At 38.9% G+C, this 288,358-nt stretch overlaps 7 protein-coding genes and 1 long non-coding RNA gene across 13 annotated transcripts; 6 read left to right on the forward strand and 2 right to left on the reverse strand.

Annotated features, from left to right (window-relative positions):
* The first annotated feature begins 29,231 nt into the window (after positions 1–29,231).
* Positions 29,232–30,145, forward strand: LOC309493577. The gene is made up of 4 exons (XR_014204004.1): positions 29,232–29,585; positions 29,783–29,851; positions 29,952–30,011; positions 30,095–30,145. It is a non-coding gene; the product is annotated as an uncharacterized lncRNA (long non-coding RNA).
* An 18,013-nt stretch (positions 30,146–48,158) lies between these two features.
* Positions 48,159–113,136, forward strand: glra3 (glycine receptor, alpha 3). 2 transcript variants are annotated; one of them, XM_082163254.1, is made up of 10 exons: positions 48,159–48,487; positions 83,111–83,238; positions 84,182–84,249; positions 90,680–90,903; positions 92,184–92,266; positions 95,938–96,075; positions 105,683–105,897; positions 106,295–106,444; positions 108,912–109,028; positions 110,762–113,136. In XM_082163254.1, the coding sequence occupies exons 1-10, from the start codon at positions 48,417–48,419 to the stop codon at positions 111,032–111,034; spliced, it is 1,467 nt and encodes a 488-aa protein (XP_082019380.1). In that variant the 5' UTR covers positions 48,159–48,416; the 3' UTR covers positions 111,035–113,136. The 2 variants fall into 2 exon arrangements, with proteins under 2 accessions (XP_082019380.1, XP_082019381.1); XM_082163255.1 differs by lacking the exon at positions 108,912–109,028 and having other exon boundaries at positions 48,164–48,487.
* Positions 113,137–113,257: 121 nt separating this feature from the next.
* On the forward strand, positions 113,258–121,477 carry hpgd (15-hydroxyprostaglandin dehydrogenase). The gene is made up of 7 exons (XM_082163273.1): positions 113,258–113,411; positions 113,632–113,755; positions 114,303–114,409; positions 115,543–115,639; positions 119,657–119,733; positions 120,006–120,169; positions 120,901–121,477. Exons 1-7 carry the CDS (start codon positions 113,319–113,321, stop codon positions 121,022–121,024), a joined length of 786 nt encoding a protein of 261 aa, XP_082019399.1. The 5' UTR covers positions 113,258–113,318; the 3' UTR covers positions 121,025–121,477.
* Positions 121,478–131,771: 10,294 nt separating this feature from the next.
* On the reverse strand, positions 131,772–141,425 carry cep44 (centrosomal protein 44). Of its 3 annotated transcripts, none has more exons than XM_082164338.1 (11): positions 141,305–141,425; positions 141,088–141,178; positions 138,379–138,526; positions 136,759–136,905; positions 135,557–135,655; positions 135,294–135,458; positions 134,002–134,214; positions 132,666–132,699; positions 132,442–132,536; positions 132,316–132,350; positions 131,772–132,201 (listed from the first exon to the last, which is right to left on the reverse strand). In XM_082164338.1, the coding sequence occupies exons 2-11, from the start codon at positions 141,174–141,176 to the stop codon at positions 132,153–132,155; spliced, it is 1,074 nt and encodes a 357-aa protein (XP_082020464.1). In that variant the 5' UTR covers positions 141,177–141,178; positions 141,305–141,425; the 3' UTR covers positions 131,772–132,152. The 3 variants fall into 3 exon arrangements, with proteins under 3 accessions (XP_082020464.1, XP_082020463.1, XP_082020465.1); XM_082164337.1 differs by having other exon boundaries at positions 132,639–132,699; XM_082164339.1 differs by lacking the exon at positions 136,759–136,905 and having other exon boundaries at positions 132,639–132,699.
* A 308-nt stretch (positions 141,426–141,733) lies between these two features.
* fbxo8 (F-box protein 8) lies at positions 141,734–149,540 on the forward strand. The gene is made up of 6 exons (XM_082163323.1): positions 141,734–141,965; positions 144,639–144,987; positions 145,254–145,380; positions 145,935–146,053; positions 146,181–146,377; positions 147,850–149,540. The coding sequence occupies exons 2-6, from the start codon at positions 144,647–144,649 to the stop codon at positions 148,035–148,037; spliced, it is 972 nt and encodes a 323-aa protein (XP_082019449.1). The 5' UTR covers positions 141,734–141,965; positions 144,639–144,646; the 3' UTR covers positions 148,038–149,540.
* Positions 149,541–224,132: 74,592 nt separating this feature from the next.
* Positions 224,133–226,134, forward strand: hand2 (heart and neural crest derivatives expressed 2). Its single transcript, XM_082164800.1, has 2 exons — positions 224,133–225,183; positions 225,506–226,134. The coding sequence occupies exons 1-2, from the start codon at positions 224,662–224,664 to the stop codon at positions 225,602–225,604; spliced, it is 621 nt and encodes a 206-aa protein (XP_082020926.1). The 5' UTR covers positions 224,133–224,661; the 3' UTR covers positions 225,605–226,134.
* A 17,157-nt stretch (positions 226,135–243,291) lies between these two features.
* hmgb2a (high mobility group box 2a) lies at positions 243,292–245,538 on the forward strand. The gene is made up of 5 exons (XM_082163437.1): positions 243,292–243,440; positions 244,131–244,289; positions 244,478–244,629; positions 244,712–244,886; positions 244,956–245,538. The coding sequence occupies exons 2-5, from the start codon at positions 244,143–244,145 to the stop codon at positions 245,124–245,126; spliced, it is 645 nt and encodes a 214-aa protein (XP_082019563.1). The 5' UTR covers positions 243,292–243,440; positions 244,131–244,142; the 3' UTR covers positions 245,127–245,538.
* Positions 245,539–247,670: 2,132 nt separating this feature from the next.
* On the reverse strand, positions 247,671–275,847 carry galnt7 (UDP-N-acetyl-alpha-D-galactosamine: polypeptide N-acetylgalactosaminyltransferase 7). Of its 3 annotated transcripts, XM_082163436.1 has the most exons (13): positions 275,389–275,847; positions 273,280–273,728; positions 269,064–269,230; positions 262,293–262,423; positions 262,135–262,214; positions 260,568–260,750; positions 260,227–260,409; positions 259,179–259,296; positions 250,076–250,198; positions 249,726–249,944; positions 249,524–249,622; positions 249,307–249,435; positions 247,671–248,631 (listed from the first exon to the last, which is right to left on the reverse strand). In XM_082163436.1, the coding sequence occupies exons 1-13, from the start codon at positions 275,512–275,514 to the stop codon at positions 248,494–248,496; spliced, it is 2,145 nt and encodes a 714-aa protein (XP_082019562.1). In that variant the 5' UTR covers positions 275,515–275,847; the 3' UTR covers positions 247,671–248,493. The 3 variants fall into 3 exon arrangements, with proteins under 3 accessions (XP_082019562.1, XP_082019561.1, XP_082019560.1); XM_082163435.1 differs by lacking the exon at positions 260,227–260,409; XM_082163434.1 differs by lacking the exon at positions 260,568–260,750 and having other exon boundaries at positions 275,389–275,846.
* Between the last annotated feature and the right edge of the window lie 12,511 nt (positions 275,848–288,358).

Raw genomic sequence — 288,358 nt, forward strand, 5'->3', positions numbered from 1 at the left:
AGGCCAATGAGGACGCTTCGCGCCCTCCCAGCCATTTCCCGCCGAGACGGGTGTGGCTAGCCTCTATATAAGGAGCTCGAGAAGGCTGATTCACTTGATTTTCATCGCCGAAGCGAACCAGAGTGAACCGTACGCACGGCAGAGAACGCAGTACTCGTTCCCTCTTCTAGAGAGAACCGAGGTTACGTTAGTAACCGAGTACGTTCTCTTACGAGAGTCCTCTCGTACTGCGTTTTGTAAAAACGCTACGGGAACCCCTTGTAAAACGCCGTGCGTGCTGGGATAAAGACACCGATCACTGGAAGCAAACCAGGTGTACAGTGCATAATCACCAGATAGACTCACACAGAGCCTGGGATTATATAATTCCCTATATTGTAACGTCCGCGGACGTAAAACATGACCTCACAGAGAGAGTCTAGAGACAAGAGGGGATTCCTCTGTCCTTATAAGGTTGCGTCAGCAGACACGAATATGACATAGCATAGACAGGGTGGGGAAACCTGAGCTAAATGCGGGAAATGTGGGTCTTACACAGTTCTGCCCATAAGACAGTCGGCAGCGCATTGCGCATGCGATTTCAGTGTTCTAGTTAGACAGCTGAATCGGCTACACCGATAGTAGCTTAGCCTGCAAGGCGGGAACCTCTAGGTTGTAAAACCTAATAAATGTAGACGGCGAGGCCCAGCCCGCCGCTGTACATATATCCTGTAAGGAAATCCCGCTGGACCAAGCCCACGAGGAGGCAACACCCCTCGTGGAGTGCGCTCTAACTCCCAACGGGCACTGGAGGCCCTTGGCAGTATAAGCCAGCGCTATGGCGTCAACTATCCATCTGGATAAGCACTGTTTCGAAACAGCCATTCCCTTGGAACGTCCACTGAACGAGACAAAGAGCTGCTCAGTCTGTCTGAAGACAGCAGAGCGGGACACGTAAGCTCTTAAAGCCCTAATGGGGCAAAGAAAACTTGAGTCCCCTTCCTCACTTGATCCCGGCAGGGCAGACAGGGAGATGACCTGAGCCCGAAATGGTGTGTTGAGGGATTTTGGCACATAGCCATGCTTAGGTTTGAGTATGACTTTAGAGTCGTTAGGTCCAAACTCTAAGCACGCTGGGCTCACAGAGAGCGCGTGCAGGTCGCCTATGCGCTTCACTGAAGCGAGAGCCATCAAAAACACTGTTTTGAAAGACAAATGTTTGAGGCTAATAGATTGGATAGGCTCGAAAGGGGCACCTTTCATGGCTGCCAAAACCGTAGAAAGGTCCCACATAGGGACTGAAGGAGGTCTGGGAGGATTTAGCCTCCTAGCTCCCCTGAGGAAGCGGATGACTAAATCGTTCCTTCCTAGAGACTGCCCCAGCGTTGTTCCAGAAAACGCTGTAATAGCCGCCACATAAACTTTGAGCGTGGAAGGGGATCTGCCCTTATCCAACAGCTCCTGTAGGAAGGAGAGAACCTCCGTCACCTCACAATCGAGAGGTGATATGCTCCGAGCTGTACACCAGCCGGAGAAAACCGACCACTTCGAGGCATAAAGCCGCCGAGTCGACAGCGCTCTGGCCTGAGTGATGGTATTTATCACTCCCTCTGCGAGGTTAACGGATAACCGTTGAGCGCCCACACGTGAAGCGACCACAGCTCCGGGTGCGGGTGGCAAATCGAGCCCCTGGCCTGCGAGAGGAGATCTCTCCTCAATGGCACTGGCCATGGAGCGATGTCTGCTAGCTGCATCAGGACTGGGAACCATGCTTGGTTCTTCCAGAACGGTGCTACAAGCAGCATTGAGCATTTCGTTTCCTTGACCCGCTCTAACACCTGAGGCAGGAGGGAGACGGGGGGAAAAGCATAAAGCGGGCAGCGCGGCCACATGTGGGACAGCGCGCTGTCGTTCTTGGAAAAGAACACGGGGCAATGAGCGTTTTCGCGGGACGCGAATAGGTCCACCTCCGCTCTGCCGAATCTCTCCCACAACAGCCGGACTGTTTGTGGGTGTAGAGACCATTCGCCCAGGGGAATGTTGTTCCTGGACAGTCTGTCTGGGCCCACATTCTGGAGCCCAGGCACATGCACTGCTCTCAGCGAGCGCAAATTGTGCTGAGCCCATATTAGGAGGCGTTTCGCCAGCCTGTACAGGGATGTGGATCTCAGACCGCCCTGGTGATTTATATAGGACACCACGGCCGTGTTGTCCGAACGGACTACGACGTGTTGGTCCTTGATGTGGGGATAAAAGCGCGTTAGCGCATTGTGCACTGCCAGCATTTCCAGGCAGTTAATGTGTTGGAGCTTTTCTCGTTTCGACCACAGGCCGAAGAACGGTCTGCCCTCGAGCAGCGCTCCCCATCCCGAGGTGGATGCGTCGGTCGACACCATCCTCACTCCCGAGGAAGTCCCCAGGCTTACACCTGATCGGTACCAGTCGTCCGCCAACCAAGGTGTCAGGGCTGTGACACAGCTCTGATTGACCTTGAGACGCAACCGGCCGGACACCCACGCTCCACGCGGTACTCGCACTTTCAACCAGAACTGCAGAGGGCGCATGCGGAGCAAGCCCAGCTGGAGAACTGGTGATGCTGAGGCCATGAGACCTAGCATCCTTTGAAACGTCCTGAGCGGGGTAGACGCGCCGCAGCGGAAAGATCTCGCCACGCGCTGAATGTGCAGCACGCGCTGTGGCGACAGCCGCGCTGTCATAGACTGTGAGTCCAGAATGGTTCTCAGAAACGAAATCGTTTGACTGGGGTTCAGTGAACTCTTCGTCCAATTGACCGTGATACCAAGATTCTCGAGGTGGTCGAGTAAAATGGTTTTGTGCTCCACGAGCTGTGATCGTGATTGAGCTAGGATCAGCCAGTCGTCCAAATAGTTCAGCACTCGCATGCCTCTGAGTCTGAGAGGAGCGAGCGCCGCGTCCATGCATTTCGTCGTAAATGTACGAGGTGCCAGGGACAAGCCGAACGGAAGGACTGTATACTGGTATATCTGACCCTCGAAGGCGAATCTCAAGTATCGCCTGTGATGTGACGCTATCTGTATTTGAAAATACGCGTCCTTCAGATCTATTGACATGAACCAGTCTCCTCGGCGAACCTGCGCGAGGATTTTCCTGGTCGTGAGCATTTTGAAACTGCGTTTCACTAATGCTTTGTTCAGCCGTCTTAGATCCAGTATGGGTCTGATACCACCGTCCTTTTTGGGGACTAGAAAGTATCTGCTGTATAGCCCCCCTTCGCTTTGAGCTAGGGGTACATGCTCTATCGCCCCTTTGCATATCAGTTTTGATATTTCGGCGCGAAGTAGGTGTGCTACTTCTAAATTCACCGTAGTCTCGACGCGCGCTGTGAAGCGGGGAGGGCGTCGACAAAACTGTAGCGAGAAGCCTCTCTTTATAATGCCTAGCACCCAGTCCGACACCCCTGGAAGCGCTGCCCATGCTTCTGCATGGCTGGCTAAGGGCTGGATGCGAAGCGCGCTCTGTTCGCTGTGCGACAGAGGTGCTTCGAGGTGCGATAACATAGGCGTTATGCCTGTGGCATTCGAGGCGGGGGGCGCGCTTAATACAGCGGGCAGAGCGCTCGTCCTCGGCCTTACTACAGTGCTTAACTGAGTGAGGGAGGTCTGAGCGAGCCCCGCGGGACTCATGTCTGCGAGTAAATGTGGGCGGGAAGCGGGCACATTCACTGCTTTGGACGCGCTGCCTGTCTGAGCAGAGCGAGCGCGCACAGGTTTCGTTTTTACAGAGAGCCTGTGGTCTGTGAGACATAGTGTATGTGGGCACTGGGAAGTGGGCACTTTCACTATATTGGAAGCGCAATCGACCTGAGTCGATTTTATGTGCGCGAGCCCTAAGTGTAGGGCTGTGCTTGTGTGTAGGGATGGGCACTGAGGAGTGGGCATCGACACTACATTTATAGCACCAACGGCCGTGGCCGGGACACCAGAAAATACACTCTTTTCGGGATATATCTGGGTAGCCGTGAAAACGGCTTTTGTGTGCAGGCGAGCGGGCAACTGTGCAGGCTTGCGTCTTGCATAAAACGCTGGAACAGTCGCAAGTCTTGGGACTGAAACAGCGGTGCGCTTGGGTGAGAGACCGGCCGCAGCGGGACTCACACACCTGCGCTTCCCTAGGAGTGCTAGGACTTCTTCTGGGCTTCCGGCTTCACCACAATCCTCGGCCGCGGCCCGCGCTGAGCAGGGCGTCGGCTAGTAGAGCGAGAGCGGGACCTAGAGCTGTGCTGCTGTTGCTGCTGTCGCTGCTGTGAAGGTGTGGCGGAAGGCGGGGGCTGATGCTGAGAGCTTCGCGGAGTCTGTTTTTCGCGATTCGCTGCAGAACCGGAGCGCTTCGGCAGGAAGTGCTTGAAGGCTTGAGACGCTTTCTGGGCCTCGGTAAATCTCTCCACGAACTCGGAGAGAGAAGAACCGAAAAGGCCAGCGGAAGACAGCGGGGCGTCGAGAAACGCGTTGCGCTCGGAATCAGCCATTTCCGTGAGCGTAAGCCATAGATGTCTCTCAGCAACAGTGGCGGAAGCCATACATCTTCCCATGGCCTGTGCAGCAGACTTGGTAGCGCGGAGTGTTAGATCCGAAGCGCTCCTCAGATCCGCGATGCAGATAGCCTCCGGTCCCATCTCATCCAGCTTACGGAGGAGATCACCCTGGAATATCTGCAGTGTAGCCATGGTGTGTAGCGCTGACGCAGCCTGCCCAGCGGCGGAGAAAATTCGCGCGAGCAGCGTCGACGTCATGCGGCAGGCTTTGGAAGGCAACACCGGTTTAGTCCGCCGTCCAGCAGAGGGCGGGCAAAGGTGGGTCGCTATCGCCTGTTCCACCGGCGGAAGTGAAAGGTAGCCTCGGTCTTTCGCATTATCCAGGGAGGAAAATGCTGGCGACACAGACGAGCGCGTTCGCGCAGAGTAGGGCGCATTCCAAGCTTTCGCCACTTCTTCATGAAGCTCAGGAAGAAAGGGGGCGGGCTTAGATTCCGGAGAAGTGCGCTCACCAGGGAGGAAGCTACCATCCAGCCGGGTACGAGAGGGGAGTTCCGGTGCAGACCACCCGAGGCCGAGGCTCGCCGCGGCCAGCGCGAGTACTCGCATGAGCTCCTTCTCGATGTTGGCTCTCGTAGTGGGCTTGCGGGCAGGAGGCGCGAGGTCCTCAGAGCTCGCCCAGTCCTCGCTGCCTGAAGCTAGCAGAGAGCAGGAATCCTTCTCTCTCGACGCGGCCTCAGAAACGACTTCCTCTGATGAAGCGGCGGCAGACTGCGGGCGCTGAGCATCAGGAAGTGAAACAGGAGAAGCCGGTGAAGCAGGCGGGCAAACCGGCGAGCTTGGTCGAGCTGTAGCGGGTTCCGGGGCCCGCTGCGAGCGGCGCTTCTTACGGCGCGGCAGCGCGGCGGGGAATGCAGACTCTGAGAAGGATGCCAGGCGAGTCCGCAGAGTCACCATCGGCAAAAGGTCGCAGTGAGGGCAGCCGCCCTCAGCGAGCGCGAGTGCTGCATGGTTCTCACCCAAACAGGAAACGCAGATGACGTGTTGGTCTCCCTGGGCGAGTGGGGCTCGGCACGAGCCACATGAAGGCATCTTGAAAAAGACGCAGCTCTTTTAGGGGGTGAGTGTCGCGGCGGCGAACACACACACACACACACACACACAAGAACAGAGTAATAAAGGATATAGCGCCGGAAAGCGCAGCAGGTACGGCTGTAGAAGGCGGCGTTGCAAGCAGCATCGAGTGGCTCGTCCCGCTGAAGTGCTTGCCTCAAACGACGCTTGCTTCCTCGTGATCCAGCGATGCGTGAGCTTCGCTGAAGAGATGAAAATCAAGTGAATCAGCCTTCTCAAGCTCCTTATATAGAGGCTAGCCACACCCGTCTCGGTGGGAAATGGCTGGGAGGGCGCGAAGCGTCCTCATTGGCCTGACGTCACCCCAGGCCTCGCTCGATAGGCTTATGCAGTTGCTGCAGAGCAGCCAATGAGCGAGCGAGCCGTCTCGCCATAGCTAAGCACTGCAGCAACGCGCTTTACATGTATGAAAATTAAGGATAATTTTTTGCTTCAGTATTTCGTGAAAAGAGACTTTTCCCGTAGCGTTTTTACAAAACGCAGTACGAGAGGACTCTCGTAAGAGAACACCAAAACACTTCACAAGTCTCTGCTTTTCGTCGAGTTTGGAGGACACGTCTGAGCTTACATTGGATTTACCCCCAGAAGAAGAAGAACACGATTTGAAGACAAGAAAGATGTAAGGTAAGAAATTCTTACTTATTAATTTATGGTATTGTTGCATAAACTTCACATTGCAGTTGAACTGTTGCTAGATATATGGTGAATATTATACTATTTAGACCCGTGTTTCCTGTTAAATACTGTTTGTGGATATCTGCTCAAACATAGATATGTATAACCATAATGTTTAATATTTTGGAGCGCGATGGCGTTTGAATGTATCATATTTTGGAGCGCGCTGTGGGTTTTAATGTATCATATTTTGGAGCGCGATTGCGTTTGAAAGGAAAAATGCACCAAACATTAGGCTTTATGTTTTTACTATTATCTCATTTCATATCATCATAACGAATGGAAACATTTGAAGTAACATATGATAATCAATATATTTTTCTCTAGCGTAGTTGTTCTTGAAATCTTTTGGAAGATTTAATTTATTGTTATTATTATTTTATGCAGCACTGCGTAGCCTATGCCTACAAGGCACAACAAACCTGGTGTTCATTATATATTGTTGGAAACGTGTGTGTGTGTGTGTGTATTCTGTGAATTTTAAAAAGAAATTTTAACCAGAAAAATCGCAAATCTATTCCCAAAATCGTGCAGCCCTATAGTTTCTCTTGATATCAGTATGTTCACAGTTTTTTCTTTTTTTTTTTTTCTTTCAGGGACCAGATGCAACTGAGTCCTGCTGACTTCAACATTCACATGAGTCTCTGTACATGAACATGGTAAAGTGAAAATCAAACACCTTGGAAATGAAAGATATGTACAATGTTTTTAGGAATGGCACAAAGGTCTCTGTCTTTGGATCATTGTTTTCAATGTGCTCTTTTGTCATTTGTATTTTTGGATTGTGTTGTGTTGTAAATAAATCCAAACAATCTAAAAGCCATTCTTTTTTAAATCTCCTCATTCTTTGTGCAAGGTTGCTCTGAATGACAGGGCCTGATCGCTCCTAATAGGGCAGTTAGGGGAGTGTCTTTGTCTTTCTCAGGTGTTAAAAGCTTACATATTCATGAGATGATCACGCCTCTTCGCATATGGCTTTGTCACACAAAACACGTCTTAGAAATTTTAAATCAATATATTGTCTTATCTGAATGAGCAGTCAGGGTGATTTTCACATAGTTTTGGAGCAAATATTCTAGGCTATGTCATACAATTTTCAAAAGTCTTGTGAAGAAATAATCAGTATGGGTTTCATGGCCTTATTTCAGTGAGAATTTTTTTTTTTTTTTTTACAAACCACGCATAAATGTCATTATCTCAAAACTACACACTTTTACATACATGCTGCTGATATATTATTGTAGCAGAGTTTGTGCTGAATACAGTGTAATTAGACTTTAGCCATGAAAATGTCACTAGTAACAGAAAAAAACACAAATGTCAGAGCATGTCAGACCACCTCCAGGGCCCAGAAAACAGCTCAGACCTCAGAGGGTTAAAACTCATTCTTTCCTCACTCTCTTTCTTTCTGCAACTCGTATGAATGTGTGTGCGTGTGTTTGTGTTAGATATTAGTTTTATGTATTAGAATAATCAATAAAGTCTTTTAAAGAGAAGTGTTACTTGCTAGAGAAGTAAGTGCTTACGAATTTAATGTCTTAAACTTCTGATCTAAGTTACCTTGCTAATAAATAGTGTTTCACTATAGTTTGGATATTTATATCCGCTGCAGAGCTGATAGTTATGGCCGGGCGAGTTACACTGGACGAGTCATTTGCATGGCCGTAATAAGTGATTATTTCGAATTCCCTATAAATTAATTAATAATTGCTTTTGAGCTAAATTGACCTGTCAGAATCACTACATTATGTTACACACTTGAGACAGAAGATCTGTCCAAATCGGAATTTACCATGGAATGTTGTTAAGGAGAGATATCAGGTCCGAGAACCATACTCAGGACATCCAGAACGGAGCCATTAGGAGAATGCGGACTTGGTCCTAAAGAACCCTTGCTAGAACCCTCGGGAGCAGAGCTATCGGCGAAAAGGGATACAGACATGACCTCAGCCAACTCTGTACCATGGCATCCAACCCCAAAGGAGCTGGAGGTTTAAGGGCGAACCAGAGGGGACAGTGGGTCATCCCGTTGGATGCAAACAAGTCCACTTCTGTTATGTTGTACCTCCACCATACTTACTCCACTACTTGCATGGAGTTGTCATTCCCCGGGCCTTCCCTGGGTGTTGTCTGTACTGACCAACACATGATAACCCCTCAGGTGTGGGAGGAAGTTTTTCAGAGCTAGACCCACACCACCCCCAGAAAAATGGTTCTCTGAACAGGTGCACTCTTCTTGGAGTTCAATCTCAACCCCAACTTCTTCATGTGGCTGAGCACACAATCTCGATGTCGTCCCACCAGCTCCTCCTATTGAGCTAATATGAGCCATCGTCTATGTAGTTTAGCACATGGATGCCCTGGAGTTGCAAGGGAGGCAGCGCAGCATTCAAACACTTGGTTTTGAACCTGTGTATCTGAAGAGTACGGTTCAGACCCCTCAGATCTAAAATTTTATGCAAACTCCCGTCCTTTTTGGGTACAGTAAAGGACCAACTTTAGAACCTTGAAACTCTCTCTGGGAAGGGTACTTTATCTATGGCCCCTTTCGCCAGGAGAAACCGTAGTTCATGATTAAAAAAATACTTTTTCCTGTCGACTTATGATGACGTACCTGTTGATGACCGTATTAACTGCATTGCTGAACAGGCCAGAAGGCAAAATTGGGGCATCCAGAAGGTTCCTTTGAGGTTGAGCCATAGATGCCTTTCTGTAATGACCATAACAGCCATTGAACCACCTATAGCACGGGTTGTGAGATCTGTGGCTCTCCTTAGCTCTTTCACTGCCTCAGGGGCTAATCCTTCACCAATTTCCAAGTCCTTTAGCAGGTCAGCCTGGTTGGCCTGCATGAACGCCATGATGTGCAGGGATGCACCAGCCTGAGCTGCTGCCACCTAAGCATTTGTGGCGGAGGCAAATATGCCACCACCATGTGGGGGAAATATTCAGCAATTAACTAAAGAAGACTGAGTGAGCAACTGGATCCTAGTCCCCCCACCCAATGCTTTTAGTCTTTGTACAACTGTTAGTTTTAAGTTGTGTTTATCATGTTGCAATGTGTAAATGCTGAAGAGGCGGTCAGGTGGGCTTCAGGACTGACTCAATACACGGCAGCCACCTGAAGTGTGTGTGTAGAAAACTCAGGAGTTAAACCTAGTTGACTGCAAAACCTGCCCTCCCTGGATCCAACAGGATAGGTAAGATGCCCCCACTCCTTAGTATAAGTGACTCAAAATTGTTTTATCTTAACTAACAAACAAAATAAAATTTATTTATACTGCATGATTTGAAATTATTCTGTTTTCTTTGTTTTCACAGGAAGCGTAAATCAATTTCAAGTGCAGTCAAATAAAAATGAAATAAAAATGTGGAAAACAATAAAGAGAGAAAACTGTTGTTTGCTTACCAGTGTTCAATAGAAAAAGAGGAAAATAGTGTACATCACCACTCTTAGTACGTGGATGAGGCGCTGAATGATGTCCAACAGATGGCAGGGTAATGTCTCTTCACTCAATAACCCTCAGCGATTTTGTCCGCGATCCTGACAACGGCAGCTTGATTCGACGAGGCCGCAATCCCAGCTGATGGAGGCGCATTGAGAAGACGAACAACACACGACCCTATCCGATGACTCAGGGAACCCTTTTTGCACGATCAATAGCAGCATTCACTGTTTCGAGTCCGTTTGAACAAATGAAACAAAAACTGGATATAAACACAAAGAACACACAGGAGTATTCAACTCCTACAACAAGTAACTTATTGAAATCTAACAGGCCTTTTGCCCAGCTTCACGCACAAACATGGCAGAAAACTTGTTTCACCACTTTCAACAACAGAATTGTTCACAGAAACGGAGACTCAGAGGCAACATCATGCAGCTCTAATGTATGTTGCGGGTTTAAACATAACTTTTTAACGTAATTAAATACCCAAGATCAGCATTCCTCTTCAGCTCCCCGCTGCTCTTCTCCATTCTCTCAATGTGCAACTTGACATACAAAAATGGTGGCGCCCATGTCAAAAATCGATATAAAAGTATTCACAATTGATTTTGTAGATCCCCTTCACATTGCTCACAATAGATGTTACCCTATAAGGCTTGGTGGGTAAGGCTGGTTTCCTCCACGAAGATGCACTCGAGGGGGATAGATAGCCTGCAAGCGTCTCTTCCACTCTCTGCACCGCCCGTACCCATACTGTCATGATTCTGCCATCTTGTTCTTGATTTTCTCTCGTCTTGAGGCAGAATCATGACAGACCCATGTTTTTATGTGCAGCACATGGCCATTTGTTTGGGCCATGTGCTTGCGTTGTCTCGTTTCTAACCCCGCCCCCTTGTTATCCTCCTTTTGTAATTATTACCATATTAGTTTCACCTGTTGTGTTCATTTTTAGCCTCCCTTTATAACCCCCTTGTGTTTCTCTGTCCTTTGTCGGTTCATTGTCAAACACGGTCTATCGTTGCTTGTCTATCTTTATGATATATCTCTGTGAGTACTTTGTCTGGAATCCTGTTTAACGTATAGTGAGAATTGTTTTGCTGTAAGTTACTGTCTAGTCATCGTCAAGGTCAAGTCGAGTCTTCGTCAAGGCTAATTGCCTCTTGTCTTGTTTTGCCCCCTCGTGGGTTTTGTTTTCTCTGTTTTGTCTACAATAAATTGTGTGTGAGCATTCAGTCTGCTTTTGGGTTCGTCTACCTTCATCCACATGACAGAATGAACCGACCAAAGCAGAACCCAGCAGACAGTTTGCCTTCCCCTGGCGATCAGCAATTGGATCTTCTTGAAGATTGGTGGCTCAAGACCATTTCAGACTCGAGGGGGGGCAAGCTCCCAATTCCCCCTCAGGGTGAGCTGCTGTTGAAAGAGTACGCTCATGTCGCAGAAGAAAGGAGGTTTTTCTTACCTGACATCCTCCTAAATCGCTACCTCAAGGTTCCCCCACCTCTGGCTGAACGGAAGAGGCTGGTCCACCGCCCGTTCCGGGACCCGTTCCGGGACCCGTTCCGGGTCCCACCGTGTTGTCGCCACCAGCCAAGCTGCCCGTGATCCTGGAGGGTCGGGTCCTGGCTGTCGTTTCTCAAGGGGAACAGGCCCACTCCACTTCTCATGAGGTCTCATCCACACCCGTTGATCTTCGTGGCAAACGAGGGAGACGGACTTCGTGGGATTCTCCGTCGGAGTCATCCTCGACCGAGTCAGCGCTGCCTGAGACTGCCCTTCCAACTCAAGTCACAGATCCCGCTGAGCTTCTCCAACCGGTCACTAGTCTGGCTATGACTTCCACACCGCGACCTAGGAGAAAGAAGAGGAGGAAGGGAGCCTCTCGTCCTTCATCTCTGCCTGTCCCAGAGCCCGCTACTGCAAGCGCTGTCCCAGAGCCCGCTACTGCAAGCGCTGTCCCAGAGCCCGCTACTGCAAGCGCTGTCCCAGAGCCTGCTACTGCAAGCGCTGTCCCAGAGCCCGCTACTGCAAGCGCTGTCCCAGAGCCCGTTTCGACTCAGGGTACTGTTACTGAACAAGCTGCTGAAGGCACGGTTCCCGAGCCTGCTGTCGTGAGCGCCGCAGAGAGGGCCGCGGCTGATTCGGCTGCTGAAGCCGTTTTGCGGTCAGTGTCAGCTGGTCGGGAGTTGCCTATCGTCGTTGCTGCAAGAACATTGTCTGAGTATCTGTCGAGTTTAGCCAAGATCCTGGAAATTCCAACCAGAACTGGCATGTTGTCTTGTCCCGAGTCCACTGTGTCAGAGGGCGCTATTCTGAAGCCAGCTGCCGTGAGCGCCGTACCCCAGTCAGCTGCCATGAGCGCCGTACCCCAGTCAGCTGCCGTGAGCGCCATACCCCAGTCAGCTGCCGACGACGATCTCCCCGATTCAGAGATGTGGAGCTTTGGTACTGAGCCGTCTTCGGGGAGCTCAGTTCTTGCTTCTGCTCCACAGTTACCTGCAGCATCCCCTGTCTTGTTTCCTGTTGTGTCGCCTCCTGTGTCCCCCGTCAAGATTCCTGTCCCGCCGCTTGCTGTTTCTGTTCCTGTGGCGGTTTCCACCCCTGTCAGGCTGCCTAGTGTTTCCCCTAGCACTCCTGTCATTTCCCAGCCTCGGACTGTTTCCCCCAAGACATCTCCTCATGTGTCTCCAGCCAAGTCCCCCCGGATTCCCCGTCCTCAGCCCTCGTCCCGAAGACCCAAGACCCCCAGTCCTCCCTTCCACCCTGGATTGCCCCCTAAGGACTTTGTGTTTCCCCCACCTCCTCTGCCTTGTTTATTGTTTTTGATTTTGCACCCCAACCCTGTAATTGTTATTCATGTTTACCATTGTTGTTATTTGTCATGTTTTGTTGGTTCGTGTCCTTGTCACAGTCTGTTCCCTTTCAAGGGAACTCGCGTTGCGTCGAAATTGACGCTATGGGGAACACTTTGCGTGATGACGTCTTGAAGCACATGTAAAATCAGTCCAATGGTGTGGCGGAACGTCAGAGGCGGGTGACGTCATGTACCAGGAAGCTATAAAAGCCAGCCCGAAACAGAAAACGAAAGCTTTCTGAGTCTTCAGTTGCGCTCTGTGTGAAATCTGTCTCTGTATATTTGGTGTTGTCTGTCTATATCATATATATATATATATATATTCAGTATGGCGAGCAAGCAGCAGTATAGGTTGTGTGTGCACCCCTGCCCGCGTTATTTAACGGGTGGGGACACTCACATCCTTTGTGTTGTTTGTTTGGGAGAGGAGCATGCCCAGTCAGCACTCGAGGGTGCTGGCTGTGAGCATTGTGACGCGCTGCCTTTGCGTATGCTCCGATCCCGCCTGGCGTTCTTCCAGAGCGCTCAGGATCGCGTTCCCCAGGGCTCTGGTCCCGCCGCTGCCGAGGCACGGCGTCGATCACAGACCTGGGGTTCGCAAATGGATCTATCAGTGGGTGCTGAGACGGGCTCTGCCTTATCTCAGTCTCCTTCTGATAGACCCAGAGCCTCTCATCAGGGTTCGGAAGCATGCGCTGCGGTTTCTTCCGCCCCGATGGAGGCACCAACACTGCAATTGTCCAGCTCTGAGGAGTTGGATGTTTTTAGTGTTGACGCTGAGTCTGAGGATTCGCCACCTCAGTCTCATGCGTTTGAGGAATTGCTTGATGTTGTAACAAGAGCTGTCGAGCGATTATCTATTGAGTGGCCAGAGGATCGGCAGGGCGCTCGTTCAAAAAGCAAGCTCGACGAGCGTTTCCTGCCATCTCGTGCACAGCCTCAGCGCAGAAGCCTTCCGTTTTTCCCCGATCTCCACACCGAGGTGTCGAGATCGTGGGGGAAACCAGTGTCATATAGAGTGTATACTGCACAAACATCACACTATTCTTCCATTCACAATTATAAAGAGCATGGTTATGGGGAGATGCCGAAGGTGGAAGAGACGCTCGCGAGCTATCTCTCTCCAGCAACGGCATCTTCTCTGAAGGCTCCTGCACTACCATCCAAGCCAGTAAAATTTACATCTTCCCTGGTTCATAAGGCTTATGCCGCCGCCGCCGGCCAAGCTGCAGCGTGTTTACACACAATGTCACTAATGCAAGCGTACCAGGCTGAATTATTGGGTGATTCTGAGGAGGGCGGGGGTATTAGTTCCGAGACGGTGTCTGAACCAGTGTTGTTTTTGGCAGCCCTTTTAGTTTTAGTCTTAGTCTTAGTCTTTTGGACGAAAATGCTTTTTAGTTTTAGTCACATTTTAGTCACTTATAAACTTTATAGTTTTAGTCAAGTTTTAGTCGACGAAAACACAAAAAGGTTTTAGTCAAGTTTTAGTCGACGAAAACGCAAAAAGGTTTTAGTCAAGTTTTAGTCAATTTTAGTAAAAAAAAAAAAAAGTAGTCTTTAACAAATTAATTTAGGTTAAAAAGTATTGGAAATGGGCTTAGGTTTGACAGGTTGTAGCAAGTGTTGCAATTCATAAAACAACAGTTAACCTTAAAACCTTTGCATAATAAACTAGACTTTCTCATTGATGGAGACGCAGTGCTGCCAAGCTGTAGGCTACTTCATTGTCGCATTGGGCAGAAACCTTTTATCCCCATATTTCAAGTTATATTTTTTCCATTAATTGATGCTCTTCTAAAATGTCAGCACATTGGCTATTTTCACCAGTATTCACAGTAATAAAGGAATGGTTACAGTTTAAACAGCAAAAAACTTTGAGCTACTACAACATTACACACAGATAAAGTGGTAACAGTGGAATCACTGTTTTACTCAAAAAAAGCCAGGAATAAAAACATTCTTACTTTGGCAATTGTGGCTTTATTATATAATTAGTTAAATAATAATTTATGTTATAATCTAAGTTATATAATAATTATATATTACTTTGTACCAATTAGCCCACTAAACTAATGCTGAGACACACTCGGTCTCTCTTGCGTACACTCGGTCTCTCTCGTGCGCAGACACACTCTCTCTCGCGCACTTTCGGTCTCTCTCTCGCGCACTGTCGCTCGCGCAGTTCGTTTCGCTTTTGTCAGTCCGGAGCCTCATATCGAAGATGTGTGGCGAGTGACTAGCCGCAGCCGCAGGTGTGTTGTTGTTGTGTGGAATCTGGTGCGCGGCATGGCGGCAGCCGGGTGGTGGGCGTACCCAAAACAAGGATAAGAAGCGGCAGCATTGCTGATACTTTTTTTTTTGTTGCTCAAAACAGACAGATTTCACGCAAAATAGGCAGAAATGACATGCATTGTGAACGTCAGACTACTTATAATCATTTTCGTTCCGTCTCGTCTCGTCAACGAAAACTCGAAACCGTCTCGTCATGTTTTAGTCACCTTAGAGCCATTTTTAGCTAGTCATCGTCACGTTATCGTCATAAAAAAAAGGTGCGTCAACGAAATCATTTCGTTATCGTCATCGTTGACGAAAACAACATTGGTCTGAACTGCGTAGAGCCACAGATTTGTCTCTCAGGGCCACCAAGGAGACGGCTAAATCCATCGGCCGCTCTATGGCAGCCCTGGTGGCCACTGAGAGGCATCTGTGGCTCAATTTAAGTGATATAAAGGACAAAGAGAAACATGTTCTTTTGGATGCACCGGTTTCCACTAAAGGGTTATTTGGAGATGCAGTTAATAGTGCTGTAGCTAAATCACAAGAAGCTTCAAAACAGGCAGCTGCACTTCAGAAACTTCTCCCCCGCCGTTCTTTCTTGAGGCTGCTGAGCGGGAGCAGCCTCACTCCTATAAAAAGAGCGCTGAGCACCGTGCCACTCAGAAACAGAGCGTTTCCTCCCATGCTCCCCCACAAAAATCTCGGGGACAGCGCTCTCAAACCCAGCAGTCTTCGAGGGGTAAAACGGATCTGCGGACTGTTATTACCGCCAAGAAGGCTGCTGGGAAAAAGTCCTGACGTCCGAGGTCTCAGGACAAATGAGGGTAGTCCCCCCCGAAGCAGAGCGGTCAACACCTCTTTTTACGGTGCCCGTCTCTCTTCGGTGCCCTCAGGGGACCGGTCTGCCAACCCTGCCGCCTCCGGTGTTTCAGGGCGCAGCGGTCTCCGGCGAGCACATATCTCAAGGACCACCCGGAAACGTAGTGGCCTCGGGATGCCCGCCCCCTCTGAGGAGGGTGCTAGAGCAGTCTGTTCGGTCGTTCCCTGCCGGTGCGCCGTTACAGGGCGTTGAACCGACTACTCAACAGCAACAAAATCCAGAAACCAGTCTCGAGAGGCTGGTACCTCTAGTAGAATCTTTGACAGCGTGGAAGCTACTGTCAAATTTTTCTCGTTGGGTCCTGCAGACCATGGAAAAAGGGTATCAGATACAATTCAAGAAACGCCCACCTCGGTTTATGGGGGTCCTTCCCACAGTGGTGGGCCCCGAGCAGGTTCTGGTTATGGAACAGGAAGTAAACACTCTGTTAGAGAAAGGGGCCATAGAATATGTACCTCCCTCCAACAGGGAAACCGGGTTTTACAGCCGGTACTTCATAGTTCCAAAGAAGGACGGGGGATTGCGTCCCATTTTAGATCTTCGAGTTCTGAACGAGTCAGTCATGCAGCTCAAGTTCAAAATGTTAACATTGAGACAAATCGTGCCACAGATCAGGTCCGAGGACTGGTTTGTCACGATAGATCTCTAGGACGCATATTTCCATATTTCCATCCGTCCGTGTCATTGGAAGTTCCTGAGGTTTGCTTTCGGGGGCAAAGCATACCAATATCGAGTTCTTCCATTCGGCCTGGCTTTATCACCCCGCACTTTCACCAAATGCGTGGATGCAGCTCTGGCGCCCTTGCGCCTTCAGGGTATTCGCATATTGAACTACATCGACGATTGGTTGATTTTAGCTCAGTCGCATCAGTTGGCGATTCGGCATCGAGATGTCGTCCTCGCCCATATGAAAGAGCTGGGGTTACGGCTGAACGCCAAGAAGAGTGTGCTTTCTCCACTTCAGAGGACCACTTTTTTAGGCGTGGTTTGGGATTCAGTGTCGATGCAGGCGCGCCTGTCACCGCCACGGATAGATTCCATCCTTGCAGCTGTGAAAAGTGTAAAGCTAGGCCAGCTACTCACTGTCAAACAGTTCCAGAGACTGTTGGGTCTCATGGCAGCAGCTTCCAACGTGATACCTTTTGGACTGAGGCCCCTGCAGTGGTGGCTCAGGACCAGGGGGTTTTCCCCGAGGGGCAACCCATTTCGCACAATCAAGGTCACGCGGCGATGCCTACGTGCCTTGGTTATGTGGAAGAAACCTTGGTTCCTGTCCCAGGGCCCAGTGCTGGGAGCTCCTTGTCGTCGCAAACTGCTAACGACGGATGCTTCCCTCACGGGTTGGGGAGCGATCCTAGAGGGTCGCTCATCTCAAGGTCTGTGGGAAGACCATCATCGTTCCTGGCATATCAATCGCCTAGAGATGTTAGCTGTCTTCCGGGCTCTGAGGAGCTTTATCACAGATCTCAGGGGACACCATGTGTTAGTGCATACGGACAACACGTCGGTAGTCGCTTATATCAACCACCAAGGGGGTTTGCGCTCGCGCCCATTATCCAATCTGGCACGCCACATCCTCTTGTGGTCCCAGGGGAAGTTGCTGTCACTCAGGGCAGCCTACATCCCCGGGGTCCAGAATATAGGAGCAGACAGTCTGTCGAGACAGGGGCCGAGGCCCGGGGAATGGAGGCTCCACCCCGAGGTGGTGGAGCTGATATGGATTTGGCCAAGCACAAGTGGATCTGTTTGCGTCTCGAGAGACGTCTCACTGTCCACTTTGGTTCTCCCTCACGCATCCAGCTCCTCTGGGACTGGATGCTATGGTACAGACGTGGCCGAGGCTACGTCTGTACGCCTTTCCCCCAGTTGCTCTGATCCCGGGAGTTCTGGAGAGAGTTCGCAGGGACCGGGTTTGCCTGCTTCTTATAGCCCCGCGCTGGCCGGGCAGAGTATGGTTTCCCGATCTTGTGTCCCTCCTCGACGGGCATCCTCTGGAGCTTCCTGTCAGGAGGGACCTTCTGTCCCAAGCAGGAGGCTCGATTTTTCACCCCCGACCGGAACTGTGGAACCTGTGGGCTTGGCCTCTGAGGGGGCCCAGCTCATAGAGTCAGGTCTCTCAACTGAGGTTGTTGAGACCATTCTACAGTCCAGAGCTCCCTCCACGAGGAAACTTTATGCCCTGAAGTGGAGAGTATTCACTTCTTGGTGTAGTGACCGTCGGTTGGATCCAGTCACTGCAGGTCTGACCCCGTCCACTTTAAAGGTTTATGTGGCGGCCGTAGGTGCTTACCACATTCCTTTGGGTGGAATGTCTGTGGGGAAAGACCCTCTGGTATCTCGTTTCCTTCGTGGCACTTGGAGACTGAGGCCTGCAGTTCGCTCTAGGGTGCCACCTTGGGATTTGTCCATTGCGCTGCAAGGCCTTTCCCTGGCCCCCTTTGAGCCCATTGAGGAGGTTCCTGAGAAATTCCTAACTCTGAAAGCTCTGTTCCTTCTCGCCATTTCTTCTCTCAATAGAATAGGGGATCTCCAAGCATTGTCGGTTGCTCCGTCATGCTTGGAGTTTGCTCCGGGTATGGTTAAAGCTTTTCTTCATCCTAGACCGGGTTATATCCCCAAGGTCCCCACTAATGTGGCTAGACCTATTGTTCTGCAGGCCTTTTGTCCTACTCCTTTTCAAAATGCGGACCAGGAGGCGAACAATTTGCTTTGCCCTGTTCGGGCGTTAGACGCTTATGTCCACAGAGCTGCCCTGTGGCGTAAAAGCGATCAATTGTTTGTATGCTTTGGGTCCCCTAACAAGGGAGGTCCAGTGTCTAAGCAAAGGATGAGCAAGTGGGTGGTTGAGGCTATCTCACTTGCTTATGAGGCGGCTGGGCAGCCTTCTCCTTTGGCTGTCCGGTCACACTCTACTAGGAGTATGGCGGCCTCTAAGGCCATTTTATCAGGAGTATCTTTACAGGACGTTTGTGATGCGGCAGGCTGGTCCTCACCGCACACCTTCGTCAGGTTCTACTCTTTAGACCTAGACTCTACTCCAGGGTCTCAGGTTTTGTCTTCCTAGTGCTGCTCACTTGATTTCACACAGGACAGACATTTGTAGCTATGGTGGCGTTGGTATAGACGTTCCCCATAGCGTCAATTTCGACGCAACGCGAGTTCCCTTGAAAGGGAATGCCTCGGTTACGACTGTAACCTCGGTTCTCTGAAGAGGGAACGAGCGTTGAGTCACCTTGCCATATCTCCTTCATGCCTGTCAGCACGACTTCAGACTCTACGAAGCTTTCGTTTTCTGTTTCGGGCTGGCTTTTATAGCTTCCTGGTACGTGACATCACCCGCCTCTGACGTTCCGCCACACCATTGGACTGATTTTACATGTGCTTCAAGACGTCATCACGCAAAGCGTTCCCCATAGCGTCAATTTCGACGCAACGCTCGTTCCCTCTTCAGGGAACCGAGGTTACAGTCGTAACCGAGGCGTCATGTCTCGTGTTTAGTTCCCCTTTGGGAGCGTCTGGAAGCCGCTCCTTAAGGGAGGGGTTCTGTCATGATTCTGCCATCTTGTTCTTGATTTTCTCTCGTCTTGAGGCAGAATCATGACAGACCCATGTTTTTATGTGCAGCACATGGCCATTTGTTTGGGCCATATGCTTGCGTTGTCTCGTTTCTAACCCCGCCCCCTTGTTATCCTCCTTTTGTAATTATTACCATATTAGTTTCACCTGTTGTGCTAATTTTTAGCCTCCCTTTATAACCCCCCTGTGTTTCTCTGTCCTTTGTCGGTTCATTGTCAAACATGGTCTATCGTTGCTTGTCTATCTTTATGATATATCTCTGTGAGTACTTTGTCTGGAATCCTGTTTAACGTATAGTGAGAATTGTTTTGCTGTAAGTTACTGTCTAGTCATCGTCAAGATCAAGTCGAGTCTTAGTCAAGGCTAATTGCCTCTTGTCTTGTTTTGCCCCCTCGTGGGTTTTGTTTTCTCTGTTTTGTCTACAATAAATTGTGTGTGAGCATTCAGTCTGCTTTTGGGTTCGTCTACCTTCATCCACATGACACATACTCCTCAGAATCAATCACAGACAGCTACAATAGGTTCCTCATTCTGGTCTGAATAAATCATGGAGCGGTTGCGTTAATCTCACTGAGTTAATCTCATTTTGAGAAAACAGCCTTTAAAAATAAAGTATTGTAATTGAAATCCATAGAACGCAAATTGGTAAACTGTAATAAAATAAACACATAAATGTACATTTCAGATTTTTTTCTTTCCCCTAGATGAAATTCCAAAACGTAAGTTAGGGAGGAGTAAGCCAATCTAATCTTTCAATAAACAACCTGAGTATATAAGCAGCCGCATACCTCTCGCATCAGATGGTCCAGTATCCCTCCACCTCCCCAAACTCCACCTTCATCTTAGGTACCTTGTCCTTCATAATCATATCCTACATTTAGCGACTGTGGGGGGTATATCAGAGCTCGAGCTGAAGCTGCTTCATCGAGCCCCTCATCAGAGGACAGCGAGCCAAATAAGTTAAACCTAATATCTTAAAGATTTTATGGGTAAACAAACTCGTTAATCTGATGTTAAGGCACCAAAATAGGCCAAAATCTCAAAATTGACCAGTTCCTGAAAAAACAACAATTGTTTGCCTGTAGTGTCTTTTAATGTAATCAAAGTTTTGTGTCCATGTCCATTAACTTTAAAATCCTCTACTCGTTTGTGTACCTTTAACACATTTGAAATTTACAGTCTTCCTCTTCCAGGAAAATGGAGCAAAATTATTCACTCAAACAGAACTATAAGCGTGTTGTAAACTACTTAAAACAAAAGATTACCCAGTAACCACTAATATACATGTGTTATTGCAGCAGCTTTAAACTCCATTATTTACTCAATAGATCAAGATCAGGCAATGAGACATGAAAGTAATGTTCTTCAGTGACCTGATTAGTTAACTACACTGTAAAAAATTCTAACCTCTCCAAGTCAAAATTTTCTAGTGACTGGTCACATCTAAATTTTTAAATTGGCCCAAGTGGAATTCTTGTTGCAATAGTCTGTTAACATTGGCTCAGTGAGAAAAAATACGTCAGACTAATTGAAAAATGTAGATGTGACCAGTGGACCAGTCACTAGAAATTTTTGACTTGGGGATGTAATTTTTTTTTACAGTGTAGGTGTCACAGGTGGCTGATATAACAGAGCGTGTGACGAAAGAGAATTCAAAATGAACAGTCTTTATTAAATCCAGGTCTGAGAACGGGAAAACACAACCACATAACAGACGAGAAAGGACAAAGAACTGAACAAAACAGAGAGTACTTTTACCATGCCTAAACGAGGGAAATAATGAGTTCATTAATTGACAACAGGTGAACAGAATGAAGCAGGCACAGACATGGAAACTAGCGCTATGTTTACACAACAATGATATACTTAAAACAACATTGTCAAACTGATCGCTGTTCACACGGATCTGCGAAAATGACGAAAAAGGCTTACACAGGTAAGTAGGGATAACAAAAACACAATGAAACAAAGCATACACGTTATACTAGCTAGGCCATTAACATTAAATTAAACACATAGGAGAGGTACATGAAAGAGGTACATGAACAGCATATTATATGGCAATAAATCACCTATATACAGTATGAACAATCTCTAGGAGTAGAAATTGACAATATTTGTGAAAGATATATTTCTTCAGGGGGACTATTAATTGTTTTGTTGCATGAGAGATCAATAAAGATTAATAAATGAGGTTATAACTTGCCATCAGGGCATATAATAGATCACTGATATTTTACTTTTTCACCAACAGTTTCAATAACAGGCTGTAGCAGGGATGTATCTTGAACAGAGGAAGCGTCTCCAAATGTTGAACATGATTTCATTTTGTAAGGGTGTGTTATAACGAGTGCTGATACAGCACTGGTATTTGCTATTTTTAATGCTGTGTGTTCATTGGGTTGTTATCAGTTGCAAAAACAGACAGCAGGTTCACTCCAGCACACAGCTTGAAATCAAATGTACCAAAGAATTTTATTTATTTATTTTTTACACATTTTTTAATTTAGACTAAAATCTCAAATGTTGCCATTTGATGAACAAATTCTAAAGATGTAAATTTGCATCTTATCTATTTATCTAAAAGAATACAGTTTTATTCCAAAATTAGAAATTCAAAGTGCAGTTGAAGTAATTGATTTTTTATGTTTTCTACTAGAAACATTGTTTGCTTTTGAGTTTTTTATTCAGAAATGTGCACATTCTATAATACAGACTGAATCTCCATATCAATACACCCCATACTTGTCAAAAAAACATTATATTATGTTAAATGAATTGTGCAGAACCTACAGTAATTAATATTTATGAAATATGATGCCACCAACCCCACCTTCAGTCTACCACGTCTGAGTGAATCAGTCTTAAGCCGGCATGTTCAGTCAGACTGTCCCAAAATGTGATGGAGACCTGAGAGAACCTGAAAGCATGCGATATAGAGCTTCCCAAGAGAAATAACAGACCTTTTAGCCCACGGCTGCAAGCAGCCGCACGCGATTGTACACACTATTAGATACACAGCTCACCCCATTTCAACCGATACTGTGCTGAGAAAGAATACAGAGTCAGACAAATGGAAAGACCAAACAGCTAAACTACCATATGGAGTCACAGTTTGTCAAATTCTGCTTCATAACACTGCATAAATGCAGCTTCCACCTACTCCTCTATCTTTATAATCAGAGAATAAAGAGAGAGCAATATGGAAAATGCTAAATTAATAAGGCTGCCAGGTGTGCCTGGAAGATTTAGTGCTAAATGTGCTATGCCATTTCAAGGACTGTCAGCTGGATCTTCATTGCATGCATATCATGTGAAATCACATTAAAAACCTTTTCACTGACATTATGCCATGAAAGATCTCTGAACTTTCAATTACTGCCCTCTGTGCTCCTGTCACCTCAGTGATTTCACAACACACTCCCCTTTTCTCCTAAAGCCCAGCTGATCTGGATCCAGGTGGGGTTGAGTTTGATTGAGCTACTGGTGGGAGCCATAATGAGTTGGGCGGCAGATGCTGGTGATCAGACGGGGCAGTAAATTGCCCTGACAGATTTGGAAGGCTGCGATGACCCCCAGGTAACTGGCTGCTGAGAGACGGTCCATTTTGGTGCTGTTGTCCCCTAGTGGCAAAGCACCAGCATTTATTGGTATTCTGCAAGTATTTGTTTCTAAATCCCTTTTAGTCATTAGCATGACAGAACTCCAAGAGCACAGTGATTCATTTTTTCAAGCTTCACCTCAAAGTTTAGCCATCTGCATGGCTTTCTTATCATTAGTAGATTTTTCATAAACAACCGCCTGGAATCTCTCACCTATCTGTTTTTTTTCTCTAACTGTTTCTCTTTGAAGCCTCAGAGGGCACAGTTGGTTGCTAATCTTGTTTCAGCGGGCTGACAAAAGCTATTGTTTCTTGCACAGATGCCTGCATGAGCCAAGATGTTTCCCTTTTTCACACAGCGCTCATGAGCAATTCCGTTCAGGAGCAATCTGTTCAGGAAGAAATGGCACAGAAATATGTCAGAACGCTAAAGAGATTGGTGAAAAAAAAAGTCAAATATCACTAAACAGCTTATGGTGAGCTCCTCCAAATTCACAGAAGATGATGATTTAAAAGAACGAACACAAGCTGGGTCTGTTTGATTGCAATCGCACATTATGATCACAGAGGCGTCAATTTACTAAAAGTTGACATCACTGAATTTTTTTTATTATTTTCTTTATTCATTTTCATTATAATTTCATAATGTATTTTTTGAAGTCAGAGTATGTTTGTACATGTGTGCTGATGAGAGATATATATGGAATGAGCATGAGCTATATTTTGCATAAGTATATGTAAATGTGGATAGGAGCAGGCTTCACTCAATGTGTACACTTGTCAATTTTATGAGTGCTGGCCTAGATAATTATAATACATAAAGTGGGAGAGAGGCCGCACTATGCTTAAATATGTTTTTATTTGTATTTCCACAGACGCGTAGCATAAGTATATGTGCAATGTAACAATGATGTGTACTTCAAATGTGTACAGTTGGCATGCTCTTTACAAGGAAATGATTTTTTTCAACTGATGCAAATGTACCATGAATGTATACACTGAGGGATAGTTTCTTAATATGGAAAGTGGATTGTGCCATGTGTAAGCATGAGGTATATGTTCCTTTTTAAACATAAGGAAGGAGAAACATAGAGGCATATGGGGGCGAGGGAGGAGAAACACAGAGAAACCATTACAGTTGGCATGATGGGGTGAGGGGATAGAGAAATGGGGAACAGAGAAATCCGGAATGAAGACCACCTCTCATGTAGCCTTATTCTTCTATGCCTGTTTCTCTGGTAGGTCTGTATGGAAGTAGAATAATGTCAAATGTTTTTGAAATAAAAAGCCTGTTGAATTGCACTACTTGAAAAAAAATAGGCATTGCATTAACCATGCTTGCATTTTAATGCATTTTATTTTTAGTGCTTACATTTTTATGGGCTGAAATTCAACATGGTTGAATATTTAAGCTGTGAATATTTCAATTAAAAACATTTCAAACACCTTTTCATTATTAAAAATTCAATAATCCATATTCACCTTTCATATTTCACTTCCAAAATATTCAAACTGTTTAAAAATACAACCAACAATATTCAACAGGCAATTTTCAAGTCCATTTTATTTCGCTTTGCAAATTCGCTTCCACAAATTCAGTGGTTCAAATTCGACAGTAAATTCAACATTGACGTCCAGGAACTGCAGGAAAAGCAGTAGATTGCCGAGCATACTCTCCATCTGCTGTTAGTCGACCTCACCAGCAGATGGTGCAAAAGCGCGTGTTGAAGACCAGCAACAGTTAGAACAAGTCATTCATTCATAAAACTCATTTACAGCAATGTAAGTGTATTTGTGATTATTATGACGGCTGTTTTATGTTATATTCAGTGTCTTCACGGTTACTTTTCCTGTGTAGCCTACATGCATCTTTCTCTACCGTGAACGAGATTATAATGTTATTCCCCGATGCGGATATACAGATCCAATGTTACATTTTTGAGGTTGACATATATTTCTCTTGGTTGTTTAGTTGCCTTAACTTTATATTGTGGATGTGCTGCATGCAGGCTATTAGGGTTTCCCTCAATACTTAAGGATTCCCCTGCTGGACATATACAATGCTTAACATAGCTTAATGGACTACAGTGATGTAAAAGACCAAACTCGCAGGCAAACAGATGGACTCAGAATAACGCGCAAAGCTTAATGCTGAGCGTTTCCCAGTGATAGATTGGCATAAAGTTGGCTTGATGTTGGACATTCGCACATTTAGGGACCGTCTCTAAAGTGTATACGACTTTGGTATACACGTTTCTAACTCCGATAGCATTTGAATAGAACGACTTACAGTCATAAAACCAACTGTAAAGTGTTCATTTAGTGTCAGGCATAATGCGCACCCTTTGGATTTTTGATATTTATTCAAATAAATTTAAGTTTGCTATTGAAGTTAGAAACGTGTATGCCAATGTTGTATGCAACTTTAGAGACGGTCCCTAAATGTGCGAATGTCCAATATCAAGCCAATTTTTACATTTAGCCATTTAGCAGACGCTTTTATCCAAAGCGAATTACAGTTAAACTAACAATAGGAGGACAATATGCAAGTGCTGTGACAGTTTAAGCTAATGCAATACACGTATGCATACTATATATGTATGTGTTGATTTTATGCCAGTTTATCACGAAACGCTCAGCATGAAACTTTGCGCGTTAAGTTCATATTCTGAGTACATCTTCTTGCCTGTAGCCTATATAATAGCCTACAGCCTACTTCCCTAATAAGGTGCAAGATTGGTCTTTCATATCACTGTATCAACGGAAGGGAAATCCTTGAGGTATTGAGGGAAACCGATTATAATCCTGTTCATGGTAGAGAAAGCTGATGACATGTAGAATACACAGGGAAAGTAACAATGAAGTTATTGAATGAAACATAAACACAGCTTTTGTGTGTTTATCATCTTTTCCGCATATACTGACACAGATAATCATTTTCATTTTATGAATGAATGTCTTCGTCAACAACAAGCGCTTTTGCACCATCTGCTGGTGAGGTCGACTAACAGCAGATGGAGAGTATGCTCGGCAATCTACTGCTTTTCCTGCAGTTCCTGGACGTCAATGTTGAATTTACTGTCGAATTTGAACCACTGAATTTGTGGAAGCGAATTTGCAAAGCGAAATAAAATGGACCGAAAATTGCCTGTTGAATATAATTGGTTGTATTTTTAAACAGTTTGAATATTTTGGAAGTGAAATATGAAAGGTGAATATGGATTATTGAATTTTTAATAATGAAAAGGTGTTTGAAATGTTTTTAATTGAAATATTCACAGCTTAAATATTCAACCATGTTGAATTTCAGCCCATAAAAATGTAAGAACTAAAAATACAATGCATTAAAATGCAAGCATAGTTAATGCAATGCCTATTTTTTTTCAAGTAGTGCAATTCAACAGGCTTTTTATTTCAAAAAACATTTGACATTATTCTACTTCCATAGGTCTGACCATGTATAATAATAAATAAGAGATCTCTTGGCAAAGTAACTGGTGTAGCTTCCGTGATTCAACAATAATGGGGAAAAGCATGATTTTCAAATCTACAATCATCCAGTCTAACAATATCATATGAACCTATCAATTAAATTAAGTGTAGAATGACAAAAGAGACACAAAACTGCAGTTGAACATTAACCAACAGCATAAATAATCATAAAATAAACACCCCTGTAAAATTCGGCATGTTTCACAATTTTTGGCAACAAAGGCTTTCATCTGCTAGGAGTTTGTTTACCCCTTCACAACTTATTTCTAGGTGACTGTCAATGGAATAGTTCTCATACAAATGTAAATCAGTATTTACTCATCTTGATGTTGTTCTAAAGCTGTATTACCTTATTATTTTTTTCTTTTTATAATTTTTTACCTTATAACACAAAAGTAGAAATTATGTTGATCTTCAAGCTTTTTAAAAAGGATGCAAATGTGTCATAAAATAATCCGAAGCAACTTAGTGTTCTGCAGTACAGTATACAGCACTTTCTTCTCTGAGGTCAATATTACAATATTCTTTTGTGCAATATATTATTTTATTGTGTCAGGAAATATACACTTAAACAGAGTTTAAGTGAATCCAGAAAAGCTTTATTAGCGATTACATGGTGAACAACACAGGATGAACGGGCCAGTAGAAGTGCACAATCTTGAATATGGAGAATGACGATGATGGTAACAGTCTCTTTTGTCTTACAGGAATGGAGAATGGTGAAGGGAACTGGACAGCACACACCTCAGTATCTGGTCCAATGGGTAAGTATCACAGGCAGATAACTTCAGGAACAGACAAGGAGAACAAGGAATACACACAGGGCAACACAGATTAGCAACAGGTAAGAGAGCCTTTCTTTGTTTAAGGCCAGACAGAGACTGGAAGGGGTTCTTGGAATTGTAGTGCTGGAGACTGGTCTGTGACTGGGGACCATGACAGTGTGTTAATAATAAAAATGATTTAAATTACAGCTAATTTAATAATTATAAAGATTTTTTATTATTATTTTGTTATTTATATTTATACCAGACAACCATGGTATGGGAGCTGTCATTCGTAATTGATGCAACTGGATGATCAGTGCTTGAGTCTTGATTGAGAATTGGCCGTTTTTACGCAGCCAGGCTTCCCAAAGAGGCAGCCAGCGTTTTATTTTACCTGATTTCACTGTATGTTTGAGAGATTCAGAAACAGCCTCTGTGCATCTTTCTCAAACTACAGCATAGACCAATGAGCCTTAGTAGAAACCTTGGTTTGTTTATTGACACCTTCATTAAATACAACCATTAACAAGTGCAAATATAGTAACAGAGATATTCAATGACATTAAGGGCCCTATGTTAACGATCTGAAACGCAAGTGTCAAGCGCAAAGCGCAAGTAACTTTGTGGGCGGGTCTCGGAGCTGTTGCTATTTTCCCGGCGGGATAAATGCCTCTTGCGCCCAGCGCAAATCTAAAAGGGCATGGTCTGAAGTAGCTTCATTATTCATAGGTGTGGTTTGGGCGTAACGTGAAATAAACCAATCAGAGCGACATCTCACATTCCCTTTAAGAGCAGGCGCGCTTGTTCTAAAGCGGATTCCTATTATAACGGCGGATTTGCCAGGCGCGCGCCAGGAGCGGTTCACAGCCGAGGAGACCGACGTTCTCGTCAGGGACTTTGGGGATGGAGAAACCCACCCAAATTAACTTCGGTTAAACAGGCGTATGATAATTTGGGTAAATGTGTAAGCTAGATGTATGCTTTTATAATAAATTATCTGTCTGTCTATCTATCTATCTATCTATCTATCTATCTATCTATCTATCTATCTATCTATCTATCTATCTATCTATCTATCTATCTATCTATCTATCATAATAACGTATGATTTGCAAAAATGAAAACTGCTGCTTCTGTGTAGATGAGAGAATCAAAGTGCGCGTTGTGCACACGCTACATTGATTATGGCCAAGCATGCGCCCTTAAAATAGCATATGAATAACATGCGCAAGGCGCCACTGACTTGAAACAATTTTTTCCTGGTTAGTGGCGCAATTGTTTTCTAAACCTGCAAAATAGCATGAAGGAACGTTTGCGCCGGAACACGCCTCCTCTTTGCGCTGAACCGCCCCCGGGAGCGCAAGTGTATTTCCTACACTGTTAGACTTTTCTGTAATTTCTACAGTTATTTACTTTAAATCCCCCAGTATTATACTGCTATTTCTCTTTACAGTAAATAACTGTGATTCCCATTGCATCATGGGAATTTTCTGTGACGTCTGACACCACATACAGAGACTTACTGTATTTTTTAAATTTGCTGTATACTACTGTATTTGACGTAACTGCCTCTCTGGCTGGCACCATTCCATCGTGCTTTTTATTTCCTAATTTTTGCCTTACACCGCGTGTCTACAACGCTATAATAGCCAGAGGCTGTCTATATTGGACACATTGAAGCGACCGGACCTTTAAATGCATACCTGTTTATCCCTTGTCAGAAATAGCGCGAGCGCTTGGACTCGTATCGGACTACGTCAGAAATATAACGGCCGCGGCGCATCACTACACCTATTTTTTACAGTCTATGCACTACACTGACTGTCTGGGATTTGTCGTGTCGCGTCAGAGCATCCAGTGTAGGTAATGGGGTCTGTCTTTTGTTGGATCGCGACGTTCGTGTCTGGCCCGGGGAAGAGACGGAATTCACTTCACCGAGAGCGAGAGATCAGCAAGCAAGGTAAAAAAACAAAACATTCTGTGTGTGTTGTCAGGATTATGCCCAGTTTAACCTATGTTATAACGTTAACGTTAGCCTAACGTTACTCGTCGTCAGCATGGCGGTAACGAACTTTACCATGGTAAACTGAGCTAACGTTTCATTTTACACACTTTGTTAGATTATTGAATTGTCGAGTTAAAATATGCCAACGAGCAACGCGTTTACATTAACAATAAATGTGAATAAACTAATGTGAAATTCTGTTTATAGCCTAATGTTGGCCTACTGATGAGAACCTTTATAGTTTTAGCATTAGTTTGCAAACTATACCATATTATACTTTTTTTTTAAATGGAATTTAATATTTACTTCCATTTTTGTGTTTAAAGGCAACTGCAACAAAGCGCCAATTCGCGCCAGTGACTTCCAGCAAGATTCCAGAGGTAGGCCAGCCCATTTGTGATATATTTTGAGATAAATTTGCTGAAATGATTAACAATACGCTATGTGAAAATTGCTTTTGAGCCACTGGTGCAGACTAAGTAGCTTACAATATCTTACAATATCTTATAAAATCTCTATAAAATTGGCTAACTTTATATCAAATAAGTGACCTTTGCCTTATGTCTAACTTTATTAGACAGCAAATGAACCAATCAGAAGATGGACCATTGTCTTTGTTCAGTCTCACCAGATTAAATGTATCCAGGTAAGCACTGCAGTAAAACTCTCACTAATTCATTCATACAAAATCTAGCATTCTAAACAACTTAAGTTTATATTTTTGCATTATTTTGATATTTTATTAGCCAGAAGACTCTACCATTGCAGTCCCACCTGACTAGGAAGGTCCTAACATCAGCACGCAGGTGGGTTAACTACTGTAGGAAGGAGAACGATCATCACACAGTGATTTCTTGCATGTATCTTACTGTGTATTTGTCTCAAACAGGTACTCCTTCACTGCAGACAAGCTGAAATGGGCTAAAATCATCGATTTCAGCCGTTCTTTCTATGGATCTCAGCTTTTTTTGACAGAATTTAGGATTTGTAAGTATTAAAATTTAATCTGGCATAATTTTATTTAGTTCTTTTGTATGCTATTTATTGACAAAAGCTGTTTACAAATATATATTCTTAAGTTTTTGTGAAAATAATAATAAAAATTAACAAAAAAAGGAGGTTAAAAATAATGTGACACTAATACTCTCTCTCTCTTTCTCTCTCTCTCTCTCATATAGTGTTGGAACCGGGATCTCCTCTGAAGGACTGAGTACATTTGTGTTTGTGGGCACGCATGCAGACCAGGGAACACTCTGATGTTGTCAATCAAGTTCTGAACAGGAACCAATCTTTGGAGAAGTTCATTTATTCACAAAGGTGGACAAAAACATTGTGTTGGCTTTTTAAAGATTATTTTGATGATGACATTTACTCCTATGCTGTAGAAAAGATGGAGTAGACAGTCAGACATTGATAATAATAAGAAATGTTTCTTGAGCATCAAAGAGACTTCTTTCAAAAACATTAAGACACTTAAATACTTATTTTGGCCTCCAGTGTACATGAATCCAACAAATTTTTGGAAATAAGTGAAATTATTTTGAAGGTGGGGTTATGTGTCATGTATTGTGAAAAGAACTGTGTTTTGTCCTGTGTTGGACATTTCCTTTTTGAATGCTTAAAAATGTATTTATATTCTGCAGTTTTATGAATGTAATGGTTGATATTTCATTATAATACTTGTATAAGCTAAACAACCAATGACTACATTCATTTAGTCCAGGGTTCACCAATCTCGGTCCTGGAGGGCCGCTGTCCTGCAGAGTTTAGCTCCAACTCCAATTAAACACACCTGAACCAGCTAATCAAGGTCTCATTAGGCATACTAGAAACTTTCAAACAGGTGTGTTGGAGCTGGTTGGCGCTAAACTCTGCAGGACAGCGGCCCTCCAGGACCGAGATTGGTGAACCCTGATTTAGTCAAATGCTAATGTTTTGTTTATGGTTTTATGTATGTTTTCAAAAATGTTTGCAGTGAAGGACAGCACATAATGTGTTAATTTAACACGTTTACACATCTTTGTGTTAACCTCTCTGACATATTTACTTTGTTAAAATCATTAACACAATGAATGAGTTAAAATTAACACAAAAAACATTATCCCTAAACTCACCCATTAATGTGTAAAAATTTCACACATCATTTCCAGCATTGGCATGTTTATTTTGTGATATATATGAAATGTTTTAAATAAAAAAATGGTATTTTGTGATAACTTTGTCTAATTGGTTTGTATGAAAGTAGTACTTATGTAGGATAAAAATAAAATGTATCATATATCAAAATGATCAAATCTAATTTATATTTAGTACAAATAAAAATAATTACAGTAGTGTACTGATTAGCTTCGTTTTTACAGTAATGCACTGTACTGATTAGCTTCGTTTTTACAGTAATGCACTGTATTACACAAAACTGAAATATGGTTTGGTACTGTAACTCTTAATTACAGTAACTTACTGGCAACAGTGTTGCCAGTAAGTTACTGTAAAAAACCCTTGAAAAGTCTAACAGTGTAACTTACCGACGTGCGTCTGAGGAGGGAAAAGTCCGCTTTGCGCGGGTGCAAAATAGGAATTATACATGCGTCGGTCAATTGCGCTGGGTGCAAGATAGGGCCCTAAGTGATTAGAGTGCGAGAGTGTTAAAGTTAAGCTGCTCAAGTTTTTTAAAAAAAAAGAAAAAGAAAAAAAAAGGTTTTCAGTTGCCAGCACCAGTCACAAGTGCATTAATTACTTAATAATTAAACATTCTTCTTCCTGTCATAAAAGATGACAATGACTGAAGATAAACATCAAAATGTAATGCCAAATTTGGAATCCAGTTGCTTAAAATATACAGTGAAAGTTGTGTCTATTGTATAATACTTGTTCAAATAATCATGCCAAACTGTGATTAAATATATAACATTTCTGCAACTTTAATATAGAAGCCACAAAGAGAGTAAAACTTGTCCTCCCCTCCATGTCTACTAGCAGACAACTCTCCACGGTTGGTTGAACATCTGGATAGTTCACAATCTCATGGAACTTACACCAAAGACCATCCCCTCACCCATCACTATTTCATATGGCTCGCAGTCTGGTAATTGAGAGGAAAAATAGCCTGAGAAAATTGGATATATCTCTGAGGAGAAGGGGAGGCAGAGGAGGAGGAAGAATGGGGGATATAGAAAGGTGTGTGGTAGTCTCACGTTAGCCAGATCTTCAGACTGACGGCAGAAGGTCTGGAATCCATAGCAGCTTGCATTGGCCAAGGACCACCCAGAGGCCATCTGACTGACATGTAAAGCAACCAATCACAGTTTGTTTTGTTCAGCATCATGTTTAGGCACATGAAAATTAGAAGTCGATATCTCTATCTCTCTTGGGCATATTTTAAACCGTCTATGCTGTGAACTTCACACATTTCACATACTTCCAGTGTTTAGTTGATCATGATAAGCGCTCATTGTCTCAATTGTAAACACAACGTCTTTCTTCTTACATGAGGTTGAGTTGGTGTCACAACAGCTTTGTTTCCAGGCAGACCATTACACACATCACACACATCTCCCGGAAATCCTGTAGAATTCAATTAGATGACGACTTAGACATTCCTGAAGTGTTTCCAATTTTGTCTGCCATATGCATCAGACTTTCAGCCAGCGAATCCTGGGTGTGACGTCTGACACTGAGACTTGGTGTTTGGCTAAAGGTGCGATTACATTTGTTGTTCAGTGGACTTTCAATTAAAGGAGAACTTGGTAACTTTTTTAACTTAATAAAACTGTCTAGAAATCATTTGGATGGTTAAACAACCTGTTCTGGTGATATTGGTGACTTTCCCCGCTCCCCCCAGCGTTCCCAGGCGGAAAACCAACCTTGCAACTTGCGCACTGCCGTCCCGGCAAAGTGAAATTGGAAGTCTCGTGAGAAGCGAGAACGAGAACGAGAACGAGCGCAAAACACAAATTGCTTTACGGCAATTCGACATAAACACACACGCATGTATGATGTATTACCAGATGACCCACCTCGGTAGACATAGCTCCACACGATACAGTTGGCTTGCTCCGATCAAAACAAACGCACATGAGCAGAGGTAGAGAGGGGGAGGAGGCCGCCGCAAGTGAGTTTTTTACGACTGTGTTGTGAAATATACGCCCCCCCACAGCTGTAGGGGGAGCTCGTGGGGAAAACATGCGACAACAAAAGGGAAAATCAGCGAAGAAGTGACTAGAGTTCGCTAGAGTTACAGAGTTCTCCTTTAAATCCAGTCATTTCAATAGAAATCCATGCAATTTGCTTATATTTTGCAACAGGGATTTACTGCATTGACCAAGAGAACGTTTTTTTTTATTTTTTAGAGACTTCTGTGTGAGCTGTGCCTTCAAAAACAGCTACAAAATAATGCAAAATTTTGCAGAAATGTTGGAGGAACAGCATGGCAAAAGCACAGCACACCTTATCTCTGTGAATTTCTAACAGCTCTGGGACTCAAACAAGTCAGAACTTTTCTCCTCAAGCTACACAGTGATGAAATCCACTTACTGCTTGAAGTGGGTTGTTATTTCAGATACTAAGGGCAATTGCCTAGACATTGGAGAGTCTTTGGGAATACAGCAGGTCAGTCATGGCATGTCACTGTCAACAACAGAATGGACTAAATGAGGGAAGATGCTCAAAGACAGAGGACACCTTTATTTTTGCATAATTTGTGTGACAACAGGAACTAGATGATTTAGCAAAAGTTACGGTATACACAATATTTCAACATGCTAATATCAACATTTTATCACAAATACCCCTATAATGAGCCATTGTTATTGCAGTTTATCACTAGTGTATCATAACAGAGAGTGGACAATGGATTGTCTGACCGTTTTATGTTATCTTCACTCTAGCTGCAATTCTGCTGATCAGAATTAATGCTTTATTTTTTATAAGTAGTTTATTTTCATTTAAAGCTGCTCAGTGTGCTGTCTGTTTGAATATTACACATAAAATGCCTCTATACCTGGTAGATATCACTAAAATAGGTGTCCTGAGATTTCACACTTCTCTCTGCGACAGCCTTAGGCTCTGTAAAGAGAGAGAGAAAATGTCTGACGAGCATTTTCACCTAATCAGAAATGCTCTCTGCCTATATCAATTATTGTGCATTATCGGGTTTGTAAAGGGTTTTGGTAAGAGGATATATAGTTTAAAATATGGGGCACTATGGGGCACTTTTGTCTATATATGGTGCAAGTGAACTTGTGCACTAATGCAGTGTGAATCTGCATTTAGAAACTGGTTCCTTTTTTATCATGTAGTGTAGTAAATACTATTTTATTCATACAGCAGCCTCTTACATGCTGCCTAGGAATCCATAACATGTTAATAGCATTTCAGATTATGCATATTTCATCACCAAAGTGTAATCTAGTAAAGGCTGTTAGAATGTGTTTGAAGTCATGAGAGTATGCTAAAGACTTTTACATAAAGTATGCTTGAAATGAGTCTGCAATGTGCATATGTTTATGCTAATGTATGAAACAAATTTAACTCATTTTAATCCACATGGTCCCACATTTGTGGGAGAAAAACACACACCTCTTAAACCACCTTTTCACAGCTTACAACAAACAAGAGACATCAGAGCAGAAGACATTAATTTCCAATGGAGAGTCACATGGAGTTCCAACCCTCTGTGGATCTCATTTGAGCTTCAGTTATTAATACTGCAATTGTGATATTTATTAGGGCAAGTCTAATCAGTTTTTTTTGTTTTTGTTTTTTTTGTCAGTCATTGTATTCCTATAAGTTCCTAAGAAGTATAAGTCTTCAGGCAAATGTAAACAGCTGAACAAATTTGTCTATGTAACCATAGCAATGGGCCTCATTTATAAAAGGTGCATACGAACAGATTTGGTCCTTGAGTGTACGTATGCTAAAATCCCCGCCGTTTATATTTATAAAACATTTCAGAGTATACTGCAGGTACAGTATTTGAAAATCTAAGCAATTCTTGCCACTCATTATTCTCAAGTAAAGGATGTGGACGTTGACAGGTGGACATTATGTCAATGACATTAATTAGGCAGCGTTTACAAGGCGAAGATCATTCAGCTGTGCACAATTTCAAGATCATTTGCGATTTATAAATTTCACATCTGGAAGCCCAGACAGCAACATAGTGTGGGCCCAGATACGGCCCATATCTGGTATACACATTGAATCCACATGTACCAGATGTAGCCCGGATCTGGGCCGACACTATAATGCTGTCTGGAAGAGAGGCATTCTCTGAATCACACGTACACACATTTGAGAAATGATCGTAAGATCAAATGTTGGGCGGTTTCTATGCAACATTTTATAAATGAGGCCCCCTGACTTTTAGGTGGTTAAGTGGTTTACCATGAATCGCTATGTTCTTTTACAGGGGTATATTTTTTTTGTTGTGTGTATGTTAATCAGTGTGATTGCAATGCATGTTGTGAAATTTTAAGATAATTTTAAAATAAATAAAAACTTTGAGGGCCCTATTTTAACGATCTGAAACGCAAGTGTCAAGCGCAAAGCGCAAGTAACTTTGTGGGCGGGTCTTGGGCGCTGTTGCTATTTTCTCGGCGGGATAAATGACTCTTGCGCCAGGTGCAAATCTAAAATGGGTTGGTTTGAAGTAGCTTCATTATTCATAGGTGTGGTTTGGGCGTAACGTGAAATAAACCAATCAGAGCGTCATCTCACATTCCCTTTAAGAACAGACGCGCTTTTTCCATAGCGGATTGCTATTGTAACGGCGGATTTGCCAGACGCACGCCAGGAGCGGTTCACAGCCAAGGAGAGCAACGCTCTCGTCACGGCCGTAAAAGAGAGAAGTGACATTGAAATGGAGAAACCCACCCAAATTAACTTCGGTTAAACAGGCGTATGATAATTTGGGTAAATGTGTAAGCTAGATGTATGCTTTTATAATAAATCGTCTGTCTATCTATCTATCTATCTATCTATCTATCTATCTATCTATCTATCTATCTATCTATCTATCTATCTATCTATCTATCGTAATAATGTATGATTTGCAAAAATGAAAACTGCTGCTTCTGTGTAGATGAGAGAATCAAAGTGCGCGTTGTGCACATGCTACATTGATTATGGCCAAGCATGCGCCCTTAAAATAGCATATTAATAACATGCGCAACGCGCCACTGACTTTAAACAATTTTTTCCTGGTTAGTGGCGCAATTTTTTCTAAACCATCAAAATAGCATGAAGGAACGTTTGCGCCGGAACACGCCTCCTTTTTTGCACTGAACCACCCAGGGAGCGCAAGTTCATTCCCTAGTTTAGCGACGTGCTTCTGTGGAGGGAAAAGCGCGCTTTGCGCGGGTGCAAAATAGGAATGATACATGCATCGGTGTACAAAGTCAATTGCGCTGGGTGCAAGATAGGGCCCTGAATGATGACAGTACGCACAGGCCTTTGCAAAAACAATGTGTAGAGGTAAGTTACAGAATGCTATATTGTATGTTTTGCATGTTTTGTAATAGTGATGATTTCTGTATCAAGTCACAGTGAGTAGAATGTAGTGATCACATTATTTACATTTACACAAGCTTTATTACAATCTCCCCATCCTGATTACATCTGCTATCAAATTTGCTAGTTGCTTTCTCCCAAAGGATATAAAAAAAAAAAAACTGAACTCACAGACTTTAGCATCTACCAACTTAATTGGTTGTACTCCTAGCATCCAGAAGAATTTGTAGCAGCCGATGAAATCCCTTTACTGCAGAAGTGATGTGGCAATGTGCCTTGAATGCACTGTGAAGCCACCAGAGCTATTGGGAACGGTAGTGAAAAGCCAGACTGGAGTTTGGAGCTAGAGTCTTATTAGAGTTAGTTGTTATTTGAATTTTTGAAATTTCCTCAGTCAGCCAACCATCCATTCGTTGTGTTTATTTCCTACATTTAATTTTGACATATTTTCTTATTTACATAATTACCTAACTTAATCCCTTATAATATAATTTCATACAAATGCAACCAAAAATCTTTACTACTCCAATATAAGCTCAACTAATGTATCATTAATTCAGAATTGTATGATTGGTCACTTTCTGTAGTGTTTATTGGATACATTACCATGAATATTTATCAGTTCTGTTCTATTGTTACGGAATGAGACTCGGGCGACAGAGATGAATGCAAACAGAAAGTTTGACAACAACAGGGCTGGTGAACGGGAAGCAGGTGAGTGGGAAGTGAAATTCTGGATTGGAGAGTGGTGTGCTGGCAGTGAAAATAATTTGTCTGGTGGAGGTGTGGAGGGATGAGATGCAGGATCGCTGGAGACTTGGAGATCACTGGAGACTTGGAGATCACTGGAGACTTGGAGATCACTGGAGATCGCTAGAGAAGTCAGGTAGCTCGTAGGAGGCAAGGTCAGAACGCTGGTGGGAACAGAGGAGAGTGATGGGAAATCTGCAGGAACCTGGCAGACCTGTAACAGTACTCCCCCCTCCCTGTAGGCGCGACCTCATGCCGTAGATGATCCAACCAGGGAGGGGGGCGGGCGACCTGAAGTCTAGACAGGTGTAATCAGGCGGCTCCCACTGGACCTTGGGCATGGACGGAGACTGGAACCCCCAAAGGACTCTGGACGAGGACGGAGACTGGAGTAATTTCTGGACTGAGGAAGGGGACAGAGACTGGAGTGGATTCAGGTGCGGCAGCGGCCATCTTGGGACGAGACTCTGGAAGGGTGGTTTCAACGGGACGAGACTCTTCAAGGATGGTCTCGGCGGGATGAGACTCTGGAAGGGTGGTCTCGGCGGGACGAGACTCTGGAAGGGCGGTCTCGACGGGACGAGATTCTGGAAGGGCGGTCTCGACGGGACGAGACTCTGGAAGGGCGGCAGCCATGACAAGACAAGGCTCAGGAAGGGCGGCGGGGATGGAAAGGGAATCTGAATCTGCTTCTATGGTGTAGGACGATCCACTCACCCACAGGATATTGTCGATGTATTCCCTCAAGGAACATGAGGTGGCATTAGATGGAAATTGCCTGAAGAGTGGATCGTCCAAACCCATCCAAAAGAGGGATTTGAGGGTTGCCTCTTTCCAGAACACCTGGTGAACGAGGTGGAGGAATTCCTCTACGTAAGTCTCAATCGGGCGGTGGTCCTGGCAGATGGCAAGAAGCAGAACGTTCGGGTCTAGGGGACTGAGGAGGATGACCATATTGTTGTCTGTCTGTAACTGGTCTGGTCTTCTGTTACGTAATGTAGACACAGGAGAGGAAGATGGCTGGTGAACAGTGAGGTTTATTTAAAATTAAGAGAGGGAGAAGTCAGGTAGCCCATAGGAGGCAAGGTGAGTAGTCCTCTTTCCAACCAACATGACCAGACAGTGAACTGTGGAGATGTGTGTGCTTTAGTAGTGGCAGTGATGAGGGTGATGAAGAGGTGCAGGTGTGTGTGATCAGGAATGACGTGCAGGTGGGAACCATACACTGTAAAAAAAGATGGACTACGCCCCTTCACTCTCTTCCATTGATGAAAAGTGAAGCCGCCAAAGTTCTAATATGGCGCTGACATCTTGCTCAGACTTGGGACCTGCTTCTGCGCAGTAGTGAGCAGGAAGTAAAGCTGCGATATTAAGGTCCCGCCCTCACTCACACAGAAACGGTTAATACAAAATTTACTGTGTGAAATAAACAGTTACGGACATATAGAAATTAAAGTTGAAGCTCCAATCTCCTCCCAAAAATCCCCCCAAAAATTCTGTTGGTGCCTCAGTGACTACTTTGTTTAGAGAAGCTGTCAATCACAGCTGTCAATCATGATGTCACATTCTTTTTATAGCATCAAATAACTAACTAAGACCAAACTTAATAATAATCAAAAAAATAAATAAAATGAACACTTAAACTTAAATCAGTGAGATACCTAAACCTAAAATGACAGAAAAAAAAGTATTTGAAGTGTAATTTGATTGTTGAGTTTCCATCGCGTCCATTAGACTTCATGGTGAGGCGGGCTTTATGACCTATACTGGGACCAGCCACCGGGGGCAATTGAGAAGCTTTGGCTTCACTTTTCAGCAGTTGTGAGGCACACTTGATGGGAACTGAGGAGAGTGATGGGAAATGTTGTGCAGGTACCTGGCAGACCTGTAGCATCTATTTAACTGCACATAGTAGCTTTTCAGACAAATGTATTTATTTCTCTCAATAACCCGGCTTTCCAAAGTTATAAGTTTCCTTGTTTCCCAAAGAGGAATAACTAAAAGGCTGAACAAATACTAATAAAGTGGGGCATTCTGAGAGTATTTTCATCTAGTATCTGTTTAAGCAGTTTATTTATTTTTCTCCTATAAATCTGGAGCGGCATCTGATCATTTATTCCCCTTTTTGACTTTTTAATTTCTAGCTCTTTTTGTATCATCTCATTTGCCAAAAAAATACATGTTGAACTAAACTTTCATCCTGTTTTTGGATGAAATAACCAGGGGTGATTCATGTTTATTTCATTTCTTCATTATTTTTGACACCTTTCCTAATTCAAAATAATTTGTGCAGTCTTTAAAAGCCAAACATTAGTAAGCTGGGCAGATGTGTACTTTATCGTGTTAGACTAAGCCATTTCTTATTCATGGGAGGCGCTTTTGGAACAACATGAATAATGGATACAGAAGCCTTTAAATGATACTTTAAATGAGAATGATAGGCTTCTTCCAAGTGCTACCTCACGCACTTTGAGTTTCTGTAGACATTGAGAACATTGAGATGTTGTCAATGTATGCTAATTCATTTTCTGATTAGTGGCATCAAAGAGTTCACCGGCATTTTGGAGCTGATCTGTGAATGGAATCTTAACTGTAAAATGATGGAAAGCTGTTACTTGTTTTGTGTGAATAGCAAGTATGATGTTTTTAACAGAAAAATCTATCCCAAACGATCTCACAGGAATGCTATTTTACAAGGTGGAGATTTCTTATGAATTTGTATGATTTCTAGAAAGAAAGAAAAAACAAAACAATTTCCTTCTATGTTCCAAATAGAACAATTGAATGACATTTTATGTGTACATGGAAGCACATGCAGAAAACACCCACTGTTTAGGAAAATTATTTAGGAAAAGCTGTCAGAAGATTAGACTTCCCAATAACGTCTCAATTTTGCTCAATTTTTGTTTGTCTTAACTTCAGGAATGTGTGCTGACCATTTCAGTTCTTCAATCCTATCTTTTTTTTTTTTTTTATCATAGTGAAATAGAAGTTTTATTTGTGCCAGGGCAGTATTAGGAGTGTATGTGTGTGTGTGTGTGTGTGTGTGTGTGTATTTTTTGTGGATTGTATCTGGACATTACATGTGTGCAGCAGTGCATGCCAGTTTGCATGAGAAGAGCCTACATGAGCAATACAGCACATCCTTTCAATTGAAAAAAATCTGATCATATCATGTTAGCCAGTAGGGAGGTGAGATTATTGCTGCTGGACAAATGCATGATTAAATTGAAAGCCACTCACCGAAGAATTGCCTCTATTCTAATAACATTTCCATATCCCATTGTTGAACTGCATGAGTGTGTGACAGAAGGTTGGCCTTCAAATATAGTTCTTACTCAAAGCTTTGATACTGATACGTGGATACACTTTGATCATTATGTGATGCTCTGTATAGGGTTTGACAGGTCAGCACTTTCATGCTTCTATATATCCATCAGGGATCTTCATTGGTGTGAATTATGAATGTGGTTAATTGATATCAGGCCATAACATAGATGAGGTGCTGGTAATGAATGAATTTATCTCTGCAGCATGATGGAGTGTAAGAAAAGAACAATTATATTTGTGTTTCTGACTGCTCTATGGCATTCCAGCTATCCTTTTTTTTTTTTTACATTACATAATAGTACTCACAGTCCCATGCCGTATCTAACTATACTCACATGCACGCATCACCGAATTAAACAGATACAGAAATAATCTCTGTGACATCATAATGTGTGTAATCAAGTGTTTTGCTAACTCTGCACTCCAAGGAATCCAACTCTATTCTAACTGAAAACAAACAGCAGGGATTCAAAATAGTATACTTTTTTTCTTATCATAGAATTATAAGATACAGTCCTCAGTGCCTTAAAAAAACAGGCACTTGGATTTTGTACATACTGTGTAAATCCCAATGAACATATGGTTTGTTAGACTTTGCACCATTTTATTCATTCCCTTTGAGAAACAGATGTTGCTTGATTGACATTTATCTTATTCCTTGTTTGTGCATGATTAGAAGTGCTTGCATGTTCCACATACAGTATGCATTCTGGTGATCATGCAACATACAACTGTTATCTGTTACTCATTAAAACTGTGGCCGTGTCAGGGTGTTAGAAAAGCCATGGCATCCAGGGAAATATTTACATGAATAGAGAATAAAGGGATTAGCATCCAGTGGGAGACAGCTGAATCAAACATGTCATTTAATACTGCTCTCTTGGTATTGCATCATTAATTTGCCATCATTTTGGTGCAACATCTCCAATACTAGAACTACCTCATAGTTTTAGTGAGTCAGTGCCTTGTCTGGACATATGTTATTCAAGAATTCTGTGACCATCGTAAACCTCAATGGAGCTCGGGCAGCTGAGTGAAGCGTAAAGACTTTCTCAACTGGAAGGAAATGTTCTATGTGCCGTTAGGCCCCATAATCCACACAGGAAAGCACAACAAAAGTTTAATAATTTTCAAGAAAGAGAAAAAATATTGGTAGTAAAAGCACACGTTTCGGAATTCCTCCCAGTTTTAGCATCAGTTTATGGCATTTAATAAGGTCACATTTCAAAGCAAAGCTTTGAAGGTTGTAGTGTGTAGTTCAGTGTGCTTCTTACCAATATTCATCTTGACCAAACAAATGTAAGATTAACAGCTTTCATCATGAACTTGTAATCATTTAACTGCAAAAGAAGGCAGTAATGCTTTGAGATTGAGTCAGAACACAACTCTCTTCAATCCTGATTACTAAGGCTTTGTTAACGTCTAAACGTGTCATAGCAGAGTGCATTTCTAATTATCTGCTCAGAACTATTACTGCAGTCATGGCTAAAGTCCCTTTTGATGGATCCGCCAGACAGATTGGAACATTTCATTGCTGGTGTGACCCATTTGGAAAGTGATGTGCAGCCCATTGGCTGAAAATAACTAAACCATTAGCTCTGAGAATAATCTTTTATTGAGCATTGACTCGAAGGGTTTTAATATGGCACCAACTATGTGGAGTGTTGTGTGCCGTGGTCATGGTCTGTTCTCACGTGAGCAATGCTATATGGATATAGAAGGAAGAGGTGAGCAATACAAGTGGACCGAGAGGGTGTCCCACATTCGTTGTAAATTTGATTTGATTTAAATATTCTGGTTAGAATGATGCAGATTAACAATTATATTTATGAAATAGGTGCACTAGTAAGGAATCATTTGGCTTAGGCATTGAACTAAAGTAACTTATTGTACACTTATTAAGGGGGACAGTCTCCTTAAGAAACATCTTTACGTCTTCTTAAACAAGGACACAAGAGTGATAGCTCATGAATTGCTCCTTGCAGGTTTGAGCTTCCAATCATACTAGATAATTAAAGTAAGCACTAGATCCCCCACTAAAATATTTATTAAAAAAATATTTCACAACTAAGTCCAATCCTAATGTGATTTGATCTTACATCTTTTTTTACTCATAGATACTCTTATAATGAGAAGTTATTGGTGCTTTTCTATGGCAACGGCCTTCCTTTGAGACTAAACTGTCCACCCAAGTCTCTATGTCTTCCAAATAAGGCCCTTTAATATGCAGCGTGCCGGGTCGAAATTTATAACGATTCGCCACACACCAGTAATTGAGCAATTCGTCTTTTTCTCAGCCAATAGAGTGCAATAATCTCTCCATATATAACTGATTCAGTAAATGCCATGTGTATCTTTGGCTGCCGAGTAAATGCATTTGCATTATAATGTGATGAGCACCTACAGAGTAGAGCGGGTGTTGAAATACACCTCATTGCTCAGTGAGTCTGTTGATTGTGAATATCTTTTTATACATGCATTTGCTTGATGTTTTCTGAGACAAACTAGTTAAGTGAAGCATAATGAGGTTTGATCATTATAGTATTGATTAGGCAGACTCTATTATGCATGAAACAGAAGGTTTCAGAGAAGGGGAGGGTAGAGGCAAAGCTGGCGATGAAACTACTCTGCGAATGCAGCATACCATGAAATGCCATCATAATTAAAATCACTGTTGGTTACTTTCTGATATAAAATAAGTATGGATTGGCACTGCTTGCCTATGCATTGATTAAAGGCATTGCTGCAGTCACAGCTTTAGATCATTGCCTTCTTTGTTCTGAAATCTGACCTAAATCCACTCAACATGAAGTTGTCAAGATGAGCTGAGTTAAAGTTGTCATGCTTGTCTAAGAAAATGCACTTCTTTGAAATACAACAAGGGTAGCACATCCTGACAGACAGAAAATACTAGAGGCAGAAAATACTATGTAATAAGATAAACAAGTGTGAAATTTCCTTTAGTAGGGCACAGAATACCTAACCTTAACATAATCTCTAACTGCAGCAGAGCATGTACAAAGAAGAAGTGTGACACTGGATCACAAAACCACTCACAAGTCGCATGGGTTTATATTTCATATTTGCGGCAATAGCCAACAATACATTGTATGGGTCAAAATTATTGATTTTTCTTTTATGCCAAAAATCATTAGGATATTAAGTAAATATCATGTTCCATGAAGATATTTTGTAAATTTCCTTCCTAAATATATAAAACATTTATTTTTGTGAGTGAATGCAGCACAATCGCTAACATAAATGGACAACTTTAAAGGCGATTTTCTCAATGTTTAGATATTTTTGCACCCTCAGATTCCAGATTTTCAAATAGTTGTATCTCAGCCAAACATTGTAATATCATAACAAACCATACATCAATGGAAAGCTCAAAATATTGACCCATGTGACTGGTTTTGTGGTCCAGGGACACATTTCGTGAACCAAATAACTTTTTTTTGAGTGTCTTGGGTGAGTGTTCAAACATTACAGGCTACTTTCAGGCTGACAGTGATTAGTCTACAAAAGAGCTCTACCTCAAACAATTATTTTACATGACAGAAGTGTTCATTCAACGAAGGCAGGGGAAATTATCTGAGGGCACACATTGACCTTTGTAATTGACACAGTACACATTAGGCCATTATCAGTGCTCTTCCCATCCATCTGCCCTTCATCCACCCACACACAGCGCCTGCCTGCACACACTTCAGCTGCAAATAAGCAATTAGATCACCTGCCAGTAATATGTGTTCAAAACCTATGGCTAAAAAAATGTATATGAAGGGGGGAAAGCTATACTATTCTTAATGCATTTTAATGTGTTCTACTGTGGGAAAAAGTTTAAAGAAATGGTTCTAAACTGGGGCCCACTCGGAGGCAGAGGTTGCCGCAAACGTATAGCTATAAGAGATTTATCAGGACATTTCCTTCGAAAAATACATTTACTATGATGTCCTCAGTGACTCAGATGGCAGAAGTCTAAGGAGAGTCTTATGTTGGTACATCCCAAAACACAACTCTTGTAATGCCTCTTTGGCGCAAACATCAACTCCAGCTAAATCAGCTAGTTTGAAGAGACCGCTTTTGGTTTATGGGAATTCTAAAAGAAATGAGTGAGTGGATTTTTATCAATATAGGCTGGTTGTTCTCACACGCTGCATACACACATCAGTGTTCAAACACCTTATAAAAGTGAATTTTGCATAATAAGGTCCCATTTAAGGATGGAAACCACTGGTTTAACCCTCTGATGGTCTTCCTTTAGCAGTCACAGTGGGGGCCTTCCCGGTCATAAATGACCGGACACCTAAAAATGAAACTTCCTCCATCCCAGTAAAAACCAATGCAATTTATTTTTGTTCTATAATATTTATTCTTTTTAATTTAGAATTTTGAGACAATTTGATTGAACTTATTAATATTTATGCAATATTTATAGTAAATTTTTTGCCATTGGAAATAATGATTTTTTTTTTTTTTTTTTTTTTTTTTAAAAATAATTCTATGCAGTATTTTCGGGTAAAATAGAGACTAGGCTTTCAGAAAAAAATAAAATAAAATAAAATTAATCAATTTATTAAACATAAAATTAAATAAAACATGTTATTGCATGGGTTTACCACTAGATGCCTGTATAGCTCTAAATGGAGATGTTTGTGAATTCTAGTTGTTTTTGGACCAAATTACTTACTTTTAAGATGTGGATTGAATGTATTTTTTTAGAAATTCTCAAATAATACTTTTTGCCAAGGTTTATAACATTTTATTAATTATTATTTTAATAATTTTAATAATTATTATATTAATTATATATACATATATTAATTATAATTATTAATTATGTTATGTTTTTCACTCTTGATGTTTTAGAGCTTCACCCCTTCATAGCTGAGCACTTTTTTTCTGCATCGTGGCTGATTTGTAGAGAATTTTTGTGTTTTTGTCAATTTCCCATTCATTTCCTATGGGGGTCATTTTTGACCGAAGACCAAAATCGTGACTAATTTTTTTACGACCACTTAGCATGCTCGGATCATGAACTCAATTTTTTTGTGTGTTCACATACCTAATGCCAGAAAAGTCACCAAGTTTCGTAACATTCTGATGAAGCTGTGATTTTTAAAAATTCAAAACAGATTTTTGTAATCTGAATTTATTGGTGTGTATGTGTATAAACGTGTGTTTGTATGTGTGTGTGTGTGGGTGGGTGTGAATTTTTTGCACTCTTGATGTTGTAGAGTGTCACCCCTTTACTACGGTGTACTTTTTTTTAGAATCGTGTCCGATTTGTAGATTGTACAGACAAAAATTCAGAGAATTTTTGTGTTTTTGTAAATTTCCCATTCATTTCCTATGGGTCGGTCATTTTTGACCGAAGACCACGAGTGTGACTATTTTTTTTACGACCACTTAGCATGCTCGGATCATGACCTCAATTTTTTTTTGTATTCACATACCTAATCCCAGAAAAGTCACCAAGTATCATAACCTTCCGATGAAGCTGTGATTTTTAGAAATTCAAAACAGAAAATTATTCGGTCAGAAATGACCGAGGACCATCAGAGGGTTTAAACACATAAATAATAAGGGTAGGCCTAACACTTTTTATTATAAGGCTTTTCCAATGAGTTAGCGGATAACATCAGGGGACACTTATATAAGAATGGACATAATATTCAAGTATTTGTTGTCTTTTAAAGCACAAACGAGTAACTTTTAAATAAGAGAATGAATGAAAAGTGAAAAAGCAGACCAAAGCTCCCTGATGCCAAACTTTGGCAGCAGAGAGCTTTTGAGCTTATCGCCCAATTCCAGAGCAATGGCATAAAGCTGGGAACAGGGTCAACGTGGCACAATAAACAGGAGTGGGCGCACACATGCACATGCACATGCTGCGCAGATGCACCCAGTCTCAGCTGTGCCATACACGCTGCCTACGGCAGCCCATGCCAGACACTGTCACTCACTGTAACACAACGATGATTTCATGGTTAAATAAAAAACAGGCAGTATAAGCTCAGTGCGTTAGGCCTATACCTAAATACAACTTAGGACCCGTCTGCCAAATTGGACCGGGTACGTTCCAGCACCGAGGGAATCAGCATGCGTTCTAACATTTGCCTCACGAGTTACATTGCACTTAGTTTTGACATTGCTTACTGATGCAGTCAGCTTGAAATGAGTGTATTATTACCCACAAAGATTAAATATAACACCATGTCATGATATACTGAATATTAGCCATAATTAAACCTGAAATATGTTATCATTTATTATAAACAGATCATTAGTTGCAGCTACGATATCATTATAAGGCTCTTTTTTTTTTTTTATTCTTTTTTTTATGTTATTTTGTGGCATTCAAAAAAACATGCCTTTTCCATTGAAAATGTGTTTTTTTAAAGTTTTTCTTTTAAAATTTGTAAATGTTGCAACAGCCTTTAAAACAACAACAGGGCCAATGCTGGTATATTCTTAATTTAGCCATTGCTGTGTGCTTAAAGGATTAGTTCTCTTCAAAATGAAACTTCTGTCATTTACCCTCAAGTTGTTTCAAACCTGTATGAATTTCTTTCTTCTGCTGAACTCAAAAGAAGATATTTTGGAGAATGTCGGTAACCAAATAGTTGATGTAATTTTCATTTTGAAGTATAATCCTTGAAGGTCATGACCTAGGTGTTTATTAGAAAGATAACTAATGCTGACATTTCTACAAATATATATGTTTCTGTAATCATATGCTCACTGTTACAGGGTTGAAGAGTAGTCAGTCATCCCCAACTGTCATATCTCCTGACCTGGACACATAACTTCCAGTCTTTTTAATAAACACTATGTCCATAAAATGTACATCTTTGCTAATAAAGCAAGTTGGAATCACGTGGATGGAGATTGGCCAAAGAGGAATCCTCATAGAAAAGAGAGGAATCCTCATAGAAAAGGGATGAATGAATGAATGAATGAATGAATGAATGAATGAATGAATGAATGACTTAATTAATTAATTCGTTGAGTATGCACATGCATATACAATTATTAAATCAAATATATTTGACAATCTTATTAATATAAAAATATATCACTGTATTACACATATAAATATCGTAGTATTACTAACAACAATAATGCTATAATCTGGTATCCTGTTATACGCCATGCTGGGCTATTAATCACGTGAGCAGCTCTCATAGTCAAAGGGCTGGCACGAGTAAGGGGAAGTATTCAAATTCAGTTCTCTCTAATTGTAAGTAAGCGTTGCTCATGCATGTGTGCGGTGAGAGTGGAGAAGCGCACTGTCAGTCAAGCGCGCTGTGTGGGGCGGTCTCTGCTCAGAGATGTCTGAATATGTCAAGAATCACTTCAGCTACCGCACGCTTTTAAACAGCACTACATCTCTTCCAGTGCCGATACGAGGGAAGTGTTTCGTATATGCTGTTTAGCTTTATAAGATTATGAGGGATTCCTTTGCGATTGCCGTGCGCAACGAGCCTACAGTGCATAGGAGTGAAGGAAGGACCGCTGGAGCGCTGTCCAGCGTCCTGAAGTCAAGAAGCCAGAAGTGCTGAAGAGAGCACAGGCATTCACAGAGGACTGTATGTCTATGCCGATCAAGTCTTGAGATGACTCGGAAAAGGCTGCGTTCTGTGGCTGTCTGGGGATTCATTGCGTGGGAAATAGGAATTCTGTTAAGGTAAGAGCAAACATTTTCCCTGGTGGAGGAGAGAGTAAAAATAGTATTCATTTATTTATTTATTTATTTTATTATTATTATTATATATATATATTTTTTTTTTTACAGTTTAATGTACGAGAATATATCTCGTCACCACCGCATTCATGATGGCTATTGTAGGCACAGATAAAGTTTTTAAGCAGCTTGTTCTCAGTGTAACAGGTGATATCTTGTCATTTTTACAGATAGAGTAACTTAGAGCTCTGGGATCCTAATGAAAAGTATTGTTCTTTTGAAGTAAAATACTTTAAATTATTTATATAATTCGGTTTTGTGCAATAATATTAGAAATTTGAAAATATTAAAGGAAACATAAAACAAAATATAAAATGATGCAAAGTAAAGAAAAGGAAATAGGTATTTGTTTCATAATAGTCTCTTCCTTTATATAGAAATAATTAATTGATTTGAAATGAGTAAATGGATTTTTCAAAACAGTTTAATTTTATGGTAATTTATTTTTGTACTCCTGATACTACACCCCAGTGGAACTTCTTATGAGTCCCAAATGATATTCATTTAAGCCCATCATATATCTATTAGTTTAGGTGATTATTTTTACCCTGCCGTACACTTTTTTTCCATAACCCTTTCTGTCTTGTCTTGCAAGTAGCTTCAAAATATGAAATTGGCGTTCTGGGTCCCTTTGAACTGTACTGAATCCTCACAATTCTTTTGGCTGATGATGCTATGAATTTTTAATGTTTCATTTGTCTACGATCCTTGGGCTCACGCAAGCGTAAAGTCTTGCATTATTGATACGTTGGCACTTGCAGTGTCTGTTCCGCCTTTGTATTGGCTGCCATTCTGTGCACCCTGAGGGAGAGTTTTTACTTATAGTCATCTAAGAGGAAGTTGTTTTCAAAGAAAAGCTGGATGCACCTCATTCCACCACTCATAATTAATTACAATGTACAGGAAATATTCATCCTTGCTACCAAGTCTTACTTTACAATGCGTTATGCAAAATGTTGAGAAGAACTTTTTGCAAAAGCTACTCACCAATAAGATTTATCTTCAGAGAGGGCAAAGACTATGGATAGTGAATAGCTTGAAATGATGTGGAAAACTATAATTTCTTTTTGATATCAGTCAACAATGGCTCAGAATCACTCACGCATTGCCAGCAAGGTGCTCAGAAGTAGTGGTCTCAGTGTGCTAATATCTTAATCGAGATCTTTGTGCGAAGATTGAATTTGCAGGCTCTGTAGACTTTTCTTCGACTCGATGGAATCTTGTACAGTCTTATTAATGTGTTAATAGTGATGTGTATCCTAGCATAGCAGCACATTTGTCATTTTATTTGATGATTATTTTCTTTGATCTATTTGAATTAAAACACTTAAATGAAAAAAAAAATATGCAAAGCATTATATACAGATTTTGTTGTACCATAAATCCTCTCAGCATATAACTCATTAAGATCTTCTTCAAAATTCAGATAATGTAATGGGGGATATTTTGATACATACATTATCCGTCAACACCAGCTGTGTGGCAGTGACAGTTTTCTGTGAAACAATAGTTGAAAAGTTTCAAAATTAGCCTGATTAAGAAAACTCCAGTCCATAAGTTATGTTATCCTTTACATTGGTCTACCATCATTATACATTATAACTTTAACTGTCCTGAATTTTAATCTGATCTTTATGGGTTACAACTGCATAGTACAAATGGAATTGTTATTGAATATATGTGACCCTGGACCACAAAACCAGTCACAAGTTGCATGTGTATATTTGTGGCAATAGCCAACAATACATTGGATGGGTCAAAATTATAGATTTTTCTAATTCCATGAAGATATTTTTTACATTTCCTACCGTAAATATAAAAAAAATAATAATAATTGTGAGTGGATGCAGCAAAATCGCGAACATAAATGGAGAACTTTAAAGGCAATTTTCTCAATGTTTCGATTATTTTGCATCCTCAGATTCCAGATGTTCAAATAGTTGTATATCTGCCAAATATTGTCCTATCCTAACAAACCATACATCAACGGAAAGCTTTTTTTTTTTTTTTTGTATATATCTCAGTATGAATCACAGTTTCAAAAAATTTACCCTTGTGACTGGTTTTGTGGTCCAGGGTCACATATTAAGAAATAATACATATTGTTGTGTTATATATTAAACAGCCTAATATTTTGATAACCAAATGGCTTCTATGTGTTTGAAAACATGTAATACCGGTATATACAATATATATATATTTGTATTGTTTTTTGTTTTTGTCTTTTTCCAGAATATACTTTTTTTAAGAATACAGATGTACAAGTGTAAACCAGAGATGATATTTACAAAACAACTATGGAGAAAATTGGCTACAAGTTTATATGTGGACTACATATTTTGAGTGTGTCTTTGTAATTAAAAATTATTTTCATGAGCGCTTTCCACAACTTTCTAAAAGAAAAAGAAAAAGGAAAAATAATTTACATGCAAACTCCCAAAGCCACGTAGCACATCCTCAAACACATCAAAACATAAAGTCCTCGCCACATTGCCATAGATGACAACACACATACATCAACAACTACAATCAAAAAACGGCCCCCAGCACGCATACGCTCAGGCATTCACACTCTGTGAATGAGTACAGACAGATATTACAGCTGTCAGTCTATCCTCAGAGAGGATAATGGAATATGGCACAGTACAGTGTTGTGTTGTACACCACTCAGCACAGGTTTACATGCCTCTGCTTCATACTACAGTAGCTAGTCATTATGTGCCTCTGGGTTAACGAATTTTAATGTGTTGTTTTCTTCAAGAACATAAAGGATCAAAATTATCTGTTTAGTACCCCAGAGTCTTTATGTCGTACCCTGTTTTGTTGGATGTTGAATATTGTCACAGTTTCTAACTTGTTGGTGGCTTCACAGATGACTAATACGATTTCTCAATAGCTTTAGGGACCCAAATAAGGGTCACGGAGGTTAGCTGTCACACAGGGAATTTGTCACAAGAGCTATATTTCAGTATAAGGTTTTGAGTAAAAAGTTCAATTATTCAAATGTTTTTTATGCACATGTTGGTTTCAACTGAATAATAAGCTAAAATCTAATTGTTGGCTAAAGTTGTTGGGTAAAAAATTAAATAAAAAAACACATCAGCATGCAATTTGGCAAGGGTCAACTGTATAATAAAGGCACATTAAAAGAGTTATTTTCCTAAATATCAGATTGTATTGATTTTTACTCAAAACATTTCTGAAAAGCCTACGTGAGGATTTTAAATACAGTGTGACAACTGTATGTTGTCACAAAAGGTCAGCTGTGCATTTTTTCCCCTGAGCAAACACCATGAAAATGTTTGGTAGCTTTTTTTTTTTTTTCTGTAGCCCAGACTTTTTAAGGTATGTGTCAATCACACTTTATTTCGATAGGTCACTTAAGACATTCTACTACAACTTTGCTAATACATGTTAACTATCTATAGCAATCATAGAGTATTAGTAGACTTTTTCCTTAATATCTGCTAACACCTTATTTTGATCATCCGTTCACAGACATTCTACTAACTATAAGTAACTTTTCAATTATTTGTCAACTTATTCTACTAACCCTAACCATAACTTAACAGTCTAACCTATCAGTCTGATATATTAGAGTTAGTTGACATGTAGTTGCAAATTAATGAGAGTTAGTTATAACGTTATAGTAGCAAAGTTACTTGTAGTTAGTAGAATGTCTAAAATGGACAAAAGGTTATCTTTATCTGAGAAATATTCACTGCTGTACTAAAAAATACTTTATTGCAAATATTAACTTTGATGTGGATTGGTAAAGACAGAACACTTCATCAATCAGAACTTGATATAGAGAGACAGGACAGAAGCAATTAGCATTTAGACGGACAATTTGAATTAATCTGCACTGACAATTCACAAAGACTGACTGTTGGAAGGATTGAAAAGTGTGTTATTATTAAAACTGACATTTCCATTACAGTTTCATGGTTTGAAGACTTGGATTTAATTATGTGCAGCTATGTAATAGAAAACAAAAAGATGTTTCCTGTGTTATGTCTGTGTCTATGATGTTTATTCATAAGTACTATTCAGAGTGGGGAAATACTGCATACGTAATTAATTAGAGAAAGACAGAGATTGTTGCTTTGTCAGACCTGTCTGTTTATTTTGGGACTTTTGTGGCAGCAGTTCTGCCAGTGCCAACTCAAATAACTTGAATAGACAAGGACAGGCTAATGTCAGCACTGGACCAAAGACAGTGTAGGACATTGTGTCATCTGCTCCAAGAGAGTCTCACAATTCACCCACCAAAAATATTTTGTATTTCGTATGTCATTATTTGTAAGTGTTTTATGCCTAAAAATTCAGCTTTCAAATACCTATAAAATTCTGTCACTAAGAGTGGAAGGGAATCAGACAACTAATACCTTTTAAAAAAACGAATATGATCTTTAATGTGTCTGATTTTCTCTCAATGGTAGGATGTACTATGCAGTTAGTAGTGTTAAAAAGGAGTGATGCGGACAATGTACAGTAGTACACTGTGGTTTTATATTAAAAACTACTAAACCTACATAAATGGTAACATTTCACAATAAAGTCCCAGTTAACATTAGTTAATGCATTAATTAACATTACCTAATAATGAGCAATACATTTGTTTCATTAATAAAAAATTCAAAATGTCCATTGTTAGTTCATATTAGCTGAAATGAAAATAAAATGAACAGATACAACTTTTAATTTGAATTATACATAAAATCACTTTCTGTGACACACACACACACAAGCCATGTGTTTGTTCATATTTGCTCTGCTCTTGGTTTCATTGTCGTCTGCTGAAACGCTCACTGGAGCGGAATGTTCCAAAAGATGAGAGCGACCCCCCAGCGGGAAGAGAACCTCATCGTTTCTGTTTTCCTCCCGTGTACCTTTCACCGTGTGCATTAGGACCAACCGGCTCTTGTTCTTTAACAAACCACTTGGCTTCCAAAAGCACTAATGCTCTCTTTTTCTCTGCCTTCAAGGGATATTTTAGTCTTTTTCTTTGAGCCCGTTTCACTCCTCTGCCTCCTGTGCCAGTTTGCGTATTGTAAAAGGCAGATTAGGTAGCTCCTGTTGCATTATTGATAAGATTTTGTCACAAAGCATTGATTGCACTTTGAGTTATTCTGCCAGCCCTGTTTCTCTTGAATACTTTCGTCAGAGTTTTTGAAAGATAAAGAAAGACAGAGGAATAGAGAAACAGAGGGAGGCCTCTGTAAGCAGCTTAAAATTTTTACGTTTTCAAAAAGCTTTTATGTATGAGGAAAATGTCGAGGAGTAAGATCCAGGCAAATGCCAGGTTAAAACCAAAAATGTTGATATCAAAAATGATTAAAAAGATAAAACATCTGACACTTCATTATCTGAAAGGCAACAGGGAACACTACGATAAATACAAGAGTACTCAACAAGAGTTCTCTTTCAAGCATTTGAAAAAATAAGTACGTTTTTTAATGTTTTGAAAGAAGTCTCTGATGCTCACCATGTTTGTTCTGTATTTTGTTAAAAAAAAAAAATACAGTAACAACAGTGATATTGAGAAATGTTATTGCAATTTAAAATAACTGTTTTCCATTTTAATATGTTTTAAAATGTCATTTAATCCTGTGATAGCAACACTGAATTTTCAGCATCATTACTCTTCAGTCTTCAGAGTCACGTGATCCTTCAGAAATCATTTTAATAGGCTGATTTTGTGCGCTAGAAACATTTCTTATAATCACAGTTGAAAACAGCTATATTATATTACACATGAATTGAATGCATCCTTGCGGAGTAAAAACATTAATTTCTTTAATTTCTTTAAATCCTCAAAGTTTTAAGTTTGCAAAAAAAAAAGCTATTAAAATCCCTATATGATTCCTCATAAATGTCACAACAAACACTATTAATATGATCTCTCAGCAGTTACAGTATGCCTCTTACTAAGTGATGAGGCAGTGGTGTGGTGGTGACATACAGCAAAAAAAGCCTCCAGGATGGGAGCTGTTACCTGAGTTATGCATGCTGGTCACAGTTTGCATATAGTGGCGAAAATAAGCTATAACTGTGACATTTAAGTTACCACCGTGGCAACTGATGCGTGAAACGCAAATCTCTGTCACACATCAGTGTCACTGCTGTCACATACTGTGGAGTGTAAGTTCCTGTTTTTCTCAGCTCATGCTTAGTAAAGCTGCATCTACTCCCATCAATAAAAATACCTCTCGGCTGGGCTTGCAGGAGAGCTCTTCCCTGTCCACTTAACTTGTTTCCTGTTTCCACTTGGCTTGACAACACACACTAACAGACTAAACTGGGTGAAGTGTACATCTTGTAAGTCGGTACACAAACTAGAAGTACGGAACCGTGTTAATTTGATAAGAGCTATTCTAGGCTTGGGAATATGCTGTAGGTTTGAAGATCCCTGAAATTTCAGGGACAATTTTTATAAATATTGTGCTGCAGTGATGCAACACTATGAGTAGCTAAATCCAAAATCCACCGACATTGAATGGAGAATTGTGCATGTATCTACACCAGCCTGAGCAGATTAGAGCTTGAGCCACTGTGGCTGTCCTGATATACTGTCAAGCCATGCAACACATGTATTGCTGCTAGTAATATTACAGTATATAGTAATTTGGTATCAGAACATATTTTGAAAAGTTTTTAAAAAAAATTTTTTTTAAATAAAGGTCTATGAGTGCTGTGTGACCGTACTTACTTTCTTTCTTACTTAACATACTTTTTTTAGAAAGATCCAACAAACTATTTATTGTGTCATCTCAAGACATTTCATCTGTTGGGGGAACAATTTTTGGTAACACTTTAGTTAAGTGTCCAATTCTCACTATAGACTAGTTGTTTATTAGCATGGATATTACTAGGATATTGTCTGTTTATTAGTACTTATAAAAGCACATTTTAATGCCTTATTCTGCATGACCATATTCTACATCCCTTAATCCTACCCAATACCTAAACTTAACAACTATCTTACTAACTATTAATAATCAGTTATTAGGAGTTTATTGAGGCAAAAGTCATAGTTAATAGTTAGTTAATAGTGAGAATTTTGGAGGGCTGTCTTATGGAGGGCTGTGTAAAAATGTTTTGCGTTTTTATCTGTCCGTTGTGTGTGTGTGTGTGTGTGTGTGTGTGTGTGTGTGTGTGTGTGTGTGTGTGTGTGTGTGTGTGTGTGTGTGTGTGTGTGTGTGTGTGTGTGTGTGTGTGTGTGTGTGTGTGTGTGTGTGTGTGTGTGTGTTTGTCTCTCTGTGTATGTGCACATAAAGGATGTTACAATAGAAGATGGAGATGAAAGGTGCAGATCTTTGCAGAGAGGTCTGTGGTTGCATTGATCTGAGTATTGATGCAGTGTTTCCTCAGTCCAGCCTTTGTGCTACGGACAATCAGTCTGTTGTAAGTTATGGAAACAGAATGTTAAGTACTGTATGTGTGTGTGTTTAATGTAATATAAGTTAGGCAATGAGACCATGCAGACACAAGAGCTCAGTTCCAGAACAGAGTGGGCTTCCTTCAACACAATCTCATGACAATTCATAACTATTTTACATTTTGGAAAATTGATGGCTAATTTGTTTATTGTACAATCTCATTCATGTTTTTACATGATGGTTATTGGGGTTGATCTTAATGCTTAGCCTACTTTTTTTCTGAAAAAGCATGTATTTTCATACGATTCACATTGTATTAATTAATACGAACTGAGGATGGACTTTGTTGATGGACATACACTTGTTAATGCTGATGGTGAGGAGTTACAGTTGCAGTAGTGTATCACTGAGAAACATCCTGCTCAAGTTGTCCTTGCGATGGAGGTTCGGGTTGAATGACTAGTTCTTCCAGTGTTTCATCATCTGACTCGTGCTCGGATTGATATGGTAAAATCGACGTCATTGTACGTTTCTGTCTTTAGTTTATGGTGTAGGAAGCCTCAGGACAGCTGACGTTGTTATGGCAATGGGCATTTTTGTTTTCGACACGCGCGCTGTACGCGGTAAACCAATCACAACAGACTGAGCTGTCTGGCCAATCAGAGCAGAGTAGCTCACAGAAAGGAGGGATTTAAAGAGACTGATTCAGCTGACGAGTCGTTTCAGAATTATTGAAAAATGTGGTGCTGTGCAAATGTATATTATGAGACAATTTTACCTTTGAAGCATGTAAGCCTGTTGTAGGAGACTCCAAAACAACATTAAACTTTAAATTAGAATAATAGGGGCACTTTAAACAATAATATTTAAATCACATAGATTTTGTCAATATAGTGACTGTTAGAGACAATGTTTATCAGCCACACCTCAAACACATGGAAAAGGACAGTTCAGTGTTCTGCAGAATGACAAATGTATGCAGTCGGCGTATTAGCTATGTGAGTGAAAAGGAAATGAGGACCTTACATAAAATATGGAGAATGAGACTGAGGATCCCAGGGTACTCTGGACATTTCAGTTAGTGATGTAAAATTAAAGTATATCGAGTGGTGAGCATATGCAATTACTTAGAAACAGAGTTTAAAATTTAATAACAGCTGTGTATGGACTTATCTTTACTAAACGGAAGTCTCCTGTCACCATAAAAAAAAAAAATATATTACTGTTAGCACTTGTCTCATAATGATAAACTACACAAAAATGTTGGGGATATTTAATTAAATTTTATCAATCAATAAATTCCTCTTGAAACAAACTTTGTTGTATTATTTTAATTTAATACTGTGAAGCTGCTTTGATACAATCTGTATTGTGAAAAGCGCTATACAAATAAACTTGACTTGACTTGACAAAAGATTTGGACAGAGACACAGTAATAAAAAAAATTAAATAAAAAGCAGGTTTACAAGCACAGAAAACTTTCACTGTCAACATAAGTGAAGCATCTTACAATTGTCATGTATGTGTAAGGTTAAGAAGAGAAAGAGTGTTTCTGTCACCAAATCAGACATGTAACATATTTGGGTTCTGGCTGATGGTGTACTCTAGTTCTGTAGATCTCTCCAGCTGCGGCGCTCCCAGAGGACAAGCATAGAAGGGAGCTTTCACACCTGTTTAGCACTAAAACCAGGATTTTTCATATTTCAATAAACCCAGACTCCACAGGGTGACTCTAGGAAAAAATAGGACAGTCTTCTAAATTTGGCAGCTGCTTTGAAACTGTAGCGTGCCAAGTCTCAAGCTACTCATCATAATTTAAAGGAGCTAACGACATTCAAGCTATTTAAGGAGAACATTTCTTTTAAGTATATAACTATATGATAATATAAAATTTAATTACAGCCGTTTTTTATGACAAAACAATGAGGGTTTTTGAAGGAGCAAACAATAGGAATTAGATTGACATCATATTTAACAGATAATCTTAAACTGAAAAAAAACATATATATATATATATATATATATATACACACACACTGATTTATTGAGCTGATGACAGTGATTTAAAACAGCAGAATTTATTTAACTTTTTGTTATGTTAAAGTGCCCCTATTATGCTTTTTCAGATATTATCTATCATGTAGTGTGTAATAGAGCTATTTTTGAATTATCAAAGTGCATAATAAATGGAATTTTTGTGTCCCAAAAGAAATAACCGATTCTGAACTGCCTGAAATGAGTCATCAGTAATTACAATCTTACTTCCTCAACGAACCTACATAGGTCTGTAACAAACAACATCTACTTTTACCCGCACTCAAACTCTACAGTAGCTGAGGCCTGTAGAGTTTGGTCTGTGTTGAAAACATGTTGAAAAGACTCTGTGTTTTTTTTTTACCTTGGATGCATGTAAACAAAAGTAGGAGCCTTTACAATACCATAATAGGGGCACTTTAAAATGGTGGATTTTTTTTATTTAATTTTTGTCTGTTAATGTCTGGACTTTCTAATGCTACATATATAAGAGAGAAGGCAGTTGATGTTTAGCTTCACTAGATACTCTTCAACACTGACATTTATAGCAAACTGACTCTCTTCCCTGCTTAGAGAGCATGTTCTGCCTGGCTGGAATTACATTTAGTGTTTGTGATGGACACCATCCAGAGAATCATCTAGTGTAGAATCATCTATCTGATCCCGATTAAATTGATAATCTCTGCCCTCACATGTCTCTCTGCACTTACTCCAGGGGAGTGTTTTGGAAGCACCTTCATGTTACATTCATTTCAGTTGGAAAGCCAAAGTGGGGGAGGGTGAAATAATCACTAGAAGAAAGGCTCAAATACTACTTCTTTTTTTTTTTTTTTTTGATTCTATCAAAGCGACCATGAATAAAAGGAATTCGGAATCAGAATCATTATGAGCTGTATTGTCCATGTGTGCACAAACACACAAGGAAATGTGGTGGTTTCCAAGAGCTCTGATATATGCACTACTTTTCATAAGTTCATGGTCAGTAATATTTTTGTATTACTATTAAATAAATTAATACTGTTATTCAGCAAGGATGCATTCAATTAATTTAAAGTGACTGTAAAGACATTGATAATGTCAAGATAAACATTTCAAATAAATGCTGTTCTTTTGAACTTCCTATTCATTAAAGAATCCTGAAATATATGTATCACGAAAACATTAATCAAAACAACTATTTACAACTTTGATAATAATAGGAGGTGTTTCTTGAGCACCGAATCAGCATATTAGAAGGATCATGTGACAATGAGAACTGGAATGATGGCAACTTAAAATTCAGGGCCTATAATAAAATGGAAAACAGTTGTTTGATATTGTAATAATATTTCAAAAATATGACTATTTTTGATCAAAGAAATGCTGCCTTGGTGAGCATAAAATACATTTCAAAACATAAAAAAAAAAAAATTTAAAAAAATCGTAACTTTTGAACAGTAGTATTATAACACGACAATATAAATAAAAATCAAGGATCACGATAGAGCATGAAACAATTGTTTGAAACTACTGCCTAATAGGGTCTGAAATGAAGTACAAGGTGTCACAGTATGTTCAGTGTGAACACAGTTTTCATGGACTTTTTAATTTGTTTTCATTCATCTTCAGTGTTCCATGTTCAGATTCCCGCCACCCGTTTGTCTCTGTGGTCACTGTCACTATGAGTTCATTTGCATCAGCTGTGTGTCAATAATCATCTTGTTTGAGTCACTATTTCTATGTCATTGTTTGGTCTACCGTTCACGTTAAATGTGTGTCTCTGCCCTGTATTGGACTATTGCCTTGCCTGTTTGGATTAAACTTTGTAAAATTTGAATTAATTTCTTCTGAATCTTCGTCTGTCTGTTTGCTACGCACACACCCTTGTGTTGTGACACAAGGACAGCTAAACAAACCAGAAGTATTCTTAATTTTAGAAATAAAGGATTTGGTTATTCATTTGTTCTACCATCTGTTCCAGTTACTGCGGGAAACCCTCAGGCGATCATGTCTTCTGATCATTGTTTGAATCCATGTGCTCTGGATTTCTGCTTCATTTTTATTTACTCAGTTTATTTGTTTGTTTATTTGTATCTACCGATCTACTGAACTGACGAGATTTCATTTTCAAGTTCTTATCTGGTGTGCTGTTAATTAAGTCTATAAGGGAGTCAACAAATTATTAATTGCATGTGCAGAACCAGACACTGTAAAATAATCTAGTTTCTTATGAATATAGCTAAGAACAAAGATCACTGTGATTAACATGATTGTTATATTGGCATTTGTGTTTAATTCAAGCATGGTGGTTTCTTGTCTGTGTTTGTTAGAATTTTAATTTTGTTAGACTATAATGACAGATTGTTGAGATGTGCCACTGCCTTCAAGCAATGGAAGCCATTTCACCCAAATGGCAGTTATCTTTACTACCAATTTTGTGGTTGACCACACACACGAGCACACCCTTTTGATTATTTTGACAAGGGTGTGCACGCTTAATATCAGAGAGCAATGGGGGAGGAGAAGGTCTCTGACCGCTTCCAGTCTTGATCCAATTTAGCAGAAAAGTCAACCAGTCAGTTGACAAATCACAAGGTGCTTGTATCTCTAAGGAAATCAATTACCAATGACAGACTAGCGGTTTATACTTTTCTAAAAAAGGATAATGCTTCATGATTCACTAATTTTGCACCATTACTTATTTGTATATTCTTTGGACTATAGAGTCACCTAAATGAATAAATGTAAATGAAACTTTTAATGTGACTTAAATGTAAAAGAGCTCATTTGAAACAGAATGGAGAAAGGCTTTTCTGTCAATCACAATGACAGTATTCCTAGAAGGACCCACCAGAAAATCAATACAAAGTATCCATAACAACACAATTCATTTATAAATGATGATGCATGACACAAAGGTTAGTGAGTACTTGGGGATTAATCCACCATCATCAATACCATCCTCACATTCAGTGACAACAGTGAATATCTAAACATACTTGAAGAATGTGCTTCCTTTTTTTTTCTCTTGACCATAAAATGGAATGTATTTAAAGCATTGGTGTAGACTGCAAACAGAACTGAAAAGCCTTTTGTTTTGGTTTCTGTAGGGAATAAAATAAATCTAATTTATGTGTGCATAAGCTGCATTCTCTCTTGCTCTTAGTTTAAAAAATAAAATAAAAAAATAATTGTGAGCTGCTTATTTTATTAAATCATTCATGTATAGAAGCTTGTTTCCGCCACGGAATAAATAAAAAAAAAATTAAAGGATAATTGCAACTTTTTATCTCACAAGACTTTTTCTGAGTTAATATCTCACAACGCAGAGTTCTTTTCTCAGAATTGTGAGATATAAACACATAAGTTTAAGTTATAAAGTCCAATTCTAAGGGGGGGCAGACTTACAATTCTGACTTTATAACTCTCAATTGCGAGTTTATATCACGCAATTCTGAGAAAACAAGTCAGAATTTTGAGATGTACACTCACAATTGCGAGAAAAAAGTCAGAATTGTGTGATAAAAAGTTGCAATTACCTTTTTTATTCAGTGGCGGAAACCGTCACGTTCAGGTCACACTGATGGTGAGGATGAAGAAAACGGTTCAAACAGGTTCCAATAAACTAAAGGTTCTTTAATAAAACAAACTCAAGAAGTAATCCATAAGACTAATGACTTCGTAACAGCATTTATGGCATAAACAAATGAGCATACATTTATACATTCCCATGATCAAAACCAGACACCAACTCAAAAGGAGGAAATTAAATACACAAGTTGATAGAACTCAAATGACGAACAGGTGATGGCGAGTTAATCAAAAAATATGGAGACAAATGAGGAGCAGGAAACTGGAACAAAGGAAAACAGGTAAACAAAAGCAAAGTACCTAATAAATAATTTGTATAAATACGGAAATATCACATCCCAGTTAATCAATAGATTTATTTATTTATTTATAAGAGTTATTATTTTTATTTGATAATTTTTTTTCTTTTTTGACTCCATGGTTTGGAACCAGTCAGTTGTATCACTCTCTGAGTGAGGTATTATTTCGGCTGGCTGATGTCACTGGATTTTTAATTTAGATAAATAGTAGCTGTCACGGTAATACTCTGGGACAGGGTGGCAACACATTCCCATACAAATTCACTCATTACTCACTGACTATAAAAAACTAACTAGCACCTTAATAAGGAAAGACATATTAGCCAGTCCAGCACACTTCAGGCTGATGGCCAGTCTATGCCCGTCAGCTAAACAACACAAGTTCCATCAGCATCTCACACAGTATGCAACACAAATACGACAGTGGGCAACATTCAGAGAAGATGAACCACTAGAAAACAAAGGAGCCAAATTGTGTCCAGCCTCCTCGCATTAGCAAAGCAAGACAACACAGCGAGCACCATGCTGACAGGACAGGTCACACCGATCCAGCAGTTTAGCTGTGGTTTCACGTTAAGGGAAGCAGACGAGGGGTGGGGGAGCGGGTTGTTTGTCCCACAGCAATGACAACCCAATGAGACTGAAGCCTACAGGGGGTGACAACAAAACTGCAGCCATACTCCCCTCATACTAACTGGATGCATTTCACAGACTCGTTAGGCGTAATGAGATGGAAGATATGCTGTATGGTTGTATAGTTATTGTGATGCAAGTTACTCTATGATAAAACAAGCTGATTGTTTGAAATTAAAATTAAAAATTCTTAATTTCATTAATGCTTTTGTTAATGCTTAACAAAAAAAAGTCCTTCTTTACATATCATTGCAGTTTCCAACAGAAATGAACACTAGAGGCAGTAAAACAGCAATCACTTTTAATTGTTTTCATACATAATTATGATTACAGGGTAGATAATAGATTAACAAGTCTTTCTTTCACACGGCTCCTTGTACAATATTGTGTTCTAACCTCAAAACACTTTTTACCATAGTGCATGATTTGTAAGCAATTACATTTTGGAGTTTGCATCACTTGACCAGCTCCATATGTTCGGTTTTAATGACATAAGCTTGCTCGGTAGCTGGTACAGAATTGTACTTGCGATGTGGAGAGTTCGGGTATAAATCCCGTGAAAGTAGAGTCACGTTAAAAGAGCTCAAAACCAAGCTAAAATGCAAGCGCAATAAAAACAACGTAATACGATTGCGTTTTTATGTCACATTTGCTTTTTGTTAACACTATTGGGTAGGTTTAGGGTTTAGTGTGTACGTTATTTTAAACCGTGATGGAGCGTTGAGATTTTAGCGCCACTCACCGGACATTTCAATTCAGAAATGCGGTGATACGTACAAACACCAACGTAATAAACAACGTGATCTCATGAGAATACGTGTGTATTTTTACGTAAAGTGTAATTCTACCATACGTACATTTACTTACGTTTTATACAAACAGAAAAGTATAATACGGACGTATTTACAGCTCTAAAACGTAAAATATGTACGTATTAACAGCACAAAAACGTGAATTATTTACGTATGAACAACTCTACCGACGTACATATTTGTACGTATTCTTATTTATGCATATGCATAAAATCGTGGCATTAATGTTTTGACTCTATTGCATTCAAATGTCTTATCAATTACGTTTTCAGTTGCATTTATTATTATTAAATGCAGTTTACTCAAGAAATAGGCTAATAACCATTCGCTCTGTTCGTGCCTTCTGCTGCAAACTCGTTTCGGAGGATTAACCTACATGCAGTTACACAAGAATACACTTTAAAACCTTAAAAATACCTTATTTAATCGTTTAACCATTTTGTAATATTTAGTTTATTTACAGTGAGACACAAAATGCGTTTTCTCCAATAGAACAATAATACACCAAAACCCAACATAAATTCACAAAAGAATAAATTCACTTAGCTCCTTTATGGATCTTTAGAATCCATAAGTTTGCAAGAAAGAGATCCAAATTCAGCCCTTTATCCAGTGAGTGATCTTCATTTCCATTTCACAGGCTATCAAAGCAGCGCAGTCCGTAACTGTCAAATTCAGCGCTTGTGATGAATTCAAATTCAAAAATTGCGCCCTAAAGAAGCGTTACGACATGTTTTACGGCAGTGATATCAAACGCTCATTGGCTCTCGCCACAGATTGCGACACGCCGTATTTCAGTCGGTAAACAACATTTGAAATGGAGAAGCGCGCGCGCCTTCACACAGAGCGAAGCCGGATTAACATTTTCTTGGATTAATAACTTAAATTCTGCTCTGTACCTCATTCAAAACTATTATACTGAAAGAGAGGACTGTGACTGCAACACATCGTCATGTGAACGACTTTTGGTACCGGTTTTGACATGTTCGCAAATAAATTATTGTGATTACACGTATGTTGTAATTTTTCTTCATAATTGTAGCCTATGTAGTTTTAAGAAATTGTTATGGGTAGGTTTAGGGGTAGGATTAGCTGCTAAAAAAATATTTTAATGCTATATTGTTAATAAAATTACCATTTCCCACACACCTCTGTACGTTTTGTCCTTTTTATATTCTGTATAAAATGGGTAACGTTATGTTTAGGTTTGGGAGTGGGGTTAAGGGATCTTCCATTTATCTATAAAACGTACGTTCTCTTACGAGAGGGAACGAGTACTGCATAAGATATCTTACGCTAGGGGAAAATCCTTTTCCGCAAGATATTGAAGCCAAAAATTATCCTTAATTTTGTAATAATGCAAAACGCGTTGCAGCAGCAATGCAGACATAGGCGAGACAGCTCGCGCGCCTATTGGCTGCTCTGCGGCAACTGCAGCAGCCTATCGAGCGAGGCCTGGCGTGACGTCAGACCCAATCAGGGCACTTCGCGCCCGCTGCGTCACGTCCCGCCGAAATGGGCGTGGTCTAGGCCTATAAATATCGCTCACAGGCAGCTATTATCTGATTTTTCATCCTTCAAGCGAAGCACACGCATCGCTGGAGCTGGATTAGAAGCCGCGCCGTCGACAGAGAGCACCTTCAGCGGGACGAGTCACTGAAGTCGCTGGCCGCGCCGCCTTCCTGCCTTCCTGCTGCGCTTTCCGGCGCTTATATCCTTCTCTTTTATTACACTGTATTTCTGTGTGTGTGTGTCGCCGCCGCGACACACATTCTAAAAGAGCTAGCGTCTTTTTAAAGATGCCTTCCTGCGGCTCGTGCAGAGCCACACTCAGCGACGGGGACCGCCACGTGATCTGCGTTTCCTGCCTGGGTGAGGAACATGCAGCTCTCGCGCTCGCTGACGGCGGATGCCCTCACTGCGAGCTGATGGCAATGGCGACTCTGAGGACTCGCCTAGCCGTCTTCACCGAGACTGCTCCCCCGCCCGCCGCGGCGTCGCGCCGTAAAAAGCGCCGTGCCCAGCGGGCCCCGGAACCCTCCCTCAGCCGCCAAAGCTCGCCGGTTCGCCCGCTTGCTTCCCCGGCTTCTTCTGTTTCGCTTCCTGACGGACAGCGGCCGCCGTCTGCCGCCGCTTCCGTTGATATCTCGGATGAGGAAGCCCTGCTGGGAGAGGATGATTCCTGCTCTATCCTGGCGTCAGGCAGTGAGGATTGGGCGGGCTCTGAGGACCCCGCACCCCCTGCCCGCACGTCGTCAGGCAAGAGAGCTTCCATTGAGACGGAACTCATGCGAGTACTCGCACAGGCCGCGGCGAGCCTCGGCCTCGAGTGGTCTTCGCCTGAGCAGCCCGCTCACAACCGGCTGGATGGATTTTTCCTGCCTGGGGAGCGCGCTTCGCCTGCGTCCAGACCGGCGCCCTTTCTTCCTGAGTTACACGAAGAAGTCGCCAAGTCCTGGAGCGCCCCCTATTCTGCTAGAGTGCGTCCTGCTGTTTCTTTGGCATTCTCCGCTGTTGACGATGCCAAGAACAAAGGATACCTCTCGCTGCCGCCGGTTGAAGAGGCGATAGCGGCCCACTTATGCCCGCCCTCCGCTGGACGGCGCGCTAAGCCGGCCCTACCCTCTAAAGCTTGCCGCACGACGTCAAGCCTGCTCCGCCGCGCTTTCTCCGCCGCCGGGCAAGCTGCGTCAGCGTTGCACACCATGGCAACGCTCCAGATCTTCCAGGCCGATCTCCTCCGTAAGCTGGATGAGGAAGGACCTGACGCGATCTGTGTGCCGGACTTAAGGAGTGCCACGGACCTCGCTCTTCGTGCTACTAAGTCCGCAGCACAAGCCATTGGACGGCCCGCTTTCCGCCACAGGCCTCTTTGGATCCTCCGTCAAGGATTTCGCGGAGAGATTCGCAGAGGTACAGAAAGCGTCTCAGGCTATGAAGCACTTCCTCCCGAAGCGCTCCAGCTCTGCAGCAGGCCGTGCGAAACCGTCTGCTCAAAGCTCACAGCCACAGCCACCGTCCACTGCCTCCACTTCACAGCGCCGCCAGGCCAGAAGCGCGAGACCGCGCTCCCGCTCATCCGGTCGCCGCCCCGCAGGACGTGGCTCGCGACCTAGGATCACGGTGAAGCCCGAGGCCCCGAAGTCGTCCTAGCACAGCTAGGAAAACGACGGTGTTCCAGTCCCGCTGCAGCCGGACTCACACCAAAGCTATTCGCTCGTCCAGTTACAGAAAATGTGACTGTTCCAGTGTTTTCTGCAGCCAACAAGTCGGTTCTGTCACCCGCTTGCCTGCACACAAATGCCGTTTTCACGGCTACCCAGATAAATCCCCAAAAGAGTGTATTTTCTGGTGTCCCGGCCACGGCCGATGGTGTTTCATGTGTAGTAAGAATGCCCACTGCCCAGTGCCCATCCCTACACACAAGCACAGCCTGTCACACAGGGCTCGCGCACATAAAACCGACTCAGATCGGTTGCGCTTCAAACATGGTGAACGTGCCCACTACCCAGTGCCCACTAACACCACGTTATGCATGTCTCACGGTTTCTGTAAAAACGAAACCAACGTGCACTCGCTTCACGCAAGCGAACGATGCTTTCGGTGTGATAAATGTGCCCGCTGTCCCGCGCCCACATCCACACATAGACATGACAGTTCCCACGGGAACCGCCCAGCCTTCCCCCTCGCGGTTAAACACCGCAGAGGAGTCGAGCGCGGGCAATCTGCCCGCTGTCATCAGCGCGCCCCATGCCTCAAATGTCACGAGCGACACGCTTGTGTTACAGCACACCGAAGCTTCTCCATCGCTGAGCGAGCGGAGCGCGCTTCGTATTCAACCCCTAGCTATCCATGCAGACGCATGGGCAAAGCTACCCGGGGTTTCGAAGTGGGTGCTGAACATTATAGAAAGAGGCTATTCGCTGCAGTTTTGCCGACGCCCTCGCCGCTATGTGGCGCGCGTCGAGACCACGGTAAAAACAGAAGTAGCACATCTACTTCGAGCCGAAGTGACGAAACTATTGAGCAAAGGGGCCATAGAGCCTCTCTCTCAAGATCAGAGCGAAGGAGGGCTATACAGCAGATACTTCCTGGTACCGAAAAAAGACGGGGGTCTCAGACCCATACTAGATCTAAGGCAACTGAACAAAGTGCTTGTGAAGCGACAGTTCAGGATGCTCACGACCAGGCAAATCCTTGTGCAGATTCGCCAAGGAGATTGGTTTGTGTCAATAGATCTGAAAGACGCGTATTTTCAAATACAGATAGCGTCACGTCACAGGCGATATTTGAGATTCGCCTTCGAGGGCCAGGCATATCAGTACACAGTCCTGCCGTTCGGTTTGTCCCTAGCACCCCGTACATTTACGAAGTGCATGGATGCGGCGCTCGCACCCCTCAGAATGAGAGGCATGCGAGTGCTGAACTATTTGGACGATTGGCTGATTCTAGCGCAATCTCGCGCAGTGCTCATAGAACACACGACCATTTTACTCGATCACCTCGAGGATTTGGGTCTGAGTGTCAATTGGGCGAAGAGCTCCCTGTCACCCAGTCAGAAAATATCTTTCCTGGGCACAGAACTGGACTCACTATCCATGATAGCGCGACTATCACAACAGCGCGCGGTAGACATTCGACGCACAGCGAACTCTTTTCGCTGCGGCGCGTCTGTCCCGCTCAAGAGATTTCAGAAGATGCTAGGTCTCATGGCCTCAGCATCGTCAGTGCTCCAGCTGGGTCTGCTCCGCATGCGCCCGCTGCAGTTTTGCCTGAAAGCGCGAGTCCCACGCGAAGCGTGGGCACCCGGTTTGTTCCGCCTCAGGGTCAATCAGAAATGCGTTTCAGCTCTGAAACCCTGGAAAGCGAACGACTGGTACCAATCAGGTGTAAGCCTGGGGACTTCCTCGAGGGTGAAAGTGGTGTCCACGGACGCGTCCACCTCGGGATGGGGAGCGCTGCTCGAGGGCCGTTCTTCGGCCAGTGGTCAGAACGGGAGAAGCTCCTGCACATAAACTGCCTCGAAATGCTGGCAGTAGACAACGCGCTGACGCGTTTTTGTCCCCAAATAAAAGGTCACCACGTCTTGGTCCGTTCGGACAACATGTCTGTGGTGTCCTACATAAATCGCCAGGGCGGCATCAGATCCGAGAAACTGTACAGGCTGGCAGAACGCCTCCTGGTATGGGCTCAGTGCAACCTGCGCTCGCTCAGAGCAGCGCACGTGCCAGGGATCTTGAATATAGGACCGGACAGACTGTCCAGGAACAATGTTCCGGCAGGCGAGTGGTCTCTACACCCACAGACAGTTCAACTGCTGTGGAAGAAATTCGGCAGAGCGGAAGTGGACCTGTTTGCGTCTCAAGAAAACGCTCACTGTCAAGAATTTTTCTCCAAGAGCAGGAGCGCGCTGGCCCATGTGTGGCCCCGCCGCCCGCTCTATGCTTTTCCCCCGTCTCTCTCCTGCCTCAGGTGATAGAACGGATCAGGGAAGAAGGATGCTCAGTACTGCTGGTAGCACCGTTCTGGAAAAACCAACCTTGGTTCCCAGCCGTGATGCAGTTAGCAAGTACTGCCCCGTGGCCAGTACCAATGAGGAGAGATCTCCTCTCACAGGCCCGCGGCTCGATCTGGCATCCTCACCCGGAACTATGGTCCCTTCATGTCTGGGCCATCAACGGGTACATGTTGGACTCCCTAAAGGAGTATTAAACACGATCACGCAGGCTAGAGCTCCGTCTACAAGACGACTCTATTCTTCGAAATGGTCAGTGTTTTCTGGCTGGTGCACAGCCCGTGGTGTGTCACCCACAAACTGTGATGTGACGGAGGTGCTTTCCTTCCTACAAGAGCTGTTGGATGGGGGCAGGGCCCCCTCCACGCTCAAAGTTTATAGCAGCGTTCTCAGAAACAACGCTTGGTCAGTCAATAGGAAGGAACGATTTAGTCATCCGCTTCCTTAGAGGAGCTAAGAGACTGAATCCTCCCAGACCTCCCTCAGTCCCCGTATGGGACCTTTCTACGGTTCTGGAAGCCATGAAAGGTGCGCCATTTGAGCCTTTACAGTCAATCGATTTGAAACACCTGTCTTTCAAGACGGTGTTTTTGCTGGCTCTCGCTTCAGTGAAGCGCATAGGGGATCTGCACGCGCTCTCTGTGAGCGCGGCGTGCATGGAGTTTGGGCCCAATGACTCAAAAGTTATACTCAAACCTAAGCACGGTTATGTTCCAAAATCCCTCAACACACCGTTTAGGGCGCAGGTTATCTCCCTGTCAGCCCTACCGGTCCCTGATGAGGAAAGAGACGCGAGCCTCCTTTGCCCAGTCAGGGCATTACGAGCTTATGTGTCTCGCTCGTCTGTTTTCAGACAGACGGAACAGCTCTTTGTTTCGTTTAGCGGACGTTCTAAGGGACTAGCCGCGTCGAAACAGAGCCTATCCAGATGGATAGTTGATGCTATAGCGCTGGCATACGCCTCCAAGGGCATGCAGTGCCCTTTGGGTGTCAGAGCGCACTCCACGAGAGGCATGGCCTCTTCGTGGGCCTGGTCAAGTGGGATTGCCTTGCAAGATATTTGTATGGCGGCAGGCTGGGCCTCCCCGTCTACATTTATAAGGTTTTATAACCTAGAGGTTCCCGCCCTGCAGGCCAGGCTGCTGTCGGTCTAAACTACCAGTATTATCTGACCTGATGCGATCAGCTCAGAATGCTGCGTCTGCTGAGCACAGCTCAATGTTCGACAGTATAAAGCTGGGCAAACTGTGTAAGACCCACATTTTCCCCATCAGTTCAGGCCGTACCCCGCCCTGTCTGTATGATGAAATTCGCGTCCCATCGACGCTACTTTATGTGGAAAAGTGAGGCTGCACCCCTCCCTCTTCCCGGACTCCCTGTGAGTTCCCTGAGTGATTGTGCACTATATGTACCCCGGGCTTTCGCCCTTGGGTCTTTGGTGTCAGATCTCAGCATGCACGGCGTTTTACATTGGGTCCCCTAGCGTAAGATATCTTACGCAGTACGAGAGACCTCTCGTAAGAGAACGTACTCGGTTACTAACGTAACCTCGGTTCTCTCTAGAAGAGGGAACGAGTACTGCGTATCTTGTCGTGCATGCACACGCTCTGGTTGCTTCGATGATGAAAAACCAGATAATAGCTGCCTGCGAGCGATATTTATAGGCCTAGACCACGCCCATTTCGGCGGGACGTGACGCAGCGGGCGCGAAGTGCCCTGATTGGGTCTGACGTCACGCCAGGCCTCGCTCGATAGGCTGCTGCAGTTGCCGCAGAGCAGCCAATAGGCGCGCGAGCTGTCTCGCCTATGTCTGCATTGCTGCTGCAACGCGTTTTGCATTATTACAAAATTAAGGATAACTTTTGGCTTCAATATCTCGCGGAAAAGGATTTTCCCCTAGCGTAAGATATCTTACGCAGTACTCGTTCCCTCTTCTAGAGAGAACCGAGGTTACGTTAGTAACCGAGTACGTTTTCTATCTTTGAAAATTACGTATTACCTTAACGTATTAACAATGAGACCAGGCTGTCATGCATTTATGGATATACGTTGAATCTATACGTATTTTAAGTTGTAATACGTAAATATAGATACGTATCGAACCTGAAATAACGTCCATATGATACGTAAAAGTCACTATAATACGTAAATATATATACGAATTGGATCGTTTTTATTTACGTCTAAATATGTACGTTTCGTGCGTGAGATCAGGCTGTAATAAAACATTGCCATATTCACGTTCATCTGTTCCGGAAAAAAAACTAAATGTGCTTTTAGCGCGACTCAGTAGACATTTCAGTTTGAAACTGTTGTGAAATGTGCACGACGCAGCGTATTTTGCGTTTTGTAAAAATTTGGCCACAGGTATGTTTTTCTAATGAGCCTGGGCTGGGTTTTTAACATTACATTGATAATAATAAGAAATGTTTCTTGAGCACAAAATCAAAATATTAGAATGATTTCTGAAGGATCATGTGACACTGAAGACTGGAGTAATGCTGAAAATTCAGCTTTGTCATCACAGTAATAATTTATATTTCTGTAATGACAAATCTGTGAGTGTTTGACATGGTAATGGATATGACAATGTCGAAATGTTTGGTCTTGGCGGAATAGATCTGCTATGCCGCTGGTTTTGAGGCTGCAGTTGGTTATTGCTGCTGCTGCAGAGCAAGAACGGGACTTGCTACTGCCAATACACACACCGCATGCTGCTGAGAGCAAGCAAGACATGCTGCTGCTGTACAATATAGCATACATGCATTACCCATAGCAGATCAATAAAGGTGGAGCTGGGGAAGGTGGAGGGTTTCTGAAAGCACTCTGCACTGCTACAACTAATGCTGACAAAGTATTGAAGGCTGAGCAGCGAGCTCATTGGCTACTGATAGAGCAGGAACCAATCAGCTGTGCTCTATAGAGAATGATGTGATTGCAAGCAGACTGAGTTAAGGACCAATCAGCCTTCACCATCTAGAAATTCATGACAGAACTTTGAATTTAACAATAAGCCCATATTAAAATAGAAAACATCTATTTTAAATTGTAATAATATTTTTAAAATATGACACTTTACAATTTTTTGTTTTGTTTTGTTGTTTTTTTACAAAAAAATGCTGCCTTGGTGAGCATAAGAGATTTAAAAAACTTTCAAAAAATCTTACCAACTCCAAACTTTTAAATGGTAGTGTACATATACATAATTATACACATATACTGTATAAACATGTCTATAATTGGTAATATATACAGTACCTATACAATATTAATTGGTGTATTTTGGTTATCCACATTAATTACAGTAAGAGTACACAGAGTGCATGGATGCGGATGCCTGTGTTTGGTGCCAGTGAATAAGCAGAGAACAACCGAAAATAATAAATGTGTGCAACACATGCAAGCAATCTTATAATGCTGCTGTAATCTGTGTAAATGAACAATACAAAACTATTAAATGACATATTTCAGATACAATCTATGTGGATGAATGTTGCGTGTGAATTTGAGCATAGTGTCTGCTGGCATTTATTCTTGCCTGAGACTGAATGTGAAGTGGACCATGTGTGAATTGTAAGTGCTTTTGATTAAGTCAGAGCTGTCACAGTGTAAAGGTGAAGCTATAACTCTTCTTTTATAATGACTGAACTGTGAGCTGGTGTTTTCAGTTAATTGTCTTAGCTATCCTGTTTCTTTCTATCATTGATATGCTCCGTCAATCTGTCTCTTTCATTCTTTCCCTCTCTTCAAATATCCTGTCTTCCCCTTCATCTCCCAATCTTTCATGTGGCCATGTGAAGACTTTGAAGTACTACTCTGTCCTTCTCTCGACTTATCTGTCATTCTGAACCTGTCTTTTATCATTTCTATCTATTATAACCAGTTAAAACCTTTTTTCAAAAGTCATATTCTGATGCTATGATAGCCATTGAGCTCACCCTTAATGAGAGTTTTAACCAAAAAAAAATGTTTCAGCAATGAATACAACATCCTCACACACAGTCAAATCTATTCAGTAAATTTACAATGTATGTATGTGTGTGTGTGAGAGAGTATGCCCTAACTTTAACCATGTTATTTCTGTAAATGATTCATTTGTGCACTGAGGCAGAATGCAATCTATGGATGTCGGTATTCTCCCTTCTGGCTCCACACATGCACATTCACGCTATCTCCTCAATCCCCTTCGATCGGCTCCAACGTGAGCATCCTCTGTGACTGCCTCGCTCTGTTGACCACCATTGACGCTTCATTGGCCTGTGGTTTCCATGGTAACTGTCTCTAGGCCTCCTTTGGTATTGGTGAGAGGGAATGGGAGAGTGTCAAGGACAATATATCTGGGACTGCAGGAAACCAGTAAGACATTTGAACCCAGAGGTGACTCCTTCTAGGGGTTGTAAGAGCAAATCCATGGCTGGTGGCTTTCTCTGGTAGGGATGTTTCTGCCTAGACCAGGGTTTCAGGGAAGAGAGAGAGAGAGAGAGAGAGAGAGAGAGAGAGAGAGAGAGAGAGAGAGAGATGTTGCTGGAGGCTTGGCTCGTTCTGCTGAGAAGGAGCTTGGTAATTTGAGATTTGCACTTTCCTTACTGCTCCTGGGAGCAAAGGTGGGATGTGCACTGTTGACTTCACAATTCTGCATAGTCAGGAAGGCCCAACACAATGACACAATTCTCATAGCCAGAGGCTTTTACACAGATGCAGTTTCTGTCAGCTTCAGAAGCAACATCAGTGCTTGTTAAGTATGTGACACACCAAGCCAACATAAAAAAAAAAAAAAATAAAAAAAAACCTACCAAAATCGCCTTGCTGTGCTTGAATACACCACAAAGATAGCCAACGGCCAACTAGCGCATACATTCTGCGGTTGAGGAAATACCTTTCCATACCTGCTGGTGGCAATAGACTGTATTTGTGATTAAAAAACGGAATTAGGACTGTGGTTATACAAACCATAAACAAAGCAGTGCTTACTTACCATTTTGAATTGAATTCATGTGTATCAGTTCTTCACTTTCTTCATTCCAGACAGCCATGTCATTATGAAAATATTTGTGTTTTGGAATACTCAGTTAAAATGAAGTTGTAAAATTAGAAGAGTATTCTGTGTATACCGTCTTGACTTTGGCATTTGCTTGCTTTCATCACTTTAGTTTTTCTACTCGTGCACTGTTTCGCTTTCACCATGAAGGGACATTTACATGACAATGATGTACTAAAATAGGAAAAGTTTTCTTTGCATTTTTGAAAGGTTTCGAACAGACGGCAGCATTGTCAAATCAGCGAAGCCGACTAAAAACGTACTCGGTTACTAACGTAACCTCGGTTCTCTCTAGAAGAGGGAACGAGTACTTGCGTAAGATATCTTACGCTAGGGGAAAACCTCTTTTCCTCGAGATATTGAAGCCAAAAATTATCCTTAATTTTGCAATAATGTAAAACGCATTGCAGCAGCATGCAGACATGGGCGAGACAGCTCGCGCGCCCATTGGCTGCTCTGCGGCAACTGCACCAGCCTATCGATAGAGGCTCCTCATGACGTCAGAACCAATGAGGGCGCTTCGCGCCCATTACGTCATGTCCCGCCGAAATCGGGTGGGGCCAGGGCTATAAATACGGCCCAGAGAGGCTGGTTTGGTCAGTTTTTCATCGCTGAAGCGAATCAGAACATGACGCATGCACGGCAAGATACGCAAGTACTCGTTCCCTCTTCTAGAGAGAACCGAGGTTACGTTAGTAACCGAGTACGTTCTCTTACGAGAGGTCTCTCGTACTTGCGTAAGATATCTTACGCTAGGGGAACACAATGTAAAACGCCGTGCGTGCTTGAGACATAACACTAAAGTCCCAAGGGCAGGTGCCCGGGGCTCATACAGTGCCTAATCACAAGGGACTCACAGAGAATCCGGGAAGAGGGGCTAGAATAGCATCATTCCTGTAATATTGAGCTCTGATAAGAGCATGTTATATCAAGTGTTCCACACAGCCAGGGCGAACTCAGCCTGGACTGGTAAATATGGGGGACTTACGTACTGCCCACAGAAGTATATAGGCGATCAGTGATCGACGCTCTAGCAGTTTCAGCATCCCGAGCCGACAGCATCGGGCGGGCAATACTGAAAAATTTAACCGAGAGCAACCTAGCTTGCAAAGCGGGAACCTCGAGGTTATAAAACCTTATAAATGTAGACGGGGAGGCCCAGCCTGCCGCCCTACAGATATCTTGCAAGGCAATCCCACTGGACCAAGCCCGCGACGAGGCCATACCTCTTGTGGAGTGCGCTTTGAAACCTATCGGGCATTGCAGGCCCTTGGATGTGTAAGCTAGCGCTATAGCATCAACTATCCACCTGGATAGACTCTGTTTTGACGCAGCTAGTCCCTTAGAACGTCAGCTGAACAAAACAGAGAGCTGCTCCGTCTGTCTGAAAACAGATGAGCGAGACACAAAGGCTCTTAACGCCCTGACCGGGCAAAGGAAGCCTGCGTCCCCTTCCTCCTCAGATACCGGCAGGGCCGACAGGGAGATAACCTGTGCCCTAAACGGTGTGTTGAGGGATTTAGGAACATATCCGTGCTTTGGTTTGAGTATGACTCTCGAGTCATTCGGCCCAAACTCCATACACGTCGTGCTCGCTGAGAGCGCTTGCAAATCCCCTATGCGCTTCACTGAAGCGAGAGCCAGAAGAAACACTGTTTTGAAAGACAAGGGTTTCAGGTCTATTGACTGTATTGGCTCGAATGGGGCACCTTTCATGGCTTCCAGAACCGTGGAAAGGTCCCAAACGGGAACTGAGGGTGGTCTGGGAGGGTTCAGCCTCTTAGCTCCTCTAAGGAAGCGAATTACCAGATCGTTCCTTCCTAATGACTGGCCAAGCGGTGGTTCAGCGAACGCTGCTATGGCCGCCACATAAACTTTGAGCGTGGATGGGGTTCTGCCCTTATCCAGAAGCTCTTGTAAAAAGGAGAGAACCTCCGGCACCCCACAGCGTGAGGGTGAAGTGCCACTCGCTGTACACCAGCTAGTGAACACAGACCATTTTGAGGAATAGAGCCGCCTCGTAGATGGAGCTCTAGCCTGCGTGATCGTGTTTAACACTCCCGCTGGGAGGTTAATGGGTACCCGTTGATGGCCCACACATGTAGGGACCAAAGCTCCGGGCGAGGATGCCAGATCGAGCCGTTCGCCTGCGAGAGGAGATCCCTCCTCACCGGTATCGGCCACGGGGCGGTACTCGTCAGCTGCCTCAGGACTGGAAACCAGACTTGGTTTGTCCAAAATGGGGCGACGAGTAGCACTGGGCATCCACTCTCCCTGATTCGCTCTAACACCTGGGGTAGGAGCGTGACAGGGGGAAACGCATAGAGCGGGCAGCGGGGCCAGCGTGAGCCAGCGCATCCCTGCTCTTGGAGAAGAATTCCTGACAATGAGCGTTCTCTTGAGACGCAAATAGGTCTATTTCCGCTCTGCCAAATGTCCTCCATAGCATTTTGACTGTCTGTGGATGTAAAGACCATTCTCCTGTCGGCAGATTGTTTCTGGACAGTCTGTCTGGTCCCACATACAGATGGCCGGGCACATACGCTGCCCTGAGCGAGCGCAGGTTGTGCTGAGCCCAGACCAGGAGGCGTTCCGTCAGCCTGTGAAGGATTCTGGATCTGATACCTCCTTGGTGATTTATATAAGCCACCACTGACATGTTGTCCGAACGGACCAAGACGTGGTGTCTTTTTATCTGGGGACAAAAAACGCCTCAGCGCGTTGTCGACTGCCATCATTTCCAGGCAGTTTATATGCAGAAGCTTTTCCCGTTCCGACCACTGGCCGAATAACGGTCTGCCCTCGAGCAGCGCTCCCCATCCCGAGGTTGAGGCGTCCGTAGACACCACCTTCACACTCAAGGAAGTCCCCAGGCTTACACCTGACCGGTACCAGTCGGTCACTGTCCAAGGTTTCAGAGCTGCGACGCATTTCTGATCGACCTTGAGGCGCGCGAGGTCCAAGCTCTGCGCGGCGCGCGCTTTCAACCAATACTGCAGCGGGCGCATGCGAAGCAGACCCAGCTGAAGCACTGAGGATGCTGAAGCCATGAGACCCAGCATCCTTTGAAACTTTTTGAGCGGGACTAAAGTGCCGTGGCGAAAAAATCTCTGTCATGCGCTGAATACTTAGTCTGCGCTGCGGCGACAGCTGTGCTGTCATAGACAGCGAGTCCAGATCTGTGCCCAGAAAAGATATTTTCTGACTGGGAGACAGTGAACTCTTTGCCCAATTGACTGTGAGACCTAAATTCTCGAGGTGATCGAGTAATATGGTCCTGTGTTCTATGAGCTCCGACTGTGATCGAGCTAGAACCAGCCAATCGTCCAAATAATTCAGCACTCGTATGCCTCGGAGCCTGAGGGGTGCGAGCGCTGCATCCATGCACATCGTGAATACGCGAGGTGCCAGGGATAGGCCGAATGGCAGGACTGTGAACTGATATGCCTGGCCCTCGAAGGCGAATCTCTAAAATCGCCTGTGACGTGACGCTATTTGTATTTGAAAATAAGCATCTTTCAGATCTATCGACACGAACCAGTCCCCTTGGCAAATTTGCGAGAGGATTTTCTTGGTCGAGAGCATTCTGAACCGTCGTTTCAGAAGTACTTTGTTTAGTCGTCTTAGATCTAAAATGGGTCTGAGACCCCCGTCTTTTTTTTTTTTTTTTTGGTACCAGAAAATATCTGCTGTACATGCCCCCTTCGCTCTGAGCTTGTGATAGGGGTTCTATAGCCCCTTTGCTCAGTAACTTCGCTATTTCGGCCCGAAGTAGGTGTGCTACTTCCTTTTTCACCGTAGTATCGATTCGCGCCGCTTTGCGTTGCGGGCGTCGACCGAACTGTAGCGAATAGCCTCTTTCTATAATGTCTAGCACCCACTTCGAAACCCCGGGTAGCCTTGCCCATGCGTTTGCACGAATGGCTAGGGGTTGAATGCGAAGCGCGCTCTGGTCGCTCAGCGACAGAGGGGCTTCAGTGTGCTGCAACATAAGCGTCGCGCTTATGACATTTGAGGCAGGGGGCGCGCTGATAACAGCGGGCAGATTGCCCGCGCTCGACTCCTCTGCGGTGGTCAATCGAGAGGGGGAGGGCTGGGCGAGTCCCGTAAGACCTGTCATGTCCATGTTTGAATGTGGGCGTGGGATAGCGGGCACATTTACAACACTGAGAGCATTGTCTGCCTGAGCAGAGCGAATGCATGTTGGTTTCGTTTTACAGAAACCTTGAGACATGCAGAACGTAGTGTTTGTGGGCACTGGGCAGTGGGCACATTTACCACATTTAATGCGCAATCGATCTGGGTCGATTTCATGTGCGCGAGCCCTGTGTGACGGGCTGTGTTTCTGTGTAGGAATGAGCACTGGGCATTTTGTCTACACTCATAACACCATCGGCCGTGGCCGGAACACCAGAAAATACACTCTATGGGATTTATCTGGGTAGCCGTAAAGCGGCGTTTGTGTGCAGGCAAGCGGGCTGTGTCGCCGACTTATTTACTGCAGAATACACTGGAACAGTCGCATTTACTGGAACTGAACGAGCGAGAAGTTGCCATAGTAACAGAGAGCGTCAACACGCTGGCGTTTGTTTGCAGGTGTGCGTGTATTACAATAGACTCGTCCACTGCAATATTGACATTTTCCAGAGAAATGTGTGAGAATGGAGGTAGTGACACACGGAAACCATAGAAACGGTGCTTGGGTGCAGGCGAGCGGGTTGTACAACGCGCTCGTTGGCTGCAAAAATACACATCTGCAGTCGCCTTTTCAGGGAACTGACAGAGCGAGCATTGACGGCAAAATTTTTTTTTTTTTTTTTTGCCGGTAGACCTGGGATCGAACGCGGGTCTCTCGCGTGAAAACCTGAGAATCTGCCACTGGGCCACAGGGGAAGACTCAAAGGAATTTATATAGCGCGAGTATTATCAGAGAAACCTGTGTTTCTGTGTAGGAATGCGCACTGGGCATTTTGTTTACACTCATAACACCATCGGCCGTGGCCGGAACACCAGAAAATACACTCTATGGGATTTATCTGGGTAGCCGTAAAGCGGCGTTTGTGTGCAGGCAAGCGGGCTGTGTCGCCGACTTATTTACTGCAGAATACACTGGAACAGTCGCATTTACTGGAACTGAACGAGCGAGAAGTTGCCATAGAAACAGAGAGCGTCAACATGCTGGCGTTTGTTTGCAGGCGCGCGTGCATTACAACAGGCTCGCTCACTGCAGTATGACATTTCCAGTCGCCTGAACTTCAGAGGGGAATGAGAAATGTGTAAGAAATAGAATTCGGCCCGGCCGCAGCGGGACATTATCACTCTTTTCTCCTTTCGCCAGTGACGCACGGGAACCATAGAAACGGTGTTTGGGTGCAGGCGAGCGGGTTGTACAACGCGCTCGTTGGCTGCAAAATGCACATCTGCAGTCGCCTTTCAGGGAACTGACAGAGCGAAGCATTGGAGGCATAATTAATCTGCCGTTAGACCGAGATTCGAACTCCGGTCTCTCGTGTGAAAAACCAAAGATTCCGCCACTGAGCCACAGGGGAGAACACAAAGGCTTTCAGATGCACGAGCATATAAGAGCGTCAACATGTTTTCTTCGGCGTTTGACGCGTGAATGGGGCACAGAAGTAGCTTTCTTGTACGTAAAGAAAACTAACCCCGACCGTCCGCTTCCAGCCTCCCCTGTGAACGGCGCATTTTGCGCGGCTCGAACAGAGGGAGAGAGAAAACTAGCCCCGTGACCGTCCGCTCCTGACATCCCCTGTGAACGGCGCGTTTTGCGCGGCTCGAACAGAGGGAGAGCAGGTATCATCCTCCAAGCAGGCAAGGCAAGCGGGCGCACCGGCGAGCTTTGCGGGTTGGGGGGGGAAAGGGGCGTCTTGAAAAAGACGCCCGGCTCTTTTAGTGCAAAGAGAGTGTGTGTCGCGGCGGCGAACACACACACATACACAAAACACAGTAACAGAGAAAAGGATATGTACGCCGGAAAGCGTCAGCAGAAACGGCGACTGAAGGCGGCGAGATGTCGACCAGCAGCTTCAGATGCACTAATCCCGCTGGGTGCTTGCAATCAGACGGCGCGGCTTCCTCTCAGGATCCAGCGATGCGTGAGCCCGCTGAAGAGATGAAAAACTGACCAAACCAGCCTCTCTGGGCCGTATTTATAGCCCTGGCCCCACCCGATTTCGGCGGGACATGACGTAATGGGCGCGAAGCGCCCTCATTGGTTCTGACGTCATGAGGAGCCTCTATCGATAGGCTGGTGCAGTTGCCGCAGAGCAGCCAATGGGCGCGCGAGCTGTCTCGCCCATGTCTGCATGCTGCTGCAATGCGTTTTACATTATTGCAAAATTAAGGATAATTTTTGGCTTCAATATCTCGAGGAAAAGAGGTTTTCCCCTAGCGTAAGATATCTTACGCAAGTACGAGAGACCTCTCGTAAGAGAACCTCTATAGTATGAATGCCAAGCCAGTTGACAATTTCACTTTGTAAAGAAACACTACGCGCCTATAGACAACACGTAATTGGCAATGGATATTCAACATTGTCATAACCATTACCATGTCAAACACGTAATGTGCGCATTCGCATTGTTGTAGTTTACACGGAGATGGTAAAATTTTTTCAAAAACGTGCATTTTGAAATGTGTTTTCAAACGTTTGTGTTTTCAGGCCATATCTAATTATTGGGGTGGACTTGTCGCCCTCAGTGTTCCTCAATATACTCGTGGTTGTGGTTACGCCCTAAACGAGTGAAACCAGACAACTGTGTGACAAAAACCAGTACATTGGTCCCAGATGTGGAAAGATATCAAAGGTGATTATTCTCTGCATTTGGCATTGGAATAAAGGTAGAGAGTAAAATCATCATCCTCTATGCTGCTCCAGCCAAATATGGAGAAACACTAAAGCCCTCTCAAGTCACTTCTGCTTTGCTCTAAACTGATCTAGTTTTGCTTAGTCTCAGAGCTTTGAAACTAAAACAACAGAACGCAAAGCCTTAGAAAAATGAGAAAGAGGAAACTGGTGAAGAATAAATGGCAACAGAACGCTCAGAGGGATGTCAGTGTCAACAGTGGTGAGCAAAGCTGATCTGTGCTGAGCAAAGCAGCCAGAGTTGTGAATGTGTGTGTTTGTGTGTTTGCCTCACAGGATGATTTTGCGGGACGGAGCAGCGAGTGTCAGTAATGCTGTAATTTTGCGTCACAAGCTTTTAATCCTAATCTTACTGTCTGACCTTTGACCTATGTTCATCAGAAACTTAACGAGGTGCTTCAGTAGCAAAAAAATCTGCATTTCTGAAGATATAATCTTGTCACATTGCTTAATACATGAATCATGTCACAGATTACACATGAAGCCAGGTCATGGTTCGTGCACAGTTCATTGCACTGGCATTATGTGAACAACCACACACTGAATGTTACTTGTGTTTTATTTATTTTCTATTTATTAGTTTCTATTTGTATTTGACTTTTTTTTTTATAAATGTTTTTAATATTTTTCATAATTTTTTTTATATTTTTCACTCAAAAATTTAACATATAATTTTTTAATAAATGTTATTAATATTTTTTCATCATTTTTCTTATATTTTTCACTCAAAATTTTAACATTTATTTTAACACTCATTTTTTGCCAGCCTGTTGACAAATGATTGATTTTTGTGATTAATATTCCCTTCAGATGCTATTTCTGTATTTCATTCTGCTGTATTCTACATTACAACTATACTACAATACTACAGATTATTGTTGAATTTCCTCATTTAATTCCAGATTTCCTCATATTTTGCAAAAAGTGGCCTGTGGTGCTCTATGTTTCAGATCGCCAGTGTCCTCATTTCCATATGATAATTGATAATGATTGTGTCAAAGGGATTTGCATGACTAAATTATCCTGGATAATTATACCAGCAAAACTGACTGGATATGCTTAAGCTTGACAGGAAAGAGTTTAGGGAGTGCATACTTGAAGATATAAACATATTACATTCAACATTTAGAAAATTTTGAACAATAGGGGCCTCCCATGCTTCTCTCACCAGATGTATTGTGTCCACTACAGTAACTTTCACAAAATATATATTTTGTAAAAAGTATGAAAAAGACAAGTATGAAAAAGAAAATTTAAAGTATTTAATTTGTGATTTCATAATCTGTGCATTATGCTTATGCAATAGGGTTTAATGTTTAAAAGCATGGATGTTCCTCATGGATATTTGTCCACATCTTTTCCCAGCTCCCCAGTGAGTATCTCTCCCCTGATTAATTTAGGAAAAAAAGATCAATGAAATGTCAAGTCCACAAATTCCTGAAAATATACCTTGTGTTTTCATTAAGCCAAATCGATCAATAACATGTCCTTCCCACACTTCAAAATGAGATTCACTGGCAAGCATTTGTAGGTTTCCTTACTTCTAACCACAGCCTATCACTGCTTGCCGTATGTGAACTTCTCTTTGAGGAACAGAGAGGTGCAACTGCAAAAAATCCAGCATACACATATTAAAGCCAATCACTAAGAATAGCACCTTTCAACACTGGGGTAATAATCAAGACATAAATTATCACTTATCTGCAGCTGCCAATAGAACTTCCTTTTACCCCTGATCAGTATCAAGAGAAAGAATGCCTGACAAAATTATTCTCTTTGAAAAGGAAATATGGCAGCACAATTTTCCATTGTGCATCACAATACAGAGTTCTGTCTAGGGAGTTTGGCAGCATTACTTGTACACCAGCTGTTTATGTTGCATGTTAGCCATGTATGATCATACGCAATAAGTCTCAGATAAGCATATGCCATGTATTTCAAAATTAAATGAAGCTGAATGCTATTATTATTGTAATGCAACATATTACTCTTATAATATCTCTTTTTTCAGCTGGGTATTATAGTGGTGGCATTAATGCAGTGCAATAACAAATCTTATCCACAGACATCTGTATACATTGCTAAATCCATTGTTCAAGATGGTAAATTTGTTATATATGTTCCAATTTGAATGCAAATATATTTATCTGTGTTTTTTTGTATTTATTTTGAAGTGAATAAAAGCTGCTTATTATACAGCCTTATCTAATGCCCCAAATGCAAAACCTGAGTATTTGATGTCAGATGACATTAGTATAGCCCCTTAAATTTGTAGCCTTGTTGACTGTCGTGGCTAATCTGCTAAAATCTCTCTCTCTCTCTCTCTCTCTCTCTCTCTCTCTCTCTCTCTCTCTCTCTCTCTCTCTCTCTCTCTCTCTCTCTCTCTCTCTCTCTCTTAAGTTTGGTAACATCAAAAGAACAAGAAAACCCTCGAAGAAAAGCGGAATCCATGTCACCCTCTGTCTTCCTTGACAAGCTCATGGGAAGAATCTCAGGTTATGATGCCAGAATAAGGCCCAACTTTAAAGGTAGTTGTTCTTTTTCTCCTTGAAAGGAATACATTTTGGTAGCTTTAGTATTTTTTTTTGCCACCATTTCTTGTTTCTGATTTGATATCTTTAAAACCATTAGTTATAATGATCATTGGTGTCTATACGAGATTTATCTTTCATGTGGTACAAAGCTGAAGCAGATGTGACTATATTCCGTTTCATGCTGAAATGATTATGTAATAATATTGAGCAGCTCCTGGTTTCTTATTGCTTCTAGATGGTTCTGTTGTGACCCTGAATACATTCTTCCATGCTGTTACAGAATGGCCATGAACCCAAACGATCTCAAACCATAAATCAGCCTGAGCTTTATTAAATTATTAAACTGGCAAAAGACTTCCCCTCAGAAGCTCATTTACAGAAGCCACTAATTCATAAATGTCAAGTAAAGGGATTTTGAAAAGTTCTATTAAAAAAAAGAGAGGCAACGCTCAATGACAGGAACCTGACTTCGCTGTGTTTCACACAGATGCATAATAAAGTAAATTTATCCCCTGAGTTCATTGTACACATCAATATATCAACTGTGTAATTATAGATGTAATTACAGAAATTAATCACATCTGTAATTACATGCAGGTATTTGTTAAATATAAGTACCCCGTAAAAACATGATTATGTGTAAAACATGATAACATGATTTAATTGTCAGTACATAAAGTGGAACCAAATGTTTTCTTCTCTTGTTTTTCTTCATCTTGAATTAACAATTATTCTCTGGAGCAAAGAATATGCAAAAGAGATAAAGCTGGATAATACCATTTAATAAGAAATTGAAAAAAAACAAGTATAAACAGTTATATTAATTGAAGTATTAAATACTTGCATGTATAACAACCTTGGTTAACCAATGACACTTTTAAAAGTCTTTGTATAGGTTATGGTGTATCATGACTGATTTCACTTTACTTTTTTACAGGTCCGCCTGTGAATGTATCATGCAACATATTCATTAACAGTTTCGGCTCCATTGCAGAGACAACTATGGTATGTATTCACTATCCAGCGATCATGCATGAGTTTTCATGCACAAATGCCCCATGCTGGTGTTTACACATTATAAATCAGAGCAATTATTTAGCACTGTGATGATTGTTTCTACAGGGTGTAATTAATGCACTAATAGTCACTAAAAGAGTGTGTTTTGTATGGAGGAAACGTTTCCTGCTTGCGTTCATGTTGTATTACATCTAAATCCAGATTGTGAGAAAGACTGTAGGACACTGTCAGGAAATGTCCAGTGGCTGAACGTCAGAGGGGACACAAACTTGCTTCCATCACCAGGCTCCTAGGAAGTAACCCTTTGTCTTTTGTTTCAGCTCTTAAAATCCTCCCCTTAAAGTGGCTAAATGTAGAATTCAGAAACCCTTGTTATTAGCGACACCAGTGGCCGTTACATGTGGAACTCTCTTGAAAACTTTTAGCACATTATTACTATTACAGTTCTCAAGGTTTACTAATCGTGAAAATTGTTGATTATAGCGTTATATTTAGATCTATAGCATCATATTTAGATCGTGGTATGAAAGGTTGCAGCGGATGAGCATTGTAGTCGATCACAGACATGTTGAGCGCATGAATGCAGTGATCTCGTCATTGTAACTCAATTTCTGCATAATAACGAATGCTTTCATCATAACTAACAGTGCAAACACAATGTAAATAAGAGATTTCATAATTATAACGGCAGTTTTGGCAAGAGTCCATCACGCTGTTTGATTGACAGCTCCAGCAATTGTAAAAGGAAGCGCTCTTTGATCGCTTTCTATATATAAAATAATCACAGATTAAATAAGTTATTTTCATCCTACTAAGAGAAACAATGTGAAGTTTGATTTACTGACAAAAAAAACGATTTTGAGACAAAAACATCTTGACTGTATGCCTACATGAATCATTACATATCAGAAGTCACTGGAGATTTTGTTTAGACATGTACACATAACCTATACATATCAAACGATCTGTAAGAAAAAAAACTTTACTCACTTAAGTGTGTTGCGCCGTTCCTGTCGGATCCAATATAGAAGGTACAGCATTGTTTTTTTTTTGTTTTTTTTAGGCTGTCTGCAAATCTAATGTTGTGTTTTTCCACAACCTGGCACTGCACAACATTTTGCCGTCTTCGAAGGCATCTTTATCACTTAGTTGCACGATCCATTGTTAGCATCACGTCTGCTATTTACCTACTACTACTTTTCATGCTCGAATCAGTGGGCAGGGCTACTGAACTTTGGGTTTCGTGATGTCACGCGTTGTAGTCCCTTCCAGCCGTTTGTTGTAAAATAAAATATCTCCCTTTGCACTGAACTTTGAGCGTCGTAACTTTGCAGATTTGTTTATACTCAGACAGCAACATTACACACTAACTAAAGTTAAAAAAGTGAAATCATAATCAAGGACCCTTTTAATTCCTTAAATCGTTTTTGAGCACCATGAAATTTCACAACCTGAATTAACCTACCTTTGGCAGACAAATGTTTTTCATATATTACGAAGCAGTGGAGAGCAGTATCAGCATGACAGACAGAGTAAGTGAGCGAGCGAGTGAGCGATCAGGTTACCTCCAGTGGTTCACAAGTTGAGTTGGAGACAGCAGTGTGGGTTAACAGCAACCACTGGGGTGAATCACATCAGGAGTAGAGAAGAGACAACAATTCAAACAGCTGTTCATGCAGAAGAAAGCATCCAACCCTTTAGATGCACTTGGGTCTGGATTGCTTGTATACAGGTTGCCATATCTTTAATCCTCCAGGGAATCAGCAAATGAGTAGCAGAAAGGAGTTATTGTACTTACTTGAGCAGTTCATCCCTGGAGGGATCTTGTTTGTACATTATATGCCACCATGGTTGAATAGAAACAGGCTCCAGGTGTGGAACTCTGTGTATGTTGCGCTTTATTTATTTATTATTATTATTTGTCTTTTTGAATATTTGGTCATGTCATACTCTTCAGACAGCCACATTTGGCATTTCACCCCATTACAACACAGATCTACACACAGGAACAAGGAAATGTGCTTTTATCTTACAAAAGTGTCCCAACATTCCTGTCTGTGAGTGCTCATGCTCATCACACACACACATATACTGAGAGTGCCTTGTCACCTTCATCCCTCTGCTTGCTCTGAATAAGTTATACACTGTGAGATGGCACACTCACTCTGAAATAATTATGTCTGAAGAGAATGTGCTTTTGCCAAAGCCTTTCCCTCACTCAGAATGGACTTCTCTTCATAAATATTCCTTCCTTCAAGCCGGGTACAAGACTGTTGCCTTTTACTCAAATCAACAAACTGTTCTATGTGATCTAAGGTACAACTGAGCTCAGTGGCATGACACTTTTTTTTTTTTTTGAAAGGGGGGGGGGGGGGGGGGGGTACATTTTACACCTCAAAATGTAACTCATACAGCACATTTTTTCTCATACAGATTCCACTCTAGCCTGGGAAAACCCAGACAACTTCCGGCAAATTTAGATTTGCTCTGGAAGTAGTCTGGCAAAGGGCTCATTCAAGGCCATTTCTAATCCGTCGAAATCGCGGCACCAATCAGAAACGTTAGGGCGGGCTTTACACGATGACGATCGCTCTGATTGGTTTTAACCCAGAGGCATTTGAGCGACGTCCGTTCAACTTTTAAATGCATTATTATATTCAAATTGCAAACACATGAGGACAGTCTCCATGAAAGACCCACTGGCAGATGAACGTGCTACTACATTTCTCTCTGAAACGGTAGGAAATTAAATTTGATTTAATAGAGGATTTTAACTGTGACAAGATGATTGACAGGGCAGTTTAAGTGACAGGATGCACGCGACAGATCCGTCCGATAAAGATGACGAAGTAGTATGTCCCAAAGCGTGCCTACTTTTTTGCTACACATTCAAAAGTAAATACCTTTCCTTCACAAAAAGAGTACATACTTTTATGGCGTAGTGTAACTTAGGCGAATTGGGACGCAGCATATGGCTTTACACGATGACGATCGCTCTGATTGGTTTTAGGTCTATCCAATTGTGCCCAGAGGCATTTGAGCGACGTCCGTTGGTGACGCCCCTTTGGAAATGAGTTATTAATGAAGTTTTGCCAGACCATAACTCAGTTACTATTGAGAATGGTCTGGTTTTAACCAGGCTAATTCCACTCCATTAGGATGGATAGACAATAGCTCCGTGGACTTATTGTGGCTATTTTTGTAACAGTCATTAAATATGTTTGTCCGACCAGATTTCAGTTTCAAATTTTCACTTTGTCTTTGTTCCGTTGGGTCGGATTGCTTTCTCACCACAAGCGAACCACTCCAGAGTTCGTTTTCAAGTGGGCCGAGACCACCTAATTCAGGCGATTTCAGATCGATTTTTTTTTTTTTGGTGCCAATCCAAACATGATTTCCATGTTCATATGTGCCTAAATTAACCGAACTAAAGGAGAAAAGAGCAGAGTTCTGAAACAAATCCTCCAAACGATACAGGTGATAAAACACTAGATTTCTAAAGATTATTCTTCTTTTTCATCTTAAAAAAAAAAAATCAGTCCACAAATTCCTGTAGCTCAGTGGTAAGAGCATTGCGTTAACAACGCAAGGTTGTGGGTTCGATCCCAGGGGATTGCACATACCTATGTATAAATGTATAGGATAATGCAATGTAAGTCGCTTTGGATAAAAGCGTCTGCCAAATGCATAAATGTAAATGTAAAACTTTCTGGTATATTACATTTCTTCCGGAGATTTTCAATGTGCAGTAATAAACAACATCCTTCATATTAGTTGTCCTTGTCTATAAGATTTACTAGGAGAGGGTGAAGAAGAGGGTGAAATGTCATGGAAAGGAATTCTCTCTAGATATGCTTCCCCATATGTTACATATGGATTAACCCTTCTTAGATTCACTGCCCATACCATCTGGCCCTTGGAGATCGCCTTCCCTCAGCATTAGGGCCATGGGATAATCCTAACATCCAGGAACAAAGACACTGCCATAACAGAACATTATTCTGGACAATCCTCAGTTCCCAGACATCTGATATTCATAATGACAAGTGACACCATTTATATTTCTTCATATGCCACTTAAATTGTTCGCTAAAATGAAAGAAAATTAAAGGACAAGAGCATCTAAACATCTAAGGGATTCTCAGATGATCCACTGCTTTAAAAAAACAACATATTAAGGGGTTGTTGTTGAACATGTCTCCATACAGATAGATTACCCTTTATTTTTTCAGAATCCGGGCACATCTGCCTGTCCATGTGCTGATCTGATGAGCCCAGTTCTGTTTACCAGCTGATAAGAACAATAATCTCAAGATTATCGACAGCTTCATTTAGTGGAGTTAAGATGGTTAACCAAAATAAGGTTTTCAATTACATCCCCACATCGTGAAGATGTTTTGCACGTCTGGACTGATGTGAAACTTGATTTTTGTTTGTAAGTGCCACATTTTTATTTTTTGCCTTTGCTCCTTTTGGCATATGCTTACAACATGCAGGCTTAGAGTTGCCAACAGTTATGCTGACAACATGCAGGTTGAGTGTTTCAATAGTCACCACCAAAGCAGTGAATGTATTGACAGGACTATCTGACTGTTACAGAAGCCGCAGAAATAGGGAGATGTGATAAATTGCTGGCTTGTTGGCACGGGCGCAGATTCCCCCCTCAATGCCATTGAGTCCCGCTTGAGTAGGCAATCATAGAGCAGATGTGTGGAGATTGCCATGGAGCCACTGAAGGCCTGCAGCGGGTTGAGCTTTCGCAGATGCGCTGCACGGGTTCAATTAAGCTCCTCCACACAAACCGTAAAGAAAAGTACAGAGGACAGAATTAGCCGCTAAGTTGATGACAAAGTGGGCAAGAGATTGACAAAGAAGTGGTGTGACATCTATAATGAAAGTAAGGCATGCTTCATCAGCTGATGTTGGCCAATTCTGGCCAGATCTGTAATCTGTGAGTATCAGCTATGTTTCTGTCAACAAACCACTACAATTAGATGTTTTGGGAAGTGGAGCAGAACACTGATGCTTTCCTGTTTGTGGTAATCACCACGCTCCATCCTCAGCCTTGAGACGTTTGCATGACTGCTGACAAGTTGCGGATCTGACACAGTTAACTGTGTTGCACCTATTTCCCATGTGGAACTATGAGCAGAACCTCCTTTCAATATCCCACCACTCATGCACTCAGACGTACGGACCTTCTAATGAAGTTCTTCGAGTTTTTTTAGAAATACAGAGATAAGATATGAACACCGCCCAATTCTCTATCCGCCTTGCTGCCTAACAAATTATATCACCCACGTGCCGTCATCTTCCATTCATTATTAGTGACTGCTTGTCTTATCGCTTTCAGGCAAATTAAGTCTGACCATAGTATATTCTTAAAATTCGGAACAAAATAACCATTGTTGTCAAAAAGCACAAGTTTCACTCTCTACTTGGATGCGTTTTTAACATTTCCTTTCAGCTTTTATTAGTTTCAAATTATTGTAACTCTGTCTGCAAGCTTATTGTTGAGGTTCATTAAGGTTTTTTTCTTCATTACTCATGCAATTCCGCCAGGCCTCTAGGCAAATATCATGAAAATTATGGCATATATAAAACTGCATAACATTTTCCCCTCAGAACTTTAATTTAATATGGGCTGTGGGCTGTGTCTCAAGACAAATGTAATAGCATGTCTGTGATATGTCTCTTCGTCAAATTGACAAAGAGAAAAAAGATCCTGTTTCTCAGACATGCACACATATAGTTTTAATATATTTTAACAGATTTTTACATATTCAACAAAGCATGACAGCATCTTAAAAAAAACAAAAAAACATTTTGCTTCCTTGTCTGTCACATTTCACACCATATACAGCAGGACAGAACAGATCTGATTAATGTTTGAGTTTTGACATGCCCAGTGATTGGATTGGAGAAGTAACCTCTTGGAGGCATAACCTTTGCTAAACTGCTAAGATATTTTATCTAATCTAACTGTTGGCAATGTAACAGTTGGCTAAACTCCATGGCCTGTCATAACATCAAACTGATGATATTACACACCTTATCACAGTACAAAATCATTAATTATTTATCTAACGTGGTGGTTTTCAAACTTGTAGCCCATGTAGTCTGCGGTACTTGTTTTACCCTTAAAGGTTTTTACTCATGATTTTCAGAAGAGTGATGTCACACATGTAATTGTGAAAATGTAAATAGCAGTGCATTGAATGTGTAAGTCTCACACAGTGTTTTACTGTACCGTAATTTTTAAGTAATGACGCTCATTTCCATTCCTAACTTCCAGCAGCTGTGCATGCTTGTACATGAAAGTACCCATTATGTCTGATTTAAAACCAGCAGAGAGGCCTGTTTCAACTCTTCTGTGCTATTTGCATTGACTGATGTTAAGCACTTACTCGTCTCTTAGGATTACAGAGTGAACATATTCCTACGGCAGCAGTGGAACGACCCTCGGTTAGCTTACAGCGAGTACCCAGATGACTCCCTGGACCTGGATCCCTCTATGTTAGACTCCATTTGGAAGCCTGATCTGTTCTTTGCCAACGAGAAGGGAGCGCACTTCCACGAGGTCACCACTGACAACAAGCTCTTGAGAATATTCAAAAATGGAAATGTCCTCTATTCAATCAGGTGAGACTCTTCGGCACCAGTCAGAATTAACATGGGTCATGGAAAGCATTTAAAATCAATAAATGAAATGTCCCAAATTACTGAAATATAATTAAACACTGCATTAAACCATTTCAAATTCCAGCATGTGCTTTGTCCCTATAGAGCTGTATTATCAGTAAGATTCATTATATTTCAGCTGATGGAATAGGTTTCTGATATTGATCAATATTGATGGTCTTCAATTCAGTCTCATACACACTTATTCAACATGGTTACAATTATCATATGTGACCCTGGATCACAAAACCAGTCACAAGTCACATGGGTATATTTGTGGCAGTCGCCAACAATACAGTGTATGGGTCAAAATGATCAATTTTACTTTTATGCCAAAAATCATTAGGATATTAAGTAAACATCATGTTCCATGAAGATATTTCCTACCATAAATATATAAAACATTTATTTTTGTGAGTGAATGCAGCACAATCGCAAACATAAATGGACAACTTTAAAGGCAATTTTCTCAATGTTTCGATTTTTTTGCACCCTCAGATTCCAAATGTTCTAATAGTTGTATTTCGGCCAAATATTTTCCTATCATAACAAACCATACGTCAATGGGAAGCTTATTTATTCAGCTTTGTATAAATCTCAATTTCAAAAATCCCCCCCTCCCACCCGGCTGCACTATCTTCTGAAAATATCAGTCTACAATCTATAGTAATGAGATTTCTCAGCTGACACAGACTTGTGTCATTTTATATAAATTCCCTTTGAACCCTAAAATGTAACTAACCCCAAATGACAGGATAAACAATGTCATTCAACATCAATCACTGCAGTGAAGCTATAAGAAAACAACATTATTGTGGCAGCATGAGGGTTGATGGGTAGTGCTGGAGTTAATAGTGAGTGGTAAATTATGTCAGGCTTTTGAGAAGATATGACGGAAAGCTGAGCAGATGTGAGACGACAGAGGATTCACTCTGACTGAAATTCACGTGGTGCCCTGAGGGAGAAAGAGTGTAATTAAAACATGGCCAATCTGCGGCTGTCAGACTCGTCTCTCCTCTGCTTTAGCCCCGTTCAGAAATTCCACCACTTAAGCAGCTTCGGATGCTCAAAGCCCTCCTCTTTGATTCCCTTCTTTGTCTGAGCTGTGGATTTTCACAAACATTCAGAAAATGTACATTGAATTGCATTTGCATTTTCTTACCATGTTTTCTACTGTTTATTAAAACAAAAGGCGTGTGTATGATTTATAAAATCGATTCTTTTTTCCATTCAATTTTTAGATTGACACTGACACTCTCTTGTCCAATGGATCTGAAGAATTTCCCCATGGATGTGCAGACGTGCATAATGCAGCTGGAGAGTTGTGAGTAATCTCGTATGACCTCCTCTCATCAAGAGCTTGTTATGTAACTCCCCCCACCCCTCGTTCAGATTTGTGTGGAAAGCAAACTGTGTTTCTCATTTGATAATGTAACTTCAGCCGGTAGCCAGGATGAGGTTAATAGTAGATTTGATGTGAAGCATGTCAGGCTTTAGCGTTTACCTGGCATGATCGTGCTAAATTATGTCATTGTATGTGGGAAGGACCCTGAAGACATCTGGCCTGTTGCCTTAAAATCATAACATAGATATACCATCATAGACAGTAACTTAAGGACTCTCTATCTATCTATCTATCTATCTATCTATCTATCTATCTATCTATCTATCTATCTATCTATCTATCTATCTATCTATCTATCTATCTATCTATCTATCTATCTATCTCTACAGTCTGAGTACTGTGTGCCTGGTTAAAGATTAGTGAAGCTAGTGGTCAAAGTGTTTGGTAATTCATTCCAAGAGCTTTCTGTCGACTTGAAAACATGCCACATCTCCCTCGATCCCTCCCATGATGAGTGCTCTGAGCTGGGTTTGAGGCTTTTAAAGAAAGGCCCCATGTCATGGGGAATCTGTCTTCACAACTGCATATTTTAGAGTGGCCCTGTTCATGTTGCTATGAGAGTTGCTCATTGAAAGGCTCTTGACGATGCGCAACAATGTTAAATGAGGAGACCGTTTCTGACACAAAGACTGTCTCTGTTAGAAATAGCTTGCTCGTTCAATAGAATGGAATAGAATAGAATAGAATAGAATAGAATAGAATAGAATAGAATAGAATAGAATAGAATAGAATAGAATAGAATAGAATAGAATAATGAGCAGATTCACCTTCCCTCCAGTAAAGTGGAACCACCAAGAGAAGCAAAAGTGACACTAGAGCTATATCAAGAAACATCACACCATACATTGTTCATTGCAGTTGCAGCCCTGAGGATATTGTGCTGGTGAATTACTTAATGCTTTGTGATATGATTTATTTTCTTAATGAAGCCTTGCACCTTTTCAGTATGTACTGTAGTTAGCATGCTTTATGACTGTATGGCTATAGTTCAAATATATATTTCTAAGTCAGCAAATTTGTATTAAAAATCAGATCAGTTCCACAGTGGTTCGTGTATCCCTCTGATTATTTGATTTTCGATGTAAAAATAAATAAAGAGAAACAAGAAACTTTTTTCCCATTTTGTTTTAGTAACGGAATAACAAGAATTCAGCCAGAGCTTAGGGTTGTTTGTTTTTTTTGTTTGTTTTCATGGATAAAAATTAGTTTACAGGTTTAATATTTGATTCGGCTGCATGGCCGGCTCTTTAACGGCCCTTTCGTCTGATTCATCCTCCCTGTCTTCTGTACTGCAACCAAAGCCACTTTAAAGGGATGGTTCACCCAAAAATGAAATTTCTGTCATTACAGTTTTTCTCAGTCGCTTTGGTGCATTTCTCACATCACTATTTACATTTGCACAACAGTTAATGCAGTTCTCAAAACAATTAGTACAAACTGCAAAACCTACTTGATAACCTGCAAAAGCGTGTCACTTGCTCAAAATGGATAGCTCGTTCCTCAAAAGCTAGTATTCATGTCAATGAAAGTGTCAGTGTCATCAAGATGAAAAGTCTTGACACCATTGTATATGAACAAGATAGTCAAATGGCTTTGTCATGTTTTCATTATGACAGTTTACTCTGTAAATGTTTTCCAATGCAAAAAAGTCAGATCTTGGTGACACTGCCTGAAAATGCTCAAGACAGCACTATATACTATTTGCACAGCCATTTGAAAAATACAGTAAAGTTGCATATGCTCTTTGAAATTCTTATTTGTTCACAGCATTGTGCAAAAGAAAAAATACACCCTTATTTACAACAAAGATAAACTCCCTTTGGGTAGAGCTGTGCACAACTGGCAAACAATATTGCAGTACATATTGGAACTGAACATACACAACATACATAGTACTGTAATCATTCATGCACATACAGACGTTCCTCTCTGTCTGGTATTGTTCAATTTAGGAGACATTTTTTTTTTTTTTTTTTTTAAATTTGCTTGACAGATTTTGACAACTAGTTCAACATTTTTGTATGTAATGACTCAAGCAATGAAATGAGGACTATTAGTTTTATATGGAATGACTATTCAGCATTCACAAGTATAGTTAATTTTGACTGACATGACATAAGCAAATGATAATGTTATAGAACAGCAGAGAGTTGTATGAAAGCAATTGATTCATGTCCAAAAGCATTTGCAATTTGTTGGAAGGAATGAGAAACTGCTACTATGATGTGCACAAATGACTAAATGTTGTGGAGGTTGAACTAACTGTTGTGCAAATGTAAATAGTGATGTGAAAAATGCACCAAAGCGACTGAGAAAAACTGTAATTACTCACCTTCATGTCGTTCCAAACCAGATTTCATCAAAAAAAATCTTAATTTGTGTTCCGAAGATGACCGAAGTTCTTAAGGGTTTGGAACAATATGAGGGTGAGTAATTATAATGACAGAAATTTCATTGGGTGAACCAACCCTTTAAGACAACCAACCCTTTAAGCCCACACACACACACTCACACACACAAAAAAAAACCTTTTTACTGCACTTCTCATTGATTTCTAGGTATATGCAAACAGGTGCATCCCAATTTGCATACTTGAAGGAATAGTTCACTTAAAAAATGAAAAATTTGTCATCATTTACTCACCCTCAAGTTGTTTCAAATCTGCTGAACAGAAAGGAAGATATTTTGAAGAATGTCAGTAACCAGACAGTTGATGGACCCCACTGACTTCCATAATAGGAAAAAATAATAATGTTGTAGCGTTCACGGGCAAGGACGAGACGTTTTCAAATAACAAAGGGTGTTTATTAGAGGCTGTTGTCGGCCACAGCCCACGCCGTACACACCCGACTTATCAGAGAACCGCACTTGAACCAGCGAGGCGCTCTACTACCCCTATCCCAGGTCTCTCTCCTATTTTAAGCACTATTCTATGCTGTTTTGTAGTATAAGTTTGAATAGTGCATGCATAGTGAGGCAGTACAACAGAAAAAAAACAACCCAAAAAAAAAAAAAAAAATTCCGCAGTCTTCAGTGTCACATGATCTTTTGAAAATGCTGATTCAGTGCTCAAGAAACATTTATTATTAATTAGCAATGTTTGAAAACAAAACTTACGTTTTGACTGTAATATTTATGTACTCAGGCCCAATTATATACTTTTGAATTATGAACTGAAGCCAGATATATAAAGCCTTCACTTTCACATTCCAGAACACAAGTATTCTGTATAGTAACACATTCCTTTAAACCATCACTTTTGGAAACTGCAAGGCTAAGCTGCACTTAATGTCTGTGTTTGTAATCTTATTTTGTGAATAAGAGGTTGCTCTCTCTAGTCCTTAGAATACCTGAGACACAGATTCCCTAGTGCGAAGCTGAGTTCCGCTGCAAGTTATTTTGTTTCAAAACGGCAAAATTCACCAAAAGGCCAGAACTAGGCAACTAGGGCACTGATAATTTTGTCCCAACAATAATCATAGAACTTAATTATCAAATGTAAGAATATTTATTTGTTGTGTTTTAGAAGTTGCATTTAAGGTCCATGTGGCTAAAATGTGCTAAAAGTTATCTCTTGGTATTTCTCCTAGTTGGCTACACAATGAATGACCTGATCTTTGAGTGGCAAGAGAAGGGACCTGTGCAGGTGGCCGACGGACTGACCCTCCCACAGTTCATCCTCAAGGATGAGTCTGATTTAAGATACTGCACCAAGCACTACAACACAGGTAATTTTCAAAACATGTCATACAACAAAATTTTAACTGATCAACTGCAAATGCTCAGCAACATACAGTATTAACATGACACAGGCTGAACAGGAAAATTTATAACTTTTTCGATTTGCAGTTCACTGCCTGAGACTTGCTAATTGTATCAGTTAACAAAGTTAATGCCCAGTATTTTATGTAACACATTCGGCTTAGTGTCCTTGAAACAAACCCAAATCTGCAATTTAGAGAAAGTTATCTTTAAAACAAACAAAATAACAGCAAAACTAGTTAAAACACTATGTTATAAAGACTTCTAAGGATTTCTGGGAAAGATCTTTAAAAAATAGACAAAATCAGGATAAGCTTGTAAGCTCAGTATATCGTCAGTGCATTGCAGAATTGTACGTATCTCTATTGTACCCATCATCCTGTCAAATATGTCCTTAAAGACCAAGCTCTCATTAGCCTTGTCAGATGTAATTGAATTAATTATTCAGTACTCTTACTTTTAATTCTGCCTGTGTTTGAAACATATTACAGTTATATTAGTAGTATACCGGAAGACCACACAATACCGAGGGAAGAGGTGTGTGCTGGCCTTTTGCCTCCCTGTGTGTTTTGCCTCAGAGGGACTTTCTAACAGGATGAATGACAGATGCTGGTGGGTCAAGGTCAGGTTGCCTCAAACAATTTTGTGTGAGGACAAAATGAGAGAGAGATCACCCCTTAAAAGACTTGAGAGGCAAGAGAAATGGAAAACCGCAGGGGAAAAAAGAAAAGAAATATAGAATCGGAGGGTAAGAACACTGAAATTCAAAGGTCTTTTTTTCCGACAGGAAATCTCTTGGCAGTTGTGTTCAGGGCACTGCTTCTATAGACCTCATGCACCAGAGAAACAAGCATGCAGACATCTTGATAATTTTGTGTTTTAACTTCCGTTTTTGTGTTAGCTCTGTATACAAATATATATTTATAAGGCATCGCTGATGAAGAGTAATTAGCTGGTCAAGGGGATTTAGCCTACTTATTGTAGAGTTATTGACGAAAGTTGCCATGCCTTGTAATGTCTGAAGCAGTTGTCAATGTCAGTCGACCGGGAAGATTTTTAAATGAGGGGTTCATTCATAAATCCATAAGATCTTACCTTCCTGCTGTGGAAATACAAAGCGGAATACAGAACAAAACGAACACAGCGCTGAAAAGGAGCGGAGCTACATAAGGTCTATAGGGAGCTACATGTCAGTCATATTATTCCCTGGACTCCGTTCAAATTTCGAACTCAGTAATTAAATCAATATTTGCTCACAAATGCATATTGGTATTGATTGAGTTGACAGTTGAGTGTCCAAATAAAAGGAACACCTGTTCAATTTCTCATTAATGCAATTATCTAATCAACCAATCACATGGCAGTTGCTTCAATGCATTTAGGGGTGTGGTCCTGGTCAAGACAATCTCCTGAACTCCAAACTGAATGTCAGAATGGGAAAGAAATGTGATTTAAGCAATTTTGAGCGTGGCATGGTTGTTGGTGCCAGACGGGCCGGTCTGAGTATTTCACAATCTTACAAAGAATGGTGTGAAAAGGGAAAAACATCCAGTATGCGGCAGTCCTGTGGGTGAAAATGCCTTGTTGATGCTAGAGGTCAGAGGAGAATGGGCCGATTGATTCAAGCTGATAGAAGAGCAACTTTGACTGAAATAACCACTCGTTACAACCGAGGTATGCAGCAAAGCATTTGTGAAGCCACAACACGCACAACCTTGAGGCGGATGGGCTACAACAGCAGAAGACCCCACCGGGTACCACTCATCTCCACTACAAATAGGAAAAAGAGGCTACAATTTGCACGAGCTCACCAAAATTGGACAGTTGAAGACTGGAAAAATGTTGCCTGGTCTGATGAGTCTCGATTTCTGTTGAGACATTCAGATGGTAGAGTCAGAATTTGGCGTAAACAGAATGAGAACATGGATCCATCATGCCTTGTTACCACTGTGCAGGCTGGTGGTGGTGGTGTAATGGTGTGGGGGATGTTTTCTTGGCACACTTTAGGCCCCTTAGTGCCAATTGGGCATCGTTTAAATGCCACGGCCTACCTGAGCATTGTTTCTGACCATGTCCATCCCTTTATGACCACCATGTACCCATCCTCTGATGGCTACTTCCAGCAGGATAATGCACCATGTCACAAAGCTCGAGTCATTTCAAATTGGTTTCTTGAACATGACAATGAGTTCACTGTACTAAAATGGCCCCCACAGTCACCAGATCTCAACCCAATAGAGCATCTTTGGGATGTGGTGGAACGGGAGCTTCGTGCCCTGGATGTGCATCCCACAAATCTCCATCAACTGCAAGATGCTATCCTATCAATATGGGCCAACATTTCTAAAGAATGCTTTCAGCACCTTGTTGAATCAATGCCACGTAGAATTATGGCAGTTCTGAAGGCGAAAGGGGGTCAAACACAGTATTAGTATGGTGCTCCTAATAATCCTTTAGGTGAGTGTATATATATTCAATTTATGAATAACACTTCCTCTATGCATATTCCACACTGCAAAAGTATGTTTAGAAAAAGTAGAGAAGAAAAATCACTCGCCAGAGATCAATATACCCCAAAATGGTCAGATATATATATATATATATATATATATATATATATATATATATATTTTTTTTTTTAAATCCTCTGCAGGAAATATTGTAAAAAATAGGACTGTGTAATGCATATGTTTTGTGCAATTTAGAGCTATTAACATCAAAATAATTTTTATTATAAACATGTATGTCATTCACGTTGTTTAATTTTTACTTACATCATGAGCATAAAGTCCAAAAGCTATTACCATCTACCGAGGTCGGATTGGATTTTTACTTTGTTCTGTTATATTTCATAATGCTTAAACCCATTTTATATTTTCTTGTTCTCTTTCTCTCTCTCTCTCTCTCTCTCTCTCTCTCTCTCTCTCTCTCTCTCTCTCTCTCTCTCTCTCTCTCTCTCTCTGGCAGTTATTTTACAATGCTTTGTTTATCTTTTTTAATACAACTGCGATTAAGTCTGCAAACAAGAACTGTACCAAGAAGGTAGGCTACAAGAAGGCTTCCAGCAAAGAAGGCATGGTAAACTCAACTCAGCTGTTGTGTTCATTTAATGCTGCTGTATCTTCAGCAGGGTGCTGAAATGTTGTCAAAATGTCCTATCAGAGCAGACTAATTAAGTAATGTAATCAGAGCTGACAAAATCGTGACTTTCTCTCACAGTGCAGTGATTTAGCCTCTGGCTTTAATAGTGCACCACAATATTTTACATCAGGGGTCTTTCACCTTTTTCAAGACCTCTTTTTGAGCGCTCCTTGGTTGGTAGAGCATCATAACAAGGATACCCTGAGACATATACAAATATACAATAAATAGCCCTCTACCAGTATTAGGAAAGAGTGCACTCTAAAAATGCATTCAAATAGTAAAATTGATCTATTCAATTTGATTGTACAAGCCAAACTGAGCCAAAATCCTACTAAATTCTACTTGTAATACCCCAAAATCCATAAATTGTAGTATTACTGCAATGATTTTTACAAATTTAAGCATTTGGAAAGTGTGATAAGAGAGTTCAAACCGACCTGTATACAATATATTGATCTCTTAACATATCCGCTGCAGGCGCCTCTGATTGGTTGAAAACCACTTAGTGTCCAATTGCCTGTGTTGCATTTTTAGGAATCAATAATTAATCTATGGCATCTTTCAAGTCACTGACAATCCACAGATGCCACATTGTGAAAATAAACACTTTCTGTACATGCTGGTATTATACGTGGTAAAATAAGACTGGTGTCTGTGAGATAAGCATACTGAGTAATAATCAGTGCCCCTTTTATGCCTGTAGACATTTGTTTGCAAGCATGCTTTCCCTATGGAGTTATTGCATAAATGTAATGTAGACTTACAACCCTTGAAATTTACCCAAAGGCCTTTTTACAATCTTATTGCTCATACAACCAGCCCCGGTTGACCTATACCAACAGGTACAGGGGGCACATTAGATGCTAAAAATCACATTAGCCTTTAAACACCACAATGACGTTTTACTTTCACCATCGGTTCATTAACACTTCTTTAAATGTGATCTCCCCTCTCCAGTGTGACAGGATGGACACAGGGTCTTCTGCATGATTGCTCACACATTTCCTTCTCTGTCATGTAGTTCAGCCCACTCATACATTTGCTCAGAGCTGCATGTTCCATCAGTTGAGTCATGAGGGATGTGAAATAACCACATGGCACAGCTTTAGTGATGTCACAGCGGGTTTTCATCCCTGAGCTAATGCAGAACAACCCAACCAGTGAAAGGATTGAGGATCCTTTGGGTTTCCTCAGTATGTAAATTAAGCAGTGTACTAAAAAATTAATCTCTGCCTGAGCTCCATAAATAAGGATTGTTTTATGCAGGTACTGTAGTCCTGAACTTTCTATTCATCAAATAATCCTAAAAAAAATCAATCATGGTTTCCACAAAAATATTAAGCAGCACCACTACTGTTTCCAAACATTGATAATTACTAATAAATGTTTCTTGAGCACTGAATCAGCATTTTCAAAAGATTTCTGAGGGATCATGTGACACTGAAGACTGCGGAAAATTCAGCTTTGCCATCACAGGAATAAAATACATTTTAAAATATATTAAAATAAACCAATTATTTTAGTTATTTTAAATTGTAATAATATTTCACAATATTACTGTTTTTACTGTATTTTTGATCAAATAATGCAAGCCTGGTGAGCATAATTCCTTATAAATTTATATATACCATATATCATATTTAAATATCATAACTTTTATAAATTGAATTGTACAAAATAAATTAATGAATAATGTCCAACAATTTCTTAGCTCAAACAGTTAAGTATGTCGCTAACAACGCCAAGACCGTGGATTTAATTTCCACAGAATGCATAAACTAATGAATACCTTGAACATCATGCAATGCATCTGAAATTATGAAACTCCATGACAGCCACAATGTGGGTTAACGCACACGTTGATGGAAAATTATGGCATATGACTTTACATTTCCAACCCTATTAGAAATCATTCATACAATTTATCAAAACCTCATACTAGCCACCTTGAAAACATGATCTTGAGGATTTATTTAAATCACCAAGCAACAATAATCATGATATTGTTACATCTGTACATGAAATTCAATTGCTTATGTATGAAAACAAATCTATCAATGACCATAATCTCTCTCACACTAGGGTAAAAAAAATGCTACTAGAAAACAAAACAGAGCTTGTTATTATGACTACTGCTTATGACACTCAGTATTGATTAACATTAACTGTTAATGCTCATGATGAGGACACCAATAGAATTATCCTTCCTCTCTGCTCTAGCTATTTTTCTTTGTATGGTTGACGTTATGGCTGAAAAACCGGGGAGGTAAATGGATTATAGAGCCCATTGATGTTCATATTATGTTAGTAGCATACCCTAGTAGCATATTTTTTCCACTAATTAATTTTTAAATATTACTTATCCCGATCCCTGAAAATAAGATAAATTATGGAAAATATGGGAGAAATTACACTTCTGTGGTTGTCCAATCGTTTTTTACCCCAATCCATTGTAATCTATCTGGATGATTCATTCTGTTGAGTTCTTTCCTGAGCCTGCAGCACATCCCACTTCCGTCATGGGAACGTTAGGTGCTGTCAGGCTCCATAACACAGACTGTATCCTGGTTTTTGTTCCTTTCCCTTCCCTCTTCCTCCTGTTGTTGTTTCTCTCACCTCTCTCCCTTAGTCTCTCAGGTGCTTTATTCTTAGTTCACCTCAACCACAGTGTTGACAGCTCCAATCACCCAAACTGCAGAGGAGACTAGAAGTGTGTGTTTGTGTGAGAGTGAGCAGGTTACATTCCAGAGGGAGCATTTCTGTGTCAAATATACTCTTTAGAAGCAATTACTTGTTTAGGCACATGTAATAGTTTTAAGCAAGCATTCATTATGTGATTCTTTACATTTACATTTAGGTTTACAGATTTTTCATTCATGTATTGACTTTTTTAAGTGTATTTTTACCCCCCCCAAGTGCACTCTGGTTAGAGAGTAGGACAGTCTGGAATATTACCAAGCAAAAATCTCTGCGGGAGTTTGGAACAAAAGAGACAGAAAAAGTGAAAGCCGTCTCCTGCTTTTCAGTAAAGACAAGCCTTGCAGAAATTTGTTCTGAGAGAGGAAAAGGCTCAGTTGCAGAGAACAAAAAAAAACAAAAAAAAACACAGACTGCAGCTGAAAGCTCTCAGGCGTTTTAAGTAGGTGCTCTCTACCTTTCATGCGGATTATGTGCATAAATATAACCGTCTGTAATGGCTGTCTACAACCACATATGAAACAAATATCTGCTTTTAAATGTAAATAAATAGTGCACTTTCAGTTTGTGGCATGATGGTTTTGCAATGTGTCGGACAACTAACATCAACTCATTCACAAAACATTTTTTTTCCGACTAAATATGTAAGACCCAAATATAGGGGAGCGCGGGGCACAACCTAACACATTTGGGTTTTGGCTCAATTATTAAAAAAAAAATTTGTTAGATTAATCCTTTTTTGACACAAGCAGTGTGCACATCTCTGCTACAAGTTTTTTTTTTCTAGGACCTACCATTTTCGTAGTTGCACTGAAAGTGACAGAAGTGCAAATGTTACAACTTACCCCATATGCATTAATTGTGTTGTATTAATTGTAACAGACAGAGGGGTTAGTTGTAACACTTGTGTGTAACACACATAATTCAGTACTATTTTATCCATCCCTCATCCAATCAACCTTCTATTATGGATCAATATCATGGACAGAGATATATGAAAGGGCTGAACAGTTTTGCAATAAATAAATAAATAAATTATCAAATATTGTAATTGCTATTTAATTATATTTGTGTGTGGCAGCTGCAAAATTATTATTATTAATAATAACAGTAATAATAATAAAAACGAGCTCAAAATCACATTTTAAAGGGTTTATTGCATGAAAAAAATGGCTTTTTAATAAATAAACAAGGGATCAATGCATAGTTAACAAATGTGAAAAAATCATACTTTGACATTTAATTCTAACATTGTTTGTGAAAGTCCAACAAAGGTAAATGTGGCTAAATAAATATATAAATAAATACTCAAACCTGAAAAGTTGTGTGGCTCCCTGTTTTAAATGAAGTTTTATTAACTAAGTTCGGGAGGAGCACGTTCAGATAATTAACACGAGTGGATAGCACTCAGCAATCAATGATAAGAGGGTATATATAGACTCAGCAGTCTTACCTCGATCCATTGACAGTTTGCAGCATCCCCCAACCACCCCTTCTCCACACTTCTAGTTCTAAACGCTTACATGCGGGGGGAGTACTCTGGGTTCGGGCTGAATTCGGAGTTCGGAGAGCCCTCCCTCCGGACAGCACGCCAAATACGCATTAAATCTTACTCCCTCAAAATTATATGTAAGTGTGAACTCGTGAATTTTATCGTTGTACACTTGGCGGCTTAGTTGTAACACTGTGCTACAACTAACTGCATTGTAAAAAATATTTTAAGCCTAGCTAATTGTTGCTAGGAGTTGCTGATATGTTTCAAAATGGTAACATGTTTTAGCCAACAAGACAGTGATTAAGTTAATATAAAGTTAGATTTGGTGACGGACACACCCAACTCAGAAACCGAAAAAACGTATGATGAAAAAATGTACTTGCATGGTGTCAAAACACTCTTTGTCCAGAATCTTCACGAAATCTTATCAAGACTTTCCACAAATCCGCGGGAGACCGTCTTGGCAGCGAGAGAAAAAGAGCGGAATCACAACTGCTTGACCCTGACTAACTATGTAAAAGGTCTGTGTTACATTTAACCCCGCGTTAGGTTGTGCCATGCGCTCCCCTAGAATAAATTTTTTCTTTTTTTATCCACCTTTTACATGTTGTTGTGGGAGGCCTCAAATGCAGAAATACATGGATTTATAATTTTTTGACATTTTTTGACATTTTTAGGGAAATTTTGCAATATTGCAACGTTGTGCCGGTTGGGTAGCAGAATTTCAGTAATTTCACTCACTGTCTGAGCAAATGTATAGAACATCTAAGGGTTAATTTGCAGGGTGTACTGCTTACAGTGTGTAGCCCCATAACAGTAGCCTATATATACACTAATAATCAAGATTGGACAAGTCATATTTTATGAAAAATAAACCATTTTTATTTTATTTCTATAAAAAATATGTTGAGATTGTATTTACAAAAACTGAAAACTTTGGCATTTAGGTGATTTAGCTCTGTTCATATTCAATTATGATAGTCCAAAAGGCGGTTCTTGTCCTCCGAGAAGCAGAGGTGGACATTGCACTTGCTGCAAAGTTTGATGTAGTCTTTACCACAGTGTCTGCAGCGTCCTCTATTTAGTTCATCTTCTGACACGAACTTTCGTAAATACTCCAGTGGTGTATGAAGGGAGATGGCATCATTAGTGATATCCTGACCTGAAAAATCAATGTTGGGACTGATAAAATCCTTTTTCAGCCAGCGATACCTGTCACGGGGCATGGTCTGTGTTCTTGAATGACTTGATTTTGTTGGCATGATATCCGCATAATCATCAGATGGGTGGTCACTGGGTTGTTTATTTTTCTTTTCCAGTTCACATCATGCACTTTGTAGATAATGTCTTTCCTGGCTGGTGGTTCTGAACTGAAAAAATAAATAAATGAAAAAACAATACTGGTTATTTTCCATATCCCAATCAACACATTGAAAGAATTCACACAATACCGCCTGGCTAGCTTATTGTGCCCTCTACTTATCATGCTAATAGCATTTATAGCTCCCACGTTCCAGAACATTTGTCCCTCATGCAGCAAGGAGATATTTGGTCAAACAAGCAAAGCCCAGAAAAGAACCAGACCAGTTAAGGTATATTTTATAAATGATAAGATACAGATAGTTTCAAATATTGCTACACAAATACTTTCAAATTCTAAAAGAAAATGTATTCCCTAATTCAACTTGAACTTATCATTTAATAATTAAATTTGGATTAAAACTCTAAATTGTAACAAAGAAGACATTTAAAAATGTGTGAATGGTCAAACACATTATGTATCTATATTTCACATGGAGCAAGCGAGAAGTAAATGTTCATTTGTTCAAATGTTCAAAAAGTTCATCCATGTAATGTGAAAGGTGCACAGGTACATTTTGTTACCCCTTTCACCCAGTGTTGTAAAATTACAACATTGACATTACAAGCTCAAAATCTAATATGATTAAAGCATTCAAGAGTACCTAAATATATGCATGATTTGTCATGTTACTAAATTTTACTTACTTGAATGTTGATTTATTCAGTCCAGTAAAACAAGATGATGTGCTTCAAGGCAAGTTCGCAGGTTGTGTGAGTTCATGGCCAGGTGAACAGGCCTATTCACAAAATATTCCATCCAATAGCTTTTCAAGGCAATATGACCTATTAGTTGTGTAAATGTGGTCTTAGAGAGAAAGTAGGTTAACGCATTCTTTTTTCATATTATGCCCTATGTCAACTTTATTTCCTGCTAGGCAAGTTCACATGCATCGAGGTACGTTTTCACTTGGAAAGACAGATGGGCTACTACCTGATCCAGATGTACATTCCCAGCCTGCTCATTGTCATCCTCTCTTGGGTCTCCTTCTGGATCAACATGGATGCCGCTCCTGCCCGTGTCGCCCTGGGAATCACCACAGTGCTCACGATGACAACTCAGAGCTCTGGATCCAGGACGTCCTTACCTAAGGTCAGAGTGCATAAAGCATCAAAGTAAGCCTTGCAGCATCTTCAAAGCATCTCTTTTCCTGCCATTCATTCTCAGTTATCATTTATTAATGCAGTCCACAGTAGAATGTGTAAATGCGTCCATGTGTGAAAGCAGGCGTGCAGTGTGTATTGCATATTAAAAATTCATAAATGCTACATTGAGTTATGTAACACAATTAAACATTCCAGCAAATAGGCTTTTTCACCCGGCAGAGAGAAAATTATCTCTGATTCATAGCGGTGATGAAGACAATTGTCAAGGTCCCTGTTTTGTTCAATAATAAAACGACTTGGCTGTAATGCAGGCTGTAATGAAAAAGTCAAAGGCTAATTAAGGTCTCTGAGAACAACTGTTTTTGTGTGTTTCTGCCATACAGGTGTCCTATGTGAAAGCTATTGACATCTGGATGGCTGTGTGCTTGCTATTTGTCTTTTCTGCCCTGTTGGAGTATGCTGCAGTCAACTTTGTTTCACGGCAACACAAGGAACTCTTACGATTCCGACGGAGAAGGAAGAAGTCTGGAAAGGTATGGACTGAGCTGAACTGTAACAGGCAATCTGTCACAAAATTATGCAAAACACATCTGATTAATGTGAACCCACATTTATGATAAGATGTAAATTGCTTCCCTGTGTTTTGAAGGTATGTGACAGAGTTCTCACCATTCATATTGATGTGGACACATACAAGTCAGAACTCAAATGTAAATTATTGTTATTTATTATCCATAAAAAAATCATGAGAAATTTTGAAGCAAGTATTTATGAGTGCTGATGATGGCACACTGAGTCTGTTTGTGAAAAACAGCACGACTGCGAGTCTGATATTACTTGTATAAAAAAGGAAGTTAGTATTGAGCAACATTTTAGACACACTATTTTGATTTACTTTGATCTTGCTCTGTCAATGAAAATAGTTCCAGTCAAATCCACAGTAGAATTGTTGCAACATTGATGCTGTCGTTGTCGTTTTGTTCTTAAATGATTCTGTGTTTTAGAACAAATTGATTGGATGAATGATTCAATGACTCACTCATATAGACAGTCACTTGTGAGTGGTTTTGAATGAGGCGGTTGAATATATGATTAAATCAGCCCGTTCTCATCCTAGGGCGTCATATATTGACGCTTTTGACATTTCGTCTACATCGAACGCACATGGCACCCTTTAGCGTCAATATGAGACGCAGATAAATATTGGCCAGAAGGCGCCCCCTAGCGGTCTAACCCTATCCCTACACTAGACCTAAACCTACCCATAACCGAACAAAGCTCTGTGCGTCTCATATTGACGCTAAAGGGTGCCATGTGCGTTCGATGTAGACGAAATGTCAAAAGCGTCAGTATTATGACGCCCAAGGATGAGAATGCGTTGGATTAAATAGCTCAATCATTGAATGAAATTTTCTGGATTCATTTATTAAGACAGACACTTGTCGCCACCTACTGGCGTAACAATGTAACCTGTAGAAAGAGTCACTGACAAATACCCACCAATGCACATACTGTCTGAAATACCCCAACAAATATAAAATTATCCAAACAGTAAAAAGTTCCCGTTCTGTTGATCAGTTATTTCGGCACACTAGTCACTCGAGCCAATCAGATTTGAGGACCAAAACTAATCGCTTTATAAATAAATGAATTACAATATAACTGATATTACAGAAACAGCTTTTATATTTATTTTTGCTCTGCCAAAGAAAATATTTCCACAAGAAGCTAGTTCAATCAAATTAATGGACCTGGTATATGCTCTTGTATAACCTTCTTGAACTTGGGGTTTAAAGATAAAAAAAAAATAATAATAGTTCTCGGAAATATCAGTGGCAAACACACCCTTTGTCAAGTTAGATTAATGGTAATAAAGGTCATTTATGACAATTCACCTTATAAGAAGATTAACTGTTGCATAGTATACGTCTAAAAAACAGAATCCAATAGAGTAACATTAAAAGCACTAAAGTGAATTTGAAAATCCTATGGGAAGGATTTTGCCCTGTATGAGGAGAAACTGTCACTGCACTTGAACTTGACAGTAACTGAAGTAGATGATTGGGAGACTGACAGAATTTCTGCGCCTTTTAGACTCTGCTCAGATAAATACTAAATACACAGCCAAATACACGTTTAACTGATTGAATGTGTATGTTCTGGAAGGCATGTTGAGTTGATCTGATGCTACACTGGGAACTATGATGTTAAGTTTGAGCAACATGTAAGGTCACATTAACAACAGTCTATCATTGATAATGTTATTTATTATATAGCATATAGTAAAAAAAGGTAGTTATATCTCTTGGTTAAAATAAGCATCTGGAATCACATTTGTTTACACTGGTCTCACAGAAACACCCACATTGTTAATCCTACACATATACAACACTGCCCCCTAGAGGACAGAAGTATTCAGTGCATTTTTATGGCATACACAGCAACTTTATAACCAAACATATTTCAAACAAAGGCTAAATCCTGCTGAATAGTACAAAGGTCACATTGCCATTTTTTGTCTGTATATATGTTGTCTTATTGGAGTGTATTAATATTACATGTGGGCAGGGGTGTTATTTCCCCTGGCACTATGGAGCTGGAAGATTATTGACTTATTGATATGCTTAGCCAGTGGAATATTCTTCCAATTTTCATAAAGAGAAAAAAAAGAGGTACAAAGGGCATTAAGTTTAAATGAAATTATAAAATGCATGTGCAAGCAGTCCAGGCACAGCCACAATATTGGATGCTGCAATTTACAGATGAAACCACTTGATAAAAAATAAAAAAATAAAGAATTTTTCATGCAATTTCATTATTTTACAGTACATGCCTCAAATTGTTATTTTTGAATGCCACTTACTGGTTAATATATTTATTTTTATTTTTTTTTTATTATGGACCTCGCATGAAATCCTGCATGTGGTGAGCCATTATATTTTATTAGTTTGCATGCTTTGTGTTTCTTTCTCTCTTTCAATCCCCCTGCTGTGCTGAAAGATTTTCGATCAAACATTTGATGAGGAGCTTACCGAGTCATTGCATCGTATCAATGGCCTACGCAGTGCCGAGCCTGTTTACGGATCAATGGGCCAACTCGACGAATCCAATGACTGGGTAAAGAGAGAGCGCACAGCACTTCATCTCTGTCCCTTCGGTTGACTGATGAGATCATGATACAGTCATCCTCTTCTTCCTCATGTTCATTCAGTGTCCAGCCCTCATGAAACAGCATGTCACATCATTTTACCATTTAATACTAGTGATCATAATGTTAACTAAATAGCCACTTGAGTCTTTTATAATGATAATGGATCATTTGATTGCATCTTTTTTCCATTTTTGGAACCTTACTTGAGGTTCAATTTGTTAAATTGGATAATACATTTGGTTTCATGAACTAACTTTGGATATTATTTTTAGAGCCTTTATGTAAGTTAATGTTAATTTCTATATACAGTATACACATTTAGTCGTATAATTTATAGGCTAAATCTATTTTGAACAAACATTAACAAATTTACTGTATACAATGGTATATTTATAAATTAACAATTGTTACCCTGTTTTTAAATAAACCAGTCTATTTAGAGATAGTTATGACATAATAAATTATATTCTTAAGAAGAAACATCTGTAGATTCCCCCAATGTGTTTATTTTGAGATAATATACAGAATCATTCAAAAAATCAGGGTCAATAAGATTTTTATTGAGCAAGGACGCATTAAGCTGACTAAAAGTGGCAGTAAATAATGATTTATATTTCAAATGAATGCTGTTCTTTTGAACTTTATATTCATCAAAGAATCCTTAAAAAAAAAAAAAAAAATTATCACATGTTCCACAAAAATATTATGCAGCTCAATAAAAAATGCTGAGCACCAAATCAGCATATTAGAATTATGTCTGATCATGTGACACTGAAGACTGGAAATGTAGCTTTGCCATCACATTTGAATTTAAACTCATTTTAAAATATATTAAAATAAAAAAATAGTTATTTGAAAATGTAGGCCTACTAATATTTCACAATATTGCTATTTTTGATTAAATTAATGCAGTTGTGGTGAGCACAAGATACTTATTTCAGATATATATATATATATATATATATATATATATATATATATATATATATATATATATATATATATATATATATATATATATATATATGTGTGTATATATATATATATATATATATATATATATATATATATATATATATAAATAACAATAGTATATACTTTATCACTTTATTAAACCATTGGGGCAGAAAACCAATGAATGCAAGTAGCATCAACTAGACAAATTAAGATAAATGTCCAGTATCTTTGAAATAATACAATTATATTTTCACCTGATGTCACACTCAAGATGCATCACATGTCTCGTTGCCCAACATTCTCTTGCACTCAATTAATCTCAGTGCATGCTTACTAAATTGTTATCTTCCAGTAAATGCAACATACGCATCCTTATGTTTTATTAGTGGGGAAAAATAAGTACAAAATAATGTTTGTGTTTTATGGGTTAGAATTTTCCTCTTTCTACCAAAGTCTTCTTTATTTGTCTGAAAATTATTGTTGACAACAGGACAGAAAGCTAATGATTTTTGTAAAAAACTAAAAACTAAAAGGTGCATGCTAGCAGGGCATTATTTTGGCAGAAACTTCCCAGAAGTCATTTAAAGTGTTATGAACATCTCTTAAAACTAAAACAGAGTGCCAACACTAATTTACTGTTCACATTATTATCAAAATTCCCTATGAGGGAAGCAACAGGTTTTGCGAATGTAGGACTACTAGAGTAATGATTGCTTCTCTCTTTGTATCCTTTATTGCTAAGGAGGAGGATGTACGGGAGAGCCGGTTGAGCTTTCCCAATGCAGGGAAAGACGGGGCTGTGCCCAAAGCCGCTAACAATGCTGCCCCAACACCCTCTGACCCAGCCCTTGCTGCCAGCAAGAGTCATGAGGAGATGAGAAAACTCTTCATCGACCGAGCCAAGAAGATCGACACTGTGTCCCGTGCCGGATTCCCACTGGCTTTCTTGTTTTTCAATATTTTCTATTGGGTTCTGTACAAAATCCTACGCCATGAGGATGTGCACAAGCGATAGATGGAACATGGCGTGATGCAGCTTGGGAAGTATACTGTAAGTAACACAGTAAAGCTGCATCAATGAACTCTGATGCTATTAGTCCTGTTCCTGCCATGATCTATGCTGGATTCTGAAAATGACTATGAAAAACTGTGATGTCAAGGATCGGTGGTTACTTTCAATAGTTTGTTTGTGTTGTGCACCCATTCAAGGACACTGCGCTCGCTCACTATGCAATGGATAGGCATCCGTAAGGCCTCTGTTACACCTGTCCTTTAACAAACTACAATAAAAGTGGACAGAACTTCCTCACACCTGTTTAACAGGAGCACAGTCCGACACCGATTACAGCCCCTTTAGAGACAGATATGTGTGTCTTGCACTGGTTTTGTCAACTCTGTTGTCTTACAGCTTCACTGCCAATGTTCTGTGTTGTATATTTGATACACAGCTATTAAAAAATGGCAAAAAAAGAGTGCAAGAGCAGAACTATATATTATACAAATTTCCAAACACAATATATAATCTTGATGATTTTATAAGGAAGTGTTGAATTGCTTTTATTAGCATTTGGTTAGCGTATTTTACCCTTGATCATTTTGTCCTGACCTGATTGTTGACCAGCTCTAGAAACCAGCATCCAGGCCAAAAACATTCTGAGCTAAATCTCAAGAATGACCCTGAACCAGCAGAGAAGACTATTCTGTTTACAGCTATGAACACCTTAACATTAACTGCTTCAAGAAAACACATTTCCAAAACTTTAATGGATAGCGTAATGTCAGAAACCATAGACTAATTGAAACCATTCTACAAGTCCAACTGAAGTTTCTCTCAAACAAAAGCATTGTTGTTCGAAAACCATTGCAAATCACTTCAAGCTAATGATGCCACTGCAAAATAATGCGGCTGGGAGTGAATTCTGTCAGACATGTGTTGCAAATTCGTGAATGGAGAAAAGAGGTGGGCTGGAGTCTCAGCCAATGTGTTTTCTGAGAATACTCAAATTGAAGTGCAAAAAAATATTTCGTAATTAATAAAATAAAAATTGAGAGAATACATTTTTTAACTAATCTAACTGCATGAATGGTGATTATATGGCAAATGATTTTGAAAAAGGAGCTATTAAATTCTACTAAAAGAGAGATCCATATTTAATTTTGCTTCTAAGGATATTTTAATTATCCATAGGGTACTGAAAATGTATTTGAAACAATGTTTAACAATATTATCAATATACATTTTTTAGCACTGAAATTCAGAATTATCTGTTCACTTATATTTTTTTGGAATACTGTTCAAAACAGTTAAAATACTGGGGCCAGACTTTATTAAACTGTTTTTGTTTGTTTGTTTGTTTTGTTTTGTCATGATGATGATGACGATGATGATGATGATAATAATAATTCTGGAAACCTTGTCTGGGAGAAATGTATTTCCTTTTCTTTGAAAATAAAATCTGCTGGAAAACTGTGCCATACAAATGATCAAAGCATATCTAGTCTCGCACATTTCTAAGAGAAAATAGAGCTGTGATGTTGAGTTTTGAACACCATCTGACATCAGCATTTGGCACACACATTCATCATGGAATGGATGAATGAAGTTCATAGACATTTACAGTTTAAAGCAAGAGCAGTTGTAATTTATTTTGTACATATTAATATGTTAAATGTTATGCATGAACTTAAGTCTGTTGTACTGCATTTTTTAAATGTGAATCTGACCTGTCAGTCCAAATGTTCTCGCTGCTATCAAAAGAGAGTTGGTTACAGGTGAAACGCATATGTTCTTCCGTGTACATCTGCAAATAGGCTTCTGTTCATACTCTACTTTACAGTGTCCACATATAGCCTAGCTAAGTCAACAGTTATAAAAAATAAATAAATAAAAAATATGCCACACAAACCAGTTTGTCAGTATTTAAACTTTTAACATGAACACTGTAATGTAAAGTGTAAAGTTCCTTTTTTAGGTTTACTGAGGCGCCCTCTGAGAAAGACTGAAAAATAAAGATGTTTATAAAAGCATCATTGGTCTCTCGTTCATTTAGGTGCGTTAATTTTCTCACTTTACGTGTGTGTACTTGTACTGGATTCGACTGTTGCCGAGGGCATTAAAGAGCTATAGCGCGGAGCGCTCACAAAAATGTTAGCAGGCTAATCATCTTTTGGGGGTAAATGATAGTTTGTAAAACGACACCTGGCCGTCTATGTTTACTGTAGTAGTACTGCATCTACACGCCCCCATCTGACTGTACGCCTACATAAAGCAGTGCGCTGTGCGTCCGGCGGTGAGCAGCATGATTCTCCACGGGAAAGTGGCTCTGGTCACCGGCGGCGCGCAAGGCATCGGAAGAGCCGTGGTGGAAGATCTCCTGGGGAATGGGGCGAAGGTTTAGCTTTCTCAGATTTCTTTTTTTTTTTTTTTTTTAAATGGACATGTTGCGGATTTATCCAATTAACTATTGGGGAAACTTGTACAAATCTAAACTATTTTAGTTGCCTGTTTTGTGGCGATTTTTCCCCCATTTGATCATCCATCATTTGGTGGCTTTAGTTAGTTTACTTGTTTCAGCGTTACGTTATTAATTTATTTACTCTTTGGAAATTCAGGTTGCATTGGTAGACCTGAACCAGTCTGTGGGAGAGGAATGTAAAAGTGATCTAGATGGTCCGTTTGGAGAGGATAACTGTATTTTTATCCAGTGTGACGTGACGGACTCGGGGAAACTTAAAGGTAAAATCGTACTTTTTACTTATAGGGAATTTATCATCTTCTCTGAGGTTGGAATCGTTTTCTTAAACGAAACAATGATCCACTTCTCATTTGCGCACCTGTATGTGAAGCGCATCTTATTCCTGAACAGAGTCTCATTGTTTGGGATGTTAATTAGGTCATAGTAGACCTTCATAAGGCCCCAGGTCAACATTGAAGAATGTTATAGGTTTTTTGAAGTTTTAACATCAATGCTTTGTCTTTTGTTAATATTTCTCCAAGACAAGGGTTTATGGGTCGGTGGTGAGGAGATTGTTCATTCCTGTTAGACTTGTTTCTAACGACACACTTACTATAGAGTTTAATCAAATGTTTCTTTGTGGAATGCTGCAGCTGCAAGTCAGGTGAGGGCACATGCAGGCTGACACTGGCTGTATTTCAAAACCTAGTGAGCTGCCTACCTGGATTGCTCATTTTGTTTTGATACAGCCACTTTGTACTGCTGTCAAAAGTGGAACTATTGTTATTGATAATTATCAAAACATGAAAACTGTTTTTCTTGCTTTAGATGCCTTTCAAAACACAGTAGAGAGGTTTGGTCGATTGGATATTGTCATCAATAATGCTGGAATCAACAATGAGAAGAATTGGGAAAAGACCATTGAAGTAAATTTGGTGAGTTAACCCTTAAATGCATGAATGTTTTGCCAATCATTATTACATATTCGGGTCTTTAGAGACCCGGATCTATATCTAACACGGATGGATCTCTAACTGTTGCGTTAATATAAAACTCTCCTGCTATAACAATTACAGAAGAATTAAATAAAGCACATTTTGTTACCTTTTGGAGCTTGGAAGGGTTCAGTTTGAGCAGATGTATTATATCATCATCACTCCTCATCAGAACTCCTTTCCCAGTGCATTCAGCATCTGGCCCATATTCGCGATCTCAAACATATTCTTAAAACGATCATTTTCAACATCTTCAAAATCAATATTTTGATCGCTGACAGCTTCTTCACCAGATCCACAATCAAGTGACAGTGACTCTAATATTTGATTGTGTTTAGTACTTGTAGTAAATCACTGAGCCATTTCAAGTTTTGCTGATGATACTTCCTATTCTTTTGTTTTCTGCCTGCGGTAACTATGATTGAAACGTCACTTCATCATTGTGTATCAGACATTGCCACTTTGTAGAATAAAGGTGAATTGCACTTATTCAGTTATCAAAGATTTAATTATTTTAATTAATTTTAATTAATTATTCTATTTTCTGTAAAAAATTTTTTTATAAAAATACACTGTTACACACCTTGTGTCATTAGCGACCCTATACAGTCACTAAAGACCCGAGGTATGCATTTAAGGGTTAAAAATCACTTTAAAAAAAAAAACACAAAAAACAAAACACTTGGATAGATCATGCCAAACTGTTGCATTTCCACTTAACCTCATTTCCTTGAACACATGATTTACACAGATAGTGTGGATAACGTTTTGTGCCTTAAGGGCACAACATTCAACCGCACTTCAGGAAAGGAGTTACAAATTCACAAAACAATACTACACCCCCTGCTTCTAGTCCAAAATATTTCACAATAGTACATGAAATGAAATAATCTACAGATCTTTAATATTATTCATGCCCTGCAGAGTGATTTCATAATGGACATGATGCAGTAAAATAATGTGTATTTATGTTAGTTCATAATAGCAGGCCAATGTCAACATAATCTCACTCTCCTAAGAAAACATCTGTTCACTATGTGCTAGTAGATTTATACAACTGTTTTCTTCCTCAGACATCCGTCATAAAGGGGACATATTTAGCACTAGAACACATGAGTAAAGAGTATGGAAAGGAAGGAGGGGTTATCATCAACGTCTCATCTATGGCAGGTAAGCCACTGATAACTTTATTGTGTGTCTAACATATGTGCCTGTTTTGAAAATGTTAGCCTAAAAGTTCATAAAGAGTATTGTGCTTAAGAAGGTTAGATAACAGTATTTTTATGATCATTAGCAAACTATAGAATGAGTCAAATGTTTGCTCACACTAAAGCAAATATTTGTGTTTTGTTCTGTCTGTTGCCAAGGATCTGTACCGACTTTTGAAAAATTACACAAGCACAATTACACCTAAATAATAAATTACTTAATAGATGTTGTGCAGTTACTGAAGATTACAGATAAATGACTTGCTTGATGATTAAGATGTAAAAGAGTCAAAATCTTTAGAATAACAGGTCATTTGGGCACACCTTTTTTCCAAGAATGTAGTTTTAAATGAACTCATGCAATATGAACAAAACAACAAAAGAGCATGAAGCAAAAAATAATAGCAGTATGCCACAATGAGACATTTTAACCTACAAAAGTATCTGCTTAAAAATGCACTCGGATGAAATGTGATTGGAAATATATACACTCACATGAAATGAAAAGGCTGACAACACAATGAAATGAAATGCAGCTAGCCATGTACAGCATAAACGTGTTAACAATTAACAATGCATGTAAGTTAGTTGAGATTGAATCCAAGAATCATCTTATTGTTAATAGACAGTTTTAAAATAAAATAAAATAGACACAATGTTTTTGTATGATGCAGCAGAATTTGATAAACAAACTTAATACATCCACCACAGTAGGTGGCAGCATTAAAGTTCCACTATTATGCTTTTTCGGATATTGCTTTTTGTAATATAGCTGTTTGTGAATGTAAAAGGTCTACAAAGTTTCAAAGATCAAAATGCATGATAAATGGAGTTATTGTCTCCCAAAAGAAAGAATCGATTCTGAACTGCCTGAAACGAGTCGCCAGCAAGTCCAGTCGTTGATACGGTAAAACCGACACCATCATTACTGTTTGTATCATTGTGTATAAAAGTGCTGAAGAAACCCTCGGAGCTGAAATTCAGATATGGTCATGGCCGTTTCGTTTTTCGACACATTGTAAGAGGTAGACCTTTCACAACAGAGTGGGCCAATTGACCAATCAGAGCAGAGTAGGCTCTCGGAAAGGAGGGGTGAAAATAGGAGAGACTGAATCCTTTATTGAACCATTTCAGACACTGTGAAAAAAGAGGTGATGCAGCAATATATATTATGAGAAAATTCAAGGTTTTTTATTTTTATATTTTTTTTTATATTTTTTTACCTTGGATGCATGTTAACCTATTGTAAGAGACCATGATAGGGGTATTTTAAGTCCAAGACTGCATCAAAGAAGAGCCAGCATAAAGTAAACAAAAACTTTTTGGTAACAGCCATTTCAATAGTCTCTGGGAAACTGCAAAGTGTGAGACATTTCAAGATCTGTCTCACACTAATTATTTACAGTACATTACTGGGACACTCCTTGCTTTGAAGTTGTATAACCCATGTGCTCTATCTTCGCCTTTGTGACTATTCACACAAGCAAATCCAAGTTCACACAAAAAAAAAAAAAAAAAAAAACTTGTATTTGTATTTAAGCACCCCAGAAGATGGAAAAAAATGCAACCGTAAATCAACAGCATAACTATTATGACAACAAAGGGAAGGCGATCCATCTTCCATCAGATACCTGTGTTGTGGTGACATTGAGTTGTTTGGACATAGACAAACTGATTCTGGGCACTGTTTTGAAGATATGAATATGATTTTGTATATATACGTGTGTGTACATGGTGGATGATGAATGTTGCTTGCTTGGCTGACAGTGAACTTGTTATAACCCCCAACATGCTCCACAACTTTTTAGACTTTGGATTTAAAACAGCCTTTTCATTTCCCTGAGAGCTGGGATAAAGGATGGTTTATTTCCATCACTGCATCTCAAGTTTCTACCTAATGTAACACAGGTGATTATCCTTTTTTTGTGAGTGGAACAACTCTCACTTTGTGACTATCTTAATGGAATTTATTTTCTTGTAACTGGAGATTTATACTCTTTTGAATTTTGTTGAGGGAACTCACTTTCTCTCATTGCCCTCACTTCCAAAGCGGGAAGCTTGATATTGTTGCTGTTTAACCACACATTAAATTGCATAACTTTGTGTAAGAAAGAAACGTTAAGACTAAGTTAAAATGCCTGCTTCACCAATCAGTATTATGTTGACAGTACATCAAATAATTATTCATCAGAAACCAGGAAACATAATCATTTATTATTGTAAATAAAGATTTTGTCTTATACCTGTACATGTTTTCATTATTGCTGTGAGCAAATCTCATAAACTGTGAGGAAAAAAAGGTTTCCCTGAGTTGCATCAGATCCAGTTTCACATCCACAAGTAGCAAATGCAATAAATTAAACAGAACTGATAAGGCTATAAAAAGAACATTATAAATATAATATGAATTATATGATTATGATTTGTCCTCAAACCATCCCACAGAACAGCATGGAGCAAAAGTAATTTTAGTATTCGATATAGAGATCTCTATTATTCAAAATGCATTACTCTTTTGGGAAATAGATAATAATCATATGCATCTGGTTTTAGAGCATATAGGGGGCGAGAGCTGAAATAAGTAACTTACCACGCTGAATGGAAACATGTCTTTGTAGTAAGACTTCATTGTTTGGTTTACGTTTTATTAGGATCTTCCCCCTTAATTAACATGTTTACTGATAATAAATATTTCTTGGCGACTGTCTCTGAGATGTTAAAACAGCCAGAATGGGGAACAGAGCCTTCAAAGTGGGTTATTCTCTGGATGTGCATTACGGTTGTGTTTAGATTTGTTCATCCAGAACACACAAGAATTGTTTAATTGTAAATACTGTCTCAGCTATTTGCCCCTGGCGTCCCTTGGCTGCCTCAGTTTGATGCGGATTGTAAATGTTGTTTATTATAACAAAACCTCAACGCTCTAAGGAAACATAGTTCTATTTGACTTCTCCAATAACTTTTCACAGAAAATACAATTTATGTTTATTGCAATATAATCGTTATTAATATTCATATATATTAATATTCATTGTATTGGGAAAAATCCAGGTGACTTTTCCACTGAAATTTGTATTTTCATATAGGTCAATAAACAACCAAACTGCACTATAAAGTTTAAAGCAGTAGTTTAGGAAATTGTGTTTCTAAAGAGCCACTTTAGTTTAAACAGACTCAACAGCCATTAGGATTTTCATACTTAAAGGAGAAATCCTCTGCCTTGGAAGATCCAGACATTTTCCATGACAAAGGAATTGGAATTCCTTCACAGGCTTCGTTTTACTACAGCCTCAATAAGATGAAAACATTGCGCTTTCCTATAACAGACTGTGGTCGGTTACAAAAGTTTTCATTCAGTCACATGGGATGATAATGTTGTCATGAACGTTAAATAAATAGAAATAATGCTTATTTTAGCCATGTACTCACCTTCATGTTTCAAACCCATGTGTCTGTGGGGGGAAAAAAAGAAGATATTCTGAAGAATTTTCACACAGCTCTTTTACATACAATGACAGTTCATAGTGATCTGTTCCAAAAAACTTGAAAATAAAAAAAAACCAGCCAAAAAAGCACCATGAAAACAGTCCATATGACTCATGTGTTATATTCCACTTCTCAAATGTATGGGGAATATATTAAAATTGTAGTCGTTATTCCCTATCAATGGTTGTAACTTGGGAACTGTTGAGTCAACGAGTTGAACTAGAGCCAATCCAACCAAATGAACAAATCCTGATCTAGTTCTCGAGTTAAATTCACTGACATAATGATTCAACCGCAGTTAACATCTCACTCATCTCATTTCTTCTGAAGTGACTTAAATTTTGGCCTGTTGCTCACACAAATACCATATGGTTTTAGAATACTTGGAGTATAATGCTCAAGTCATGCCTTTATGGTGCATTTCTGGAGCTTAAAAGACATGGTCATATGGAAAACCGGGGGGGAATTAATGTTTGTTTTGTTTTTTTCCCAGCATTTCTCCATTCTCCTCACCAGCCAGTGTACACAGCAACAAAGTATGGTGTGATTGGATTTTCACGAGCCATAGCTGTGAGTACATCAATCCTGTCTCATCAGTTTACCCTCAGTAAAGTTTACCGTAACCATATGTAAATCCTTTCCCTAAAATATGGTACATTCCAGCTGTCTACCAAACTGGCGGACCCAGTGCGGTTTAAACAGCCCAGCTTTTCCCCCAAGAGAGAGTACAGTAGTTGTGTTTGCTCACAGATAGGATCTCTTACTTGTGTGTGTTGACACATTCTTTGCGCTGTGTGTGTAATTTAGGCTGACCGTGTTTGGACACGTTTTGTTGTCGGCAGGACGCATCTGAACAGGGCAATTATGGAGTGAGGATCAACACACTGTGCCCAGCCTTTGTGGACACCCCACTACTTCGCACTGTGGAGCATGAGGAAACAATGGGCAAGTTTGTCAAGTACAAAGATGAATTCAAACAAAGGATCGACAAGTATGGCGTCCTAAAGTAAGCTAAACTCAGTTGAACTACCTGTTTCTTCTGTATGGGATTGTTTTAGTAGTTTTGCTTTGTTTGTTGTATTCAGTCCCTTGAATAAGTGAAGTATTGTTAGTGCAGACAGCAACAGTGTTCTCTAGAAAATGGCACAAATATGTTTCTAGTCCAGACCTTTACAGTTCTAATATAAATAGCAGATTGAATGCTTTCAAATCTTTAACCCTGCCTTGAAATGTAGACATACCGTTTTGCACCACCCACAGATTAAATGTGGATTATACCACATGTTTTGCTTGCACTATTTTTGACATGTGCTTAAATTTTAACCAAATCAAACACCTCCACCCCAACTAATCATCTACAGTATTACATAGATGATACTTTATTTCATGCCTCTGCATTTTGCCTCACTCGCACTATTCTTCTGGTGCTGGTGGTGTATCTGAGGATGTTTTATTATTTTTTCCCTCTGAAATGTCTGTTATGTGGTATCTGACTGTCTCAAACTCTGTAGACATAATGAAGGATGTGTTATTTGAAGTTACAGTATGTTGACAAGAATATTAGGCCAATGTTCAATGTAGACAAGAGGCCAATAGACTGATTTTACAACACAATAAAATGATTCGCCTTGTTATATCAGAGTGTTTGCATTATAAAAATGCTGAAATGTGTTAATTTCACTAAATGCTACAGGACAAAAGAGTAAAATGATGTTGTGTCTGTGTGTATATCTACAGACCATCTCTTATTGCTGAAGGAATGCTGCGAATCATAACAGACGAAAGCCTAAATGGAGCCGTGATGAAGATAACCTGTTCTAAAGGCATTCACTTCCACACCTATGAGCCTCTTTCAGCTTGAGAGTGATGAACAATCAAGCCAGTCCTGTTTATTCCTCACCAGAACATTTATTTTATTGAAGTCCAGTGCAAACACCTGGAAATAAATAGGGAGGGTATAGATTTTGTAAGAGGACAGTGTTTCCTGTTGATCATTTATCATTTTTGAAAATCAAAAAGGACTGCATACTGGTGTACAGGCCTCTTTCTAAACTTGTTTGTTTTTTGTAATGCCCTTGAACATTATTTTTACATTACTGCCTTAACTGTGAGTAATTGCTTTTGAGAAAAAAAGAAGAAAAAAAATCATATTTATTACTAATTCATTACTGTTTTATGGCTATCATACCTCAATAGTGCTCAACCAACCTTTTTTGTTTTGTTTGTTTTACATATATTTAGATATTTGTGAGAGAATATCCAAGGTCTTTAATGTATAAATCAAACAATAAACTTCTGAAAACATAAAGCAAATCATTTCTTTATACATCTGTTTTCTTTATTTGTTTCTTGCAGCTAAATTGCATAGTCTCTGTTTTACCAAAACGTAACCTAAAATATACTTGTCGTCTTGTAGACTTGGGGATTAGCTCCTGTATAAAATGTTCTTTTGTATACAATGTTCTTTTTCATTTCATTTCATTTGTTTACACCTTTTCCTGCCTAATTTATAAGTTGCACTGTTCTGGAATGGAAAACCAGAAACAAGTGTCACCTGGCAGCTGTGTTTACATCCATGAAGTCCTTATGTCCAGGAATCTGCACATTTGCCTCCGCTTACCGCATTACCAGAAATAGATGAGCCCTGCAATTTTAAATTTGGTAACACTTTATTTCGATGGTCCACTTTAGACATTCTACTAACTACAAGTAACTTTGTAGCTGCATGTCAACTGACTATCATTAGAGTATTAGACTGTCAGCTTTATCAGCCTGATGTCATGAAATGTGTCCACGCATTGTATTTATTGTGTTTAAATTAGTTTTTACGTGCATATGATACGCACTTATGGCGTGTAATACAAATGTACCCCACACCACTAATCCTACCCAAGGGGTTTAGCCTGCAGTGCATATCATATGCACGTAAAAACTAATTTTTGTGTATAAATTTCACGATAAACACAATGCGTGCTAATGGAGACACATTTCATGAGATTGGGTTGGCTTAATATTTGTTAACTCTTTATTTCGATGGTCCACTTTATACATTCTAACTACAAGTAACTGTGCAACTGCATGTCAACTAACTCTCATTAGAGTATTAGTACACTGTAATATTTGTTAACTATTTCGATGGTCCACTTTATACATTCTAACTACAAGTAACTTTGCAGCTGCATATCAACTATCATTAGAGTATTAATAGACTATACTTTATATCTGCTAACACTTTATTTTGATGCTCCCACAACCATATAACCCTAACCTAACAGTCCACTACAGTCTACTAATGCTCTGAGAACTAGTTGACATTTAGTTGCAAAGTTTATTATAGAATGTCTAGTGTCCCATTAAAATAGTGTAACATTAAAATTTAGTTAACAGGCAAAGGCTTCCTCCTATTTTCAGCAATGCCGTTTCATTCTAACAGGCTGTTTGATATACACTGTAAAGAAATCCACCTGCCTCATTTCAATTTAAATTATACTAAACTTACTTTTAAAAAAATCTAATTGAATCTTGTATAACTTAAAGTAAGAGTAAGCATATGTTGTCATGATTTATTGATCATACATTTTTATAAAAATAAATATTTTCCATGAACTTTCCATAAATGCAGTCAAAACAAAAACATATTAATTGCAAATGGTGCCGTAATGGTACATATTGTGACATGGAATGCATCCCTTTATCTTGATCAATCAAAACATGACTTATCTGTTTTAAGTACTTTAGGACTGTACAGTCACCAAGTCTACACTAAAGTAGTTTCATAAATAAAATAATGCCCTAGTTGGTTCATAAGGGTTCAATTTGACAAGAACAGTTCTAAGAGTGTCCGACTATTTCGCAGATGAGAAGAAACTTTTTGCATAATCACTGTAACTTTACAAATTGTGATGAAACATCACAGAGATTACCAAGAATGTGACTCTTCTTGATATGACAGCAGATACAGATATGAAAGTCTATGAGGGCTGCAAGGAAGGGAGATGTTTGAATGATGACTATTTGATAGTCAGAGCTAGTCAAGAATCTAGAATGTTTTCTATATTCTACAAACATTTCCTCGTTGAATTCTTGTAATAACCACAAACGTGTTTTCATCATATAATCATACAAAAATATGTATGCAATAGTTTCGGTAACGCAATAAACAAACAAACAATACACAACACTTAAACCTGGTATACGTTTACATATTTTGTTCATGATCACAGTAACTAATGCTAACGTACAGAATCTTTTTGTATAACGCACTTGTTGTACACATAGGTTGTGGGACTTCTCCATTATGTCTTAAAACTAGGCAAACAACTTTTATCACTAATTTGAATAAGAGGAGACCAGATGAACCAGGCCACTGAGATCTCAGTGAAGGCCCTGAGGGGTGGGGTGTGATTACAGGTTAAACAGATGAGAAAGCTTGGGTAATCACTATAGTACCTCTGCCCGAAAGATATGCAGCTCGGTTAGCAGGAAGTTGTGACATGGGATAAACGGTGTGTTGAATGACTTGCCTCACTGTGTGTCAGCTGGGTGTAATCAAACACAGTAAAATATTAATTGAGTTGTTTTTTTTGTTTGTTTTTTATTCCGTATTTTCAGACTGAAAATTTCCCAGTAAGTACTGAACTTCCAGTGGCCTTGGTCATTTCCTGACCCTGGTGCGTTTAACTCGTGTTCACTTTGGCAATCAATGTGCAAAGGGATTCATTACAAAGCAGCAGAAATTTTCTTCCACTGAAAGTTTCATTGTGTTTTGAAACTCCCCCATGAGTAATCGAGGTTGAGTGCTTCCTTGTGTCTTCAACATTTAGTGTGATCTGCACAGGTTTAGCTTTTGGTCACCCAAGGAACTTTAACACATGCATTTGGTGTAATCTTATAGGATTGGGGGGTGGGGTGGGGTGGGGGGGTTGAACATGAAAAGGTGATAATTTGATCTGCCACACAATCTTCAAAACATCATCTAAAAGTTATTCATTTTACACAAATAAAGTCTTAATCTCTGACAGCGTGTTGATAGTTTAGTGGCGCCCCCTTCAGGACAAAATCCAAAACAATTCTCATATATATATAATGTATGTATGTAATGTATGTATGAAGAACCATTAAATTATTTTCCAAAACATTATTTACTTGCATTTCTCTATCAAAACAGAAAGAACCACTACTGAGAAACCATGTTAGACAGAAACTGCTGGTCAAGTCCAAAACAAATGTTCTGTGGAAAAATAAAATAGTTTAAATCAAATCTTTTTAAAACTGTGTCTAATTGAAATATTCTGTGAGGCTGCTGTTGTGTCATACTGAGTCACACAGTCTGTGTGGACTTCTGGACAGTACCGCATTCTAACAACATCTGTGAACATTTGTGAGCACTTCATGCTTACATTACTGTAAAAGTATATTGTTGGGTATCAGATCCAACTAAGGATTCAAACTCCAGTGTTTGTATACAACATTGCTAAATTCTGCTTTTCAAATAGGCCTTCTGTTTGGGGCATTAAAGGCAAAAAAAGCAAACACTGAAGCAAAAAAGTTATTGTGGAAGTTGCTAAAGATACAAATTGTACTGTGGATTATCATTTTGTTAGAGATTACTGTATTTCACATGCATCTCTTCGGGAGTTTCATATTGTGCAGATGTCTAGACCCACTATACTTCGCTGTTTATTTGCCTAGATGCTTTGTGTGTAATTCTTCAGCAATCCTGGTGGGGCTTAATGTTTCAAACATCGTTTACAGCTACAAGCAACTGTCACCCAGGACAAATTACAGAGTGGGCCGAGGGGGCTATAGTACCCCCATGTCTCTGACTATAAGCTAAGGGACTCACAGTGACCTGACAGCAAGAAATAAGCCATTTAAAAAGTAAAATGGAAATAGACCAGTGAACAGCACTTAAATGTGTGCCAGCACTAAAAGTACCTTCTAAATATTTTATTGCATCAAGCAGTTCTCATTGCTATTTCTCATAAATGCAAAATGTTATTTTCTATCACAGACCAAATTTTAAAATTGCAGTGACCTCCTCACTACGGTATTCAGTACATATAACTGCTCACAGAATTTCTTCCAAATGACAGATTAAAATGACTTAATCACTATGAGTCACTATGCTCCACCGTTTTCTTTTTTTTAAGAATCTAATTTTTGGGTCACACTGACCTTGGTCTGAGGTAAAACAAAACTAGAATAGAGTATTTGCAACACAGCAAGCTAAAAGCTGTGATAAGACACACCCCTTCACCTCAGATTAAATGGCATACAAAACGTCAGGCCGGCCTGCATATTCTCTAGGATGCTTCACTCAGCTCGAGTTAGCTGGGGGCAAAGCCTGCATCAGCACAGGACAGGACAGGATCGAGAAAGGAATAGTGTAAAAAAACACAGCCAATTAACTGCTGGTTTTGAAACATTTAATAGTGTTATGGTGCTCCTACTTTCAAATCTATTACTGGGAAAAGGTTTGGCCTCACAGATTTGATAGGTTTTGCTCGATGAAGTGTTGCATTTATATATATATAAAACTTATTTTTACACAACTTTTTATTTGGCAGCAGGAAATAATAATAATAAATAAATAAAAACATTTCAAAAACTTTAAATATTATATCATATTATCCCTATTTATCCCTCTTACTGATTTGTATTTCAATTTATGCATATGATTGCTTCATGTTTTATTCAATTACTTTTACTTTCTGCAGAGAAAAAAAAAGAAAAAAAAAGAAAATATTGATTATTTTGTATTTGAATCACTTTCCAGTAATTAATTAAAGGGGTGGTTGATTATGATTTCACTTTTCTAACTTTAGTTAGTGTGTAATGTTGCTGATTGAGCATAAACAACATCTGCAAAGTTACGACGCTCAAAGTTCAAAGCAAAGGGAGATATTTGCTTTTAAAGAAATAGCTTTTTTAAGGACTACAACAAATGGCTGGTAGGGACTACAGGACATTCCTCCCGGGTTAGTGACATCACCAACCCTAGAATTTACATAAACCCGCCCCCGTGAACGCAATTTATAGATTATCATGACAAAATATGCTAATCAATGACTAGAAGATAACTAAGCTACATAAATTCATCAACTATCCATTCAGAAATGTTGTCTATGTTGTAACTTCTTCTTGAGTCTCTCCATCTTTCTCTGACTCCGGTTTGAACCTAAAAGGATAAACGTTTTTGAAATTTTCAGTGCATGTCTGTGTGAGGTAAAAGGACACAAGTTGTTGAAGCTCCGCCCTCTGTGCCGGGAGCAGCAGCTCATTTGCATTTAAACAGACAGACACTAAAACGGTGCGATTTTGCTCACCCTCAAAAAGTGACAATTTTAACATGCTTTATAAAAATATATGTGGGGTATTTTGAGCTAAAACTTCTATGGGGACATCAAAGACTTATTGTACATCTTGTGAAAAGGGCATTATGCCACCCCTTTAATTAAATAAATATTATAATTATTACAAATATTATAACTATTATAACTAAATTAATCTTCAAGTAAATACACCATCTGTAGCATGAAATCACACACACACACACACACACACACACACACACACACACACACACACACACACACACACACACACACACACACACACACACACAAACACACACACAAACACACACACACACACACACACACACACACACACACACAGTTAAAGAGGTTTTAAGTGAAAAGTCACAAAATAGCTGAACAAACATATAAATGATTTCTAAGAAGGAAAAATCTAGATGACCCAAAAGTGTCCTCCCTTGTCACAAGGAAGAGGAAATGTGCAAACATGCCATTATTGTTGGCAGAGAGGCAGACAAATATGAGATAAGGAAGAGGTGTTTAGTTCATATATTCTTTACAGACTATGGTGGGAAAATTGAACACAATATTCTATTTTCTGCCAGTTCCAGGAGTGCATACAGGAGATATCTTCAATGTAAACACAGCAGGAACAGTCTCTTGGGATTGTGTCTAGGCATTGTAAACTCTGCTGCTTTTGCACACATTGCCAAATACTGCATGACCAGCCTGATATTTGAACAGAGCGTCTGAGATCTTTATCCTCAGGTGATGAAGACTAACTTCTAAATAACTTCTAAAATATGTTTAGCACAGATACAGAATAAGATATATACAGCATAGAGAGCGACTTGTGGATAGTATCACTGTGTACATTCCCATTGGTGTTGCTAAGGACTTGAGACTCAATCAGCTCGCAGATTTACCAAGCGCCCCTATGTTTATTTTACATCAGGAGAGCCAAGTGGCCCAAATACTTGCCTATGTGCTCGTTTCTAATGATAAGATGTTATTGTAGGGCTTCCCATGAGCATGTGAAAACTGTTTTGACTGGCAGGCAATGAGGTCTTGGCGGCTGACCAAGGATAATAACTCGGCTCCTATTGGCAAAGAAAATAAGCATTGAGAGTGGTGTAAATTTGTAATCAAGAGACTCGGAGGAAATTCTTTTCGGAACAAAACAATGAAATAAAATGAACGCTAATTTAAGAGGTTAGCAAAAGAGACTCCCAGAGAAAAAATATATTTAGCCCTTGAGGCAACATAAACATGTAATGCAGTTAGCTTTATATTATTATTTTAAAATGTAAAAGAAAAAGAAAGTACAATCAACTTGGATGTTTAAGTCATTTCAACTTAAATTACATTAAACCGACTTAAAAAATTTTTATTGTATAACTGTTGAAAATGGTTTAACTTATTTTGAAGAGTTAAAGCAATGTAAAAACATGTGTTGTCAAATGATTGATCATATAATTTTCTACAGTTTTATATCTGTATATATTGTACTTTAAAGTCTCACTAAATACTCCGCTAACAAAATATGTTCTAATGTTCTTTGCTTACGTCCCCCTTAAGTTTTGAAAACGTTATTTCTGACTGCTCTTTGAACATTCAAAACATCCAAGTTTCAAAATGTTTTTTCTGGTTATGCGAACATTATAGAAAACATTAAGAGTATGTTCCAATTTGCGAATGCAATTTTTTTTTATGTTCTCTAAACATTCTGAAACAAGAAGTAGTCATTTTAATAACAAAAAACATAGACGAATGTCTACCTAAAATGTTTCAACAATATCTAAATAACTTTTTTTGTGCTAACGATTTGAGAATGTTATTAAAGCCCAGATAACCTTGAACACGTTCTATTAACATTACATAACTTTGAGAGAACCTTGCCAGAATGTTAGCTAAAATTCTGAGAAAGTTCCTTGTAAGCTGGGTAGCTTTTAATGTATTAAAAACTCACATCAGCTTCATATGGCTGAAAGTCAAGTAAACTCATCTGTGATTCTAATTATATTTCTTTTTCATTTCACTTTCTTCATCTCATTTACTTATGCCCTCCAACCTTTAAAAATGCTCTCATTAACTTGAGTGATTAGCTCAATTAGCCTTGTGCTCCACAAGAGGTGCAGATGCCGGCATGTCCGCGACAAACCAATCAGGAAGGTAAAGAGTTCATAGACATGCTAATTAGGAGTGAAAATGAACCTAATGTGTAGGGATATGGAATGTAATGGAATGAGGGGAGCTTGCATAAACATACACGCTTTAAAAAAAGAGGAGGAATGCAAAAAGTGTTCCCTCTCACCCACTTCACCAAGTTGTTTCTCTCATCTCCCCCACCCCTCTTTCAGGACAATGATTAATGAGAGCAGGGGATTACAGCAGCACTGGAGAGCAACGGAGCCGTGCTCCCAGTGGCCAATCAACAGAACCTAACGACACATTCATTATGAATGGATCCCTGTTCTCATCTTTCATTCCTTTTTTTTAAATAAAGTCCCGAGCAGGATTATTATTGCAATCATCAGACCTGGTCTAGTCTGCTTCTTATTCATATCATTGCAACACATTACATCATGGTCCAGCTCCAACTCTCCAGTTACAGTAAAAAAGCAAAGCAAAGCAAACAGATTTTATTTTATTTAGCTTGATTAATCGCTTTGTCTTATTTGATAGTTTTGAGGTTGATTTGATGTCAATATCATTTTTTGTTTTAAAGCTGAGACCAAACAAAATGACTGCTGAATGCTGAATGAAGCCTCGATGAATATTTTATGAGCCTAATAAAATGTAAAAAAAGATCCATTAATTTTTAGCTCCATAGCAAGGCCATTGACTAAATTAAGAATAAGTTCTGGTTCATATTGCATGTTTTTTTGCAAGAACCATCTTCTCATACAGGATGAGACCACCTGACCGACATGTATCCTACTGTAACTGTACACTATATGCTCAGCAATCTACTGCTTTTCCTGCAGTTCCTGGACGTCAATGTTGAATTTACAGTCGAATTTGAACCACTGAATTTGTGGAAGCGAATTTGCAAAGCGAAATAAAATGGACCGAAAAATGCCTGTTGAATATTATAGGTTGTATTTTTAATCAGTTTGAATATTTTGGAAGTGAAATATGAAAGATGAATATGGATTATTTAATTTTTAATAATGAAAATGTGTTTGAAATGTTTTTAATTGAAATATTCACATATGTTGAATTTCAGCCCATAAAAATGCAAGCCCTAAAAATACAATGCATTAAAATGCAAGCATGGTTAATGTAATGCCTATTTTTTTTTTTTCAAGTAGTGCAATTCAAAAGGCTTATTTTTCTTCCATCTGACGTAACGTAAGAAAGTGACAGAAACCATGCGAAATCAGACTGAAACAGATTTCCATAAATGCGATTTGAAAAGGTTTTCAAACCACTTTATGATTGTAGCTCAAAACGGATTCCTAAAAATTGCGTGCATGATTTTTTTTTTTTGCCATTCACACTTGCTAAATATTATAGTTTAGCAAGTGTGAACTTGCCAGTCTGAACAAGGCTTAAGTGGCTCAAAGAATACACTTTTAAGTACCCGGTATTCCCAAAGTTCTCACTCTATAAATCCAGTTTATAGTTAGACTGATTTTAAAAAAACAAACAAAAAAACTAAAACAAACATCTACTTGACGTGGCTACTGAGAAACTTGCATGCAGTCTCAAGGAGACAGCAGAGCAAAGGTTAAAACAAAAAAAGTCTTTCCCATTCACATCTGGCCCCAGCCAGAGGCCTGTTGATTCCACAGGGGGTTTCTGGGGCCCAGGTTATGATGTTATATAGCAGAGTTGGTATATGGGTCAATGAAATGTTCACACTATGAAAAAAAAAAAACTTAAAAAATGTTGCTGTATACCAAGTTCTTTGAAATGTTTGGTTTTGGAAAAAAATCTAAAGTTATTCAAATATTAATAAAAATGAAAGCAGTTCTGTTAAAATGCAGACAGCAGCAAAACCCATATTGTGGCTAGTGGAGACATTGTGCATCCCCTTCAGTTTAGTGAGGTGAAACTGTCCACTGGACACACATCAGTTCCCAAAGAATCTCTCTGAGAATCTCTTTCAACTCTCACTGCTATTCAATGTACACACACACACACACACACACACACACACACACACGAAAGTCACAGGTATGCTGACTAATCACACAAACACAAGCACACACTCTCCTTCAACATAATTACAGCGGTGATCTGACCTTTCTTTTCCTCTCCATGACTGCTTTGTGTCCAATTTATCTCAACAGAGCAATTCCCATTGTGTCTGCACAGTATATATAGGGCACTGAAATGAAAGTCTGGAAGAACGACCAGAGGTCAGTGTTGTCAGAGAGAAAATCCACTGATGAAAAACAGTTTTACATCATTGCCTTGTACAGAAATATGAGAAGGGTAAAGCTGTCCTGTGAGACCAACAAGTCAGACCTCTGATGTATTTTTGTGAGACATCGCTAGGTCAAAGTCAGATATTTCATGTTTAAGCAAACTGAAATCTGATGAATGTGATAACTTGTGCAATGACACCCAACACCAAAAGACCATCCAAAGGTCAATTGAACTCTGAAACATGCTCAAATTACAACCAAACATTAATACAGAAACTGCTCAGTACAAGAGATAGACTCTCAGGTAAAGTAATCATTCAATACGTTCTACAAACACTCCCTCATCTGTCATAGGTCGAACACACACAAGAGAGTCACATCCCAAACTCATGCCAGTTACTTTCACAAGCGTGTCTACTTTAACTACATTAAACGTCATACACTCAGACTTTATTGCCCTTTTTCAGAGCATGTGCTAAAGAAAGAATCGTACAATAACAAATACATGCCATTAATATTAATGCATTATACACCTTTACTTTACCTGATATTCAAGTAAATGCACAACTGTTGTGTCAATGGGCTGATGTTGCTTTCACAGAGTGAAATACAAAACACTGACCACAGAGGGCGCCAAAGACTAATTCACCATTAGGTTTTACTTGGGTAGCAGTGACATCTAGAGGACAAGACACTTTATTTGCAAGTCAATGCAACTGTAGAATCAATTGGAAGGCATAAGGTTTAAAAAAAAAAAAAAGCCATAAGGTGAAATATTGTTCACCCAACAAATAATAATAAGAATATTTTCCTCACCCTTTACTCATTCCAGTCTTGTATGTTGTTGTTTTTCAGTGGAACACGTGAAGTGTGAAACAGCTCGTTTTCCATAGTGATCATGTAAGTCAAGCTCCAAAATGGACAACAAATTTTTATACAAAAAAAACATTGTATGAGGAACAGACTGACATTTAGGCGTTTTTCAATCTCACTTCTCAAATCAAACTTTCAATCAAATATGGTGTCACATGTGAGACACAACATTTGAAGACACAAGAACCAATGATGACTGATGATGTCATTGACATCCAAACAGATGTGATGCGAAGGCGCCATATGTGATTTGAAAGCTACAGTGTTGGGCAAGGTTTCCTATAAATTACAATTTTGTTCTGTTGATCACAAAGTCTGTCATAAAGTCAGGAAAAAATATAGCACACAAGTCACATGGTCTGTTATTATGATACTTTTTCCCCCCTTTTTGGAGTTTGATCACTATGTACTGAGATCATATTTACATTGTCGGCTCTATATTTTGCAGAATGTTCGCTGTATCCTTCATCCTGAAATGGGAAAGGAACAAAACATTTATTGATGTTTAGTCATTGTCTAAGTGACAATTATTCAAGCAAAATATGACACTATTTATTACGTTTTATAAAAATAACAACACTTACATATAAACTATTCTGTCCAGCCTTTCTTTAAAATTCTAAGAAATTGGAAGAAAAATATACAATAGTTATAGTTAATATAAATTTCTCTTGAAAATAAGATGAGATGATGGATGGATGGATGGTCACCTGGGTAGCTGCTGGAGGAGAACTGGCTGGAATATGCCCATTATCACTGACTTCAGATGGTGGCTGAATCACAGTAGAAAAGCCACTTGCAGATTCTTTAACAGATACAAAAGGAAAATAAAAATATTTGAGATTTTAAGAATATTTCATTTATTATTCATATTATTCTAATTAAAAAGCTAAAACATTGCGAAGCACTGTATTCTCTTTAAATTCAACCTTGCCTGAGTTGAAGACCTCATCTTGTGAAGTTAGACCCTATAGTAGTAGAGAAAACTTTTGTGAGCACCATATAACACATATATTTATATTCATTACTTCTCAAGAGATGCAATGCCAACTTGCCATTTTTAAAACAAATCACAAAACAAAATAACACACCCATGAACTGTTATAATACGATATTAAATTGCACCACAATTCTGTTTTCCTGAACAAATCAGTTGCTGTAGACTGGAATCTGACCTCTAAAGTGGTTTGCAGTCAAATGGGCACTGTGATCCCAGACCCTCTATGGGAAAAGAGTTTCGATGTTGTAATAATGCTAGGCACTGCCTAATTCACTTTAAGATTCTACATCGTCTTCACTATTCTAAGGAGAGGTTGCACAAAATATACCCTGAGATATCCCCTCTATGTGACAGATGCCTTGTTGCAGAAGACACGTTGCTTCACAGCTTCGTCCTGTGTCCCAAGGTTAAGATCTTTTGGTTTAATATCTTCAGTTAAATTTCTAGGATACTTAAAATACAATTGGAGCCTAATCCACACATTATTATTTTAGGAATTTCAGACGATATTAAAAGATTAAACAACTATCAACAATGCCTCTTGTCCTATAGTCTCATCACCGCAAAGAAGCTACTTCTCATGCATTGGAAAAATAAAGAAACACCCACCACAAAGATATGGCTTAGTGATCTTACTAACACTCTCTACTTAGAGAGAATAAAATATATTCTTATTGATAAACTCCCACACTTTGAAAAAGTGTGGTCACCTCTCATTCACTATCTCACACCTGGCAGTGGAAATTAATGTTTCCCTCTAACTATAATAAAGTAGTATTTAGACGGAAGGATAAGGCTGGGTAGGGTGGGAAAGAGGGATTATTTAGGATTGTTTTCTTTGTTTGTTTTTTTGTCCTCTGTATGTCTATCTGTTGATTCTGTTCTTCTTTTACTATTTTTGTATGTTCTAAAAACAAAAAAGAGGACAGTATGTCCTAACTGCACACATTTCTATGTGGATATACATTATACTCTTGTGTATGATGTAGATAATATAACGATGTGAATATGTGCTCTAATAAAAATATTTGAAACGTAAAGTGGTTTGCAGTCTTCATAAAACAACATATTTTCCATATTCATTTTCCGACTTCGAAACTGAAAAGTGAGAGCTTTGCTATAGTGTGTGTATCTGTGCTGACTGTCACTGCTTTTCATCCCGTAACGCAAAGCTTGATCATCAAAGTGAGTTTTGGGAGAAAACAGCATTATGCCACAATTGCTAAATAAATTGAAATTTAACTTCCAAAAAGATGTTAAACTCCCCTACCTGTGCTGAGGTCAGTGCCAGCCTGGTCTCCAGCAGCAGCACGCGACTCTCCAAGTTCTCCCACTGGTTGCTCTCGATGATAATCTTGCCAGCCAAGCTTTTCTCCAGAGCATGTATCCTGTGTTCCATGAGGCCCAATCGCTGCTCCAGTCTGCCAACACTCTCCAGAAGACTTACCTCCACGCCCCTCAGCCGGCTCTCTAACACACAATCCTAAAGAGACCCCATGTGCATTAGAGTGGATTGAACAAGTTCAGAATTTTGCAGATGCTTGTGTGTAGGAATTGGCAATTAGAGTAATTGTGTAGTTTAGTTCCAAAAAAAAAAAAAAAAAAAAAAAAGAGCAAATGATTACCCAAATTTTTTAAAATTAAAGTTACAATGTGTATGACGTACACTACTGCTGAAAAGTTTGGGGTCAGTAAGATTTAAAAATAATAATTATAATATATAATAAATTGATTTTATTCAGCAAGGATGAATTCAATTGATCAAAAGTGACAGTAAAGACATTTAAAATGATACAATAAAAATGCTGTTGTATTGAACTTTCTATTCATCAAAAATTCCTGAAAAAATGTAGAACGGTTTCAACAAAAATATTAAGCAGCAACTTTTTTCAACATTGATAATAAGAAATGTTCTTGAGCACCAGAATATTAGAAAGATTTTTGAAGGATCATGTGACACTGAAAACTGAAGTAATGATGCTGAAAATTCAGCTTTGCTATTACAGGAATAAATCACACTTTTAATCTATTATGAAATAAAATAATTTTTAAATTGTACTAATATTTCACAATATTGCTTACAATATTAGTTTTTACTGTATTTTTTATCCAAAAAATGCAGCCTTGGTGAGCATAAGAGACTCATTTCAAACACATAAAAAAATATTTCCAACCACAAACTTTTGAACTGTAGTGTTAATGTATGTTAAATGTATAATCACCATATTGTTATCATCAATAATGTTTTTTTTTTTTAAAATCTAACATTAGCAACCTACATTTTCCTTTTGGAAAAATAAATAAATAAATGAACAATATATAAAAAATTTTTTTTAAAAACATCAAGATTTTCTAAATATTCTTTAAAAAAAAGTCTTCTATTAACAACATGGTCTGCTGTGGAGAAAATAACACTGCAACTGCTTATGATAAGAGACCAAGTTTATCCTAGTACTTTCTTTCAACCATTAAAGCTGACTAGTTGGTGCATAATGTGCTCTCAACTAGATGATTACTCATGCACCTCCCTGTGTGTACATGTGTTGCAGGATACGCACTCACAGTGGAATCTGTAGGTTGAGGCGAATCCTCAAGATCCTCACTGTCTAACTCCCTCTTTTCTGTTTCCTCTTCCTGCTGTGGCTGCTCATCTGAGCAGCGTCTGGTCTGAGCTGGTGCTGAGCTGCTGCCAAGATGCCTTTCTACCAGTGGCTGCTTCTGATGTACCTAAGAGGGAAAGAAGCAGATACAATAACAATAATAATTATTGTTATCATCATCAAATCAATTATGTTTATTTTACTGTCAATTATGTTTACACTTACTGTCAGGGCTGTTGACACCAGTGAGTTACTCTCAGAAGAAGGGATCTCATTTTTAATGCAGCTCTTCAACTGAGGCCTTCTCTTTGGCTTACTGACATGCTGTAAGACAATTTGCTGTTTATTCAATTAAAATATGAAAATATAAATAATAATCATAAATAAATACAATATGGCCAATAACCGATAAATGTCTGATATTAAAATTCTATCATATTTTCTCGAAATAGATTAAATTTTAAATGCTACAAGTGAATTTAGGCATCACAACAGTATGTAAATATGAAAAATAAATAATAATTTTGATATTTGCAAAAGATTACATTTAACAGTGTTATTTAATATGTTAAAAACGTTATTAAATATGAGTGTTTTTAAAGATTAACTTTAAGTGACAGATGACAGCAAATGTAAAAACATAAAAGTAAAATTAGGGGAAATGAGAATGGAAAATTAATTATCAAATTTAAAGGGTTAGTTCACCCCAAAATGATGTCATCATTTACTCACCATCATGTTGTTCCAAACCTGTAAGACTTTTGTTCATGTTCAGAACACAAATGAAAATATTTTTAGATATTTGATATTTGAATTGAGCGGTTTAGTCCAAATTTTCTGAAGAGACATAATCACTTTATTATGATAAACAGATTGAATTTAGGCTTTAATTCACATATAAACATTCATCAACTCACACATCAGTTGTGGTAAACGGAAGCTCTATACATGCTTGCTTGACGTGCAAGAACCAATAAGGTTACTGTTTTAATCAATTACGGTTGAGCTTCTGTTTATGATCGCTCAACAATGTTTAAATGTGAATAAAAGCATAAATTCAATCTGTTCATTATACACAACGATCGAGTCTTTTCAGAAAATTTTAACTAAACCACTCAATTCATATGAATTAAGTTTCTCTTTATGAACTTTTTGAAGCCTCAAAGTGGTAGTTGCGTAGACTGTCAACAGCGGGATTAAAATCTTTCTATATAGATTTTATTCAAAATGTCTCATTTTTGTTCCGAATATGAACAAAAGTCTTATGGGTTTGGAAAGACAGAAGGGAGAGTAAATTATGACAGAATTTTCATTTTTGGGTGAACTAACCCTTTAAATAAAACAATCTCTAACATTGGCTGATAACTGAAATGGTACCTATTTTGCTATCGCTATATATCGGTATCGCTTAAAAATGTTTGAGATACCTTGCTTTCTTTTGTCAGTTCTTTGTGCTTGTTGAGAATAAGGCCAATGATATCACAGAGAATGGTGGCTTTCCTCTCAGCAAAGCCAAACTGAAGAAACTGCTGTTTGGTCAACAACGGCTTATAGCTGAAAACATCCCGCAAGACCTACATTTGAAGAGATTTTCCCATGAAAATGTAGATATAACAAAAAAAAGTGCTAAACTAAATATTACAACTTCAGGGGTTTAACATATTAAAGGACTTGAAAGGAAATTATCCCCTTAGTGGATTCAAATCACAAACAAAAAAATTATTTGTAGAATTTCTGGTACAGAAGGAACTCCAGAGGAGCCACCAAGACTAATCACAGGAGGACTAAGCCAGATGTAAACAATGAGCTGTAGCGCAAAGGGAAAAATGATGACAGGAAAAATATGATAGAACTGCTAAACATTACTTTCCTGTTACAACAACTCTAATTTTTAGCAAATGCCATCGAGGCCCTCAAGGTAATATACTGGGACCCCTAATTCCCCCCAGAATATTTCACTTGAGCTGCAGTCTGACTCTGCAGATGATCCTGGGACGAAGGCCAGAACTTTTAGAACTGCACGAAAGGTCAATGAACAGGAGGAAGTGTCAAAAGACAGATCAGCTCTTCAGTCCAACGGTTAAACGTACAGAATCAGCTTTGAGTTAATCTGAGATCAGATGACTTGGACCAACATGAAGGCAAGCCTCCTTTTGTGTTCTCTCACTGCAGGAGAGAGACGTGAGCAGAGAATTTTAATTACTCAAGACTTGGTGGAGAAGAGCTGCCAGAACATCTGAATGCCGGAGAATGGGGCTACAGATGCTCCGAATCACAGAGCTCTGGAAGAGACCTGCGTTTCTGATTTGGGGGTTAAAAAAACCCTCTGAGATCAGGGACAGTGCCAGTAAATATGGCTATTAGGCAACATAAAGCATGGCTTTGTAAGTTTAATTACATGTGAAATTGCTTTTCATAAAAAAAATCCACCTCATTAAAGGCGACGTGAAAAACATTATCTTGGTTATGACTTGGTTCGGTCATAGCTCTAAACTCTATAATTTTTTACCTCAAAAATGAACTTTCTGTCCTCATAACTGAAACAAAGCAACTCCGATCACTTTGATCCATTTAAAACAACCACCTCCTCAAAACCACTAGCTCTTGAATGAAACGGCAAACAGTTTATAAAAGTCCAAATTAAAGGGGCTGCAATATCACAAACATGCATGCTAATAAATATCTGTTGTTGATTTCAAATGAAAATTATCCAATAGCTAATCCATGTTAGCTGTATTAAATAGCCTTTTAACTGAACTGTGACTCAATTTGTTAAACAAGAGTTTAAAGGGATAATTCACCCAAAAAATAAGATATTTTGAAGAATGTTGGTAACCAGTTTTGGCGACCACTGACTTAGAAATGACAAAAAGGAACACAGAAACATTTCTCAAAATATCTTTCTTTTAGGTTCCACAGAAAAAGAAATGAAGAGTTAGCAATGACAGAATTTTATTTTATGAATTATCCCTTTAAAATGTATTCATCCTATTCAATAACAAGCTACATAAAAATAATATTTAATAAGCTACATTCGTGCAATTCACCTTGTAAACATTCTCAATAAATCGTAAATCATTCATTCCGGTTAATTCCACACCATAATCGACCAGGTGCTCTGTGAGTGAGGGGGAAAAGGACGTGAAGGTAAAGCTCACAATAGGAAGACACGCTGATGGATCTCCCACAGCCAATCTGGAAGAGTAAACACAACATCAAATTATAAAGCACTTGTACTGACAAACAACTAAAAAGTGTTACAAAATCAACACCATATATAGGTTTTAAAACAAATAAAGTTTTATAACATGTCTGCAAGCCATTTTGAGTATCGTGCTGGAGACAAATTAAGTCATTTTTCTGGATCGTCTCCAGCATGTACAAGCCAAACGGATCTGTCTTTCAGAGAAGAATGTTGTGTTTGATGCATCTCACATCAAAACCTCTTCACTGAGCATCTGATGTGCAGCTTGAGATCCTGGTGGAGGAACAGAGCTGGTTTTTGTAAAGCATGTTTACAAAATAGCTCAGCATTGGAGAGGCTCGGGACAAGTCTTCAACTTCCCAAACTTCAAAACAAAATATGGGACATGAAACACTGACAGACCCCCCTTTTGGATGTTTACGCGAGTCAAGATGTTTAAAGTCTAGGTAGGCCAAAAAAAGGGGGGCGTTAATGTCTAATGAAATACATCCCGCATATCATCTCTGCTGACTGCATGTGAAAAACTAATTCAGAAGAGCTATGCATTCATAAAGGCTGGGAAGTGAATGAGATTTGTATCTAATGTCAGTGTGGTCAGATTGTATTATAGGAGGTCTCCTTATTTACTTAATTTAGGTTCAGGGGAATATATCTAAAAACCTACTTTAAGCATCAAAGGTGTTTAATCAGCGTTTTTGAACAAATCTCTTGAATGAATGATTCAATGACAAATACACTTTTAACGTTACCGTAGACATTTTTTTATCCGAACTATAAACTTGTATCCCACTTGTGTATCCCACATAATTTGAATATTTGTAACACAGAAATAACGAAACTGTGGTTAAAAAGACTGTTTGTGAAGATGTTTCACACCTATGCATGACAACTGCTCTCCCCGGGTCAGCGGCAGCGCAAACTCAGATTTGAATGTTCTGGTGTGATTTTGTCAAATTAGGTTTAATAGACACAGGCGAATCATTGCCATTTAGGAACGAGATTGTGTGGGTGTTTGAACCGAGATTGTGATCTTTTAACGATTAATCTTGCAGCTCTAACCTAACCATGTAACCTAACCTAACCATGTCTATTTCCACACAGCTGATCAACTGAAAATTCCATGTTTGCTACATTAAAACCAACATTCAAACCACCACTTAAATAGACATGCCAGCAATCAGTGTAATTGGAAAGAGTGGAACAATTTTTATCATTCTAAGCCAAGCAAATACCTTATAGGAAATTAACAGCATGGTAAATAAAAATAAAAAGGATTTATATACACATATATAATGTGTGTGTGTGAGTGTGTGTGTGAGAACGGTCAAATAGGAAAAATTACGCATGTAATTTCAAAGTGAAGGCTTAGAATAGACCCTATACTTAAAATCACTTTTTTTTCCCCTTCTTGGACAACCAACCAATCACAGTCGTCAAAAGATTGTGTCATACATAGCAACGGGGTCAACCCCGCCTCTTTACTAAGATGAAAGTTTTTGTCTTTTCCTTACTCAGAGTTGCTCTCAGATCAGTCCCGAATTGCTCTTAAGCTAAGACTCCTACGTAAACGTTTTTAAGCTAAATTAAGAGTTTTCTGAGAGGATTCTTTGAATCTTTATGAATACGGGCCCTGGACTCATTGTCAATGGCCCTATGTTAGCTCATAACATAGTGTTAACTTTTATATAATGCTAACCATCATAGGACAATTAGGCCTTCCTTTTACCCCATCCAAATTCGTGACATGCAATATTCCTGTAGCTCAACCTGCAAAGCATGGTGCTAGCAACGCCAATGTCATGGGTTTGATTCCCAGGGAATGCATGATCTGATAAAATGTATTCCATTAAAACAATGTAAGTGTGCTGGATAAAAGTGTCTGCCAAATGCATAAATGTAAATGCAACAAGGGTATGTGCAAAATCAAAAATAATCTTAAAGTCGACATAAAACAGAAGTTGCTATGGTATTTCCTTCCCTATTGTGACGTATGAAGCAGCTTCTCGAACAAGTAAAAAATGTAGGGAGGGACTTGATTGGATGGCTGTGGTTTGCTATTGCTGTGTTCTCATGTGAGTGACGTGTCCCACCACCCTCGTGCCAGTAAACACGTCATCAGAGAAGAGAAGAGAAGAGAAGAGAAGAGAAGAGAAGAGAAGAGAAGAGAAGAGAAGAGAAGAGAAAGTTATTTTGATTAAAGATTATGAGGGCAGATACATTTTGAAAAAAAATATAATAATGATGATGTGCACAGATAAATAATTTATAATAAATACTGCAATATTCCATTAAATAAATATGATTTTTACATTTTGATGTCATGGTGACTTTTAAGATAAGATTTAGAGTTTAAACACTAATCTTATTTTATAAAGTGCTAACATGCATTCAGTACAAGAATGGAGATTTATAAAATCCTCACTCTGCCATAGTGGATTTTGAATTCCTTTATTTTCATGTGAATAATTTGGCAACTTTATTCATGATTTTTTTTCTTGTTTATATATATATAAAATATTTGACTGAACTATTGGTTTCAAATTCGTCATACCTTTGATAGTCCACTTCTCTCGGATACTTCAGAGAACGGAGAGAGGCTTCCAGCTTTCTTAGACATCCTTTCAAATCACCAGTGCCCATCTCTGTAATGTCAGTGGATTTCATTAGGAGTTAACGTTACATTACACAACAAGTAAGTTACATATTTTGCATTAGTTGATTCAATTTCGCACTTATTTGCATTTGTAATACAGTAACAACTGTCTTACCAATGGTTGTATTTTATAGTTAAACAGTTATTGCTAATTCCTCCCTTTTGTTTTTGCCGCTGAAATATCCGGGTTTGTTTTTATTGGTTTCTATGCACCAGGACCAGGAGACGACGGTTCAATCCTTTGTTTCACTTCTACACATTCTTGTCTTAGCTTGCTTCTTTTAGGTTTTAAAAGCACATTCAAATTTGTTAAATGCAATTTCATGAAATGATTAATTTACTCATGTATTTTAATTAATTCACGCATGTATTAATGTATTTATTTTTATTAACTTCATCCCTTTATTCGTTTTATGTATGTATTTTATTTTATGTTATATTGCGAACATGACAGAAAACATTTCGATCGAAAGTGCAGCTGTGTGTACCTGTGTTTGATTTACTCTGAGCGACTTGCGTCACTTCCACCAATAACAAGAAACGTCAGTCTGGCCAGAGTGTTCGAGGAGGCGGAGAGACAGACAGGAGGAGCGAGTGGACTGATGAATGATAGTGTCACAGGACTGTCTCACCTCGATTAGCAGCGTTGGAGCTGTCAAGATGGCTGTCCTGGGCTCTTGTTAAAAGACTGAGATGATTTCATCCTTGAGACACTGGCAGATCACTAGCAACTCATTTCGTCGCGGCGGCGGTAGAAGTATTTCATATACACAGAGGTGGGTGCTGCTGCTGCTTAGAGCGATTGACGCTGCGAAAATAAAAACAGAAGCGTTTTACCGCGACAGCCAATCAGAGTTCGAGTTTATGTGTCAAATTGGTATTCCAACCAATTGTTTTAGAGCGAGGCGGGACTTTGTGCTTCAGACAAACATGATAGAGGACCTATAGCTTAAAACATACAAACGGTAGAAAACCTCGATTTGTACGTCAGTCATCGCACTAAATAATATATGTTTTTATAATTCATAGTCTCAGATATTGTGCTAATATTTTTTTGTACTTTTATAATGTGTCAGATGAGTTCTCCTTTGTTCGGGCAGAAATCTGAAAGGCTACTGATACAATGCAAATAAAGGCAGACAAATTAGGTTTGGGTTAAACTACGTTTTAAGTACTTTTCAATTGACCTAAAATGTATTTTTAGATCCTGTAAATTGTGCTTTTGTGATATTCTTGTATAGCTGTTCTTTCCAGCTTGTATTGTCTCAGTTTACTGTAAATAGTTTTTTTGTCAAGAGTAACACAATTAGAACATGCACGGAGTTGCCAGACCTGTTTGCTTTCACTTTTAATAGAAAGACAAAAGTTAGATGAGCCATTTAAAAATAAATAAAAGATGTTCATTATATAACTTTAATAAGCGCAAATGTTTTGTAATGATATAAGAACCGCTTCTGCCCTTAGGCAAAGCAGAGGGAAATTGCTTGTAAGAGTTCATTGACCTTGTTCAGATTTCCGTTCCATGTTTTAAGCAGGTCTAAGAATTCCCAAGCTCCTCCTACAGAATGCCAAGGAGCATTGCGTCAGTCCCGAATAAGTAATATGTCAAGATCATATATGAAAAAAGCTGTCATAGACAAAGAAAGTGACCCGAGAGAGCATTCAAGAGGCCATTAAAGACAAGAATAACAAGGCTTCTCATAGACTGAGATATGTTTTAGAGAGAAAGGCCCTTGGAGGGAGGGAGTCAGACAGGGCCACATAAAAAGGCTTAATGCATATCTCAGAGAGAGGATTAGGCTAGTGCTACTGCAGTGGAGATAAAGCTGCCATCAGTGGTTTTATTTCCCAGCGGACTACTGCACACTATAGCACTAAAAACAGTTTCCTTTGGGCTGTTTTGCTCGGTCGGATAATGCAAGGATTCGGGGACCTAACAGAAATGATGTGCTGAGAGTTTGAGGCCTCTGGATTACTCTGGTTTAGTTTGTAGGAAAAGAAGGCAGAGGGATAAAAGGCTTAATACACAACGCTTTCCTTTAATAATAAATAAATAAATACAATATGAGATTATGTGATTTACAAAAGCTCTCATTGAAACGGGGAATAAAAGCAGCTTGTGCGTATCAAATGTGAGCGCTGAGATTACATCAGCTTCTCCTGCCTAATGTATATGAAATCAAAAACAGAAACATGAGACATGAACTTTGTTGCATGTGTGTAGTATACTTCAGTTTTTTAATATTCACGAACAGGTCTACAGCTCAGCTGTAATGCAGGAACTCAGTGACATCATTTGACTCAATTTCAAACTGGAATTTACAGTTGAAAAACTTATTTTCACTACTGATCAAACGTTTGAAATAATCAAGGTTTTTTAAGAAGTCTCTTATTCTAACTAGGGCTGAATTTATGTCATGTAAAAATAGCACTATTGAAAAAATATTATTACAATTTAAAAGAACTGTTTTCTATTTAAATACATTTTAAAATGTAATTTATTCCTGTGCTGGCAAAGCGGAATTTTCAGCATTATTACTCCAGTCTTCAGTGTCAAATCCTTCAAATCCTTCAAAAATCATTATAATATGCTGAAATGGTGCTCAGTTATTAATAACGTTTCTTATTATCATTATCAGTGTTGAAAACCGTTTTTTCTGCTTAAACAGCGATGCATTTTCTCGCTGGATAGAAAGTAAAAAAAGTTAATTCATTTGAAATAGAAGTATTTTGTAACACTATAAATGTTTTTACTGTCCCTTTCAAACAATATAATGTGTCCTTGCTGAGTAAAAGTATTAATACCCTAAACTTTTAAAATTGTAGTGTATCATGGTTTCTACAAAAATATTAAACAGCAAAACTGTTTTCAACATGATAATAATAAGTGTTTCTTGAGCACCAAATCAGAATATTAGAATGATTTCTGAAGGATCATGTGACACTGAAGACTGTAGTAATGGCTGCTAAAAAGTTAGCTTTTCATGGAGTGTTAAAGGGATAGTTCACCCAAAAATGAAAATTCTGTCATCATTTACTCACCCTCAAGTTGTTTCAATTTCTGTATGAATTTCTTTTTTCTGCTGAACACAAAAGAAGATATTTTGAAAAATGTCGGTAACCAAACAGTTGATGGACCCCATTGACTTCCATAGTTTTTTGTTTTTTTTCTACTATGGAAGTCAATGGGGTCCATCAACTGTTTGGTTACCGACATTTTTCAAAATATCTTCTTTTGTGTTCAGCAGAAAAAAGAAATTCATACAGAAATTGAAACAACTTGAGGGTGAGTAAATGATGACAGAATTTTCATTTTTGGGTGAACTATCCCTTTAAGTTGGTGTAGTGGATTTTTTTTTTTTTTTTTAAGCTACACAAACTTGTATACAAGTATACTATTTTAATGCATGAAGCTGCAATGAAATGCATTTTTTATATATTTTTTTCAGATCTGCAGATGGGTCAGGTTCTGTGGAGGGTGGTGAGGAACCAGCAGCTGCAGCAGCAGTACAGTGAACAGTGCTTCCTCCAGCAGGAGAGAGAGCAGGGCCGAAGGATGGGTCCCCCGCTGTCTGAACCGCTGCAGCAGCGCCGTACGCCACAGTGCCCGGTCCCCGGCTCCGACATCAGCCACCTGCTGCGCGTCCGCAGGGGCAAAGAGGAGCAGGGCTTCATCGATCTTGAGATGCTGCCGCCCGAACTCAGCATCACCATCCTTTCCTACCTGAATGCTACCGACCTGTGCCTGGCCTCCTGTGTGTGGCAGGACTTGGGCAGTGATGAGTACCTGTGGCAGGGGTCAGTGATGCGTTTAGCTTCCATATAAAATATCATCTCAGTATTTTCTCAATAATAATTCAGGGAGAACTGTATAAGGGAGGATAATGTTTATTTCAATGGATTTGATGCAAACTAGACTGTATTCATTATTTCAGCTCTTAGATTTCCCACTATTATGAAATAAATAAAAATAGGGATATTACCTATTTTTCCACTAATTGTGTATTTTATATTTAAGCGTTCCTCCTATTCAACTGCTTTGTTTTTCTTTGTCTGCCCTCTAGCCTGTGCAAGTCCACTTGGGGTCACTGTTCCATATATAATCGAAGGCTTCCATATGGATTTTCCTATAGAAAGCTCTACATGGAATTAGATGAAGGAAGTTTAACCTTCAACGCCAACCCGCAAGAGGTACAAAAAATACAAACTTTTGTTCTGTCTCGCCACAATAATGTCTCTGTAATTAGAGGCCGAGCCATTTAATGTTTAAACGGGCAAAGAAAAGAGAAATGATCATAGCCACAGTGTGCTTTGGAAACACAAATCTGACCAACCTCAGCTATGATTAATATGACGGTTTCCTCCTCCACCCTGTAAATTCCCACATAACCCGGCAATGCTCATACTGCAGACTAAATATATTATTTTTACAAGCTCACCTAGAATGAATAATGGTCCATGACATAGGCTTTTAGACCACAACCAGGATTAAAATGAAATGAATGGCTTTTCTCTCATGCAAGCTGCTCTTAAAACATAATTTCTGTTCAAAGATGCATTTGAATGTCTTGACTCCCCCTCGCTCGTGTCTTAGGTTAGATTAGCAAAGCTTTAGCTGTCCACTTAAAGGACATGCGATAGCCTTGCTCCGGACTAAACCGCGGTGTCTGGCAAAAAAGCTCGCCCCCTCCTTCACTTTTTCCCCTAATCCCCACACCCTGTTTTTTGTGGGTTCTTTCATTCAGGGTATCAGTTACTTCATGTTCAGAGGTATTCTTTTGGACCACCCGAAGGAAATTGCCAAGTTTATATTCTATACCAGAATGCTCAACTGGAAGATGCTGCGGAATTATCTTGATGAACGGTTTGTTTCCTAATTATGTGTGTGTGTGTGTCTGTGTCTGTGTATACATGCATGCATATCTCAATGTATATAATATTCTGCTACTGATAATAACTAAAAATGTTGATTAAGTTTCCCGTGATTGCAGGCGAGATGTCCTGGATGAGTTGGTCACACTTCATAATTTTAGTAACCAGTTCCTCCCTAATGCACTGAGGGACTTCTTCAGACACATTCATGCCCCGGAGGAGCGGGGCGAGTACCTGGAGACCCTCATCACTAAGTTTTCTCATCGTTTCTGTGCCTGCAACCCCACTTTGGTCCGGGAAGTGGGCTTAAGTCCTGGTAAGTGAACTACAGCACAGTCATTACAGATTCCAGAACGGCACTTATACTACGATGTGATCTAGTGTGTAATTGCTACACCAAAATCACGGTGGTTTGCTTTGCTCGGTGTCAGACATGTACAGCACGTCACAAGTGATGTTCACAGATTTTTGCCATAGGCAACAATTGAAGTTGAAGTACTGGTTTTGTGGTACATGCAAATCACAACTTGCAGGATTATTGTCGTGTATTGATTTGAATCAACCATTTTTTTAGCTGCAGATCTGCATGATCTTGTCTTTGTATAGAGCAACATGTGAGAAATCCTTGTACTAACACTGCCGTTTGCTTCTAAAGCCGAGCTAAGCCCGCTGGCTTAAAGTGTTAGCAGAAGAGGACCCTGTGTTGAGTCCAACCAATCAGAGTCACCGCCTGCAATAACATGTGACTTGTAGTGCATGTGTGCTACTGTACAAGCTGAAAGATTTATTATAAATTACTGACAGAGTTCAAGCCGAGTTGTGCTCTTCTCACATTGTTTCCATTTCAACATATATGTATATATATATATATTGGCAGTCAAAAGTTTGGACTAATTAATTAATTAATTAATTTAATTAATTAAATAGAATCATTAATTAAAGCATTTATTTGATGAAAAAAATGCAGTAAAAACAGAAATATTGTAAAATATTCTTACAAAAATAATTGTTTTCCATTTGAATATGTTATAAAATATAATTTATTCCTGTAATGGCAAATCTGAATTTTTATTACTGCAGTCTTCGGTGTCATGATACCATTAAAATACCATTTAAAAGTTTGGGGCAATTAAGTTATTTAATTTTATATTATATTATATTATATTATATTATATTATATTATATTATATTATATTATATTATATTATATTATATTATATTATATTATATTATATTATATTAATACTTTAATTTAACCAATAAATTAAATTGATTCAAGTGCCAGTGAAGACATCTATAATGTTACAAAGGATTTCGATTTCAAATAAATGCTGTTTTTTTTTTTTTTTTTTTTTTTTTTTCATCAAAGAATCTTGGAAAAAAATGTATCACAGTTTCCACAAAAATATTAATAAAATATAAAGCAGTAAAAACAGTTTTCAACATTGATAATAATATGAACCATTATTAATAATTCAGCACCAATAATAATTGATACTAAATGAGCACCGAATCAGCATAGTGGAATGATTTCTGAAGAATCATGTGACACTAAAGACTGGAGTAATAAAAAATTCAGCTTTTCGATCACAGGACTATATTAAACTTTTAAATATATTCAAACAAAGAACAATTATGTTAAAATGTAATTGTGAAATATAATTACTGTTTCTGCATAATGCAAACATTTTTATTTGAGGTAGGGATTACAACTTTACAATGAAAAATAACATAAACACACACCTCTCTCTCTCTCTCTCTCGCTCTCTCTCTCTTCTGGTTTTGCAGATGCTGTGTATGTGCTGTGCTACTCTCTCATCCTTCTCTCCATCGATCTGACCAGCCCTCACGTAAAGAACAAGATGTCCAAAAGGGAGTTTATCCGAAACACACGGCGGGCTGCTCAGAACATCAGCGAGGACTTTGTAGGCCACCTCTATGACAACATCTATCTGATCGGCCACGTGGCGGCCTAGGCACTACAGCGCTTGACACGTCAGAGAGAGCTGGCACGTAAAGCATTAGCAGTGCACTAGGAAAAATTCCACTTGAAGCTGGAAGAAACACTTTCAGAACTCATTTTAAAATGAAGTCCTATGAGCTCTAGATATGATGTGCTGCATTACAGACGTGGAGGACGGCCACAATGTGAAGAATCAGTGAAGCAAGTCAGTTGTTAGCAGGCTAGCAATGGTAGCGACAAGGTTTACCTACAAGAAACCGCTTAAACATGCAAAACTATGTAGCTACATGAAGATATATGAGATAAGCTATGAAGTCAGTTAAAGCTGAATGTAGACTTAATGGGGCTTGCGTCATATTTACAACGACATCTATTTTCTTCCTCATTCTAATTTGAAAACCTCTCAAATGAATGTCAGCTTTTTTTTTGCCATATCTACAAAATTCAGGCAAGTCTAAGACATTCAATCTAGTCACTGTGATATCAAAGGATTGACAGGCTAAAATAGCAGAACTATTGAAAATGAACAAAAGCATTTTATTTTAACTCTGTGTGCACTTTCGTGTTTTAGGAGGCTTTGTGTTTGTGCATTGTCACATGTCTCATCTTCCTTGAGAAGAGTAAAACCCTTTGAGACACTGTATGCACTGAATTTTTTATCACGTATGTTTCGTAGGTTTGGTACCTTTTTTGGTCATCTTCCTTTCTATTTTTTTTTTCTTTTTTTTTTTTTGCATGTAGATATTCTGTTAGACCGTTTCCCAATCCTATATAAATTATATACATGCAAATAATTAATATACAAGCAGATGAAATCAGCTATCATCATGTATCATCTGAACATCTGAGTACTCGAGAGAAACTTTTCCAAAAAATGAATTGGACATCTTGTCTTTTGGTTAAGTATTTGCTCTGGTCATAAATGTGGGTATTTTTTTTCTTTCTTTTATTCAGATTTGTCTTTTATTTAGATTTTCTACAATTGGGTGCCAATAGAGAGGATTAAATACTAAACAAGATATACACAATAATAAGGAATGATATTATTATTCACACGCTCTGCATAGTTTAATTTAATGTTGAACATTTTATTTGCACATAATGTATATATTTAAGTATAGAGATTTATAAACATTAAAATTTATTTTGGAGTATTTTAACTAAGAGTTGTGGTTTTTCCCCTCAATTAAAAGAGTTCATTCTCGTTTGCACTTTTTTGGGGGCATATTTACCATGTCACAGTGCTACATAATTCTGACCATTGTTATCCAGTGCTGAATTAACTGTAATTTTAATAACAAATTACAGCTCCTCTTTCCCTGGTTCTTTTTTTTTTTTTTTTTTTTACTATATGCTCAGAGTTCTGTTGGTATTTATCCAGAAAATGCTATTCTATTTGAGCAAATCTGCTTAACGAGTTAAATAGCAGAAGGAATGTTTAGTATAGATTTCAGAATGATAACACTGGACTAATGCACTTATAGATTGTATCAAGAAAATAAAACTTTGAAAGTCACTGCTTGCATAGTCACGTGTGCATGTGTGTCCACTCCTTAGCAGTTCAAAAGCAATGCATTTATTTAAATACGACATTTTCAAAACTTATGAATTTTTAAATTGCATTAATTGATTAGTTATTTTTGGGGGAAATTGGAATTTACATAAATTGTGCGACTACCTTTATTAAAACAAGCTATTTCCAAGTAATATGAGATTATTTCTTCCTGGAAATTAGAGAAAGCAAACATTTGGTTCTGACAAAAGAAAACTGTGGTTAAATGCGATTGTTTCAAATAATTTGTATAATGCTTTCAAAATGATTCTGCATGAGAAAGACGCCGCAAGAATGATCGTTTCCCAGTTCATGTGTGGCGGGCAAATAAAGAGATTTAATGAGACTTCACTTTTAAATGGAAGTACTGATTTCTGCTTGAAATTGAATACCAGTAACTGATTGCAGATTATTATGCAGTAATAGTTGACATAAACAAAGGTTTGCAACTCACTAAATATAAAGTAAAATTGTTGTGAAATTTATCCTCCAAATTAAACTTTCAATAGGCTATATATAAACACACTAACGAACATTTAGGCAAGAAGGCTAATGAAGATTTAACTGAAAATTCTGCGCTGTTTTCTAGTTGGGGCGAGTTGTTGTGTGATAAATGTTATTATGCAGTTACTATTAGGAGAACAAAAAATAACAGTAGCTGTAGCCACAACTTTTAGGCATATGCGCCCATAAATTCTCTTTAAAAATAAACCTATAGCCTACTCTAACAAATATGTAAAAAGTACGACAACTGGCCTCGGTTTCCCCTACTTCTATAATAAAATAAACTACATATGATTCATTTTATTACTTTGCTCGACCTCTAATATGTCATCAACCAGTTCAGTGGTGAAAACAATAAAAGTTTTATTCAATCAAAACGAATGTAGAAGTAGATAACTTATAGCAACAGGCCCATACTTTTTTTCTGTTTTGTCCATGGATTTATCAAAGGCATGTAGTTAAAATGTTGTTTATCTGAGGTGACGTTATGTTTCTCAGGTCTAATGGCAGAGTTGTGGCTATAATTTGGCATGATTGATGAAGTCCTTGCATGCCTTCGCTATGACTGCATTTCATCAATACAACTGACTCAACAGCAGCGCGAGCCTCTCTGACGCCTGAAATTGCGTCTGGTCTACCTGACACCCCAGAGAAAATGCAAAGACCTTGTGATTTTGACACTTCTCTGTTGACGGAGATATGGGAACACTAGCCTTTAAAAATAATAATAATAATAATAATAATTTAGGTCTGTCAAAAGATTAATCGCGATTAATCTTTTTTGACAGCCCTAATATAGGCATATATATATATATATCATGAATGTTCTCTTAATATTATTTTGGATAGGCTATGCTTCTCCTGGGAAACTGCTGAGTATTTTAACAGTGTTACCCTCACGCAACTCGTTCGTCGACATGAATGCCAAGCAGATGCCAAACGTCATGATGCTCGAAAAAAAAAGAAGAAGAAAAAAGAACCACAACTGCCTAACCAAAGGTCCCCGCTTTTATAAATGTCTTGAGTAATTGGATTTTTTTGGTTTTAGTTTAATATTAAAGTTTATTGTCTGGGCCATGGAAAAGGCGAGTTCGACGTAGGCGACATCTGCTGTCTTTGAAGTCGATAAATTTGACATTTTCTGTGTTGAAAGACAGGGGCCATTGATGCAGATCCAATGGAGACAGGGTCACAATGAGCGTGTCTGCTTTTTTCGTTTTTAAGCCATGATTTACCCTGGATATCGTCTAAATTTGTTTCGAATAAATGAATTGGATTTCAAAAGCCAAATGCAGTCTTTATGATCTCGCACTAGTCACTATAGGCTATGTGAGTTTTGAAATAATCCTACGTAAATAATACAAATAGCCTGGATGTGGAGGTATAGCTGATGACGGCAGGTTGTTTAGGCTGGTCCTCTAGGTGTCCTCCTTTATAACGCGGGTATAACCCAGACTCTATGATTGAGGACGGGACTGCCCCTGTTTCTATAATTGTTTCCTGCAAACCACCCCCACCATCACCCGACCACCGCCTCAAACGCAATAGGTTTCTGTACTAAATAATCAAGAATTTCTGAGTGAGTGACTATTTGGGTTGATTGGCTTCCTTGGTCATGTGTCATCGTTGAGACAATGCGATGAATTACTTTTTTCTGTGCAGAAATGGTTTGCTGATCTCCCATAATGGTCAGGCTGGTTTTACAAAGGTTAGGGGCACTTTTAAGCTCGTCAGACTGGGAGACCTGCTATAGACGACTTTTAAACATCAGCTTAGCCGCTGTTTGGCTAATTTAAACATGTTTGGCTGTTTAAATAACCAGCTAAAACCAGTATAGGCTCGCTTATGGTTTTTTTTTTTTTTTTTTTTTTTTACCCAGCAGGGTGACGCTTCTAAAAATCCTACAAAGAAGGATTTAATACAGGCCTGCCCTAATTTAGCTTATTAAAATGTCTTACCTCGTGTTGGTTATGCTCATTTGGATGCAGGAATTTAGGCCAGTGTGCAATCAACTGTGGTGCTGATGATGGACGCGCCTGCAACTGCAGCATTTCCCTTTGCAATGTTGCCGCATTAAATTAACCTTATATTAAACAGACTCTGCATCTATCCCTCATAGACCTTAAAATCAAATAAGGTCAGTATATCCAGATAAATAAATAAAAAGTCTGTAATATCATGATTTCATATAGCCTATATAGCCTATATATATATGCACACACACTCACACAAACACAGTAAAAAAAATTACATCCCCAAGTCAAAAGTTTCAAGTGACCGAGAACATCTAAATTTTTCAATTAGTCTGACGTATTATTTCTCATTGAGCCAATGTTAACAGACTATTGCAACAAGAATTTCACTTGGGCCAATTGAAAAATTTTGATGTTATCGGTCACTTGAAATTTTTGATTTGGGAGGGTTAGAAATGTTTTACAGTGAAGGTATTTGCATAGACCTGTAAGATGAAGTCAATCCTAAAACTGTGCAGTATTTAAATTGATCGCTTTTTACTATGATGAAAATGAGTAAAACATAGCACTGAGCAGGCTAATTCACGTTTGGGTTAACAGGAGGCTTTTTTTTTTTTTTTTTTACAGACCTAAAGACAGACTAGTTATGCTTGATTCAACTTTTTATAAAGACACTATCAAAGGGTAGGACTGTTTCTCAGAGGAGCATTAGTAACATGTTCCTTTGATCAAAAGTTTTTTAATATATGATCGCACATCATAAGATCAGATCTAAGATAACAATGGAGTTGGGTATGAGCTTCCCAAATGAGCTGAGTATGTTGCCTGTCTCAGGTCCGTGATGCGCAGATAGAGTCTTCTGTCATTCACACTATAAACGGCCTTCACAGAACGGCACAGGTGTGCCACAGCTGTGAGTTTGTGCTAGAACCCAGTCGAAGAGCATCAAACGCTCCTGAGCTGTTTCGTTACCTGTCTGAGGTGAGCTTTTCATGTGAGACACGGACAGACGGCCTTCACAAGCACGTTGAGTTATTGAAACCCATCTTAAATATTATCGCAGAGGTTTGTTTTATGGTTTGTTTATGCACGAGGCCGTATCTCTTTGACAGGGGCTGTCCACTGTCACATCATGCCATACAGGACGCTTGACGTTTGCGGGTGTCTGACACTTGTGGGATTAAGAAAAGAGTTATTCCAGGACCGCAGAGCCGATGGAAGACATTCATGTAGAGCATGTCATCTTATATAGGCTACAGGTATAGGCCTATAGCCAACCACTGCACTAACTGAACCGCTGCGCGTTGTTTTGTGGATTTGAATTGATAGCCTCATTATTTGCACGGAATTGTCAAGGAATACCGTAGCCTACAGTCCATGATAAGGAGGGTGAGTGATTAAAAATGTTTATGTTCACAAATGACTTCACATTATCTTAGCATTATGAGAGCACCCTCCTAAGGAGATATTCACACTGTAAAACAAGAAAGAAAGAAAAAAGATATAATTGGGTTATGACAACATATGTTTTACATTGCTTTATCATCAAAAAGAAATGTTCAACTCTTTTATAAGTTATAAGTCAGTTTAATGTGATTTAAGTTGAAATGACTCATATCATATGCCTATATGCTACTGTATCTCTGGGTAAAAATATAAAGGATCTACAGAATGATAATACAAATAATTACAAAAAAAATTAATTTGAGAATTTATTTGGTATTACAATCTGAGTTGTATTTAGATTTGTAGATTAATATGTCAAATTATATGGTAGGCTATCATCTAAATCAGTGTGTTCTCTTAAATAATTTGGTAGCCATATAAATGTATATATAATTAGGCTTATCATGTTGTAAAACATTAAAATAGAAAAATGAAATATAACTACTGTGGAATGACAGTATTATTTTTACGTATATGCTATTTAATTAACAGGAAACACTCGTACCAACTTAAAAATATAGATGTTTATGAATGATGTTACAATTCAGTATTGTGGCAGATTATATCTGACGTTTAGGGAAATGTAGATTTCTAAATTCTGATTAAAAAAAAATATTGCAACACTCTCAAGTCTCCCTATAGGCAACGAAATAAACTTAAATGCAATTAGTTAATCTCGTGTAAACCAGACAACAACATAGTGCATTTGCAATGAACTCATGTTTTTGCCAAGCCATATACTTCTGAATGAATGAATGAATGAATGAATGAATATAGGCCTATATGAATGAATGAATGAATAAATAAATAAAATAAATAAATAAAATAAATAGAAAGAAAGAAAGAAAGAAAGAAAGAAAGAAAGAAAGAAAGAAAGAAAGAAAGAGAGAAAGAAATAATACAAAAGTAGTTTGGATGTTCTTCTGCATATCTGAATAAATTATCTGAATAAATGTTATGCTAAAGCGGACAACATGAAACAAAGCGGGTTAATATATGTTTGCCCTTCCCAGTAACCCACGCCCTATAGATCAGCATGACCTCACCGCGTGTGGATTGTTGGGAACTCGTTTGGAGAATGCAGAAATCATCTCCCCTCAATGCTGGCCTGCTTAATCAACAGCGCTGGTGAACTTGGGAAAACCTTGGTGCTTAAATGTGCAATATGGCGCGAGAGCCGTATAGGGCCAGCGGGGTCAGCCCCTCTCCGCGATGGTAGGTGTCTGGCCCTCCGGCTCTCTGGCTACAATAATATCCAGTGGCTCCAACGCTGAGCCTGGATAATGCATCTGTCCAAGACCCGTAATTACAAGATCATAACATTTCCCCAGCCAGCACCCAACACAGCACTCGGACCCCCTTCATAAGCTGCGCTCATTGCGCCAGTGTCAAACTGTTTGATCTCTGGTGGCAGCACTGCTGGAGAAACACACTACATTCACAAGTTCACTGTTTTGATAACCGACACAGCTATTGTTGTACACAGCTGTACTATTTGATACTGTAATTGCATGTTTTTTGCTGTTGTTAGATATTTATTTATTTATTTATTACCCTAAAAATTGCGCACATGCCTACTACTAATGCATAATTGTTTGCTATTTTATCTGCTCAATTTCAGTCTTTAACTTTGTAGGCTACTTCTAATAAGGATTTAATTTCATAGCCTAACCAATTTTCTTATCAAGCTGATGATCATAAATATGCTTATCTCGTCTGCTAATATCAGCGCACGGATTTCAATTTGGCAGTTTCATGATGTCGTTGGTTTTAGGTGAATTGTGATTGTTTGATTGCATTATTATTATAATTATAATATACTATTATTATTATTATTATTATTATTAGGCTATAGCTTCATCAGAGTATTTTTTTTATTTTTATTTTTTTATTTTTTTTATTTTTTTTAGTGTGCAACACTGGAGATTTGCTTCAAGTCTTAATTGACTATGAACCCTCCCCATTTTCACACATTATATACGTTGTAAAATAAGAAACCAAGTTAATAAAACTCAGAGGTGTGTGTGTGCATTATGCACGAAAAGCACATTCATAATGACTTCAGAGGACAGAGCGCCAATAACGACACATGGCTCTTGAAGCCATTTCTCTTTCACGATTGATCACGATTACTGTCGTTCTATTCAAAATAAATATAGTAATAATCATGTTATATGGTACTTATTAGACATACACATTTGTCATGGTGTTTATCATTGTTAAACTGACAAAAAAAAAATATTAGAAAAATAAATTAAATAGAATGTGTCAAGCAGGTATAGCCTAGCTTCGTGGGTTCATATTTAACACTATAAAAACTATATGACACATTTAGCCCATAGCCTTCATAAAATGCCTAAAAAATATATAATTAATTACAAAGCGATAAGTAGCCTAAATAAATTTCGCAAAATAATTAAGTCTCTAGGCTATTTCATACTAAGCGCTATGTCTTTCGTTTATTAGCCTACTGAATTTATCATACGTCATAATTTGTTTACACATACATTTTTGAGGTGAATTAACTGCCAGCAATTTTCGGTAAACGCGAACTGATTACATTTGCCTTATATTTGTGCACCTTTAAATCTATATTTGGGACGCAATTTGAAGTGAAGAAGTTTGCAGTGGGCATCCATCATTGTGCATTGAGAAAGAACAGGTCCTGCTGCAGCTCCAGCGCTCTCCTTTATGGCTTCATCGAGGATATTGAGTAAGAATGTCAAGAGTGGCTTGTCTAAAACATTTATCACCAAAGATGAAGAGTACAAGATCATCACGTAATCGCCGATGATGCCACAGACTGCCAATTAAATGAGATAATATCATAGCCTATTTAAATACCTGAAAGAAAAGTGTGTTTTGAATGCTTAAAAACAAATATAGTAATAATCATGTTATGTGGTGGGCTACTTATTAGACATACACATTTGTCATGGTGTTTATCATTGTTAAACTGACAAAAAACAAACAAACATATAAAATGCTAACATTGTAAAATAAGCAGGAGAAATGAAATGTTTATTAAATATGAAAAAATATATAATAAGTGCATATCCAATGTCCAAAATAGTTAAAAGTTCTTTCTTTCTTTCTTTCTTTCTTTCTTTCTTTCTTTCTTTCTTTCTTTCTTTCTTTCTTTCTTTCTTTCTTTCTTTCTTATTACATTAATTTACAAACGGATTTAATAATATTTTCATTGTTTTCATGAATGTGTGTAATCTATGTATGCGCGTGCATTTTTTTTTAAAGATCAAAACCAGGGCAAATTAAAATATATTGGCTGGGCATAATATTCCTTCATCAGGGCGAGCGGGACATTAGTGGAAAGTATGACATCCATGCCCTTTACGGATTAGGTTTTGTAAAGTCCGTAAATTCGTGAAAGAAAAAAATATTAAAAAACAATTAATCCATGATTCTATGTCTTGGAAAGGAATATGTCATTTAGAGCGGTATTCATAATTGTGGATTTGTGCTGAACTATTTGTCAAATATGCTACTGCACTGGCAGTACATTTGTTTTTATTGCACCTTTGTTATTTGCAACAGTTTGTTATTAAAAAAAATCGTGGCTTTTTTGTGATAATTTTGTGTAATTATGTATTGTCTTTATCTTAATGTAGCAGTAAACTAGGCTATTACTGTTTTATTTTAATATCCAGTCATTATGCTTAGAGAAAAAAAAAAATCCCGAAGAAACACAGAAAATAGCATTTAGCCTACTTGTTGACCCTTAATGAGGATAATTAAAAAATAACATACATGTTTCAAAAATATCATAGGCTATGCATTTCTTTATAGTATGCCGTTTTTGGAACTTTCGTGATAGAACTGCATTTCCTTTAAATATTACTTACAAAAAATGTAGCCGATTATTCAATTTTTCCACTTTCCTTTCAGTACTGGGTTAGTTAATATTGCTTCTGAATTTGCATCTAGGCTATAGATGCATTTCAAGCGCATGCACCACTGACGCATTAGATAACTTAGAAGTTTCACTGCAAAGCATTCACCTGTAGCATTAAGACCATTAAACCGCTAGGTGGAGATAAAACCCCCTTCAACCATGTGGTTCAGTGGAAGGCTTTCAAGTGCCTGTCTTTAACATCCCTCTAGGCTGGATCAAAATAAAACCAGGTCACCATAAACCCACTTGCATGTGAATGACACTGAAAGAGAAAAATAAAACTAGATGTTATGCAGTCATATACCCTTAAACTGTGAGCTGCTCCGCTGGCACGTCAACCTCAATGATCCAGAGACATTTATTTTCTATCACATCATGCAATAAAGATTATGACAGTGCCTGAGAAATCTCCAAAGTGTACTCCTTCACCCCCACCCCCACCCCACACACACACACCTCAGAGTTCCCTCTATGTTTTCCAACAAGACTTGCATACTTACAGGAAAAGTTATCCCAATGAGCCCTCTCACTCACCTCTAAGGGTGCTCTGGAAGTGGGTTAGACTTGAGAAGAACCCAGGTGGTCACATGAAGTCTACCCAGCTGCATCCCCCCGCCTCTTTGAAATATACATGTAAAAGTTGATAAAACATTAAATTAACCATTAATAAGAATACTAAAAGGAAATGAGCTGCAAGCAACACTGTAAAAAACAACTTTTTTTTCTTTTGTCAAATCAACTTGGATAATTAATGTGGTTCGGATAACATAATATTTTGAATTTCTATTTATTAAACCAATCTCATTCATTGTATTAACTCAAATTTTAATATCAATGAACGCAACCAGATAACTTACTTTTAAGTTAAACCAACAGTACTTTTTTACAGTGTATAACAGCAACACGTTAAATGCTAAACTAAACATTCTTTATTTTCAGAACATAAACTACCTTAAATATATGCGTGGCCTGGTTCAGAACACCAGTGTGAATGAGCTGAGTAATGGAAATACAACTCTGAATGAAGGTTCTTGCCCAAAGCCTCTATATTTTCAGTATATTATGAACAGGCAGCTAAATCTCTTAGCAATTAAGCTGTGCTCAGCATCAATCACGTTTCTCGTCCCATTGGCCACAGTTTTATAGCTGCTTCAGACACTAGCTGCTGAAAAGTTAAAAGTGAAGCCCTGTACCTGGATTATGTTGCCTTTTGATGTTTTTCTCTCTCAGACGTCCCTGCAAAAGACGTACTTACACACACACACACACACACATACACACAGACAGACAAAAAGGCCCCTTCTGCCATCCAAAGGCCAAAGAACAAGACAGACCACCAACAGCCACAGCATAGACTGTTAGGCTTTTATGGGCCTTGACCGCCTAGTGGCTTAGAATGCATTGGGTTCAATATTTTGTTGGTGACGGGAGGGGGAATCAGTTGAGTCAGGTATACTATGGCCTCCAAGGCCCTGGGGAAACACTGTGAGTTGTAAATCCGGGAGTCCATGAGGCCTTTTTATGGCGGTATATGAATGAGACTTGGGTCAACTTTCAATTCAGAAATAAAACAAACTCAGGCTAAAACGTGCTTAAAAGCACCGCAGCTTTTGTTTCGGGCCTCATTCCAGACAAAAGCATCAAAGAGGACAAGGAACTCATTGTGCGACGTCCGCCGAGACAATTGAATTGTGTACGATGGCTAGGATCTGGTGACAGACGAGTGATTTCATGGAAAAACAGAGGGGAAACAAGAAGGAGTAGAGAAGGGAAACTAAACTGCCCTTTTGAAATGGGGGAGGAGTGATAAAAAAAGGAAAAGAACAAATGACAAATAGAGAGGAGATAAACCACACTCCCTACTGACACACATCCAGGTCACTGCCTCTATAACAGTATCCCCTGTGCCATGGGGTCTTTCCTCCAGCATGGCGTCGTTTGATACAGAGACCAGGCCTCTGAAGCAACAGGGTGCCGACCCAATCACAGACTTCGCCCATCCCCTTGGGTTACTTTTGGCATTCACTGAAAAAAAACAGATGGCGTCTTGCATTTACCAGCTCGGCTACAATGAGCGTAAGGGATCTGTTGTGTTTTTCAGCCTGTGATTGTGCTTAAGGCTAAACTCTGAACACAACAGCAAAAGTTTAGGCAAGACGGATTGTTCAGTTCACATGAAAGAAGCAAATCCGCATCCATTGGGTTTCCCAAACTCTGAAGGACTACACCTCCCAGAGGTCTTTGCGAGTCTGTAAAGTAACAGCACTGTTGAAAGCTTTGGAGGAGACGCCAATGCTAAGCAGAGCTGCTCAAAAGGGTGTTAGCACCTGGGTGGTAAGGCAACTTTCCCATGTCATAACAGCTCTGGTGGTTTCTATCACACCGATTACAAAGCTGTAAAAATACTTGAAATGCACTGCATTAAAACGCCATCGGATTTATTACTCTCAGTGATAACACAACCTCTGTGTTCGTCAATACGCACTTTGTGACACGTTGACTGACAGGTCCAAGTATATGCTGTCAATACAGAACAATAGCCATGTCTTATTCAAAGGGCCGTTAAAAGAGAGGATGACATTGACCCCGACACCTCTCTAGACACTTGAAGGTGATACTTTGATCACTTCAGATTTGTCTAAACCCATAAAGAAATCACAGAATAAAACTATAAATTGAATAAAAAAAATGCAAAAAGTCATTAGCATGACTCAAGGAGAACCATGTGGTCTTAATGACAAAGCCTCTCTCTGTAATGACCTTAGTTAATGGCTACATTGCAAAGGGGCCCCATGTCTGCGAGACACAGACAGGAATGAGATGACAATAAGAGAGGCCCATGCAACCAATCAACCACTGAGAACGATACCTTCTTAAAATAGACACGTTAAAGAGAAGCTTTGGAAAACAAGCTGATGGTTACAAAATCATTTTGTCTACTTGATTAACAAAATTCAAATTCCATTACAATTTGTTTTGATGGTCTTAATGTAACACACAACTGTGGTATATTTGAAAAACCATTAGTGTGTCAAATTCACTCTGCATAGTTTTACATTAGAAGACATGGCAGTGAGTGGAAAAGGAAAACGTAAACCCCTAATTCCTACCAAACAAGCTGTTTCTCACTTTTGGTTTATGGGCAGCACCACACACACACACTCAGGGTAAGGCTTTCACACCTCATTAGCTGAAATAAAACCCATCCAAGCATTTGAACGAGTTAGGCCAGGGCATTTTTACCTGCCTTTGCAATAATAAAGTACGTTTTGTGTGTCAGTTTATGTCCCAGCTTTGACTTTCAAACATTAAAGCTTAATGTTTGCATTTAAAGGGATAGTTCACCTAAAAATAAATATCCTGTCATCATTTACTCACCTTTATGTAGATCAGAATTACTTTCTTTCTTCTGTGGAACATAGAATGGAAATCAATGGAAATCAACAGAGCTGGACCTTAATGATAGACGTTGAATGCATCAATGCATATTGAATTTAAGACGAAAGAAAACAAGAGGGATAGACTTGCAGTCTCTACAAAGGCAAGCAATTGTATGAAGGTCCTAGATCACATAATTTATGTAAAACTGTTTAAATTATTTTTTGTCTACGGCATCCTACTCGGCATTCAGGTTTGGAACGGGATGAGGGGGAATAAATGACATATTTAGGTAAACCATCACTCAGTGTATCAACCATATTTCTAGAAATAAAGTGCCATTTTTAATTCCTGTTTTTATGCTTTATATTTAGAATTAAAAAAAGGCTGAATGTGTATAATACAACATATAGTATTTTTAATTTTTTTATTTTTATAAGACTAAATAAGTCAAATACAAGCAGGAGTCGGATAAATATCTCATAATCTAAGACTAAATAAGTAAAATACAAGCAGGAGTCGGATAGATATCTCATATAATCTCAGTGAATAGGCATGTGATTTTATTACATAGTCATACATTATATATATATCTACTGTATTGATTGCCATTTGAGACATGCAATGAAGAGGTAGATGTGAACAATCTGTAAAGAGTCAATTCTGAATATATTTCATGCTATAATTGTGTACTAATTAACAGAAGCCACCGTCTCACTGTGGGATAATTTGTCATGGAAAACTGTCTCATTAGGCCAAAGACTAAAACAATCTAACTATCACATTTTTCTTTATCACTGTGTGGTGTGTATGCTAGCGGATATGTGGGATTTCCTGTGGCTGCGTGTCTTCTCAGTTTTAACTGTGTTCATTCTCACTAAGGTTAATGAAGTGTTCTTCAGTCTCCAGCATTCTTTCCCTTTTGCAGGCAAGAAAGAGAGGGACAGAGAAAAAAAAGAGCGATACTTTTAAGGACAAAGGCAAACTGTGCCTGATACATTATAGATACATATTAATAAATTAAGTTTCCCTCGTTTTTACACAATTCACATTGTTTGAATATCCCACACTTTTATAGCTCTGGATAAAGAGATTTACGGCTGTGTGTTTCTCTGGGTTACATAGCCTTTCTTATTGCAGGGTGAAAGGTCAGTGATAATGTGTATGGGATGAAGCAGAGATGAAACACTAAAGCTCGGTTATCTCTGCGGCCCGTTTCCCACAGTAGATATGTCATAGAGGGCCTCTTTTTCCTTACCTTCCCTGACCCCTGCGCTGATGTGCGCGCCTGGATGGTTTTGTCATTTGTTGTGCTTAACATTATAGACATCGTTCACCACCAGGACAGGACCAATCTTCGCTCGGTGCAGAAATGGCTCCTGCTGAAAAGTTTCTGATAAGTGTTGATGTTGGAATGCTGTCCATGCTGCAAAACTGCTGACCGGAATTGCAAAGCAAAGTTTTTTTAATTATACCCTTTATTGTTTTATATAAATTACATTATATATATACAGTATATATATATTGCTATCATTGGTATAATATATTTTTGACGATTGTTTTTACTGATGTTCTTTCTTTTTTAGTTCTGAATGTGTATAATATATATATATATATATATATATGATTTTTGTAAAAAATAATTGTATATTAATATTACTTTATATGATTAATATAACATTAATATTATTTTTCCTCTGACTTACCGTATTTTTTTATTAGCTTTGGTACTTTTTCACAAGTAAATTGTACATTTTCAAAACTATTAGTTGAAAAATCTAAACTGATCACAGTTGTAACAGTCATTATTTTAAAACCTGATCCCATGCTTTCATTAATGTTATACACATTTCAGTCCACATAATCATTGACACATTAGAAAATAATCTCTCTCTCTCTCTCTCTCTCTCTCTCTCTCTCTCTCACACACACACACACACACACACACACACACACACACACACACACATGTATACATACACATTTTGAACATAGTGGTGGTTATTTTCTATAAATCACTTATGTAAAAAGAATTAAGGAATTAATTAATTACATTTGGTTATCCATATTGGAAAATGCAAACAAGTTCTATAAAAAGTGTCTATGGAATCAATATCTATATAGAAATATTTATGTGTACCAAATGATTCATTGATTGACCAGCTCAGTTGGATTAAATAATAGACAAATGTATTACAGTTTTTCTCAGTCGCTTTGGTGCATTTCTCTCATCACTATTTACATTTGCACAACAGTTAATGCAGTTCTCAAAACAATTAGTACAAACTGCAAAACCTACTTGATAACCTGCAAAAGTGTGTCACTTGCTCAAAATGGATAGCTCGTTCCTCAAAAGCTAGTATTCATGTCAATGAAAGTGTCAGTGTCATCAAGATGAAAAGTCCTGACACCATTGTTTATGAACAAGATAGTCAAATGGCTTTGTCATGTTTTCATTATGACAGTTTACTCTGTAAATGTTTTCCAATGCAAAAAAGTCAGATCTTGGTGACACTACCTGAGAATGCTCAAGACAGCACTATATACTATTTGCACAGCCATTTGAAAAATACAGTAAAGTTACACATTACTGTATTTAGTGAGGTAACATTGAGTACAAGACACTGAATATGTATGTTTCACATTTTTACTGCATATGCTCTTTGCAATTTTAATTTGTTCACAGCATTGTGCAAAAGAAAAAATACACCCTTATTTACAACAAACATAAACTCCCTTTGGGTAGAGATGTGCACAACTGGAAACAATATTGCAGTACATATTGGAACTGAACATTGGTTGCAACTAATGCTTCACACACCCCTTCTCATCAGTGAAAGCTGAGATTCACCTGAAAGAAATTGTTCAGTTTAGGAGACATTTTCAGGAAAAAAAAGATTTACAAAAATTGGTAAAATTTGCTTGACAGATTTTGACAACTAGTTCAACATTTTTGTATGTAATGACTCAAGCAATGAAATGAGGACTATTAGTTTTATATGGAATGACTATTCAGCATTCACAAGTATAGTTAATTTTGACTGACATGACATAAGCAAATGATAATGTTATAGAACAGCAGAGAGTTGTATGAAAGCAATTGATTCATGTCCAAAAGCATTTGCAATTTGTTGGAAGGAATGAGAAACTGCTACTATGATGTGCACAAATGACTAAATGTTGTGGAGGTTGAACTAACTGTTGTGCAAATGTAAATAGTGATGTGAGAAATGCACCAAAGCGACTGAGAAAAACTGTAAACTTAACGAGAAGAGATGCAAATTAAAAGTTTGATAGTAAGAGCTTTATGAAAGGCAGTTACTGTGAATGAAACATTTATATAGATGAAACACTTATTTTGTGTTGTGAAAAGGATACTTTGTGATTTTATGTATTAAACTAACACAATTGAAAACATGCTGAAATGTTTGAAAAATTTGCACTTTTGAGGATCTGTTGTGATATTAGTAGAGTTCTGAGAATGTACGCCTTATTTGAAAATACCAAAGCGTATAATAAAGCTTTGATAATACTGAAGCAACTACGAAGCAGATTTGTACATTTCAGACATGTAAACTTCATTTGTTATCCAATAGTAACATTGTTTCTGTATCAATTTGATATCAGCAAAACATACTGTAGAATAAAACAATAAAATACAATAAATAAACAAAATGCACATATACACCAATCAAAGAATGTGAAAATGTATATTTTATAATGATTATCATAAGATTAAATCTATCATACTCCAAACATAATTAACTCAGACAGACAGATCATTGACTGACGGTAGGTAGGTAGATAGATAGATTAGATAGATAGATAGATAGATAGATAGATAGATAGATAGATAGATAGATAGATAGATAGATAGATAGATAGATAGATAGATAGATAGATAGATAGATAGATAGATAGATAGATAGATAGATAGATAGATAGATAGATAGATAGATAGATAGATAGATAGATAGATAGATAGATAGATAGATAGATTGCCTTAAAGGAAACCTATTGCCTTAAAATTGTTAAGAAAATAAACTTATATGCAGTATTTTTTTTTCTCCACTGCCTTACAAAACTATCAGTATATGCCATGCAAACCATCCCCCAATACAGAGCACTCCAGGTAACGTGGAAGCTAATGAGTGAGTCCAGGCCACATTAAGTGCATGCTGCATAGGTGCTGTACAGGGATGAACAGATAAGAAAAAGAGATAGGAAGTACCTCATACAGTGCCTCTCTTCTCTCTGAACGAGCTGTTCTCTTTGATTAGTCAAATGAGTGGAGCGTCTGGTTGTGGATGTTAACGTGATTAGGCCTTTGCTCCGATGCCTTGATGTCACATACCCTAAAACCAGAGGCTTTAGCGGCACTGAAGGCCAGCTGGTAGATATGTGGCTGGATTCTGGACAGCAGGCTGGGGGTGAGGACAGCTGTGGATGGAAATAAGAGGGCTCTTAAAGGGCCATAACTGGACCACCCATTGCTCTTATGCCTTTGAGTAACACTGAACAGGTTACCATCAAATTTAATTCTCACAACAACAAAAAAAGAAGATAATTCTGTCATAATTTATACACCATCATGCCATTCAAAACTTGTATATCTTTCTTTCTTCTGCAGAGCACAACATATATTTTGAAGAATGTTGTCAACAAAACAGTTTTCGAGTCCACTGACTTCCATTGTATGGACAATAATAATAAAAAAAGAATATTAATAAAATACTCTTTTCCACAGAAAAAAAATAAGTCATTGAGCAACATGAGGGTTCGATGATAGAAATTAAAATGTACATTTACAATTTGCACTGTGCTGCCAAAAGCTATGTATAATAAACAGCAAAGTAATTCAACATGCTGCAATGTAGACAGGGTTTAGTATTACATTTTTATAAAATCTTGTAAAAAATTCCATGTGATATTGCGTGTGACATAAGAAATGATCATTCTTTTATCAGTATAGCCACAATTTTAAATAACTTATTAACAATAATCTAAACTGAGTTATTTGGTAATGAATGTGCAATATAAATAACAAGAAATATATTGGTTGTATTATAGAGCAGGATTTCGACATATTTTCATGCTTTTCATTTACTGTTGTTCTTAACAGAATGCATAAAGGGGGTCAAATTGACCCGGCATGCTGTGATTTTTAAAATGTTTTATCAAAGAAAAGATTTAAAGTTAAAATGATTTATTCAAAAAAACTTGTTTCTGACCTGCATCAATGCAATTTTCATATTTCTTGGTCATAGGACGGAAAAAATATATAATTTTTGTATCACTACTAAGGGGGATAAACGGACCCATATTCATTTCCTATGGAATTTTGACTCAACAGTATTTTTGTATACATTTTTGTCAATAATATTATTTATTTTCTGAAAACTATGGATTACTTAAAAATCTTTTGTGATTTTTTTTTTTTTACTCTGAGCTAATTATTTGCCTCAGCACCAACTGTTTTAATATACCTATATAATATGTGAAAAGTAGAATGAGAAATTAGTAATTCACAGTATTCATAAAACAGACTGTAGACAAAAAAGTATCCGGATGACCTACTACACCATTTCCACCAGGATTCTGAAGTTCACGTGGAATGAACTATTCATAGACCATGGGAGAGCAATAATTGTTAACGGCAGAGAAACTACAGAACTCACTCAATAACTCACATGACAATGCTATTGAGACGGATCTAATACAATCAGATTGCATTCATACTAAACACTTTCATGCTATAATTTCCATACTAAACACATCTTGTATACATCGCTATACATCACTATACACTATATTACATCACTTTTTGTAACCTACATAGACAGTGTATGCGATTTCAAATGCAATAGATGAGTAATGAAAGGCTACAGGATTCACTAGTAAATATTTTAAATAAATGTAACTTTATTAGTATATTGGAAACACACACACCTATAAAGCCTTGTGCACTCAGAATAATACGTTCAATATATAATAGTTTTTTTTTTTTTTTTTTTTGCTCCATATAAAGTGGCCTACTCAAATAGAGTAACAAACAAATATTTAGTTGTCAAAATAATGTTTTTATCACTTACAGCATCAATAATTCATTTTTATCAGTGTACTATATAAAATATACAGTAAGAATGATAAAAAAAGAGAACACTGGAGTTTATTGGCTGTGATGTGGTATTTGATCTAAATGCTGTCATTGACAATCTAGGAAACTGTTAAGGCTCCATGTTTCCATTTGTAAATCGTAGTGCACAATGGCCACTCTGGTTTCTCCAGCTCTGAGGGCCTTTTGTATGGGACTGTGTGTGTGGGCACACAGGCTTTGGGCACACCCTAATACTGTCCGGGACAGTAGTCGTCTCCAAGGCTATTCGTGCAGTCGCAAGCAATTAGGGGAATCATCTCTCTGAAACACAAAGGTTAGCAGCATGCCAGCTTTCATCTCCACTGTCCCTCTCAGTCTGCGGGTGGCATTGTCAAAGACGGCCATTATCCGGCCTCGCAACTGCCTGGCCAGAAATAAATGATATTGTTGTGTCGAGAAGTCTCGTATACCGCCTGTAGAGGACTGCCAGAAAGCAATCGAGGATTTCCCTAACTGCGGTGTGGGAAGCATTTCTTCATCTTAAAATAAATACAGTTAGCACGGACCCCGTGTTTAGTGACCACTGATAAGTAGTCTGCGTGTGCGAGTGTGTATGTTTTGGTCAGTATGTTTAGCAGCATGATGCAGTACTGTATGTGAGAGGGCAACGTGAGGAGCAAAAGGGAAGCAGGAAGCTATAAATCAGAGAAACTGCCCGACCGATTGCCCTCGCTAAATCAAATCAGCGAGCAAATGCTTGAATTCTCTCCCTGTCGCCCTAAGCCGATTTCAAAACCGGCTCCGCAAGACAACATATCAGTGAATGAAGCCTCAGGACTGAGAGAGGACGTCCAAAGCCAGTCCAACGAACACACGCGCGCAAACTCAAACCCTGGCCAGGCAATCGCTGACACTCACCAGATACCCAGCAGCCCCGGTGCTAATCTGTTTAGCCTCAGCCCCAGTGTGGTTCTGTGTAGCCATCGGCTTTTGTTTCGGCTTTGTGAAAAGAAGAGCTAACCGAATTTTGGGATGGGTAATTGATGCCAGCGTATATGGTTGTTCTTGGAACAGGAGAGGGGAGAGAGTTGATAACGTGGTTATATTGTATATGCAACGATTAATCGTAATGTGAAACAGACACAGTGTCATTGCTGACTTTGTTATTTGTCCATTCTGCATCGTGTAATGCGGTCTGCCTGTGATTTATTGAATCAATGGCATGATGTTGCTTTTACCAATCTCATAATGTTTTTTTTTGTTGTTGTTGTTTACCCTTCAAATAGCCATTCAAGCCTCCGCATATAAAGTTCTTGGATGGAGATGTTTCATTTACTCTAATGTGTCTGTTGACTTTTAAGAGGAGACATAAGTTCCTAGTTTCCAGACCCCACTCCTTCTGTGAAAATGTGCTTTTAAAAGTTTGCATTTATCAGTAGTTTTGGGAGAACTAGGTTTCTTATCCATATCTCAGCGAAGAGAGGGATCAGAGGTCAGAGTTCACCTTGTAGTTCCTAAAAGTGATGATAGGCTCAGCAAGGCTCTGATAAGAAGGAGCCACCAAGCTCTGCGTATTCTGGAGCCATCAGGCCAGAGATAAAGGGAATTTACACTCTGATATATAGATTTTTTTTTAAATATGCTTGAGATACTTATTTGACATTTGAAGATTATATTAATCTTAAAAACGAAAATGTAAATAGGGCCTGTATTTTATAGTGCATCCACAGAGTTTTCTGTTAGTTTGTTTTTTCTCTCTCTCGTTTCTATTTATTTTAAACCGCCACACAAATTAAACACACACATTAAAAGGTTAATGTGTTCTTTCTGACAAATCTGGTTTATTGATCTTATACTATCAATGTTATTATAATTTTGTATTGTCAGTTTTGTTCCATGTAAGAGTCATTAGATGAACTGTGTTTCTGTTCCAGAAAGCTGCTGATTAAACTGTATTAAACTGTTTGGTCTGGATTGTGTATTAAGTGTCATAAAGACAAACAGGAAACAAGGTTCAAAGAATGTAGACTCTGCAGAGAGTGGAGTTTTAAGTGTGTGTGGGATTAAACAATCATTGAAAACACATCTTGACTTGCTTGACTGCAATTTTTTCTTTATGCAAAAAATACCAAATAAGAAAAAAGACAGTATAAATAACTATATAAATAACTAAATTACAGGACAAACATATTTGTATATAAAAAATACCTGTATGCACACAGCTGTGGTGACACTGTATAAATAAAACAGTGCATCAATGTGCTACAATTTTCTTGAACTAATTTGCCTCATCTGAGTGGGGAACAGTAGCTAAAAAAGAAGGAAAAAGTTATGTGCAAAACGTTTTGTTACTGTTAATGGAACAACACCTTAGTCCGTTCACATTGTCTTCAGTAAATGTTTTGAGTGCAATATAAATATGGAAATAGTCTGCAGATCAACAAGCAAGGTAACTAAGGAAATATTTACATTTGGATGGCTCTAAGGGAGAGAGGCAAAATGCCAGCAGAGCCACAAGTGGTCAGTAAGTTGTCAGCTCTGCCAGGTATAATGTCTCTACCCAGCCTCTGAATTACCCGAAGACACAGCCGAGTTTAAAAAGTGCCAGTCTCAGGACAACAGCTCTGAGTAATCTGTGGAAATGTTTGCTTTGAGATATTCTACGCCATGAGAAGATCATCAGAGCTCATTACAAAGTATGTTTAATTTAGTCAAGGCAAGGAGTGTTATGAACATATATATATATATATTTTTTATTTTTTTTTATTTTTTTTCAATATAACCTTTCATCACTTAAATTTCTGTAAATAATAAAAATCAACATCTAGTATCAAGCATTGCGTTATAGCTTGTAATTTATATGACTAAGCAAAATTAAAATGATAAAATTACTAAAGTTTTTCAGATTTTATACAATTTATATATTTAATTTATAAAATAATATATTTTGGAAATGTACAATTTATGCATCGGTGCAATATATATTTTACAATATTTTACAACACAGCTGTTGGAAATACAAATATTCTTGCTTTGAGAACATAAAATAAATATAAATATAAACATTAAATGTATATTTGTTTCATCTTCAACTAGTTTAAAAAAAATCATGTTTTGTTCAACTTCTAAGGAAATAAATGTTATATAAATATAAATATTTCCCTAGAAGTTCAACGTTTTTTTTTTTTTTATCACTTTGCTAACTTCCGAGAATTACTATTTCCCTAAAATCAACTTGAGCCCGGTAAATGCCTTTTTATTGTAGTTTCGTGTTTTACTGTCGGTTCATTTCTCAAACTCAGTGGAATTAATATCTTTGCAAGCAATAATCTAGGTAATTAACCTGTTCAAACTTTTGAAACAAAAAAAAAAAAAATACTGTAAAAACCTAATTAAATTAATTTGAAAAAAAAGAAGCTCACATTTGCTCACATTTCCTTACTTTTCCCACATTTTCACAGTGCGTTCACAGTGAACAATACTGTACATGGTACAGCTGTACCACTATAATCAAAAATGGTTTTGTCAGGTATCTTAAAGACGCTTCAATATATTAAACCACATTTTCATGGTAAAGATGACATGAACACAAGATAAAGATGTCATAGGCAGGGTTTTCATGGTCCCTGGTTTTCATTTACCAAAATATGCTGGAGACTGATGGCCAATGTCACAACACCAAACCCCATACTGATTTATCACCTAATCAGCAGCTAAATGGGAAAAAAACAATGTATCATTGTTTTTGGAACGCTATTAAGATTTGAAGTTCTTCATGTGTACTCACTTTGTTCTCATACACACATATTTTTGCACAGAGTGTGGTGAGAGCACCAATATGGTTCTGATTTGGATGTTCTTCCGTCTCAGACATTTGCTCTGAAAGAGAAGGGCTGCATTTGAGAAAGAAAAAAAAAATATATATAATTCAGGTGTGCCAGCTTAGAACTGCATGAAGGGAAAAGGCGAATAAGAGGAAAAAGCTTGAGTGGAAGAAAGGAGAAAGAGAGAAAGGTTAGCGGTTGTAGAAATAAGAGAGGAAAGGAAAGCGAGAGACATTTTAGCTTTTCAGATAAAAGCGCGGCACACCCTGTATCCCCGGACATTTTTATGACCCCCTTTCAAGATTACTGTGCAGAAATACCGCGGCTCATTTGGAAATCAATTAGCCGGCGGGGTGATGAGGTGTAGGCCTCTCTCAGCCTGACACCCGCTGTCCCCGAATTATTGTCAGCACTAGCGTGGCTCACACCCACCTCTGCTTTTGGGCATCTGGAGTACACATGTTGGCTCTCTCTGTCTGAAGGCCCCTCTCCCTGAAGCAGCTAAGCTCTCCACACCAACAGTGAATCCCTTGCAGCACTATTGAGATTAGATGAACATTTTAGCGATGTGATAGAGAACCTCTCGATGCTTTGATCCTCTGGTGGATAATATGCACGAGCGGCGAAGAGTTAAACACGCAGACTACTGCGACTGTCTACAACTCATTTATATTTCATGCTGTCGGGGCGGCTTTTGAAAAACAACCACAGTTTGCATTTTCGAGGTTTTAGAGATAGCATAAAGCAGATGCAAACTGAAAAACTAAGCATTCCGATAGGAAAACAAGGGAAGCGAATGTCAAGCACTTGGCTGAGGAACGGCACCAATGTTGTTCTACAGTAGGAGTTTGGTTTCAGGATCTCAGGCAGATATGCAATAAATGTCCCTGAATGGGAATCTGTTTTCTCAGTGTAGTGAGGTCACCACCGGTGCTGGGGGTGCCAAGGTCCCTATAGCCACTGCTGCTGGCCTGCTGTTTGGAATAATTTAAACTCCCCCCTCATCCCACCACCACCTCTTAGCTTCCACCCAGTCTCCCTCCCCTTGCTTGGGCACTGCACGCAGATTAGGACCCAGCTAGGTGCCAGTGTTATCTGTGTTAGTGCAGAAAAGGTTACACTACACTAACAAGAATGTCCCTGGTCATGCATGACAAAGTCCAGCTGCCTGCTATCCAGCAAACGCTGGCTCGATGTTCAGAAGGTTCCACTTAAAAGCCCCTGGCGGGGGGGTTCGGGACTGGGGCGAGCTGGAGGCGTCTCTGGAGATTACGGACTCTAACTAGCCGTTTCCACCTAGGAGAGGAATGGACCGGCTCATTGTGCTGCTATTGGCCCGCGTTCATTGCCGTAGTTTGGGCCAGGCAGATGAAATCATTTACCTTTATAACCTCTTGAACTTTTATGGTAGTTTTTGCTTTGTTCGTCAATGTACCTCAATGCTCAATGCTGAATTAGTTGGTGTTAAGGCTGTAACAAGAACATGAACAACTTTGAAAATTTAATTTCTTCTCTGCATTTCTGCTCTTCTTGCTTTCTAGTCCAGTTGTCTTATACATCTGGCATTGTATATTACAAATATTGTTGGCTCTGACAAATTGCTTTTGTTCCTCTTTTGTAAGGTGTTGTGGATAAAGGCATCTGATCTGCTGAATACATAATTGCAAACATAAATGTAAAATATGATAACAAATACCTTTAAGGGAAACACATTTAAATAATGTTCGATAAATAAATAATGTTTGATAATAAATAAATAAATAAATAAATAAATAAATTTCACACACACACACACATACACACACACACAGAGAGAGAGAGAGAGAGAGAGAGAGAGAGAGAGAGATTTACAAATTCAAAGCATTTTCTACACTCTCTTCCCTTTTGCAAAATGTCCTGTTCTTTCATTTTAAACCAAACTGCGCTGATAAAAAGTGGGCACCTTTGCAGACGGCTAAATGATAGATGCCGGTCTTTTGTCACCATAGCCCTTGTCACATGACCAGTTGTACTCTATTATCCTGTCAGGCTGTTGATAATGGAGAAGATTGCTTGTTTAGACTATGTAGTGACTCCCTTTAATTCACCATGGCTCCACAGTGACACCTTTAAATGGTCATCATTGGAAAATCCACATTTTCCAGAAGGACTTAAAACAACAGGAGCCTGGCTGGAGCAAAATTATCTCCTCTTTAGTCCTAATTACCTCCTCAAGTTTAATCTGCAATCTGTTCCAAATTCATCCCATTGCTGACCAGTGAGTGGTGACTGCCAAGAAGAACTACTCAAGAGAGATACGTTTCAGCTATTAACCATAGACAAACAGAAGAAAAATAATGTGAATGTGAATCCTAGAAAGTTGTGAATCCATATTTTACTATTCTACACAGTCCATATGAGCATCTCTGAAAAACAGATGATCTTTTGATCTCAGGACGATCACTCATTTGAATCTGATCAGAGGGTCAGCTTTAGAGCAGCGATATGTAACGGCCATATCACAGTGACCTAATATGTTTAAAAACGATCCAAGGCAATAATAGGAAATGCAGTACAGTGCTCCATTGTCTGAAATGAAGCAGCAGCTTGTCTCCCAAAAGGCCTTTTGGAGTCCACCATTCCCCACTCATAAGGTCATCATTGTCAAAATTGCAAAAACCGACAGTTTTTCCCCATGACATATAAATCACACTCAATTTTGAGAAGCTCAAACAACATCACAGACCTTGATCTCAGACTGAGGGTTGGTTCCGTCTAGTCGCTCTGTTCCCTCTGTCTACGGAACAGCTGTGATTTAGGAAGTGATGTTACTGAACAGAACATTTGCAGTGGAGGATCCAGCGTACCTTAGCCAAAATGTGCAAAGTGCTACTGACAGCTAAATCAAGCATTGCAGTGGTTAGAGCTCTGCTGAAAGGTGACAGAACTTAACCGCAAAATAATGTTAATGTGGAGTGGTTTCTAAGCTCTGAGGCCTTGGGAACTGTGTCTTTTAAAATATTTGTTCTGGAAAGTCATATTGCAGAATATAATCATTTTAGGGGGGCTTTTCTCAAAATAGGCATGGGATCTCAACACTGAAGTGACACCAAGGACACCAATGTCCACCAAAGTAAACACAATGACTCTCGTTTCTGCATCAACCTCCATCTCCATGGAAATGTTGCCATGGAGATTCCATCTGCGATTATCTGGTCATGAAGAGTTTATGTTTCCCCACAATTATAACTAATTTTTTTAATAGCGACTTCTCAACGGCCATGACAGACTGCCGTGCTGCTACACACTAAACTATTTCCGAGTTCAAAGGGGAATTAGCGGAGCTTTGTGTGGTAAGTGACTTCATAATTCAATTATTTTATGAACAAGCAATTACCTGAGAGAATTGTTGTGAAGCCTGAGAGTCTAATACATCCAGTTACAACAATAGCTAAAGATTGCTTCCTGGAAATGCTAACAGAGCCGTTAGCTTACGTCTAAAACTCAAGTGGCAAAACATCTCCTCTCTATTGTACTAGTAACAACAAAATATTAATGATCAATGATCCTTTAAATAAGCTAAAAGGCCCATTAAGCATATAGATCAACTACTTTATTCAAATATTCATTAAAATGCAATTCATCCTTACAAGACTTGAATGCACCTCTTCTATGATGAACGTGTTTTAATTTTTTTGTATTTAATAAACAAATTAATATAGAAACAAAACATTCCTTCACACTATCCCAACTTGTAAAAAGTAACGCAATTTATTCAGCAACATTTCGGTCCCATAACCTTCATCAGGCATTTACAGGCATAACTTTTGTATTAAAATTGCTTGTTTGTTTGTTTGTTTGTTTGTTTGTTTGTTTAAGACAACTGTCTTGCTATCATGATGAACAAAGCGTAATTAAAAAATAATAATTTAGGAAAATACATCCTTTTAAGCATTATTTATTTTGTCCATATACTGTACTGCTTATTAATAAAATGCTTGTCTGTCAAAACAAATATGTGTGGGGCAAACCCTCATAATATCAAGGTTAATAAATAAATATCTTAAAATATCAGATCATTTGACATTTTTATGACAAAATCTAATTATATTTATGAATGATTAGTTCATATTTTATATTTTGTGATATTTAATGATTTAAACTTTATAAAAAATATTATTAAACATCAAAGTTTTCAAAGTTTTAGATGTGTACCCGCAAATGTTTCCAATGTGTAGGAAAATTTACCTTATTTACAGTTACAGTAAGTAAGGTGTAATTACAGTACCTAATTACAGTAATTTATTTTTACTCGATGGTTACACCAGATGACATTTCAAGAGTCATTAAATATTAACTTTTTGTGAAAACAGTATTAAAAGTTTATCAAAGCCATTTGAAATATCAACCTGAACGCAAAGAGAAAATGTCTAAAAACGTGGCCAAAACGTCCTTTTCTTTATTGTTTTCTTTACTCTTATTTGCCATTGACCCAAATAACAACAGCCCATAGAACAGTGTGACTTATTGCAAAAACAATTTTCTCTGAGCTCGCACAGCTCAGAATGAGCATCACATGGCACTGCTTTGCTATACTGTAGAAGAGATTTAATGCAATGCAGAGTGTACTGTGTTTTCTCCTGTATGAATGATAGAGGCTGAGCTGTGTACATACAGTAGATGGCAGCTGCTTCCTGTAGCATTAAAACAAAATAAACCGCTTGACATTCAGGAGCTGTAATTCTTTTGCTTGTTAAATTTCAAAGCAGCTCGGCTGTATGGATTAGACAAGAACAACTGCCGCAGCCATTTTTCTTTCCATGGCACGCATCCTCACACGCTTGAAATTGTGAGTGATGCTGGAACAACAAGCTAGCTAGTAATGTTGATGTGTGCAATTGCGGCATGTGCTTTTCTGGTTATACATTTATCACCATTACAATCTGATTGGAGTAACTGGATCGGCCACAATTTGGCAATCGATTTTCCTCCGCGATAGTTTCTGATTAGGATTTGTAGAATCTCATGCTGTTTAAGAATCCCATTTGTCACATAAACACGCAATCATCTTCAAGCCAACCATCCATTGGAGCACACATGTGCTTTCCTCAATGTCCGAGATCTGCTTGCTGAATTCCGGCACCTTCAGCATAAAAGCAAATGTTTATCCCGCTCACTCAGTATTTCACTCTACAGCATCACTTCAGAGAAGCCAGATGCCAGAGGCTGGATTCACCGTCCGGTCATCAGACATTGACGGAGAGATGAAAATAGGGTCAATCTCCTCACAACAAAAGCGTGGCAGAGTCGCAGCCGCCGATACGCTTGGAGATCAATGAGGCCTCGCCAGAGTCCTTTTCTCATAACCTTAAATCACAGGTACTTCAAAGAGCCACGGATGGGGCTGAAGATCCATGGAATGGGTTGAGAGGGGGGGACAGTGGCCTGCAGTGCCCTGGATCAGCTTGTGTTATCTGCCCTGGTCAGCTTGACCTCCAGGATAGCCCATCTCACCCTCCAGTCTACCGCACCATAAATTCACTCTACACACCGTTAATGTTGCAAACTGGGAGCGAGGTTTCAGACTTCAGCGCACAAGTGTCCATAAAGTGTGCGAAGGAATGTTACACATTTGCTAATCAAGATGGTGCTGTTCATGAAGGTGGTCACACAGGGTATGGGGTAATATGTTCCCTATAAAGATACATTTTCTGTTTATTAGTATTCACCCTAGGGTTTATATCCCTCTTAAACCCTTGTTTGAACATACAATGGGGTTGGAAATAGAAGATTGCATTTTATTTATTTCTCTTTTATTATAAACGATTATAAGCTTAAAGGGTTCTGTCAGGCATTTCATATATTGAACCTTTAAGAGGTTTCCATCAGGGGAACTATATATCTTTATAGAAACCCATTGATTTTTTTTTTCTTAGAGTTTAAGTTTATTTTTATGTCTCTTATGTTCACCATGTGGCAAAACTGAGTTTTCAGCAGTCTTCATTGTTACATAATCTTTTAGAAATAATTATAATACACTATTATGATACACAAGAAGAATTTCTTATTATGTTGAAAACAAGTGTGCTGCTTAATATTTAGTATTTAATAGAAACTGTGATTTTTCTTTTGAAATGAGCATTTTTATGTTGATAATTTTACTCTGGGGCAAATGAGGCATTTCAATAATTGACTGATAACCCTTTCATTGCCATTAAAGAGAGATTACTAAACCTAAACATAGGATCCTGATTAAAATGCTAATCTAAAAGAAAAATGTCACAGACTGTGTATAAGGTCTGTGTATAACAACAAATGTCCTTATATATATATATATATATATATATATATATCTCAACTTGTGAACAATTCAATTGTGCAACTTAAAAATAAAATAGGATCACTTTTTGGTTTCATGCCACTTTTAAATTCTTTGAAACAAGGCTTTTTTTTTCTTTTTCTTTTTTAGCTTCCTTTTTTCTATTATGAACCATTTCATAAACTGTACTAAATTGAATTTTTCAATTATTCAATTAAGTGCCTTGGCTCCTAAAAATACACTGGACATGAACTACATACTCCCCTGTGAAATCTATACATTGCTGCAAGCATAAATCTCAGTTGGAGTCATGGACTCTAAACACAAAATAAAATCCCTACCTGCTTCTCACGACTTAGCGTGCATACGTGCATGTCTATGCATGACATAACGTGGGAAAACCCAAACAGAGATAGCGGCGCGAGCCGGTGACATCCTCGCAGCAGGGCCGCTGGGCCCCTCTCCCCCTCAGAAGCCCAGATACTAATGACGACTGTTAACATTCCTCCCTTCAGCCTCACATGTGCTCTGGCGTCCTGAAGAGGGTTCTAGCACCGCTGACAGGTCAGAGCTTTCTCACCTGCAGTCCTAAGCTTCAATGCACGCAAATACTGCTTGGTGGGCAAAGGTCAGCAGGCAGTCCAGTTGATGGGTATTGTGTGTTTACAAGGTGGTCGCTTGTTATACTGATACATTTTTGTTGCTTTTTTTATTTTCTCCAAAATAAAATGCATTGGTATGTATTTATGAAGCACAAACAGAATTCATGTGTAGGCTATGTAAATTGTAGCGTTTAAATTGGGCTGGAATGAATTCAAAATGAATTCAAAACAGAAATTTGTACTAGTCGCGCTTTATGAATAAGTTTCATTACATATTTCAATTATTGATTTTGCCTTATAAACACCAATTCTTCATGATCTAGAAAACAGCAGTGCATCCATATCCACCTCGCAAATTTAGCACTGAACTCTGAAACAGATTGTTGTTAGACTTGTTTTGAACGGACTACTTGCTGTGGGTTTCATGACGCACATTCAATTTGAAATATTGCAACTCATTTGTTTCTGGTTACGTGTGTTTACAATCTGCCACAGTTGCCTAGTTCCCGAATCGCAACTTCTAATGAATGTTTGCGAGCGGGTTTTCATATCCAGATATTTTCAGCGACAGAAGTGTGCAGCACCTTCAAAATTCAATGGAATATTGCATTTTCCAAGCTTTCCAGTCCAAGCGATTTGAGAAAAGCAGTGGCTGGTACTGTACATAGGCCTACACACCAGACCATTTCACTGCTCCCTCGAACATTAAAGACTAGTAGTCAAAGAGATCTGAAAAAGAACTGGAAAAAGTTATCTGTTATCCTTCCCATTCATCTTAATGGCCTGTTGCACATTGGGTGCAAGACATAGATAATCAGATTGAAAGATAGAAAGTATTTAGACTTGGTAGTTTCAGCAACTACCAGAAGGGGCTAACTGGACCTGGCTAACCAGCCAAATTCTGACCTCTTGTTAGAAGCAAACATTTCACCACAGATCAGCTTGAACCACAAATCACAGAGTTGAAGGAGACTAGTAATTAGGATTAGTGCCAGCGCACTTTCAGTAAAACAACTTCACCCTTCAAAAACTGCAATGCTCCACTGTGTGGTAGAGTGTTGAATTGACTCTAAATGTATGTTTCATTACTATTCTGTGCATTTTAATTGACAATTATTTATGTTGACATGTAAATGACAGATAATTGATAATCATGTCTGTATACACAGCATTATGTAAAAGTAGTAGGACTGCCAAATCTAACACTTTACAGTTTGAGATTAATGTCAACAGTCAATTTTATTGAAATATTCAATCTTTTTATTCAATCTGACATTACAACTGTTGCATACTGTCTGGTTTCTAAAGATTCTAAAATAACTGCACCAGCACCAGGATGCAATGAGCTGATTAAAAGTGTCAGTAAAGACATTGTTGCAAAAAAACATTTCAGATAAATGCTGTTCTTTTGAACTTTCTATTCATCAAAGAAAAAAAAAAAATCGACAAAAATATTGAGCAACACAACTGTTTTCAACATCATTATAATTATTTCTGAAGGATCATGTGACACTGAAAACTGGGGTAATGATGCTGAAAATTCAGCTTTGCCACAGTAATAAATTACATTTTGAAATATATTTAATAGAACAAAATTTATTTTAAATTGTAATAATATTCAACAATATTACTGTTTAATGTATTTTTGTATCAAACAAATGTATTGAAGGTGTGGAAAATATACTTCTTTCAAAGTAATGAAAAACATCAGAACCCCACATTTTTAAATGGTATTGCACACAAAACTTATCAGTAAATGATGGCGTAAACTAGCCTTCTTAACAGTAAACTGATTCTCAAATCTATATGGGACGTTTAACAAAAGCAAAGAAATTTGCAGTGGTATGGTAGAATTTTATATTATCATTCAGTATTAAACAATATCACCAATATGTGAATAGCACTATTAATTAGAAAATATATATTATTTGCAAAAAATATACAGTATATTATTTATGTACTAATGCACTACATTTGGAAATAAAAAATATAGCCTAAATTTGATGAAGTGCACCAGGTCTGTTTAAAAATTGGTCTCGTTAATGCCAAAAACATGATATTTTTTGTGAATTGACAGCTCTAAAAAGTAGAAACAATCTTCCTTCCTATGAATAACCACTTGAATATTGTTATCTAAAAGAGCCATAGTAAAATGTAGAAAATGATGTGCATGTGGTCCATTCATTTACATAATTACTTCTTTACTATCTGTTAGACCATGTTTGTATTTCCATATTCCATCAGTCAGCATACCAGCAGATAAAGGTACTCTCAATCTCCTCTCTGACTGAGGCCTCAGGCATCGAGCCTCACGCCACATTTCTCTTTACCAGTGATCTGCTTTAAAAATACACCTCTGGTTCGAGACACAACCAGTTACAGACTAATGATCAATCACGGACTGGACGGCCGACTCCCAGGACTCAATTTGCTCGCGGCAACAAGCGTTTTATCATAATTACTAATCAGCCACATTCATTGAGGCCGACTGAGAGAGAGAGAGAAAGAAAATGGCAAATGTATAAGTGACTTCATAATAGAACTAGAACTTGAAGGTCTGAGACTCGTGTTTCCAAACGACACAGGGTTCGTGAGAGCTGTTGTTGTTTGCAAGGAGGCAAAATGTGACAGAACGTGCAGCGCCTTGGCGGGCTGTGATCTTGTGTCCATGTTGGCAAACAAGGGAGGCAGACAGGGCGTGACCTTTGACCCCTGCCTTGTGCCTTGTCAAACAATCCCTCCTGTTGGGAGTAATTACTGCACTGAGAGGCCTCTATTTTAATGTGCTGCAAGGCTTTTTCAGTCACACCCAGATTTAAATAGCATAGAGCTGTTTATAGAACACGGAGAGACTCACAAGAGGCTAATATGCATTATTTGCGAACACATGTAAACATGCACACTCTCCTTTGAAAGAATGCCTATGTTGTTTGAATGATGCTTTGGTCATTCAAAGGACATTTTTAAACAAGTGTTAGGATTGAATTAGGACATTCAATCGATTATCAAATAAATAATCGATAAAATAATTGCACAATATGGTGATTCATTCATCAATTAACTCCAAATAAATGCATAAATCTTATAAAATAATGCAGAAAATATTTTCTGAGAAAAGCCCTCGCATTAAGATGATTCAAAAACTTTACATTATTATACACTGCAAAAAATGATTATCTTACTCTGTATTGTTGTCTTGTTTTCCAAATTTCTAAACATTTATCAATCAAAGACACATTTGTTTGAGAAGCAAAATGACTTAAGACATTAGTCCTGACTGACTTTTTTTAATGAAAAATGAATCAAAATCAAGGAAGTTAAGGCTTAAAACAAGAAAAAAAGAATCTGCCAAAGGGGTCAGAAAAATAAACTTAATTCAAAGGGAAAACAAGATGATTTTTCTGACCCCATTGGCAGATATATTTTCTTGGTTTCGGCAACAACACACTTAATTTAGATGTTTTATTTTTATTTATTTATTTATTTATTTATTTTTTCAGAAAACAAGACATAATATCAATTAGGTTTTAGATATTTGTAAAGGAAAACAAGACAAAAACACTGAGTAGGAAATGAATTTTTTGCTGTGTTTAAAAAAAAAAAAAAAGACATTAAAAAAGTATATTTTCCATGTAAAAATTCCAAATTCACACAACAATCCATCTTGTTTGCAATCGATTTTAGGGATCTACATGTGCAAACATAAAACATGATAATTTCAATGAACTGTTGTTCTAGTAGAAATACTCTGCCTTCCTATGAATAACTATATGCAAATTGTTATCTAAAAGAGCCATAACATATAAAATGCGAAAGATGTGTCAATATAATCTCCATATAAAATTCTGTATCCTACAGATGTTTTTGGCCATATACGCAGGAAACATTTAGCATTCCGTGTGCGCAATTTTGTTCATTGTTGGTCTATACATGTGCTGACAGACATCTTTGGCTTTCCAAAAAAAACATTTTCTTTTATTATTTGCTCTGAATTAAATCGACATCCTTACTATGTTTATCCTAAACATGCAAAAATCTTTATGTGACTGATGTTTGCTTTTTTTTCTGTCTAAGTGCATGAGTGCATGTTTTAAATGTTTTGAAGCTAAGGTCAGATGACTGACTAATAATGGCCCTGTGCATCTGCTCTTCGCGGATTTCCTTGAGACAAGAAGGAAATCAGGGCCATTAGAGCAATAAGCATCCATTTGTTGTTGTAACGTCTAATAAATATGGCCATTTAGTCTGTGCGCTGAAGCTCAGGCTCCTTGACACTCATCAATTTTCCTAGGCCCACGTCTGATTCCCTGCCAGCAGTCTTTTAAACTGTTTGCTCTCCTGACAGCGCTATCCAAGAAAACTTCTGGAAGCTCCCTGAAATAAACCACATTTCTGTGTTTCCATATTAGACTGATATACTAGTGACCAAAATCCAAAAATATGCATAAAAGGTCCTAAAAAGATTTACTCCCACAGAGCTTCCAAGTGACTCTATAGGAGCATGGTTAGCTAAAAGGAACTTAAGCTAAAGACCCTTTAAAGCTGATAATATTGACTCTATACAGCAATTGACTCAAGTGCAGTCAATTAGCTGTGGTCAGAGCTAATGTGTGACAGAGTTAATGCACCATGAACAAAGCCCGTCAAGCGCCCATGGGCTTCAGTCGGGGAGTGAGTGAGTGAGTGAGTGAGGGGCCCAAGTGCATCCAGTGTGGGCTCCCTCGCTGTAATCTGTTTTAGGAGAAACAAATGGACAAGATAAGTTAATTTGGCTCAGAGGCCACCCCTCCTTGGAGCCCTCAGGGGCCGTGAGATGCTCAAGAAAAGGTCGCCTCCAAGACTCTTTACCCACTGATTCGGCACGCGCCTACAGACGGCGCTGCCTGAAACTTTGTTACCTTAATCCCATGTAGATCTAAGCAGCTATAGTGATTGAGTTACTCCTTTGTTTTTGATAGAAGATAAGAGAGCAGAGAAAAGTAGGAGGACAGGTTAAGAGATAGTCCCATTACATTTAATAAGAGCTGCAGGAACACCTGTTGCTCTAAGCCATAGAGATAAAGAGAAAAAGAGAGAGGGAAAGAGGTTGTATGTGTGTGGCTTGTGCATGTTAAGATCTCTGTCCCAGAGGGCAGTCAGCTGGCAGGGGGCAGATGTCAACATTAGCCTCTCTGACCAACAGCACTTTCACCCTGACACACATTGCCTGAGGATGGGAGGGATCTCAGAAACACGGAGATGCAAACAAACACACACTTAATGCACACGTCCAATTGGTAGCAATGAAACACGAACACCTGGAGAGCAGGTTGGTTTTAAATTATAAATAACATGATGACAGGTGTTCCATAATGTGTTTTAATGGACACATTCCATGAATGTTTACATTTGTAAAAATTAGGGACATTTATCCACTGCATTTTCACAGTATTGTGCACACTCCTCATATATATATATACTGACATACAGTTGGAACTTTATTTGGTTTATTTAAAATGATCATGAATAGTAATTCTAAATAAATTAATATAAATTAGTAAAAATATATAAATAATTATAAATTCTATAGAATAATATGCATTTGTGCCTGTGGCCCAAGACACTGGGATAGGCTCCAGAATCCCTGTGACACTACAGAGGATAGGCGGTTATAATATGGATGGAATATGTATTTGATTACAGACGCAATTTTTTATGATAATTAAAAAATCTTAAAATGTAAAATTGTCATAAAAAAATACTTCTAACTGAAAAATTATAAATAATTATAAATGATAAAAAAAAGTATTATTATATTATATTATATTATATTATATTATATTATATTATATTATATTATATTATATTATATTATATTATATTATATTATATTATATTACACACACACACACACTCACACTCACGGACATAAAAATTGATTGGTTCTTGCAGAAGCTGAAACGTGATACGTAACACGAGAATGAACCTCATTGGTTCTTGCGGAAGCTCAAACATGATGCGTAATACACGAGAATGAACCTCATTGGTTCTTGCGGAAGCTCAAACATGATGCGCAATACATGAGAATAAACCTCATTGCTTCTTGCGGAAGCTCAAACGTGATGCGTAATACATGAGAATGAACCTCATTGCTTCTTGCGGAAGCTCAAACATAATGCATAACACGAGAATGAACCTCATTGGTTCTTGCGGAAGCTCAAACATGATGCGTAATACATGAGAATAAACCTCATTGGTTCTTGCGGAAACTGAAACGTGCTGCGTAATACATGAGAATGAACCTCATTGGTTCTTGCAGAAGCTCAAACGTGCTGCGTAACATGAGAATGAACCTCATTGGTTCTTGCGGAAGCTCAAACATGATGCGTAATACATGAGAATGAACATCATTGGTTCTTGCGGAAGCTCAAACATGATGCGTAATACATGAGAATAAACCTCATTGGTTCTTGCGGAAACTGAAACGTGCTGCGTAATACATGAGAATGAACCTCATTGGTTCTTGCAGAAGTTCAAACGTGCTGCGTAATACATGAGAATGAACATCATTGGTTCTTGCGGAAGCTCAAACATGATGCGTAATACACGAGAATGAACCTCATTGGTTCTTGCGGAAGCTCAAACATGATGCGCAATACATGAGAATAAACCTCATTGGTTCTTGCGGAAGCTCAAACGTGATGCGTAATACATGAGAATGAACCTCATTGGTTCTTGAGGAAGCTCAAACATGATGCGTAATACACGAGAATGAACCTCATTGGTTCTTGAGGAAGCTCAAACATGATGCGTAATACACGAGAATGAACCTCATTGGTTCTTGAGGAAGCTCAAACATGATGCGTAATACACGAGAATGAACCTCATTGGTTCTTGCGGAAGCTCAAGCATGATGCGTAATACATGAGAATGAACCTCATTGGTTCTTGAGGAAGCTCAAACATGATGCGTAATACACGAGAATGAACCTCATTGCTTCTTGCTGAAGCTCAAACGTGATGCGTAATACATGAGAATGAACATCATTGGTTCTTGCGGAAGCTCAAACATGATGCGTAATACACGAGAATGAACCTCATTGGTTCTTGCGGAAGCTCAAACATGATGCGCAATACATGAGAATAAACCTCATTGGTTCTTGCGGAAGCTCAAACGTGATGCGTAATACATGAGAATGAACCTCATTGGTTCTTGAGGAAGCTCAAACATGATGCGTAATACACGAGAATGAACCTCATTGGTTCTTGAGGAAGCTCAAACATGATGCGTAATACACGAGAATGAACCTCATTGGTTCTTGAGGAAGCTCAAACATGATGCGTAATACACGAGAATGAACCTCATTGGTTCTTGCGGAAGCTCAAGCATGATGCGTAATACATGAGAATGAACCTCATTGGTTCTTGAGGAAGCTCAAACATGATGCGTAATACACGAGAATGAACCTCATTGGTTCTTGCGGAAGCTCAAGCATGATGCGTAATACATGAGAATAAACCTCATTGGTTCTTGCGGAAACTGAAACGTGCTGCGTAACACGAGAATTAACCGCCTTGGTTCTTGCTGAAGTTCAAACGTGCTGCGTAACACGAGAATGAACCTCATTGGTTCTTGCAGAAGCTCAAACGTGATGCGTAATACATGAAAATGAACCTCATTGGTTCTGGCAGAAGTTCAAACGTGCTGCGTAACACACAATAATGAACCTCATTGCTTCTTGCGGAAGCTCAAATGTGATGCGTAATACATGAGAATGAACATCATTGCTTCTTGCTGAAGCTCAAACGTGCTGCGTAACACGAGAATGAACCTCATTGGTTCTTGAAGAAGCTCAAACATGATGCATTACACGAGAATGAACCTCATTGGTTCTTGCGGAAGCTCAAACATGATGCGTAACACACGAGATTGTACGTCAAGCGAATATGCTTGAGCTTCCGTTTACCACAACTTATGTGTGAGTTGATGAATGTTTATATTTAAATAAAAGCCTAAATTAAATCTATTCATTATATAAAGCGATTGTGTAGAACATTTGGAATAAACCTCTCAATTCTTATGAATTAGTTTTACAATCTCTCTATGAAACTTTTGCAGCGTCAAAGTGTCAGTAAGTGTCTATGGAGGGACAGAAAGTCTTACAGGTTTGGAACGACATGATGGTGAGTAATTCATTACTTTTTCTTTTTTCTTTTTTGGGGTGACAATTCATTTACAGTAATATAATTTGCAATACATTGTTTTTCTTCCAGAATTTATGGTAAGCAACCTGATAACACTTTTTATATGTTGTAATCACATAAGCAGACAATAGTCCTCAGTGGCAACAGTGTGACAGCTGAACTGAATATAGACATGACTGCTGTATACCAACAAGAGAGAGATAGCAGAACCAGCTCAAACAATGCTTGACTCAACTTTTCCCATGATATGACTGAAAGTTGATCTAAGACTGGTGACGTAAGTGTGTTTACCAGTGGAAATACTGAGAGCTTGCTGTCTTTCAGTGCTTTATCTGTTGTTTCAGACTTATTTATTCAATGATAATGACAAAACCTTTGAATCGTAATGTAGCTCAATGGCTCATTGGGAGAATGCTATGTGAAATGGCCCATTTTGTCTTTGTTTTGGGGTCGATATGCAGTTATAGACTCAATAGTGTGTGAAATGTTTACATCAGAGGTATAAAAAAAAACGGAACTTTCCATTCTGATGGAAATATTGCAGCTGCTATTTATAAATCAGGTGATTAGATAAATTGTCCTAGTGTGGAGAGCGAATGTCTTAAGGAAGATACACCTACAGGATCTGAAAGCATTTATCTTAAAGTAGATTTGCCAAATCATTTTCCATTTCCCAGCTTTTCTCCGTCTCTCCTAAATCTGTCTGGAGTTGAAGTAACATTGTCGGCCTTTACTCAGAGCTCGGAAACAGCTGGAACTCTGAGGTTTCGTCAACCAATAAAACCAGTTTCCTATCCACAAAAATATGTCTTTCTCACACAGCTCCGGCCGGCTCGCCCAAACCACAGTACTCCCGAAATAAATCACCAACACACACCGGAGACAACTCTGCTGACCTTTGTCAAACTATACCAATCACTTCCCTAAACTCACCTCATCTAAATCACACATCTGTGTCGAATGTGTCTCAATACACACACTCCGGAGCGAGGAGAGTGTAACGAGAGTGTGTTTTTTAAGGAGCAGCGTATATGTGCACTCCTGAGGGCCTGCGTAAATGGACTGTGCTTTGAGGTGGACTGAAGCTGCCTGTCAGTGCTCCTTATTGCCTCTCCTAATGAGTGTTCCACTGCTGAAATGCCTGACAAATATATGAGGTGGAATGCATCCATATAATTTGCTCTAAAGATCGCCCTTGTTTCCCAAGGACTGGAAACAATGAATAGTACTTTTTTTGTGGGAGTGTAGGGTTTTTGGGGAGGAGGGAAAGAGAGCGGGAGAAAGCGAGAGAGGTAAATAAATGACTAAATAAACGAATCAATGAATGCCTGTAATTTCGCATCATGACAAAAACTGCACTTGAAACATAATTTTTCAAAGTTATAATTATTGGAGAATGTTTTAGAAGAAAATGCTACTTTCTAGTATTTCATGTTTAATTCAATATTACTTGCCATTAGTAATTATTCGTGAAAAATACTTCAGAGTAAAAATGTTTCTGCACTCTTAAAAATAAAGATTCTTTATTGGCATTGATGGTTCCATGAAGAACCTTTCAAATCCATGGGACCTTTCCACTGCACAGAAGGTTATTTGGAGAAAGATTCTTTAGATTATAAAATGTTCTTCACAATAAGAAAAAAATCAGTTACACTTTATTTTACAGTGTCCTTGTTACACATATTATATGTCGTTCTCCAATGGCATCGCTGAGAAAACCCCTTTTGGAGCCTTTATTTTTAAGAGCGTACAGCAATTATAATTTTTTTCAGTGTAGAACACCGCCATTGAGGTAATGTCTGAATTCACTATCAAATGCCTATTCAAATTTTTGATAACACACATCAAAAATAATGTTCTGTCTGGAATAATGTTTAATAATAATGACCACAGAACTTACTGTGCCACATTGAAGGATTCAGAGATTTCCTCTCATGCCCAAACAAATAAATGATTTCATGTAACTGACATCATTTAAGACTTTAAGACTGGCAGAAGTACATATCGAGATAAGAGCAGTTTAGTAATTAGTTCATTTTTAAAACATGTCATGCCTAGAATAATGATTATGTTAGTTATGGTTTATATTACTCAATTGGTATTTTATTAACCATTTGTGACCCTCGACCACAAAACCAGTCACATGGGTCAATTTTTTGCAATTGAGATTTATACATCACTTGAAAGCTGATTAAATACGCTTTCCATTGATGTATGGTTTGTTATGATATAATTTTTTTTGGCCAAGATACAACTATTTGAAAATCTGTAATCTGAGGGTGAAAAAGAATCTAAACATTGAGAAAATTGCCTTTAAAGTTGTCCATTTACGTTCAAGATTGTGCTGCATTCACTCACAAAAATAAATGTTTTATATATTTACGGTAGGAAATTTACAACATATCTTCATGGAACATGATCTTTACTTAATATCCTAATGATTTTTGGCATAAAAGAAAAATCTATCATTTTGACCCATATGTTGTTGGCTATTGCCACAAATATACCCGTGCTACTTGTGACTGGTTTTGTGATCCAGGGTCACATTTGTGCAAAAACATACTCCTAAAAATCACTTTTACCATGTGGCTAACACAATGCTATCTAGTTACATACGTGTTTTCACAACAAGTGTGATGTGTCTTACAGCTACATGGCCTTGTTTTCACAGCACAGTTATTGCTGCTGTTGGGTCGATTAGGCAGACTGCTGTTTAAAATGAAAACCAAGGCCTTGAATCGGAGCACTGTCTCCTCTAATAGAGAGATGAAGGAATGAGGTCGGGAAGTATCCATAAAAGCCCTTTTATGGGTTTTCTTTAAGGCTCTCACTGAAGTCTGATCAGCCACCTTCCATGGAAAAAGAGACAGAAAGGACAGGAAACGGTGTAACGTAGTCCAAAAATGGACCCAATGACTGCCACTTAGTCCATTACTCAGTACTGATCTCTATCCTCTATATGATCATCACCATCTCAAGGACACACCAAGATGTTTCCATAACATGTAGAAATCTTACAGTTTTTCTCAATTGCTTTGGCTCAATTCTCGAATTAGATTTTTTTTTCTCTCAAAACAATAAGTTCAGATCTCTGAAAAGTTCGTTTTTTGTTCACATCAGATTTTAATTTCTTATTGATTTAAGCAAATTACATGTGTTTTGTCACGTGTGCAATAGAGTGCGTGCAAATGTCTACAGTTTGCACAAATACTAAATGCACATGGCTGATTATCAATGAAATTATCAAACTCTTCACATCTTCTAAACATTTTTTCATTGTGTGAGCCATTAGATGCAAAATAATCCATTAAATTATCAAAATCTGTCATGCATGTATATTTCAATAAATATCTATGACAATGTTTGCTCAATTGGAAAATGGCCTGCCATTGTAATAAAATAGTAATCACAACCAATCAAGTTTGCAAGCATACAGTGGTTTGCCTAGAAAATCACTACCATTTTTGAACATGGAACGTCACAACCCTAAACAGCAACAGCAGTTTATTTTTGTAGGAACGTGTTACATGTAAAATGAAAATTCACAGTTGCTTGTCATGGAAGAGCAATGGGAAGATATGTAAGAATGTGTGGTAATGGTGTTAGGGGAAGACATCATTTACAGTTTTTCTCAGTCGCTTTGATGCATTTCTCACATCACTATTTACATTTGCACAACAGTTAGTTCAACCTCCACAACATTTAGTCATATGTGCACATCATTTGTGCACATCCTTCCAACAAATTGCAAATGCTTTTGGACATGAATCAATTGCTTTCATACAACTCTCTGCTGTTTTATAACATTATCATTTGCTTATGTCATGTCAGTCAAAATTAACTATACTTGTGAATGCTGAATAGTCATTCCATATAAAACTAATAGTCCTCATTTCATTGCTTGAGTCATTACATACAAAAATGTTGAACTAGTTGTCAAAATGGGTCAAGCAAATTTTACACATTTTTTTTAATCTTTTTTTTTCCTGAAAAAAAGCAAGACCCTTTCTCTTTTTCTGACTGCAAGAGATGATATTCGCTGTGATGTAGATGAAATTATGTGGCCAGACAGAGAGGAACGTCTGGATGTGCATGAATGATTACAGTAGTATGTTGTATGTTCAGTTCCAATATGTACTGCAATATTGTTTCCAGTTGTGCACAGCTCTACCCAAAGGGAGTTTATGTTTGTTGTAAATAAGGGTGTATTTTTTCTTTTGCACAATGCTGTGAACAAATTAGAATTGCAAAGAGCATATGCAGTAAAAATGTGAAACATACATATTCAGTGTCTTTTACTCAGTTACCTCACTAAATACAGTAATGTGAAACTTTACTGTATTTTTCAAATGGCTGTGCAAATAGTATATAGTGCTGTCTTGAGCATTCTCAGGTAGTGTCACCAAGATCTGACTTTTTTGCATTGGAAAACATTTACAGAGTAAACTGTCATAATGTAAACATGACAAAGCCATTTGACTATCTTGATCATAAACAATGGTGTCAGGACTTTTCATCTTGATGACACTGACACTTTCATTGACATGAATACTAGCTTTTGAGGAACGAGCTATCCATTTTGAGCAAGTGACACACTTTTGCAGGTTATCAACTAGGTTTTGCAGTTTGTACTAATTGTTTTGAGAACTGCATTAACTGTTGTGCAAATGTAAATAGTGATGTGAGAAATGCACCAAAGCGACTGAGAAAATCTGTAATTTATATGGAACACATTTCTACAAAAATAAATGTGCTGTATAAATAAAAATGTTTGGTCCCACTTTATATTAGGTATCTATGTACTACAATTTTAATTAATCATTTGATACAATGCACTTATTGTGCACTTTTATGTTTTTACATTACTTATGTTTTGAAAAAAATACCTACATGTAATGACAGCTGTAATTAAATCTATAATTATACTGTTGACCCTTCCCTTACCCCTTAAACCACCCTTAAACCTACTCATACCATCAACATGCTCCTAACCTTACCCGTATCCTTCCTCAATAGCAGCAAAAGTGTTTTGCAATGCGACATCAACACAATAAGTACACTGCTTATTTTATGATGTAAGTAGTAGTTAAGGACACCAATAAAGTGTGACCAAATGTCCATATTATTTTTGACTTTTCCTAGTAAAACTTTGCCTACTGTGGAAATCTGCATTTAAAAAGCTCAGTGTGAGACACAAGAGCATTCAGCTAGACAAAACTAACAGTCTTGAAAGCAACAAATATGTTGAACAAACATGACATTTGAATATAACAAATATTTCCATGGTGAAAAAACATCTAAACATTTCAACCAGTGTGGCTCAAACGATGACTAAAACAATTTTGGCCGCAGTTTCACAGACAAGGCTTAAGCATAGTCCCAGACTAAAATGCATGTTTGAGCTGTTTTAACTGAAAGTAACTTGCACTGACATATCTTAAAATATGTCAGTGCCATTGTTTTGTCTCAAGATGCACACCAGTAATGTTTTTCTAAGGCACATTTATTACTGACACAACAACTAGGTTGTGAAGCATGAATTAAATGTTTTGGGTGAGTAACTACATTTTACAGGCATGCATTAGAGGTCTGATGTTCAAGCAAACAGTTGTGACAATTGCAGTTACAGTTTAGAGAATGTTAAGATTGTTTAAAAAAATGTGCCAAAGCGATTGAGAAAAATAAAATGTAATAGGCACTTCTCAGCATAAAGAGGGGTGGGACAAGTACTAATCTTTCTGGATTGATGGATGATGGATGGATGATGGATGGATCAGACAGGCAGACAGACAGATAGATATATAGATGATAGAGATAGATAGATAGATAGATAGATAGATAGATAGATAGATAGATAGATAGATAGATAGATAGATAGATAGATAGATAGATAGATAGATAGATAGATAGATAGATAGATAGATAGATAGATAGATAGATACATAGATAGATACATAGATAGATAGATACATAGATAGATAGATACATAGATAGATAGATAGAAAGTAAGTAAGTAAAGTTTATTTATAGTGCACTTTTCACAGATAAAATCAAAGTGCTTTACAAGGTGCAACCACATTAATATACAATCAATAAAATTTGTAACATTTAAATAGCCCAAAATAAAATAAAACCCAGTCAACTAAAAGCTTGTTTACTGTAAATAACAGTGTGTTCAGTTGCCTTTTAAAAGAATCGACAGAGTCAGCCACACGGAGGAACAAGGGCTGTCTTTTCAGGCGGTAGCCCCAAGACTGTGGAACGCCCTGTGGAACGCCCTGTTCCACAGTCTGGGGGCTACCGCCTGAAAAGACAGGTCTCTCTCCGGGTTTTATAACGAGTCTTTGGGACCATTAAAAGACTCTGGCCTGAGGATCGAAGGGCACGACCTGGAGAGTATGTGCATAACAAGTCAGCGATGTATTGTGGGGCCTGACCATTTAAAGCTCTAAAAGTTAAAACTAATATTTTAAAATCAATGCAAAATTTGATAAGTAGCCAGTGTAGGGAGGACTGGATGGATGGATGGATGGATGGATGGATGGATGGATGGATGGATGGATGGATGGATGGATGGATGGATGGATGGATGGATGGATGGATGGATGGATGGATGGATGGATGGATGGATGGATGGATGGATGGATGGATGGATGGATGGATGGATGGATGGATGGATGGATGGATGGATGGATGGATGGATGGATGGATGGATGGATGGATGGATGGATGGATGGATGGATGGATAGATAGATAGATAGATAGATAGATAGATAGATAGATAGATAGATAGATAGATAGATAGATAGATAGATAGATAGATAGATAGATAGATAGATAGATAGATAGATAGATAGATAGATCATTTTGCATAAATTCTGAGGAATCAAGTCTGTTTAATGGACAGTCTGATTCACCCTGCAGTCATCCTCTGTGAGTTTCATGGAGGAGGAAGACAGGATATTATGTTTTACGGAAAAGAGATATTGGGAAGGAACACATGTTCTCAATATTTCTGGAGCCAAGGTATTGATGTTTCTAAATTAGTGTCTCAATTGGGTCTGGGTTCTGTTACTAGTAATATTTCATGATAATTAAGATTTCAGCCCTTTGCTAATGACTACACGGTCACAAGGGTTAAATGATTGCTAATCCTTTCGTTAGCCTCATCCAGACTTTATCAGCGGGCTTTCAACCAATGTAAATGTGCTGTCCTCCATGAGCAATACTCCTTACATGAACTCATAAGAAACTCCCAAGTATTATATTTTATATTTCTCGTTTGGGAGACATTTAGTATCACAACAGCTGTGAATGAGTGTACTTGCGGTGAGAAAGGAGGACTAGAGAAACATTCTTCTGATATCTGCAAATATGTCTATCAACCACAACCAAAAACACACAACTTAAACCTTTTAAAAGTTTCCTCATAAAACAAAGTTGTTGTTTTTTTCCACAAGGTGCATGACAATGAGATCCATCTTGAAACTTAAAACACTTTTTACGTAAATGGATTGTTCACCCAAAAGTAATTTACTTACATGTCACTAAAACCCATATGATCTTTGTTTTTCTTGGAAAAGAAGTTATTTAGCAGGCTGCTGTTTTATGAAGCTGACTATTCACGTTCATTGTATGGAAAAGTGAAGTTTGGACATCCTCTTAAACAATTCCCGGAACAAAGAAAAATAGATTTAATAGTGTAAATGTAGCCTATTCCCTTTTCGAAGCTCTTCTTAGATGTCTAGAGACCCTTGGTTTGGCCACCAGGTGTGCCTTGAACAAAATCAACCATGAAGTGTCAAGTCAGCAGAGGCAAACCACTGTATTTCCCCTAACTTTAATTGCTTTCAAAATATGCTCTTGTCTGTGGAGATTGCGGGGGTTGTCCGATGTTGATATGTAAAAAAAGATGGCAGCTCCAGTGCGGGTGTAATTATCCCTAATGGTAACAAGGGACCTTCCGGACCTATTCTGAAGAATGTGTGTCCCTTTCGTCTGAAGTCAAAGCAGCAGCAGCTTTCAGCTATTAGACTACTCTTTTTCAAACCTGGATTAGACCTGGATCTTTGTTAGCCAACTTAGGCCATGACCTGACTCACTGAAAGCTTGGGAAACTCCTGACTAGCTCATTATTTCTGTGCAACAGAATATTACATTTGTTATAGCACAGTTTAAATTAGCACTGGATTAATTTCCTGTCCAAAGGCTACGCACATGAACATTAATAAGAGATTCTGTGGAACAGAGTGAGGAGAAGAAAAAAATAATAGGTCACTTCACACACACACACACACACACACACACACACACACACACACACACACACACTTTCTGGTCTTGTTGTTCAAACCTGAACATCTTACCTGACCACTCACTTGAGAGACACTTTTCCTGTAATATTCACCCTTCTTCAGTTGTTTGCCTTCAGCTTCAGCCATCCGGTCCACCATCTCCAAAACTCTGCATTAGCAACAGATAAGACTAGCAACAGTTATCCACTGCTATTCCTTCTACCAATTTCTCAGTTTTTCACCTGCTTACTTCGATTGTCTGCCAAGCCTGCAAATAAACTTGTTTATTGGAGATTACCCGTGTTTCTTTCTTCTGTTTTATGAACACTAAATTGGTAAATACCCTTTTCTGGAAAACCATGTCATACAATACAAAACATTATTGATTGTTTTTCATCAGTTTTGGGGGTAATGCATTACAAGTAGCACGTTATGTAATCAGATTACTTTTTTCAAGTAACAAAAAAAAGTAAAAGTTCATTTAAATATAAAAAAATATCTGAGTTACTTTAAATAAGTAACCCAATATACTTTGTTTTCCCATTTATTGACTGACACCTCCGTCCCCATCTTGAGAGAAATCGTAAGTTGCAGAGGCATTATGTGCACTGTCAACATGATGGTTATAGATACTAAATGTGAGCATGCATAATATATCATTTGCACAAAAATTCAGTATTCCTCAAAATAAATAAAAACTGTGAAATGCAAAAATTACATATTATGCAAACCAGCAATAATTAAATATGTTAAATAACACAAATATACTTTATGTATTTAATCTCACTTTATTAACCAAGGTCATTACTGCTGACATTTGATCCAATTCTCCTGGATCCTATTCTTCTGCGATCCAGAATGGCAGCACAGCTGAAAGGTCCTCTACTGTATAGACGTTAAGTTGCATTTCATTAGCCTTAGGCTTATTTTACATTTTCCAAAAATAGGCCTTTACATCTGCCAAAAAATAATATTTTTTGAATATGAGCAAAAGTAATCTAACACATTTAATACTTTCCTAAAAAAAAATAACCAAGTAATGCAAATTCCCAACACAGGTTTTCATCAGATTCTTATTGATGCTTTTAAGACTATCACAAAATAATCTCATTTATATTAGCCATCTAAATAACATTATTTTGTTGACGAAGCAGAATGTTTAAATCAAGGCATAACATTTGAAAGTACAAGATCAACAATAAGTAAAATTTCATTTAAAAAAGGGAAATTATGGTTCTGTCGAAATGCACCTAACTCTCTCACACTGGTCCCTGATCCTTATTGTTGAGCCCTATAGTCAACCTCCCTGAAGACATTGTTTACAAAAAGGTTCATCAAATGGATTACAAAATGGATCATCAGCAAATACCAAAGAACCAGTTATGTATGGCACTCATTCAACTTCTCCAGCAACAGAAGAGGCCTCTAAGTCCATAATGCCTCTTAAAAACGACATTCCTAATTCCCAAAAATGACAAGTCATTGTTGGTTTTGTTGTCTGATACTGGTGTGGTATCATGATGCAATGAATGGGATGGATGACAAGAGGAAAATGAGGTAAGAGAAGGAATGGCACTCACAAGAGAGTGTTGGTGAGAGAATGACAGAGGTTTACTGGAGTTGGTGTGGCAAAGCTAAAGTGTTCATTATCACTCTGTTAGTGATTTGATTGACAGTTGTGGATAGCTTTATCAGTCTGGCTCCACTGAGGACTTTGTCTCAGCATTGTTTGGCTCTAAGGCGTCTAGGAATAGAGCGAGAGAGAGAGAGAGAGAGAGAGAGAGAGAGAGAGACAGGGGTTTGAAAAGTCGCGACTGTGGGAACCGCAGACACTTTGATAATCTAAAGTACTTCACAGTCAATAATAATCTATATCTTGCAAAATGGTTAGAAAAAATTGTCATGCCACTATAAAATGAACAAACAATGATTTTCTACAGTAATTATATTACGAATTAAGTGTGGTAGCGTTTGAAGTCTTTTGTCATAAAGAGTTTAAAGGCTGCAGAATCATGAAGGGTGGAGGCTCTCATTTGAGGAATAAAGGTCAAATTTCACTTGACACATCACAGCAAGGCTCACAAAGGGGAGCCATCCTTTCTAGTTTCTGTCAGTCTGTCTGTCTGCCAGGAAAAAGGTTCAAGCGCAGATTAGCTCTCTCATCAGTCTACTGACACATGTACTTGTCTATACACAAGCTAGGATTTACAGTTAGCCTTGGGCTACAAAGCAGCAAGCTAGGCTAAGAATGGCAGAGAATAATGAGGTACTTGGATCTGCAATAGACTCTCTATGGAAGATTGATCTTCTTATGTTTCACTTTGTTCTTCATCCCACTTGTTGTTCTGGGTTTGTCTCTAAACAGTAGAGTTCAATGTTATCCATTAAGGACAGCAGCTTTGATAAGATCTAGGCCTACATTTGACTTAAGAAATAGGTCTCTACAAAATATTCTAGTTTAAATTATGTTCCTTATTTGTGTACCTAGCAGACCATACTGCCATGTTTTAGTGCATTACTGTTTTTACTGTGCTCAGAAACATATGTTATAACTAATTAAAATAAGTAAATAATTAACATATATATATTGTCCCTGTCCCTGAGATGCCAATATGGATGGTTGGAGATTCTGACCCTTCAGTCTCTCCTTACAAGACCTGTGTGTGTGTCGCCAGATAAATCCTTCCTGCATATTATGGGAAGAAATTTGTCCCCACATATATGGCAATATCCGAAATCCTTGTCCTTGTGGGGACATTTTTTTGGTCCCCATGAGGAAAGCAGCTTATAAATCCATACAAAGTGATGTTTTTTGAAAATGTAATAATTTAGAAAGTTTTCTGTGATGGTTAGGTTTAGGGTTAGGGGATATAATATACAGTTTGTACAGTATAAAAACCATTACTTCATGGAAAGTCCCCTTAAAACATTAAAACACAACATTAAACAGCACAACTGTTTTCAACAATGATAATAATAAAAATGCTTCTTGAGCACAATCAGAATATTACAGTGGTTTCTGAAGGATCAACTAAAGTAAGGATACTAGAGTAAAGGTTGCTGAAAATACAAAACAAATATTTAACAAAACAAAAACAAAAATTCCATGGGCAGCCAAAGTGGATGGAGATTCTGATTGCTCGGCCTATCAGTCTCTCCTTACCAGACCAGTGATAAGTCAATCCATCACTCCACACATAACTTGAATCTATTCATAGATTCAAGTGGGCAAATCACAACTGCAATAGCCCAGCTCACTACCCCCCATAACCATGTCCATCTCTTCTCATTCAAAGAGCCACAAAAAGCCTGCACATTAAACAAATCACTTATTCTCTTCTAGCGAGGCCACCGACTCATAATTGTCTGAGCTGCCCATTGTGGACACTGGGTCCTAATAAGCTCTGCTGGCACAGGCCTGCTGCTGAGAGAGGGTCAGAGAATAATTGGATTTGTTACTGAACTGTATATTGCTGGCGGGGATGGACAGGACCACCAAGGATAATACCCAAAAATAGTATTAAGAAGTATTCATATTACTTGAGGGCAGTCATTGTATTCACTCACCATAGCCTATTCTTTAAATGCTGATAACAGATAACAAAGTATGCATGGTTTTAAATCTTGATTGAACATCCAAATGTTGGGGTCATTTTTGTATTTTTTTTAATAAAAATGTTCTGTATATTGTAATCATTATGTTCACGGCTTGTAATAATGACTGAAATGAGCTCGTTGTTTCTGCCTTAAATTAATACATTGTTAGCTAACTGTGTGATTTGTATTTGCACATTTCTGAAATGCATTATTGGACACAGTCACCTCTGATAACAGATCACTTTAAATTGTAATGTAGACACATGCATTTTCTGTAAAGCTGCTTTGAAACGATATATATTGTGAAAAACACTACTCAAATAAATGTGAATTGAATTTAGTTATTTTATTCAGCAAGGGTGCATTCAATTGATCAGTGAAAGTAAAGACACTAAGAAATGTAATGAAATATTTCAAATAAACACTGTTCTTTTTAACTTTGGTATTCATTAAAGAATCCTGCAAAAAAATTTAATCATCATGATTTCCAATAAAACATAAAACAGCACAGTCATTTTCAACATTATTAATAATAAGAATTTTTTTTTTTCTTGAGCACCAAATCAGCATAATAGAATGATTTCTGAAGGATCATGTGACACTGAAGACTGGAGTATATATATAACTTTTGATTATTCAAGATGAAGTCACTGTCATGTTTTTCAGTTTTTTCACACTTATGGAAATTAGGCTAATTATTATTATTATTATTATTTTATTTTTTTAAGAGATCTGGTCTACATCCAGATGTGTGGTGTTGTCGAGCATAATTTATTCATTTAAAAGAGCTGATAAATAAACTAACACAGTGTCTGCAAATACATTTTTAGGTTCAGTGTTGTAGGTACAAAAGCTGTACAACAGATAATTCTGCAGGGCTCTCAATCTCCAGTTCATGGAAATAGAGTTGAAAGTACATAAAATCATAGACTGCATAGAGCCTGTCATCTGTTCTCAAAGAGCTCTACCTCAGTGCTTATCTCTCCCTCTTTCTGTCTTACTCAAACCCCTACAGACTTATCAGGGAGCCCTGAGGCACCCATAACTTAGGCCCTGGCCTGACAGTACAGCTCAGGCCGGCAGCTGACAGTGCAGACAGCATAGCGCATAATCTTTCTTTCTCTTCTCTGTTTCTCTATTCCTCTCTTTCTCTCAGGGCTCTTTCACTCAGCTCCTCCGCTGCGCTTCTGAACTGTCAGTTGTGAGCTGATAAGAGCTGATCGATGGCTGGAGCTCTGGCTCCGCTGTGACCCAACCCAGCGGAGGGTTCAGTGCTCAGACAGGGCAGAGGGCTAAAAGGCTCCAGCGAGCTAGAGGACCACAGATTGACCTCTGGAACGCACTACATATACAGTACACATGCCTCATGTTTGTAAGTTAGCACTAGCATTAGCATGTGGGACATGCCGAGAATTAAAGTAGATAAGTATACTAGCTAACACTCTGAAGGATGATACTAATATGTGCGCAGGCACAACATAAATGGATAATGAGATGCCAAGGATGCTAATCTACACCACTGGTCAAACGTTTGAAATATTTAAAAGGTTTTCAAATAAGTCACTTATACTCACCAAGGCTGCATTTATTTGGTGTAATTTGTAATTGTAATTTATTCCTGTGATGACAAAGCTGAAGTTTCAGCAGCTATTACTCTAGTCTCCAGTGGCATGGTCCTGTTAGCCTATTAATAATGGTTCTTATTATTATCAAAGTTGAAAGTAGTTTTTCCGGATAATATGTTTGTGGACAGCATTATATTTTTGTGGAAATCATGATAGTTCAAAAGAACAGCATTTATTTGACAAATGTTTTTTGTAACATAATAAATGTTTTTACTGTCACTTTTGATCAATTTAATGTGTCCTCGCTGAATAAAAGTATACATTTATTTTTTTCTAATTTTTTTACTTACCCCAAAACTTTTTAAGGGTATAGTGTATCATGGTTTATACAAAAATGAAGCAGCAAAAAGTGCTTAAGCACCACATCTGCACTGAAGACTGGAGTAATGGCTGCTGAAAATCCAGCTTTGCCATCACAGAAATAAATTAAATTTTTAAATATGTTAAAAAGAAAACTTATTTTAAATTGTAATAATATTTCATAATATTGCTACTTTAAGTGTATATTTCATCAGATAAATGCAGCCTTGGTGAGCATAAGATATTTCTTTCAAAGACATAAAAAAATCCAAACTTTTGAACAGTATTTGCTGAGAAATGGAAGAACACCAAAAACAATTATATCCAAATGGCTCTTGGTCGCCATAAGAGCTGTACAGCACTGTCTGGTAAAAGCCATCCCTAAAGCCATTAGAACAAGGTTATGATGGATGACAGGGTTGAAAGAAAGCGATCACCATATTTGGAGACAAATAGATAAAACGGTAACCTTGTTCCCTCAGAGATTGAACATTCCAGAGCTGTAATAAAATGTGCGGGTGATAGTCACAGGACTGCTCGTCATATACAAAAAATAAATCAGCGGGCAGGTATGTAAACAGTCTCGGACGGTTTTGTTCCACGTTGAGCTTTGCAGATTATAGACTGACTTCCCTTTGGACCAGGTTGTTTCCTCTGACACTCAACAATTAGATTGTATCACCCGCAAGATTAATCTAGTTTACTGTAGTTATAACTTGTTAAGGCAGATTTGAGCCCCGATGTTCCATGTTGTCTTGGCAGGGCAGATTTATAGCCTGCTGGCACAGTCCATTTCAGTTGAAAACTATAAGTGGAGATGTAAATTTAGGGGATTATAGTGAGAAAGAGTTTGTGGAATCATGCAGCACCAGATACATCTACGAATGAAAGGGAAATATTTTTTTCTCTCTCTCTCTCGTTCTTTCTCCGTCGTTTTCTACTTCTCCCTCAATCCATTTCCATTTCTTATTGAGACCTTGAGCCAAAAGCTTGTCTTCCATTGCTGGTGCACACTCTGTAGTGTAATGATGGTGTTATCCTTATTCAAACTTAAAACTAGAGAAGAAACCCAGTGAATGACCTTCAGAATAGAGTCACATATGTCATGCACAAGAACGTATCATTCAGTGGTATCAAGCAAGAAGCTCACCACTGTATCAAACGGTGGAGGGAGTGACAGAAAGCGTTGGAGCAAGACGAGAGTGAAAAAGAAAGAGCGGCAGACAGCTGAAGTGGATTTTCTGTTTCTAGTGGCTCTTTGGTAAAATGAAAGTGACAAACAGCTGCTTACACTTGGCAGCCGGGCTGGCTCTTCACAGCTGTTTCAAAATAAACAGAAATGGAGGCCCTTGTAAAGTTTACATTCCGTACCAAACTCTCCCTTTAATTATTTTGCAATCTGTCCGCTGAGCACTTTTTATCAATGGGATGTTTATGCCCCCAATAGATTAAACTGAATGCATGTTAAACACAGATAAGTAGTTACTTCTTGTTGAACTGCTTTTAAAGCTAATTTTGGTTTGGGTGCAATCCCACAAATGGCAGCATTCACTGATTCACTGGCTGCATGGCTGAATGTGACCAGTGAATTGAAGCTTACAGGCCCCTCGTGGGGCGGTTGAGTTTAAAAACAAAGGATAAAATATGGAGAGAGAAAAAAGAAAAGAAGGAGAAAGAAAGTAAAACTTGAATGGACTTATTTATCAGGTGACAAATTATAAATGAATCTGCTCAGGTCTCTGCCTATTCATGTGTGTTTATTGAAAAGCAAATGTTTGAATAGATGTAAGAATTGTGTAATATAAACAATGGAGCAGCCGGAGGAAAAATGATGGGCGCGCATGACAGGTATTGGTGTAGTGTTTATGAAAGGCTATGTATGAGTGTTGGAATAACTATCAACCAGCAGAACGCTTTTTGCCCTTAGGGGGCCCTCAAAGGGATAAAGTATTTCAGAGAAGACATCCTGGTACCAAAATCATGTTTGCAGTAGTTTTCCTTTATCGTAAAAAAAGAAAGAAAAAAGAAATGTATTTTTTTGTCTCAAACACTCTTAAAGTATCCATCTGCTGATGGACCCTCTTGTTCCGACTCAAGAAGGATGCTCTTGAACGCAGAGCAATGCTTTCCAATATATCAACAGAAGTCAAAGGAGGAAAAGGTGAAAACATTTCATTTTAATTATGTTATAGCCCAGAAACCTCAGCTGCCAAGTCAAAAGAGAGTTAAAAAGGGAGGGTTTGAGGGTGTCTCACTTGGATTATTTACCCCAAACTTTCACCTCAGTTTAACTTGAACTGTCTTGCCTGTGATTTATCGTGAGATGTTGAACTATGTGAAGCAGGCCAACTTATAGGAATGTTGTTGATTTTGCACCTCGCTGAAAGACTTCCTCGCTCTCGCTGAAAATTAAATTTAACCAAAGGGATGCACAGCAATGCGTAAAAATAACGTAGGCCTATGCGTATGGAGCAATATCGGGATTCGGGAATATAGGAGACTATCATTTTAAGACATCAAAAAATAATTAAATCTGCTTAATCTAGATTTAAAAACGGTAAAAATAAACATTTCTGAAGAAAGCAAATTTGTATTAAACATTGTTAATTTTGCTTTTAGCTTTTCTTATTGTCGGATTTCAGTTTCAAAGTGATGCGAATCAGGTCATGAAACCGGCTGCTAATAAAATATACTGGACTTTCTTCACATGTTTACAAGGAGACTACATCTAGACATCATCTAAGAGATAATTAATTATGCATGACAATCTAACAAAGCAGTGAGCTATATTAAATTATGTTTGATGCTAAGTAATGCACATTAAACACTGAAAATTAAACACTAAAATTGCTTTGTTTCTGTGAGTGACACTACAATGACTCTCCGAAGCTGGTCAGCATTTGTCTTTCCCATATTTAGTAATGAAACTTGTTTTTGTGCCTAAAATAAAAAAGGCTAACACTCACAATATGTCAGCATTGAACCTTCCGGGTCTAGGATTGTTGGCAAAGGTACACATCTGGAAACACTTCACACGTTCCAGACTAGTCAAAGGTGAGAACCAAGGTCTGAGCATCAACTTTAAAGGAGAGTGTAACGGAGTATGATTCCTCTTAGTACTAGACACAGCAAAGTAATGAACAATTACTTTATTATACAGCCCCCATTAGCAGTTATGATAGATTTACTATAGTGGCAAACATACAACTAGTAGATCATAAATGTAGTAAAAGAACATTGCTGACAATTTACTTTAAGATAAATTCACATTAATTTATGGTCTGTATACTTAGCCAGACATTTAGATAAATAATCTTTAGAATTTTTAAATTAATAACAACATCTCTCTTAAGACTCTTTGGACATTTTTGGCTCATGTTGAATCTGACATATATCATATGGCGACTTTAATGTGTTTTTGCTGACTTGCCATTTGTTCAGTGGAACATGAATCAAGTTGCATTTGCAATGTTCCATTCTGCAGAAATCTGCATGAATCCGACCTAAAATATAAATCACAGACTACTACAAAATTATCTGCCATCTTATAAAATGATATGTGCCAAAATTCATTGATAGACCAATAATGATAAAGACAGAAAGAGGCCTCTAGTAATCATGTGCAGAATAGTTTGAATAATGGATGAATAATGGATAAATAATGGATGACGTGCAAGTTAAAAATTTATTGAATTTCAACCATGTTTAGCATGGTATTATATATGAGAACAATCTCATAAAATTGTAAAGCAGCTGTTTGAGTCAAGAGCGATTTTATGGGTTCCCATCAGTGCACTCAACAAGCTAAGACCTGCAGACAAAACAAAGTGTCTCTTTTGATTATAGTTTCTCTATAATTCAGTTTCTCCAGTGCTCCCTTTGTATTTTCATGATCAATTAATATTACACAAAAATAAGATGAAAAGGTAAATCCAACAAAAAAGTTCACAAACCTACAAAACTTTTATTTATATACTGTACATGTGACCCTGGACCACAAAACCAGTCACATGGGTCAATTTTTTAAAACTGAGATCTGTGCATCACATGAAAGCTGAATAAATACGATTTCCATTGATGTATGGTTTGTTAGGATAGGACAATATTTGGCAGAGATACAACTATTTGAAAATCTGGAATCCGAGGGTGCAAAAATATCGAAACATTGAGAAAATCACCATTAAAGTTGTCCAGTCGATTGTGCTGCATTCACTCACAAAAATAAACCTTATATATATTTATGGTAGGAAATTTACAAAATATCTTCATGGAACATGACCTTTACTTAATTTTGAAATTTTACTTAAATAATTTTGACCCATAACAATGTATTGTTGGCTATTGCCACAAATATACCCGTGCGACTTGTGACTGGTTTTGTGATCCAGGGTCACATATATTTTTTACCACTTAACAAAGAACACATTAACAAAAAGACTAGGAAATAATTATAGTAAAACCTGTGGTTCGTTGGAAAACAGTATGAGCTACGAGCTTGAACATGGAACCCTGTAGAGTCAGATGTGGTAATTTAATCAAGGCCTTCAGTGTCCTAGACTCCTGCTGAAATGCCCCACTGTGAGTTATAGAGTACATGTGTCCAACTACACATGTGAGTTCATGCTTTACTGTTGAAACTAACAGCAGTATTTTTCAAAAAACCTTCAGTGCTCAAGATAATCCTGAATATCCAAAAAAAGTAAAAAAAAAAAAAAAGTTAGCCTATTTCTTTAAAAAGAATAAAAAATAAAATACATTTAAAAAATAAAAACTTAAAGATTGACAGCATTTTGTACCTATAGCATTTGACAAATGCACTTCCTGTGAACACTTTCATCAAGGGGGGCTGTAATTATGTATATATATATTATTATTTTTCTTTCTTTCTTTCTTTCTTTCTTTCTTTCTTTCTTTCTTTCTTTCTTTCTTTCTTTCTTTCTTTCTTTCTTTCTTTCTTTCTTTCTTTCTTTCTTTCTTTCTTTCATAAAACATGTTAATCTAAAGCAAATTATTTGTGTCACTGTACATGGCATACTAATGTTCAGTGACACTGTAGGTATACACTTTTATTTAGTTTTATTTCTTCATACACACTGATCTCATTATGCTGGTGGGTGAGGGAGATGTTTAAGAGTGTGAAATATGCCTTCATCCGCTAGGCTTGATATGTTCTGTTTTTATATATGTATGTCTTTTTACTGTAACTGTGAAGCACTTTGGGCAACAACGTTGCGGGTAAACGTGCTATATAAATAAATAAAAGTTGAAGTTGAAGTGAAATCAGGGTTTTTACAAATATTTTAATCTTGCCGGTTCTTTTTGCAATGGATGACTGACAGGCGAGAAGGACATTCAGGAAGCTTTAGTGTTTACACTACGAATGCAATTTACATGTGTATCTAAGTGCTCAGATCACAATTTGTTTTTGATTCTTTTTACACATTTTTGTCCAGTTGTGATCAGACTGATGGATGTTAATACTATGCGACCACTGATGCTTTAGACAGGTCTCAATCAGCATTGCCTAATCAATGCTACCTAGCCTAAGTGCTAATGTGGACAAAGTGGCTAATTTGACAGCATCTGTGTTAAAAATTACACCTTGTGTTTGTGCAGCAGTTAGCAGGAGCACTGGAGCCTATTTAACACATCACTACGTGTCAAAATGAATACCTCAACCCTCCCTCTCCCTCCTCAATCCCTCTCTGTGCTCTTCATCATTGTCCTCTTTTTGAGGTTGAGCCTGTGTCATGGGCCTTTGAATGCCTTTGAAAGTATGTTTATGGGTTTACGGTGCTTTCCTGGCATGTGGCAGAACAACAGGACTCTGTTAACAGACCCAGCAGGTGTTAGAGACCCCAATGTAGCCCTGCTGAGCACCGGAGGATAACCCAGTGAGACAATAATAATAGCCGTCAAATCTCGTCCAGAGTAAAGATATGGCATGTCTTTGACCTGCTTCTTCCTTCCCTTTCAAATGGAGACCAGCAAACTAAAATGACCACAGAAGCCAAAGATTGATACTATGGTTTCTATAAGTCAGAAAACAACAAGATTAAAGAAAGAACAACAAGCTGTTAAGGAAATAATGGCATCATTTGCTTGGTTAGAGTGAATTTGGAAGTGGAAAGAGCCTCAATCTGAGTTTGAAAGAGTCCACAAAGAGAGGGGGAAAGAGAAGGCGAGGGGGTGGCCCCTCCGGAGTGACTGGGTCGTTAGGATAAGTCTACGGCCTCCAGTCGGCCTCTCATCCAGATAACAAGGCAGAGACAGCCTCACAGATCAAGAGCCATTATCAGAGACTCTTCCTGGGCAGTGGAGCATTAAAGTCCCGAACAGATCCAGCACTCTCTCAACCCTGTTGGGACCACCACCAGAGACCAGCAGGAGGGAGATGAACCTCAACATCAGAGCTGAAGAACATTCCTTAAGAAACTTCTGAATGATGGACCAGATTAATAAAGGTTTACTCAAAATGTAGGCATCCAAACTGCTATGTTTGGATGTTTCTGTGGAATGGAATGGACCTTTCAAGGAAGGACATTTTCCAGAGTTGTCAGTAAATAAGTATGTTTACATGTGTAGTTATAACCAAGCAACAATTTTTTTTATTTTTTTTTTTATTTTTTTTTTATCTGTCTTCATAACTGAATAATGAAGGATTAAATAAAGCCTACACATTGTTTTTTTCACAGCAAGTGCACAACATTGAGGACAATTGTAGTTTGATTAACATGTTGGATGATGCCAAGCTACTGTCCGGTGTTATCCAGGTCTGTTAATCGGACTTCAGAAATATTGGACTATAATATTGGTATGATTTCAGTTGGATTAAACTGATTGCGTGACACTTTAAAACAAGGGTGTCAAATCCTGCTCCTGTAAGGTCACTATTTATCAAGGTCTTCAGGATTTTTAGAAAATTACTGGCAAGTGTGTTGGGGTAGGATGGAGCTAAACTCTCCAGGAACTTGACCCTAAGCAGCAGGATTGGACACACTTGCTTTTTAAAAGAAGACCAATTATTACTCAAATTTAACTTTTTAAATACATGCATGATCACTGCACCTTGTAGTGGATAGTTTGACATGATCACCATGATTTTGCCAAGTGAGACCCGTTCCTGGATCAACATATCTTGTTTATCATGGAACAACATTCCTGTCCAAAAATTATCCTATCCCTACTCCTAAACCTAACCCTACCCATAATTTATTCCTAAAATCAGAGGGAAATGGTTGGTGAATAACACTGATCTAGAAACACCTGGTTGTAAGCCTAAACTTGACATAAACTGTAATATTATCCCTCAAATCTGATTGGTTGATTGGAATGTTCTTCCAGGATCAACAAAGATGTTGATCCAGGAACATGTTGTACTTGGTGAAATCACGTTCAAACGAAATTACGTTTGACATCTAGTAATCTATTCCTAAAACACAAACATGAGAATCTTGAGATCTTTTTTCATTGCCAAACCTTGAAAGTTTGAGGATTCCATCATTATTCTAAATGAGAACCAGCCGGTTTCCAATTTCAGAAGGTGCAAGTGGCAGACACAGCTCCAGGCTAAAACCTCTCCTCCAAGTGGAAGCTCCACAGAAACGCATAAATTATATCTCCAAGTACCCAATGATCACATCCACATCACATGAAACCCTATCATTGAATACGAAACTGGGCAAGAGCTCATTCTGTATGAAACATAGGTCAAAAGCACCATAAGCGTTGTGTGGCTATGCAACTTCCTGAGCTTGCTCACTATTTCCCTCAGCATGAGCTAGACTTGACACATAGAGCCTACATACACACAAATGCACAAAGGCGGTAGGGGGTGGGGGGCTGGGATATTAAAAGATTAAAGGCTCCTGTTTTTACTATATATTTTTATGTTGTGTAGTGAGTCGCGAGATACAATGGCACTGTGAAGTCAGTGTCCTGTTACTGTTTTTTCATAGTCGCTTTCAATTTGTTATACTGAGGCTCAGGGTCTGGAGGGCAGGGAACATTTGTCATGCAGTCTTTTGCCTTAAAAGCCATCTGTGCAGAGTCTAATTCATTTCCTTTCTCTGCCGACCGCTTCTCTATAAACCCCCACCAAATAAGTCATTAGAAATAAAGTCATCATAAAACTGCTCGAGCAAGATGAACACGACTGCCACTCGGCCTGGGTGAACAACAACACTTAAACATCATGGGAGCCCTGCACTCGCAGAGTTTGACCGGCGCCAGACAAAGAGAGATGCTGTGGTGGCAGTAGGCCTGTTTCTTGAATAAGTCTTTGATTTTGGGGGCTTGGATCTTTCCATACCATATTTCGCCATTCACCCAATGAGGTTGACAAACATTCACCTAGAGTACCGCTTATACCATGACATGAATCACTGCTGTATATAACCAGTACATTATATATGTATCTATATGGGCCTCTTGGTTCATATTGGACTGTGTTCTAAGAACAGAAGTTTTAATAAATCAAGGGGCGCCAAGCAGCATTTGGAAAGTGCCAGAGTTTATGTCTTGCTCTCGCTGCAGATGAGCAATACATCCTGCCTGGATCAGAGTTGCAAAATGCTTCATTTCATTTTTGGGCAGCCAAACAAAGGAGACTCACCAGCGAAAACCTCCTGCTGCAGCTGAATTAATGGTGAGAGGAATTATACACCAGTGTGTAGCATCGCATACACCAAATCATATATTTACCATCTTTGATGTCCCTATGTGGATCCTTTACTTGGAACTAGTCATTTCAAGTACTTCAAACTTGTTTTGTGGTTCTAGAGGTCAGGTTTTCCTCCCTAACCTTTAAAACTTCCAAACAAATACGAGCTTATCAGTTATAGTGAATTAGAACATGACCATCCATCTCTCAAATAGAAAAGAACTCTGCATCCAGAGGCTTGTTCCAGCCCTCCAGGGAAAGGAGAAAAGTTCATGCAGAGAGCGAGACAAAGAAAGAGGGAGACGTACTCCCTCTTCATCCTCAAACGATGGGCCGCCTTGTTTACAAGTTGGACATGTTGGCTGCGGCTATCATACTATGCCAGAATGAAGCGCACTGGTTTATCTGTCTGACATTCTTCCCTGAACTTCCATGTGAACGTAAACATGTACAGTGGGAGAGGCTCTGGTAATTGAACTGCGAACATCCTTGATAGTAACATCCTATGGCATCTTCAGCAAAAGGAATAATCTGATCGCAGCCAAAGAGGGGAAGGGAGAATTATTATATGTGTGGTTACAATCGGACAGCTCTGCATAACAAGAGTCAGTACATTTTTGCTGACAGTTATTACATACAGAATACATGATTTCATGATAAAAAAAAAAAATATATATATATATATATATATATATATTAGTTCAGTTATCACCACTATCAAAAACAATTACAAACTTTCCACAATAACTGGCTTGTTGTTGTTATTCAAAGAAAAGTTGTTATTCAAAGTAAAGTTGTAAGTTAATTCCTGAATCCTAAAAATATGGTCCTACACATTTTATACAGATCCCTGAAATCTGAATAATAAAACAATTAAAACAAATAATAACGGGAAAATATAACAGAATTAATCATATGTTTTTCTTTAATAATAATAATAATTCTGATTGTAAAAATAAGATTTAAAAATGTGACTGAAAATGTTACAATGTAAAATAATGCTGTCTATAAATTATTAAATGAAAAATGGTTTGCAATCACATTTAAAAAAAATCATGTGTGTGTGTGTGTGTGTGTGTGTGTGTGTGCGTGTGCGTGTGCGTGTGCGTGTGCGTGTGCGTGTGTGTGTGTGTGTGTGTGTGTGTGTGTGTGTGTGTGTGTGTGTGTGTGTGTGTGTGTGTGTGTGTGTGTGTGTGTGTGTGTGTGTGTGTGTGTGTGAATAACTGCTAAGAATAACTATTTGCAAATTCTATTGCATTATCTATGTCGCTTTTAGCAAAGCAACTACAGACACAGATTAATCTGCATCTGTAAAACCAACCTGTCTATCTCTAGTATCTACAATAATCTATGAATTTAAAAAAGCTCTTAGGTGCATAGTCAGCAATGTGCAATAACAGTAATGGGATATTGGTTTCACTAAATTTCAGACATTGTTTCAACTGGAAGAGGTCTATGCTGTGATAAAACTTTACTACATTTTTAAATGGCCAGTCATGTTTTCTGATTTTCCAGAACTTTAGATCTAAGACGCTCTTAAATTCCAGAAAAAACGAAGGAAATAAAACAAAATTGTGTTTGAGGAACACCAAGTCCTAACTCTTTGTTTACCACATGTGCCATTGATAAAGGTCTCTAAAGTGTGTCTGTTATAGTAACAGAGATAATTAAAGCTTGTGAAATTGCTTGTGAAGCTCACTTACACCTATAATTTACATACTTTGTGAGCATTGTGGACTGTGGATATTTACAGTTGCATAGGGGTAGTATGTGTCCTTTGGTCATGTTCAAATAATTTGGTATTAAAAGTTTCTATCTGTCATTTTGTATTAATATCAGAATAGTTCAATGATGTTCAATGATTCATATATCAATTATAAATGTATGAAATGTATTGATTTGTATGTATCTATGAAAGCTCTTTTATTTATTTCTCGAATAAGATGGATTTTACATTCCACTAACCCGTTAAAACATTATTTATGAGACATATATTGTTATGTTAAGAGTTCAGCAGCACATTCCTTCATGTGGTGACAACACTAAAATAATCAGAGTCTGCTTGTCTTTACAGTTCCACATCCTGAGCCTTCTCAAACTTTTATGATTTGTGGCAAAACAAAAAAATATATCTTTCCCCTTTTCGGCTTTGAGCAAGCAGTCCCTGTACATGTAGTTGGACCAAATCCTGGAAAAAGGGATTCAGATGTAAACACAGAAAACGTTTGGATGTGGGACATTGAAGTGGTCTGAAAGATAAGTGGGATTCATAAAACCAAAACATCAAACGCATTTTCAAAATCATGAGTGCAACCATTTCAAATAATTCACAATGAAAGATTATATCATCTCAAAAAGAGCCATGTGACCTTGCTTTTTACAGAGATGTGAGCAACTACAATACTGGCCATGTAACTGTGGATATGAAACGTTGAAATATACAGAAAAATTCTGAGATACAACTTTACACTGCTTTCTCACACCTCTCTAAAATGTAGTTTATGTTTGAATTAAAAAAATTCACTATGTGAAGTGTGTTACACTTTTGTGTTATTTAACTTGTCAAGAAAACAAAGAAAGTGCACTAGCACCATTTTCTAGAATGGGGGGAAATTAAAGGGATAGTTCACCCAAAAATGAAAATGAGCCCATGATTTACTCACCCTCAAGTTATCCTAGGTGTATATGACATTCTTCTTTCAGACTAATACAATCAGAGTTATATTTAAAAATGCCCTGGCTCTTCCAAGCTTTATAATGGCAGTGAATGGCCATTTCTGTTTTGAAGTCCATAAAAGTGCTCCACAGGGCTCTGGGGGGTTAAAAAAGGCCTTCTGAAGCGAAGCAATGCGTTTGTGTAAGGAAAATATCCATAACTAAAACTTTATAAAGTAAAATAACTAGCTTCCGGCCAAACGAACATACGGATTCCACTTACGCCTAAAGCGCAACTTACACAACTTGTGACATCAGAAGTAGCGCAGTGCTTCATGGCGTAACATAAATCTCAGCCGTACGTCGCATTACTCGAATAAGTTGTGCTTAGACTTAAGTCGAATCCGTATGTTCATTTCGCAGGAAGCAAGTTATTTTACTTTATAAAGTTTTAAATATGAAGATTTTTCTAACACAAACTAATCGCTTCGCTTCAGAAGGCCTTTATTAACCCGCCAGAGCCGTGTGGAGAACTTTTATGATGGATAGAGGCAACGGCCATTCACTGCCATTATAAAGCTTGGAAGAGCAAAGACATTTTTTTTATATAACTCCGATTGTATTCGTCTGAAAGAAGAATGTCATATACACCTAGGATGACTTGATGGTGAGTAAATCATGGGCTAATTTAAATTTTTGGGTGAACTATCCCTTTAATGCAACCACCTTCTAAACATTACAAGAGCACATGTGGTGTGATCACAGGGGTCTGGCATCTCCAACTTAGGCAACATGGTGTCAGTGTGGTTCATGCAAACACCATCCATGTGAGCTGGTCATAATTCCCACAGTTACTCCTCTTCAATCCTAGCGGTTATCTGTATCCTCTCCCTACTTTTTTCTGACACGTAAGAGTTCACTCCGTGATATGCTCACACTCCTAAAAGTGCTGCTTTTAAGGCCCTCACAAAAAAAGAGCGAGATCTTGGTGTGAAGCCCTGAGAAAGAATGTCCAGCATGCCCAAAAACACTTTCCTGGGTGTTGCTCCACTGCACTGATGTATGTGTTCCTGTTAAAAAATATTTTAGCATGCACATGACCTTCGGTTGAGTTCTATATCCTGAGAAAATATGTCTCCTAATACCGGAACGGATTATTTTCTGTCACCATATCTTTGGGGAGATGTCGACATAAATATGAACACTTCCTCACCGCAAAAGATTTTAGCACATTGTTTAAAGTTATGGCCATGGCTGTAAATCATCGGAGCCAGATTTGTGTTCTTTAAAATGCGTAGGACTGCATCATACATAATTTATTTTGTTCATCTTCACAAATTAAAACACTCCCTTTACAAGAATAAGAATTATTCACTGCTCCTCACTGCAGAAGCCAATGCCATCCTCTGGTTAACAGAGTTTCAAAGACTTTTTACTATTTGTACCATTGACGCAGTGCCAAAGAGTTTCCCCCAGCTTCATTTATCACTTCTTTTTTTTTACCTCTTTTAGATTATCTCTGCCAAATCAGCTCTATGGTTCATGCCATTTGTTACATTTAAAATGCACTGTTTTATCAACAGAGATCTCTGTCTTCTCTAACTGTATCTCTAAGCAGGGTGTTTCAGGTTCTCATTTAAACCTTACCGGTTTTGGCAACCTGGACGGTTGCCATGAGTCCCATTACTGAACTTTCCGGGGCGCTCACTCTTACCGTTGTGTTTCTGACAGTTTTGGCTAATTAGAAAATATGAATCAATGAGTATGTGTCATTTGGGTCTGCTTGGCATCACAAGTATGCCAATAGTGTCCAAATTTATCAAAGAAACACTAAAACTGCCAGGTGTACACAAATAAATGAAGGAAATTCATCATGCATATGAGAAACTAGGTATCATGGACATCAACCTCAAGACCTAAACTCCCTGGTCAAATATAGAAAAGGCCGTTATTACTCTTTAAATGGACAGGACATCTTAATTCACATTAAATATTGCTGTGATTTTTTTTTACCTGGCTGTGGTTCAACAGAGAAGTGTTAATGTTGGCACTTCTACTATGTACACTTTCAGTATATTGTTTTAGTGTTTATTTGCTCAGTTATGCGCTAAGTATTGGATGAATGGGAATTCATGCATCTCTTCTCTCCTATCTTTCCTTTTTCAGTCATAATGGCTCACTAAAGTGCAGGAAAGTACATCATTGAGAAGTTCCACAATAGCAGTGATTTCGTACAAAATAATGGCCTAATGTGCCTCAGCTGTGTTGTACCATCTCAATTTGGAAATTCTTAATTAAAGTTGGTGAATAAGAAATTAAGTCGGTTTTCACAATTGTTTTGCTAATTCAGCATCATCTCTTGCTTTTTATGTTGTCGCTTTACAGAGGTGGAGAACAAGGAGGAGAAAAAAAGAGACAATTGCCAACAGCTCGAACAGTCAAAATTACAACAACTATAATGATTGTGTCCTCTCGCTTTTAACTTTTTTAAAAAAAAATGCATAAAAATAATATATAGCTAATTATAGCTTGTTTGCACCAGTGTTAAGGCAACTTTTTTTCATCCAATAGTAATTAGAGGAATATTCTGGGTTCAATAGAAATTAAGCTTAATCAACAACATTTGTGGAATAATGTTGATTATACTACTAAAAAAAATAAAATCAATTGTCCCTCGTTTTCATAAAAAAAAGAGCAAAAAATTATATGGTGATAAACACACAATGGAAGTCATTTTTAGAGTATTTAAAGTATTTAGAGTATGTTAGTTTGTGTATTAATTGAGGTGTATTGCAGAATAAATCATAATTGCATTTTTAGGTGTCGCAATGTCATGGCGATGAAGTTGTAAAATTAGATATAAATTTACACAGACAAATTTGTTGATTTATTCACACTAAAATCATGTTGACACAGGCAGTGTTTACATCTTGTTGCAAAAGTGAGTATTTCATGTTCACATTTGTACCATTGTAAATGCTTCATGCTAACCCAGCTTTTTTGCTTTTATTAAAGAAAAAGAGGGACCATTCGAAATTAACATTATGACAAGTCCTGCCATGATGACATGATGATTTTTAGTTTTAGCACTTTCAACACAATGCCTCTCTACTTACTTCCAGTACCAACACCTAAATGGTGCAGAATTCATCACAATACACAATGAAAACAACACTGTCAGTGAGCTAAGGTCCAGTCTGAACCCAGACTTTTCATTCTCACTGCAGAAGAGCTCAAATTTATTACTTGTTATCCTTTCTCCAAATCTCCCTAACACCATTACATAACATGCCCAAGGTAATGTACACACTAATGGGGCAAGTGGTGTAAATCCATCAGTATGCCATAAATTAACGCTAGGCACACTTGTGTGCATGGATTACATTGTTGGGGGGGATAATGGCCGCCAAGAGAGCCCCGCCATGATATACGTTGGTTTTGACGCGAGCAGCACTGCTATAAATCGTCCTGGACCACAAACGCAGGGCAAGTAATGCCCAAACAGTCTGGTAAAGATGTCACTGGATGCCTGGGATTTGACTCATATCTAGGTATTTATCTTTTTGGAATTCTCTGGCAGCCCTCTTTGTCTCTCTTTCCTACACATTCACATTGAAAGACACACCCACTTTCTCTGGTGAATAAAGACCATTTCGTGTAAACCAAGACACACTTTATTATTGGTGAAAGGCATGGATGCACTAAGGTGAAATACTGCAGAGTCAAGAAAAGCTCTCCATCATCCCTGCTGTGACAGTCTACCCTCACCGCATTAATGATGGACTGGATGTTTGGTGTGCCTGGTGTCTGTCCACTAGGGTTTGATATGATGACCCAGCACAGAAGTCTCACAAAGCCTATTGGCTCCACTCAGAGGGAAGGAAAATACAGGCACTCACACATCCATTGTTTAGTCAAATAAACACTGGAATTGAGTTGCTTTTGTCCTGCCATAACTGCATTAAAAACATGTCTATTAATGAGCTGTGAAAGTGTAATAACAGACTCATTCCTGTTTGTTTTTATTCCACAGTGAAAACAGAGGAGGCGGAAATGGAGAGAAAAGAGCTGGAACAAGAACAATCTGAGAAGACAGCAATAGGAAGACTTTTCCACTGCACTAAAAGAGCAACAAGTGGTTTCCACACTCATTCAAAGGAAAAACAATGGCTTTTTAGCAATGACCCTTATTATAGAAGACTTTCAAAACAGTTAACCCTTAATCAGTGCTGTAGGGTTTACGTTTTTGGTGCTTGGGGTCAGATAGACCCCAAACATTTACAGAGCGATTGCATAAGGAAATATACATTTTTTACAGTGCAAACTATATATCATTTTTTTATTTACTTCTCAACTATACATTTATGTTGTGTTTTTGTGGATATTTGGTAGTTTTTTACCTATTTACTGCACAATTACTTAACCACGCCATAAATTGGCTCATGAAAAAAAAAAATTATGAAAAAAATCACTTAGATGATTATCTTAATTAAATCTAAATTGTTTTTGGACATTGCTCTATGTGTTAGGGATAGAATACTGCCATCTGCAGATTTGTGGAAAAACTTTAGGAATTATAGTTAAAGAAACAAAGTGCAATGACCACATATCTCCAGTAGAGGTCCATAGGGACTCATTTAATTTTCACTTCATTTTTCTTGATGCTTCAACTTCTCCTCACAACTTTATGATATATATTTTGTGAATTTTAAACATTCTAAAATACATTAAAAATCTGTATTTTTGTCAAAGTTAGAATTTGTTGTTGTTGTCGGATATATTTTGAACTGTCTGCTTTTGCAAATTATTATACATAAATTTGCAGAAACGTTACAAGTCACCACTAAAAGACATGACTGTAATCACATACTATTTTTTTTTTCAGAAAATTATTTATCACAAATGATTTTTTTTTTTAGAACAAGAGATGAATTTTAAAAAGTAAATAAAACCAATATAATACAAAACAAAACAAAAGAGTGTGTGCTCTATTACTCCTTCATTTATGTATGGACATTTTTCTGATTTATGGCAGTTTTGTTGATTTTATTTGCCAATTTCTATAAAAATGCTCTCTGTTGCAGTCACACACGTGTGTGTGTGTGTGTGTGTGTGTGTGTGTGTGTGTGTGTGTGTGTGTGTGTGTGTGTGTGTGTGTGTGTGTGTGTGTGTGTGTGTGTGTGTGTGTGTGTGTGTGTGTGTGTGTGTGTGTGTGTGTGTGTGTGTGTGTGTGTGTGTGTGTGTGTGTGTGATAGAAAGTTCGTTCCACTTTGTGTTTATGCTCTAGGACCAGACCTTGATTTAAATGTAGAATTTTTTATTTATTTATTTTTTTCATTCATTTTCAATGTGGGGTCAATCTGACCCCAAACACTTTAAACAGAAAAAAAAAAATTGTTCACACCTTTAGAACAACCAAATCAAGCCCAGATTTTTTGTGTGTGATTTGATTGATTATTTAGGAAAAGTCACAGAGTCTCATGCCCCTGAGATGAAGGTACCAATTTTAAAAATAAAGGAAAAGTCCAGTGGAGTCAGCTGAACCCCAAACACTTAAATGATTATTAGGCTGCATAAATTAGGTCATCCCTGAAGTGTCAGCAGAGATTGTGTCAACTAGACTCTCATCGAAGGCCTCATCAACACGACAGCCATCAGCACTGATCCTTAACAAACCCGTCTCCATCCCGGTGTGATGACTCTGATCTTAAACCAGATGGAACTGGATAGTATTCTGATTGTTCCAAACCAATCTGACTTCTGACCTATAATGCTGCCTGAATCATAATCAAACAGTGTTCGTTCATTGGCCAGAGGAGAACTGGCCCCCCGACTGAGCCTGGTCTCTCCCAAGGTTTTTTTCTCCATTCTGCCACCTGATGGAGTTTTGGTTCCTTGCCACTGTCGCCTTTTTCACCTTTGTTGCCATTGGCTTGCTTTGCTTAGTTGGGGACATTAAATTTAACATTTAATTTAATATTCAACAATAATATTGATCTGCCTGCATTGACACTATTATACAAGAACTGAACTGAGCTGGACGATGACATCACAGTTTAATCCAGAGTGGCTTTATATATATATATATATATATATATATATATATATATATATATATATATATATATATATATATATATATATATATATATATATAAATGAACTAAATTAATAACTTTTTTTTTAAACAAAAATGAAACATCACTGAACTTACTTAAGCTGGACTGTGACCCTATTTTCTTCTGGAAACAAACTTTTTTTGCATTATTTTCCTGTTATCTCTGTAAAGCTGCTTTGAAACAATCTGTATTATAAAAAGCGTTAAGCTATATAAATAAATGTGACTTGACTTAGTCTAAACATTGACTGTAATATATTCCATTCAAACAGTTTTGCTGTACTTTTTTTTTTTTTTAGCTTCGCAAACACAAGCATTGCCAAATAGGACTCAAAGAAAACTTTATGGAAATCCTAGTGCAAAGTCATACAAACAGACAAATCCAAGCCATAAGGAAAACAAAAGCAGACCTGCGGGCTTAGCAGCCAGCACATAGCAAGCCACGTAAGCACCTGTTAAGGGAACAGCCAATGACAAGCAAGGTAAAAGCCCAGTTTTGCTTGGCATATCACAGCCATTGCAAAAAGATGAAGTCAATTGGGAAAAGGCCACGCTTTTGCTTGGCAATTCCCATCCATCATCTTACCAAAGAGGGAGCTGGTCTATTGGCATTCAAACATGATGATTAAATAAAAAATTACAGCAACTTGGCTCCGCAAACATAGTGTCACATTTTGAAAGGTTTTAAACAGCTGCATTAGATAAAGTGATTCATGGCCTCACAATTCCTTTCTGAATGTTTTTATAATAATCAGACGTGCAACAGTCCATAGTCTTATATATGGAATACACCAGCTGTAGTAACACTACAGAAATGAGCTGATCATCAAACAGTTCCTCTCATCCGTGTGGCATGATTGGATAAGCAGGGCTTTCAGACATGTGTGGCTCAGAGTCCAGGAGGATGTGATGCAGAGCAGAGTAATCCACAAGTGTGTGATTGATTGAGGGACACAATAAAACCAAAGCTTGTTAACAGCTAGACAATATTATGGGGAACTGAGAAAGGAGATTCCATAATGTTGACTTTGTGGGTTTTCATTGTGCTTCTTACTCTTAAAACAAATGTAGCCGTTAAAGGGACAGTTCACCCAAAAATAAAAATTATGTCATGACATTTTTCAAAAATTCTTCTTTTGTGTTCCACAGAAGAAAGAAAGTCATACAGGATTAGAGAAACATGATAATCTTTCATTTTTTGGGTGAACTATGCCTTTAAATTTTAATGGAGGAACAATGCCACAACCACTTCAGAAAAACCTTATTGTCTCAGAAACTGTGACATAAACTGAAGAAGAGGTCATTCAGAGCATATTGCGTTGTCTACCGAATGGCATAAGATGTCATGTTGTTGTGCATTCGATGTGCACCGCAAGCATGTGCACATATGGCTCTGATTAAAGCCCAGATTCTCTGTTTTTTATTGGATTTGGGATGTATTGTATAAACTGGTTAGTAGTATTGTGTTAGGGCCAAAGAATGTGAATTATGAATCTCATTTGTCTCTGAAATTACTCTGAGCTCCGGAAAAAAAAGGCCGGTCAGTAAAAGCAGAGACTCTGGGGGGTGAAATTGCTTTAGAAGGTGTAGCCGCATTAGAGAAGCATACAGCAGAAACACCGGAGGGCAGACTGATGATGATGATGATGATGATGATGATGATTGGAAAAGTGAGTTTGACTGAAAATAAGCTGTCCTCATTAGTGTAATGATTTTTCACTCTCATTTTATTTGGGTAGAGATTGATTGGTGATAGCACTTAATGTGGTTGCAAATGGACATCAGGAGGAAATGGCTGCATGGCGAGCGAATACAGTATGAACTTCAGTCTGGTGTGTGAACGGATGAGTTGTACGTGTTACACTGGGGCTTGTCTGATGCTTTGGCTCTGAGGCCTGTTTTTCCCACATGTGTCAGGTGTGCTGCTCGTATTACTGTCTGTAGGGCTTCAACATTGACCTCAATGGTACGAAACGGACAGCAGCCTGATCAAGAGACACATGGAGATTAACCCTCTATTCAGATTGGCCCTATTTCTCACACATTTCTGCTTTACGTAATCAGAGAGTAACTCAGTAGGGCAAGAAACAATGGAAGGGCTGACCCTGCGTTTCTCTCTCTCTGTCTCTCTCTCTCTCTCTGTGTGTGTGTGTGTGTGTGTGTGTGTGTGTGTGTGTGTGTGTGTGTGTGTGTGTGTGTGTGTGTGTGTGTGTGTGTGTGTGTGTGTGTGGTGAAAGGAAGTGAGTGTTGGTGAAGGAGAGGTGAGGAGACTTTGAACCATCAAAAACAGTTCAAGAAGAAAGGGGGGATGAAAACAGAAGTGGGTGGTGATGAAAAGATGAAGAGGAGGGGGGGAAAAAATCTGCGGTCAGTGGGGAAGTCTGCAAAAACATACGGAAAGAATGAAGATAACTTGGAGACGGATGGAGATAGTGGCATTGGTTCTGATCAGACAGAGAGTCAACCATCATTGGAAACCAGTAAAACCAGCCTATCCGCAAATTGCTTCATAATCATTTGCATTCTGGGAGCTCCAGAGTGTATTATTCAGGCTGGCTCTGAAAGTGAGGATGAGATATTATGTGTTAGGGGGTGAACAGGTGTTATAAGACATGGGCTTCTGAGTGATGATTAGTATAGATACGAATTATTAATGGGTTGGAGAGAAGGAAAAGAGTGACAGGAAATAGAATGTTTGAAAATTGATTGCAAGAATTCACAGGACCTACAGCTGCCGACAAAAGTGATTCGTTTAAGCATCCATTGTGCACATGGATGTATCTGAACACAGAATTCATGATTTGGAAATATATCAAAATGTATACTGTAACAAACACTGCTACATGTTATATTTGGTGTTATAATAACCCTTCAGCAAGTGTGCACCAGAAACTATTACCTTCTAGTTGTACCTGTTTATCAAATTTCCCTAGATGAGTCCCAAATAACTTCAAATATTCTATAACTTATTCATTAAAGTTTATATTTAAATTTCCATTAAAGTTATATCCAGTTATAATATATTTATTTAATATATAATAAAAAAATAATACAAATATTGGTGTGATCATTGCTTAAGACCTACATAAATATAAATAGCTTTTAAATGGAACATGTTGTTTAAATGTGTTTGTTTTTTTTGTTTTTGTTTTTAAAAATACCAATAAAATGAATGGAAACTTGTAAAATTACTATATCTGATAGCAGTTTTTTTTTATATATATATATATATATATATTTTTTTTTTTTTTTTTTTTTTTTTTTTATTCTGATAGCACTTTTACAATTACAAGTGCTAAAAGGAGCATTTAATGTTTTTCTCTTGAAGAAAACCACGCAAAACACAGAAACTTCCCCATCGTTCTCTCTTTTATATCCTTGGTAAAAAAAGAAAAAAGAAAAAGAAACCATTTTTAATGTGTAATTTAGTTTTTAAATATTTTGCTAAATTCAACGTTGCATTGATCATTACCGATTATCTGACTAATAATTAAGGATAACTCAATTAATACCTGTTCGCATAAAATAAAATAAAAATTATGATAAAATAAAAATTAAAAAACTATGGAGAATTAATCACCCTTACACTTTTTTTAAATTACAGCTGAATACACGAATACAATAACAAAAACTCTTTGCGCTTTTTAATTACAAATATCAATATCCTCCGTTATGATCAATTCATAATAAGGGGGAATAAGGAAATAAATGTAAGGAACCTAATTAAATCATTCAATATTAACGAGAATTTTAGGCTATAACACATATTGTAGCTACCTATTTTAATTATTTTCCTTCTGGAAAGAAAGAAAGAAAGAAAGAAAGAAAGAAAGAAAGAAAGAAAGAAAGAAAGAAAGAAAGAAAGAAAGAAAGAAAGAAAGAAAGAAAGAAAGAAAGAAAGAAAGAAAGAAAGAAAGAAAGAAAGAAAGAAAGAAAGAAAGAAAGAAAGAAAGAAAGAAAGAAAGGTGCCACCTCAATATGTTTGGAATAACCTGTTTATAATGACTGTGATTCATGAGGGCAGATGAATTGTATTAAAATCTCGTAAATGTCCCCTAAATCTGGCCGTTTGCCTGTTCCATATCAGTTGACATATCAGATGGGCTTAATACTGATATAAATTAAGCTGGTTCGCTTGTTATGGCTTACCTGGCGGCATATTAGTGGAGAGGCAAGGTGGGAAAACATGTCGGTTTTCCGAGACCGTCAATTATCACAACTACTACGACAAAGAGAACAAACGTCTGGCAGAGAAGTCGGTTAACGTGATTTGGGTGGATTTTCCGCCGGTGTGACTGAGCGGCTTTATTTAAAGTCACTGGATTGAGGAAATGTTGAAAATAGCACACGACTCTCTTAATGAGACCTCCAGAGGAAAGAAGGTGCCCACCGGTCACTGGACTGACTGACTGGGGGATGGGACATAGGCTTCAACCCATTGCAGGATCAGGTAGGCTATGTGAATTAAGAAAATGTTCATTTAACAAACCTTAAATTCACAGACTGTCTAGAAAGGATAGCATAATGATAGTTCTGGTTACCTTTAATCACGAAACAACAACAATGAACTTTCAGAAATTAACAGGAAACCTGAAGGCAGAGTTGGAATATAATCATCAAATATATATATATAGGCGATTTTAAAATTTGTAATATCCATCAGAAACGCGGACGCTTGCAAAAGGGGACGTTTAAAACGACACTTCGGTTTTAAGAATTTCTTCTCCATGGTGACATTTCTAAATTGTATTTATTTTATTTTATTTTATTTTATTTTATTATTATATGTATATATATATAGGCTATGTATAGGCTATATATAGCCTACACACACACACACATTATAGTGGAAAAAGAACTGCAGCCAGGCCTTTATTGTTATTTGCTATAAGCATTATTGGGGTTTCCCCCCCCCCCATTCATAATTTACCTTTATAGTGCTAATGGCATAACAGGCTATATCAATTCGGATCATAGAGTCTATTAGTTTTGATTCATTCTACGACTATTAAGCACTTCTCTCGTGCTCAAATATTTGGTTCTGCATAACTTTATTTTATTTTTTTAAATTTCAGTTTGAAAGGAGATCAGGAGGAGGAGGAGGAGGGGTCTGTACCAGGAGTCTGACCAAGTGACCTACAGGCTGATTATATGTCATTAACTGGAGACTCGGCCTATTTAAATTACTCGAGAACTTCCATTCAGACAGATGAATTACGCCTGAACCCCACACAACAACACTTAAACACGAATAAATCATGAGCCTTCTTTTGTGAAATTTGTGAAATTTTACACACACACACTTATTCCACTCCCTTTTTCTCTCACTCTCCTCTTGCCTTTCCCCTCATCTCTCTCTCTCTCTCTCTCTCTCTCTCTCTCTCTCTCTCTCTCATTCACACACACACACACACACACGCATACACACACAATAATAGCTATGCCCATAGATATTCACACATTGTTTAGCATAGCTGTTATACTTGGCAACTGGAGGAATACACTGTGAACTGTCCATATAAAACGAGTCAATTCCAAGTCCCCTGAAACGGCTCACATGCAGTCAACACTGCTACTTGCACGGTACAAGGGTATTACAACCAATCCTGTTCAAAATTACCATGTCTTTTGGATTCAGTTAAAAAATTCTACACTTTTCTACACCACATTTTAAAATATGTGTTCAAACATGGATGTCTTGAAAAATGAATGGCCAATTGAGGATTAACAGATCCAGGAAACATAATTCTTGTGAAGTGTTTCGTATACAAACATACGACATAAACATATATTACATTGGCCTGTTCTTGATGATGTCTCAATTTTAATGGCACAAATAATTTTTCAACTACGCCCTCAGTTGGACTTTACATGATGAAACAGTGTTGATAGGCCTATTGATTTAAAAAATCTATTATAAGCTGACGATGGCGTGATTATTTTTGTCAGAAATTTCAAATGCAGTCAAAAAGATTAAATGATTTAACAATATAATTTTATGCATTTTATGTTACATTTACATTTTTATTATTATTATAATTTTTTTTCTATACTTTTATGTATATTGCTTGTGCTTTTATTGGTTCATTAAACATTTTCATGTAAAACACTTTAGTTAATACGGAAAGGAAAATAGCCTACATTCAATCAACTTCTAAATGAAAAACATTTCTCATTTTATATACTGAATGTGTATATAGATTAAATATTTAGATTATGTTAGAAGTATTTCGAGATATTTCAGCATATTGGCCTTATACTTAAAAAAAAAAAAATAATAAATAAATAAATAAATAGCCTACGCTGTGCTTGTGTTTATATGAATCCGTTTGTATTTTTATTCCCAAAAACGCGTCAAAAAGCGATAGTCTATTGTTGAGAAATTTTATTTTATAGACGACCTAAAGTAGTACAGATAATTAGGTCAAAAGATGCATAGCTACACAGTGGCTATGAGAGAATGAATAATAACCTATAAGTTTTAACGTCCGTTTAAATGGCAAATCTGTTGCTCTTCACCTTGCTTTTTCCTTCCTTTTTTCAAGAGGCAGTGATAAAACCCACATACACACAAGTTCTACTCTTAACCAGGTTTTTATTTTAAATACGATCCATCTCTTTGGTTCCTGTAAGCTATCTGTTAAAAATAATAATAATAATACAAATAAAATAAATAAAAACAGCTTATTGTACCAATGTTTAATAACTACTCAAAAAGCTATTTTATTTTACCTAGGCTATTTTATTACTACATTAAATGTACAAAAGACTGACGGTATTGTGCAACACACACACACAAATAGGACTATTTAAATGTATAATAAAACAAGAAAAAAACAAATTGGCCGAAATGTCATTGTTAGCTTTTGCACATGCTACATAGGCCTATATAAAAATAAATATATAGCTAATATAAACATGGCATGGCAGTATTTACCAACCACGTTTGTATGTATTTCATAGTTTTCTACATTTTATGTATGCTTTGCAAGGGTTTGTGCAATTTCGGAGCGTAAACACCCTAACGATGCAGTTCATGTCCCTCCTCCTCTTCAACGTTATTGGCTGAGAACAGTTTTGACGACATATATGAACCCAAGCCGCTCTAAAGATGTAGCTGACATGGAGATCAAACGGCGGAATTCGCCTGTTTCTACCGAGTGAATCAGGCTACGAATTGCGGGCACAACATCGACTGGGATTGGATCTTTTTCCATCCAACGCACATTGATTCCACAACGGGTGTGAAATTCAGAAAAAGGCTGTGAACTCTTCTAAAACAATAATAACCATTAGCAATGGAACTTTTCCGTGATGGATATCTGCAGTGGAAAATATAAGTGTGAGTAAATGATTTTTCAGTAGTAACTCGACTGCAGTTAGCCCACACCCGAAGCCTGTTTTGTGTATCCGTTAATGATCTGCTATATTTTCAGCGATATCTTTGTTATGGACAAATAAGTAGGACTGTATTTTTTACATTCTGTCTGAAAGCAACAAATATACTTTTTTTATGGGGAGACAGCCAGTGTTTGAATCATCAAGTCAAAGTACGCACAATCTGAGAGCCAAAGCGAACTCCGTCTGTGGTTCGCCGTAGGGTACACAAATCTGTCGCCATGAGTTTAGTTGGAGGGTTTCCCCACCACCCGGTGATGCATCATGACGGCTATTCCTTCGCTGCTGCAGCTGCTGCCAGTCGCTGTCATGAAGAACCCCCCTATTTTCATGGGTGGCTTATCAGCCATCCGGAGATGTCTCCTCCAGACTACACGATGGCACCCTCGTATAGCCCCGAATACTCAACAGGAGCCCCCGGGCTTGACCACTCGCACTACGGAGGAGTACCGGGCGCCGTTGGAATGGAACCCCGACCAGTGAAACGTAGACCCACGGCAAACCGAAAGGAGAGGCGCAGGACTCAGAGCATCAACAGCGCCTTTGCAGAACTCAGGGAATGCATTCCCAACGTGCCCGCGGATACGAAGCTGTCCAAAATCAAAACCCTTCGTTTGGCTACCAGTTATATTGCTTACCTTATGGACATTCTGGACAAAGACGAACAGAACGGCGAAGCAGAGGCCTTCAAGGCGGAATTCAAAAAGACAGACGGCAAAGAAGAAAGGCGAAAGAAGGAAATGGTAAGATCTCAATAAACTTTAAACTTTAGTTTAAATAAATATTATGTTCTAGACTTATAATTTATTACGCAAATATGTAAGTTAAAAGATAAACAGCTCTGCGATATATTAGACATAAATATAATGGAAACTTGCTTTGACTTTGATAGGCTATAGGCTACAATCTTCAATATTATTCTGTGCAAAAACTTTCTATTTTGTGAACGTTGTTGTTCCTGTGTCTTTGTTGCGTAAAAGCAATTTGCTGTCTTTACCGTATTGATGAAGTTTGGTAATTTGCAATAGGTATATAAATAATCTCTTTTGTGTTCTTTTTTCACAGAATGACGTTTTGAAAAGTTCAGGGAGCAGCAATGACAAGAAAACTAAAGGGAGAACTGGTTGGCCGCAGCATGTATGGGCATTGGAACTGAAACAATGAGACTAATGCAAAAGACACGAAATGAGGCCCTCTGAACTCATTTTAGTTGTTCTCTCACTTTATTTAATGGAATATTTATGTGCAATTTCCCGCTACGGACAGTGGATATTTGAGGAAAAACCATTCCATTTTAGAAGGAGGATACTCTCTTGGTAAGAAATTGTATGTTGCTGTCTGATATTGGGTTATCATTGTTTGTTTTCGTGTCCCATTGTGAATCAAAATGAGATATCTGCCACTAAGGAGTACGTGAAATTCTGTCTTTTTCTGCCTCTCTATCACTTTCGGTATCTATCTCTGTCTCCCTCTCTTTCTTTCTCTCCTTTAATTATGAGGAAGATTAGTCGATGTTATGATATAGTAAATGTTTTATTTGAAAATGTCATGAAGTGTTATAATGTCATTTTGTGGTCGTACAATGCTGGTGTCTGAAACCACCCAGTGCACTTCCGTCCAGAGACACGAAATTTAAATAATATTGGAGATGTAAACAATGTAATTAATTCAATAAACCACTGTGTTTTTAACGATCTTAGACCTTTTTTTTTTTGTATTGAAATGTAATTTAACTTAAAGGTGCCACTTAGTAAATTGCATACTTAAGTAGCCAATTCACAGAAGAAAAGTGCTGTTCGTGAACATAGAGTATAGAAATTAATGATACGTTTCAGAGCCTAGAGAGGCTGTTGAACGTATTTTCAATTATACTTACATTAACTTGACAGTCAAATCAAACAGCACTCACGCGATGCATACCCGGCAGCTCCTCGAGCACAAACAGAATGATTCTCACAGCCCAAACTGTGTCCCGCTTCGAGACAATTTGGCTTTTTTAAAAAGGTATTCTAGAGTTTAAAAGACGAGTTACATTTGACAAAGTTGCTGTGAGCTAAGTGTCAGCAATGTGGCTGATGTGCACAGTTTGCCTTTTGATCTACGTGCAACACTTGGATAGGCTACGCCAAAAAAATATATAGCCTAGTTAAAAATAATGTTCTTGCTAGCTATCGTCCTAATGTACAGGTAATTCATTTTTACAAGCATGCCTACAATTCGATGTAGATAAGCAACTTCAGGTAACAGCACTGTCTGTAGTTTCGTGTTATTACAATATAAAAATAAGCGATAACTATTATCATTATTATCTCAAAATGAGAATTGCATGCCAATTTCATTTGCCTACACTTGTAATACATTTGCCAGTGTACAAATGAAATTTGATTTAATCATATAATTAAATGGACAGGTTTGTTGAACAGGTGATATGCAGCAGGTGCCACAAAAGAAAAATTATAGGCTAATTTAATTAATCAAAATGATGATTTGCCTCAATGCCTGTGACATATAAAGAATATACTAGATCATGTAGGCTAATAATACAAAAAAATTTATTAATAAATAAATCACAGTAATCTACTGATTAAGGGAAAAATCTAATAAAATCTGAATCCCGAAGTATTGTTGTAGCTGTTACATATAGACAGCCCTTAACAGTATTTTAATAAACCAAATTCTAACTCTGAAACTGCAGGGTCGCTTAGACGCATGAAGTTTAATTCCATAATTGATTGAGTAGACTTACTGGAGCCAGTGGAAAATGTCAAAATGACGTTAAAACAAAATACGGAGGAGGGCTGGACTTTCGGAGTAACGGCCAGCTCGGATGTGCAATTGATTGATAACCACCACAATTAGCACCACAATTCATTGAACCGAATTTTGGCTCTGATGGCAATAACAAGAGTCAATAGTATCAGCTGGAATTATGGCGTAATAGGCTACAACATCCGTGATTTATAATAAATTCTTCTTTTTTTTTCTTTTTTTTTTGCAAAGTTTTTATTTATATTAAATATATTTATTTATATAATAATTGTTTATTACTAAATAGATTCAATAATAAATCCCCCCCCCCCAACATTTTTCTTTACCAGTATAGCGTTTTTGTGAAGGTATTTTTTTTGGGGGGGGGGGCTATGCTAACGTGAGCTATGCTATTTGGTTCAGGCCTCATTCGTATGATTTTTTTCTTTACGCAAAGGCATGCAATTAAACTGACATCTCCGGGAGAGTAAATCTCTTTAGATAGGAAGACACACAGACAATTTAAGACACATCCAATTGCTTTAAATTACCGCGTAGCCTACTTTACATTGTATTGTCTGATTCCACAGGTCCTATGCGCTAATAATTGTAGATAATTTGTTGAGAGTGTCAAGATGGCGTCTCAGATAAAATTAACCGTCCATACTCCCTTGATTAAGAATACAGATAATACTGTGACCTCACTCTGACCTGCTTCTGCTGCTGTAACATGAATGGCTCTCCAAATGGAAAAGAACACATATCTTACATTCGACACCATGATTCCTGAAGGCCCAAAGTATAGTCAGGACCCCTTATTTCTTCTGGCACTAAAGCAAACGATGTCGTCTAATCCTGGAATATAGCCTACAATTTCGTTGGTACAGAGCTCTTTTATCTCTCACTTCCCCTCACATCATGTCCCATACAATTCTAAACTTACACATTCTGACCAGCAAAAACACTTGAATTTCAGTTGCCTATGTCTAGTGTTGTTTATTTCAACTTGCTTCGACAATGGAATTCTAAGCCACTTACCAGCCTAATAACAAATCAATTTGGTCTCTTACGTGAAATTGTCCAAAACACGTTCTCGAATGATGTCGTATAATATTTAAAAACATGGACCAAACAGCATCTATTTCTTAGTATTACAGACATCTGTAAACCATTAACTCATAAGGCCCTCCTCCATTTTTTTTCTGTCTGTGGCAGTGGCTAGTAGACATGTTGACGTCAGAACAGAGCCATCCTGCGCCTATATGCTAAACGTAATCACGTACGAGGCCTGTGATTCTAACTCAACAAAAAGCCTTGCATCAAACCCGTTCAGTGGAAATAACTTATGATAAAGACACTCTAAGCTTTCGAAAAAATATAGTCAATGATGGTTTGAAGTGCCACAAACACGCCTACAGCATTAAGATATTTGTTTTAGTCTGTTCGTGCTTTAAAAAAATAGATGTCGAAGTCTTAATCATTTAAAATGAAATTCATGGCTATATGTAGGCCTATTTCCTTTGGACACTGTCTTATATATTCTTAAATGTTGTGATAAGGCTGGGCTACTATAGCTCTTTACATGTCTCCGAACAGATCTCTTGAAAAAAAAAGTTCTTAAAATACTTCTTTTTTTTTCCTGAGTGTAAAGAACATTATAATTAATCTTTTTTGCATCTAATAATCTATTTTGCACTATAACTTAACCTTTTGTGCAATGTTAAGGTTCCATTCATGTTAAAGGTTCGTGGAACCATATAGATTGCCTAACGCGTAATATCAAATTTTAATATGGGAGATTAGACTGGATCACCTCAGTGTAATTATATGTAGCATAATTTATATTTTACATTTTTGTCCCACATCCTCAATGTGTACCGATATAACGGAGCATTCTAACTTAGTTAAGATTTTGCTTGCGTTTCGCCGACATTTGCAACCATTTTGATGGTTGAATGAAGTCTGATATTGACTGAATTAGATAATTAAACACTTTATATTATTTCCAATAACATGATAGTCTAATTAGTTGCCTATAAAATGTAATTCCTCGTTTGTTCTTGAATTAGCCTAGCCTAATATAAACATCGACACGGCAGTTTATGTTCTTAGGCCTACACCCTTTTGTCACATGTAGGCCTAGTCCTAAAAGTGCAATCTTAATGTATATTTAAACGTAAATGTGTAATTTACTACCCAAAAAGTCACTTTCATTTTTTAATCCGAGTGTATCTCAGTCACTGACCCAAAACGTTTTCCGTGAGTTTATTGAAAGGACAGCAATATCAATCTGCTAAATTTCCCATACAATACAAATGCGCCAGCGTATCAGGTTATAAACTGTCAGCTGTTTCCCCCCAAAAATTAAACAACCAGACAATGAGCCATTTTGAGAGACTGTCCTGTGTCTTGCTGAATGTTGCGCGGAAGAGCAGGCCAGTGCCCGTGGTGCTGTCAGTTGTGACAGTTCCCAGATGGAGGCCGCTACTGTATGCGAGATTGAGTTTCTCACAGAAACAACTCCCTCTTCTTCCAAACCGTCCTCCAAAAGTTCTTCAGGCACTCTTGCGCCCCGACGCCTCAAACATCGGTAACGCGGAAAGAATGAGCGGAGGTTTGAAGGAATAAAGACGCTTCGCTTCATCAGAGTATATATGCTTGACGAGAAGAGATGGCTATACATCTGCTTGAAGAGCTAGTGGCAGGATCACTGATGGTACTACGGTAAACTGGATTTGCCTTGAATGTGTAAAGTGATTTGTTGGTTTTATTAGCAACTGGCAGACAACTTAAACACAACTAAGAGCTTTGTTTTTTGATCATAAGGATCTCTTATCAAGAGCATAATTTTTCGGTCAGTAGAAAATCAGCCATTTTAAATAATTAGCCTAGTATAGTTTTTGTGCTGTTTTTATTTTTTCTGGTAGTTAGCTACATTACAATTTTACTAGCTATACTTTTATTGGTTTTGCACTCGCCTAATTATATGGCGGTGCACAACGTTGCGAAAATGATTTGAAAAATGTTTAGGCTACTTACACATTAACCTTTTTTTATATATATATATATATATATATATATATATTTTTTTTTTTTTTTAACTTGGCAGGGGCAGATACCAGTAAATGCGTCTATGGATGGCCCTTAAACAATGATAACGTTTTTTAAATGTTGTAATTACAAAAATAATTTTGCCGTTACGCGATTTGCTGTAGCCTATTACTATTGGCAAATATTGCATATTTGATATTTTTATATGTAATAGATCCAGCATTAAACAAAATATGTTTGTAATATAAATATATTGTAAAATGTTATTTAATTTTCACAGTTCAGTTACAAGATCATTTTAAAGAACATCTTACACAACACAAAGCTGGAGTTGTCCTTGTACACGGTACAGCGAAATTTAGAGTGGCAGCTCTCAGAGAGCAAAAATAAATTTAGCCTAAATATATAGGCTACACACACACATAAAACATTTAAATAAACATAATACATGTATGTAGGTTATTGCACATTAAAAATGGCCTAATTTGCACTTTAAAATGTAGGCAATGCCATTGAAGCCATATTGTATGAGGTAGGCTAGTGTTGCATGTAGCATATTGTATGTTCTTCAAGGTTTAAACTTACCGGTAGCCTAATTTAAGACTATAAAATATAATTTAAATATAAACTGTTACATAGGCCCAATAAATATTTCGTAAATAAAAATATTCAAATCAGCTAAAAAAAATGCCTACGTTACTCGTGCTGAACAGCTTGGCATCACAGCTCAGCAATGAGTACAACGACTCCTTCAGAAACATTTCAGAAAAAGCGTAAACTGCATAAAAAGCGTCACGTATCCTATTGAGCCTGTGAGAGGAGAGGAAGACCTCCCAAGTGGTCAGGGCATGCGTGTCATTTCAAGCGAGTCCTCTAACACTCCATTTATCCCTGCGAGCATGAGGCGACTGCTCTGTTTTGTCGGTGATAAACATTTAAAACCTTTAAACGAGAGCATAAATCCAGATGGGGGGAAAAAAACACATGAAAAAGGCTACATTTTCAGAATCCGACCTAATAAATACGGAAATGCGCTTCGGATAGATCAACAGGCGACGTTCATTTCGTAAATAATCGTTTATTAGGATAAATGTATATGTTAAAATTGAGCAAGTATTAAAATATGCAAATGAATTCGGGTGCAGTCTTCGAGAAAGTATGCACGGCCTTTAAAAAATAAATAATGCCTTCTAGAAATGCTTATCAAACATTTTACATTATAATGTTCAGTGATACACAATATAAGGGTATACTAATAAATAACATGTAGCCTATGTGCCTATAGGCTACGCAGTTATTGTTGTGGAGATATAGGCTAATTATTATTCGTGTAATATGCAGTGTAGGGATGCTGTAATGGGAAATGTTAGTAGCCTACTGTTAAAGATTCATTTACGGACATCATGGTTGTTAATTCCATAGCGCTCCAACGGTGAAAATGTCCTATAGGCTAGGCTATGTTCATCTATAGATGCACTGTTGGTTGTGTGAGGAGATGGCGATCAAATCATTAACGGTAGGCCTTATATTACCATCTATTAAGCCTAATAGTAATGTTTTTTCAGCTAAACGTCCAGGATTGACATTGCCTGACCCTCACCAAATTCGCGCTTTCTTTATCCCATTTATTTAAATGGAACTCATAGGAGTGGTAGTGCAATACATCTTCAGTGAATAATAAACAGACTTCGTTCATCACAGACACAAATTACTCACAGTGTTAACCTTTTAAACTGACCAATTAAACAAACTGAATACAGGTCTATTCAAATCATTGGCCTATAGCTGGAATAGACTCTCCTCGCTTAATACTTAAGCTCGTAGGCTTTCTTATCCTAATGTTGAGATTTTATCTACATCAAAACGTTCGACCTTATTTCAGTAATTGCACAATCTGTTGCCATTGCTATTTACTTTTTAACAGCCTATTTTATGACAATGTGATTTTTGATTGTAATTCTATACAAAATAGCATTTATGACCTTGAACTTGTCTTTGCAATTTTGTGAATATGTTGATGGAACCAACCGTTCACTATAAACCTGTGGCCTGTTGACGTTTCAATCGATTCAAGCATGCATGTCAAATGTTAACTTGTATTTTTATAATAATAAAATGGTGTAAAATATGGTCTCCGCAAATATTGGATACCAGTTTTAACAGTTTTTATTTCAAAATTACACCCGAAAATTGCTTTTGGTTACAACATAGACGTCTATTTTCAGTATCGCCAATCATTGACATTTAGAAAACAAAATCTACCGTCGAGCACAAAGAGAAACATTCAAGTATAGACGCCAGTCAGAAGACACCTACATTATTGCCCAGGGGCCCCGAGATGCAGCTGATGGTCTATAAAGATATCTTAATCTCCCTCTGATACTTTCATGGTTCTAGCCATCTAACTATCGAAGGGGGAAACAGCGAAGTGACTTTCAAAGAAATCACATGAATGCAGGCAGATGCAGCAATAGGCTATTGGACTTTTTTTTAAATGAACAAATCAAATGAATTACCTACGTGTTGTGTGTCCTTTATTCAATCCAGTGTACAATGTGCAAAAAGCAAGCATAAAATTATGGTCGTATTTCACTGACTGACTGGTGGTATTTAGTCTTTATATGTAAAATGTTTTTGCTCGCAAATTTGAAATGTTCCTGCTCATGTAATAACATCGGAAAAGGATTTGAAATGACGAAACTCACAAAAAAATCATGTCGTCAGGCATTGTAGAGTCTGAAAATTCATTCATGAATTATCTCACACAAGGAGATGGATGGGCCAAGAGCTAAAACCAGCATTCTAGCATTATCACTTGGTTAGCCAATTATCAGACCTCTTTACGTATCTGCAATATGGACGGTCAGTTTTCCAGTCACGAAAACATCTATTACTTTGCACTCCACAGACCTTGCATATGCAATAATAGACTGTAAAAATAACCTTATGTGGCATGTGGTCAAATACAAACGTTCAGTCACTGCTTGTGGTTGTGGCTATACATTGAAGTATGGAGTTGAGAGTATGGTGCGGTGTCCAACTAAAACGTGCTACATAAGCTACGACTTTTGGAAAGAGTGGCTTCTAAGTAAAGACAGCAAACTCATGTATCAATAATGAAGAGCAGATCAGTGAGTAACCATGGAAACAGTGGTACCATGGCAACCCCAGGTTCTCCTGTCACTCAGGGGCCCCTCAGGCCAGTATATCCGGGGATAGGTTCCTCTCCCATCCATCATTGGCAGTAATGGAGAGTTTCTGGAGCAGTCTGTGGCTGACTGTGTTAAACCACAGCGATGACAGCTATCTGCTCTCCAGCTCTGAGCTACCCTTCTTTCTCTTTACATTTACTATCACATTTATATTTCTTTCTTTCCGTTTCTCTCTCACTTCTCATCAGGCATTCTCATTTACAAAGGGTATACCCTCTTTTTTTACACCGCAAAGCCTACATGGATCACATTGGATATGGCCTACATTTTCAGTTTGTGTTCCCCTTCACATTCAGAGCGTTCCCGGATTTTTTTTCTATGGAACAAACATAAGATGTCCATATGACATATATGGTCTCTCTTTTAAGCCTAATGAACACGTCACTATCATATAGCCTTCGGCACTTTTTTAATGCAGGCCTAGTTTATTGAGACATTTTTTTTTTTAAAAGACAAATTTTTTCTTTTATAAAAAACGAGTTCTTAAACCTTCTAGATTTACATCGAGAATGCTTTCTATAACTGCACGATACATTTACTTTAAGCAATCAATATATTATAATATCAGTTTTTTCATTGGGGCTAATATATTTTTTTGTATTATGTTAAAAATATATGCAATTTTCATAGCCGGAAAATGTTTAATGTAAAATGTTCAATGTAACTGATTTTTTGCAGAACGATAAATTTCTTTAGCACAAACACTGCTTCGTTTGCAATGCTTCATTTTCACAAATAGCCTACATTGGTGGGTCGAGGTGCAAGCTTCAATGAATAGGAGACCAAGGGCCAATGATAAGGATACGAGTTCGACATTCACCGTGTTGCCATATGCGGGGTGCATATCTGGAAGCTGCGCTTTTGGGACATTCGCCAAATCCATATTTTCATCAGCATGCAAAGCTCAGATCATTCCCCGTTAAACATATTCAGTTCCTCTGAATTTAATTTATTTGGCTGTCAATCATGCCTCTCCTTTGACTGTACCAAAATCAGTGTGTTTCATTTATTTATCTCTTTATTACTTTGTTACATTTATTATTCTCTTTTTTATTTAACTGCAGTTATATAACATTACTGTAATCACTGGTTAAATTAAAAGAATAGCCTACTGATTTTAAAGTCACATTTAAAGTCGACCTATGGACTGCAATTATACTGCATAGGCCATATTTGCATATGTATGTGTCTACGTAATTTATTTATTGTGTTATATGTTTCTTTAATCGCTTATCTTATCTTATCTTTTCATTTCAATTTATTTTATTTTTATTGTGTGTTATTGTTGTTTTGTACACTGCTTCTTCTTTCACCAAGACAAATTCCTTGTTTGTGCAAACATATTTGGCAATAAATCTCATTCTGATTCTGATATTAAGTTTCTGTGTGATTTTGAGTTTGTCCTGCAAATGATTGCATAGGTCTCCTTACGATGCACTTAGCACTAGTCTCTTGCTCCAGATAATTTTCGGGTTCTGCTTGATGGTGCTTTGGGAAACAGCCCCAGTTCTAACCATTAAAATAAAAATATGATTGAAAATGTTCCTATATAAAAGAGCCGGGCACGGGACACTGTTTGTGTCTTTCACACCTATAATTCATTCATGCATTTTTTAAATGGCCGGAATATTAAAAGAAAGAAAATGTTAAAAGAAGTAAATGTTTAGTAACATTCCAATTTTCGTAATGAGCAATTAATTATTTTTACAAAAAATAATAGCTGTAAACCTTTCAATCAAATAGGAAAACACTTCAAGATAAAACAAATACAAATAAAAACTTCCTCCGCCAACAAATAAACTATTCTAATCAAGAGGCCTTGAATAATGAAATTGAAATGTTTTCAATCCTGCATGTAGCTTTCTTGATCCAAACATTTAGACCTCATTTAGAAGGTAAAACATAAACGATACGGCGCATTTAAATGTTTCATACTTTTTTGTTGTTGTCATGGCTGAATAAGCTATAGCCTACCTATACTAAAGCCTACTGAAAAACACTATTTAAAAAAAATAAAGTAAAATACACCCACTATCAAGTGCAACTAAATTGTTTGCCGTTTTCTCATTGCTTATCCCACTCACGTACAATTATTGATTTAGGAAGTGGGTGGCAGATTGATTTGGGACTGTAGTGGCCCCATGTTTATTGGGCACACAAGTCCACAGGTCTGAGGGTATTAGGACTTCTCACGGGTGGCCAGGCCACTGTGATACACCACACCCCACTGCTTTCATTGCTTGCCGCAGAATGGTTTTGATCATAGTCAAAGGAAAACGTAACACCTTGATTCAATGTGAGAGTGGTCATGTTGCTGGCACAATTTTAGGACACAGCAGCAAAAACAAATAAATAAATAAATTCTGACGCAGGGTCAACTTCAATGTCTATGGGAATCTTATTAGCCTATTTTGGATCACATGCTTTTAAAGTGAATTCGGTAATCCCAAACTGTGATGGCAACGCAAATAGATTTAAGGAGCATCCTCTGCATGCGTGGTAACCTAGCCATTCATAACTCACGGAGTTCCCTAAAATGTACTTAACGAGAACGCGCGAACAGTGCAACAAGAGTCACTGTTTGTTTATGACATGCTGAAATATGTAAAGTCATTAGTATAATATAATATAGCCTATAGCGTTTTTACAAAGCGTTGCGTTATGTAGACGCAATATTTACTAGTTACTTGCTTGTTATTTACCTGGAGGGAAAGGTATAGGCTAAACATATTTTCTTAAATATTCAACTTATTTTCTTCCAAAACACTTGATTGTTTTGTGCAGAACGACATTATATTGCCCTACTTTTACACAGTGACAGTTCTGAATGCCATTTGCGATTTCTCAGATTTAGGTCGAGGTGCAATCCTGCAGGGTCACTGAAGCCCTGAGACTGGCAAGGAAGCATTGTAAAGCACTTTTGAATGGTCTTCTGCTCAGGGTATGGCCTACTTTATGTAGGCTATTTAATTATTAGCCTATTTTTATTATATTTTATGCATTAGGCTATTTAACAGGCTATCATTTAAAATAATTGATTAAATAAAAACAAATATTGTATACACCATAATAGCTAAATAAAACACTCGTGAATAACGTAGGTGAATTCAGGTTGATTGGGACACTTTTTTGCCATTGTGATGATTTGGGAAACGTGTCCCAAACCTGAATTCACACTATATGAAAAATAAAAAAGTCACTGGATACATTAGGGAACTATATTAAGTGTAATTTTGCTGTTGTCCTGCAGGTGATTCTCCTTGCAATGTAGCCTACATCGATTATTCGTTGATCTTTCGTTTTTACAATCTGCTTGGGGTTTAGATGTTTTTGGAAAAATACAATGTATTTCCAAGTTGGAAATTTCAACCATTCGATAATAATGCTATGAAGACGACTAAATATTGTTTTAATGCAGGCAACAGTATGCGGTCTCCGTGGGCTACTAAATTGTGAGACTAGATTAATAAAATGTTGAATATTAATTTTGAAAATCACTGCGGACTAGTAGGCTAGCTTTTTAATAAGAAGAAAAAAAAAAAAAACAAAAACAAAAAAAACATAAACTGCATAGCCTAAGCTACTGTAATGGTCAGAAGCGCAGTTTCAGTCAGTGATTCAGCGGGAGCTTTAAAATGATTACTGTTATGACACTGATCTCAGAGTGATTAGAGCACAAACCTTGTGTGATTAGAGCTGTCAAATAGCCACTACTGAAACTGTCACTGTTCACAATCACTAGCAGTTGAACAGCATCGTCAATTTTCCTTCCACAACAAAGATCAATTAAGGTTACACGGTCACCATGCTCATGGTGGAAAAATAGTGCTCTGTTCTGCAGAACATTATTACTTTAACACTTTATTGGAGAATGAAGGCAATATGCTAAATACAGTTATCCACATCCATGCGGTCACAATAAACGAAACTGAATGAATCTCATAAGTGCTTACCTTTTGTGGAACTATAGGCTATCAACAGTTGCCTGAAAACACTGCACATCGACGTGTAACCAGACATGTCTTTAGAAGAAAAGAAAAACGTGTATTTTATTGGCTACAGTCTCCAAAAGTGAAATATAGGCCACATGTCATTATATTTCTATAGTAAAAAATAAAATAAAATAAAAATCATATTGTATACAATATGAATAACAGGCCGCATACATATTTCTAAACCACTGATTAAGGATTTGTGTAGAATAAATTGCGAGTCTTTTTATCCATAGCTGTTGGTGATCCAGATCTTTTGGAAAATAGTATAAGAACATAGGTTAAGAGCGCCATCTTGTGGTTGTTGCGTGTTATAGACTAGTGCAAGTTCATTGGGTTTTGTCTAAGCACAAAGTAGGCCCTAGAACGTAAATAAACTTATAAGGTAGGCCTACAGAACGTTTTTCAAAACTTCATTATGTTACCTAAGCAAATGCGTTCGTAAATTAACTAAAGCTTCTGACCATTCGTGCGATTTATATGGGAGACAAAGATCAACAACCACGACGACAACAACAACAAAACGATATCCTTGCATTCATTGTTAACACACTGCTAGAGAAATGTTGCTAAAAAAAAGATGCCAAGTGATAGGGTGAAGTCAAGTAGCTACAAGTAGCTAACAGCCCTACTTAGTGACTAATATGCAATATAAATGAATGCTAAATTCTTAAAACTTAAAACCTCTTAAGCTAGAAAAAAGCTTAACAAAATGCAATATCGCTTGACATCCCTGTCGCTTTGGGGGGGGGGGGGGGGGGGGGACATGTAGGCCCTAGTAGGCCTAAATTAGTATTAGGCCTACTAATATTTATTTGCTAACCCACCCACATTCGTGATATTTACCATTAGCAATTGCTGTAGAAGGCTAACATCAAAGACTGTTGAATTAAAATCTTAAAGAGACTTTGGTAACATGTAGGCCTACATGCAATATTTTGTTCCATAAGCCATCATCAGGTTTTGTGATTTGTACATCCTGCACTCTTGAAAATAAATGTTCTTTATTGGCATCTATGGTTCCATGAAGAACCTTTAACATCCATCTTTCCATTACACAAAAGGTTCTTTACAGTGGTCAAAGTCTCCACTTAAGACGCAGCCAACATAAATCCGGTTCTCATTACAGAAAATATAAAGGTAAGCATTCAACAACAAATATGAATGATCCATTTTCTTTTCATTTCTTTTTTCTACAATAAAATGCAGGTATTGTAATTTATTTATTTCCTGAGTAGAATAGACACAACAGCTGTGCAATTCCCTCTAAACCGTCTGGTATGCTACAAAAAAAATATTCCAGGATCGAGACTGCCATGGCATTACAAAAGGAGTGAAGAAGATGCGACAAATTGACACCTTGCAGAACCATTTTTGGGAGGGCAACGAGTGCGAAGTCTGTAATTACACGATCTGGCCGCTAGAGCGCAGCGGAGATCTGGTTTCAGTGGTTTGCTAAAGATCTGGTAGGGAAGGGCTTGACGTGAAGGATTGCTTCTGAATATTTATAATTCATGAGCTAAGCTTAGACCTACTCTGTTGGCAAGTGCAAACCTCTGTCCTCTTGGTCAGGAGTCCTCTGGCAACGTGTAGACTAGGCTATCTAATTAATATTCAGTATGCTACTCCAGCATTTATCATTGGAACGTTAGGCAAGGTCAGCTTTGCGAAATGAACGTTCATTAGCTCAGACTCGATCGCCATTGTAGGCTTTAGTAATTTCGCAAGAGGGCGCCAAGTTAATTTTACAGGTAGGCACACCGGATCCGGTCAGCGGCGGTCAGAGGCGTCATTGTAGCTGCTATTTTGAACCATCTATTAATATATGCACATGACTAACAGCGCCAGCGTGGTAGACTGATATATAGGCTACAGTTGCTTTTTTGTTCTATGTAAGTTACATTGTAACGATTAGATAACTGACTAAATAACGGGACTGGACATTTTCTTTTAATCGAGCTAATTGTTACAGGCACAGCTTCTTTGGGACGAAAATCTTTTTTTGTAATTCCTTGCAAGAACTTCTGAGCCTTTTCTCTAAGTGAGAAAATCCAACCGCACAAGGAAATGGTTTGGTGGAAATCAGTGAGAGGAAAATGCGAAATATAAAGAAATGATTAAATAATTAAACTGGCTCTCAGCGCAACAACAAGTTTCACTCCGTTTTACCTAAATTTTACAGACGGGCTCTGAAGGGGATAGCAGCACAAAGTGTGAGGTAATGTTTTGAACAAATAAGCCTCCGTTAGGGGGCAGTATTTGAAATGTAATGGTTTAAAAAGGGTGCAATTGTGATATTGTATTTGCCTAATGCAAAACAATTTAACCTGAATTCAGATGTGGACATTTTAAATAATAAACACAACAAATTATAAGTTTTGGGCATTTACTGTCTTTAATTTGTGTAGCCTTATCTCGATGTTACATCTGAAAAGCACTGTGTTCATTTGATGTTTAATAGAACAGTCCACACTTAAAATAATGTAATCCTTGAAATTGTAAGATTTAGAAAAATTATACAATGATTAAGTGACATTAACTATTTAAGGTTAGATGACATCAGAGTCAGAATGAGCTTTATTGCAAAGTAGGGTAGGATGGGGGAAGATGAACAATGTGGATTTACTTTGTAACATATTTAGATATACGTTTAGCATGTGCAGGATGCTGATGCATCAGCCAATGTGTTATTGAAATAAATAGAAACATTCACTAACTTAGTTGTTATAGCAGAAAATGTCAAATATTAAGAGGGGTAAGATGGGCCATACTGGGGTAAGAAGCCCCCACCCAGGGATATATATTATGCGGTTTTATATGTAAAACACTAAATCTATTGTAAAAAAAAAAAAAGATTTGTGTAACGGGGTTGAGGGATTACTGAAGGACGGAACTAAATGATGTGATTTTAATGAATAATCATGAGTTTACTTAGAAAAAAAACATTACCAGCAAAAAAAAAAACCACAGATAGATATTCATGGGAATGGCAAAATGTATGGACTTTTTTCCTTATATTATTCATATCCCAAGTACACTTTCATAGAAGGCCATGAGGGACATGACAAAATAGGTGGTGTCAACTGAAAAAACAAGACAATTTTTAATATAAAGATACTATGTATGTCATTATTTTTAACTTTAGTAAAGGATACATTTCAATTGATACAAAAAGCTTTTAAAAATAGATTTTGGTGACTCAATAGGTAAAAAAAACAAACACTTAAAAAGAGAGTTAATGCAGCTCTAGTGTTGCTGTCATTAAAAAGCAAAAGGGAGGCAAACCAAAAACTAATCCTGCAATTCATGTTCATTTCTCAATTACTTTTCCCTAAATTGTTTTGCTGACAATACAATTTGTAAATTTAAAAAACCCCGCAAAGAGGCGCTGTACAGTCATCCTAAACCAATTCTTGCACTCTTCACATTTGCAATAAGATGATAGTTTTGGTTTGTATCAGCATGTCAATTCTTGCCAGCTTGGAGCACTCTCAGACCTTATGCGACAGAGAAAAAAGCGCGCAGCCAAGTTTAGAATTTATATATTGTCTTTGAACTTCCGTTTTTGCTGTCGCTCTGTTTATCTCTATGATCTCTGTCGAGGAGTAATTAGCTGGTTAAGTGGATTTACTTATTGTAAAGTTAACCAAAGTTATCACGAGGATTGTAATGTTTAGAGCATATGTCTTAACAAATGTCAGTAGACCGGGAAGATTTTAAAACGAGCCGTTCATTCATAAATCCGCAAGATCACTTTGAAAATACAGTACAGACCGGAAGACAAAAGACAACGAGCGCAGCGCTGAAAAGGGGCGGGGCTACACAAGGTCTATATAGCACCACACCACAGATGAACAGGATGTGTTTCATGCAGAAATTTTAACGGAAGGCCATGTTACAAAAAGAAAGAAAAGAGGACAGTGTTTCACCTGTCCATTTTTCTGTAGGCCTACCTATTAATTGCATAAATCTAAAGGAAGACACATTTAAATTAGCATGAGTCCAAAGACTAGGTATGTCTGACAACAGAGAGATACTGAAAAACAAAGACCAACAAAAACTAGTTTTAGTTGTTGAGCTAGTTTCTAAGTCACATTTGGGATAGCCTACTTAATGCACTCCTGATTATTCACAAATAATATATTTTCTCTTGCACTTGTTAAAACGTCAAATCTGAAAAGTGCAATTTAATGTCTAGCTGGTATGTATTCTTATTCAGTTTCTTATTTGACCACATTTCAGACTTGAGTTATCCCCGATCATGCCCTTTGTACTCAGACAAACTGTGCTTATAGGGTACTTAGACAGCCATTTGGCTAATTCTCTAGAACTGTTTTACACCTCTATTGTCCTAACCTATTGAAATCCAAAGGGAAAATGTAGATAGATTTGAATGTGAGGTGCTGTTTTAGGCTCTAATGCTGGTGGTAACAGTGTCATGCGAATGACCTCATTTAGTTATCCATCACAGTCTGAAATACATAATTTTGTGCAAATATATTTAAGATTTTTGTGTATAAACATATCAGCTTTAAGTGATCTTTTTAAAGTTCTTATAAATACACCATTTCTTTCATATACAAGTTTTACTTCTTTAAATACCACCAAACTGCTCTTGTTCTTCATATAGGCTACATTTCAGCAGAGTTCCAGTTGTCCATCCCCCCTTGGCCTTTCAGTTGTCTGAACAGCTGAGAGTGTTTTCCACAATGAATCTTGATGGCACATATTTCATGGAACTGGCTTGAACTGCCCAGACAAACACTTCAGATTAGAATTTGTCTTGTGTGTGTGTGTGTGTGTGTGTGTGTGTGTGTGTGTGTGTGTGTGTGTGTGTGTGTGTGTGTGTGTGTGTGTGTGTGTTAAATGACATTAGCACTGTCACAATTTCATAGCATAACTTGTATAATACAACAGCAGCAATTTATATTTTTTCCAGGCCATGCTGTCATTAATGCTCCAATAGTGATTCTAGCAGATCTTCTTACAGATTTCACTTAAATATATTAAGAAATAGAAGAAAATAATTGCTTGCTACTATAACAGTTTTAAGTATGTTTAAGTGAACTATGCAATCTTTGTCTTCTGTTTGTCATCTTTGTCTTCTGGGTTATGTATTACTTTATAACATTCAATGGTAGCCTACTCTAACGACAAACGAACGCCCTTTCCCCCACAAAAGGTTAAAGTATCACGTGATCATGTGTTTACGAACGCAATAATCGTCCTAATGTGTAGATTACCCTGCTGCAATACTTATCTTCTAGACAAATTTATATAAAAAAAAAAAATAAAAAAAATAAAAAAAATTATATATATATATATATATATATATATATAATAAATGCGTTGGAAACATGGGGCAAGATTTTTAGATTTAAATGTAAAAAAAAAATCATAGTGATGAAAAATCATAGTAGCCATGACTTGGTTTTAACCTAGGAGGTGTGAGCAGACACCCAAGGCGTGCCTTCTTTAAACCCGCATCAACTCAGACTTCAGCTTTTGTCCATATGGCGCGACGTTGTTTGTGCCAATTAAAACTTTAAAACCTAAAGCCTTCGAACCCTGATTCTGTTTGTCATAGTGATCCTCCCTCAAACAATTTCACTCAGAATGTGCAACGTATTAATATTTGTTACATAAAGTCATTTGGATAGAAGAACGAAACTGGGGCGCATTTCCTTGATTCAAAGACTTACCGCTCATTATTTTAAATCCCTAGTTCAACCAATAGCTAACGAGATCAGTGGCGTCGTCATCTGGATCTAATTTTCACGAAGAAACTTGACTGCGGTCATAGACAGCCAATAAGAATTCAATACCGCGTCTAGAACGTTCCTGATTCAAATTCGAACGTGTCCCAACCAATCAGACGAGAACTCTGAGGGTGGAGTCTATGGGCATTTAATCAAGTTTGTGCGCCCTGCAGCACACAGCTACAAAACAACAGTTTACAACCAAGAGTACGTGTTGAGCAGTTGAGGCTGAATAGAGGTAAGCTGCATGTCTTAATGTACCCGATAAATCCATTAAACTTGAGCTTTTATAGAATATGTCTGAGAAAGATAACGTTAACATACACGGTCGCATTAGAATTTTTGTATGATACTTTTAATACTTTTTACTGCTACTACAGTTGAAACCAAGAAAAGTGTTGTTTATTTAAAAAATAAATAAGCGTGTTATCATCTCAGCTGTAGCTTTTTGTAGCTGGTTACGTGAGCAAGTATATTTAAAGGATTTCACCAGCTTAGTGATCTTGTGAAGTTAAGAGCGTAAGCAGCCATGGCTGGCTTGAGTTTGAGGTCGTAATGGAGCGCAGCGCTCGTGAGACCGAAGCGGCTAAAAGTGCTCTAAAGTTGTGTGCCGTTACTTGGCACACTTGGTTTATTTACTTTCAACGACTAGAGTCTGAAACATAATAGCCTTCATACATTATAGTGCATATTTCCTGCAGTTTAGGCGGGAAAACAAAATGGAGGGACGCTTATTGTTCTAGTTGAGTGATCTGGTGGAAACGAAGCAGGAACTTGATCGGATTAACTAGCGTTTAGTGCGCGATCATTTCTCCGTCGCTTTGCTAGCGCACAAAGCAACAACACAGGTTTTGACTGTACAATACATGCTGCTGTTTCTGAGGGTTATTTTCTTTTAAAGAGGTTTTTGTCTCTTTATCACTTTTAGCACATTACAGCCATGGGTAAGGATCCTACTAAGCCCAGGGGAAAGACGTCCTCTTACGCCTTCTTTGTGCAAACCTGCCGGGAGGAACATAAAAAGAAAAATCCAGGGACATCGGTGAACTTTTCAGAGTTCTCCAAGAAGTGCTCTGAAAGATGGAAGGTGAGCTGAACAGAAGGGCTGCTTCAATGTTTTTCCGGGGGGTGGTGGTTGTTAGGGAGGGGGGGGTGGGGCAGAATTACACGATGCATCTGTTACTCAAGTGACTGAGGCAAATGTAGGGCGGGAGGATAAAGGGAGACACACTGCGCCTGCCTGGCACAATCTAATCATAGTCCCATGTTTTTCAGACCATGTCCTCTAAGGAGAAGGGCAAATTTGAAGAAATGGCCAAAACCGACAAGGTCCGCTATGAACGGGAGATGAAAACTTATGTGCCTCCTAAAGGTGCGAAAGGAGGGAAAAAGCAGAAGAAAGACCCAAATGCTCCTAAGAGACCACCGTAAGTAGTGCACAAATAGACCCCTGAGATTTATATTTTATTTTAATATTTATTTTAAGTCTAACTCTTCTTCCATCATCAGATCGGCTTTCTTTGTCTTCTGCTCTGACCATCGCCCGAAGGTGAAGGGTGACCACCCTGGCATCTCTATTGGTGACATTGCAAAGAAACTTGGGGAAATGTGGTCCAAGCTTTCACCGAAGGAAAAGTCTCCATATGAGCAGAAGGCCATGAAGCTCAAGGAGAAGTATGAAAAGGTAAAGGTTGGCCCAATTCAGGTACTTTTGATGGCATTTTGCTCGTGTTAACAAGTATTTGTGTACCAGGACGTTGCTGCATATCGCGCCAAAGGAGCAAAAGCAGAGGGTGGCAAGAAGGGTGGACCTGGCCGGCCAGCAGGAAAAAAGGTGGAAGCTGATGATGATGATGACGACGAGGAGGAGGATGATGAGGAAGAAGAGGACGAGGAAGAGGAGGAGGATGATGATGATGATTAAACTATCAGGAAAACTTGAGCTGAGTTGTTTGCAAAACAATGTGAATGCATTTAAATTTTTCAAGACCTGTACAGAAATGTGTATAATTGAATACATATTGAGGTCATGTGCTGTTTTGTAAATGTAACAGCTTTTTTTTTAAGCACTGCTTTTTGTCTTGATAGCTGTGGTTGCTTGTTTTCTTTCCCTGTTTCATATTATTTCTACTGCCATTTTAAGACAAATGAGGAACAATTTGTGTAGTGTCTCAATTTTTAAAATGAGCTTTAAAAGTTGTCTAGACTGAATTTTTTTTTTTTTTTTTTTTTGTGTTATTAAATTTTTGTATATTATGACCAGTTTCCCTTTCCACTGTGTGCAATTTTGACTTTATTTGACTTATTAAAGATTTTTGCAGAATTTGTTCATACTGCATATTGTCAGACCGCATTTATTCATGGCAACAGGTGCTGATTAAATATCATTGAGGTATAAACTAATTTAATCATTGCCTAAGCAAATTGTATTAAACCAAGTGTTTTAGTTTAAATTGAAACTGTTCAGCTTTGGCAGTTTTACACACTATTTGCACTATTTTACTTCAAGCAGACAGCTTAAAATTGTGGTGTTTTAAATTAGGCTTAGTTTCTTGTGGACTGGCCATGATGCTATTGTTAGACCATAACTATGGAGTGTAATTGTTACTGACTTAAAGGGATGGTTCACCCAAAAATGAAAAATTGTCATGTTCCAAACCTGTATGAGTTTCTTCTGTTGAACACTAAAGATATTTTGAAGAATGTTGGTGACAGACCCATTTTCCACTGTAGGGAGAAATTACTATGGAAGTCAATGGCTACTGTCCACTGTTTGGATAACAGCATTCTTCAAAATATCATCTGTGTTCAACAGAAGATAGAAACTCATACAAATTTGGAACAACATGAGCAGGGTGAGCAAGTAGTGACAATTACAATTTTTGGGTGAACCAAAAAACCTTTATATAGAGGGTTGTTTCTTAATTGTTGGTTATCAGGTTACCCAGAAGGAAATGCTAATCTCACCTGTGAATAATTTGATCTGAAAAATAAGAGGCATAAATGCACATGTAACTTTATCTGTAACCAGAGTTATGATTAAGTGCATTAATGATTTATGTTTGGGCTGAGATGTCCTTCTGCTTGGTCATGTGACACGTGGTCCGCTATATAGGTTGGGTGTATTGTTCTATGCAGTGACAATAGATGTATATCGTACATTTGACATCTGCTCACCTGCATCCAAAAGCTCAGTCTACTGCCTTGAACAACCTAATCTGCATATGAACAGTATACTGGGATCACTTCCACATTAGCAGGCACTTTCCAAGAACACTGTGCAAACAAGCTTATAACTTCTACATTAAAGGGAGGTGCTTAAAATTCGCAAACTCAGAAAACAATTTATCAACTAATAACTTGAAGTTATGCTGGAAGTTTATATATATATATATATATACAGTACCAGTCAAAAGTTTGGAAACATTACCATTTTTAATGTTTTTGAAAGAAGTCTCTTATGCTCATCAAGCCTGCAGTTAAAAAAAACAGTAATATTATGAAATATTATTACAATTTAAAATAATGGTTCTCTTTTTTAATATACTTTAAAATGTAATTTATTTTTGTGATGCAAAGCTGAATTTTCATCAGCAAGTACTCCAGTCTTTGGTGTCTTATGATCCTTCAGAAATCATTCTAATATGATGATTTATGATCAATGTTGGAAACAGTTGTGCTGCTTAATATTTTTTTTATAACCTGAGATACTTTTTTCAGGATTATTTGATGAATAAAAAGTTAAAAAGAACTGTATTTATTTAGAATAGAAATCTTTTGTAACAATATACACTACCGTTCAAAAGTTTGGGAACAATAACTTTTTTTTTTTTTAAAGAAATTAGTACTTTAATTCAACAAGGATGCGTTAAATTGATAAAAGGTGATGGTAACGATTTATATTGTTAGAAATGTTTTTATTTTGAATAAATGCTGTTTTAATGAATAAATGCTGTTAACGTTTTACTCAATGAATCCTGAAAAAAGTATTCCAAAAAAATATATTAAACAGCACAACTTTTTCCATCATTGATAATAACTGAGTATCAAATCATCATATTAGAATGATTTCTGAAGGATCATAAGACACCAAAGACTGGAGTACTTGCTGATGAAAATTCAGCTTTTCATCACACAAATAAATTACATTTTAAAATATATTAAAAAAGAGAACCATTATTTTAAATTGTAATAATATTTCATAATATTACTGTGTTTTTATTTGTTGTTTTTTTACTGCAGGCTTGATGAGCATAAATACTTCTTTCAAAAACATTAAAAATAGTAATGTTTCCAAACTTTTGACTGGTACTGTATATGTATGTATGTATGTATGTATGTATGTGTATATATATATATAATGATCATTTTAAATATGTGGAAACCAAAAAATGTTCCCTTGATCATCTAAATGGTTGAAATATCAGTGCTTATAACCTGCAAAAAACAAAACTTTAATACAGTAACATACTGGTAAAAATGTTCCATTTATTTTCTTGAGAAAACAGCCAGTATAAGTTAGATATTTACACCTTCATTCAGAAACCCACCATATCTCAAAATGTTAATTTAGAAATAATCATATTTACATTGTACAAAACAAACAAAAATGTACACATTGCAATCATTCCCGCCCTTAAAACATAACTTTGCTCCACTTGCTTGTGATTTTTGGCCATGAATAGAATAATCAATCAATGATTTTCACAAACAAGTAAACAAATGTTCCCTCAACCAACCAAACATTTATGCAGTAGACAAAAATAAATGTATCACCTTTTTTTTAATTGTTGACCCCATGTCCTCATTTCCCTTGTCTTTCCACTCCCATTCTTCACCCATAGAATGTGGCAAACAAATGTGCCATTGTGCCAAAGACGAAAAAAGTTCAAGTGGCAGGTTGACATCTCAAACATAACGAAGTTCCAGTGTTAAAAAAATATATGCATCCCAGTACTTGATGGACAAACTTTACTTTATAATGGAGCAGCAACAGAAGTGGTATTAGATAATTTATCTCAGCACACATTGTGCACATTCTACAAAAGATAAAAACATTCTGTTAGGTAGACCCCTCCAATCCACAGATTCAAAAGAAAAACCCATGCAATGGACACTGGGGATGAACCGATGTAAACATTGTCTTCAATGGAGAGAAAAAACAAATATGATCAGAGTTCAGTTATTGTGGCGAAGACTAAAACTTCATTAGTCACATGTATACAGGTAAAACATGTTTCTGTAGTCAGTGGTTTTCCTTGAAGCACATTTGAGACAGTAAAGCCAGCTCCTCAGACTGCCACAATGTTGTTCATCTCCCACTTCTGCGAGCTCTTACTGTTGTCACAGTCAGTTATATAAACCTTGTGCAATACATCAGAGCGATCCAAACATTTCCCTGTAGGTATATGTGTGAATCGATGCAGATCCTACGAGAAATCAGAAGCGTTGGAAAAGTTCACTGAAGAATTGATACAGAAAGGTACGGAATTCAAGCTTGCTAACACTTTACAATAAAGTTAATAAATTAGGTATCATGAACTAAAAAAAATATTTTTACAACATTATTAATGTATTAATTTATCAAATATTAAAAATTGTTACTGTTTGTTAACTAAGGGATAGTTTTATGTTTTACTATGCATTAAAATGATCAAAAGGGACTTTTCTACACAGTAAAAAAAAAAAAAAAAGTATATATATACATATATTTCAAATAAACGATATTCATCAATGAATCCTGAAAAAAAAAAAACTGTTTTCAACATTGATAATAAAAGCACAAAATCAGCACATTATAATGATTTCTGAAGGATCATGTGACGCTGAAGACTTGAGTAATAATGCTGAAAATTCCGCTTTGCCATCACAGAAATAAATTACATTTTAAAATATATTAAAAAATAAGTTATTTTAAATTGTAATAATATTTCACAATATTACTGTTTATACTGTATTTTTCATCAAATAAATGCAGCTTTGGTGAACATAAGAGACTTGAAATGATCATTTCTACAGATAATAATACAATTTTAACATTAACCATGTTTAATAAATGAAAACGTTTTTTTCATTGTCATCTCTTGATACCTGTTGTGACATACCTTAAAATATTTCCACTCCGTGTGCTCATTCAAGTTGCAGTGTGTTATGATGACGGCAGATCCATCTCCTCCTTTTGTCAGGCACTGGTCGTACTGCATGAGCTGGTTTGCTTCATTAATTCTGAAGAGCTGAAGAAATGCCAAATTGATACGAGATCAAAAACTTGTTCTAAAAACGGTCAAAGCAAAGTACTGCTGCTAAAACATTTCCCAATACCTGATTTCCACCCATTCTGTGACAAGGCCCAATCTCAACATTGCCACCATTGGTGTGGCCCATGCTGTCAATGCAGTAGCTGGTCTCGTACCCACGGATCTATCAAAGAAAAAGCGACTGAATAATGACAAATTCCACAACATTCACTATCACTTTAATCAACTGCATTTTCTCCATTTCTTGAATAACTACATATTTTCACCTCTCCCCATTCGACATTCTTTGGAGGAAGTGGGTAATGTAGAGGGATGTCATAGGCAATCTCCTCCATGAACCACTTGAAGCTCTTGCAGCGATGTTCCTCTCTGAACTTTTTCAAGCTGCTGATGTCCCCGTAGGCCAGCGTGAGAGTCTCAGGCCGACTGGCGTAGAAATAGTCCTTATACTCATCCCACCACACCTCCACCACCCGCACATAGTTCTACATGCAGCCAATAAGGAGAAGGGAGGTTACAGACTGGATTTAAGTGTATCAGTGAAGTATAGCTTTAACCCAGTTTTATTTTCAGATTCAGAAAGGTCTGATTATAGAATAAAAAGAGTAAAACTGACCTTAAGTGTGGGGGATGAGCCTACATGAGCAGGAGGTGGGTTTCCTTGCCAGCCCTGCAGACGGTAGATGTGCCCCACCCGTGAACATGGCACGAACAGAAGCTGCCCACCACATTGCCATATCTACACAGGACACACACATGGCAGGGATTCAGAAAGTGTCCACGTACAAACAAACTGCTCAAGTTGGCTAACTATGTTGCTCGGTGCAATTAATGTAGAAGAAATATCACCCTGAAGAAGTTTATTTTGTGATAATGACTGTATTTCTGACTGTACATTATTATTCCTTACTTTTGCTACTTAAAAACATGGGCATTAAGTATTGATTTGAGTAGAAATTGTTTTATTATTCTGCTGGTAGAGCCAGCTGAAAAGACAGAACACAAGCACGGCTACAAAAGAAAAATGTTTGTGCAGTCAGTTTGAGTTACAAAGTGTTACACACTTGAAAAAAATCATTATTCAGAAATAACTGACTGTTCTGAATACTGATTATGATTGGTCACTTCCATGTCATTCAAAAAGATTAACAAACAAACAAAATCAAATCAATCTTACAGTCACCATTAAATCAAAATATGGAATATTTTATGGAATATCGCAGTAGTTATTATAAATTCTTTATCTGTGCACATCATTATTGTATGTTATACTACAGGGCCGTTGAATGCTTGAATCTGATTGGTTGACGAACGTTCTAAGGTGTGCATTATTTTCAGGGAAACGCACGGCTAAAGTAGTTCCAGGCAGGTCTTGACCGCATTACAGTTCCATATCACTTCGCGTAGTCAACTGTAATAACGGAAAATAGGATACAATTCATAACAAGAAAAAGCATTTCGCCCCATGCGCTTGATCTGCAATTTTCAATGTCTAGCTTCACAATCAATAGAAACATGCAGTTTAATTTGAATAAATAAACTATAAAGTCCTATCTATAATCAATAGAAAATTAAACTGAATATAGGCTAAATAAATGGATAGTCCTGCAGCACGGATTTTTATTGCAGATAATAACAAATAAATAATTATTGATAGGCCTACTTGTTAAAAGGGCTTTGGGTTTAATTTATTTGGCTAGTCTACTGTCATCTGTCAATAATAGAAAAAAAAAAGAATTAACGAATTAATTAAAACGATTGAATTAATTAATAAATAATAATATTGACGCACATGCTTTTCTGTCTCATTTATGCAACATCTCTCTCTAATAACTGCATTAATAACTGCATAAAGCCGGGAACACACTTTAAGGCCGGTTATGAATGTAATTTGATACTTTGACTGATCATGCCCGCGCGTGTTCAGCACGTTCAGTCTGTGTTCAAAGTCGGTGTTTAAAATCTGCTGCAGTCGATGAAACAGTCAGAGAATGTGTCAGCTAGTCGTGTGTCCCCAGCATTAGTCTGCTATCAGCGGCTCAAACCTCCGTTACTAACTCTGAAATGACGTTTTGGAATTAGCAACGGAGGCATGGGATTAGATGCGTAAGAAATTAGTCCTACATACAAGAGCGTTTTAATGATAAAAACTTTACAAACGTCTTGAAATACATAATCTGAACAATGTTTCGAGGTGTGGTAACTGTAGTATAAGCGGAATAATTGACTTCAGGCCGTTGAATTATTAGAAAAAACTGTCGTCAATTATTCCTTACTTATCTTTAATCAAAATAACTTATAACCCCTCCCTCTTATAACCCATCTCTTGTTCTCTTCTGTGATGATGTGTTTACCAGCTCGAGGGCAACCTGTCACTTGCATGAGATCACAGTAATAGCAAACGTACTCGGTTACTAACGTAACCTCTGTTCTCTCTAGAAGAGGGAACGAGTACTGCGTAAGATATATTACGCTAGGGCAAAATCCTTTTCCGCGAGATATTGAAGCCAAAAATTATCCTTAATTTTGTAATAATGCAAAACGCGTTGCAGCAGCAATGCAGACATAGGCGAGACAGCTCGCGCGCCTATTGGCTGCTCTGCGGCAACTGCAGCAGCCTATCGAGCGAGGCCTGGCGTGACGTCAGACCCAATCAGGGCACTTCGCGCCCGCTGCGTCACGTCCCGCCGAAATGGGCGTGGTCTAGGCCTATAAATATCGCTCGCAGGCAGCTATTATCTGGTTTTTCATCATCGAAGCAACCAGAGCGTGTGCATGCACGGCAAGATACGCAGTACTCGTTCCCTCTTCTAGAGAGAACCGAGGTTACGTTAGTAACCGAGTACGTTCTCTTACGAGAGGTCTCTCGTACTGCGTAAGATATCTTACGCTAGGGGACCCAATGTAAAACGCTGTGCATGCTGAGATCTGACACCAAAGACCCAAGAGCGAAAGCCCGGGGTACATATAGTGCACAATCACTCAGGGAACTCACAGGGAGTCCGGGAAGAGGGAGGGGTGCAGCCTCACTTTTCCACATATAGTAGCGTCGATGGGACGCGAATTTCGTCATACAGACAGGGCGGGGTACGGCCTGAACTGATGGGGAAAATGTGGGTCTTACACAGTTTGCCCAGCTTTATACTGTCGAACATTGAGCTGTGCTCAGCAGACGCAGCATTCTGAGCTGATCGCATCAGGTCAGATAATACTGGTAATTTAGACCGACAGCAGCCTGGCCTGCAGGGCGGGAACCTCTAGGTTATAAAACCTTATAAATGTAGACGGGGAGGCCCAGCCTGCCGCCATACAAATATCTTGCAAGGCAATCCCACTTGACCAGGCCCACGAAGAGGCCATGCCTCTCGTGGAGTGCGCTCTGACACCCAATGGGCACTGCATGCCCTTGGAGGCGTATGCCAGCGCTATAGCATCAACTATCCATCTGGATAGGCTCTGTTTCGACGCGGCTAGTCCCTTAGAATGTCCGCTAAACGAAACAAAGAGCTGCTCCGTCTGTCTGAAAACAGACGAGCGAGACACATAAGCTCGTAATGCCCTGACTGGGCAAAGGAGGCTCGCGTCTCTTTCCTCATCAGGGACCGGTAGGGCTGACAGGGAGATAACCTGCGCCCTAAACGGTGTGTTGAGGGATTTTGGAACATAACCGTGCTTAGGTTTGAGTATAACTTTTGAGTCATTGGGCCCAAACTCCATGCACGCCGCGCTCACAGAGAGCGCGTGCAGATCCCCTATGCGCTTCACTGAAGCGAGAGCCAGCAAAAACACCGTCTTGAAAGACAGGTGTTTCAAATCGATTGACTGTAAAGGCTCAAATGGCGCACCTTTCATGGCTTCCAGAACCGTAGAAAGGTCCCATACGGGGACTGAGGGAGGTCTGGGAGGATTCAGTCTCTTAGCCCCTCTAAGGAAGCGGATGACTAAATCATTCCTTCCTATTGACTGACCAAGCGTTGTTTCTGAGAACGCTGCTATAGCCGCCACATAAACTTTGAGCGTGGAGGGGGCCCTGCCCCCATCCAACAGCACTTGTAGGAAGGAAAGCACCTCCGTCACACCACAGTTTGTGGGTGACACACCACGGGCTGTGCACCAGCCCGAAAACACCGACCATTTCGAAGAATAGAGTCGTCTTGTAGACGGAGCTCTAGCCTGCGTGATCGTGTTTAATACTCCTTTAGGGAGTCCAACATGTACCCGTTGATGGCCCAGACATGAAGGGACCATAGTTCCGGGTGAGGATGCCAGATCGAGCCGCGGGCCTGTGAGAGGAGATCTCTCCTCATTGGTACTGGCCACGGGGCAGTACTTGCTAACTGCATCACGGCTGGGAACCAAGGTTGGTTTTTCCAGAACGGTGCTACCAGCAGTACTGAGCATCCTTCTTCCCTGATCCGTTCTATCACCTGAGGCAGGAGAGAGACGGGGGGAAAAGCATAGAGCGGGCGGCGGGGCCACACATGGGCCAGCGCGCTCCTGCTCTTGGAGAAAAATTCTTGACAGTGAGCGTTTTCTTGAGACGCAAACAGGTCCACTTCCGCTCTGCCGAATTTCTTCCACAGCAGATGGACTGTCTGTGGGTGTAGAGACCACTCGCCTGCCGGAACATTGTTCCTGGACAGTCTGTCCGGTCCTATATTCAAGATCCCTGGCACGTGCGCTGCTCTGAGCGAGCGCAGGTTGCACTGAGCCCATACCAGGAGGCGTTCTGCCAGCCTGTACAGTTTCTCGGATCTGATGCCGCCCTGGCGATTTATGTAGGACACCACAGACATGTTGTCCGAATGGACCAAGACGTGGTGACCTTTTATTTGGGGACAAAAACGCGTCAGCGCGTTGTCTACTGCCAGCATTTCGAGGCAGTTTATGTGCAGGAGCTTCTCCCGTTCTGACCACTGGCCGAAGAACGGTCTGCCCTCGAGCAGCGCTCCCCATCCTGAGGTGGACGCGTCCGTGGACACCACTTTCACCCTCGAGGAAGTCCCCAGGCTTACACCTGATTGGTACCAGTCGTTCGCTTTCCAGGGTTTCAGAGCTGTAACGCATTTCTGATTGACCCTGAGGCGAAGCAAACCGGGTGCCCACGCTTCGCGTGGGACTCGCGCTTTCAGCCAAAACTGCAGCGGGCGCATGCGGAGCAGACCCAGCTGGAGCACTGACGATGCTGAGGCCATGAGACCTAGCATCTTCTGAAATCTCTTGAGCGGGACAGACGCGCCGCAGCGGAAAGAGTTCGCTGTGCGTCGAATGTCTACCGCGCGCTGTTGTGATAGTCGCGCTATCATGGATAGTGAGTCCAGTTCTGTGCCCAGGAAAGATATTTTCTGACTGGGTGACAGGGAGCTCTTCGCCCAGTTGACACTCAGACCCAAATCCTCGAGGTGATCGAGTAAAATGGTCGTGTGTTCTATGAGCACTGCGCGAGATTGCGCTAGAATCAGCCAATCGTCCAAATAGTTCAGCACTCGCATGCCTCTCATTCTGAGGGGTGCGAGCGCCGCATCCATGCACTTCGTAAATGTACGGGGTGCTAGGGACAAACCGAACGGCAGGACTGTGTACTGATATGCCTGGCCCTCGAAGGCGAATCTCAAATATCGCCTGTGACGTGACGCTATCTGTATTTGAAAATACACGTCTTTCAGATCTATTGACACAAACCAATCTCCTTGGCGAATCTGCACAAGGATTTGCCTGGTCGTGAGCATCCTGAACTGTCGCTTCACAAGCACTTTGTTCAGTTGCCTTAGATCTAGTATGGGTCTGAGACCCCCGTCTTTTTCGGTACCAGGAAGTATCTGCTGTATAGCCCTCCTTCGCTCTGATCTTGAGAAAGAGGCTCTATGGCCCCTTTGCTCAATAGTTTCGTCACTTCGGCTCGAAGTAGATGTGCTACTTCTGTTTTTACCGTGGTCTCGACGCGCGCCACATAGCGGCGAGGGCGTCGGCGAAACTGCAGCGAATAGCCTCTTTCTATAATGTTCAGCACCCACTTCGAAACCCCGGGTAGCTTTGCCCATGCGTCTGCATGGATAGCTAGGGGTTGAATACGAAGCGCGCTCCGCTCGCTCAGCGATGGAGAAGCTTCGGTGTGCTGTAACACAAGCGTGGCGCTCGTGACGTTTGAGGCATGGGGCGCGCTGATGACAGCGGGCAGATTGCCCGCGCTCGACTCCTCTGCGGTGGTTAACCAAGAGGGGGAGGGCTGGGCGGTTCCCGTGGGAACTGTCATGTCTATGTGTGGATGTGGGCGCGGGACAGCGGGCACATTTATCACACCGAAAGCATCGTTCGCTTGCGTGAAGCGAGTGCACGTTGGTTTCGTTTTTACAGAAACCGTGAGACATGCATAACGTGGTGTTAGTGGGCACTGGGTAGTGGGCACGTTCACCATGTTTGAAGCGCAACCGATCTGAGTCGGTTTTATGTGCGCGAGCCCTGTGTGACAGGCTGTGCTTGTGTGTAGGGATGGGCACTGGGCAGTGGGCAATCTTACTACACATAAAACACCATCGGCCGTGGCCGGGACACCAGAAAATACACTCTTTTGGGGATTTATCTGGGTAGCCGTGAAAACGGCATTTGTGTGCAGGCAAGCGGGTGACAGAACCGACTTGTTGGCTGCAGAAAACACTGGAACAGTCACATTTTCTGGAACTGGACGAGCGAATAGCTTTGGTGTGAGTCCGGCCGCAGCGGGACTGGAACACCGTCGTTTTCCTAGCTGTGCTAGGACGACTTCGGGGCCTCGGGCTTCACCGTGATCCTAGGTCGCGAGCCACGTCCTGCGGGGCGGCGACCGGATGAGCGGGAGCGCGGTCTCGCGCTTCTGGCCTGGCGGCGCTGTGAGGTGGAGGCAGTGGACGGTGGCTGTGGCTGTGAGCTCTGAGCAGACGGTTTCGCACGGCCTGCTGCAGAGCTGGAGCGCTTCGGGGGGAAGTGCTTCATAGCCTGAGACGCTTTCTGTACCTCTGCGAATCTCTCCGCGAAGTCCTTGACGGAGGATCCAAAGAGGCCTGTGGCGGAAAGCGGGGCGTCGAGGAACGCGGTGCGTTCAGACTCGGCCATTTCCGAGAGCGTCAGCCAAAGATGTCTCTCAGACACGGTGAGAGAAGCCATAGTCCGTCAAATGGCTTGTGCTGCGGACTTAGTAGCACGAAGAGCGAGGTCCGTGGCACTCCTTAAGTCCGGCACGCAGATCGCGTCAGGTCCTTCCTCATCCAGCTTACGGAGGAGATAGGCCTGGAAGATCTGGAGCGTTGCCATGGTGTGCAACGCTGACGCAGCTTGCCCGGCGGCGGAGAAAGCGCGGCGGAGCAGGCTTGACGTCGTGCGGCAAGCTTTAGAGGGCAGGGCCGGCTTAGCGCGCCGTCCAGCGGAGGGCGGGCATAAGTGGGCCGCTATCGCCTCGTCAACCGCCGGCAGCGAGAGGTATCCTTTGTTCTTGGCATCGTCAACGGCGGAGAATGCCAAAGAAACAGCAGGACGCACTCTAGCAGAATAGGGGGCGCTCCAGGACTTGGCGACTTCTTCATGTAACTCAGGAAGAAAAGGCGCCGGTCTGGACGCAGGCGAAGCGCGCTCCCCAGGCAGGAAAAATCCATCCAGCCGGTTGTGAGCGGGCTGCTCAGGCGAAGACCACTCGAGGCCGAGGCTCGCCGCGGCCTGTGCGAGTACTCGCATAAGTTCCGTCTCAATGGAAGCTCTCTTGCCTGACGACGTGCGGGCAGGGGGTGCGGGGTCCTCAGAGCCCGCCCAATCCTCACTGCCTGACGCCAGGATAGAGCAGGAATCATCCTCTCCCAGCAGGGCTTCCTCATCCGCGATATCAACGGAAGCGGCGGCAGACGGCGGCCGCTGTCCGTCAGGAAGCGAAACAGAAGAAGCCGGGGAAGCAAGCGGGCGAACCGGCGAGCTTTGGCGGCTGAGGGAGGGTTCCGGGGCCCGCTGGGCACGGCGCTTTTTACGGCGCGACGCCGCGGCGGGCGGGGGAGCAGTCTCGGTGAAGACGGCTAGGCGAGTCCTCAGAGTCGCCATTGCCATCAGCTCGCAGTGAGGGCATCCGCCGTCAGCGAGCGCGAGAGCTGCATGTTCCTCACCCAGGCAGGAAACGCAGATCACGTGGCGGTCCCCGTCGCTGAGTGTGGCTCTGCACGAGCCGCAGGAAGGCATCTTTAAAAAGACGCTAGCTCTTTTAGAATGTGTGTCGCGGCGGCGACACACACACACAGAAATACAGTGTAATAAAAGAGAAGGATATAAGCGCCGGAAAGCGCAGCAGGAAGGCGGCGCGGCCAGCGACTTCAGTGACTCGTCCCGCTGAAGGTGCTCTCTCTCGACGGCGCGGCTTCTAATCCAGCTCCAGCGATGCGTGTGCTTCGCTTGAAGGATGAAAAATCAGATAATAGCTGCCTGCGAGCGATATTTATAGGCCTAGACCACGCCCATTTCGGCGGGAAGTGACGCAGCGGGCGCGAAGTGCCCTGATTGGGTCTGACGTCACGCCAGGCCTCGCTCGATAGGCTGCTGCAGTTGCCGCAGAGCAGCCAATAGGCGCGCGAGCTGTCTCGCCTAAGTCTGCATTGCTGCTGCAACGCGTTTTGCATTATTACAAAATTAAGGATAATTTTTGGCTTCAATATCTCGCGGAAAAGGATTTTGCCCTAGCGTAAGATATCTTACGCAGTACGAGAGACCTCTCGTAAGAGAACCACAATGATACAACCAACCAATCAATTCATCAAGTCCCACCCAACATTTTGTTTCACTTACCCAAATGCATCACAATAGGGAAGAAAAGACTATCACAACTTCCGTTTCATTACGATTTTAAAGGCAGGGTAGGTTCTTTGTTTCAGATAAAAAAAAAAAAAAAGTTTTATGCTGGTTGAAAGTCTCTTTACATCCTGATAGTAATCACTAAGTTAAGTGGTGTAAATGTATTTATATGTATATATCTTGTCTGTGGATGGTGTAGGACCATAAAATGTTTGTTTATTCGGTCCGAATGCAATGATAGGATGTCATATCTGCCTGTTAGCATATGTATTTGCATACCTCTGCACACCCTGCTTGTGCAGACGTCACACAACATCAGCACGTTTCATGCTACGAATTAGACAGATGTCAGTCACCGAGCACCGCAACAGAAACAGCAGCCACCTTTTACAGTTCCTCCTGAACCAAAACAACAAGCTCATGCTATGTTAACGCCATAACTACTGTAATTTGGAAGAGATCGAAACCTGTGATGTTATTGTCGGAGTGGTTCTTGATGCAAATTTATACGTTTCAATGGCAACACGATCAACGGCGAAATGAACCTGCAGCAGTCAGGTGATATAGGTCAGTGCTTTACGTTTTTTTATGTTCATTATTATTGTGATGTTAATGCGCTTTGAGACATGAGGTGATTTAACGCAGTCTCTCGTGACGCTTTTGTTTGCTTCTTGCTGTAAGCGTTCATGTGTTTTGGAGGAGGAGGTGTGGCTTTGTAGACGCTCTGAAGGGAGGGTGGGATCTCATGCTTTCAAAGCTAGCTCTCCAAAATTACCTACCATACCTTTAAAACAAACTTAGGAACACATAATTAACCTTTATGCAAACTTCTGTGAAGAAAAAAAAAGAAAAAAGAAAATCGAGTACAATTTTCAATTGAGACCACAACCAATTTCTAGAAGTTATATCTAAAAGTTTACCTTGTAGGAGATCTCAAAGTTTTCTCCTCCCCAAATCTGAAGGCCTGGATCATAGAGGCCCAGCTCGAAGAAGAATTCTCTTTCTATTGCGAAGAGTCCTCCAGCCATGGCAGGAGACCTGACACACAAATTCACTCATAAGGAATGTTCACCCCTTCCTTTTCACACACAGACAATACGCTATTTTACAACATTAAGAGACGAGGTCTTTTTCAGACAGGCAGCAAACATCTGAAATCAATTTAGTTTTTGTTGAATTAATGAAAAACAGTGACAGACACAACAAACTGCAAAATATGCACATCACGGCTGTTGACTAAAATTAATTTACTCTTTGGAAAAAAAGTATATATATATAAAAACAAAAGGAATTTAAGAAAAAAAAAAAAAAAAGGATTTACCCAGCAGCGTGAACAAAACCGAAGAGACACCAAACCAAGCAGTAAAATGCTGACAACCAATCAAGACGTTTCCATTATACTATCAGGATGTTCCATTTTTTTCCATCTCAGCACCTACATAATTCTGCAAAATTCTGGTGTCTCTTTTTACGTTATATTAACCATAGAATCAGAGAGATTTTTTTTCAGAAGAGTGCACAGAAAATAGCATAATGTAAAGATGAAGATCTAGTTAAAATTCAAGCAACAACCGCATACACACTTTCCCTTGTTTGGTACACTTGGGTTGTAGACTTATGCCAAGTCACTACCACAGAAGAGATTAGTTGATAGACAAGAGAGAATGGAGACTACATGCATAGAGAAGCAGAAGCAAGGTTAGTTTCTAAATTCTAGTAGTTGACTGACTCAACCAGAACAGCCATACTGGAGTCATAATATATGAAGTATTTTATCAAAATCACTTCATTGTTTTATGACCACTTCATAGCAGTTAGTATGCAGCATGAGCATCAAAAGAGCTGAACTGTTAAAAAAAGCAGAGACAAGCAGACCACCACCAATCTTTACAAGAGAGAGACAAAGTCTCTCCACTTAAGCGTGTTGTGGTCAGCCCTAATCCGCTCAAGATTATGGCTCTAAATTACCGATAAGGCTCAGTTCTAGTTAGTCTCTTCTGCTTCTCCTTGCCACCCAGTGGCACGCGTTTCCAAAGCATGCTCCAGTCCCATGCTCCTCTGGCAAAGCCATCCTCGTCCCCGCCCCCCTGGGGCTCGATGGTATAAGTCTTGCCGTTAATAGAATCTATGAGAGGCACTGTGCACACCGTTCTGAACATGGCCACGGAGGATAGAGGAGAGACAAGGGGGACGTCCATGCAAGCAAACATGGACACACATACACACACACAAAAGGGTGGGGGAGACAAAACAAGAGAGAGAGACAGAATGGATTTAATGATCATGCTTATAGGAGTGTGGAAGTTTACCGATAAGGCTGTGTCTTATGCTTTCTCTTAGCCTTCTCCCTGCTGCTAAGAGGGACCCTTTTCCACAGGAGGCTCCAGTCCCAGGCGCCTCGCGCCAGGCCGTCCTCGTCCCCGCCCTGCTGTGGCTCTATGGTATAATCATTGCCGTCTATGTAATCTATCAACGGTACTGTGCAGACCGTTCTGCAACATTAACACAACACAGTATTAACAATACATTTAGGTAAAGATTAAAAAAAAATACCACACCTGTGTAGTGTACTAGAAATATATATATAAAAAAAATATATATGTATATATATATTAATATTTGAATAACTTGTCCACAAAACCAAAAGTCATGTGGTCGAACCAATATGAAAAAAAAATCTCTATATCATAGAGGAGACTGCAGCCCTTCTTTAAAGTCTTTTAAATAATTTTATATTTTTATGACAAGGGAAGATTAGATCAGACTGGATGTTTAAAAAAAGTTAATGATATTTATTAATTCATGATATTTATTTTTTTTTAAATGTGTTTGCCTAAAATTATCTTTTAAAATCTATTTTTAAAACAATGACTTAGATTAGGGCTGGAACGATGTGTCGACGTTATGGATTATGTCGATTACGTACTGTTTATGTTCAATCCTATTCCGCTGTCATTTTTCACACAAAACTAAACTCTAGAGCAGATACTAATGGCTATTAAGGCAGCACCGCTTAGTTGTGTTCATACAGAGTTTTGTTTTTCACGAGCGTGACAACCCTATTCCATAAACGAACTTGACACCTGCACATTTTCAGGACTCACAACCGCATTCTCGACAAAGGCACGCTGAATGAACGGAACCGCACTGGACATCTAGTTGTCTTTCACGTCATATAATGTGAGAGCCACAGTGAACTGTATATCATCAAGGGTTTAGTTCACTTAAGGAGACGGAGGCGCGCTTCTCAAACATACTCGCTGAACTGATTACTGGTTACTAAGCATTTAAAGTCCTTGTTGGTTATGTAAAATATCAGATAGATGAACTCACGCCTTGATTGGACCCCTTTTATTTAACAACACACTGTCAATTGTGATAAAACTTCCCAATGTTATGGATATCGCCATTTTTGCTACTGTCGCTGAATGTGGTTGAGAGTCCTGAAACTGTATAGGCTTGTAATAAGCGGCGCTGCCATACTAGCCATTAGTATCTATTTTTGTTTAGTATGAAACACAACAGTGGATTAGGAATGAACATAAACAGAGCATAATCTACATAATAGATTACATTGACACGCCGTTACAGCTCTAATTAAGATGTGTGCACTCACATGTTTTCGAGGTGCAAAGTAAATCCTACGTTTTACTTTTATGTTATACCACATGACCTTTTTAAATTCATTAAATTTAAACTTTTCTTTTAAAAAAAGTTAGTGTTTTTTAAATATGAAACCAACATGAATAGGAAGAGAACATTTCTAGAAAGCCAACACATAAATATTAAACAATTTTTTAATATTTCAAAGATAAATCTATCTTCAAAGTCTCTTTTTTTAGTGAGCACAAAGCCAGCCTAGCGCTTAAGTCATACCTGTCTTTTGAAATGGGGGCCACCAGTGGGGCATACCAGTTTATCCCAACTTCACAATGAGCATCCAGGTAGATCAGCACCTGAGGACAGAACCACAGCGTGAGACAGGTACATTTATGTAGTACCATTAAACAGCATGTTAATAATGCGGCCCATACCTGTCCCAGAGTGGCTTTGCGGGCTCCTATGCTCCTGGCCTGGATCAGACCCTCTCTCTTCTCATTGCGAAACACTTTTACCAACCCATTCCATTGTTTTATATACTCCTCCAGCCTCTCTTTAAGATGAACTAAACAGAGAACACATACAAACACTTTCAGGCTTTGTCTACACTGACAGACACAAAAATGTCACTTTTATTTATGTTGTCCAAATTGCCTCATGAGCTCCATGGGGACATAACATGAGCAAATGGCAAACTTTTCAGCTTTCTGGCTGCACTTGTTAATTATACCATGCTATTCAGTTGTAAAAGAAGGTTATTGGCATATTGTTCAAACCTACATCATTACTACAGCAGCCAGTGTAGATATAGCAGACATCGATTATGTCTGAGCAAGCGGATCCGATTTGACCACTTGCAAAATAACAGTGCAGACAGTCAGCCCTAAAGATTGCATTTGAAAAACAAATCGAAACTGTGTGCAGCATGAACAAAGTTTTACTGACCTTTACTAGAAAGCGCATAAAACATTCTGAGCCTATACGCTCTTTATTGATTCTTATCGGCTAATTCTGCAGCACTGCATTCATTCATAGTTCCCCTGTGAGCGATCTCTTAAAGAGTAATGATCTCCATTCAGTAACAGTCTGCTTGCCCCATATTAATGAACAAGCGTTAAGCATTAGTCTTCAGGCAGACCGCCTACAGGTTGTGGCAAAGTAAAGATATGTCTCTTTCAGTATGAGTAGAGAATAGACTCCCAGGAGAGAGATATCAAAAAACTAAAGCCATTCATCACTTCCTTAAACCTGAAAAACCAGTAACAGCTGAAAGACAGTTACAACCCAAAACAGCCGGAACATGCAAATCCCAGAGCATTTAGAAGACAAGAAGGCAAAAAAAAAAAAAAAAAACTGGTGCACTACAGGTTCTATATTTAAATCAAGTGATATTAAACTGATTTACTAAATGCATGTTATTGATCTTACTGTGAACAATTCATCTGCATACGTATATGAAGTTAAAGGGATACTTCAGGATTTAGCATTAAGCTTTGTATTAGTAGAAAACCTGTAGTATTTTCGAATTACCGTGCTTTCCACCCTCATATCCCCCTGAGATGAGAGATTTATGTATTTTTTGTCTGGAAAAAATCCTCCGATGACGCAAAAATCGTAATTTTGCGTCATCAGAGGATTTTTTGGCCAGAGGCTAAAGACTACAGCCAGTAGGAGGGGCTGTCCCGCATGTTTTCAGCCCGCCCATAGAGGGTGGGATCTGACACACAGAATGTACACAGTTTCAGCCGTCTTTCTTTGGAAGCTAAGCTAGCAGGCTCTTCTGTGGAGAAAGCTGAGTAGTAGGAGAAAGCTGAGTATTAGGGGTTACCATACTCTTTTTCCCGGACATGTCCGGCCGTCGAGATCGTCCAAAATATCCGGGATTCGGCTTTTGCCTTCTGCAGTCACCATTCATTGTTTACATGCACACCTTTTGTTTCAATCTAACTGAATTCATTCCGATTGGTGAATCTGAATGTAGTGTTTACATGAATGCTAAACAAGTGATCGGTTGATGTGCGTTTTAACATTGCTAAGAAAATTCCCGCTCCTCCGTGAGAGATAGGAGACCGATGCGTCTCAGTAATCACGCCTCCAGCCTCGTCCTGCTCACCACAGACCCTCAGCCTCGTCCTGCTCGCCACAGACCCTCAGCCTCGTCCTGCTTGCCACAGTAAACATAATGAATGGCGACTGTAGAACGCAAAAGCCGAATCCCGGACATTTTGGGCGATCTCGATATCCCGGGCAAACTCGTCACGGAGACTAACTAGAAGCCTAACCTTGTTAGGTTGCGCTTCAACTGCTCTCTCTCTTCAAGAGAGCGCACAACTGCGCTCTCTAACCGGGAGGCGTGGCTTGGGAGTGGCCTCGTAGAGCAGCGAAGCAAGTGCATTCTGGGAGTTGTTGTCTTTCATCCACATAAGCCAAAAATACATTTTCGGGCTTTTCTCAGTCTAGAAAGCTCCAAATTCAAATATTTCTTCACATTTCTTCTACATAAATGACCTATTTTAAATACACATTCATCTTTCCAGAGGTGAAGTATCCCTTTAAGTCTTCACATCACTGCAGCCGCTGTTAGAGGCTCTGGTTGCAATAGAAACAGTCAGTGTCCTGAGACACTGCTTAAGTAGCTTAGGTTTGCTAATATTCAACCATAAAAAAAACAACATTTATGGGACAGTTCATAAATGTTATTTAAATGTGAGTGTGGAAAGCAGTTTTTGAGATTTCAGGATTCCCTATTCAAGTAGATAGGACTTAGTCTTGGATGCCCAAAATAGTTGCCGAAAGCCGTTGCAAATATTGCTGCCAAAGTACCAAGTGAATGGGTTTTGGGAACTTTGGCCAGACTCTTACCATCTTACTCTTAGGCCCTGTTTACACGAGAACGCTCGCGGGTGAAAACGTAAAAATATTTTATCAGATGTGCCTTTCGTTTAGACGGCGACAGCGTTTTTGGGGCTTAAAAACGCAAAAAAGTGAAACCACCCTCCAGAGTGGAAATCTTAAAAACGCTCCACCATCGCGTTTCCGTCTAAATGGTAAAAACGCAAAAGTCTGCTAGTCTTGCCACCAAGCCGCCTGGAGTGCATACTACACTGAATTTCACACACTTTTGCGTCACCATATGCACGCAGATTTCCCCCCCGATAACGCTCGTCTAAACGCAGAATAGAAAGTGATCACTTTTGCGTTCTCTCTTCAGATCGTTTCCGTGTAAACGAAGCCTTACTCTTGCCAGAAGCCATATCACCCTGTAGCCCAAGACTGGTTGCCCACTGAAGCTAAGCAGGGCTGAGCCTGGTTAGTACCTGGATGGGAGACCTCCTGAGAAAAAACAGGTTGCTGCTGGAAGAGGTGTTAGTGAGGCCAGTAGGGGGTGCTCACCCTGTGGTCTGTGTGGGTCCTAACGCCCCGGTGTAGTGATGGGGACACTATACTGTCAAAAGAGCACCGTCGGATGAGACGTTAAACCGAGGTGCTGACTCTCTGTGGTCATTCAAAATCCCAGGATGTCCTTCGAAAAAGAGTAGGGGTGTAACCCCGGCATCCTGGCCAAATTTGCCAATTGGACCCTGTCCATCATGGCCTCTTAATCATCCTCATAATCTGATTGGCTTCATCACTGTCTCCTCTCCACCAATAAGCTGGTGTGTGGTGGGCGTTCTGGCGCAATATAGCTGCCGTCGCATCATCCAAGTGGATGCTGCACATTGGTGGTGGTTGAGGAGATTCCCCCCCTTCCATATGTGAAGCGCTTTGAGGACCCAGAAAAAGCACTATATAAATGTAACAAATTATTATTATTATTATCAACTGCAAACTTATATTCTGGCAATCTACCTCCATCCAATCAACAACCAACTGATAAAAACAAGTCCCTGGCCTGCCCTACTTTTCTTTTTTTTTCAGAAACATCCATTTCACTCAGCACAATATGGAACAAACAAATCTGTCGCTACTTCAGTTTTCTCGTGACTAAAGGCGGGCATACACTGTGCGATGTCTGTGCGATTTCAGCAAGGTTACCTACTCACACTGAACGAGTAGATCGCATGTGATGTAAAGCCAAAGCTCAGGATTTATGTGCTCACACTATACGGTCCGAACGTCAAGCTGCGACTTGACTGCTCACACTATGTGTGAAATATGCCCGATAAACCCAGGTTGCGCCAATAGACGATATCATGTATCCAGAGATATTGTCAAAACAAGCATCAACTATCAATATCAAGATGATTTAGCATTTCCAATTTATGTATTACATTATTATTAGTATTATTGTATTATTATTAGTATTATTAGTATTATTATTAGGGAAGGCTACTTTTATAATTAAATTGATAGGCTATTATAAATAATTTGCCACGCAAAAATTTCATAGCGCATCACCACATAACCAACGAGCTGTGAGGATAATAAAAGATTACATAGAAGCTTAGCTACTCCTAATTGAAAATTGTCTAAAACATTTAGGTCGATTACAATGAATTATAGGCATATAATTCAAATTATTAACAGTCTATAATGTCCAAACGCTGCAATAATTAGTCATCAATGAAAATTAAAAACAGCTTTATTTCAAAAACATTGTTTAACAAATTAATAAAAGAGACAAGGTGTAGCAGCATCACAGGTGGCTTGGAAGACGTGGGTAATGGTTAATCCATTTTACAACACGAACTGGAGGTATTAGCAACAGTAATTTGTAGCTAGTTTGAGCTACAGAACTTAAAGATCTCCCTCTTTTCATTTTCCTTCTTGCTGCAGATGAAATGGTTAAACTTGTTTTCGCGCAGGCACAGTGAGGGAAAAAACAATGAGTTTAGGGCAATCGGTTCATAGCTTTGCTTCAACTGTGTGATATAGTCACGAGTCTGACATGCCAGAAATTCATCCGACCATCCGATTGCCGGTCGGGGAGGTTAATCGCCTCTCGTTTCTCCCTGTACACTGCACGACAAAGCTAAAAAAAATCGGGCCGACCCAAAAAAGAGTCGCACGAGTCAGAATTCGGCTCAAAATCGGACGAAAAATTGCAGTGTATGCCCGCCTTAAAGCAGGCGGGCATACACGTTACAGTATGTACAGTACGTTACGAGCACCTCCCGATAATTTTCAAAATATGTTAAAAAAATAATCACAATCACAACACAACCACTTCACACAGGCTAGATCTATGAATATTACTACAGCCCAGTGGCTGCAACCTACAGCGTGCGCATACACTGACACACAAATACACTTTCTGGTTGTTTTTGTTGAAAGGAATGGCTTTTCTCTGCTTTTCACCAAATCATTTGCACACTAGTCTTTATATTTTCTTTCTTTTTCTATCCAACGCTATAGCAGCAACATTGAAAGGTCTCTGTGTTTAGCGCGAAAGCTCATGTGATTGTCGCCAGATCGCCATGAAGTGAGTCATGCCGTGTACCAGCTACTTTGAGGCGATTATCAGGTTAACCGACTCGTAACGTGTGCAATGGTTCATGTCCTCCCGAGTGTCCGAACTCGATTTTCGTCCGATTTTGAGCCAAATTCTGACTCGTGCGACTCTTTTTCGGGTCGGGACGATTTTCAGCTTTGTCGTTTGTCGTGCAGTGTTCGTGCAGTGTACAGGGGGAAACAAGAGGCAATTAACCTCTCCCGACCGGCAATCGGATGGTCGGATGAATTTCTGGCATGTTCGAAATTTTGGTCGCTCCTCGTGACTATATCGCACAGTTGAAGCAGAGCTACGAACCGATTGCCCTAACTGCCCTATTTTTTCCCTCACTGCGCCTGCGCGAAAACAGAAGTTTCATCTGCAGCAAAAAAAAAAGAAAAAAAGAGAAAAGAGGGAGATCTTTAAGTTCTGTAGTTCAAACTAGCTACAAATTACTGTTGCTTACCTCCAGTTCGTGTTGCAAAATGGATTAACCATCACCCACTTCTTCCAAGCCACCTGCGATGTACACTTTGCCTCTTTTATTAATTTGTTAAACAATGTTTTTGAAATAAAGCTGTTTTTAATTTTCATTGATGAATTATTGCAGTGTTCAGACATATTATAGACTGTTAATAATTAATGATATGCCTATAATTCATTGTAATCGACCTAAATGTTTTAGACAATTTTCAATGAGGAGGAGTAAGCTTCTATGTAATCTTTTATTATCCTCACAGCACATTGGTTATGTGGTGATGCGCTATGAAATTATTGCGTGGCAATTTAATTATAATAGCCTATCAATTTAATAATAAAAGTAGCCTAGGTCTTCCATAATAATAATAATAATAATAATTTAATACATAAATTGGAAATGCTAAATCATCTTGATATTGATAGCTGATGCTTGTTTTGACAATATTTCTGGATACATGATATCGTATAGGCGCAACCCGCCACCGTATAGTGTGAGCACATAAATCCTGAGCTTTGGCTTTACATCGCATGCGATCTACTCGTTCAGTGTGAGTAGGTAACCTTGCTGAAATCGCACAGACATCGCACAGTGTATGCCCGCCCAGTCGGCTTTAATCAATGCTAGTTCTCGGGGGTCAGTTTGGTGTGTCCCTACCTTTAGTCAATGGGAATCAGCATCAGATGATATTATATTTATCTAATTTCTAATCTAATTTACAGATTAATTAGCACTAAATACACTAAAACTAGAAAGTTATAAGTAGAAAACAGTAATGAACACTCCACTTAAATGAATTGGTGAATCTTTTTTTCAGTTTCTTCTAAATTACCAAATGGGATGCAATAACCAATAAAATAAAACGATTCAGACTTATTGGTATTTGAGGAGGACAGGAAGTGTGTTTGATTATTGCCTGTTTGCTTGGCTGTTGCAACAATAAAATGTGCAAGGAACATAAAAACCAGTGACACTACTTCCAGTTACTACATCTACATTGATTTGAAAACAGCCGAGAGCTACTGTCACAATACTGTGATATAGATATAGATATAGTTCCTTTGTGATTGTTAATTAAAAAACTACCAGCATCAGTGCACTTTTTCTTTGCCATGTTTGTGGTGTAAATATGACTTTAGTTGTCAGACCTGATGTTTTTTTTTTTGCACAAGCACTGTGCTGAGTTTAAAAAAAAAAAGTGCAAACCACAGACATGTGCTATTTAGAGTGCTATTCATATTTGCTATTTAGAGTATTTGATGAAGAAATGAAAACAATGCTCAATGCTCACACTACCTTTGTTGCTGAAGTCATCAATCATGACTATCTCAGCCAGGTATCTTCTTGGGGTTCTTTTGATGACACTGTGCACCGTCCTCATCAGGGTGGACCAGCCCTCATTATGGAAGACAATGATCACGCTGGAGGTCAGGAGGTTGTCATCATAGTGCCAGTATTTACACCTGCAGACAATATAAAAAGCTGTAAAACACACTCTGTACTGGAAGTGAACGTTGATGTTATAAGTGCGTTTCTGGTCTGTATTACTGTTCACGGGTTTGCACATGAATACACAGCTTATCATGTGTTAGTGGTAGATTATTACAGACTGGCATGCACCTCCATCCAGTGAAAGAAATTTGTGAGACAGGAAACAGCAACTTTGCTCACGGTTTCCTCCGCACAGGGGGAAAGCAATGCCCATTTACACTTCCTCATTCTCTTTCTAAGCTCGAAATTAAAGTTTCTTTATCCAGTTTCATTCACTTGCAGTAAATAATACAGTTGTGTGTGGGACTGGGGGAGAAATGCTGTTGAATGAATTGCACAAACTTCATGCTATTTTATGAAGGTTTGAGCTTCCAGACACTTCTAACATATTTGAAATATAGAGGTGGTGGGGAAAAGGCGCCTATTTGAGCTATGAAACAGAAGGATATGCATGCACAAACAATTTGGCTTTGTTTGTAGGTTCCAGGTGGGTTATTTGCACAAGGGCTTAATATATGTACACGTTCTTACATAGTGCAAACAGAAGTTTTAAAGTAAAAGTTTGATCAGGTTAGAAAATAGAAAATCTACTGATGAGGAAACTCTTGATGCCTTAAGTAAATAGGACATAGGTTTGCCTATGCATGTGATTAAAACACAACATTTCCCATAAAACCATAAAAAATATATTGTTTCCTGCCTGCAACACAACACACTGCCAGAGCAATACTTTCTTTCTTAAGGTGGTTTAACCTCTTTTAGCATCAGACTTAGGTTTCAATGTTCTTAAGTGTGCAGAGGCCTAACTTGTGTGTTACATAACACAGTAAAGCCACTCAACTGAAAGAACAACTCACTCCCATGGCATTCAATCTCGCTGGAGATCAAGGTGTGTTGCACTACTTGTAAACACGTTGTCACCATCTGAGCGCTAATACTAACTGTTCTTCTCAACTACATGGATTCTATTTAGTTAAATGTTTTAGCTAATTTTAGCACTGAATCTCTGAGGTAATGGAGCTGCTCGGTTGTGACGTCCATTTGTAGGCCAACTCAGAGGGCCAATTCATCACGAGGTCCCTTGAGAATTTCCACTGCCTCATTGCCGTGCTGAAAGGTATTGGGGTGTGGATAAAGGTTTTTATCCTCGGTAGCAAAAGCTGTATGTCAGGGTGTAGGGTAGGGTTAGGGTTTAGTTTCTGTTAAAGCAATTCACCTTTCGGCACGCCCATTATATCGACCTGCAGCTATCTCTGTGTCTAAAATAGGGTCTTGCAAAGATCACTTGAAGAGACTTTCATGTTTTGTTCTACAATATAGGCTAAATTATACAGTTATACGTCAAATGTGAGTTTTAAAAATAGTAGGCAAAAAAATTATTCTAGAAGAACTACAATGGTTGTCAGAATCATGAAGCACGTCAACCCGGATCCTTGTGGTGGTTATAGTCTTCAAAACAAGTTAATGTAAACCACTCACCTTATTTTACTCATAAATTAAAAAGCATTTTCCATTGACGGCCATTCAAATGCAATTCAGACGAAATATTTTTTTTTTGCAATATATATATATATATATATATATATATATATATATATATATATATATATATATATATATAGTTATATAGTATAGGCTAGAATATTTGGGCGAAAAAGCAGGAAATAGATGGATGATTATGTGTCCTCGTCTGCTTCCTTTTATGTCACAGGACTTTATGCATTCTTGGCCAATAAGCATTGTCTTTTTCAAAAGGGAAGTTATTGGCTCAAAAAACTTGTATGTGCCAACAAACAAATATTTAAATTACAAAACTGATAAAGCTATTCTTACTTGACTTGACTAACATGCTGCAGTGTGTTTGACTTATGAGGAAGGCATGACTAAATTATGAAATGAAGCAAAACATCACTACTAAGAAACTAAGTGTGTAAACACTGACATCTTCAGACAAAAGTTGGTATCACCGAATACACTCACCAACAATTTAGTTTGCCAAAGAAAATACAACCAATACAAATGCCATAACGTAATCATGCTACAATCTATATGATCATAATTACGTCTGTGAAAGGTTAAAAATATATCTGAGCTCTGCTGCACTCTGAGAAGTCACACACCTGCAGGCTCACAAGTGATCAGATCAAAAGGGCCATATATATTATATAGCCTACTAACCAATGTTAATAATAATACCACCTAAGATCAGCGGTGTTCTTTTTCCCAGGAACATTTAGTGCCATACTCCAAGGTCATAAGCTATTGAAAACCTTTACACCCTGCCTGTACCAAAGAACAGTGGTGTCTATTGTTTCAGCCCTAACTTGGATCCAGACACAATCCAGATTTCTTTACTAGAAAATAATTAGTTTTTTTCTGAAGGAAGCGAGTTTGAGAGAACATGCGTATTTGTGTATTAAAAGCATCCTGGCATCAAGTCAAAACATGTAGCAATGACATTACAACACAGCTGAATGAATGAGCATGACTGAATTTGGTTATATTTAGGATCATGTACCTCAAAGGGCACAACATTGTACCTTTAAGGTCATGTGTTCAATTTCCAGGGAACAAGCAAACTGGCAAAGTGTATACCTTGAATTTTTGATAATAAGCTGGTCAAGTTAAATAAAATTTGCATTAAAGGGATAGGCTTAGTTCACCCCAAAATAAAAATTCTGTCATTTACTCACCCTCATGCCATTCCAAACAATGCTGGTAACAAACAGTTTAGACTTCCATTGTACAATTAAACACAGAAACATTTCTCAAAATATCTTCTTTTAAGGTCATACAGAAGAAAGTCATACAGTTTTGGAATGGCATGAGTAAATAAGTCAGTAAATGATGACAGCATTTTCTTTTTTGGGTGAACTATCCCTTTAAAAGCCACCATTCAGGCTATCTGCAAAAGAAACAGCGCTATAAAATGCACTAATAATTAAACTGCAGATGGTGAAAACACTGCATGCTTTTTATACCATCAACTATTGCCCAATGTATACCAAGTGTGATATGTAACCATGTAATATTGTCGAAAAATAAAATGAGTTTGTGTGCAAACTGGATGACCTACAGTGGTCAAATATGAAGCTGAAGCTGTAGTCAAAGCCTCAGGTAGGACATTTCTGAAGCTGTATGTACTCATAAAGCAGTCTCAGGCAGATAATCCAGCTTTCCAGCTTGGAGGGGAGTTAATGAGAGAGACTGCGGCTTATCATTCAGCTGTGACATGGCTAAACAACATTTTGGTGGCTGAATTATGGCCATAATGCATATCCTATTTAATGTCTGGAACATTAGTAATAGAGTGCAGCACATTATCTACCCAGTACTAACCATCCTTTCAGTGAAAAGGGTAGATACATTCCTTGATGAAAAAACAGTACAGTGTTTATATCTGAAGGTACTTTTCGATATTTGCATAGGCTACATGGTGTTTACAATACATGGTACACCAAGGAACTTCTATGTTCAATGGTCTTACCTGACAAAAATTATGTGAGAAATGAAGGATTACCATAGTTTTTTTTGTGTTTGCGCGCGCGCGTGTGTGTGTGTGTGTGTGTGTGTGTGTGTGTGTGTGTGTGTGTGTGTGTGTGTGTGTACCGAATAAAGGAGAAATGGAAAATGACGTGGCTCAAAAGGACGTTTTTCTTCCTTTATTACGCCACTGAAATAACTTGTTTGAAAAGGCGTGTCCTTATCGTTTTCATCTTTCTGGGTGTGATGACAAAAATAACTCAGAAAGTCAACATGTCAAACCTGACTGTCTATAGTGTGTGATCTGAGCATCTAAAAAATAAATGTAAATTATGTTTTAAATAGATAGCCTACTGTAGTCAAATACATCCTGAAACAAAATAGGACCAACTGGTTAATGTCTAATGAAGCAAAACACCAAAACAAAACATTGCCAAAAAAACAACAAAAAACAGAGGTTGCTACCACACCCACACTCTCCCCTCACACACACCCAAATAAATTCTGAAATCCGAGTGACGTGCGTCGTCATACTCACTCTTCATGCCGCAAGTCACCGACAGTTCGGTCCAAGGAGATCATGTCGCTGGCTACCATATTAAATCCGAATTCCTTGATGCTGGCCTGAACCGCATCTTTGTACTCAGGTCCCAACACAAACGGTTTGCTCCCCTCTCCTGGTCCGCCCGGGGACCCCTGAGGCTCAGGTTCTTTAGGTTCAAAGTTGCCCAGAATCCCTTTCTTCAACACAGGTTCGCTAAAAACATTGGTGTGGGGCTTAAAGGTGACGTATTGCTTTTGAATGACATTCTGCTGGTTCTGGGCTCTTAATTCAGGGTTTGGCTTGTCACCATTTTTCTGGCGGATAGACTCAAGATCGACCTCAACTCCTTCAACGTGGGGCCAAGGAACAACTGGCTTGAACTGGTCAGCGATGTCATTATTGGGAGGGATGGGCTGCAGAAGTTTATCTGCATCTCTTCCTACCTATGAAATGAGACAAATTTGTTGTTAGACGTTAACCCTATAAAGCCATATCTACTACATGCTTTCTGCTCTCTGGCTGATAGTTCATACTTTTTTAGCAAGTACAATTCCATTGAAATGCTCCCCTACAGGTTGTGGTACACACGATTTTACACTTTTTGATGTGAATTCTTTAATGATTTTAATAAAGTAAACGTAACAATAGCGTTTATGTTGTTAAAGGGTTAGTTAACCCAAAAATGTCAATTATCACATAATTTACTCACCCTCAAGCCATCTAAGGTGTAGGCCTATATGATTTTCTTCTTTCAGCCTAACACAACTGGAGTTATATTCCAAGCTTTATAATGTGAGAATGTTAGTGGTACAATTTTTTAAGCCAAAAAAAGCACGATGCACTTTTTTGGGCTTCAAAAAAATTGGTACCATTTACTCCCATTATAAAGAGCCAGGATATGTTTAATACAACTCCTATTGTGTTCGGCTGAAAGAAGAAAATCATACAGCTAGGATGGTTGAGGGTGAATAAATTATGGGATAATTTTCATTTTTGGGTGAACTAACCATTTACAGTAATAATATTTCAAGATGGACATTTACTGTAGTTTGCTAATTGCTATACTGTCATAAAACCTCACTGATTTACAAGCTATCAGAATTTCATATTACTTTTTGACCATCTAAATAGAAACTGAACCAAATTGCTTATTTTTGCTCAGTTTAAGCCTCTGAATAACATTAAGGTGTTTTTCCCCCTCTTCGAATGTAAGCTCAATTTCCTAAATTTCCCAATTTCAAATGACAGGTTTACAGACAAACACTTTCAAGTAAACATTTAGCCTACATAAGCACCCATTACGCAAAAGACAACCTGAGGTGAAATGAGTAAACAAAGAAGAAACTCTGTACAAATAATGTATGCTCCGTACAAAAGCAGTGCAAATAAATCCGCGATCATTTATTCCATAGAAGCCAAACTACACCAGACTGGTGTTGACAGAAAGGTGTCAATGTGCCACGTGTCACTTGCATTTCTGTGCAATCTCTTCTGAAAGCAAAGAAATGTGTGTCCATGTAAGTTACACTTATTCATCTCGAGCTGATCATTTAATTCAGTCTGCTAGCATATCGACCACCTATTCGATTTCGAAGACACCATTAGTCCATAATCAGTAACGTTACTGATACAGCAAACCATCTAGAGACTGATCACCTAAATATATATATATATATTTTACATTAAATGTTTATATTAAATAACTGCTATTTTAAATTAATTATGCGTGTATCAACCATAACAACAGAAACGACCTTCCGGGTTTTCGCTGAATTTGCTGCTAACAGTTACTTATGATGTAGACACTGACAGCGACATTTAGCTCTCTATGCTAGTAGCTGACATCCATATCTGCGTTTTGAGTTTATTTTAAATGGAAATACATATTTCAATACTTCTCAAGATTAATAAAAACGTCCTGTGTCTGATTCAATTCATCGGTCAGTTCTCGCTGCTCATCTCCATGACAACCGCAGCAGTTAGCATGCTAATCATCATGCTAGCCGACCCTCCTGAATACTAAAACATGGTGAAATTAACAGCAAACACAGCGAAAACACTCTCGTCTCCAGATAACTAACGGCCATTAAAGTGATACTTTACCACTACGCCAGCGAACGGGTTATCGTCGCCTGCCTTCGGTGTCAGGGAAGACCAAAGCAAAACCAGCCCCAAAAATGTGCCGATGACCAGTACACTTCGAAGGATGAATCCAACCTTCAACCTCATTTTGGAAAAAAATCAGTTGAAAAATAATAAGAAAGAAAGAAAAAGGGTATCTAGCACAAATAAATAAACACTCCGCAGCCTGTATGGACACATCCAAACCCTCCCTCCCTCTCACTCTCTTTTTCTCTCTCTCGCTCTCTCCCCCCCTTCTGTCTGCTCCCTTATTCAATAAAACTCCCACTATCCTCTATGATTCAGTCACGAAAAAAAAAGTCATACAATAAGCAAACAGTTGCGTGTGTGCGTGCATGCGAGCGCGCGCCACGCAGCCATGAGGTCTAAACACACGGATGTGTGAATGAACACACACGGACGTGCGCGGAATGATTGATCGAAAATAAAAGGCCCGTAGAGATGTGCGGGGCGGAGACTTCCACACAAGTGTTGCAGTATAGGCGTTTATACGCACAACTAATTGCCAAACCCTTCTCGCTTTGTGCCACGCACACATAACTCTCCTTATCGTTTTTGAAGAGACCGAGATGAACAAGGGTCAGAGATCAGTATTCTGGATGTCGGAATGAAATCAAAATGGACAATTCTCATTTGTACGGGATTTTGGAGTAGGGGAGACCGGGGATGGAAGTAACACATTTTGTTTGAGCATCAGTAACTCAGTGCATGGTTGTTTGTGCTATATATCTCTCAAAAATTTGATACACGGAATTTGTCAGCTACAAATATAACTCACAGCATGGGCATGTACATCACAAATTATGTGAGTTAATGTCAAACACAAAGAGTTCCGTTGTTACAACCTAACCCACTACTGGGGTGAGTTGTAACACAGGCTTGGCATAGATGTAGCAATGAGAGGTGATTTGCTGAAATAAGATCCAGACAATCTAAATGTATGTACATTTGTATAACCAGTTTTGAATAAAGTGAGCAATTTAAAGCAACAATTTGTATTTCTTTAAGGCAAAAATTGTATTTCTTTAAGGACTTTAAATCTAGCACAAAAACGATTGCTGTGTGTGTTTGAGTGTAGGCCTACTGTATTCCTGTCACATAACAGTTCAGTCACTATGTTGCCATCCACATAATTTATGTGAATTTTTGGACATAAAAAAATCACATAATCACATAAAAAACGCTGTATGGAAATACAGAGATGTGCATAAATTCAAAAAATGTGCACAAAAAATGTATGTGCTCAATTGAGGCAGACAAGAAGACTTGAATAAACTATGATGGAAACATATTATTTACTATAAATTCCTCAATGTAAAAAAAAAAAAAAACCTCATGATTTTATATTAACAGGGGATGTGATTGATAACTGGAATTATCATAAGGGGTTGGTTGTAACATTTTTAATTAACTGTTACAACTATCCCCACCTCTAACAGTCATAACTTAGCTTACTGTTTTTAGCATGTGGGTTTGAAGTTAGCATGAATGGAAAGCATCAAATTAAACTAGAGAAATAGCTACTTTAGATAATGCAAGTCAAATAAATTAATGATTGCTAGGCAAAATATTCTTGATAATTTGATTATTGTTAATAATATTTTTGTTAATAAAATGTAGAATGTTGCTCACATTCACATGCCACTTCTCATGTGTGAGCTCAAAAAAGTTATGCAAGTGTATGATATTGATGACATCAGCAATAGTATTTTCCTGTTTGGGTGACAGGAACCTCACGTGACATGAAGACACGAGATACTATCGCGAGAACAGGGATCGTGGTCAAATATACAACAGTTAAGGCAAATACAGAATACAGGGAAAAGTAGTTAAAATAACACCAAACTTAATCTCAGTCAATTAATACAAATAAGCTTTCCCTTATGTGACCACGCTACAAGGCATCCGCCTTGCAATTCTTAGTACTGTGTCGGTAGTTAACGGTGAAATTGAACCGTGTGAAGAATAGCGCCCAACGGTCTAGTCGTGGGTTGAGCCGCTTGGCCTCTCGGAGATACTCTAGGTTACGGTGATCGGTGATGAATGAATCGGTGATGAATGAATCGGTGATGAATGATCGGTGATGACCTTGAATCGGTGATGAGCTCCCTCCAGCCAGTGTCTTCATTCCTCCAAAGAGCTTGATGGCGAGCAGCTCACGATTTCCAATGTCGTAGTTCTGCTTCACTGGGGACAGCTTCTTGGAATAGAAGGCACATGGATGGAGTCGAGGAGGCTCACCCTGCCGCTGGGATAACACCGCTCCAACCCCGGTGGTAGACGCATCGACTTCGACCACGAATGGGAGTTCTGGATTGGGATGTACCAGGATTGGAGCGGTCGTGAAGGCATCCTTCAGATGTTGGAAAGCTTCGGTGGCCAAGGGGTTCCAGGACACAGACTTGGGCCGGTTCCTGAGGATCAAGGTGAGAGGTGAGCTGAGGAGACTGTAATTCCGGATGAACCTGCGATAGAAGTTGGCGAAGCCTAGGAAGAGTAAGAGTTCCTTGACGGTGACAGGTTGGGGCCAGTTGTGGATGATGTCCACATTCCTCTGGTCTATCTGGATACCCTGTTGGTCAATGATGTACCCAAGGAGCTGGACAGATGGTGTGTAGAACTTGCACTTCTCCAACTTGAGATAGAGGTAGTGTTCTCTCAGCTTCTTGAGGACCTGCGTCATGTGGTGGCGTTGTTCGGCCAGGTTCCAGGGGGGAGAACAGGATATCGTCGATGTAGACGATGAAGACGCGTTGGAGGGAGGTACTCCCGGAACACTTCATTCATGTAAACCTGGAATACGGAGGATGGGTTGGACAGGCCATACAGCATCACCTAGTAATCATAGTGGCCTGCCGGAGTGATGAACGCCGTCTTCCATTCGTCACCCTTGCTTATTCGAATGAGGTTTTAGGTACTCCGCAGGTCCAGCTTGAAGAAGATGTGAGCCCCACGGAGTTGTTCCAACGTGGCAGGGACCAGAGGAAGAGGATAACTGTATTTAACAATCTGTGTGTTAAGGGCCCGGTAGTCGATGCACGGCCGCAAGCCCCCATCCTTCTTGGCCAGGAAGAAGAAGCTGGATGTGGCAGGCGGACGGATGAAACGTTGTTTGAGAGCCTCCTGAATGTACTCCTCCATGACCTTCTGTTCCAGGATGGACAGTGGGTAGACCTCACCCTTAGGTGGAGTAGCCCCAGGCAGCAGGTCGATGGCACAGTCCTATGGCCGATGAGGTGGTTGAAGGGTTGCCAACCGCTTGCTGAATACATCCTGGAACGCCCGGCACTCTAGAGGGATTTCAGTTTTACTCTCGGTCTCTGGGCTTTCGACGGAGGTGGAGTTCAACTGGAGACTGGATGAATATTTTGAGAGATGTTTGACGTGAAGACAGTTTGATCACAGATGACAGACAGTTCTGAAATCATTCCATTGTAGAATCTCTCCAGAGTTCCAATTGACGGTGGGCTCGTGCTGGGCCATCCAGGGGCGTCTCAGGATGATGTCAGCGGTGGATCCTTCCAGCACCAAGAACGAAATCTTCTCATCATGCAGGCAGCCGACACGTAGCGTGACTGTGGGAGAAGTGGCGGACATGACCACGGCCCAGCGGCTTGCCGAGGATGGTGTGAATGGATAATTCTTGTGAGCAGCGTTTGGAGTCTTTGGAGAATTTGATGAGAGATGAAGTTTCCAGCAGACCCGGAGTCGATGAGCGCTTGCGCTGAAACGAGAAGTTTTGGGGTTAGAATTTGGACAGGCGTGCGAGTGAGAGGTGCAACTTTGAGCAGAAACTGGATGGTACTCACCGCTGGGCGTGGTGGTCATATCGGGCAGTTGGTGATGATATGACCTTCTCCCCCACAATACAGACACAACAAGTGCTGTGTTAGTCTTCTTTGACGCTCAGCGTTGGACAGATGGTAAGTGTCTACCTGCATGGGTTCTGGTGCTGGAAGGGCGAAAGATGGAGAGATGAGTGGAGGATGCGAAGCGGGTTGATCAAATGAGTGGGCTGAAAGACGTTGAGAGATTCGCACAGCTTTCTGAATGAAACTCTCCAAACCGACGATGTCGTCATAAATTACCATTTGGTGGCGCACTTCCGGGTTCAGACCCTGGCAAAAGGCTGTTAACAGGGCTGTCTCGTTCCAACCGCTAGATGCCGCTAACGTGCGGAACTGCAGAGCATAAGTATTCATAGAAGTATTACCTTGATGGCAGTTGAATAGCTGATCATGAACAGATAATTCTGAGGTGGTTTGACCAAAGACTTCCTTGTAGTGACTGTTGAAGTCAATGAAGTCGTAACCAGGCCGTTGGCGTGCCAGATGGATTGGGCCCAATGGAGTTCGCGTCCGGATAGCAGGGAAACCATGAAGGCGATACAAGCCCGTTTGGTGGAGAAAAGCTGTGGTTGCATCTCAAATATAGCGAACATTGTAGAAGGAACCCACTGCAATCTTCCGCCTCACGTTGTATGTCGCTGGTCGGGCCACGGGACTGGCAGAGGCAGGTGGCGAAGGAGCGGGTGGTGCAGAGGGGAGAGTTTGCTGAACCGCCTGCACATGTTCCATGCTGGTTCCAACAGGACTTTGCATGATGGTCTGGTCTTCTGTCACAAACACAGGAGGAGACAGACAGGTTTATGTGCACACAGTATTTATTATGACCGCCGCTAGCGTAGCTAGCCGGTCATATAGGGATTGTCAAAGTTTTTTTTTTTTTTTTTTTTTGTCACCTTACTGAATTTTTCGTCAACGATACCAGGGACACCGAAACACCGGGGAACATGAAATTTGGTGGGCATGTAGCCCCACTAGACTTCTAAGGAAAAATTTTGTTTGGTCCCCGGGGGCCACTCCCCCCCCGCGCTGGGCCCCCCCAAACCCAAAAAAATGCAGTTTTTCCTAAATAACTACCTGAACCGTGGCACCGAGGATGAAGAAATTTTTATCGTATGTTGGTCTACTAGACTTTTACGGAAAAATTTAGTTTGGTCCCCGGGGGCCACTTCCCCCCCCGCGCTGGGGCCCCCTTAAATTTTTCGTCAACGATACCAGGGACACCGAAACACCGGGGAACATGAAATTTGGTGGACATGTAGCCCCACTAGACTTCTAAGGAAAAATTTCGTTTGGTCCCCGGGGGCCACTCCCCCCCCGCGCTGGGCCCCCCCAAACCCAAAAAAATGCAGTTTTTCCTAAATAACTACCTGAACCGTGGCACCGAGGATGAAGAAATTTTTATGGTATGTTGGTCTACTAGACTTTTACGGAAAAATTTCGTTTGGTCCGCGGGGGCCACTTCCCCCCCCCGCGCTGGGGCCCCCGTAAATTTTTCGTCAACGATACCAGGGACACCGAAACACCGGGGAACATGAAATTTGGTGGGCATGTAGCCCCACTAGACTTCTAAGGAAAAATTTCGTTTGGTCCCCGGGGGCCACTCCACCCCCGCGCTGGGCCCCCCCAAACCCAAAAAAATTCAGTTTTTCCTAAATAACTACCTGAACCGTGGCACCGAGGATGAAGAAATTTTTGTGGTATGTTGGTCTACTAGACTTTTACGGAAAAATTTAATTTGGTCCCCGGGGGCCACTTCCCCCCCCCCGCGCTGGGGCCCCCGTAAATTTTTCGTCAACCATACCAGGGACACCGAAACACCGGGGAACATGAAATTTGGTGGGCATGTAGCCCCACTAGACTTCTAAGGAAAAATTTCGTTTGGTCCCCGGGGGCCACTCCCCCCCCGCGCTGGGCCCCCCCAAACCCAAAAAAATGCCGTTTTTCCTAAATAACTACCTGAACCGTGGCACCGAGGATGAAGAAATTTTTATGGTATGTTGGTCTACTAGACTTTTACGGAAAATTTCGTTTGGTCCCCGGGGGCCACTTCCCCCCCCCCGCGCTGGGGCCCCCTTAAATTTTTCGTCAACGATACCAGGGACACCGAAACACCGGGGAACATGAAATTTGGTGGGCATGTAGCCCCACTAGACTTCTAAGGAAAAATTTCGTTTGGTCCCCGGGGGCCACTCCCCCCCCGCGCTGGGCCCCCCCAAACCCCAAAAAATTCAGTTTTTCCTAAATAACTACCTGAACCGTGGCACCGAGGATGAAGAAATTTTTATGGCACATCAACCTAGCCCATAATCACTCATTTGTGATTTGCGCCCCTCCCATAAAAAATGAAAATGCAATATTATTCTGCTTTAATCGCCCCTATCTTCAGTGGAGATGTTCAGAACTGCACCATATTTCATGTGTATGATTAACTTGACAACCTCTGGGGGTATCCTCTGCTAAGTTTTGTAGAATTTCATCCATGGGGGGGTATAAAATAAATTCATTTATGTGCACATTTAGTGACTGTACACTCATCGGCCTGTAGATGGTGCTGTTGAGCGAAGGGTTGCTGGTTTAGGATGATACTGTCACACACACACATGCAGGAATACAAACAAACGCAAGCATGCACACACACTGACATCCACACGCACAGACACACACCCATACACACACATACAAATCCACATGCACAGACACACACACACACACAAACACACACGCGCACACATGTACGCACACATACATACACGCACAGACACACACACACACACACACACACAGACACACACATACACAAATACACACACATACACACACACACACACACACACACACACACACACACACACACACACACAGACAGACATGCACATACTATTACTTTTTTTAGGTATATACATAAACACGCAATACAGCCAAATTACTCCACGTCATTTATTTTTGTGGAAAGCCAGTGCAGGCCTGAGCGGCGGTCATATTTTGTACCGCGATGCGGTACATCTAGTTAAAAGCAGAGTTGTGGTGGAACAACAGGAACCAGACGATTTTTTTAGGTATTGTAAACTAGCATTACAGAAAATGCCACAAAACATTATAAAGTGACACCTACTATTTCGAAATGCATTATGAAACCTGGCACCAACCATTCAGAAGTGTGCTGGACCTTGACGCTGGCTCTTCACAATGCAGAGTAATGTAGGTCTGTAGATACTATATTAAACTGGATGTCTATTATAATGTACCTGGGTCAATGACGTATAAGGATTTTCGACAGGCCAATTTTAAAATACAAAAAAAAAAAATAATACCTGTTGCAATTGTTCAAACATTAAGGATGTTGTGTACACCTAAATTCATTAAAAAAAATTTATTTAAGTGATTTTAGTGTTTTTACATCTAGATGAATTGTCCGTAGCCTTAAAAAATGTCATGTGGTGCGACCGTGATTTATCTTAAAATTAATTAATTTCCTTAACATGCTTAATTTTTTTTTTACAAGTTCTTAGTAATTAAAGTGTTTAGAAACCAAGTATTTGCATTTCTTTTGAGTTTTTGTAAATAATGATCTCATTTTTTGTTCTATAATTTCTGAGTTGCCTTCTTAAATCTAGTTAACAGACTTATTTTTCCTGTAAATCACATAAAACTGATAATAAATGTTTTAAAAATATAATTTACTAAAGCATACTGTATCAGTGATTCATATTTCAGCCACAGAAATAAGATATTTTATTTTAAATTTAATACAGTGATTGCTTTTATTGGTTGCACCACATGATAAGTGGTCGCTCCAAATGACACGAAGACCTTAGTTAAAAATCTATTTAAAGAGATCAATGAACAATACATTTTATACAAAAAAATAGATTTAAACCAGATTTTATACAAATTTCACAGAATTTTCCTGAACATAAACATTTTATAAACATTTTTTTTTAATATAAAAATCACATCACAAACACACGTGCACCATTTAATTTAACTTGACTTAGAATTTCTTTCTAACAAATAATAATGTTATAGATATAAATTATGTCATAAAAGTATTGTATACAGGTAACATTTGGGGTCAATAGTTTTTTTTTTAAGTAATTAATACTTTTATTAATCAAGGACACATTCAGTGTCACATTCAGGCGCAGGCTATAATGTTACGAAAGATTCTATTTCAAATAAATGCTGTTCTTTTGAACTTTATATTCATCAAATAATCCTGACATATAAAATGTATCACAGTTTCCAAAAAAATATGAACATTGATAATAATCAGAAATGTTTCTTGAGCAGCAAATCATTAGTGACCCTGCATCACAAAACCAGTCACAAGTCGCACAGGGTATTTGTGGCAATAGCCAACAATACATTGTATGGGTCAATATTATCGATTTTTCTTTTATTCCAAAAATCATTAGGATATTAAATAAAGATCATGTTTTATATTTTGTAAATGTCCTACAATAAATTTATAAACATTTATTTTTGTGAGTGAACATAGCAATATCGCAAACATAAATGGACAACTTTAAAGGCGATTTTCTCAATGTTTCGATTTTGTAGCACCCTCAGATTCCAGATTTTCAGTTGTATCGGCCAAATATTGTTCTATCTTAACAAATCAAACATCAATAGAAAGCTTATTTATTCAGCTTTCATATGATGTATAAATCTCAATGTCAAAAAATTTACCCATGTGACATTGACTCATTGAGTGGTTTTGTGGTCTAGGGTTACATATTAGAATGATTTCTGAAGGATCATGTGACACTGAAGACTGGATTAACGATGCTGAAAATGCAGCTTTGATCACAAGAATAAATTACAGTTTACTATATATTCACATAGAAAACAGATATTTTAAACTGTAATAATATTTCACTCTTCTCCTCTTGCTGCAGGGTCAGCATTTTTTCGCATGGCAGTGGCATCTGGTAAAATAGATTAAAATAGTTTAAAACAAATAAATAGGCAAGAATAAATACTTGTACATTATTAGTAAACTGAAATTACATGCTCTAATTTTTTTTTTTTTTTTTTTTCTCATATTGTACAAAGAGTAAACATAAACTGTCTGAAATATATAAAAATATATCCCAAATTGCATACAAATCTATTCCAAATGATACTAATGTAAAGTACTTTTTTTATATAAACCGTCAATTAAATATAAAAGCATAAAACTGCCAATCTAGGATATATATCTATCATGGAAAACAGTCTGCAGTGGACGCACCACATGATATTTGGTCGCACCACATGATATTTTCAACTTCAGTCAAAATTTACAGGCACAGAATTGGCCACCTAAACAAAACAAGCTAGCTTGCCAAAAAAGGTCACTATGAAATTTATAATAAAAAATATATATTTGTAGAAATAACTTTAATATTAAATTTTTTTTTTGAGGTCATACCACATGACACCCAAATGTGGCAACTACATACCAACCATTACAAAGTTTTTTTTTTTTTTTCAATTTGAGAGAATTACAAACCTGCTTGCTGCTTCCATGGGTCCTTGGTAAATTGGTTTATTATGTAACTTCCTGTGTTTGAATAGTTTTCAACATAAAAGTCCCAAAATTGTAGTTCCTTGATGGTCGCACCACATGATATTTCATAAAATGGACATCATCGGACAAAGTTTGTTTGTATATTATGATGGAAATATAAATACAAATGCTTTGAATTTTTTTAAAGGATTACAAAACATTTTGGAAATCATGCCAAATAGTGCAGAAAATAAATTTGAATAAATTCAGAGTAATTTCAAAGACGTTTTCAAAACAGAAGTTATGGCCGGACGGTCGCACCACATGATGTTTTGACACTTTAAATAACAAAAAAAATAAAAAAATAAGTAAAGGTTTTTGAAAAGTTAAAGTGAGTACATACATGGGAGAGGTAGGCTACTACAAATATACAGTATCTTTTTATGCATTTAAAACCATTTTTGGCTGAAAAAATGCAATCGGACAGAAAATGTAGGCGTCACGTCATTGACCCACCTACAACACGGCAAATACTTTAAAAAAAACATTCAGGCATCTCAATGTTCACACTGTAGAAAAAAAAAAAAAATATATATATATATATATATATATTTTTTTTTTCTTATTACTTCAGCCCGCCAAAACGGGCGAGGCAGACTGCCTATTTGGGTTGCGCTGAAAGCCATTTTTAGTCAGAATTATGGCTACGAAAGCTACGCAATGCTCCTTCCAATTATCTCAGCGAACCGAGGTTATGTTAGTTATGTTGTATTGTATTGTATGTGTTTATTGTCCACAAAGGTGGAAAATTGTATTTGGCCCACCAGCACATGAAATAACTATGCAGGCAGTAGTAAGAAAACAAAAACAAAAACAAAACAAAAACACAGACAGATTCACATTACATAGATATAAAAATACAGTTCATGCCACTTGGTTTATCAATCACTTGCAGAGTTAAGAATTTTAATAATTGGAATAAAATACCTCTTAAAGGGGTCATATAATGGTACATGCACTTTTACAAGTTGATTGTACTGAAATGTGTGTTGGCAGTGCCTGTACACAACCATCATTTTAATGATAAAAATCCATCCAGTGGTCTTTTTTTAATCTCCTTATATGTTTTCCCGTCTCAAATCGAGCCTTCTGACCGTGTGACCCGCCCTGAGCGAGCTGTCATCATAGTCCGCGCGGACATTGTTGATACGCTTGGAGCAGAATGGATTCTAAGCGATTGTGGTGTTCTGTTCTTGGGAGTAATAAGGAACACAGCAGTCATTTTGATGTTCCTAAATCCGAACCGCTGAAGACGCAGTGGCTGAGTTTTGTTTTCGAAGGGAATATTCCCCACGATCAACGTCAATGCTTTCATGTTTGCGCGAATCATTTCTCACCAGACTGCTTTATAAAGGAGGGTCAGTATAAAGCTGGTTTTGCTAAGAAGCTGCTCCTGAAAAAAGGATCGGTACCAACTATTCGTGTTCCTGCTGCACCTCCAGAAGAAGTCAGTGTAACGTTTTATGTAAGCAATAAGTACCTTATTGCTTTTATAAAACGGTTGCCACACAATACAAATGAACAATATCAATGAGATCACACATGTGTTTAAGTTGCTAAGAGTGGTTGCTAGGGGTGTTGTAGTGATACATAGAACCATTGGGTGAAGCGGTCATAGCCGTGTTTTATCGTGAATAAAGCACAGCTATTGACCAATCAGAATCAAGGATTGGAACTAACCATTTTATAATAACCTTTATATTACATTTACATTTACATTTAGTCATTTAGCAGACGCCCTTATCCAAAGCGACTTACAAATTAGGACTAAATTCAGCGAGTCATCATAAAGAGGCAAAAGCAACAACAACGCAGGAAGTGCTCAAAATACGAAGTTCAGGTATTATTCAGAGTAGCATAAGCCTGATAAGTGATGTTTCAAAGGGAAAGGAAACATTTTTTTTTTTTTTTTTTTTTTATATATTTTTTTTATATTAATCTTTGTAAATCGCTTGCACGCTTCACGATGAATGCGGCTAAGGTTTACACTCAGGGTACATTAGGGCATGTTTTCTATGCCATGTTCATGTTCTCAATATAATTCATAATCCCAAGTTTATAATGAACAACGCGTTATGGTTATTGTGTTATTACAAACTGTGTACGCACAGAACAGAGAGGCGGGGTGAGCAAAGCTCATTATCATTTAAAGACACATGCACTTAAATGGCGTGCTGAAAACAGAGCTGTTTTTGACCAGGTAAAATTAGTGTTTTCTTACAATACTAATGAGAATTTTTTATTAAAGTGTATTACAAACTTTTCATTTAGACCCTAAAGAATCATAATAACTTGTACAAAAATGGCATTATATGACCCCTTTAAACACATTTTATTCACTAGAACAGGGGTGCCCAATTCTGCTCCTGCCGATCGACTGTCCTGCACAGTTCATCTCCAACCCTAATCAAACACACCTGAAGCAACCAATTAAGGTCTTCAGGATCACTTGAAAATTAAAGGCAGGTGTGTTTGATTAGGGTTGGAGATGAACTGTGCAGGACAGTCGATCGGCAGGAGCAGGATTGGGCACCCCTGCACTAGAAGGATTAAGTTGCACCTACCTGATTTCAGGGGCTCAAATTGACTAAAGAGAAGGTGATAATTATCTGCAAGAATAATCTTCGCCTTCTTCTTTGCGAATAATAAAGCATAAAGAAGCTTCTTTCAGCATAAAGTTGTGCTGTGAACTGCCGACTATTTTGCTTGCCATTGGCACAATTCTGGTGAGTTTGTTCTTAGATCTGCAGTTTAAGTGATCATACCATGCAGGGAGATGAAAAGTTAATACACTCTCTAAAATGGATTTGTACACAAGTTCTAAAATATGCTGACTAACTCCATGGCCACTAAGTTGTCTAAGAAGAAATAAACGTTGCGAGCATTTTTTAAACGATAACATTTTTCAACGAAGCTCACACTGTTCCCATGTTAGGAACCCATTTGATACGGTTCACTCGCATTGCGCTATCCAATGGGATAGTCTCTGCTTCGTAACTGGCAGCCCCTTAGAGTGGCCGCTGAAGTATACAAACAGCTGCTCTGACTGCCTGAACTGGCTAGAGCGCTTAATGTACACCCTAAGGGCCCAAACTGAGCAAAGTGGGTGTGGCGTTTGTTCATCCTCAGTAGAGGAGAGAACAGAGAGTGAAATAAGTTGTGCCCTAAAAGGTGTAGAAAGCACCTTAGGCACAAAGCCTCGTCTGGGCTTAAGGACAACTTGGCTGTCGTTGGGCCCAAACTCAAGGCAGGAATCGTCCATTGAAATATCCTGCAGATCACCAACTCACTTGACCGATGCTAGAGCCAGCAGAAGGGCGCACTTTAGCGAGAGAGGCTGAAGGTCGGATGTCATGAGCAGCTCGAACGGAGGGGCCACAAAGTGTCCTCAGGACAATGGACAGATCCCAGGATGGAACTCTGTTGGGCGAGGTGGGTTTAACTTCCTGGCTCCTGTCGTATTTCCAAACTGACTGGCCAGCGATATGAGCGTGGTACTGTGTATACCTTGAGCGTTGACAGGGTGTGTCCG

The sequence above is a fragment of the Leuciscus leuciscus genome (assembly GCF_965113295.1).
Source record: "Leuciscus leuciscus genome assembly, chromosome: 3".
NCBI classification, from domain to species: domain Eukaryota; kingdom Metazoa; phylum Chordata; class Actinopteri; order Cypriniformes; family Leuciscidae; genus Leuciscus; species Leuciscus leuciscus.

Excerpts from the sequence above, each read along its gene's own strand:
- glra3 (XM_082163254.1), top strand. The coding sequence starts at position 48,417 with ATGACTCGGAAAAGGCTGCGTTCTGTGGCTGTCTGGGGATTCATTGCG. Across the intron at positions 48,488-83,110 it reads GAAATAGGAATTCTGTTAAG|TTTGGTAACATCAAAAGAAC; the intron begins GTAAGAGCAAAC and ends CTCTCTCTTAAG. Across the intron at positions 109,029-110,761 it reads TCGACGAATCCAATGACTGG|GAGGAGGATGTACGGGAGAG; the intron begins GTAAAGAGAGAG and ends TTTATTGCTAAG.
- hpgd (XM_082163273.1), top strand. The coding sequence starts at position 113,319 with ATGATTCTCCACGGGAAAGTGGCTCTGGTCACCGGCGGCGCGCAAGGC. Across the intron at positions 113,756-114,302 it reads GGACTCGGGGAAACTTAAAG|ATGCCTTTCAAAACACAGTA; the intron begins GTAAAATCGTAC and ends TTCTTGCTTTAG. Across the intron at positions 120,170-120,900 it reads GACAAGTATGGCGTCCTAAA|ACCATCTCTTATTGCTGAAG; the intron begins GTAAGCTAAACT and ends GTATATCTACAG.
- cep44 (XM_082164337.1), bottom strand. The coding sequence starts at position 141,176 with ATGGGCACTGGTGATTTGAAAGGATGTCTAAGAAAGCTGGAAGCCTCT. Across the intron at positions 136,906-138,378 it reads TTATTGAGAATGTTTACAAG|GTCTTGCGGGATGTTTTCAG; the intron begins GTGAATTGCACG and ends CTTCAAATGTAG. Across the intron at positions 132,700-134,001 it reads TGGCACTGACCTCAGCACAG|GGTCTAACTTCACAAGATGA; the intron begins GTAGGGGAGTTT and ends CTACTACTATAG.
- fbxo8 (XM_082163323.1), top strand. The coding sequence starts at position 144,647 with ATGGGTCAGGTTCTGTGGAGGGTGGTGAGGAACCAGCAGCTGCAGCAG. Across the intron at positions 145,381-145,934 it reads TCAACGCCAACCCGCAAGAG|GGTATCAGTTACTTCATGTT; the intron begins GTACAAAAAATA and ends TCTTTCATTCAG. Across the intron at positions 146,054-146,180 it reads CGGAATTATCTTGATGAACG|GCGAGATGTCCTGGATGAGT; the intron begins GTTTGTTTCCTA and ends CCGTGATTGCAG.
- hand2 (XM_082164800.1), top strand. The coding sequence starts at position 224,662 with ATGAGTTTAGTTGGAGGGTTTCCCCACCACCCGGTGATGCATCATGAC. Across the intron at positions 225,184-225,505 it reads AAAGGCGAAAGAAGGAAATG|AATGACGTTTTGAAAAGTTC; the intron begins GTAAGATCTCAA and ends CTTTTTTCACAG.
- hmgb2a (XM_082163437.1), top strand. The coding sequence starts at position 244,143 with ATGGGTAAGGATCCTACTAAGCCCAGGGGAAAGACGTCCTCTTACGCC. Across the intron at positions 244,290-244,477 it reads AGTGCTCTGAAAGATGGAAG|ACCATGTCCTCTAAGGAGAA; the intron begins GTGAGCTGAACA and ends CATGTTTTTCAG. Across the intron at positions 244,887-244,955 it reads TCAAGGAGAAGTATGAAAAG|GACGTTGCTGCATATCGCGC; the intron begins GTAAAGGTTGGC and ends TTTGTGTACCAG.
- galnt7 (XM_082163436.1), bottom strand. The coding sequence starts at position 275,514 with ATGAGGTTGAAGGTTGGATTCATCCTTCGAAGTGTACTGGTCATCGGC. Across the intron at positions 260,410-260,567 it reads CATAAGACACAGCCTTATCG|AACGGTGTGCACAGTGCCTC; the intron begins GTAAACTTCCAC and ends GGCCATGTTCAG. Across the intron at positions 250,199-259,178 it reads ACTTTGAGATCTCCTACAAG|ATATGGCAATGTGGTGGGCA; the intron begins GTAAACTTTTAG and ends TGTCCTGTGTAG.